Genomic DNA, 288,358 nt, shown 5'->3' with positions numbered 1-288,358 from the left:
GAGCGTCCGAGACTTGAAAGAGAGGGTGCTTCTTGCCTTCTTTCTCCGCTATCAGGCGATGGGGTCCCCACTTGTATGGTATGGAGTTGTCCCGGAGCTGCTGCGTGACTTGCTTAAAGGATCTCCGCCATGTAAGTGTGTGTCTGGAGTAATCCCTGAAGAGTGCCAGGTGAGCCCCTTCAAAGGGGATTGTTGGGGAGCCTCTAGCCGCCCCCATGATCACCCCTCGGTCAGAGTCGCTCACAAATTTAAGTAAGACATCGCTCGGGGTGTCTTTTGGTGCTTTGCTGGCTTTGGGTAGGCGAAAGCAGGAGTCAATTCCCAGCTGTTTTATTTGTTTAGGCAAGAGGAGGGTGGCTATGAGCCGTCAGCAGTAATGTGGCAGCTCAGCCTCAGTGATATTCTCGGGGATTCCTCGGATTCTCAAATTGCGTGCTTTAGACCTGTCTTCTATGTCGGCTACTTGTGCCGTTAGTAAGGTACATTGCTGCTGCAGGGAATGCAAGGCAGTATCTGCGGCCATTTGTGTTGTTCCAATGTTTTGGACATTTGTTTCTACCGCGTTTACTTTGCTTGTAAGTGTGGAGACCTCCCCTAGTACCTGCGCCATATCGGCCTGGAACATAGCTTGAATGTCCTTCATCAGGTGCTTTATGTCGGCTTTTGTGGCCGGGGCAGTGTCCCCCAGATCCATGTGTGCCGTGGGCTTCGTCTGAGCCGGAGCAGGTGAGTCGCTTATCAGGCCGTCGTCGTCCGACGAGGGAGAGGAGTAGGCCTCAGCTCGCGCCATCTTGGGGATGTCAGGCCGCATGGCCGTGCGCATGAAAGTCCCAATATCCTGGGAGCCCGGGCCGGGGTCCGCTCGAGACTTCTTAGTTTTCTTCCCCATGCTTTAAGGCTCCTGTGGAGCTGTGTAGAGTCGGACAGTGTGCCGTTTTAGTGTCCGAATTCGGTCAATTGCGGGTTAAGCAGACGGAGCTGTGGTAGTGTGCGTCTTGCTGGCTCTGGCGCTGGCTCCGCCCCCCGATGGTCCCTATTTCTAAACCGTTTCAATTACATTGTAACATATAGACCGGGGTCGAAAAATACTAAGGCTGATGCCCTATCCCGCCAATATGAACACTTATCACCCCCCGAAGATGTCTTGTCCTCCATAATCCCTACTGATCACATAGTAGCCACTGTACATGCTAAAATCTCTTCGGGATTGATGGAGGAACTTTCTAAATTCCAGGATCGGACTTCATTGACTGTTCCCCAAGGTAAATTGTACGTGCCCTTAGTCCTATCCCTTATGCATGATTCCAAATTGGCAGGGCATCCAGGAATACATAAAACTGAATCATTGCTTGAAGAACAGTTCTGGTGGCCTTCATACAAGAAGGATGTTCATGAATTCGTTCTTGCATGTAGTATCTGTTCCTCGACTAAATCTCCCAAAGGCTGACCTTTTGGTCTTCTCATGCCATTGCCTATTCCAGACACACCGTGGTCGAGTATTGCCATGGATTTTGTAGTGGACCTGCCTTGTTCCAAGAATCACAGCGTCATATTGACTATTATAGACAGATTCTCTAAAATGTCCCATCTGGTCCCCCTTATAAAATTGCCTTCTTCTTCTGAACTGGCTTCTGTGTTTATAAGGGAGGTTGTCCGTTTACATGGTATACCCCAAGATATTGTCTCCGACAGGGGTCCGCAATTTATTTCACGCTTCTGGAAAGCATTTTGTAAACAATTAGGTATCAACCTTAACCTTTCATCTTCCGACCATCCCCAATCTAATGGGGTTACAGAAAGGATGAATCAATGTCTAGAACAGTATATCTGCTGTTTTACTTCAGTTCATCACGATGATTGGGTTGAGTTGCTACCATGGGCAGAATTTGCCCACAACCATCAAGTACACGAATCTACTCAACATAGCCCCTTTTTTTGATCAATTATGGTTTTAACCCTACTACCCTTCTGAGTTATTTTTCTTCTACGGGAGTGCCAAGTGTTGACAACACTGTCCGGAATATGAAGGAGACTTGGTTAGGGGTTAAACATATTTTGATTCAAAGGACCAAGATTCAAAGAGCTAATGCTGAAAGGCATCGAAAGGCTGCCCCCACATTTATGGTCGGAGATAAAACTTATGGTCCCGTCCATGAAGTTTGCACCACGTTTTATTGGACCATTCCAGGTGGTTAAGCGCATCAACCCTGTATGTTATAGTCTGCGTTTGCCATCTACCATGAAGATACCTAATTCTTTTCATGTTTCCCTTCTCAAACCTTTAATATGTAATCGCTTTACTCAAAGACCCTCAACACCTCTTCCTGCTGTTGTTGAGGAGCGAAACGAATACGAGGTAAAGTCCATTTTGTATTCCCGTGTTTCTAGAGGGAAACTTCAATATCTCTTGGATTGGAAGGGTTACGGTCCCGAAGAACGTTCATGGGTGGACGCGTCTGATGTTCACGCCCCTCGCCTGGTTCGTTTATTTGAAAGGAGGCATTCTGCCCGCCCTAGGGGCGGTTCTAGAGGGGGGGGTACTGTCACGATGCCTTACCTTGCCTCCTCGGACCTGCACTGCAAGGCATCCTCTTCCGGTGAGCGGCACAGCCCTTCTGACGCCGGCCGCTCACACCGCTCGTTTTTTTATAATACGGCGCATGCGCGCCGTAGCCAGCAAGTAACTGCCAACATAAATCATACGCGGCCACGCCCCCGGACCTTTTGGGGGCGTAGTTTTAAAGCAATATACCCCACACTATTAAAGGGCATCCCTGACAGTTGTAAGGCGCCCTAGTGTTGTTCTTGTTGGTTCCCCTAGTGCTCTCTAGCTAAACTATTGATTCTTTCCTGGTTATTGACTTTTGGCTTTCCTTATTGACTACTCTACTCTCTGGTTCCCCGTACTTTGGCTTGGTTATCGTTTATCCGTCTTCCGTTCTCACTTGATCTCTGGCTATTCCTTTTGACAACTCTAAACGTTAGTCCGGCCATTCTAAGGTCTGGTATATGTTCTATTTAAGGTTACACTCTGTGAGAAGGGGTCACTATCGTGACAAATACAAAGCTAGAACGCACAGTCATTGTTTTAGTTTTCTTCCTGTAATTTTACTTAATAATATACTGATTATTATGAACATAACACAGAAAGTTGGAGGAGTTTTCTAAACCCCTCCAACTGGGAAACTTAAATCGATTTTCAGAGTATAAATTATAGGAATTCTGCTGATATATAAATAAACCCAACATGCAGAGTATAAATCCAGAAAAAGAATGCACGTATACCAGTCTTTAGAGTTGTCGGGCTGACAAGGACAAGGAGGTCAAAGACAACCAAGAAACAGAAATCAGACAAACAAGGCTCAAAGCCAGGTCCGGGAAGCCAGAAATCAGGGTAGTCAGGAATAGCCAAGTCAATAAACCAAATAATTAATGAATGCACTATAAACACACTATTGGAACACTTGGGAACCACAACAGGGCAGAGGAATTATACAGGGCACTCTTTGATAGGATTGGAGAATATTTGCAGTGGGCATGCCCCCAAAACCTAAGTGGTTGTGAAATAGATGCACTTCTGCGTTCATGACATCATGACGTAGGCACGCAAGCACTGGGTAATAAAAGACGGGACCAGGGGACAGCATCAGGGAGAGTGTCCGACGTTGCCCTAAATCTGACAAAACCCATTGGAGACGACCACAGAGTCTTTCTGTGGATTGGTGAAGCTTTTGAACATTTTATTCTAATGCTGAATTTGTACTAATATACATGATTTTTTTTAACTGTTTGAGTGTATTCCTGATTTTAATAAATTAATGAATATTTTTACAATATCACACAATACGCACTTCTTATTTCTGTAATCTATAAACTGCTGAGAATCTGCTGACAACTTTGGAGCACATACAAAAGTACCATCAGCACATCACTCTGTCAGGCCAATGGAAATACAGGTTATAATGTATGACACTAAATTGTGGCTGGCTGGTAGAACCAAAGGTCAGGTTTGAGGTTTGAAAAACAATGGTGTAGATAAGGCTAATTTCTTCCACTTCAAACAGCTCATATTTGCATTACAGTCACACCTTGTCTCCCATGTTAAACATGACATTAATAATGATATGATAGAATGAAGAAGCTGAACTAAAGTCAGAGGTCATCAGATACAATGCAATGAAGCAGAGTCGTGACATGTTCGTAAGATTTCGCCAAACATCTCTAACTGAGCCATTATTTGAATACTCTTCACCACAAGTGGAAGGGTCTCTCCTGAATGATGTAATCTTGTAGAAACATTGCATCGAGTGCTGAAAGGTGGTTTCACTCTTGTTTCCGCGTAACCCATTAAAATATTTAGCATTGAAAGCAGGTTGTTCTCGAAAATATCTGTAAAGGGAATTGAACGCAGGTAAGATCAATAGGAAGTGGAATTAAACAGTTTAAGTAGTAGTACCGAATGTAAGGCATTAGAAAGACAAGATAGAAACATAACTGCGTTTAGAGGACCAGAAAGCGACATAAAGCTGCAGTGAACCAGTTAACAGAGATTGACAGACATAGTAATACTAGTAGGACAAAAAACAATATAACGGAAACTGTGATCTGAAACAATGTTAAAAGTATGATTCATATATTAAAAAACTACTCATGATACTCACAATTGCAATTTTTGTGCAACTTCGATCTGAGCTGTAACGGAGCTCCAATACTCTGGCTGAGTATCTCCGCTTAATTCTACTCGTAGCTGGAAGAGGCGCTGTTTAGTGAACATAACTCTTACTCCCAGTAACTAGATAAGACACAGTTCTGGAAGTACAACAGTTTTTTATTGAAAAGGCACAGTCTTATATACCTGGTTTCCCAACATGGGGTCCTTATTCATCCCAGAGTAAGACCGTCCTGTGTCTCTGTGTCTGGAAGATAATTGAATTAGCCCTCGTTTAAACCAATTATTTCCCAAATACAGAGGATACAATACAAAATACCCCTCAAAAAACACATGAAAACAAGCAGGTACCCCAAAACATCATGCTTCTACTGATAGCTCTGATCCGAGCACCCAAGATGGCAAAATAGCGCCTGGATCCATTGTGAATAGATGAATCACCACCTGCCAGGTGGTCCTACAGACAAACAAAGGGGTCTCACCCTGGCACTCAGGGAGTGATTCTTCCTCTACGTCCATAGTACCTCCCCTCAAAATAGCACTCTCCTGGCAGGTCAGGAAGTGGGGTAAACAAGAGTATAAGTTGGCAGAGAAATGTGAGGTAATGTGGCCAAGCCAAAGTTTTTATGTGGTTACTGCTAGGTCCCGCTAGGGACCTCGCGGCTCTCTGGAACCAAATGCCCACCAGGGAGGAGGCACTCTCCTTTGTTTAGGATGGAGGGGGGGTATAGTGCCTGGCATTGTTTAACAGCTCCTTAAAAAACAGTTGAGGGGATAGTAACACACAATTTGCCACAGGAACCAATTGAATTGGTTTGATAACCCATTCATAAGCATTGTATAGTGTTATTACATGTTAAAGGAACACTATAATGACAGGAATACAAACATGTATCCCTGTCACTATAGCTGTAATATAAATATACAGCCCCTCAGCCCACCTGTTCAAATGTAAAAGGTAAGTTTACTCACCCGTATTCCAGCGCCGTGCAGGTTCACTGGCACTGGTCCCGACCCTGATTCGCCTCCTTGGTTGACATCATCAGAATCGACGATCTCAGCCAATCCAATTCTTTTCCATATGTAAGCATTGTATTGTCTGAGATCATCAATTCTGATGATCTCAGCCATGGAGGCGGGGTGGGGTGAGCCAAATGCCACCCTGGCCAATCAGCATCTCCTCATATAGATGCATTGAATCAATGCATCTCTATTGGAAGCATTCTGTGCCTCCATGCAGATTGTGGAGATGCTGAACATCAGTGCTGCACATTGTGCAGCACTGACCCAGAAAGCACCTCTAGTGGCCGTCTCAGCGACAGCCACTGAAGGTGTCCCTAGGCGTAATGTAAGCACTGCATTTTCACTGAAAAGGCAGTGTTGACATTAAAATTGTACAGGAAAATACCTGCAGGGACAAACTATACACACCAGAACTAGATTAAGTTGTAGTTCTGGTGACTATTGTTTCCCTTTTACCCCTTAAGGACACATGCCATGTGTGACATGTCCTGATTCCCTTTTATTCCAGAAGTTTGGTCCTTAAGGGGTTAAACAAAATAGATTTTTTTTCTGTCAAACTAATTATAAAAATGTAAAATCAAGTGAAAAGTTGACAAAATCTGAATATCACAAAGGTAAACAGGTGGATTTTCCACATTACGGGCTTTGTATGAATAAGAATCTAATCATATAACAAATATATTTGCATAGTGCTTAGTGGAAAGGAAGTGGCTTAGTTTTAGTTACTTAGTGGACTAAAGGAATAGAGATAAATTTTCATAGATATATATATACATTGTGTAGTAGACCAATCTTGTTATATCACTGTATTTTGTTACCATATCTATATTGCATTTGCATCAGAAAACAAATACAACAGAATATGCAGACATGTCACAAGAAGACCATTAAATGGAGCACAATAAGTAGGCAATACATCAAATAACATAACATAATACAAATTGACCAACAAGGTTATTAATCTGTTCAGCATGTCATTACATACGTTCAAGTGATGGTTGTACCTGACAATTTCATAAAGAAAGATTTTTCATGCTGTTCTGTTGTCAACTCTTCCAGTCTATCGATAGACATATCTAATACTGCATAATCAAGAACACGAAGTCCAAACAAAATAGGAATGAAAATGGGTAAGGGTTCAATTCAACAGGAATTAGGAGGTTTGGGAAGGTAATGTTACCTGCACTCTGTGTGTTTTATTGAGTTGTTAAGCTACATGTATCTTATGAATTAGTCTATGGACTGAAAAGATATGTATCTTGTTAAAGGAGAACAGTGAGTCAGACGCTGAAAAGGCCATCTGCTCTCATTCATAAATCTCCTGCAGATGGTAGACTACCTGGGAAAAAGATAGTCCGTGGGTCTACTACCACACTTATTATAAGCCAGGAATATCATGGAAATTAATTTACTTTGACGTCTTGAGAGATTGGACGGATACAACCCTAGATCAGAAACTTCTTATTATTATTTTTAGTTCGGCTGTTCTTGCACTCACTTTGCTCTGTTTTATTTTTTGCCTTGGGTTAGTTGATGGTGAAAAACTGAACCATATCCACTAAATGGTAGTTGCGTCAGCAGATGGGTGTTTTGTGCAATTATTTTGTGGATTAGACATGTGCAATTCGTTTCGGTCCGAATATTCGGACAAATTTCGGGCAATTCGGGTACTTCCGAATGTCCGAATTGCCGAAGTTCTGAATTGCCGAGGTCCCGAAGTTCCGTAATTACCGAATTTCCGAAGTGTCGAAGTGCCAAAGTTCCGAAGTGCTGAAGTGCCGAAGTTCCAAAGTTGCCGAAGTTCCGAAGTGTCAAAGTGCCGAAGTTCCGAAGTTGCCGAAGTTCCGAAGTATGGCCTAAGTACTAATATACCTACCCAGTGAAAGAAGAAGAATGTTACATTGTATACAATTTTAAATAAAAAGTATACAAACATAGCCAGGATTCACCTGTAAGCATTTGCAACACTTACAACAATCAAGTAACATACATTCATATAAAATGTAAGTTACTTAGCCAGTCAGTGTAATGACAGGAATGAATAAGTAGATAACTCCCTAATTCCCATGGTATTAGGGAGCTATCTACTAAAAGGCTGAAAGACCTAAATTGGTCTTTCAGCCAAATTTACTAATACTAAGTAAAGATTACTTAGTATTAGTAAATTATGCCCCTACTCGCTATACCGCGAATAGGGGCATGTCTATTAAACAGTGAGCAGCCTGTGGCTGCTCAATGTTAAAAAAAAAAGGTCCCCCTTCCCGAGCCCCCACCCGCGCTTCTAAATTAAAGGGGGGACCAATTGCACCCCCTGCGCTCGTACCCCTGAGCGGCGGGTGGGGGCCCTAAATTATAATAAGGGGGGGACCTAATGTCCTCCCCCCTGGCCCCCATCCCTGAGCGGTGGGTGGGGGCCCTAAATTATAATAAGGGGGGGACCTAATGTCCTCCCCCCTGGCCCCCACCCCTGAGCAGTGGATGGGGGACCTAAATACTAATAAGGGGGGGACCTAATGTCCTCCCTCCTGGCCCCCACCCCTGAGCGGTGGGTGGGGGCCCTACAGTAAAATAAGGGGGGGACCTAATGTCCTCCCAACCTGGCCCCCACCCCTGAGTGGTGGGTAGGGGCCCTAAATACTAATAAAGGGGGGGACTTAATGTCCTCCCCCCTGGCCCCCACCCCTGAGCGGCAGATGGGGGCCCTAAATACCAATAGGTCCTCCCCCCGGCCCCCACCCCTGAGCGGTGGGTGGGGGCCCTAAAAAAAATGTCCCCCTCCCCCACCCAGGTGACTAGGGGTCCCCAAAACCCTAGTCACCCCCTCCCCACCCCCCGAAAAAAAATGATCCCCCTACCTACCACCCTCACCCTAAAAACAATGAGGGGGGGACCTTTAACTAAGAACCTGTTAAAAAAAAAAATAATAAATAACTTACCATTCAATGTTTTCTTTCTTCTAAAATCTTCTTTTTTCAGCCCCAAAAAAGGCCAAATAAAAAAACATAATAACCGACGCAATAAAATTTTTTTTAAAAAAAAATCCTTCTTCACCTGTCAGAGCACTCTGATTGGATGGCTTAAACCCACCATTCAGAGTGCTCTCAGCCTAATTGCAGTGCGGGGCAAGGCTTTATAAGCCTTCCCCCGCCCTGCAGAGCTCAGTCTGCGCGGAGCCCTCCATGGGTGAAGAAGGATTATTTATTTTTTTGTGATTTAATGCAGATACTCAAAATGACAAAGGAATAACATTCTCATGATAAAAAAAATGTCCTTAAAATAGCCCCAACGTCTTCTCGCCCCATGGGTGTGTAAATCCTTCCTGGCTTTTCATTCATCTGAAAATTATACCTCTCAATTCTCAGTAAACTCTCTGGTCTCTCAAGCTGGCATTGATGCCTTCACATGCCACTTCCATTCTAACCGCTGATCATGTGTGCATTCCATACACTCCATTAAATTTTAAAGAGACAAATTATCCTTTGAAAAATAATAACAATCAACCAATCAGTAACTTATAACACTTATAAAATACTATGTATGAGTACATGAATACATCACTGTAGGACCCAAACCAGATCTGAATTTTTAATAATACATATTGTAAATGTTAACTGTGGCGGACCACCTGGCACCCCGACTGGGTACCTCCGCCAATCACGCTGCATAGTACTCATCGAGTACTATATGCACCGCACCAGACACCATAACCACTGTAGCCCTCATAGCCGCCGCAGCTTGGCTGGTGTCTCGCTGTCCCTTCCCACCCTGGACCAACACCTAGATCCAACTCCCAGTATGAAGACCTCTCCTCCAAGAGAGTATAGCAGGTATAGTAATCCAAAGAGCAGTATAGCAATTCCCCCCCACACATGAGCCAAGGCCTAATGCTGGCAAGTAATCTGTTTAATCCGGCCAAATGGCCCACTTACATACAGAATCTGAGCACAGTGACACCCCGAAACACATCCATAAACACACCCATCATGTGCCATAAAATACAGTGTCACTGTTACTCAGCATAAAATACAAATTATTGAAAATACATATTTCTCACATAGGAACCCCCACATTCTAGGCATGTGCATGGGGAAAATTTTCAGTTCAGTTCGGCATTCCGAAATTCGGGATTTTCGCAATTCGGGACTTCGGCAATTCGGCACTTCAAGACTTCGGAACTTCAGCAATTTCGGAACTTCGGCACTTCACCACTTCGAAACTTCGGCACTTGGAAACTTCGGAAATTTGGCAACTTCGGAACTTCGGCACTTCAGCACTTCGGAACTTCGGAACTTCGGCACTTCGACACTTCAGAACTTCGGCATTTCGGAATTTCGGGATATGGTCACCTCGGGACTTCTCTTGCAGCCGCTTGGTAGATAACTTCCTAATTCCCACGGTATTAGGGAGTTATCTACCAAAAGGCTGAAAGACCTAAATTGGTCTTTCAATCAAATTTACTAATACTAAGTAAAAATTACTTAGTATTAGTAAATTTTGCCCCTACTCGCTATACCGCGAGTATGGGCATGTCTAGTAAACAGTGAGCAGCCTGTGACTGCTCACTGTTTAAAAAAAAAAAAATAGTACCCGGCCCCCACCCCTGAGCGGCGGGTGGGGGCCCTAATGTAAAATGATGGGGGGGGGACCTATTGTCCTCCCCATGGCCCCCACCCCTGAGCGGCGGGTGGGGGCCCTAAATACTAATAAGGGGGGACCTAATGTCCTCCCCCTGGCCCCCACCCCTGAGCGGTGGGTGGGGGCCCTAAATACTAATAGGGGGGACCTATTGTCCTCCCCTCGGGCCCCCACTCCTGAGCGGCGGGTGAGGGCCCTTAATCAGAATAAGGGGGGACCTTATGTCCTCCCCCCTGGCCCCCACCCCTGAGCGGTGGGTGCCCTAAATTATAATAACGGGGGGACCTAATGTCCTCGCCCCTGGCCCCCACCCCTGAGCAGTGGGTGGGGGCCCTACACTAAAATAAGGGGGGACCTAATGTCCTCCCCCCTGGCCCCCACCCCTGAGCGGTGGGTGGGGGCCCTAAATACTAATAAGGGGGGGACCTAATGCCCTCCCCCGGCCCCCACCCCTGAGCGGTGGGTGGGGGCCCTACAGTAATATAAGGGGGGGACCTAAGGTCCTCCCCCCTGGCCCCCACCCCTGAGCAGCAGGTGGGGGCCCCAAATACTAATAAGGGGGGGCCTAAGGTCCTTTCCCCTGGCCCCCACCCCTGAGCGGCGGGTGGGGGCCCTAAACAAAATGTCCCCCCCCCCTCCCCCCAATAAAAATTATCCCCCTACCTACCCCCCTCACCTTAAAAACTAATGAGGGGGGGACCTTTAACTAAGTACCTGTAAAAAAAAATTACCATTCGATGTTTTCTTTCTTCTAAAATCTTATTTTTTCAGCCCCAAAAAAGGGCAAATAAAAAACCATAATAACTGACGCAATTATAAAAAAAAAAAAAAAAGCGCCAAAAAAAAATCCATCTTCACCCATGGAGGGCTCCGCGCAGACTGAGCTCTGCAGAGCGGGGGAAGGCTTATAAAGCCTTGCCCCGCCCTGCAATTAGGCTCAGAGCACTCTGATTGGTGGGTTTAAACCATCCAATCAGAGTGCTCTGACAGGTAAATGAAGAGACCTACAGGTAAGTCTCTACATTTACCTGTCACAGCACTCTGATTGGTTGGTTTGAAATCCACCAATCAGAGTGCTCTGTGTCATTTTTACACAGCGCGCCGGGAACAGAGGACCTCGGCCGGCCCCCGGACAAGGTAAGTTACGCTACAGGTGGTACACTCCTAACTGTGAAGGATGAAGTTCAGGAGATTCAAAGTTTTAAGTTTCAAAATCAGACAGGATGGTCCAGAGTAGTTAGAATAAAATATTTATCTTTATTGTGTACGATAAAACATTCAAGGGATAAAACAAAGCTATATAAAGGTAACAGTTATGTGTTTCACCACAGTATAGGGCGTTTTCAAAGTGTGTATAGTATTGGTGTTTGACCTGTACTCACTTCCTCTTATCATTACCGATACTAGAGGGGTCTGGTCGCGCTGTTAAAGAACTTCTGCGCCCGACCAGGCCACTGATCATCAATACTTATCGGGTGGCCCAAAGTGCATGGGATACTGCCTCTGCTTCATACTACCATAGTATTATTAAAATGCTATTATTCTACATTATACTAAAATACATCATTATTATTTGATAATATTTTGATTATCTGATACATTTGCTATGCTATGCAATACTCAATAATTGCTTACTAAGCACTAAATTCCTTATTTAATCTAAATTGCATACTTTTTAATAATGCTACTTTATCAAACAAAAAATAATAACTTAAACTTCTTATAATGGATGACAAAATATTAATTTGTATCCTCTAGTAGTGTAATCATACAAATCCATGTTTGAGTTTAACTCATTCAGTTCTTAAGCATTAAGCTTACGAATCCAATACCATTCTCTTTAAACTAATCTCCCCTATCTGCTATTGACCTCTAGCCAACATGCTCAATTACTAAAAACATGCTCAATTACAAAAAAAAAAAATAACAGGGTTCTTTACTAAAGTGATAATTCAAAGTGAATTCAAATAAATGTCAAATCTTATTTTAAGTAGCTGAACCAGAAGCATGGCTGACTTAGATAATGTTTCCTGTGTATCTATGTTTACGATGAATTTGAAATTGTCTTTGAATTCCCACTGTAAATATCTCCATTTAAAAATGGGATAATTATTGCAATGAACAGGAGCTGAATGTTGGTTATAGAAATGTATTATACTATTTTTGTAAGCTTCCTTGTAGTGCAGGCAGCATATTGTATGCCATAGGGATGACATAGTAGATAAATCACAAAATCCATGTGGCATGATTTTATAGATAAAAAAAACCTCTCCTGTGTACTGTAGCATAGCACTAGTCCTAGCAGGGACTTTCTCTACGCTGCATTACCCAAGAGTAAAACCAGGAACAAGAAAACAACAAGTAGATATCCCACCTCCTCCCCAGCAACTGGACGACACACAGTTCTGGGAGTACAACTGCTTTTATTTCTGCCACACATGGCTTTTATACCTTGCCTCTAGTATGGAGTTTCACAATTGCAGGGCTTTTCTTCCCAAGATCATCTGTGCCTGAGAGATAATTGCATGAGAAAAACCTTTAACTAGATTATCTCTCAGGTACAGAAAAATCTACAATATTTAAAAACATCCAAAAATTTACTTTTAATAACTTCAGAACCCCATGAAAGTCATACCACCAAATAGCTTGGACCTGAGAGCACACTTAGCGCCAAAATATCACTAAGATCCCTTTGGTGGTTCAGGAACGCCATTTGAATGAAGTTTTGACCAGTCGGCCACGAGGTGATGCCCCAAAACAGTTCTAGAGAAAACAAGAAAACGACCGGTCATCTTTCGGGGGTTCTCACATGAACACTGGTGAATCCATTCCCTTGCTGAATGCTCACCCTGTTCGGTAGTTTGTGCCTTCTCCTAACTGTTCAGAAAATTGCATGGCCAGCGGTACAAGTTTCCCGGGCATTAGCGGGGTCGCGTATCCGAAAATAGTACCACGCCGTCGACGACCATGTACCGCTGCCCTCGTTCGGTAGACAAAATGGTCACCAACTGTTTGAACATGTGCGTTCGGTTATACGAACGGCGGCCACACAGGGGAAGCACTTGAACTAATAACCAATTTGTGGTTAACAGCCAGGGGTGGTCGGTGATTATGAAGGTGCGAACAAGGGGCCACACAGTAAGGGGGTTTGGTAAACGAACGGGGGATACAGACAGCCGAACAAAAAGGAATAAAAGTATATTGGAGTTCTCCATTCTGCTACATGTACACACAACTAAATCTTGATATTAACAGGGAAGGAAACTGCAGGCTTTGCATCTAAAATCTATATCTATTTCTCTTTTGATTTTAAGTTTTTGTTCCATAGACATAAGTAGGTGCTAACTAAAAAAATATTTAAACATTTTTTGCTATCCTATAAATCATTGTGGGTTGTTTTGGTAGGACATTGCAAATCAGAACACTTAACAATAGGCGTCTGTAGAGGATTTTATATCCTCTCCCTGCTGTTTAACTACTCTTGGACGTTTTGTTTTAACTCTGTGTTCGGGAAATGTATTCGTTCTACCGAACGGAGACCACCCTGGGTAGCAATCAGAATTTGGAACATCGAGTAATCACACGAAAAACCGCAACTTAATTGAGTGCTTCTAGGTGGCTGCCATTCGGCATACGAACACGTTGCGAGAACAAAGGATGGCAGCCATCTTAAATCTCCCGAATGCGGTCAGCGGGACTTACGCGTGAATTGCCTGGAACTGTTTTCGGCATGGCAATCACATGAACGTCCGGTCATTATGGAAGTCCTGGCTGACTACTTTCTATTCAACGTATCAACCCGGCATTCGGGAGTTTTAATCTACCAAACAAGGGGAGCATTCTCATGTAACAAGCTGCAACATACCTATGGTAGTTTTCGTGTAATTATGCGCAAACAGAGACCGGCTCTTGCTGCTGATTTCATGGAACTCTAAATCAGATACCACCACATGGCGAGCCGGTCAAACTTCCACACGATGCGACACGGAAACTACCGAATGGATTTTCGTGAAATTTGGATATGTGACTCCCAGTATCCTCAGCTACCCAGGGATGTGATTGTTATATTTTTATGTTATGCAGAAAGTACTTTTCTAAAAAATTTCAAAATTTCAATATTTCTGGCCAGCAGATAATTGAGTTTAGTATGTTGCTGAAACTCAATTATCTAGCCTGGCCCAGAGGAGGAGTCTGCTATTGTATAAATTGAATGCCTGTTGCTTCCAGTAAATCAGTCTTGTTATTTGGCAATACCAGCGATATTTATTCCTGTGGATTATTGGGATTATTCTACTATTGGGAAAAAGGGAATACTGGATGGTGATACCGTTTATTACCGTCACAGCGTCAATTTAAAAACAAACAAAAAAATACACATTTTTTATTTTACAATGCTGTGTTTTATACTTTATATACTTCTGATGAAAATCTCTTTTTCTGTTCATTTTTTCTACTAGCATTAAACAGAATAGTTCTGTTAATTTTAGTTATCTCATAATCAGATAATTCTTATTGTACTTTTTTTTTTACTAACTTATTTTTAAACAATTTTTTATAAATCTTTGAGCAGTTCCTCCTCAATCTGATAATTTGGCTTTTAGAGATCCCCTTTAGCAAAGAATGATGATGGCAACTTCATCTATGTACATAGCCATTGCCATCTTTATTATTTATTTTATTTTATTTTATTATTTTTTTTGGACAGAAGAAAATAATCTAAGAAATTAATTTTCTTATTTAGAAAAATAGAGGGAAACTTGATATTATATTTGTTTACATTAATTTAACTCAAAAAAAGAGGATTTAGAAACCTTCCAAATAATAATTATATAATCATTATATATCTGCCATAAGACCAAGTTTGCCAACCAATTATGCTTGTACCAGATCTAAATATATGTCTCATGGAAATATTTGTGTAACTAGGGCAAACTTGGTTCCCATCGCATTGCCTGTAACTTGTAGAAAAAAATTTGTGGGCGGATACTAGATGGGAGGTTATTCAAGGGGTTACCAGAAACCTGAGAGCAGTTTCATGACTGGGTCGGAAGAAGCCAGGTGTCTTTAGAGGTGCCCATGTAAATCCATTTAACATGTGGCAAGGAACTCACCTCATTGTTCTGTGTGTTATGCTGATTCAATTATCCTGTGTAAGCTGCTGAATCTCCATGAATAGAGCTAAGTAGATTTCTTACCTGAATGTATTGTTTATAGCAGTGTGTGTTTTTTAAAAGTATTTGTTTTTTTGTGTGCTTGATAATTGTATTCCCAGTAAAGTTTTGTTTATACTTTCATCAAAACTTTGCCTCTTGTCTGTTCATTCAAGATATTCACTAATATTTATGTGATTGACCAGTATACCTTTTATTATTTTATTTGTGGTATTATTTCATATTTATGAAATTCAGAACTTCATAAATATAAAGAAATTACTTAATTTACCATTACAACTGGCGCTGTGAACAGGATACTGCACAATCACTAAATATAGAATATTTGAATGTGTGTATAGATTGAATAAGCCTATAGCACAGTCACGTTGCACAGTGAAAAGAGATATAGTTAACAAGCATTGTCTTTGATTGGTATATTTGCATTTTTGTGTTCCCCCTGAGAGTAAAGATGCTTACTCTGTTTAAAAAAAAGTAATAGAGCAGGAGGGAAGGAGGCGTCTAAGTATGGGACAATTCCATTGTGGGCCAGTTTAGAAAACTGGAAACCCATTGCTGAGGAGCTGATCAAGTATGCAGCTCCTGTCTATCCTGATGCTGGTACTGAACTTGGTGTTCAAGCATTACGGTTAGACCTGGGAGTATACTCCAAAAAAGTGCGGAAAGCCGCTGCCACCACAGGGTGGATAGTTGTGCAGGCCCTTAGCCGCGAGGTGCAAAGAAATAAAGCGCTCGAGAAAGAGTTGCAGGATGTAAAAGATTTATTAGTTATGACTAAAGAATGTATGCGTAGTAATGCATGCCAGGTGGCTGCCCTAGAAGAAAAGTGTACTACTTTAGTGGTAAGCAAGATTAACCGCAGGAGGTCACAGAAAGGAAAAAAGCCAGTGCCTGTAAGTAAAGTGCGAGCAATGGTTGCAAACCCCATATGGGATCCTGAAGCACCGCTACAGTCATCTGATGATGAGTATGTATCCTTTTCTGATGATGATAATGATGTGGACAGGCGACAAGCCCGTCCTATCATTACACAGCAGCGGAAAAGGAGACTACAAGATAGAGCGCATGGTTTGAGAAATGGTGTACATGAAGAGATGAATGAAGTGGTAAAAAGTTACACACAAACAGAGCTCATGGAGCTGGCAAAGGTGTATAAGCATGAAGTTGGTGAAAATGTGGGAGAATGGTTATTGCGCATGTGGGATGGAGGAGCTGACAGTGTGCAGTTGAATGCAAGGGAAGCATTATGTATGGGGCAGCTGACGCTGCATCCACAGCTCATGCAGGTATTACGGAGGGTGAGGGAGATTGGAGGTAATTTTTCATTATTTGATATGGTGCGGCATGCCATAATTGTGGCCTTCCCATCTAGCAATGACATTGAGCCCATTTTACCCTGGTCAAAACCGAGGGATGCTATTACCCGCATTAGAGTTATGGGTTGTGTGGTGGGATTAAACAAGGATAACTGGGAAGGTCCAGACATGGAGGAATTCACAGCCAGCATGCGGTCTCGGTTTTTAAAAAGTGCACCCCAGGAAATGAAGGCATCTTTATTGTCTTTGCTGGGCAGTTTGGGGAATAATGTAAAGGTACATCAGCTCACCACTTATTTAGCTGAAATTGGGGAATTAGAGTCAGAATCTAACCCTAGGAAAGGTGTTTTTGCCGCTAACAGGACAAGGGAGGAGATGGTGGAACCAATAGAGGGAAAAAATCAGGGAAAGTTTAGGAATAAAACAAGGCTGAGAGTTAATCGTTTTCAAATGTGGAATGATTTGATTGAGGCTGGTGTACCTAGAGAACAAATTAATGGAATTTCAACACCTGCCATGTTTGAAAAATGGTTAGAACTAAAAAAAGAGTCTAATAAAAAGGTACAGGTGCATTTGGCATGCAAGGATCAGGCAGACAATACCATGCCCTCTGCCCCATTTGTCCCAAAGTCTCCTCCCCCTAGTTATTTAAAAAACACTCCTCTCATGCCTACAGACACACCTCCTCTGTCCATACCTCTATTCCAACATTGTGCTCCTTATGCTGTGCCCCCACCCTCACTTCAAGCCCAAGATAACACCCCCCCACATTCATACCCACATATGTCCTCACTGTTTCCAACAGAATATCGTGCTAGGACTTACTCTCATACTACATCTAGTGAGAAACAAGCACTGCCAGAGAGTGATGGTAAAGTCAGATCCTTGTATCCTGTAAAAGATCTGATGACACATGATTTGATGGATTGGGACAGTGCTGTAGTACAATGACAGAATGGTGGGCCTCCGGCGGTACATGTTTCCCCTTTAACCGCCGGGGACCGACGCCCTTATGTACCTTTGACTGTGTGGTGGGGGACAAGACCAGGACCAACAAAGATTTTAGCTTTAGTTGACACAGGAGCAGAAGTCACAGTACTGCATGGTAATCCATCAAGGCTATCAGGACCCTGTGTGAGAATAGAAGGTTTAGGAGGTAGAATTACCAAAGCAGTACAAACTGTTGTGGCTATGTCAATTAACAAAGGACCAAGATTCAGTGCTAAAGTTTTGATTTCAGAATTGCCAGACAATATCTTGGGAATAGATGTGTTACTAGGGCAGAGTATTGAGACACAGTGGGGGGTGTTCACGTTTGGATTCCCTCATAAGCCATACTATCTCAGACCAGTAAAAGACATTGTGCGAGGGAATGCAAATTGGACACCTGTCATTGTTCCTCCTCCATGCAACCCGGTAAGACTGAAGCAATACCGTTTGCCCGGAGGATGTCAAGAAATTAGTGAGACTATCGACAAGCTTTTACAGTCAGGTGTAATTCGTCCAGCTGTCAGTCCGTTCAATGCTCCAGTATTCCCTGTAAAGAAGATGGATGGTTCATGGCGAATGACGGTGGATTACCGGGGACTCAACAAGGTAGCACCACCATTGAGTGCTGCTGTCCCTGATATTATAACCATTGTGGGAAACATTGCCAAACAGGCCGGGGAGTGGCATGCGGTAATAGATTTAGCTAATGCGTTCTTTTCAATTCCTATTGCACCTGAGTCGCAAGATCAATTTGCTTTCACTTGGGAAGGACGCCAATATACCTTCCAAGTTGTGCCCCAGGGATATATACACTCACCTACGATTTGCCATGGACTAGTTGCACGGGATTTAAGCCACCTCACTCTACATCTTCCAGTATTTCACTACATTGATGACATCATGATCTCTGGATCTAAAGAGGAAGTGAAAGAAGCATTACCTGTTCTAGTGAATTACATGACTGGACGGGGATGGGCAATAAATAAAGACAAAATTCAAGGTCCAACCCAAGAAGTTAAATTCCTAGGAATGATGTGGTCCGGGCCTGTTCGGAAGATACCTCAGCCTGTGCTGGATACTATCCAGAATTCTCCAGAACCTAAGACGCTAACAGAAGCCCAAAAGTTTTTAGGTGCAGTTGGTTACTGGAGAGCATTTATACCGCATCTAGGATTGCTGCTACGCCCCATATACAATGTTACCAGAAAGAAATCAGCATTTGTATGGGGAATTGATCAAGCTACAGCATTCCAAGCAGCAAAGGAAGCAGTATTACAGCATCAGGGCTTGGGCCCGATTCAAATTGGAGCTCCGTTCATATTGGATGTGATGGTGAACGACAACGTAGCATCATGGGGACTATGGCAACCGAGTGAAGACAAAGGCAAGCGGGCAGTACCAATTGGGTTTTGGTCCAAGCAATTGACTGGGGCTCAGCAAAGGTACACACCTTTGGAGAAGAATCTTCTGGCAGCATACCTCGCACTGCAGCATGTGGAGACAATGACTGAGAAAAGCATAGTATCAGTGAAAACAGATTTACCAATAGCAGGATGGGTACGAGATGAAGGATTATCTGCAAAGACAACAGTGGCACAAAGTCAGACATTATTAAAATGGAAGTGGTACCTACAGGAAAGAGGAGGGATCCAAGCAGGTGAAGTGAAGGAACTGACCAAACTCCTTACTGGGTTAGTGACATATGATACACTTTCACATCCCAATGTACAAGAAGTCCCAATTTTACAGCCCTCACCCATCAAGACAGCTCCTTCATTTGGAGAACTGGGTGAAGAACAAAAGAAAAACGCATGGTTCACAGATGGGTCTGCAATCATGACCCACAAAGGACGACATTGGACTGCAGTAGCTTACAACCCTCAGCAACAAATTGTGATTCAAGAGAAGGGAATAGGAGGATCTAGTCAATATGCTGAATTGACTGCCATAGTCATACTGATGGAAGAAACCACAGATCCAGAGCTCTACATCTATACAGATAGCTGGGCTGTGTACAAGGCTTGTGTTACATGGATGCCTACATGGAGAAACAACAGGTGGCAAATACATGGCAAGACAGTATGGGGAGGAGAAGATTTATGGGAAAATATATGGAAAACAGCCCAATCAAGATTAATACACCTCGGACATGTTAATGCCCATGTGAAAGACAGTACTGGAGAAGAGAACGCGAATAAGATAGCCGATGAATTGACCCGAATACGAGAAGCAAAAATAACACCAGAACCTGTTGATCCAGTATTACTTAGAATGGCAGACTGGGCCCATGAGACCGCGGGTCATAGAGGAAAAGCAGCTACGCTAGAGTGGGCGCGAGCCCGAGGACTACCAATAACTCTCCAGATGATTGTCCAAGCTCAAGAAGTATGCGAGACCTGCAACGAGGTGAAGAAATGGCCCCTCACGAAGCAAGCCCGTGGACATTTAAATAAAGGAACAATAGCAGGACAGATCTGGCAGATGGACTACATTGGTCCCATGCCTAAAGGAAGAGGGGGGCTGATGTATTGTTGTACTGCTGTAGACACCTTTTCCGGAATTCTGAAAGTATTACCCTGCAAACATGCAAACCAGGCCTCAACACTTCAGATGCTACAGACTCTTGTGATTGCTTATGGACTGCCATCTGAGATTCAGACAGACAATGGAACCCACTTCACTGGACAGCTCGTACAGCAGTGGGCAAATGACTCAGGGATTAAGTGGATCTTCCACATCCCCTATCATCCTCAAGCTTCGGGGTTGATTGAAAGGTGCAATGGGCTTTTAAAAGAACAGATTCGGAAGCTATCCCCAAGTAGGACATTGAGGGGGTGGGACCGAGTGATCACGCAGGCAGTTATGATACTAAATAGTAGACCAATAGGACAGTTTTCACCATATGAAAGATTGACTGGACAGGTAGGGACACCAACTGTGTCAGTTCGATTAAGGTTTAAGGGATCTTTCCCCCAACAGGTGGGGAAGAACAAATTTAAAGTGGTCAGCCAGAACCTAGTTGAGATTGTACAGGGTGATGAATGGATGACATACATACTTCCCATGGGTGGGATATTACCAGAAGGGACTGAAGTGACCTTCGCCCTAACAGAGGAGCTAAGAGATGATAAATGGTTGACCACAGGGATGGTAAATGTGTTATCAGATTTGTGGGAAATCCCATTGACCAGGGGGTGTCCAGGCCAGATTTTCTCACACACTGTATTAGGCGTGGTATCCATTTGGATCCCACGGAAAGTATTAGTGACATGGGAGGAAAGCAATACCTTACAGACAGGTTCCAAAGTATGGGTGCTACCACGAGCAGGTGAGCAGGTCAAACAGAAGGGAGAAATACTGTCCAATGGACCTGGTGACACTAAAGTTGTATTACTAAGTGGAGGTACTCACCCTATTTTCTTTCCTTCCAACAGATTGGTGCCTATATAGACAAGTCGGATCCCTGGTCCTCCAACTCATACCTGAATCTATTAGCAAGTTATTCGAGAGTGTCAAACAGCACGGATTGCTGGATTTGTGGGGCCATATCATTCAGCGAGGAGAGCAGTTACCCATATGTTGGTGTTCCATGGACATTGGAGGAGTTAAAACAATATAATAATACAGGATTCGGCTGGTACCGAGAAGAAGGAAAGCCACAATCATTGGACAGATTGCATATTATAAACCGCCCCCAGGAAGGTGCTATTTGTATCAGTTCACATAACAACGGAGGCAATGCCACTAAAATGGGATATTCTAACTGTACATCTGCCTGGGTAAAGGGCTATGGTAATGAACAACATTGGGCAATGACTGTCAAAGACGCCAGCCCAGTGGTGAGAGTAATAAGTATGACCTCTCATGGTGCAATAAAAAGACTGAGCTTTCCCTTTATTTCTATACTCCTGGACACTTGTTTTAGTGGGGCCCCAGATAATAGTTACAGTGTCCTTCCCAGAGGTGTGTATTTTCTGTGTGGTAATTGGGCCTATAGATGGTTACCTAGTCAATGGGAAGGAGAATGTTACATTGGATCAATCATCCCCGCCATAAGGCATAGAAATAGCTTTCCAGAAGGCATTATTAGAAATAAACGGTGGAGTTCATTTATCGGAGAACATGAAGCTAATTCTGGAATTGTATTTCCCGGCTGGGGAGTATATTGGTCATTAACTCGAATAGAAGCTTTAAAAAAGCTAGTGGATGAAGCTTTAGATGCAACCGTGGATGCTATTAACAAACTATCCCAAGAGCAGGTACAAATGAGAGCAGTGGTGTTGCAAAATAGACTGGCATTAGATTATGTCTTGGCCGCCAAAGGAGGCGTTTGTGCGTTGGTAGGGACAGAGTGCTGCTCATATATTGTCAATAACTCTGGCGCAATAACACATGATATTTCAAAGATAAATGATACCAGGAAGAAGCTCCAGAATCCACCGGATAGTGGACCTTTTGGGTGGTTGGGTAATTTAGGGTTTAAAGTAATGCAATGGGTAGTAGTGGGTGTTGTTTTATGTATAATATTGTATTTTTTTGTAAATTTGATTATATGTGTGGGAAAGCAAGCTATGAAGAAAGTAAGACCTATCCGGGAAATATGAGTTATAGTTATTACTCATGTAATGGGATCAACAGGTGGATTGTATTGGTTATGGGCAATGATAAATGTTCTATTATTGTGTTCCCATTCATGTGCAATAACGTATGATACCTATAGGGGGTGTAGTGAGCACTGTGACGTCGAGTGAATAAAGATGGCTGCCGCATAGTCAATGAGACATGTGCTTTAGGGAGGAAGTGACCTATAGGTGGCCTAGTGAGCACTGTGACGTCGAGTGAATAAAGATGGCTGCCGCATAGTCAATGAGACATGTGCTTTAGGAAGGTATTGAGAATTCTTAAGTCACTTCCTTTCACAAATGACCACATGTAGTATCCGCCTCCTAGAGATGACCATTAGGTATTGGTTATGTTACCTCTGTGGGCGGATACTAGATGGGAGGTTATTCAAGGGGTTACCAGAAACCTGAGAGCAGTTTCATGACTGGGTCGGAAGAAGCCAGGTGTCTTTAGAGGTGCCCATGTAAATCCATTTAACATGTGGCAAGGAACTCACCTCATTGTTCTGTGTGTTATGCTGATTCAATTATCCTGTGTAAGCTGCTGAATCTCCATGAATAGAGCTAAGTAGATTTCTTACCTGAATGTATTGTTTATAGCAGTGTGTGTTTTTTAAAAGTATTTGTTTTTTTGTGTGCTTGATAATTGTATTCCCAGTAAAGTTTTGTTTATACTTTCATCAAAACTTTGCCTCTTGTCTGTTCATTCAAGATATTCACTAATATTTATGTGATTGACCAGTATACCTTTTATTATTTTATTTGTGGTATTATTTCATATTTATGAAATTCAGAACTTCATAAATATAAAGAAATTACTTAATTTACCATTACATGTAATAAAATAAACTCAATGGACATCACAGTTAATTCACCCAATCCACAGAAATATTCCTATCCTCCAATTAAAATCTTTGAAAAGCCCTAATTCCTTAATGTTGGTGAATGATTGTATAAAAGTAGTTTAGGGATATCCATATTCCCTGTCAATATTTTCCAGTCCTTGTAATAAAGATGTGACATTTCCCATATAAAAATCCACAAAGGATGGGGCGGAGCTTGAACTCGGAGCTGAGCGGACGTGTGCTGTATGAGCTCCCGACCGATGGACCGGCTTTTTGGGAAAAAACCCCAGAAATCTCACAGCGAATGATGCCACACTGGGCTAAATCGACTGGGAATACAACGACAAAACGGCAGATACCTTTCCCAAAGGCCTACGGTACCGTAAACCGCGGTTGCACGTTGAGGCCTGCAGACGGCTAGGAGGGGGAAGGGCGGCCTACTTCCCTGCCGACTGGTGCGTCCAGCAGACCCACTCTGCTCCTACCCCCCCCTTGGACCGGTGGGGGTCATCCCGGTCCCCGCTAGCCGGCACCCCGGAGTCTCTCTGGAAATAGAGTCGTCGCACGCGGAGGAGCCACACCCAAGATGGCGGCCCAGCGGCAAACCACAGCAATGGACACAAGCACCAAGCCAGGCACATGGCCCCTGGAGGCTTTTGATGAGCACTGTAAGAGCTTCTGGACGATACTCTGCAACCAGGGCCTGACCCGCAGACAAGCGGTGAAAGCGGTGGCCCCCTGGATCCGCCCGGTAACCCGGCGCCGCTACTATGGGCCCCTACCTCAAATCCCCAAAACGGCCGTCCAGCAATGCAGACACCAGCGACCAACAAGGCGGGCGGGGGAGCCGCATGGCACTAGTGCCGACACTCGCTCCCACAATCACAGGAGCTGGACCGTCAGGCTAGCCCAACAAACACGTACCTCACATGACGGCAGAACCTGGGACCGGCATGGCGTACCTCCATACTCTACAGCCCCAGCGACAAACAGTGGCATAACATGGAGGTCCACCCCATGGGCTAGCGGCAGAGCTAAATCCCGACCGCGGGACACCCTTGAAGAAGCGCAACTGGAAGGCCTGCAGGGGAGCTGGGAGAAACATAGGCTCAACGAACCGGAGAGCGGAAGAAAGCCCACACGCGGAACTACCCCATAACGGGAATCGGCTGAGGGACCCACGAACTTCCAAAGTAACACTGCAGAACCAATAGCGCACAAAATCAATGTGACTTTCGTTCTGTCTCCATGGTTCCTATAATGTTATCTTATAACTCTCCTACACAATATGTTACTGTGACTATCCTGACAACCCACACTAACCTCTGCCAACACTCTTCCTACATACCCAGTGGTTATTTGTCGCAGATGACTAGAATAGTTTGCACCCTATATGTTTTGACAATACCTAGTACCGGATTAGCCTGACACACATTCTTCATCTTGTTTAGCAAACTAGGGTTCACATATACATTTCTCACTGTACTCTATGATACCAAATGTAATGTCTTAACTGTTAAAGCCCCGGGGCGGAGCCTAGCAGCCACGCTGACCGGTCGCACATCAGGTGTGCTCCGCACAAAACAGCTCCTTTTGCAAGGAAAACTAAAGAAATCATCCCTAAATATTGCCTGCCCACAAGCTACAGAGACGAGTACCTACCAAGGCGGTGACAAACGGGTCCAACGACCGAAATCGGTGGCTCTTTCCCGGGGATTGACCTGAGGCCTGCCCAGTCGGCACGAGGTAAGCGGCCGATCCCTTAGTTGACCGCAGCATACTCATCCAATGATCTTCCCCGCACATCCTCTCCCCCCCCCCCCCCCGCCGGTGAGGGTTATCCCGGCAACTACAATCTGTGAGGCAGATACAAAACACCGAAGCTGTCTCACCTGCACCACCAGACCAGCAACAAGTTCAACATGGTGGACACCACGTGCTGCTCCTCACTCAACCCTTCGCTGCCATCTTTCGCTTACAGGCTGGACCGCCTGCTCACAGACTTCTGGGCAAAGCTTTTTCACCACAGGGGCATGCATGGGGAGGATCTGCCGGCTACAGTCCCATGGGACGCCGAACAGCAGCCCGCCGCTCCAAGAAGGGGCCCTGGTGCAGCACGAGTGGCGGGAAAGAGGAGGTGGAAGTCCTGCAGAAAACCTCAGCGCCGACACGCTGGACTAGTGATGCGCCGACCTCTCACTTGGCATTTGCCCACCACTGAACCAGCCCCTCAACGCTTCTACCGCTCCCAGGAGACCACTACTCACCCCAAGCGAAGACAGAATGTCTGGGGACCCCGAGCTCTACCAGCATGCTGCCAAGGCAAAGAGGCTGCGGATGTTCAAAGGAGCGGTGAGATCTGGGAATGTCGAGATGCTGAAACCAGCGAAACAATCCATGAATATTATATCAGCAACACCTTCCACACGCAGGGTGTAGGTTGAGACATTTGTCCCCAGCATGTCTCTGTAAATATAGTCCAAATTATTGCAGTGTATGGCTCAAAACGACACACAGCCTTTAACCTTGGCCTACTACTTATGCCTTGCTTTAATGCCATGCTGCGACTACCCTTAACCCCCACACTACAGAGCATTTACTATAGCCTATTTTGTGTCAGATTCGCCACACTTGCTTTAATTATCTAATCTAATCTGCCTATATACATATCTAGATCATTAATCCTTTGCAAACCTATGTTGGAAGCCTAGCTTAGATGTGTGCTCCAAGCATGTTTATATAATCCTGATTCCAGTAATGCATTAAGTACTCTAATACAACAGTTACAGCTAATTTGTGTTACTATGCATACATATTTACTCAAGTATTACTAACCTACCTGCTTAAACAAAAAATAGTGCATGTATTCTCAACTACCCCATTGTTACATATGTCTCAACATTGCGTGAGGATTGCCGTTGGGGTACCTCACGCACGTATGTTAACTCAATATGCACTGCAAAAAAATAAAATAAATAAACGTTAAAGCCCCAGCAAGTTTTCATCACTAATGACACGTAACTACATTATTTAGATTGTTCATAGCCTAGCTCTCATACCGACCTAAATGCATCATACTCTAAAACTGTGTTTAAATCCAAATGTATAAGCCTGATCAAAACAAAAATTGTGCATGTTATTCACATGCCCCGCATGTTACTCGAGGGAACAGCCAGAGGATTGCCTTTCGGGCACCTCTCGCCAGCTTGTATTATATATCTGCACTACAAAAATAAAGAATTGAAAAAAAAAATCCACAAAGGCTGCTAGAATGGCAATTACAAAACAATTTTTGCCAATTCTAAGTCAACCAAGGGGGTGTTTTATTTTTTTGTGGATTTTGGTTAAAAATATAAAAAAATAATATTGGGTCTGGGTCTAAACAACAACATAAAATGCTCTTTTGACATGATATTCTTCTTTAAAACTAACAGTAATATTTTCTTCAGAATTTGGTTAAACTTTAAACTGAGAAAAATAAAAATAATAATCTTTGCTCATCACAACTACCCCCTTACGTTTTATCTGCCTCTTTGAAAACTGTAATTTCTCTCTCTCTTAAAGATTTAAAACAATATTTTTGTTTCATAGTAAGATTATGTTTTCATTTTTTTTATTTGCTTTAAGTCCTTGATCTCTTGACTAACTATATAAATTAAATCTCTAAATGTGCTCCTCAACATTGCACAAGGTAAAAAAAGAGGTTTAGGGTTTATATGCAGACATATTTCATTATGTCCCTGGGAATTTAATTCCATTTGCGCTATTTAAAAAAAACAAAACATATCTTTATACTGTTAATTTTCCAATGAACTTCTGCACGTCAAAATTTAACTCAAAACCATTTATCAATCAGGTTTCTTACTAATGTCTCCAACTTAGTTGTGGGTGTATCTGACATTTCCATCAAAGGGGGAAACCATATGCATTTAATAAAATCAATCAAAGTAAAAAGATAAAATGTGACCGGTTCATACAAATAGTATTAAGCTGCATTATATTACAGTATAAAACCATGTGATCATTATCTTGCATCTGCTATTCACCAGTTCCACTATATAGTAAAACCCACAGAGCTAAGTTAACATTTAGCCCTTTACTGGTCAACCAAATAGATAGCATGAAAAGCCAGTGCGCACATAATATCAACTGGCTAGGAAATTAATTGTAAATTGATCAGAAGAAAGTACATAGATACTACTACTTACCTATCACTGGTTAATACCTAGGCCCAATAGAACCAACAATACTGCTATACTACGTGGCTTAGATCAAGCCCTCACTAAATCTAGGTGGATAAACAAATAATAATTGAGTACCATAATAACAAGGAAAATACGATTTCTTTCTTTTTATGGATTAGGACACCTTTTCATAGTTTTATTTGTTTATTTTATTTTTTATTTTGCTTTTCTTCTGCCCATATGTCGCATACACATAGCTCCATGGATATATGAAGATGATGACCTCTTCTCAAAGTTGTTCCACCATCCCTATTCTCATTTTATCAACCTCAGCTGTGATGTTTGCATAACCACTATCTACGTAGTTTATTTGCCTGAATCTTAGATGCTTGAGACATTCCATATATCACACAAGTGAGTACACCCCTCACATTTGTGTAAATATTTTATTATATCATTTCATGTGACAACACTGAAGAAATGACACTCTGCTACAATGTAAAGTAGTAAGTGTACAGCCTGTATAACAGTGTAAATTTGCTGACCCCTTAAAATAACTCAACATTAATGTCTAAATCGTTGGCAGCAAAAGGGAGTACACCCCTAAGTGGACATGTCTAAATTGGGCCCAAAGAGTCAATATTTTGCGTGGCCAACATTATTTTCAAGCACTGCTTTAACCCTTATGGGCATGGAGTTCACCAGAGATTCACAGGTTGCCACTGGAGTCCTCTTCCACTCCTCCATGACGACATCACAAACTTGTGGATGTTAGAGACCTTGCGCTCCCTCACCTTCCATTTGAGGATGCCCTACAGATGCTCAAGAGGGTTTAGGTCTGGAGACATGCTTGGCCAGTCCACCACCTTTACCCTCAGCTTCTTTAGCAAGGCAGTGGTCGTCTTGGAGGTGTGCTTGGGGTTGTTATCATGTTGGAATACTGCCCTGCAGCCCAGTCTCCAAAGGGAGGGGATCATGCTCTGCTTCAGTATGTCACTGTACATGTTGGCATTCATGGTTCCCTCAATAAACTGTAGCTCCCCATTGCTGGTAGCACTCATGCAGGCCCAGACCATGACACTTCCACCACACACGCTTGACACCATCTGAATCAAATAAGTTTATGTTGGTCTCATCGAACCACAGGCCTTGGTTCCAGTAATCCATGTACTTAGTCTGCTTGTCTTCAGCAAACTGTTTGTGGGCTTTCTTGTGCATCATCTTTAGAAGAGGCTTCATTCTGGGACGACAGCTATGCAGACCAATGTGATGCAGTGTGCGGCGTGTGGTCTAAACACTGACAGGCTGACCCCCACCCCTTCAACCTCTGCAGCAATGCTGGCAGCACTCATACGTCTATTTCCCAAAGACAACCTCTGGATATGACGCTGAGCACGTACACTCAACTTCTTTGATCGACCATGGCGAGGCCTGTTCTGAGTGGAACCTGTCCTGTGAAACCGCTGTATGGTCTTGCCCACAGTGCTGCAGCTCAGTTTCAGGGTCCTGGCAATCTTCTTATAGCCTAGGCCATCTTTCTGTAGAGCAACAATTCATTTTTTTAGATCCTAGAGTTGTTTGCCATGTGGTGCCATGTTGAACTTCCAGTGACCAATATGAGAGAGTGTGAGAGCGATAAGACTAAATTTAACACACCTGCTCCCCAATCACACATGAGTCACATGACACCAGGGAGGAAAAATGGCTAATTGGGCCCAATTTGGACGTTTCCACTTAGGGGTGTACTCACTTTTGTTGCCAATGGTTTAGACATTAATGGCTGTGTGTTGAGTAATTTACACTGTTATACAGACTGCACACTTACTACTTTACATTGTAGCATTTCTTTAGTGTTGTCACATGAAAAATATAATAAAATATTTACAAAAATGTGAGGGGTGTACTCACTTTTGTGAGATACTGAATACACATATATTTTACATGTATAATAGTACTTGTCTACTTTTTATTTTTCTCTTTTCCAGAAGGAAAATGGAGGTCCTATTCAGCTGGAAACAAAAAGGTCAAATAATGGAGTGGAACAGTGTGTGCAGTGTTAGAATGTCTGGCATGCTCCTGCTTAGGTGACTCCTACACATATCCGGGTGAGTAGTACTTGGTGACAGGCTCCCTATGTGTGACTGTGAGTAGATGAAGGACTAAAGTCTCTAATATATATTTCATTGAGATAGACAAATAGAGATAGAATCTCTTCATAATATAACACTTCTACATTTGCACACAGTTTGTCTTGTTCATCCCTTTTGGATGGCAGTTGTGGCACACACACCATAAAGACTGTATCTTGTGGCTTTAGCACTGCCAAAACACAAAGCTAAGGTTAATTATATGTTTCATATGCATTCCAAGTTAATAATTTATATTGCAGTGATTGTTGTCAGTGCCCCTCATCACTGCTTTACTTTGGAAGGGATTGGGACTAAGAAACACATTTCATAATGGTATTATGGTCACTATATCACAAGAATCAACACCACAGGCTTACCCAGTTACTGCCTCCTCTGGGTCATGCTGTGTCTGACATTCTACTCTAACTCATTCAACTTGAGTTTTACAGGTTGTCCAGTGCAACCCCAGTATCTTTGCCAATTTACCAAGTAAGCACATTTTGTACCCTTGCCTTGTAATGATAAAACCTATATTTTGCACAGTTGATAGTAAGCTCTTCTATTATCATCTCCTTGCAATCAAATTCATCTTCACTCATTCTTCCCTTGAGCTATTAAGACCTCTTTACCAGTTGCTGGTTTCTCGCTTCTTGTGGGTGCTGGTTTTATTTCCCCTCCATAAATATGATGTCACCTTCTCAGATTTGCTCTTCATAACGTTAAAATTGTGATTTAAACATCACGCTCAAAAGGTGCATTTTATTGATAACAGTCAAGCTTAACATTATGAGATCAACATTGAGATGATGGTTTAGGTCCACTTGGAAGATGATAAACCTTCATGACTTCAGCTGTGTTACTGGTAGAAAAGCAGTTCATAAAATTTGGTTTGTGGTCACTATGATAATTGTTGTGTGATTCTGGTACAAAATCTGAAAATGGTATTGATTAATTACTCTGGATTATAATACACTCCTCTACTGCCACGTGGATGAAGTTTTACAGGCAATTTAGAGACGCTGCCATGTTTTTGTTTTTTGATGTTGTTGTTTTTTTTTTAACAATCTTTAATTTTATTTATCATTTATAAAGGCCAGGTGGATTGATTCAGCAGTGAACATGTAACATTGTTGAGTACATAAAAGGCATTAACCATTCAGATAATTATAACTCCAATGACTATGGGAATAGAAAGCATTGGTAAACATTTTTTCAGTAGTAGTGCTTTTATGTTTTTAGATCTGTCTCTGTTCATGGACTGGTATGTCTGTGCCCTACATGGGTGTGGACTAGGTCTGATGTTACTGAGCCTTTAACTAGTAGGGTCATGAAGTTTGTCTTGGTGAGAAAGGGTTAACAAAATCTGTCAAGTCTAGTCAGGGGTGGGTGTGTAGGGAAGAGAGAAGAAGAGAAGAGAAGACGAAAAAAGGAGGGGGTGGGAAGAACCTCCGCTAATCTGTTTAGGGCTTAATCGTTTGCACTGTCTGCTGAGACATATGTCAGCAATGGAGTTCGGGTCTTTGTATTACTTTCTGTGCACCCCTGCAGGGCTGCTGTCAGTGATTCCATCTCTCCCACATGGTAAATCTCTCCCACATGGTCAACCCATTGCTGGAAGGATGGTGCACCCGTCTGTTTCCAGAGTGTCGGGATGGGGGATTTTGCAGCCGTTAGTAAATGTTTAGTAAGGTACTTCTTGTAGGCCTTAAGGGTCATGTGTATGTGGTGCAGTAACATGGGAAGCGGCTGGAGTGGCAAGTCAGAGTCCGTGATCACCATCTCCCAGTATGGGACTATGACTGGGCAGGTCCACCATAAATGGATCATGGTGCCAACCTCCGAGCCGCATCTCCAACAGGTATCGGGGTTGTCAGTGTGTATGCAGTGTAGTGCGTGCGGGGTCCTGTACCAGTGGGAGAGTAGCTTGTAGCTCAGTTCTTGGAATTTCGAGCTTATGGAGCACTTGTGTGTAAAGATGTAGATTTTATCCCATTCTTGCTCAGTTAGCGTTTCACCTGTCTCACTCTCCCATTTCACTGTAAACCTAGGGGGGGGGTCTGTTATCGTTGTTTAGCAGCATGGCGGACAGCAGCGAGATACCTCTAGTTGTGTGCTTTCTGTTCGTGCAGAGTGCTTGAAATTGTGTGAGGTCTCTATGAAAAAGTAGTTTACCTGTGGCAGTCTTGTAGAAAGTCTTAATTTGGAAGTAGAAATATCTGTCTAATCCTGTGGAGTCAGGGAGCATCCCCGCCAGGGATTTGAGGTGGTTACCTTCACACCATTGGCCTATGTAGGACCAATCGGTCTGTTGAAATGTGCGGAGGTCTGCTGGGGTGAAGCACCCGCCAAGGTAAGGGATGTGTGTGATGGGCGTTAGGGGGCTGGGGGTTGTGGTCAGCTGCTGTTTGTATCAAACGGAGCACCAGACTTTAAGTGTGGCTCTATCAAAGGGTTACCTGTTCGTAGGGTACCGAGTGTCAGTTTGCCTTGACAGAGTAGAGAATGAATTTTGCCAGTAGCTTGTAGCTTCTCTAGGTTTACCCAAATTTTCACAGTCAGGTGGGCATGCCAATTGATTACCCAAAGAATATGGGCCACCTGGTAGTACCCAAGTATCGAGTGGAGGCCAATGCCTCCTAATGCTTTGGGTAGCTCTAGTTGTGATTTACCAATCCTAGGTGCCTTCTGGTTTCACACCATTCTTTTAATGTCCCTTGATATTGACTGAAAGAATGCCCTCGGGATCAATATTGGTATAGTTTGAAACAGGTATAGGAGGCGAGGGAGGACATTCATCTTTACGGCGTTGATGCGGCTGAACCAAGAGATGTATAGTTCTGTTCAATGGTGCATGTCTCTCTGAAGGGTATTTAGGATAGGTATAAAAATAATTTGATATAGTTGGGACAAATCTGCCATTAATCAGATAACCATGAGAAATGTAATTGTGTCGGGAGGTGCAACTCCATGTCTGGAGGTATCGTGATATTGAGAGCTTCTGATTTTTCCATATTTAATTTGAGATTAGACAGCTGACCGTATTCCCTAAAGATGCTGAGGAGGTTGGGCAGGGACATCTGTGTGTTTTCTAGAAAAAAGAGCATGTCGTCAGTCCCTGGAGTTTGGCATCAGGATGATTAGCAAAAAATCCAGAGGGGTAGCGTCTGTCCCCCAGCGTGGGGAACGCCACAGAAACCCTGCGTGACCACAGCATCCGCAGGAGTTGTTTACGCTTCTCGGGTATGTTAAGGCCCTGAAATTATTGGACCATAGCTGTAGCGGTGCGGGCTGAAAGCCTGTCGTCATAGTGGGGGGTGGTTGAATTAGTAGATCTGAAGAGAGAGAGAGAAGTTGGGCAGAGAGTAACTGGCAAAAAAAGGAAGGGAGAGGGGGGGTTACAGTCAGGGGTTCTCTACAGGGTTCTGTTTTGGCGTGAGTGAGGTGTTTAGGGAGTGGGGGAAGTCAGCGTTGGTGTCAGGCAACTATGTGTCAGTCTGTGTGTTGTTTTTTCTTTTGGTTTTCTTTCCTTATGCTCAGGGTATATTTTTGGGGTTTTACAGTATTTTAATTAAAGTCAGGCAGTGTGACATCAGAAAACCATACATAGAGTACAGTCAAAACAGAATGTATAATAGTAGGGGCATCATCAAAATTACTAAAATTTCAAATCCATTTCAGACACATTGACCAGAACATTTCCTAAAGGAGCAGAAATTGCACTCCCCGGTATACGGTCCAAATTGTGCCTCCAGATACCAAGATTTCAATTGGAAGGCTTTGTGTAAAGCTTCCCAGACATCCATATGGATATATGGGATAAGAGAGCAAAGAATTGTTTGACCTGCCTATCTCTATTGTTGGTTGACAGTCTTGACAGTGCATACATACCTTTGTTTTGTAATTTTGTGATGTATCATCAAACGTGTCTCTTTGCAAACTTTCAAAGTGTCTTTATTTTATCACAATGTCTACCATTTGGGTCTTCAGGATTTCAGTTTTACTCCACATAATCCGATATTTATACATGTGTCAATCCACATCTTGGATTAAGGATGTATGGCAAGGAGAAATAAAAAAGAGAGGATGAATTCAAAATGAAAGCCAGACATAAAAAAGAAAGGATGATCCCTTGACAATTTGTGTATGGCAGTGTTGCAATTAATTCTGCCCAACGGAGGAGTTACCTCCCATACTTTATGGTTATGTGAGATGAAATAATGCAAATATTGCTCAGGGGACCAGTTGCTTTTTCCCTTTAGATCTGTTGATTTTTCTTGTATTTAGATGATGAAAATTAGAGGGATTTTTTCCATACCCTAGCAAAAAGCTCTTGTAAATGTGTAAATTAACTGTGGACCAAATAATGACTTTTTCTAAAGACTCCGTTATGCAGTTTTAAGCATTTTATTCTTATTGTATAAACTGAGTTTTTGAAGGTTAACAATGAGAAGAAAAAAAAAATAACCTAAAAGAAAAGAGAAAGAGGAAGAAAGAGAACAAGAATAATAGTTGAGGGAACATTCAGGAACAGGAGATATAAGGAAAGAAAGGAAAAAAGGAAAATAGTATGTGCAGATATTGCAATTGTACCAATCCCTAAATAAACAGTGTTTTTCTTAAATGATTGAAACACATCGTATAAACCGAAATTCTTTATAATTTCATGAAAATGTGAATGAAGAGTTAACCTTTTCACTACCAAGCACTTTTTGTTTGAAAAATATTAGTATAACATTTACTCAAAATATAGTATGCATAGCAAATATACTGAAACAGACATTTTGTGTATAAAATACTTTTCAAATAAACTTGTTTACATTTACACAATCTCTATTTTTCATTTATTCGTTCTTTCTTTACAATTGTGGAAATTAAAGACTTTAGACAGTATGTAGTATACTTTATCTACAGTAGGTATGTGAAAACTAGATAAATAAAAAATGCTGAATGCCCTGCTTGTAGGTATTTTAAGAACATTGATGGTATTACTTGATATATACCTAATCCGCTTGTAGGTATTTGTAAGGACACCGATGGCATATCTGCATTTGAGCATAATGTCCACACACAATAAGTACAGTTGACTCATATGTTTCTAAAATAAAGTTGAAATAATTAAAAATTATTTAAATACATTTAAAAGGTGATAAGAGGAGAAGGAATAAGGGTGCGCCTAAAACAAGTGGAAAATAAAATAAAATAAAAAATGTTTAAAAAATACTAGAGAGTAATAGCAGCGGTACCTAATAGTCCGAATATAAATAGTCCAAATATGCAGGTGGTGGTCCTAGTAGTACATAAAATGGTATGTAAAGTCCCAGATGTATGTCCGCAACTTGAAAATGGATATGTGGAAAAACCAGAAGAAAACGAAAACTCCAATGGTGTAGTATGAACAATAAATAATATTGTGTAGATAATAGTAGAACTACTCACAATATTCAGAGCTTAAATCCAGCTCTGGTATGAATGGCACAAAGTGGAATAATCCCCACTCAAGGATATCTGGTGCTCCTCTTTTGTTCTTTAGTAGAATAATTTGGTGGAGTAATCCAACTCGGGATAAAAGGATAAAATATATAGTGCTCACTGTATAGTTGATAAAATGTTGAAACAAAATAAAATATACTCACGGTATATGGAGCAGACGTACTGCTCGGTGGATGGCGTATGGGTGGTATAATCCCCACCTAAGGATTCTTGGTACTTCAATATGAACAAAAAGGCAGTAGTAGTTAGGTCTGAATAAAATAAACTTTCAAATAATAAAATAACAAATAATAATATAATTCTATAGTGGAAAGAGGAATGTGGCAACCAAATGTATAATAGCCAAATATTCCTTTAATAACACTTAGATTATATAAAAAAGTTTCTATACGCGTTTCGCCACAATAGGCTTCATCGAGTAGAAACTTATAAGAAAGAAAACAGACCTAACATATAGCACTTATATAAGAAACATGAGATTACACAAATAAATTAATATTCCCGCCAAAATGACGCCACCAGCGTCATGGGAGGGAAAATAATACAATTAAAATGTAAAAAGTTATAAAAGACATAATGAAGATATATTAAGATATGATGTAAAATGAGGAACATTCTTTATAAAAAGAATTTGGAAAACGAGGCTTTGCAGTGTCATAAAATATATGAATTATAACATCACGTGACGCGGAAGTAAACGAGACTGCGTCACATGATGTTTGGTGAACCGCACGTGTCATCCCCTAATGGAACGCACATGCGGTTAGGCAGGAGCCTCTACTGGGCGCGTCATTCTGTGGGCGGAGTGTTATAGTCAGAGCCAATATTAAGAAAAATTTAAAAATAAGCTGTATGGTGTGGTCACTTAACATATTACAACAAATAAAGTCTCGGATCACGAGTTGCATGAGTTGCAAGTCACATGTTAAGAAAGAAAGTGTGAGTGGGTTTATACCGTTGTAAGGAAAGGAAAGTACTGGTTGGCATGAGTTAATTTACCTTGCAGGAAGCATTATACATTTGATTGTGCAAATAGATATCGAAAAATTAAGTATAGCGTAGAATTAACAAAACAGGACATCTTCTCTAAGCTTATTACTATTATTCTCCTAAAAATTACACTCTCTAAAGTAACATCTTTTTCTATGTAAAGTGACCAGTTTGACGATGAGGGTATCAGGTTCAATGCACTATGGGTGCTAACATAACAGAGAACAATTATATTAGGTTTAGAAGCCTTTCAAACCAGGCCACAGATACATATAGAGTGTGAGGGAAATGTAAACTAGACAATACAGTGAGCAGAAGGAGTATCTTAGAGTGAGTGTGTAAATGGGAGAATTTAATGTCAGAGAAAAGTATAATAAAAATAAACAGTGTACTGTAGGAAAAGCAGTTGTTATATATTATATATGAAAGAGACTATATTGCGTACAAAAAATATATAGTGACAAAAAGAATCTTTCAGATAGTGTAGAGGGTAATATATTCATTTATAATAGAGATGGACCAGAGTGGGGAGAAAGAGTTTCACATAAAGTAAAATAATAAAAGAACACATATTTAAGGTTTAGTGGTTAATGCATAGATGATACAGCTCAGAGAGCAAACATAGAAAGCATGCAATGCTCCCTTTTGGATAATTTGCCATTTATAAAGAACAGAATATTCTGCTGTGCTGTACAATTGTGGAAAAAGACAGTACAATATAAACAGACCAATACAAAGGGTAAAGAGGGTCCTGTCCATGAGCTGAAATTTCTAGCCACTGGGGCACTTCTATACTAAGTCAGAGGTAAGAGATATAAAAGGAGATATTCTCGCAGTTCCATATATATATATATTTTGAACAATATATGTGACAATACTAACATCCTGTTATGTTTCAATGTTGCAGGTGTTCTGAAGAGCTCTGAAATTGGGTGTCTGGTGATCTTGTCTTTGTCTATATTTTAACAACATTCTGATATAGTTTACTCTAAAAAATTGCAGAATATTATTGGCACCTTAGTTTTACAAGATTGGGAGAATCAGGTATAGTATATTCTAAAGGTGATTAGATCCTAAAACATTAAAACAGTTTGAGTGGACCTCTATCTACTTACATTTTTTAGACCTAGATAATCAACACATCTAGATTGTGATACCTCACAACTGTCTGAGAGTGTGAGTCTCTGCTTATCATTTGGAGACTAGAACATCTTCCTTATTAATTCAAACGGTACCTTTACTTCTTGAGATACCTTACACTAAATATTCAAAGATGAATACTGTATATAAAATGTAACTCAATTACAGCAGAAAAAAAGTGAAATCAAAAGTTACATGCAAATTTTTCAACATCAATGAGGCATATTTTCACTGGGTGTTTTATACAATTACAATTGAGTCAAATTTAACTTGACATTAGAATAAAAACACGAAATTATGTAAATCAGTATTCAATTAAATATTTAAAATGAAGTGAATATAATGGGCTATAGACCTTTTAGAAATCAACTACTTAATTTCTTTAGAATTTACATCATTTAATAAAGCATTGAAAATCACATAAAACGTGGCAAAAAGTAGCCAAGTTGTGAATATGGCTGAGTTTGAGATTTTTTACAGATCAGCTACTTTTGCCACAGTTTTCCATTCAGATTTGTGAAAATATTTTTTAAGTTGGTAATCTGTTAAGCGATTTCAATTAGAACTTAATGTATGTTGGATCAAAACCTTAACATAGTTCTGTAACACTAGTAATGACAAAAAAACTTTAAAAAGGGGACAAAATAGATTTAAAAAAACAGTAAGACTCTCCAGATCTCTGCTAATGTTATTAAAAAAGTTTGGACTACACGAAAATCATGATAAGTTTCTGGCCGGGACTGTTTGACCCAATTATCACTTTGTATGACTCATCAGTTGTTTTGGACGTTCTGCTTATTTTGCTTATTTTGCATGTTTTGTTTATTCTTACTCATCAATGAGTTTTTCACTAGCAATACATGAAAGACGATGCCAGTTATCCACACGCAAAACACATATGCCTATGACACCCATCAGATTAATTTTCGCTCTCCCCCCACCCCCCGTCTGCCCTATGCAGATATATGGCGACATTTACCTATTAACGATAGACAGCCGGGGTTCTCTCACACCCCGCAACCGGATACTTCTCAAGCCACACAACCACATAAACCTTAACAGTGAGAAAAGCACACTATAGCACGACACACTACCTTACCTAGCCTACCAACTCATGGAACAGCTTACTAAAAGCACAGTGAGGCTCACTTCAGGGCACACACACTAAATGCGTATACTTAACCTCACACATCAGGTACCAATCGGTTGCTTAGAAACTTATGTCATAAGAATATTTCTAGTACACATGAGACACTCTACAGCTGCTATTACCACCCAGCGTTACCATGTGTACTCATTTTCTTCTACTAATTATACGTTACTTGCTTGTTATCTATATCATATATAAAAGGTGCACCCTCTTAGCTATGCCAACGATTGTCATGGAATTGCTCGCATTCGCTGTTGTGGCACTGCAAGCGTGTTTGTAACCACATGCTCAAGAAAAATAAATAATTTATAAAAAAGTTTGGACTATTTGACATTTGGAGACTATTGCACCCACAAGATAAGGACTATATGCACTTTTTAGCCAGCCATTGCTCTTACGCTAGAATAGACATGATCATGGGTAATTTAATTTCAACACAGACTATAAATAAAGCATTAATAAATTTGATTACATGGTCAGATCATAGTGCCAATATATGGTCTCTTAAAGAAAATATAGCAAGAAAACACATGTCAGATTGGAGGATCAATGATTACATACTACGCAATGCTGATAATATAAATCAATTAAAGTATTTTACAAAACAATTTTTTACTGAAAATATAAATTCAGTAAACTCTAACTTGGTGCTATGGCCGGCTTACAAGTGTTTTATACGAGGACATATTATTAAAATAAGTGCAATTGAAAATAAAAAAAGATCAATCAATATGTCAAACTTACTGGTTTCTTTATATAATGTAGAGAATATTAATATAGAAAACCCATCAAAAGCTAAGTTTGCCAGGATTGAAGTTCTAAAAAAACAAATAAATAGCGTCAACATGGAAAAAAAATAAACAGAAATCTGGAAACTGTAAAGCAAAAATGGTACCATAAAAATAACAAAGCAGACAAAATACTGACAAATAAATTAAAGAAAGAATTTGCAAACAAGAATATATAAGATAGTTGATAATAAGAAGACCAAGCTTTCTCCAAAAGGCATTGGCAACACCTTTAACAAATATTGCCACGACCTATCTAACCTCTTGCAGGTTCATGAGCATAAGAATATTAATTTTATTAATATAACGGACCCTTTGAAACCGAGAAATTATCTTTCGCAATTGATAAATTAGACAAACAAAAAACAGATTTAGCGTAACATTCTATAGGACCCTTTAAAATTAAATCATGGAACATCTTATTTCCACATTTAACGAAGCTTATAACACTTCAAATTTTCCTAGTGAAATGCTCAAAGCAAACATAATACCAATACCCAAGCCAAACAAAGATCTAACAAAAATACTAAATTACAGGCCAATATCTTTGATAAATGTGGACTTTATACTTCACGCTACAATCATATATGAAAGAAACGGGTCGTCTCAAACATTATACACCCTGATCAAATTGGCTTCCTCCCTAATCGAACATCATATCACAACTTCAGAAGATTAGTAGTCTCCTAGATATAACTTATAAAGAACAAAGACAAATGTTGATTATTTCACTTCATGCTGAAAAAGCATTTGATCGGGTGAGTTGGGACTTCATGTTTCAGTCTTTAGAAGCAACAGGTTTAAAAAGTTTTATTTTTAACGCAAAAAAAGCCTTATATCCCAAACCATCTGCAAGAACAATCGGCCAAAACATAAAAGCAGGTTGGTTTCATATTCACAATGGAACTAGACAGCGGTGCCCCCGTCTCCATTGTTACACATCATATTAATGGAAATATTAGCAATACATATAAGATCAAATACCCTAATCAAAGGTTATCCCATTAAAACAAGAGGAGTACAAGATCAGCTCATATGCTGACGATGTACTAATAACAATTACAGATCCAATATCCTCATTACCAATTTTAATGGAGGTTATCCAAGATTATTCCTTTATCTCAAATTAAAAACTTAATATAGACAAGTCCTCGGTTAGGTCTAAAAATCTTGACTATGTTTCTTAAAATTTTCTTAAATCCCACTTTAATTTCATCTATGTGGATGAGTTTCCCTATTTAGGCTTAACAATAACAAAAAAGCTGAATAATTAATGGAAAGGAATTTCATGATTCTTTTAAAATAAACTAACCAACTATTAAATAATTGGAAACATCTAGAAATCTCTATGACAGGTAGAATTAATTAACACAATAAACTCTTACATTGTTCTTAAATAGTTATATTTATTTAATAACCTACCACTTCAAATTTCAACCCATTGGCTTCAATTAATACAAACTTATTTTTCGAAATTCCTCTGGCTGGCAAAGAGGGCCAGGTTCTCCATTTCTACTTTGTCTAAAAAAAAGACATAATGAAGGACTAGGATACCCAATCATTAAAAATGTTTATAATTCTACTATAATAAAACATATTCTTATGACTCAAATCAAAACTTCTTTTTCGCAACCTTGGTACAGGATTGAAAGTTATTGTACAAAAATATCTAATTTATCAAACATTTTTTGGATTTGTCACCCTTATGGAGAAAAGGTCAAATATAAAGGGAAAAAATTGTTCTGGACAATATTGATAAAATAGTCAAATTCAAGGAGATCGATGTGTTTCGATACAATCTGCAAGACATTAAACCCACAAATTAGCATCTCTCGGGCATTGCAAACATTGATGACCTTTTAGTTGATAATGTTATCAAACCCCTCTCACAACTGAATAAAGAATACAACTTACCTCCAAAAGAAATTTTTAGTTACATTAGAATTAAGGGTTTTCTTGATTTATACCTATATACCAGCAATTGCGATAAAATAGAAAAATGGGAGAGAATTTTCACAAAATCTTTAGGAACTGCTTTAGGCTATTTATTTCAGAAAATCAAGCAACACCAAGTTCGGTAATCATACAATGGTCTCAAGATTTAAATATCCTTATTAATTATAAGGACTGGTTGAGATCTATCAGACTAACCAATAGTCTGATACATAGTATGAATATCGTCGAAGTTCAATTCAAACTCATGCATAGGTGGTACCTAGTTACTTCAAAACTCACAGTCATGTACCCTCACTACTCTAACAGATGCTGGAGGTGTGGAACCAGAGAAGGTTCTCTTTTGCACATTTGGTTGGAGTGCGACCTAATCAAACCCTCATGGCTACTGGTCTTTGACAAGTTGAAAATATTTACTAAACTTAACTTAGAAAAAAGACCAGAGACCGCTGTGCTCCAATTAAATTGGTATAGAGTTTCCAATTTAGAAACAATGATAATTATACTTTTGTTTCAGCTGCTGTAATAGCTAGAAACTGAAGAGACCTAACCCTATTACTTGGTCACCATTAAAAAATCAAGTTCTATATCAAATCCAAATGGATGAATTAGTCCACCATCACTAAAAGTAATGAAGCTCAAAAGTGGTGGGAGTTTATTCGAAAGCAATAATATTTCTAGGTCTTTTGCCATTCTCTTTCATTTATTGAGATAGGACCTTTTTGAGGTCTGTAACTTGTCTTGTCTTGCACAGGTGCAATAATGTGTCAGACAAAAAAAATAATAATAACATATTGAGCAATGTTTGTTCATATGTATTGTTATGTTCTTGTTAAAAAAAAGAAAAAGATCTTAATAAAGATTATATTTTAAAAAAACACTAGTAATGCTTTCACTGTTTGATCAAATCAAAAACGTGCACAGCAAAAAAAAATTAAAAATAAAATTATAGCTTGGCTTAACTAAATTTTGTCCATAAAGCATTTCAGTTAGGATGAATTACGACCATGCAATTTGCATGTATTAAAAATAAAATCAAGGGATCTATTGCTGCCCTGCCACTTCACTAGCAAAATACAGGGTGCGGTATCTTGTCACTAGTTCCCATTTTGCCCCCTCCCATGGGCATTGACTGAGAGCACAAATTAAATACAAAGTACAGACAGTAACCTGCACACCCCTGCCCCCACCTATGGAGGAAGTTCTACTTAAAAATAAAAATGGGGGTGGGGGGTTAAAGTGCCCCCCAGGGCAACGGGTGAGACTAATAAAGAAATAAGATAAAATATCCCATTGTACACCACAGCTCCCCATCAGCGGCATGTGGGGTTATTAATATAGTGCCCCACCCATGGGCAGTGGGTTTTGGCTATTAAATATATTATATTAACGGGGGTCATCCCATTCTGCCCCAGCCCCAGTGGTGGGTGCTATTTAATAAGTAAAGAAAAGAGGTTGGCAGGACATGTCATTGTACATCTCTCACCCATATGCTTTGGCTATTGGTATTAATAATAATAAGAGGTGGATTTGCCATTGACAATCCCCCCCCCCCCCAAAAAAAAAACAGTTGAGCCCCCCTGACTTCCTCCTTCAAGGTGGATTGGGGTCCGGAAGCCTCTTTCCACCCCAAAAAGCCTTTTTTTTCCTAATAATAATGTGTGTTTGCTAGGGGGGATACATTTAATCCTGTAAAAAAATGTAAATCATACTTACCGTCAGAAATCTTTTTTCTTCTGCCCCCCAAAAAAGGATAAATAAAAAAACATAAACCAACAAGCACTTGTCTTAAGTACTTAGCTGTGCAACAAATACAGACAGCACTTACAAAAAGACATCCAAGAGACGTACCAGTTTCATGACATTCACATAACGTCCACTAAAATGGTAAAAATGAATATTTTACTCCCCTTCTTTACATAATTGCTCTAGAACCTTTAGCTATTAAGATTAGACAAGACCCAACCATCACCGGCATCAAAATCCAGAGTTCTGAATATCGCATGACTATGTTTGCTGATGACATCCTCTTAACCCTGAGCGACCCGGAGTCATCCCTACCTAGGCTTATGTCATTATTACACGAATTTGGACGCATCTCCTATTATAAATTGAACACTACCAAAACGCAAGCTTTACCATTACACATACCCATGTCACGCATACAAAACCTCCGTGCCACATTTCGCTTTGACTGGCGGCAGAAATATATCACATATTTGGGAGTTAAATTAGCTCTGCACGCACAGTCAATGATAGCACTAAATTATAACCCCCTCCAACACACTTGCGTTTCCAGCTTCCAGAAGTGGAGACAAGTCAAGCTATCATGGTTAGGCAGGCTACACACCACTAAAATGATATTATTACCTAAAATCCTGTACATATTCCGCATGTTGCCGCTACAAGTTCCGCCTAGTTACTTCAAATCACTACAAACTACCTTGAACAGATTTATTTGGGACGGCAAAAAACCTAGACTACCCCTCTCCTTACTCCAAACCACTCAATCGGGAGGAGGCTTAGGCCTCCCGAAGCTCAGCACGTATTATGAAGCAGCCATTCTCGAATCAGCAATACGACTACATGCGACTCCACACATGTTCCAATGGGTAGACATGGAGAGAGATCGAGTCTCCACATCTTCACTGAAAACTATTGTTACGATTGCCCCCTGTCTAGCAGGAGGGTTGATCGCTTGGATGTCCTGGTTCCCGGCTTGAAGAGTAGAATGGAGCGATACTCGGTAGAGACCTGTAAGTGTAGAATCTCCCCCTAGCTATGGTGCAGCTAGGATATTCTTTCCCCCCACAAAACGAGTCGAGGCTGCGAATTGAGGGTCAAAATGAGAACTGAGAACTGGGATGCCCAGCCTGCTTTTTATTGGCAATACATACAAAGAGGACACTCCCAAGGGGAGGCATAAAATACCCAATCATATATTGGGTTCAACCCACATGTCCCCTCCCCTCAGATAACCAAGTAACACAATTATATTACACATACTTTTGTCCACATTCTGGATGTACCCCAAAACCAGGGGGTACACCCATACACCCTGCATCGCTAGATAGATCTTGTTCTGGAGGCCAACATATCCAAAAACTGGTCGGATCGAATGAGCGGTTCGGGAGTTAGGGGCTCCTAAAGTTTAGACCGACCGCACGGACTTTTCAGCCGAAAATAGTTCCATACGTTTAGGCCTTGCGGTCGGTCTTCGTTCGGACGGTAAAAACCCCACAACCCTTTGTCTTCCGTAGTCCTTCCTGGGGTCGCTGTAATCCCCAGGTGCAGGGCAAGTGCTTTACTGAACGGTGAATAGTTCGGTATGTCCAACACTGAGTTCTGTGATCCTGGAGGTCTCAGCGGTGTTCGCCTAGGTGGGTCTCCGTTTTTGGTTCCAGATGATTCTGGGCGACCACCGCTGATTGTAGGTAAGATGGCCGCGACCACGTGCAAAAGTCCCGAAATGGCGGCCACCTCTAGGTGTACATAGCGGGTTCGGGCTGGACCATACGAGGACTGTAAATTCGTCAGAACAGTGTCCAAAGCACCAAAAGTATGGGACCGAATAAATCTTTTATAACAGGGGACAACAGTAATGTAACAGTGCTCCCTCCTTGTGGAACACTCTGGCAGACACCGTCTGACCCCTTTTCGGGGTAGACTAAGGCTGTCCAGACTTCTGGTTAGGCTGGGCTGATATCGGTTTGCCTGGACAATCCATCGGCATTGCCATTCTGTTTCCCGGGTCGATAAGTGATGGTAAAATTGAAGGGTTGTAGAGCCAAGCTCCATCGTAACAACCGGCCATTATCTCCAGAGACCCGGTTTAACCATACCAAGGGATTGTGGTCCGTTACCAGAGTGAATTCTTGCCCGTACAGATAAGGAGTCAGTTTCTTTAGTGCCCACACCAGTGCCAAGCACTCCTTTTCCACGGCGGCATAGCTAACTTCGCGTGGCAGGAGCTTACGACTGATGTAGGCAATAGGGTGTTCCCCTCCGTCTTCGCCTACTTGGCTGAGGACGGCTCCCAGCCCGAACATGGAAGCGTCTGTGTGGACGATAAAACGTTTGTTAGGGGCTGGGGCGGCCAACACGGGAGCATTCACAAGAGCAGTTTTTAAGGTTTGAAACGCTATTTCACAGTGGGGAGACCACAGGACCTGTCGAGGAAGGTTTTTCTTTGTCAAGTCTGTCAGGGGTTTGGCAATGGCACTATAGTCAGGCACAAACTTCCGATAGTATCCTGCGGTACCTAAGAAGGCTAGTACTTGTGTCTTGGTGGTGGGGGTGGGCCAATTGGCAACTGCCTCTACCTTGGCAGGTTCTGGTCGTTGTTTCCCGCATCCCACCCTATGCCCCAGATACTGCACTTCAGCCATGCCAAAATGGCACTTCTCTGGTTTCAGAGTCAAGCCGGCGGCCCGAATCTGATCTAAGACCATCCCTACATGGGTTAGGTGTTCCTCCCAGGACGCGCTATGGATCGCTATGTCGTCCAGGTAAGCACAGGCGAAACCCTGGAAGCCATCAAGGAGTCTATCCACCAAGCGCTGGAACGTGGCCGGGGCATTCTTCATCCCGAATGGCATAACCTTGAAGTGATATAGGCCAAACGGGGTGACGAATGCCGACTTGGGGATAGCCTCCCTGGCCAGGGGAATCTGCCAGTAACCTTTACACAGGTCAATGGTGGTTAGGTAGTTCCCCTGGGCTATGCGATCCAGTAACTCGTCTACCCTGGGCATGGGGTAGGCGTCTGTCACGGTTTTATCATTAAGTTTCCGATAGTCCACACAGAATCTGGTAGTACCGTCCTTTTTGGGTACGAGTACTACCGGGGATGCCCAGGGACTATCGGAGGACTCAATGACTCCTAGGTTCAGCATTTCCGTGATTTCTTGTTTCATACCCGCTCTGACCGCCTCGGGGATGCGGTAGGGGGCCTGTCTCAAGGGTTGCTGTCCAGGGGTATCTACCTGGTGGGTGGTTAGGTTGGTGAACCCTGGCTTTTGGGAGAACATTGCTTGTTTTTCTCGGAGCAATTGCTGCAATTGCTCCCTCTCTACTGGGTTAAGCCGCTCGCCTATCTGTACCTGGCCCACTATATCGGCCGGTTGGTCCTGGGTAAGTAAGTCGGGAATGGGTAAATTATCGGGGTCTTCGGCTGCGGGACTACATATGGCCAGCACATCTTCGGGGCGTTGGAGATATGCTTTCAACATGTTAATATGGAACAGTTTCTTTAAGCTTGGGTCGTGGCAGCTGGCAATCACGTACGTGGTATCTCCTTTCTTTTCTATTATTTGGTAGGGGCCTTGCCAGGCTGCCTGTAATTTGTCTGTTTTAACGGGTTTCAGAACCATTACTTTTTGCCCTATCTCAAAGCTCCTTTTCCGTGCTCCCCTATCATACCAGACCTTTTGTCGCCTTTGGGCCGCCTGGAGGTTAGCCCGGACCGACCTGGCTAGCTGCTCCATGCGGTCCCTAAGCTCTAGGACATATGGTATGATGGGGACTCCGGTGTTCTCCGTCTCCCCCTCCCAATGCTCTCGGATCAGGTCTAGGGGGCCCCGGACCTTGCGCCCATACAGCAGTTCGAACGGGGAGAATCCGGTAGTTTCCTGCGGCACCTCCCGATAAGCGAATAGGAGGTGTGGCAAGAAACGTTCCCAGTCCCTATATTCCTGGGTAAACGTCTTTAACATTTGCTTAAGGGTCCCGTTAAACCTTTCGCATAGTCCGTTGGTTTGGGGGTGATATGGGGAACTGAGTAGGGATTTTATTTTACAGACCTGCCATAGTTGTTGCGTTAGTTCCGCCGTGAACTGGGTGCCCCGGTCGGACAGGATTTCTCGGGGAAATCCTACACGAGAGAAGACTTGGACCAGCGCATTGGCTACCGTGTCTGCTTGGATATTAGATAGTGCCACCGCCTCCGGGTAGCGGGTGGCGTAATCCACAATAGTGAGGATATACCGTTTCCCGGAGGGGCTGGGAGTGGTGAGGGGTCCTATCAGGTCAATGGCCACTCTACTGAACGGTTCTTCGATGAGGGGCATGTTTATGAGGTGTACCTTGGGGTGGTCTCCTCTTTTGCCGACCCTCTGGCACACTTCGCACGTATTACAGTACGTACGCACATCGGTATGTACCCCTGGCCAAAAGAAGGTATGGGTGATACGTTTAAGGGTCCGGGTTACGGCCAAATGTCCGGCTAGGGGGATGTCGTGGCCTATCCGGAGGATATCTCGTCGATATTTGTGAGGGATTACTAACTGCCTCCTACGGTTCCCTTTCTTTTCCGTCTGTCGGTACAGTCTCCCCTGTTCCCATACAAATATCTCTTGGTCGGATCCCCCCGTCCCAGTGTCGGCCCGCTCTCTGTATTTCTGGAGAGTGGGGTCAGTTTTAGTCTCAGTCTCGAAGGCGGTAGGGGTATCCCAGGGTAATGGGTCGGGGAAGGTAGGTACAGTCGGGATCGGTCTTACCTGAGTCTCCCGCACCGGTGAAGCCTCTCGAGCCCGTCCTGCCTGGGACCGGGTGGTAACCGGATATGCCTCTGAGTTATAGGAGGGGGCAAATGCCGAAGTCATAGGGCCCAGGTCGTTGCCCAGTAAGACCTCAGCGGGTAAACTGTCCATGATCCCCACCCTCACAAGTCCTTTTCCCGCACCCCAATCAAGATGTACTTTTGCTGTGGGTAATTTGTATATGTCCCCTCCAGCCACTCGGACTGCCACCGTGTCTGTGGAGCGTTTATGTGGTGGTACGAGCTTCCCCTGGACTAGGGTGATGGTGGCCCCTGTGTCTCTCAATCCTTGTGCCGGGCGGCCTTCCAACAGTACCTCCTGTCGATGGTGCTGTCGGTTGTCGGTTGCGGCATACACAGGGTTAGCTTCATGTAATGGTCCCAGATACTCTTCCATAGTATTTGCTTGGTCTACACAAAAAGCACGGGCGGGGCGGTTGTTACCCGGGAGGTTGTTGTTTAGGGGGCAGTTGGAAATGAAGTGCCCCGGCTGCTTGCATTTGTGGCAAGTGGGGCGTGTACGCTCTTGGGGGTACTGGCTGGGTGGCCCGGCATATCGAGTAGGTCCGGCCGGCACTGGGGTACGAAACTCGGGTCGGGGGTTTGGTCTAGGGTTTTCTCGGAGTTCGGGCCGGGTGGCTATTCGAGAGTGGGAGTATTCGTGAACTTGAGCGTCCCGATGTTCGTCAGCTAGTCGGGCTGCCGCATTGAGATCGCTCGGACGCCGATCCTTTACCCACTCTCTGTCCTTTGGGGCCAACCCGTCATAAAAATGCTCTAGTAAAAACAGTTCCAACACTTCGGTTGCGGTAACGGCACGGCACCCATTCATCCAGTGGGTAGCCGCCCTCCGCATGCGGTGAGCCCATTCAGCATGGGTGTCATTTACTTTCTTACTGGTGTTGCGGAATTGTCTGCGATAAGTGTCGGGGGTTACGGCATATCTCTTAAGTAGGGTGTCTTTTACCGTCTGATATTGTTCCGCTTCCTCGGGGCTGAGAGTCCGAAAAGCTTCCATAGCTCGACCCGCCAGTTTCCCGGCTAGTATCTTGGGCCAAGCTGTTGTGGGGATTTGGTGCAGTGCACATTGCCGTTCAAAATCGGCCAAGAACTCGTCAACCCCCATTTCACTCTCCACAAACGGCTTAAATGCTGCAAAAGGAATTTTTGGGATTTCCGTTGTCTCCGGGGGGGTTCGGCCGGCGAGTTTCATTTTGTGTTCGTGGGCTCTGGCCTTTTCGACATCTGCCTCAGCCTCGGCCATCAATTGCCGTATGAGTTCCAGGGAGGGGTTTGGCCCATACAGGGGCAGCCTCTCCCGGACCAACCGGGTTTTCTCATCGGTGCAAGTGGCAGTGGCTTCGGCCATGGTAAGGCTCTGGTCCATTTCTGTTAGTTCCGCGATTAGCTCTCTCCTTGGGCGGCTGTTCGCGTGTCCCCCTCGGCTCTCCAGTAAGTCCTTTAACGTGGTGCGTTTCAATTTGTCGTAGTTCCTCTCCATCCGTTCTGTACTTCTTCTAGGAATTCCAGGATGATCCCGCCGCTGCCACCAATTGTTACGATTGCCCCCTGTCTAGCAGGAGGGTTGATCGCTTGGATGTCCTGGTTCCCGGCTTGAAGAGTAGAATGGAGCGATACTCGGTAGAGACCTGTAAGTGTAGAATCTCCCCCTAGCTATGGTGCAGCTAGGATATTCTTTCCCCCCACAAAACGAGTCGAGGCTGCGAATTGAGGGTCAAAATGAGAACTGAGAACTGGGATGCCCAGCCTGCTTTTTATTGGCAATACATACAAAGAGGACACTCCCAAGGGGAGGCATAAAATACCCAATCATATATTGGGTTCAACCCACATGTCCCCTCCCCTCAGATAACCAAGTAACACAATTATATTACACATACTTTTGTCCACATTCTGGATGTACCCCAAAACCAGGGGGTACACCCATACACCCTGCATCGCTAGATAGATCTTGTTCTGGAGGCCAACATATCCAAAAACTGGTCGGATCGAATGAGCGGTTCGGGAGTTAGGGGCTCCTAAAGTTTAGACCGACCGCACGGACTTTTCAGCCGAAAATAGTTCCATACGTTTAGGCCTTGCGGTCGGTCTTCGTTCGGACGGTAAAAACCCCACAACCCTTTGTCTTCCGTAGTCCTTCCTGGGGTCGCTGTAATCCCCAGGTGCAGGGCAAGTGCTTTACTGAACGGTGAATAGTTCGGTATGTCCAACACTGAGTTCTGTGATCCTGGAGGTCTCAGCGGTGTTCGCCTAGGTGGGTCTCCGTTTTTGGTTCCAGATGATTCTGGGCGACCACCGCTGATTGTAGGTAAGATGGCCGCGACCACGTGCAAAAGTCCCGAAATGGCGGCCACCTCTAGGTGTACATAGCGGGTTCGGGCTGGACCATACGAGGACTGTAAATTCGTCAGAACAGTGTCCAAAGCACCAAAAGTATGGGACCGAATAAATCTTTTATAACAGGGGACAACAGTAATGTAACAACTATCTTGTGGACACCGAAGATATATCGAAAGAGAGGGTCAGAGTGGTACCCTACCACCTCGTTAACAATGAAGATATGGGATAAGTTCCTAACTACCAAACCTGACAAGGGAAAATACAGTGTACATGCCCCTCTGGAAGCAATAGAGGAACTCTCACCATGGCTCTCACTAAAACCCTGGATGGCGCACGGTATCCGACGAGTTGGAGATGTGTGTTCAAGGTCAGGGATTTTAGCTTTCCCGGATCTACAAGAGAAATATAATTTGCCAAACTCCCTTATCTTCCCATACCTACAATTGAAAAGTATTGTACACGACAAGATAAATCTGCAAAAGCAGACATCCAAACCACAAGAACATATGATGACGTCCCTTATAGAGAGATGTCACTCAGCCCCTACCAAACCCAAATCACTATCCCTCTGTTATAAAACTCTCTTACACTCCCCACCCCCGAGGTCCTTTGCTTATGTGGCACAATGGGAAAGAGATGGCTTGCTTGGACTCTCAGACGAAGACTGGCTGCGGGCGCTCAACGCGCTCAAAGGCAATACGTCTTGCTTCTCCCATGTGGAAGCACATAGAAAAATGGTCTACAGATGGTACCTCACTCCCCAAAGGTTGCAACAGATATTTCCTAAAGCAGACCCCTTATGTTGGAGATGTGGAGTACACATAGGAACCATGATGCATTTGTGGTGGGATTGTAAAGAGATCAGACCTCTATGGGAACGAGTCCAAGCGATCATAAAAACCATGATACCCAAAACACAACCCCTCACCCCACGGGAAAGTCTTTTGCTACTATTTCCAGCAACATGGCATAAAGCAGCAAACACGGTGATCACAATTCTGATACTAGCAGCGAGATACCTTCTAGCCAGACATTGGAAATCTACCTATTGTCCATCACATAAGGACCTTTCTGATAAAACCTTCCAATTCTACAGATACGAACTGCTCTCCGCAGATTCACATGAGTCTGCCAAAAAAACAGAACAAATATGGTTGCCTTGGCTCACGATTCTAAACAAAACACTGCCCGATACAAAGTACGGGGATCAGCCTAGACACCCATGCACGAATGTTACAACACGAGACGTTCACACTCGAACCGGGTCGGATACACATGGGACAGCATACTAAACACTGTAGGCGAATAGCATACCTTTACCATAGAGACAAACTGGAAGATAACTCAGGTGCATTATCCAGAATACACACGAGAGTATTTCATCATTCCACTAAACTAGGACATAGGAGCCTCAACACTCCACAAATTATGTGTCCCATGACTATACTCCCTGGGCTTAGTATAGTAGTCAGGCCCCCACGGCCGAAACCTATATTGAGTGTTATACCACGACTCATGGGTATGTCTAAAGTACACACCAAACAATGTGTTAGCAAACATAGGCGACTGGGGCATAGATATCTTATCCGAGGTTACACATCAGACTCGTCTATGCCGCATGAATATTGTATGGTGAATGTGTTTAGTGAAAAGGTCATATGAATTCATGCCAATGTACTGTACCATCATGTACCGTTGTAATCTTGCCTTAATGCAATGTATGTGAATAAAGCAGAGAGTCCTAAGACTTTGTCCCCCCCCCCCCCTTCTTCCTTTCTGTATCCCCATCCCCACTACTTTCTTTGTTTCCTGAAAACAATAAAAACTCATAATTCAAAAAAAAAAAATGAATATTTTACACAGACTTGCCAATCAACATACCATGATGCACACACTTTTTAAACACACAAATATTCATGATCTCTATAATTTTACACACGTTCAAACGAAATAGTTTTTTCTATGTTTTGTTTTGATTTTGGGTTTTCTTTTGGGTTTTTTTGACACGAAAAATACTAACGTTTGCTGCACTGAATTCTGATTGCATAGAATGATAAATACAAGGATTACATTATCCTATCATTAGCTTATATTAAATGCATGGGTATATATCAATAATGCTAATGCTTACATATGTTATTCTTTCCCAAAATACCAATGTCTGACTTCTTATTTATTTTAACACATTATAAGTATATCTTAAACTGGTCACCCACACTAATTAAATGTCTGATAATGTATTAATAAAGAATTAATGCCTATTTCTATTTATTTTTACATGTGCATAAAAACATCAAATACTGTCTCTCCCTTTAAGCAGCTATAATGATTTTTTTTAATAAATATATTGGTAGATTTTTCCTTTTTTATGACTTGGCCTAGGAAAATGAATAAACAAAATTAAATATCCAGTTCAGAAAGATTTTCATGGGAAAGCGTGTTCAGTTTAATCTGTTTCCAAGGAAGATCTGATTAATTTTAAAATATTCATGCCTGTCTAAAATCTTTCTTGTTCCACAGGGCAGTTAAGCCACCCACGTTCCCTATCTGCTATTACAGCTGAACTGGATATCAGAATAGTTTCTTAATCTATATCCTTATTTTTTTCTAAGTGTAAAATAGCAGAATGCTCCAACGCTTACAGTTCCAAGAAATTGAAAGGTCCAGGTTTGCAAAATTAACAAGAAGGAACCCCATAAGGAATCAGTTATTTGGTACACTCATGCAAAATATTCTCTTTTCATGCAGAAATGGGTAAGAGCTATTGTGTGACCAGTGAGGTGAAGAGCAATATAAAACCAAAGAGTCATTTCAGTCTTGGAATTTTACTGCTATGTTTTCCACTAACCCTCTATCAATATTTATATTTTGATCTGTCTATAGCTGCCATTCACCCACTGTGTGTGTGTGTGTGTGTGTCTTTATATACACAAACAGATGATGTTATGTTACACTGTCATACAGACATTGCGAGACACACACACACACACACACACTATATATGTAAAATACACACACAGTATATTGTGTGTGGGTTGGTTTGATAATATACTTATTTTCAGTTTTCCTATGCTCAGTTCCAAATTAATAGAAAAAGGAAGTATTATATAAACTGAAACATACAACATGGGTACTCATATAACACGTAGGTGAAACAAATTTCCAAAATAAAAAATAAAGAACAGAGAATCTCATTTTGGCAGGTTTTTCTTTTTAAATTTAGGTTTCAGAATCATAAGTCTTTATTGACCTAGATAGAGAGATAGATAGATAGATAGATAGATAGATAGATAGATAGATAGATAGATAGATATATAGATAGATAGACACACAGACAGACAGACAGACAGACAGACAGACAGACAGACAGACAGACAGACAGACAGACAGACAGACAGACAGATAGATAGATAGATAGATAGATAGATAGATAGATAGATAGATAGATAGACAGACAGACAGACAGACAGACAGACAGACAGACAGACAGACAGATAGATAGACAGACAGACAGACAGATAGATAGATAGATAGATAGATAGATAGATAGATAGATAGATAGATAGATAGATTAATAGACAGACAGACAGATAGATCGATCGATGTCTCTCGCATACATACAAACCTTCAATTTACTATCACTGTTATTATGCTTAAAATGTATGCTAATACAGTAATGATTGCAGAAATTGTAAATCATAAAAAAATAAATTAAGATATAACCATGTTAAATTAGCAGTAGTCACAAGATAACCAAAACAATACTCAAGATGTTGCATACCCCAATGTCTCTCTATATATATAAATATATGGTATGCATTTAAGTTGACTTGACTTCTACTAATTTAATAAAGTTGCGCTTTTGCTAATTGTTTTCTCTGTTCACAGTTCACACAGTGTGTTTTATACTGCCTTTCTGAATCTATTATTAGAATACATTCTAAGTATAAAAACAAGGCGTGCAGTTTTGATGGTAGCATAATTATGTTGTAGGGCTTGTAGAAATTTATAGTAACACATTAATTTGAAAATGTATAAACTTGTTTTTCTTTTTTTTTTTTTTATCACATTTTACTAAATGCTGTTCTTGAGATATAATGGGGTAATATCTGTTATACTTGAAATACACAAATTTGATTATTTTTTTTCCTAATAAACATTTAATTCTTTCTTTGACTTTTCAGGTTTTTCTTAAAAAAAATGAGTCCATTAACTGTTTTTTCTAAAATCCATGACAGTTCCCTGAGGCATAAAATGCAATTATTCTAATCCTCTTTGTTCCTTTATATTATTACACTTTCCCATCCACCTGTAGCATGTTCAGATCAAATATGTGTATGTTTTTTTGAATCCCCCCTGTTGTAATGCCAAAACCTTGATGTAAACAAAACTGCTCTCTTAAACTAAATGTAAATCTGATGTGTGCACTATTGTCCTCTTGCCTCTTCAGAATTAGATATTTCAGAACACGCCTCAGTAATTCCACTTAAAGCTGAGAAATTCCCCTTCCTATAACAAATTTGTTTTTTTGTGATTTCCCTTGCATTGTGACTCAGTGTCAGTGTTAAACCATTTGTTCTCTGATCTAACTCCCTGATCTTCCACCCTAAGTCAAAGCCAGTTTGTGAATAGAATACAAAAAAAATGCTGAAAACTCAGAAAGATCAAACGACTGAAAAAAACTCTTGTTCCATAGACTGGTCGCTTGGAGGCCCATATAACTTTATCAGATGCTATTTTAGCTATAAATTATTTAAAAATTAGAAATGACGTCTAGGATAATATTTGTATATTTTTCTATGATGATTAGTATAGTGGTGATGTTCTGCTATTTAAACAAAAGCATTTTCTTGCCAGATATAGGGATCTTTTAATTTTTGGGGTGGCTCGTGTACCAAGAAGCAAATTTAAAGTCAAAATAAATGAGCTATTTTAGCTCAAAATTTTAAATTCAGATTGAATTCCCAACCATAATAAATAACACTGTGAATATTATTTCACGTCTTTTACATATGTGTGCTTATATTGATGTGTTTCTGCAGTTCAAACTCAACATGTGATTTTGGTTTCTAACGAATTGTGATTTGTCAGAATTCTGGGGGATTGGTAGATGGTCAAAATGCTGTAACTCCAAATCACCACATGACCAAATCACAAAACAAAAATTCAAATGATAGATGAATGGTTTTGTTTGATTTGTGATTTTGAATTTTGTCCTTGATGTCAAAAGAGGGGATTATTGCAGGAAATAAAGATGACTGACGGTAAAGGCACAGCCATTAAAAATTTATTTAATTCACAAATTAAAGAGCAGTAAAAAAATATCTATATTCCTTATTACATTATAAATGTATTTAATGTATAATATATAAATATAGATTCTTTTTTCACTGCTCTTCCTTTTTTCCCCCCAATATTGGGTACTTCTTCTTACTTGAACTTTCTACAATATATATATATATATATAAATACACACACACACACACACATATATATATATATATATATATATATATATATATATATATTGTGCAGTATAATAATCAGCCCATTTTCGCTTTCCTATGGTTTCACCTGGACCGAAACCCCCTTTGAATGAATTTCTGACCACACAAACTAAGTTTTGGGGTTTTTATTTTTCATACAAATCAATTCTGCCTAGCCAAATTTTATAGCTGTGTACATGTCTATTTCAAACCATGCAATTTTTTTTTTATTATTAATAAATTATATTTTGCTTTTTTTTATTTATTATTACTAATCAGTTATGGTGTACAACTGTGCCAATGTTTACAATTCCCAATTTCTGCAAAATATATTTTTATTAAAATTATGTAACATATAGTTCACAAAGTGTAGGTAAGAGAAGACATTTGCTTTTGCAAAGAACTGCAAAATGAAATCTAGATGGGGAAAATATTACAATTACCTTCCTGTCCATTCAAGCACATCATACTTCCCAAAATTAGCAGGTTAAAAGTCTAAATGGGAGGGTATTTGAATGGATGCATGCAAGTGATGCAAATTATGTCACTAGTGATGTATTCAGCTATAATTGGGGTATAACATCCTGGCATGCTTGCAACTGTACAAAGTAGAAAACTACTAAGGCTGCTTATACCCACAGTGGGCAAAGATGCTCTCTTATGGGCAGAAATGCCATTGAAGATCCTCAAGCAGCCATGGGTATGTTTAATAGAGCACATTTGTTGAGATGTATAGGGTGTTTTATCTGATGTCCCTACAAGCAGGACTCCCAAAGAAAAAATATGGGATTTATTGGACAAGAGTCCAAAATGAAAACTGTCCGTCAGATCAATTAGAAAATGTGATATCAATCTATCAAAGAGAGATTGATTAATCCATTATCACTCTATTTGCATGCTTTTGGACAGGCAAGTAGGGTAAAAAAGCCTCTTCCCTCTTGCTCCAGCGCTGTACAGGAACCATTCAGGGTCAAAAGGGAGTGGTTGCTGAATAGCAGTCAGAAAGAGGAAGACTGTAGGTCTTTGTGCACACTGTTAGAATTATGTGTAGGCTGCAGAGGCAGCATTTGCTACCATATACCCTATATAGTGCAAATGCTTGGCTCTAACAAGGCAGCTGTACTTACTGTATAGTCATCATTGTAAGATTTTTTTTTTTGTGGGGAAGTTGCATTAGCAGAAAACATCAGGAGGTCGCTTGCAAATTGAAGTAACCACCAGCAGGTTATTATATATTATTTGTATTATGTAACCCAAAATTTATTTCACACTTCTACCATAATACTTAAAATATTGTAGTATTGTAACACATCAGATTGGAAACTGATTAGTTCAATGCTAAATTGTATGCTTCCACAAGTAAATTGGGCACAAGTTAAAAATGTAAATCTGGTGAACAGTCTCAATGGGCCGGGCAGTGATGTATTTAGGTTTTATGCTACCATAGCCCCCTCTCCCCAATTAACAGAAAATTCAATATCAGACACTCTTATAAATATCTAACAGGCTTTGTTCTCTCTCACATACACTTAATGAGCCACTCACTATATACACCCATATACATACACATCTACATGAACAATTTGACACCCACTTGCTTATGCATACACATTTATTTTGGACATTTTGTTTGTAAATACCTACTCAAATAGCCAAACACATATACACGCATATAGACATGCATAAAAACTCAAAAAAGCCAAATATACACACACAAACATAAATAGATATGCATAAATATTTAAATAGCCAAACAGGCACATACAGACATACATAAATGCTCAAACAGACAAACATGCACGCATAGACATACATACACACACAAATAGTCAAACATAAGCACCCAGACATACATATAGTCTAGACTTGTGCATTGGGTTTTAAACTAATTGTGATTTGTCTAAATGTTGTTATTGTTCTGTTCATGGGGTCAAAAAATGATGACGGATGGAAAATAAAATGGTTGGTTAGGGGACATCCACTAAATGTTGATTTTATACACAGATCAAGTGACCAATAGTAGTAAATATAGTATGGTGGAGCAGTAAAAAAAACAACTATATTTCTTTATTTAATACATTTATAATACATAAATATATATTTTTCCTGCTCCTCCTCTATTAGTTAATTCTTCTCATTTGATGTGTGAACCAAATGTCTAAAAAATATGCCTGTCAATGTATTGTAAAATATAAACATGTTTATATTTAATATTTTTTTTCCAGAACACTAATAGGTGCATTCCTGCACCATTTTAATTTGTCTTAATTGTTTTTCCCAAAACAATTGAATTGACAAAATGTGTCTAAACAGAAATGCTACATGTACGAAAGCCAAATTGCCCTAAACTAATATGGTTTTTTTTTCAGATAAATTAACGTGGACCAAATTCTAATATTTGCACAAACAGCCAAACACACATACACACACATAGCGGGAAACAAACACACTCATTCTCTCTCTCTCTCTCTCTCTCTCCATCCCCAGCTTATCTGTGTCAGCAATGAGGAGGGAGCAACGATCACCATTCCTGGACTCTAGCAGGAGAATGAGGTGAACATGGACAGGTGCTGGACAGTAAAAGATAGAGGTTAGCAGTGTATAACTAAGCACCTGCTTCCTGTAATACTGTAAATGAAGAAGCACAGGCGACAGATGTTTACTGCATAGTAACCGTGCTACTGCATGTCTCTGGGGACCAGAACAGCCGTAATCTGTCACCGTCCGACTCTGTTTATATCACAAATAGGACTAGGACAATTGTGCCAGTCACCTAGAGTTTGCTCTAGGGAAAGATGTAGCTGGACAATGCACTGTGCAAAAACATAATAAAAAATGTCCTAGTTAATCTAGGCTCAAATATGTCCCTACAAAAGGGACTATTTATGCCTCTCTCCATCTATTCTTGCATGTCCTCTTGTGTGTCTCTCCATCTCTCCCACCCTTGTGTGTCTCTCTCATTTTTCTTCTCTCTTGTATTTTTCTCCAATTCCATTCCCTATTGACTCTCTCTCTATTTCCCATTCTCTCTGTATGTCTCCGTTTACTCTAGTGAGTCCCACTTTAGAAAAAGAGACATATTGAGAGAATGAGAAACAGAGAGAAAGTCAACGGGGAATGGAATTGGAGAATAATACAAGAGAGAAGAAAAACGAGAGAGACACACAAGGGTGGAAGAGATGGAGAGACACACACGAGAGGACATGCAAGAATAGATGGAGAGAGGCATACAATGATGATGGAGATAGGGATGCGGGGTCCAACTTTGCATTATGGAAATATAGTTTTGCCTCCATATAAAGTAATGGCAAGACAGCACCTTGAACAATTTGAATACTGTTTTTACAGAAGGATATTATAGAACTGTAAAAATGTAGAGGAGTGCAACAAGGCAATAGGAGCATTAGCAGTTATAAACAAAGGTTAGAAAAGTTTTGTATTCTTAATTTAGGGAAAAACATATCTCAGAGGGAGTTTGGTAACATTATACAAACATATACAATTAGAGAACAAACAGTTCTCCTGTGACCTGTTCATTAACAAAACTGTATAAATGACACAAGGTCATCCACTGAGATCCTGTCCAACAATTTATTTAAACAGAGAATCTTCTTGAAGATATGTTGGAGGCTAACATCTTCCTTCCGGCAAAACCTTCAAAGAAATGGAATATTTCCTCCAAATGTAGTTATTGAATTTACATTTAAACATCTTTGCAAACTTTTAAAGGACAGGTAAAGCTTTTGATTTAGCATTAAGTGGCACCGTCACTTACAATGTGGCATGCAGGGAAAGAGGGTAAAGGTAGAATTTCTCACCTGAGCCTCTCTCACATCAGATCTGCCATATTCTTTCTTCTCTAAAACCACCATCACTACTGTACTATTGCACAGTATGACATATAGTGCAAAATGTATATTATGTAATGGAAACAATAGTAACCCAGGAAATGTTATTGTAATGTACATCATGTCACCAGTTACTTACAGGATTGTGAGAATTGTATTTCAAATTTAAGGCCAGAGTAGCCAAACTGAAAGCATAGCTGAGAATTTCCAGTTTGGCTACTTTGACCTTAAATTTAAGAATTTGATGTTATTAATAAAGTCACGCGTATACCACCACTTTTGCGCAGCTCAAGCCGATGTAATTAGATATGGTGTTGACATAGATCTATCAATGGAATCAGCAATGCACTACTTATATTATTAAATAATATCCAAATAATGTGTATCGTACAGTCTTATGTCTTCTTTATTGAGATACCATATATATCAACCCATTAAAGTGCTAGAATGGCAATTTTTCCAGGCTCTCTCTACATTATCAAAGCAGAATGAGATAAGGCAGAATCCCGATGGTCCAACATAATATTGCATGGGATTAGACCAAATTACTACATAAAGTATTCACATAACTTTTCTGCAGCAACTCCAGAAAAGTTGGTGTGCCCCCCACACACAACACATCACAGTACCATTTATACAAGACCCTTGTGAACATGTTTGTAATGTTTGTTTAGGTCAGGGGTAGGCAACATTCAGCACTCCAGATGGTGTGGACTACATCTCCCCTGATGCTTTGCCACGATCATGGTTGTAAGAGCATTATGGGAGATGCAGTCCACAACATCTGGCGTGCAGAGCATTGCCTACCACTGGTCTTGGTTGTATGTAAGGAATATGTACATTATGTGCATCATATATATCTGTTACAATGCATGTAAATGTGTAAGATGAAATGTGTGACAATGTCTGTGAAAGGTCTTTGTATGTAAAATCATATTGCGGAGAATGAAACTCGGGTTTGAGCTGAAGAGGCTAAGAGTTCCACATTCGCACTGCATTACAGGAAGAAATGACATATATAATACAAAGAAAAAAACTAACTGTGCGGCAACTCCAAGTTATAAGGATCTTAGCGATTTGCAAAATGTGATAATCGTTTACCTAAAACTGTCCTTAAGTTAGGATCTCCAGTGCTGGTCCTATGGTCCCACAATCCCCAGATATATAAATAAAAAACATGAAAACCGCACTCAGGATAAGTCCAAGAAATGAAGAAAAAAAAATCTTCATCTTAGTATGGGTTTAATATTGCAGCGTAAACATATGCAGACCACATAAGTGTATAGATGGACCAGACACAATGTGTAAGATCAAGTCTAAACCTGTCAGAAGAAGGGTAGGAAAATTTAGGAAACTGGACGAATTTTGTGTCTAACAGAAACGTTGTCAACAACAAACATTTTGCATTGGCCACCTGATAAAACTATACTACATCCTTTCCCTCAGCAGCCATCTCTGTTTGCATTTGATCAAATTGTGTTAGCAGCACAGAGCAGGATGCTGGGAGACTGTGGCCTTCACATTCTAGGAGCCTACCTGGCATTGGCCCCAGGCTTGCCCTTTGGCCACTAGGGGACTGGATACATAACCAACAGATTTACACATTACTTTCCAGAACAGAAAACAAAGCAGAAAGTGAATCAGAACCAGATGGTATTTATTTATTTTTTTACATTTTTTTTTTTATTCTTTCAAACCTTGGGAGTGAGAAGGTTAACCTTTGCTTAAAATGATAAAGAAGATTGCTGTTAGTTTCTAATTATCAATCATTAAAACCAGAAATATAGAGAATTGTCAATGTAGACAGACAGGCTGACAGATATCATTATTCTGAGTTACTCATTTCTGCATTGTACATGTCTATTTATAGTACACAAACAGTAGCTGACTGTGTACACAATATATACTCTATTTCCCCCTCAGAATAACAGAGGGTGGAAATGGATTTGTTTTTGTAACTTCAAACGAATATAAATATATTTGTATCCGTTTGTGTTCTGCCACGGTCCTCACAGGTGTCTGCCTCCCACTGTCACTTTCATCACCACACAGGAAGGCTTAGAGATACACGTTATGAGTCTGAATTAAAATAGAACGCAGAATGACATCCAGGGCTGGGAGACAAAGGGTTAATGGGTGACAGCTGTCCACACCTGGAATACAAAAACAGCTTACCAAAGCACCCTACAGGGCTGTATGGGAGGAGGGGGCAAGCCAAACTCTGTGTGAGGGAAACAAATTATTACACTATGTGCCCCACAGACACTGTATTACACAATACACTATAACTACTTTACATTGATTATTGATATCCACAGACACTGTATTACTAATTATAACTACTTTACATTGATCATTGATATCCACAGACCCTGCATTACACTTTAACTACTTTACATTGATTATTGATATCCACAGACACTGTATTACACACTATAACTACTTTACATTGATTATTGATATCCACAGACACTGTATTACACACTATAACTACTTTACATTGATTATTGATATCCACAGACACTGTATTACACACTATAACTATTTTACATTGATTATTGATATCCACAGACCCTGCAATACAAAATACATTATAACTACTTTACATTGATTATTGATATCCACAGACACTGTATTACACACTATAAATACTTACATTGATTATTGATATCCACAGACAGTGTATTACACAATACACTATAACTGCTACACAGAGCTTACTGATACACACAGACACTGTATCACACAATACACTATAACTGCTACACAGAGCTTACTGATACCCACAGACACTGTATCACACAATACACTATAACTGCTACACAGAGCTTACTGATACCCACAGACACTGTATCACACAATACACTATAACTGCTACACAGAGCTTACTGATACCCACAGACACTGTATCACACAATACACTATAACTGCTACACAGAGCTTACTGATACCCACAGACACTGTATCACACAATACACTATAACTGCTACACAGAGCTTACTGATACCCACAGACACTGTATCACACAATACACTATAACTGCTACACAGAGCTTACTGATACCCGAAGACACTGTATCACACAATACACTATAACTGCTACACAGAGCTTACTGATACCCACAGACACTGTATCACACAATACACTATAACTGCTACACAGAGCTTACTGATACCCACAGACACTGTATCACACAATACACTATAACTGCTACACAGAGCTTACTGATACCCACAGACACTGTATCACACAATACACTATAACTGCTACACAGAGCTTACTGATACAGACACTGTATCACACAATACACTATAACTGCTACGCAGAGCTTACTGATACCCACAGACACTGTATCACACAATACACTATAACTGCTACGCAGAGCTTACTGATACCCACAGACACTGTATCACACAATACACTATAACTGCTACACAGAGCTTACTGATACAGACACTGTATCACACAATACACTATAACTGCTACACAGATCTTACTGATACCCATAGACACTGTATAACACAATACACTATAACTGCTACACAGAGCTTACTGATACCCACAGACACTGTATCACACAATACACTATAACTGCTACTCAGAGCTTACTGATACCCACAGACACTGTATCACACAATACACTATAACTGCTACACAGAGCTTACTGATACCCACAGACACTGTATCACACAATACACTATAACTGCTACACAGAGCTTACTGATACCCACAGACACTGTATCACACAATACACTATAACTGCTACACAGAGCTTACTGATACCCACAGACACTGTATCACACAATACACTATAACTGCTACGCAGAGCTTACTGATACCCACAGACACTGTATCACACAATACATTATAACTGCTACGCAGAGCTTACTGATACCCACAGACACTGTATCACACAATACACTATAACTGCTACACAGAGCTTACTGATACAGACACTGTATCACACAATACACTATAACTGCTACACAGAGCTTACTGATACCCATAGACACTGTATAACACAATACACTATAACTGCTACACAGAGCTTACTGATACCCACAGACACTGTATCACACAATACACTATAACTGCTACACAGAGCTTACTGATACCCACAGACACTGTATCACACAATACACTATAACTGCTACGCAGAGCTTACTGATACCCACAGACACTGTATCACACAATACACTATAACTGCTACACAGAGCTTACTGATACCCACAGACACTGTATCACACAATACACTATAACTGCTACACAGAGCTTACTGATACCCGCAGACACTGTATCACACAATACACTATAACTACTTTACATTGATTATTGATATCCACAGACACTGTATTACACAATACACTATAACTGCTACACAGAGCTTACTGATACCCACAGACACTGTATCACACAATACACTATAACTGCTACACAGAGCTTACTGATACCCGCAGACACTGTATCACACAATACACTATAACTACTTTACTTTGATTATTGATATCCACAGACACTGTATTACACACTATAACTACTTACATTGATTATTGATATCCACAGACACTGTATTACACACTATAACTACTTACATTGATTATTGATATCAACAGACAGTGTATTACATACTATAACTACCTACATTGATTATTGATATCCACAGACCCTGCAATACACAATGCATTGTAACTACTTTAAAGAGCTTTTAGCCTTGGATCTCTGCTAAACTGGAAGAAAAGAATGCTAGTGAAAGCTTATTATTAAGTAACATTGTGTGTGCATATTATGAATGCAGCCCAGCTGTTATCAAACTCGGACACAGCTGATTTCCACTATTACTAACAATAAGAAATGTCACTGTCACAGATGTTATATCATAAACATTCCTTTTGATGATTACCTTTTAAGTCATATCTAGGTTTTTTCTGTTTGCCTGTTGTTGTTTTTTTATATATATATTTATTAAGCTGTAGAGCTCTCTACAAATTTATTGTATTTATGGATACACATATACGCACATGCATACTATTTTTTTTTTTTAACAAAATTGTAAATGCCAAGACAGATCGACACACTTCCGACCTCCAGATAGAAAATACAATATCATATGCCACTTTTTGGTACGTTGTTGTTCTAAACTCGACAGTACAGGATGTGCACAGCTGTTTGGCATAAATAGGGTTAAAATATTATTATTATTATTATTATTATTATTTTTATTATTATTATTATTATTATTATTATTATTATTATTATTATTATTATTATTATTTTAAATAGAATCTTACTGCAATTTAAATCGGAGTTATTTTATTTGTTGTCCATAAATCGTTGTTAAATACAACATGAAATTTTAAAAATCGCTTTATTCTATACTCTTTGAAATTTTGTATCAAGTGTCTGAAACAGTTAAAACGATATAGCGCAAGATTTAACATTGCGTCTGATGCAAAAAACAAATGACGCTTGCAGCGAGAAATCTCATGTATAATAAGGACAGATCTCATCTGTATTACAGTACCTAAGCAGGTTTTATCCTATTTTCAAATGATCAGAATTGACATGTATTCGTTAACTCCAAGAAATTGCATTTAGCATTATTTTAAATCTTTCAAATTAGCCTTTAATTCTTAAGAAAATGAATTTAAAAAAAAATAAATACTATTAAATGAGATCTTTAATTATGGTAAATAAACGTGTGAAAATGCCTACACAGGGCGAACTATTTCACCATGTTTTTAACCTGACACAGTACAATGTATTTAAAAGGCATTGAATGTAGCTCTAATTGGCTAGTTTTGTTCAATAACTCGAAGTCTTGGGATTGAAACACAGCAGGACTTGTAGCTGCTTCAGGGTTCACGTGGTGTAAATCAGTAAAATGTCAACTAAATGCTGGAGAGTTCGGTTTTGTTATAGGAATGAAATGCAAAGGAAGATTAAGTCCAGTTAAAGGTGCACACTGTGGAATCAAATTATAAGATTTGTTGACCTTCTACATTTTGTCCATTCAAGTCTGCACACATTCCAAATGTCTTTCACTATAATCAGCTGTCATATCCCCAGTTTTCTTTTATAAGCCTAAGCAAAGGATTTATTCCCAGTAAGGCTTTCTGCAATTAAAATAAAATTCTTAATTTTTACACAATAAAATATCATATATTTTATCCAACATTTAAAAAAATAAAATAAAAACAACACGTTTGAATCAGTTATACTAGAATATTTTATTTTATATAATAGCATTATATGGATTATATAAATATTACACATTAATGTTTATATATACCTAAAATAAAATTCGAAATATTTCATATTCCTATTGCACTGTATTTAAACAAACATATATGTTTCCATACAATGGCAGAGTTGTTTTTTTTTTTGTTTGTTTGTTTTTTTTAATGTTTTATATGTCTGTATTATTTCCAGAAAGCTTCTAGAAACACTTTATTCTATTTATTTTTAAACAAAAAAATATATATATTATTGCTTATGGTAAGGGAAGGTATTTGTACAGATGTAACTATTTTATTTTTAATTCTCCCTTTTACATAAGGGTATTCAGTTTTCAATTCACTTATACTGAGGGTTTATTCAATAAACTAGGAAATTCAGTTTGCTAAATTTTTAGAATTTTGTGCTATTATCAGATTTGGAGAAAAAAACTCCAACAATGCTATAATAAAAGTTTGGATACTTTTTATTTTTATTTTATTTTACATTTACTAAACTTAAAACTGCACAAAATTTAAATCAAATTTGCAGAATTGTGGAACAAATGGTTGATCTGGAAATATATTTGAAACATATTTTAACTCAGCTCTAGTAACAAGTTAGCTATTTTAATCTTAATGATGCTATTTGGATTTTAATTCAGTACAAGTTTGAATTCTAGAGAATAACCTGATTGAGCATTATGTATTAAAATTGCCACATCACTTTCATGTCTGAGCATGCATAAAACTGCTACACCACTTTTATAAGTCAGTAACTATTTTGTACCTTTTCTGTAATGCATCAAAACAAAACATCCTTCAGCTGCAACTTTTTTGTTGTTGTTGTTGTTCAATTCTTTCCTGATGATTTTCCGATTAATTATATTAACAAATTAAGACAAATATTAATATTATTAGGAGAGAAAAAGATGCAGTCTCAGTTTGAATTATTTTTTTATTCCTTACACAAAAATAAAGTTCATGAAAACCGCTTACCTGTCACACAAAATTGCCACTCAAACTCAATAAAGTACTATTGAAAAAAAAAATTGCCACTCGAACTCAATAAAGTACTGTTGAAAAAAAATTGCCACTCGAACTCAATAAAGTACTGTTGAAAAAAAATTGCCACTCGAACAGTGGTGTCAAATTTTGTAGTAAAGATAAGGTGCATTCCCCCCCATTTTTTTAATACATTGGAAGTGACAATTTGTGGAAAAAAAACACAACCCCCGCCCCCCACAAATTTGAGTGGGAAAATAAAATGGCAGAAGAGAAAAATCCAGCCTAATAGGAGAATACAAAACCTATTAAACATACAATTGTATCAAAAGAAGATTATTATTCAAATAATATTGTGAAGCGCTATGGAACCTGCTTAGCGCTATATAAATGGCAATAATAATAATAATAATAATAATAATAATATCTGTGCTAATTATTCAGGGAAACAACAGAATGGTGGCGTATTGACAACCAAACTGCTTAAGGAAAAATGGCCAATTTAGAAAACTGTTAATTTCTACTGTGCTGCTTGGCCTAAATGTTAAATTTATTTATAATATATATATATATTCACTGAGCAGTAAATAAACCTAAAGTGGTTTTGTTCCAGCAGGCAGACTCTGTTATCTTTATGCTGTTTCCTCCATGTGTGATGTGACACAAGTATAAGCCAAGCCAAAGAGTAGTCCAATCCCTGGACACTTGACAAAACAGTTCATGTAAAAGTGCCTGAAAATGTAGCATTAACAGGGCCATGAAATGTTATGTTTCGCACCATCAATAGAATGACATTAAAGTAGGCGTAAAGAGGAGCATTGCATTGGTTTCCATGGTGAATGCACATTTATAGAACTTTGCCTCGGGATTCCCTTACTAGCCATATTTTACCCATCCATGTAGAACAGCACAGTTAAATGTTCTGTTCTATTTGTTTTTCTGAGAATGCAAGATTTTTAAATACGTGTCTCCATCACCATTAATAATTGGTGATGGAAACAAAAATATTATACTAAGTATTTGGTTATGGTGATTTCCAGACATTAAAAAACAAACCAAAAAAAACCTAATAGATTGTCTTTAGTTTTTTGTTTTTTCTTTTGCTCGTGTGACAGTAGTAACACAGTATTGGTGAAGTTAAAATATGCTAGGCACAGAATACAGAAGACATATATAAGAGTTACAAAATATTAAATTGAGACTGTTGCATCTTGATTTTTGCACAACTCGATAGCTAACTTATTATTATTAATAGCGTTTATACAGCGTCATCATATACTGCAGAGTTTTTCAGTTATAGCTAACTTATTATTATTATTATTAGCGTTTACATAGCACCAACATATACCGCAGCACTTTACGATATAGAATGGGTATATTGGACAACAAGTAATTGAAGCATAAAAATTAACTGATACAAGAGGAGAAGAAGGCCCTGCTAATTATGAACCATAATATATATTACAGTAGATATGCCTTACTTCATATATATTTATTAATATACATATATATATATATATATATATATATATGTGTGTGTGTGTGTGTGTGTGTGTGCGCTTAGTGCAGGCACATTCGGAAGGATTTTTTTAGCACAGTCATAGCATTGGACAATGATGTTACCTTGGACACAGAAGTGCTGCAGAGGAAAGTGTATATTGTCCTCACCTCTTCTGTACTACCTGACCCAGTAAATGCTTCAACAGGGTTTACTGAGGTGAGAAAACAAGGAATCGTCTGTCTCTTCCAGAGAAGTGAAGTTAAGCTTTAAAGATCACAGGCAGTGTTCCCTGAACCCCTACTCGCTCTGTATACAAACGTATATAGGCTCTGTCTGCAACAATACATGCAATTTGTAAAATGTTCACATAAGAGTGCTATATAGCTATATAATGTTCACATAAGAGTGCTATATAAGACCAGTTAAACAAACAAATACATTCATGCAGGTACATTGCAAATTTCATCAGGTGGAAAATCTATTCCAGCTATAAGACTTGGCCTGTGCAAAGTCACTGCCATGTTCATCCCAGAGTGCTCTAACTTATTTAAAATTGTATTCTAGAGTTTTACGAGTGACTTTGACCAAATGTCTCTAAACTATCTATAGCTAGTATATAGTATACTATATATAGCCTTACACTTGGAGACAGAAACAGTTTGACCTGGAATTATTAAAAACATAAAAATGGACAGAGATGTGAACAAAATGGTCATGTAGCAAGGAATGTTTTGCTCTTTTTCCTTTACAAAGCAATCATTGCCCAGTTGTTAACTTCTTCCCTTTAATATACAAGGTACATAAAATGATGGCATGTAAGGAGACACAACCTTATGCACCCTTATGTCTAGATTGCTGTTTTAAGGATATATGTAGAAATAACATTATGTTTTTTTTAGGGTGTGCTAACCAGGGGCCATGGGTGCGGTACACCATAGATGACTGAGGCAGAGGTGTGTATAGAGCACCACATTCTCACCAGAGAAGTCCCCTGCCCTGATCTGACAATTTGCTGCAAAGCGGGCAGCAAGACTCTGCACTGACTGTACAGCTCCCTCACGAGCTTTGTACTCATCGCCCAGCCCCCAGCATCAGTAAATAACTGCAGTCCCCACTGGACCCCAGGGACAATGATTTAAATAAAAATCAAGTGTGTGTGAATGGTTTTTGTGTATGTTTGTGTTTGTATATATGAATGTGAGTGTGTGCATTTATGAATGTGTTTGTGTGTGTGTGTGTATATATATACACACACACATACACACAAACACATGCTCACAAACACATTCATATACGTACACACTCACATTTATATACACAAGCACAACACACTCACACACAAACATTCACATAAACCATTCACACACACTTGATTTTTTTTATATATGTGTGTGAAATTTCTCTAAGAAAGAATAGTTAGGAGCACAAAAGATTCTTCAGGGTGCGGAGGTGCCAACATACTTTTTTGCCCCGGATGCCAAATAACCTTGATACACCTCAGATGTACTTTTATGTTATTTCTTCATCCTTCACAAAATATTATACTCAAAAAGAATTCTATTTACACAGCATCCCCTCTTTGTGATAAATCTGACAGATATATGGAAATCGGTGTACAACAGCCATAGAATTAAAATAAAAGTCAAAATAATTTTATGACATATTAAAGGACCAATATAGTCACCCAGACAACTTCAGTTCAGAGAAACTGCTATGTTTACATTTCAGGGTTAATCCAGCCTCTTCCTGACAGCTGCTAGAGGCTATTCTGTGACGCTCAATGCAAAAATCGCATTGAGCACGCAGAACGTCCATAGGAGAGCAATGCTTTCCTATGGGCGTTTTTAATGCGCGTGCGCTGGATAAAGGTAAGTGGCTAAATGGGTTTTAACCCCTTCAGCCCAGCGGGATGGGGGCCCTGAGGGTGGGGGAACCCTAAGAATAATATAGTGTCAAGAAAACGAGTTTGTTTTCCTGACACTATAGTGATCCTTTAATTGTGGGTATTTATATGCACAAAAAGCCATTACAAAGTTATAATTGAATATGATTACACTGGTCAAAGAACAGTAAGGCATAGAAAGCATAATCCTCAATCTATCAGTCAGACAGTCACATATAAGAGTCCCACGTTTCCTTTGTTAATTTTGTCAAATTTGTGCACATGGCATGTGTAAGATGCACACAAAACATGGACTGCGCCTCCCGCCTCTCAAGATGTATATCCACTTTCCTTTAAATTTATAATGGATATTTAGCAAATTACATCATAATCCATTTGAGACAAGTCAAAGCCACAGGAAACACTGCAATTGAAGAATAAAAAAAGAGACATAAAAATATTGTTTAATTTCTCCCCTTTTTTGTATGTTTTCTCTATGTTGACTGACAGGAGCAAAGGACAGAGCTTGTTACAGTGACTGACAAAGGGCAAAGACGAAGGCACTCAGTTGCAGGATGCAGAAATGTGGGTTTATCCATTTGATTAGATTTTTCACACCTCACAAATACATATTTGTAAACTGTAGGGATACATAAACACAATGAAATCCTGGGTATTGTCAGTTCCATTTTAAAGGTGATCGATTATAGGTTTAGTTTCTTCTGCATTATTTTCCAATACATTATATACATTATAATAATAAGAGCTTAGTGGCGAAAGTAATCTTGCAACTGGTTCTTGGAGGGGCCTGCTTTCTAGCCTCTTGCCTCAGGACTATGGCCCATGTGTTAGACTTTGGTTCCGAACTATGAAAAGGCTTTGCTCGTGCCATTTGTACCTTACAGGGAGTGGAGACAACCGGTCACTCTCCCCAGCGGTAGCCGGAGATACCGGAAGAGGAGACAGCTGCTCCCTCGTCCCAATTACAGGAGGACCTTACAGACTGGTCCTGTGAGGAAACCCAACTGGCAGGTGGAGATGGGGCCAAGTTCTCTCTACCGGCCCTACAGGGATGCTGGGCAGCCAGCCCAGATCCCCAACAACAGCCGGAGTTACCGGGAGTAGGGACAGTCGGTCCTACTCCCCAGTGGCAGTGTACCATGCAGGGAGAGGAGGCAACCGGTCTTACAGGGGATGGAGGTGATCGGTCCCTCTACCATACAGCAGAAAGCGTCCTGGGGAGTGGAGGCAACTGGTCCCTCTCCTCAACTACAGGAGGATAGCACCCCTGACCACAATGGTGCAGATGCTGGACGCTGCTCCAGATCCCCAACCAACCCCCAGGAATAACAGGAGGAGGAGGTAGGAGATCCCTCCTCTCCACAGCAGATTTCCAACCGGGAACTGGGGTTAGTGGATGGCAATACCCACTGACCCTATCCCAGCAGAAGAGCTGGCATCTGGGCAGAGAGCAGCTGGCCTCTGCCCTCCCCTTGTCCTTAGTCCAGGACCTGACGACCCTCTGATCTACCCAGCTGTAACGCTTGCTGCGGGGCCGTCATTCGTATGTGCGAACACATGGTGGCGGCCATCTTTAGTCATGAACACATACAGCTGTTTTAGGTCATTGAGTGCATGGAACTATAATTGGACACTCGACGGTGCGAACACAGCAGGGACTCCCATCTCTACATATGTTTGGCTATATTCGTATGGGAAGAGTAGCGTTCGGTGGGAGCAAGCTCCTGAACGAGGGATATAGACTGAACCTACCCACGAACCACTACGTTCGGTATTTTAACTGTATTTCGTATTCCTGAAAGAGACCGAAAGCACAGCCTGAATTCATGGAACTCTTTTGGGAAGAGCCTCGTGTGCAGTCGGTCAAAACAAGACTTCCAGGGAAATCCTGAACCCCTAAACCAATATGGGTGATATTTAGATATGTTGGTCCCCCAGATAGGGGCTATCAGGAGCTATGACTATAGTAGGGTTTCATGGGTTTTAGGGGTACTTTTGGGGTATTGCTGAAACGTGGAGATAATTGAGTTAGTACAGTCCATGACTCAATTATCTCCTAGGCATAGGGGAGGGATTGTCTCATTATGTATGGGAGTGTCTTGGATCTAAGAGTCAATGTAATCGTGTATTTGTTTCTACTGTGGTTTACTCTCAGGTACAGGGGGAGTGCCCCTTGCATGGGGACTTGCATATAAGGCCAGATGTGGCTACCAATAAACAAGTTCCTCTTCACCCTCAACATAGAACCTCGTCTCATGTGTGGAGGGGACAGCTATATTCACTCTGGGGATTGCTATGTCACTATACTCCACAGGGATTATAATCACTTGCTCTTTTAAGAGCATATTGCTAAACTCTCTTGGAGGATAGGTCTACACACTGGAAGCTGGATCCTGGTCTTGGGTCCAGGGTGGGTGGATGACAGCGAGACCCCAACCAAGGTGTAAGGCTGGAAGTGGGGACTACAGTGCTGATGGTGTCTGCTGGAGAGCTTGGAGTACTCGGTCAGCGCTAGGAGCATCGATTGGCGGCGGCACGCCGTTGGGGTGCCGGGTGGTCCGTCACAAGCTTACTTTGCTACATTGTTTCCATTTAAGGGACTAGACCTATGTCAAAAGTAAGGACAGGGGGCTGCAGAAATTCAAGTTTTATGAGAGGATATTAATGAGAGGACATTAAAGAGACTCTCCAGTGCCAGGAAAAAATATTTGTTTTCCTGGCACTGCAAGACCCTGCAGTGCCCCTCCCACCCCCCATCCCATGTTACTTACATTAATCCAGCGCCGCTGTCCCCTAGTGCTGGGCACCCTCCTCCCCCGCCGGCATGGGAGACCTAATGCGCATGCGTGCATTAGACCTTCCCATAGGAAAGCATTATTCAATGCTTTCCTATGGGGATTCTGGCAACCCTGGTGGTACTCATGCATAGCGTGAGGACGTTCAGCGTAGTTTAAAACACTTTTCGTGTTCTAAGAACAGGGAAGTCACTCTAGTGGCTGTCTGATAGATAGACAGACACTAGAGGAGGACTAAACCCTGCAAGGTAATTATTGCAGTTTATAAAAACTGCAATAATTACACTTGCAGGGTTAAAGGTGGTGGGAGTTGGCACCCAGACCACTCCAATGGGCAGAAGTGTTCTAGGTGCCTGGAGTATCCCTTTAACCCCTTAAGGACCAAACTTCTGAAATAAAAGGGAATCATGACATGTCACACATGTCATGTGTCCTTAAGGAGTTAATGTAGTCCAGACAGTGGCTGAAAATGCACAATGCAATATGTAACGAACCTCATGTGCTTTGTGAAGTACATTTGTTCACACACTCCCGAAATGCTAAGAACTTAGTGAGAGCACTTAAGAGAGAGCACTTAAGTTTGTGGTTTATTTGAAGTTAATCAGCCAGGGGGGTGGTCGGTGTTCCATCTATCGAACGCGGGGAAAGTAACTCAGTGAATAAAATACATAGTTTTTGTCACACAATATACTAATGTTCAGATGTTTCTGATCACTTTGTGACTAGTGAGATCATCTCGCTGAATCCACACAATTAATTTGAGACCATGCATGATATATATTTCATACATAATGCCCAAAACAAAATAGCATCTAAAATAACTTCCAACACCTTAAAGGGACTCTCCAGTGCCAGGAAAACATATTAGTTTTCCTGGCACTGCAGGACCCTACAGTGCCCCTCTCCCTCCCACCCCCCATCCCAAGTTGCTGAAGGGGTTAAAACCCCTTCAGTGACTTACCGTAGTCCAGCGACAATGTTCCTCTGCGCTGGGTCAGACTCCGCCTGCTCTCCTCCCCCGACAACGTCAGCCGGCAGGTGAGACCTAATGCACATGCTCAGCAATTGCCAGGCATGGGCATTAGACCGCCCCATTATTCAATGCTTTCCTATGGGGATTTGGGCGATGCTGGTGGTCCTCACATAGCGTGAGGATGTCTAGCGTCGCTTAAAACACTTTTCATGTTCTAAGAACACGGAAGTCCCTCTAGTGGCTGTCTGATTGACAGCCACTAGAGAAGGACTTAACCCTGCAAGGTAATTATTGCAGTTTATAAAAACTGCAATAATTGCACTTGCAGGGTTAAGGGTAGTGGGAGTTGGCACCCAGACCACTCCAATGGGCAGAAGTGGTCTGGGTGCCTGGAGTGTCCCTTTAAGCGAATGGTCCTGCATTGAACTTACCATATACATGCAAGTGTTTGTCAAGCCATGGATCATGAAGACAATGAACCTAAGAATCAGATACCAGTCATAAATTCCTCTACACCAACCAGATTTACTCATTCCATGCATCCACTACACACCTTACAACGACTGCCAATATTTTTACAAAAGACAATTAATCTTGCCAATAGGCATGGCAAATATGTTTAAACAATGTTCTGCGTTTCAGACACTGCCATTTCATATTTTGAAATGGATCATTTAACTCTCAGTCTGTCAGCCAGCTTTGAAAATTCTAAAATAGGTTAGACATTACAATATATAATTATAAAAAAAATAATAATTATAAATAATATTGTAACAGAACACTCTGTACCCCTGGCTGGGTACCTCCGCCAAGGACCGCTTCCTAGCTGGAACAAGGGACAAACCACAGCACTTCTAACCACAGTCGCACAGTGGCTTGACTGGGGCCCTGGAACAGCTCCTTCCTGGGGCCGAATGGGGAACTAGCTCTAGACACCCCAGGCACTGGACGACACTCAGTCCTGGTAGCTCGAGTCCTTACAAGGACTTTCCCTGTTGAAGCCCCTGCAAGCTGGAACAGCAGAGACAGGAGTAAATCTTCTTTCCCTCCAATAGCAGGATGACACACAGTTTTGGAATGTAAGCTGGAATAGCATTTTAATGGAGGCACACTGGCCTTTTATGCAACTTTCCCAACAAGGGTGACACCCAGGTGGACCTTGTTGGGGACAGGGACACAAAGTGAATAAACCAATAAAAACAGAATCATACAGTGAGACATTCCAATACACTAACAATAGAATCCCTCCTCTGTGCTTGGGAGATAATTGAATCAGGAACTGTATTATTATTATTATTATTGCAATTTATATAGCGCCAACAGATTCCGTAGCGCTTTACAATATTATGAGAGGGGATTTAACTATAAATAGGACAATTACAAATAAACTTACAGGAACAATAGGTTGAAGAGGACCCTGCTCAATCGAGCTTACATTCTATATGTACTAATCTAACCCAATTATCTCCAAGCACAGAACAACATACAATTTTATGAAAACTAAAAAAGTACCTTAAAAACACATACAACCCCACAAAGGTTACATCCCCTGATAGCCCCAATGTGGGTGAACAACATATCCAAAAATCCCCCAGATCGGTTCAGGGGTTCAGGAATTTCCTGGAAGTCATAGTTTTGACCGACCGCAAGCATGGCCCCATGCCTAAAACTTGCGGAGAATCAGGGCTTGCAGTCGGTCTAGTTCAGTAGTTTGAAAACAAACAAACTACCGAACAGAGTCAATAGTCTTACCCTGGAGCTTGCTCCCTTCATCCAGGCGAATGATCTCACCGAACAGTGCCTTTCTAAGTTGAATAGAATCGAGCGCAGGCAATGATGGAAGTCCAGCGGTGTTCGGGAGTTTCTGTATCCGATTTCAGTTCCATGAGATTCATGCCCAAACACCCCTGCCTGCGTTCATGTGAACAAGATGGCCGCAACCTCATGGTTGTCTATAGGAATTGCGGCCACCAAGACGAACAATTAGAACACTGCAGTGAGAAATGTTCCAAGTTGTTAATAGGTGTTAATAACAAGCTCCAGGGTGGTCTCTGTTTGTGTGGTTGTTCGGTAAACGAACCATATAATCCCAATTGCACAAACAGAGACTTTTACATTATTTGTTCTCAGGGTCCATAGTCTGTGGGCAGGAGGCTGGCAAGCAGGCTCCTCCAGGAGCTTGTGGCAAACCCCTGTAAAAAGGGGAGTTTCTCACAAATATCTAAAAATATTATTTATGCTTTAGAATGCCTATGTGGTTTTCAATATGTTGGGATGACAAAGAGATGTTTACGAGTCAGAATTAGTGAACACTGTAGAAACTTTAGAAATGGTTATGTCAACCACTCCATTTCATAGCATGTTTTAGAGGCTGATCCAAGGGAGCTAAATGGTAACTCTACACTTGTGAGTGTATTTCAAATTATATAATAATACACTTTGGCCATACAATATTACACTATTTGTTTTTTTGTGTGTTTTATCGGCATTTCATATACATCACGGTGTGAATTTGGAGAGAAAATTGGACTGCTGTTCAAAATGTTCTGCCATAAGCAATATGGCACTGAAGAGGTGCATAATGACGTAGGCGGGAGAACGCACACATCTGGAAGCGAGGGAGGCGGAACTCCGACAGAGGAATGACCGCAAACAAGCAGTAGACATGCTGAGACATTATATGAGACACGCTGAGACATCGTATAGATTTCGAGGAAAATACCGCCTGCAGTTAAACGCAAACAGTGGTGTGTAACCAGAATAAGTGGAGGATGGAACAGTAAGCAGATAAAAGATAAAAAAGAGAAGAACTAAAACTTCACTCTGGGTGAGACTTGCGCAAAAAGGTACTGAGACACTGGTGGTGTGAGTTAAAGGGTTACGGGAATATACACTCCCTAATTAATAAGAGAAGTGAAGGGGAGAAGGAAGGTAATAGCAAAATAAATATACACTTTACGGCAACAATAACAATAAGTGTCTGATAAACAATAAAGATAAAAGAGGAAAGAAAAAGACATAGGGGGGAATTAACTAAACAAAGAAATGAACTAAGATACAGATCTAAGATACAGATTTAGCACAAAATATAAGAGACTGAAAAGACGTGTCAAATATATGCGCATTAACAAAGGCTTGAATTTTGACCCCAAAAAAATTGCAAAAAAGCAAAAGGAATCGACAGAAAAAGTCTGATATATGTGCATAAAGTGACCGTATTGCAGCAGTGCATTGTTTTTTATTATTTTTTTGTGCTTTTTAAAAAAAAAAATTTGGAGTTTTATTTATTTCCTTTCTTCCTTGGTTCGTACTGATATTATCGCCCACCGCTCCCTCCTATACCATTTACTAAGAAAAAGGAAGGAAAGTGAAAGGTGGAGAGAAAGGAGGAAAAATGAAAGGGCAAAGAAAGGAGGGAGAAGAGAAGGGAGAAGAAGAAAAAGAGAAAGAGAAGGAAGGAAAATGGCTAAAAAAATTACAGAAAAGAATCCTACAAGAAAGGATAAGAAAAAGGATCAGAAAGCAGAAAAAGAAAAAGCAATTTTCTTCTCCCCTGTAAATAGAACCCATAAAGATAAAAAAAACAAGATAATACTTCTCTATCTTCATTGAGATTAGAAGAATCTATACAAAACTCACCTAGACAGACTGAAAACTATATAACGGCAGACTTTTTGAAGAATTGTCTAGAGGCTCAACTCGAAGCAATAACTAATCAAACAACTAAAAACACAGAAGAAATTTTAAAAAAAACTAACAGTTTTATCAGAAAGCTTACATATAAATTAAGAAAAAATTATATCTTTAGAAAATCGAGAAAGATTACTAGAAGATCAAAAACAGCTGACTAAACAATTAAGAAGTATGGAGGCTAAACTTGGAGAGTTAGAGGACTGCTCAAGAAGGAATAATCTCAGAATTCCAAATGTACCAGAGTCGGTCACTCAAGACAAAATTCCTGAATTCCTGAATAAATTATGGATAGCTTTAAAGCTAGATGTGTCAAAATACATTATTAATATGGAAAGATTTCATTGTCTTTTCAAACCAAAATAATTTCTGACATACTGCCAAGAGATATTATAATAAATCTACAATCTTTCCAGTTTATAGAAGCTATAATCCAAGCAGAAATATACACAAATAAAGATATTTCAAGATCTATCCTACTTTCCGAGGGCACAGAGGAAAAAAATATTCCTGGCTACAAGTATCTTACGAAACCTTGAAATAAAATGCTCCTGGGTCTACCCGAATATATAAGTTAAAAATAATTACAGATGGTCAAAGTGAAACATTTGAATCATTAAAGCAAGTTAATGTAACGAAAATATACCCCAACACGCAGGATTCAACTCAACAGAAGACAACACAGAGGGGAGATACGTCTACCGGACCTTAGAATGGCCGGACTCGACGTATATGAGAGGAGTACAGAGTCAGGAGCGATCCGAGGTCAAGGGCACAAAGAGACAACGTAAACTAGGACTAGCCGGGGTCTGGTACACAGTAAACAGCAAGCCGGCAAACAGAACAGATAAGGATAAAGAGATAACGTAATCAGAAACAAAGCCAAGGTCAAGTACAAAGAAACACAACTGAACACAACAAGCGCTAAAGGGAACTGTAACAGAAACCACGATAGGGCAATGAACTGAGGGAAAAAGGTGAGTATATATGCCTTAACATCTATTTTGATTGGCCCCTGTCACATCCACACCCCCAAAAGGTAAGTGTATGGGGAGTGTGGCATGACAGGGACCAATGGGAGGCCTTTGCCAATTTAGGCTATAATCCAAGAAAGTCGCTTAACGCCCATAACTGAAGAGAAATATACACAAATAAAGATATTTCCAGATCTATCCTACTTTCCGAGGGCACAGAGGAAAAAAATATTCCTGGCTACAAGTATCTTACGAAGCCTTGAAATAAAATGCTCCTGGGTCTACCCGAATAAATAAGCTAAAAATAATTACAGATGGTCAAAGTGAAACATTTGAATCATTAAAGCAAGTTAATGTAACGAAAATATACCCCAACACGCAAGATTCAACTCAACAGAAGACAACACAGAGGGGAGATACGTCTACCGGACCTTAGAATGGCCGGACTCGACGTATATGAGAGGAGTACAGAGTCAGGAGCGATCCGAGGTCAGGGGCACAAAGAGACAGCGTAAACTAGGACTAGCCGGGGTCTGGTACACAGTAAACAGCAAGCCGGCAAACAGAACAGATAAGGATAAAGAGATAACGTAGTCAGAAACAAAGTCAAGGTCAAGTACGAAGGAACACAACTGAACACAACAAGCACTAAAGGGAACTGTAACAGAAACCATGATAGGGCAAGGAACTAAGGGAAAAAGGTGAGTATATATGCCTTAACATCTATTTTGATTGGCCCCTGTCACATCCACGCCCCCAAAAGGTAAGTGTATGGGGAGTGTGGCATGACAGGGAGGCCTTTGCCAATTTAGGCATAATTTAGACATAAGAAGGAGCCGCCCTGCGATGGTTGTCAGCCTGCACCTTGTGGCGAGCAGCGGAATACACCAAAGAACGCTGAACCTGCTCCCAAGTATTACGCAAACCAGTCAAATGCTCCTCCAGAACTGGCATGCCCTGTGAGGAGAAAGCAGCCGGAAGAACAACGGGATGCTGGCCATAGACAACGTAAAAAGGGCTTTAACACTCTCAGGTTTATCAACTCTGGGGTTAATAGGTGTAATCAAACATCTATTCCTGTTTTTAGTATAGAGCCTGTCACGAATCCTATTATCTATATCAATCAGGTAGTCAATAAGGTCCTCTAATGCAATAGGAAGCTCCCTAGCTGCTACCTCATCCAATATGGTGTCAGATAAACCTTCCATGAATGCAGTAGTTAACCCATTGTTGGTCCAATCTACCTGTGAAGCAAGGGTACGAAACTGAATGGCATAGTCAGCCACAGGCCTAGAACCCTGTTTAATTCTCATTAATGCTCTGGCGGCATTTTTTGACCTTTTAGTTGTGTCAAAAGTTCTACGAAAAGCCGTAAGGAAACTATTGAAATCATGCACCATAGGTCCATTAGCCTCCCAAATAGGATTTGCCCCCTCAAGTGCTTTATCGGTAAGTTGGTGCATAAGGAACCCCACTTTAGACCTATCTGTGGGAAAGGAACGTGGATACATCTCAAAGTGGAATTCTATTTGATTAATGAAACCTCTGCATGTCTCAGAGTCCCCTCCATACCTAGGAGGAGGTGTTAAATGGGACGAAGTATTAGGCAAAGTAGATACTTCAGGAAGAAGAGGTGTAGGAGGGTTAGGTGTGGTTGCTGGAATAGTTCTAGATAAGAGCGTCTGGAGATCCTGGGCTATCTGATCCATACGGTGATCCTGCTCTACAAATCTAGGCTCATGAGAAGCCATCTGCTGAGCTAAATCTGCGGGGTCCATGGCCCTATCGTAATGTAACGAAAATATACCCCAACACGCAGGATTAAACTCAACAGAAGACAGCACAGAGGGGAGATACATCTACCGGACCTTAGAATGGCCGGACTCGACGTATATGAGAGGAGTACAGAGTCAGGAGCGATCCGAGGTCAAGGGCACAAAGAGACAGCGTAAACTAGGACTAGCCGGGGTCTGGTACACAGTAAACAGCAAGCCGGCAAACAGAACAGATAAGGATAAAGAGATAACGTAGTCAGAAACAAAGCCAAGGTCAAGTATGAAGGAACACAACTGAACACAACAAACGCTAAAGGAAACTGTAACAGAAACCACGATAGGGCAAGGAACTAAGGGAAAAACGTGAGTATATATGCCTTAACATCTATTTTGATGGGCCCTGTCACATCTACGTCCCCAAAAGGTAAGTGTATGGGGAGTGTGGCATGACAGGGACCAATGGGAGGCCTTTGCCAATTTAGGCTCCCACTGTGCCTTTAAGAGCGCGCTTGAGACCCGCGGCGCGCTCTTAGAGTCAGGCGGGACACGTGACCGCTTCTCGCGGTCACTGCCCGCCTTCCTGTTGCAGCCGTCGGATGAGCCTCGCACGGCTCGTGCAGCAGCAGGACCGCGCTCGGCTTGAACAGAGGACCCCGGCCGGCCCCTGGAAAGGGTAAGTACCGCTACAGTACCCCCCTTGAGGACACGCCCTCCGGGCGGGGAGGGCCAGGCCTGGCAGGAAAACAAGAATGGAAAGAACGCACAATGCGAGGAGTGTGAACAGCGTCAACGGAAATCCAACTGTGCTCCTCAGGCCCATAGCCCTTCCAATGTACCAGGTACTGAAGTCGACCTCTAAGGAAACGAGAGTCAAGAACGGCAGAAACTTCAAACTCCTCATGACCCTCCACAGAGACAGGAGAGGGAGGAGGAGTATGCCGGGTATAGCGGTTGCGTACGTAAGGCTTCAACAACGAAGTGTGAAAGACATTAGGAATACGCAGATTCTTAGGAAGACCCAAGGCATACGAAACAGAATTAACCTTATGCAAAATACGATAAGGACCAATAAAGCGGGGAGCCAATTTCATAGAAGGCACCCGGAGGCGAATATTTCGCGTGGAAAGCAAAACCCTGTCCCCCACAACATAAGAAGGAGCCGCCCTGCGATGCTTGTCAGCCTGCACCTTCTGGCGAGCAGCGGAATCCACCAAAGAACGCTGAACCTGCTCCCAAGTATTACGCAAACCAGCCAAATGCTCATCCAGAACTGGCATGCCCTGTGAGGAGAAAGCAGCTGGAAGAACAACGGGATGCTGGCCATAGACAACGTAAAAAGGGCTTTTGCCGGAAGAATCATGAGTAGCGTTATTCCGAGCAAACTCAGCCCAAGGAAGAAGGTCAGCCAAATTGTTCTGATGGTGGCATACGAAACAACGAAGGTACTGCTCCAGAGATTGATTGGCACGTTCAGCAGCTCCATTAGACTGGGGGTGGTAAGCGGAAGAGAATGAGAGGGTAATCCCCATTTCCGAACAAAAGGCTTTCCAGAACCTGGAAATAAATTGGCTACCCCTATCGGACACAATAGATATGGGAATGCCATGCAACCGAAACACCTCTCTAGCGAAGATAAGTGCCAGTTCCCTAGACGTGGGCAGCTTGCGAAGAGACACAAAGTCAGCCATCTTGGAAAACCGATCTACTGTCATTAGGATAACTGTGTTACCATTCGAAGGGGGTAATTCAACAATAAAATCCATGGACAGGTTAGACCAAGGTCTCTCGGGATGCAACAGCCCACAAGGAACTCTACGAGAAGATTTCATACAGGCACAAGTAGTACAAGCACCTATATAGTCGGTGACATCCTTGCGTAAGGAATCCCACCAAAAACACAGAGAAACAGCTGACACCGTTTTGGAAATACCAGGATGTCCAGCAGTGTTAGTGTCATGATACAACGACAGAATATCCCGTCTCTCGGGAACATCAACGAATAGTTTATCAGTAGGCCTCTCGCTAAGTGCCATGCTTTGTTTCGCTTGTATGGCCTGCAAAAGGGACGAGGAAATAGACAAAATAGTAGTAGCTATTATCCTGTCTGGGGGAATGACAGGAGTAACATCAATCTCCTGTTTGTCAGCAGTTTCGAACTGTCTGGACAGAGCGTCTGCTTTAGTGTTGCGATCACCTGGCCTATAGGTGATAATATAATTGAAATGAGACAAAAACAGTGACCACCTAGCCTGCCTAGAAGACAATCTTTTAGCCCCATAGGTTCTTGTGATCCGTAAATATGAGGATGGGATCCTTAGTTCCTTCTAACAAATGTCTCCATTCTTTAAGTGCTAAAATAATAGCAAGGAGTTCGCGATTACCCACATCATAATTATTTTCTGCTTTGGACATTTGTTTGGAAAAGAAGCCACAAGGATGCAATGGCTTTTCAGGCGACTCTCTTTGGGATAAGACCCGCGGCGCGCTCTTAGAGTCAGGCAGCACATGTGACCACTTCTTGCGGTCACTGCCCGCCTTCCTGTTGCAGCCGTCAGATGAGCCGCGCGCGGCTCGTGCAGAAGCAGGACCGCGCGCGGCTTCAACAGAGGACCCCGGCCGGCCCCTGGAAAGGGTAAGTACCGCTACAGTTAAAGAGTGGATGAAGAAGAGAATAATAGCTGTTGAAAACGCTGATTAAGTGAGGAGAGGAGAAGAGGAAGAAAGGTAATAGAGAAGAAGGGAAAGAAAGAAAAAAAAGAAAAAAAGAGAAAAGAAGAAGAGGAATGAAGTAGGAGGGTGGAAAGAAACTCAAGATACTGAAGAAATGTTTTATTTATTTTTTTTAGAAATACTGCAGCTTAAGAGAGATATCGTTATCTATCATATATAGGTTTACATTTTCTCTTGCGAGACTGAGAAAAATTTAAGTTTAAGAGAGACAATACTACTTATGATACATAAGACTAATATTTTTTTTGTGTGTGTGTGAGTGGGGAGATTAATGGTAAATAGCAAAGATATATTCATGTAAGTTTGAGATTAAACACTAATGAAGATAAAAATAAGATAAGATATCAATATAAAAATACATTTAAAGTAGGATTGAAACACACCAAACATTATAATTAGCTATATTATGAAGTAAAGGAAGGCACTGCAACACGAACATGGGGGATAATTTAGTAATGTGTATTAGTGTAGTAAGTAATAAGTCACTGGAAAAAAATAGAATAAAAACTACTTAAGATAGAACTTATGATACACAATACTATTAATGATTTATAACTAGTAATACTTTACGGATCAAATTAAACTGTTAACATCTTGAGTCAGCGGATAAACAATAATAAGATAAGATTTTTTTATTTTTTCCTCTTTCTGTTTTTTCCAGATTCCTCTCTTTTCTCAAATTATTCTCTCTCCTCTCTGACCCGCTATAAATATTCCCTGACCCTTTTTAAAAAAAAAAGGAGAATTAATAAAATCTTCGCGCTAAGATCTCGTGGAGTGATAGAAAGTTATAGATAGAAAGTTAAATAAGGGTTAATTAAGAAGGGTAAATATTCCACTTCGGCTCTCCTACCCTCTCCCCCCCCCCCTCCCCCCCCCCCCATGTAGAAGGTTTGTAAGTGTACAAATTAAATACACACAGTAGTTTGTAAAATTATTCTTTTTAGAGTCTTCAGTGAGATTGTAAGAATGTTGTGGATAATTTATAAGATTGTTGTAGGTGTCTTTTTATGTTTTGAATCCTGTCAGCGAGAGTCTCTACCACTCTGCCCAGTTTTATAGAGGAAGAGTAGTATTCAATAATGGTAAGATTGATCACTAGTTATATTCCAGGGTTAAACATCCCCCAAAACAGATGGGCATTCCAGGATTATTTAAAAAAATAAAATAAAATGAACAAATCCAGGTGGTTCAACCATTGCCAGGGACATGGCATAGTAAAATTTGTGCCTCTAGAAGTAATGGAAAAAAAATCTTTTTTAAAAGTCAATATTAAATATAAAGATGAAGATCCAGTAGGAAGGTTTATTATTACAGTTTGTACGATAAATTATGAAATATTTAAGTTAGTAAATATAAACTTTCTTAATAGAAATCCAATGAGTCTCCTGAGACAGAAATAGAGTTGAAAAGGTGGCGATGAGTCTTAAGATGAAAGCAGGAGATTTTAACTGTATACATAGTACTTTAGTACTTTATTAGACCGATATTCATACAATAAAATCTGTACAAATAAAGGCACCCAAAGAAATACCAAAATATTTAATAAGTTAATGAAAAAAGAAAATGTATATGATATATGGAGAGTTAATAATCCCCTATTACAAGAATACACATTTTATTCATAGCCACATGATTCATACTCTAGATTAGATTTTTTTGAGGGGAGAAGTAAATTTAGTGGAAAGAACTCATAAAATAGAAATAAAACCTATACCATTCTCAGATCAAAATTGTGTAATTCTGGAATTAAAAAAACAATAAAAATAGACGGTATAATAGAACAACATGGAGATTGGATGAGACTCTATTGCAATATAAAGAATATAAAGAACATTTACATAAATTTCTATTTCCAAGAAAACAAAAATGGACAGGTAGAAGATAACATATTATGGTGTTCTTATAAAGCAGTTATTAGAGGCCATTGCATTAAATTAAAGAAATTAAGAGATAAAAGACCGGGAGCTAGTCTAGCAGAGTTACACATATAACTGTATAATATAAATAGAGAATATTATAAATAGAGAATAATATACTTCTAGAGACAATCAGATACAAATTATGAACATTAAAAAAGAGATCCAAGATAAAACTTTTGAAAGGATAAAAAAAAACATGATAAAAACAAAAATTAAATACTATCATAAATATAAGAGGGCGGATAAGATACTAACAAACACGCTAAAGAAAAAATCCCCAAATTTTGTAGAAAAAATCATTTTAAATAATAAGACATGTTTAATACTAGAAGAAAATGGGGAGGCCTTTAACGAATACTATGCTAAATTATATAATTTACCAAACCCTCTATCAACCTTCCAAAATTATCAAGTGTACATGTAACTATATTAAATAAAGAAATATCTAAAGAAGAGATTATTAAAGCTATTGATAGTTTGGAAAATTATAAAACACCAGGACCAGACGGTTTTGGTAATAAATTCTATAAAGTGATGAAAAACGTAATTGTAGATCATCCGAAAGATTCCTTTAATAACGCGGTCTCTAAGGTAAGTTTTTTAAGGAGATGCTTAAAGCAAACATCTTACCAATACTCAAGCTGGGAAAAGATCCAAGCAATGTAAAAAATTAACGTCCAATCTCCCTTATTAATGTAGACATTAAGTTATTTTCTTCAATCAAATCACACAGATTAAAAGATGTATTGAACCTTCTGATCCATACTGATTGTGTGCCAGATAGAATGATGAATAACAATATAAAAAGACTGATTAATGTAATCGACATGTCACAACAAAAGCTAAACCCCACGTTGATCCTGTCATTAGATGCCGATAAAGGCTTTTGACAGGGTCAGCTGGGCTTTTATGAACTGTACTTTAGAGAATTTTTACAGGTTGGATTTCAACTGAAATATTAGTGTTATACTCCTCTCCAATGGCCAAAACGATTGTCCCTAATATCTGTTCAAAATGGTTTAAACCTAAAAACGGAACCAGGCAGGGATGTCCGCTTTCCCCTATTTTATACATCCTAACTATAGAAGTAATGAGTAGAAGAAGTAGACAAAGTACTAATATTAAAGGTCATTTATTATCAAGAAACAAACTTAAATTGTCACTTTACGCCGACGATATTATATTATTTTTAACTAACCCATCAATGTCCCTACCAGCAGTTATGGATGAATTAGATATTTACAGTGCAGTTTCAAATGACAAATTAAATAATTCAAAATCAGTAGCACTATATATAAATATTCCAAAAATGTTAATGGATTAATATCAGGACAAATATGGCTTTTAAACACAGAAATCCTTTGTCTATTTGGGAATTAAAATTTGTGGGAAATTAGACAGAATAATGCAGAGTAACTTTAAGGATCTTATGAGAGAAACTAATAAAAATCTGGAGAAATCTTGAAGTATCCTGGGGTGGTAGGATCAACATCCTGAGATCATATGTTCTTCCTAAGTGGATATATTTATTCAGGATGTTGCCCATAGCCATCCCTCCATCATGACTGACAATGGTCAGAACTGCTTTTACAAACTTTGTATGGAGAGGAAAAAAGGCTAGAATTAAAAACTCATTAATATCAAGGAACAGTAAAAATGGAGGATTAGGTTATCCAGACATTAATAAATATTATGAAGCTGGCATTCTAGCACGCGTAATGATATGCCAACTAATTCAAACAGAAAATGAGCCCTGGTATAGTATGGAACGAGAAGTTTGTCAAATTATTAATCCAATAGATTTAATATGGAACATGTAATAAGAAACTGTAATCTCGGGGGGCAGAGCCTGGCTGCAGACCAAGATGGATGCTCAATCGATGGACTTTGCATTCAAACTGCTAAAAGGGACATGGGAAGAAAAAATAAGAAGCAGAAGGCGGACAAGCCTAAGCCGGGAGTAAATATTGGCGATCTATTCCGCCAAGTGCAAAGCGCACATGGAGCCAAAATGGCCTCCAACCTAGGGGTGTATACAGACTCCTCGGAAGATCTAAGCCTGGATGACTACACAGGTGGTATGTTTGCCCTGCTGGCACAGCAGGCTCCTACAAAGGGGGAGTACCAACGACGCTCAAAGTTATGCTGGGAGACCTGCAAAAAATAGTCCAGGCTGATGTGGCCCAGCTACGTACAGACCTCACAGGCCTAGTTGGTCGCATTGGAAAGGTTGAGGCCTCCACATAAACCCAAACCATAGCTTGAACTGGAGGTGAAGACGCTCAAATCGCAACAAACCAAAACGGAACAGCATTTGGCGGCGCTGGAAGACCAAAGGCGCAGCAGCAACATTAAAGTTTGTTGAATTTCTGAGGACATCCCAGTGGAAGAACTCCCGCAGTTGATGCAGAGACTCATCGGAGCCCTGCTGGCACCCAGGCAAGCCAGAAATACCCACATAGAGGCAGTCTTCCGGGTCTCTAAACCCCGCAGAGCTCTGACGATGGCACCTAGGGACCTCGTGGTTAAGTTTAGTACATATGCCGATAAAGCAGCGGTGCTAGCTGCCCTCAAAGGGTCTACATTGTATCAGTTTGAAAACATGACACTGCAGTTCAGTGCTAACCTGTCTGGGGACACTTTACAATGGTGGGTGTGACGGACCGCTGGCACTCCGACCGAGTACCTCCGCCAATCGATGCTCCTAGTGCTTGCCGAGGACTCCAAGCACTCCAACCGACACCATCCGCACTGCAGACCCCACTTCCAGCGATGCAGCTGCGCCGGGTCTCACCATCTCTCACCCACCATGGACCCAAGGCCAGGATCGAGCTTCCAGTGGGTGAACCTCTCCTAAATCCAGAGAGCAGGAACCAGGAACAAGCTCTTACAGGAGCTTATACTCAGGGGAGTATTGTGATATAGCAATCCCCAAGAATGTAGTTATCCCATCCCCCAAGCATGAGCCAAGGCTTCAAGAAAGGGTCAAGTAGTTCTGTTTAATTGGCACCAAAGGGCTTTCTTTTATGGAGGTCTTACACATACAGGACCGCCCACAGGGTTTTGAAGAACAAACCAATCAATACATTACAACACAGCTAAACACACCCATTCATACCAGCAGAAATCCTCCCCTCTGTCTGTGATACAATTATCTCAACACAATAGACTAACTTAATTATCACAGGCAGAAAACATACAGTTTTACACACTATTCATAACTTAAAAGTATACATCACATTCACATAAATACATTTTCAGAATCAGCATACTCCAAACATACTCAAAAATCAGGCAATTCCTTCCATTGGTTTAAAAGATAGGTTGAAGTCCTTTGTGATCACTGCAAAACCAGTTCCACAGAGTTAGGCTGTGTGAGATAAGTGGCTTAACTGGGTGTGGTAAGCCAACTATCTCCAGGTACAGAAAATATCCCTATTCACAACAACAACAAAAATACACAAAAATACATAACTCCTATCATACTGTACAGAACCCCCACATTCAACCTATCCCCAGATAGCTTGGATCTGAGCGCTCAATATATGCGAACAGCGCTCAGATACCACAACCACAGTCAAATCGTTGTGGGGTTAAAGTTACAGCATGGGCTGATGAGAAGGGCCATAGTCATGAGGCAAGAGGCTAGCCATTAGTCCTCTCCAGGTAGAAGTGGCGAAGGGCACTTCGTCACAGCGGGTATCGCTGCAACCCTTTATGGCCCTACTCAGGAAGAGCAACATAGGGTACTGATGGCGCTCACCTGCACAACAACACGGTCCACTCCATCACAGACCTGGAGGAGGCTGCCGCACTGCTTCGGCCGCTTGGCTTGCCAGAGAACTCTCTAACCCACATCACACCTCCAGGAAACAACCTATCTGCGCACAGATGGAATCCTGCGAAGATCAAACCATTTGTGCCCCAAGGAGAGAGGCCGGAGACATATCCTGCTGCCACCACCTGAATCAGGGGACTCCTAGCCCAATTGTGTCATCTACCAGCATAAGGATACTTACCTCTAGCAGTTCAAAGTTCGACATATCTCTTTCAGGACTCCTTAGCATTACTCTTTCTATATGACACCAGGTTCCACCAGAGGGCACTCACGGCCTTTCACCATGGAACTCTTGACCTAAAGCGGTCCAGCGGTTTAGGACAACGACTTATAGCAGTTTGAAGTTTGTTTCTTTTTGTCTGCAATATTGGACTCTTTTTTGTTTTTTTCTACCCATCCCCCCCCCCCCCCACCTCCGATACCTGGACGAACTTAGACCCTCCACCTGGAACACCAAGATATTGGAGGTGTACAGCAGCTTATCACTTGGATGCTCTCTGGACTCTAGTATCCAGCCCAACTTAGGTCCTTTTCAGCCAATAAGGATAACCCCATTTCCCCCCCAACGTACCAAAGCATTAGATGCCTCCCTCCCATTCCTTTGGACCATTCGGCTCATTACCAACAAGCTAGTAGTACACTAAGTGCCTCTGCACCCCCCCCCCACCCCCATGCCTAGGGGTTACATAGTCTAGGAATGAGCATACACCACATAGATTAGAATCCACAGCACAGACCTAGCTCATTCCACAAATAGTTTCGGTCTCGAACCTGTGTTTAAACCCTTTCATGTAAATCGTGCTTTAATTGCGCAAGAACGAGCCATATATGAGCGCAGTTGTCACTTAAATATAAAATCCCACAGACTGACAAGCGCACCTGCTGTCTATGAGAAGCGAGGTATATGTCTAAATCTCTGTCTGCTTAATAATTCTTGCTATGTCCACTCCTTGTCTCTCTGTGGCAAAAATAAAGATTTTATAAAAACAAAAAACAAAACAAAAAAATGTTTTTTAATTCTTTATATGGAAACAAATATCTCATATATGGAATAAAATCAATAGGAGATTAGGACTGAAAAACAACATTTTTGATTTTCATAATGTGACGGTGCTTGAGAGGATTATGACTAATATGTCTTTAAACACATGGAAATCCAGAAATATAGCCACTATCACAGATTTAGTTCTAAATAATAAAGTAATTTAAGAGTCAAATACAAGAATTCCACCTGACAGTTGCTGGAACTTTCACATACATAAGGGTTAAACATTTTTTAGAAAGAGCAGGAGTAATTTCAGGTGGAATTATTTATAAACTGATGAAAGGATTTGTGGCAGAACCAACCACTTATTTGTATTAGAGACTGGTCTGTTCATGTCAAAGACTTAGCTGGTTTGACAATTGGGGTCCCCCCGAGCAGACTAGAGCTATATTGCTTGTATAACGACCCATCTCCCGAACAGTTGGACGACCCTGGGGAGTCGTGTGCCTCCAGTTGACCATATTCACACTTAGAAACCGCAAAGTTCTAGGCCAGCTATAGGCAACCTTCGGCACCCCAGATGTTGTGGACTACATCCCCCATAATGCTCTTACACCCATAATGCTGGAAAAGCATCATGGGAGGTACAGTCCAAAACATCTGGAGTGCCGAAGGTTGCCTATGCATGTTTTAGGCGGTCATATGACCGAACACGTGGCGGCGGCCATCTTTGTCCACAAACACAGACAGCAGTGTTTGGTCGTCGAGTACATGGAACTATAATCAGACACTTAACGACGCAAACACCGCTGAACTACCACTCCTTCGTGTGTTCGGTCCAGTTCAGCTGGAAAGAGCAGCATTCGTATGAAACAAACTACTGAAAAAGGGGCACACAATCTCCTGCTATACGAATGGTTTCATTCAGTATTTTCTATGTGTTATACTCCCGAAAGAAGACCGGTTGAAGCCTAGTAATCTCTGGAAGTGTTTTGGGGCTTCACCTCGTGGTTGACCGGTATGAACTTTCCTCGAATGGCGTTCCGAAACCACTGAATGGATCTCAGGGATATTTTGGCAAAGTGGGCGCTCAGATCCCAGCTATTCGACAAAGTAACTTTCGGGGAGTTCTGAAGTGTTAAAATTTATTTTATACCATTTATAAATATTGCATGTTTTCTGTACCTGGAAGATAATGTAATTAAAGAGTTCTTACTCAATCATCTCCCAGGTACAGAGGAGGAGCTTGGGAAATGTTTATTTGTTGCATGTCTCCATTCAGGTCCACCAGGGAAAAACCCCTGGAATGTGAATTAAGAAACCCCTTGCATGGGGAGTTGCATAAATGCCAACTGTGGCCGAATAAAAATCAGTTGACTCCCAGAACTGTGTATTTTCCGGCAGGGCTGGCCTTAGGGGTGTGCGAGCTGTGCGGCCGCACAGGGCGTCATGGAGCAGGTGGTGCCCTGTGGCTGACACAGCTCACACGGGAGCAAAAAAAAAAATCGAGGCGGCGGGGACGGGGTTAATACATACCTGAAGTCCCTGGTAACGGCTACAGTGGTGTATCCTGGGTTTGTGCTGCCCTAGGCAGGACAAAACTCAGGCGCCCACCCCCGCGCGCCACCCCCACCCAACCTTTACCCCGCCCCGCATTCTAAATACACACACACACATTCACTGACAGATACGCATACACTAGCTAACAGAAACACACACTCGCTAACAGAAACACACACACTAACAGACACACTCACACTCAGTAATAGACAAACACACTCACTAACAGACACACACTAACAGACACACACTAGCAGACACACACAGTCACTAACATACACACACTCACTAACATACACACACATACAGTCAGACACACACACACACACTGCAGGGCGGCGCTGGTGGGCGGCTGGCGAGGGAGCACTTCCCCTGAGCTGTCTGCTCAGCTCCCTCGCGCGTCGCACAGTGAGGCTGGGAGGTGGAGCCGGAATATGACGTCATATTCCGGCTCCCAGCCTCGCTCTGCGGCGCGCGAGAGAGCTGAGCAGACAGCTCAGGGGAAGTGCTCCCTCGCCAGCCACCCACCAGCCGCCCGACCGCCCAGCATGTGTGTGTGACTTCCTGTGTGTAAGTGAGACTGTCTGTCTGTGTGTGTGTGTGTGTGTGACTGTCTGACTGCCTGCTTGTGTGTGACAGCCTGCCTGTGTGTGACTGCCTGCCTGTGTGTGTGACTGCCTGCCTGTGTGTGTGTGTCTGACTGTGTGTGTGACTCTCTGACTGCCTGTGTGTGACTGTTTGCCTGTGTGTGTGTGTGTGTGTGTGTGTGACTGTCTGCCTGTGTGTGTGTGACTGTCTGTGTGTGTGTGTGTGATTGACTTTCTGTGTTACTGCCTCCCTGTGTGTGTGTGTGTGTGTGTGTGTGACTGCCTCCCTGTGTGTGTGACTGTCTGCCTTTGTGTGTGTGTGACTGTCTGCCTGACTGCCTGCCTGTGTGTGACGGCCTACCTGTCTGCCTGTGTGACTGTCTATGTGACTGCCTGCCTGTGTGTGTGATTGTCTGTCTGTCTGCCTGTGACGGTTTGCCTGTGTGTGTGTGATGGTCTGTGTGTGACTGTCTGCCTGTGTGTGACTCCAATTGTGTCTTTGTATGTATGTGTGTGTCTTTGTATGTATGTCTTGTGTGTGTATGTGTGTGTCTTTGTATGTATGTCTTGTGTGGTATGTGTGTGTCTGTATGTATGTGTGTATGTATGTGTGTCTTGTCTTTGTATGTATGTGTTGTGTGCGTATGTGTCTTTGTATGTATGTGTGTCTTATGTATGTGTCTTTGTATGTATGTGTGTCTTGTGTCTGTCTGTATGCGTGTGTGTCTTTGTATGTATGTCTTATGTGTTTTTCTGTGTGTATGTGTGCATGTCTGTGTGTGTGTGTGTCTGTATGTGTGCCTGTCTGTTTGTATGTATGTGTCTTTGTATGTGTGTATGTGTGTCTTGTGTGTGTGTCTGTATGTATGTGTGTCTGTTTGTTATAGTGGGATATAGTAAGTAATAGTAAGTGGGCTACCTAGCTCAGCCTTCTTACTGGGCATTGCTATAAGTAAGTAAAAAATAGAAATAAGGGGAAAAAAAGGTGGGGAGGGGAATTAAGGAGGGAGAGGAGGGGAGCTGACGCACAGATGAGAAATCATATTTTACGCAAACAGAGAAGTCGACTTAATATCACCGAAAGAGGAGACCTTCGTTTGATCCTTACGAAAATCGAACCAGATATCAAATATTTAGTCTGGCAGCATCAACTTCAAGGATCTCATTAATCACTAGTAAAGGTAATTTCAATTTACTTTAGTGTTTTCTCATTAAACTTTATAAAGTTAAAAACATTATAAACATGCATTAAGTAGAAATAAAAAGATAAATCTACGTACATTTATTTTTTTAAAACACCCTCCTTTCTAAAAAATATTCTGCACTTGCGCGAAAACTGGTGGGCGGTAAGAAAATGTTTCCATCAAGAAAAATGCATTAGTGGGCAGTAGGTAGAAAAAGGTTGACTACCACTGTACTACACAATGCCCTCTTTTCTTGTAGGAGTAAAAATAGCGAGCTAGCTAACACTTAGGTTCCAAGATTAGGCCCACTGAGAGTAGAAATTATGCTTTTACTACAATGGTCTCAAATGTGAGGCACGACCAATTAACAAATTAAACAAATACAAATATATGAAGAATAGTGATGTCGCGAACACTAAATTTTCGGTTCGCGAACAGCGAACGGGAACTTCCGCAAACGTTCGTGAACCGGCGAACCGGGCGAACCACCATTGACTTCAATGGGCAGGCGAATTTTAAAACCCACAGGGACTCTTTCTGGCCACAAAAGTGATGGAAAAGTTGTTTCAAGGGGACTAACACCTGGACTGTGGCATGCCGGAGGGGGATCCCTGGCAAAACTACCATGGAAAATTACACAGTTGATGCAGAGTCTGGTTTTAATCCATTAAGGGCAGAAATCACCTAACATTCCTAAATCACAATGGATATGGATTGACACCTGACATATGATATATTGACACCTTGACATATGGATTGACACCTGTCCTCAGAGCCCCTGATACACACTGACACAGAGCAGAATAGGGACTGTTCCCCCTACATAGGGTCACTTGGAAGATATGGATTGACACCTATCCTAAGGATCCCTGATACACACTGACACAGAGCAGAATAGGGACTGTTCCCCCTACATAGGGTCACTTGGAAGATATGGATTGACACCTATCCTAAGGATCCCTGATACACACTGACACAGAGCAGAATAGGGACTGTTCCCCCTACATAGGGTCACTTGGCAGATATGGATTGACACCTGTCCTCAGAGACCATGATACACACTAACACAGAGCAGAATAGGGACTGTTCCCCCTACATAGGGTCACTTGGCAGATATGGATTGACACCTATCCTAAGGATCCCTGATACACACTGACACAGAGAAGAATAGAGACTGTTCCCCCTACATAGGGTCATTTGGCAGATATGGATTGACACCTGTCCTCAGAGACCATGATACACACTGACACAGAGCAGAATAGGGACTGTTCCCCCTACATAGGGTCACTTGGCAGATATGGATTGACACCTATCCTAAGGATCCCTGATACACACTGACACAGAGCAGAATAGGGACTGTTCCCCCTACATAGGGTCAATTGGCAGATATGGATTGACACCTGTCCTCAGAGACCATGATACACACTGACACAGAGCAGAATAGAGACTGTTCCCCCTACATAGGGTCACTTGGCAGATATGGATTGACACCTATCCTAATGATCCCTGATACACACTGACACAGAGCAGAATAGGGACTGTTCCCCCTACATAGGGTCACTTGGCAGATATGGATTGACACCTATCCTAAGGATCCCTGATACACACTGACACAGAGCAGAATAGGGACTGTTCCCCCTACATAGGGTCAATTGGCAGATATGGATTGACACCTGTCCTCAGAGACCATGATACACACTGACACAGAGCAGAATAGAGACTGTTCCCCCTACATAGGGTCACTTGGCAGATATGGATTGACACCTGTCCTCAGAGACCATGATACACACTGACACAGAGCAGAATAGAGACTGTTCCCCCTACATAGGGTCACTTGGCAGATATGGATTGACACCTGTCCTCAGAGACCATGATACACACTGACACAGAGCAGAATATAGACTGTTCCCCCTACATAGGGTCACTTGGCAGATATGGATTGACACCTGTCCTCGGAGACCCTGATACACACTGACACAGAGCAGAATAGGGACTGTTCCCCCTACATAGGGACACCTGTCCTCAGAGACCTAATTGTGTAATAATGGTAATACTATTACCTATTATATAATATTGGCAGGGGCAAGGAAATTCCCTCTAAATAGATGGGTATAGGCAGAGAGTATGGAGACCGGAGTGAGAAAGTGTCAATAAGGTGATATAAAGTTAAATGTATCACAGACACACAACCACCCTTTCTCTTAGCTAGTTTCCAGAAATGCTGAATAGGTAGAAGGGCTATAAAGACCCAGAGAGGTCTAAGAAGAATCCTCTAAACTAGCCCTAATCTCCTTAAACACCTTCAAGGGTGTTCTAAGCTAAAGCTCAATCTAAACGTTTAGATGACTGCCTGATTTCCCATCACAGATGCTGGCTAGGAATAACAGTGTTCAAGACAAAGAGTGGGTCTAAGTGCCCATAGTGCAGTAAAGTGTCCCTAGTGAAGTGAAAAAGAGAATAACGAGCTGGCGCCCAAGAAAATAACGAGCTGGCGCCCTATCAGGGGACGTGTATATGGCATCGATTTTAGGAACCGGGAGATGGAAAAAGATGCTTCGTCGGTCCTCCTACTTCAAATTTGGGGCACTGCGCGTGCAATCTAATGTGCCACCAGATAGGAGTGGTGTGTTAAGTAGTACTATTCCTATCAGTTTAATCCCTGTTATGTGCCTTTTTTGGGGTTTGGTTTTTGAAGCCACAGTGCAGCTCCAGAGGGCCAAAAAATTAGGCATGTACACATGCCTGAAAAATTAGGTATTGTTGCAGCCGCTGCTATAGCAAAATTGATGTTTGTTTCCCAGGCAGAAAGTGCCCTAAAACATTGCGGCTTGAACCCTAGTTGGTGGCGGATAAGTCACGCAAGTCAACCGGCATTCAGAGCTAAAATACAGCAGCGTGTGGACCATTTTTAGCCCAAGGCAGCTCATCTCATCAGGCCTTTTTTAGTCGAATGTATCGCCCTCTGTCAGTCCCTTCGGGATCCATCCCTCATTCATCTTAATAAAGGTGAGGTAATCTAGACATTTTTGACCTAGGCGACTTCTCTTCTCAGTGACAATACCTCCTGCTGCACTGAAGGTCCTTTCTGACAGGACACTTGAAGCGGGGCAGGCCAGAAGTTCTATCACAAATTGGGATAGCTCAGGCCACAGGTCAAGCCTGCACACCCAGTAGTCAAGGGGTTCATCAGTCCTCAGAGTGTCGATATCTGCAGTTAAGGCGAGGTAGTCTGCTACCTGTCGGTCGAGTCGTTCTCTGATGGTGGATCCCGAAGGGCTGTGGCGATGCGTAGGACTTAAAAAGCTTCGCATGTCCTCCATCAACAACACGTATTTAAAGCGCCCTGTCCTTGCCGGCGTGGTCGTGGGAGGAGGAGGATGACTTTCACCTCTTCCCCTGTTAGATTCCCGTTGTGCTGTGACATCACCCTTATATGCTGTGTAAAGCATACTTTTTAAGTTATTTTGCAAATGCTGCATCCTTTCCGACTTGTTGTAATTCGGTAACATTTCTGTCACTTTCTGCTTATACGCTAGTAGCGTGGACACCCAGTACAGGTTGTTCTCCTTCAGACTTTTTATACGAGGGTCCCTCAACAGGCACGATAGCATGAAAGACCCCATTTGCACAAGGTTGAATGCCGAGCTACTCATTTCCCGTTCCTCCTCCTCAGTGATCTCAATGAAGGTATGTTCTTCCCCCCAGCCCCGTACAACACCACGGGTACCAGATAGGTGACAACGAGCACCCTGGGATGCCTGTCGTGGTTGGTCTTCCTCCTCCTCCTCAAAGCCACATTCCTCCTCTGACTCCTCTTCCTCACAATCCTCTTCCAGCGTTGCCGCAAGTCCAGCAAGCGATGCTGATAAGGCTGTTTCTGGTGGTGATGGTGACCACAACTCTTCCTCTTCCTCTTCACGCTCATCTAAGGCCTGATCCAGCACTCTTCGCAGGGCACGCTCCAGGAAGAAAACAAATGGTATGATGTCGCTGATGGTGCCTTCGGTGCGACTGACTAGGTTTGTCACCTCCTCAAAAGGACGCATGAGCCTACAGGCATTGCGCATGAGCGTCCAGTAACGTGGCCAAAAAAATTCCCAGCTCCCCAGAGGCTGTCCTAGCACCCCGGTCATACAAATATTCATTAACGGCTTTTTATTGTTGGAGCAGGCGGTCGAACATTAGGAGTGTTGAATTCCAACGTGTCGGGCTGTCGCAAATCAAGCGCCTCACTGGCATGTTGTTTCGCTGCTGGATATCTGCAAAGTGCGCCATGGCCGTGTAGGAACGCCTGAAATGGCCACTGTCAGGATCGGGACAGGGATCCAACACGCAGAGTACAAACAGTAGCCAGATACGTATACCGGACCTTAGAATGGCCGGACTAACGTAAGTAGTACAGTATAGAATGGTCAAAGACAAGCCGAGGTCGAGGGTAACAGAAGACAGGTAAGCGAGAGACAAGCCGAATCAAGGGTAACGGAGATAAGCAGAGTAAGGTAAACAAGCCGGGTCAAAACCAAAAGGGATAATAGAATACACAAGCACTGAGTGACTAGAACAAGCTAGAACCACGACAGGGCAATGAGCTAATGAAAGAAGCTCTGTTAAATACCCTGTTCAGAGCAGTAACCACGCCTCCGAGGCGTCCTGATTGGTCCTGCAGCAATTGAGTGACAGGTCGTTCCGGAGGAGTGTCCTGATGACAACTTCCTGCCTAGATGCTGTAAAAGGCAGTCACTCCCTCGCGGCCGGCCTTGCATGACCGGATAGACCGTGGGGAAGGGAGCCATCAGGCCGTCTGGATGAAGGAACAGCTAAGTCTCTACCTCTTTCGGAGGTAGAGACCACAGGTACCCTGACAGTACCCCCCCTCTCAGATACGCCCACCGGGCGGAAAACACCAGGGCGAGAAGGGAATCTAGAGTGAAACGCCCTGCGGAGACGGGGAGCATGCACCTCCTCCTGAGGTACCCAACTTCTCTCCTCAGGACCATAACCCTTCCAATCGACCAGATATTGCAGTTTCCCCCGGGAGATTCGAGAATCAACGATGGAATTGACCTCATACTCCTCCTGACCCTCCACCTGAACTGAGCGGGGAGGGGCGATCGTGGAGGAGAACCTGTTACATATTAATGGTTTTAGCAAGGAAACATGAAATGAATTAGGAATGCGTAAGGCATTAGGCAACGCTAAACGATACGCAACTGGGTTAATTTGAGACAGTACCCTGTAAGGTCCAATATATCGAGGAGCAAACTTCATAGACGGCACTTTTAACCGAATGTTTCTAGTACTTAACCATACTCTATCGCCTGGAACAAACACCGGTGCTGCCCTTCTACGTTTATCAGCGTGTCTTTTAACCAGCGTAGAATTGTGCAGAAGGATTTGTCGAGTTTGATCCCACAACTTTCTTAAATTGGCAACATGAACATCCACCGACGGTATCCCTTGAGAAGAAGACTCCGAAGGAAGGATGGAAGGATGAAAGCCATAATTCAAGAAAAAAGGGCTAGAATGTGTAGAATCACAAATGAGATTGTTATGTGCAAACTCCGCCCAAGGAATCAAACCGACCCAATCGTCCTGGTGTTCTGAAACGAAACAACGTAAATATTGTTCAACTTTTTGGTTAGTGCATTCAGCAGCTCCATTGGACTGAGGATGATAGGCAGAGGAGAAATTCAATTTGATGCCTAGTTGGGAGCAGAATGATCTCCAAAAATGGGAAACAAATTGGGAGCCTCTGTCAGAGACAATTTGGGAAGGTATCCCATGCAAACGGAAAATCTCCCTGGCGAATATCTCCGCTAATTCGGGCGAAGATGGGAGTTTAGGTAAGGGAATGAAGTGAGCCATTTTAGTAAATCTGTCTACCACAGTGAGGATGACAGTCTGCTTTTTAGAAATAGGCAAATCAACAATGAAGTCCATTGCCAGGCAGGACCAAGGCTTTTCAGGAACCTCTAAAGGGTGCAGAAATCCGCATGGAAGCGAATGGGGTAGCTTGGTCTTGGTACAAACTTCACATGCCCCGATGAATTCTTTAATATCCTTGCGTAAGTCAGGCCACCAAAAATCTTTAGAGACCAACGCATAAGTCTTGCGGATGCCAGGATGCCCAGCCACCTTGCTGTTATGGAGACAGCGTAGCACCTCCAGTTGGAGAGCGGCAGGAACGAAGTGTCGATCCCCAGGAGTCTGTTTGGGTGCCAAATGCTGAAACTTCATGATCTCAGAAAGCAATGGAGAGTGAATCCTGAGATTCGTGTTCGCGATGATATTCCCCTTAGGAACTATGGAGGACAGAAGTGGTTCAGTTATAGTGGATGGTTCATATTGACGAGACAAAGCATCGGCTTTAGAGTTCTTAGAACCAGGTCTATACGTAAGAACATAATTAAAGTGAGTGAGGAACAAAGCCCAGCGAGCCTGCCTGGCGGACAAGCGCTTAGCCTCCCCAATATAAGACAAGTTCTTATGATCCGTTAGAATAGTAACAGGGTGTAGTGTCCCTTCCAGTAAATGTCTCCACTCCTTTAAAGCCTTAATGACCGCTAACAGTTCCCTCTCCCCGATGTCATATCTGCTCTCAGGCCCAGAAATTTTTTTAGAGAAGAAACCACAAGGGTGTAACGGTTTATCCACCCCTAACCTTTGAGACAGAACAGCCCCAACTCCTGTCTCAGAAGCATCGACCTCGAGCAAGAAAGGCAGAGTCGTATCAGGATGAACTAGAATGGGAGCTGAGGCAAAAAGTTCCTTGAGAGTCTTAAAAGCAACAAGAGCTTCCTCAGACCAGAACTTAGTATCAGCCCCTTGTTTGGTCATATTGGTAATAGGCGCAATGATAGAGGAGTAACCCTTAATGAAGCGCCTATAGTAGTTGGAAAAACCAATAAACCTTTGGATAGCCTTGAGTCCTTTGGGCAAAGGCCAGTCTAAAATAGATTGGAGTTTACCAGGATCCATTTTAAAACCTTCCCCAGAAATCACGTACCCAAGAAAGTCTACCTGAGACTGATCAAAACTGCACTTCTCCAATTTGCAGTATAGACCATGTTGCAGAAGTTTGTGTAACACCTTTCTGACCTGTCTATGGTGAGTCTCAATCTCCTTAGAGTGTATTAGTATGTCGTCCAGGTAAACAATAACACAATCATGCTGAAACTCCCTAAGTACCTCATTAATCAAATCTTGAAATACTGCAGGAGCATTGCATAGTCCAAATGGCATAACAGTGTATTCGTAATGGCCATACCGGGTATTGAATGCCGTCATCCACTCGTGACCTTGCTGGATTCTCACCAAATTGTAAGCCCCTCTGAGATCTAACTTGGTGAAGATTTTGGAGCCCTTAAGACGATCAAATAACTCGGTAATCAGTGGGATAGGATAGGCATTTCTGACAGTTATTTTATTCAAGCCTCGGTAATCGATACACGGTCTTAGCGTGCCATCCTTCTTCTTAATGAAAAAGAACCCCGCCCCGGCCGGAGAAGAAGACCTCCTGATGAATCCCTTTTCTAAATTCTCCTGAATATACTCCTCTAGAACCGAGTTTTCCTGAACAGACAAAGGATATACATGGCCCCTCGGAGGCATAGTCCCGGGTAGAAGCTTAATTTTACAGTCAAATGACCTGTGTGGCAGCAAAGAATCGGCATTCTTCTTGTCAAACACTGCCCTTAAGTCTAGGTAAAGGTCTGGTATTTGTCTTTCTGTGGCCTGAGTAGGGTTCTCCTGTATGTTAATATTAGCTAATGGAGAAACCTTGCACAAACACCGATCCTGGCAGCCCTGGCCCCACGAGAGTATCTCCCCTAACTCCCAATCGATAATAGGGTTATGTTCTTTCAACCATGGGTACCCCAGAACTATGGGAACGGAAGGAGACGAAATGAGCAAAAGAGATAAATTCTCCACGTGTAGGATACCAACATTTAAATCAATGGGTATGGTCTCACGAAAGATAACAGGGTCTAATAGTGGTCTACCATCTATGGCCTCAACGGCCAAGGGTGTCTCCCTTAGCTGGGATGGGAAATTGTTTTTACTAGCAAAGGCTTGGTCGATAAAATTCTCAGCAGCACCAGAATCTATCAAAGCCATAGCCCTTACTACTTCCCTCCCGCAAGTTAAGGAAACTGGTAGCAGAAGCCTGTGATCTTTATAATTAGGAGTAGAGGACAAAATAGAAACACCCAAGGCCTGTCCTCTAGAGAGACTTAGGTGCGAGCGTTTCCCGGGCGGTTAGAACAGTTCGAGAGTAAATGACCCTTAGCTCCACAATACATACACAAACCCTCTCTTCTCCTGTACTGTTTTTCCTCCTCAGAGAGGCGGGTATACCCTATCTGCATAGGTTCAGGAAGCAAAGATACCGTGGAGTCAGGACTTGGAAAAGCGGGGGCTAACCTAAAAGAAGGTCTCCGGTTCCTCTCTCGAGTGTTCTGTCTCTCTCTTAAACGTTCATCTATACGAGAGATGAACAAAATTAAATCCTCTAAATTCTCAGGGAGTTCTCTGGTAGCAACCTCATCAAGGATTACTTCAGATAAGCCATTCAAAAATACATCCATATACGCCTGCTCATTCCACTTGACTTCTGACGCCAGAGACCTGAACTCTAGTGCATCTAGTGCAGGGGTATTACGTATCTCCTCTGGTGGGTTATTGGCACGAGATAATAGAGCCTGTAGCGCAAGCGCCATCTGATCCATTCTGTGATCCATGGCTTCTAACCTAGGATCAGGAGAAGCCAGCTGACTGTTTGTACTTGCAGGATCCATTGGCCCTGTCGTAATGTCAGGATCGGGACAGGGATCCAACACGCAGAGTACAAACAGTAGCCAGATACGTATACCGGACCTTAGAATGGCCGGACTAACGTAAGTAGTACAGTATAGAATGGTCAAAGACAAGCCGAGGTCGAGGGTAACAGAAGACAGGTAAGCGAGAGACAAGCCGAATCAAGGGTAACAGAGATAAGCAGAGTAAGGTAAACAAGCCGGGTCAAAACCAAAAGGGATAATAGAATACACAAGCACTGAGTGACTAGAACAAGCTAGAACCACGACAGGGCAATGAGCTAATGAAAGAAGCTCTGTTAAATACCCTGTTCAGAGCAGTAACCACGCCTCCGAGGCGTCCTGATTGGTCCTGCAGCAATTGAGTGACAGGTCGTTCCGGAGGAGTGTCCTGATGACAACTTCCTGCCTAGATGCTGTAAAAGGCAGTCACTCCCTCGCGGCCGGCCTTGCATGACCGGATAGACCGTGGGGAAGGGAGCCATCAGGCCGTCTGGATGAAGGAACAGCTAAGTCTCTACCTCTTTCGGAGGTAGAGACCACAGGTACCTTGACAGCCACACACCTTCCTGGCCTGCTTCAGGACGTCCTGTAAGCCTGTGTACTTATGCACAAAGCGTTGTACGATCAGATTACACACATGTGCCATGCACGGCACATGTGTCAACTTGCCCAACTTCAATGCCGCCAACAAATTTGTTCCGTTGTCACAAACCACTTTGTCGATATCCAGTTTCTACGGAGTCAGCCACTTTTCCACCTGTGCGTTCAGGGCGGACAGGAGTGCTTGTCCGGTGTGACTCTCTGCTTTCAAGCAAGTCAAACCAAGACGGCGTGACACTGCCGTATCCGGGATGTGGAATAGTACCTGGGGAGCTGGGGGGGTGCCGTTGATGTCGAGCAAGACGCAGCAGCAGAAGAGGACTCAGCCGAGGAGGTTATGGAAGAGGATGGAGTAGGAGGAGTAGAGGAGGTGGCAGCAGGCCTGCCTGCAAGTCGTGGCAGTGTCACCAACTCCTCTGCAGAGCCACGCATTCCATGCTTGGCAGCCATCAGCAGGTTTACCCAATGCGCAGTGTAGGTGATATACCTGCCCTGACCATGCTTTGCAGACCAGGTATCTGTGTGCCAGACATGCCATTACTTCCTTTTGCACAATCGAGTACAGGTTGGGGATTGCCTTTTGTGAAAAGAAATGTTGTCCGGGTACCTTCCACTGCGGTGTCCCAATAGCTAAAACATTTTTGAACGCCTCAGACTCCACCAGCTTGTATGGTAAAAGCTGGCGGGCTAGGGGGGGCGTGTCCTTACTACTGAAGCGAGAAGTCGCATGGCCGCCGAGCTCCGCACCAATACAACCCTAAACATCGATTTTCAACCCCCAACCTCCGACCAAACCTGCCCAGAGAAGACCCCAACACCTACCAGCACACCATGGGGCGGAAAACCAAAAAACTAAAACCTGAAACACAACGGTCGGGAATGCACATTGGCGAGCTATGCAAGCAGGCCACAGAAGCCTCGAATTCCAAGATGGCGTCCCTCCACGGTGGATGTTCTGATTTTTATGACGGGACGTCGGATGACGAGGAAGGGGATACCACCAGCAGCAACCACCACCGGCTCGAATGCAGCCAAAACCTGTCAGCATGGAGGCCATAAGAGAGCTGATGGCGGATCACCACAGTAAAATAGCGGCAGATGGGGCATCAATCCGAGAGACCTTGCAGGGCTTGAGCGGCCGGCTGGGAGCTGTGGAGGGAACCACAGACACCCAAAAAGGCCAAATATCAGAGCTGCAACACGAGGTCCGAGAACTTAGGAGGCAACATCAACTCAATGAGCTGAGATTTGCAACATTGGAGGATAAGCGCCGCTTAAAACACCTGAAGATCAGGGTTATAGCGGACAGTATTCCGGACGCCGAGCTACCTCACCTCACCAGGAGGCTCCTAACAGCGTTGCTCAACCCGAAACCAGGCAAAGCAGTAGCTCTTGATGGCATATTCCGCCTTCCTAAGCCCACAAAAGCCCCAAGCACGGCCACACGAGACGTCATCGCACGGTTCCAGACCCTAACAGACAAATTGGCAGTCCTGGCGGCCGTCAGGGAACACCCGACATACCTCTTCGAACAGATGAGCCTCACATTCTACTCAGACATCTCGGGGGCGACTATGACATGGAGGAGAACCCTGCAACAGTTCACCTCCCTCCTGCGCATGCAGAAAATCAAGTACCGCTGGGGCCCAGCGCATACTCTGCAGGTTACCAAGGATGACGCCAGGCATACCGTACGCAACATGCAGGAGGCAGAGGGAATCCTGGGGCAACTGGGTCTCCCCCCGGACTCGCTACTCACATCGAAGCCTCCAACAAACTCCACGCTCCCTCCATATTGGGGCAACGCCGAGGCTCCAACATTTGTCCCTAGAAACCTAGCCGGGACATCTTGAATGGAAAACGGGACTAACAGGTCAACCCTGCTTACGGAGACTCTCAGGTCATTGATCGTGTCAAGAGGAGGGGAACAACTTCAAAAATAGATTCCTGGCAAATTCAGAAAAAAAACATGCAAACATGAATCCTGAAAGTACAGAAAGACAAAACCACAAGAATAATTTTTTGAAGACGACAAATAGCTGTGTGATATAATGTAGAAACATTTATTCACCAGATAAAAAGAAAAGAACCGACTTAATACAGTTTTTTACAACTTTGCTAGTTTTGCATTGAATTTTTTAGCCAGTACTTCCTTTAGATATTGCACTGAATATAGTAAACTCTGTAGTATGTTAGTTTTAGTTGCCAGAAAAGCTAAATAATAGTTTTCACATTTGGTAGATAGCTTGTGTATGCTAATATTCATACTTGCATTTTGAATTTTAAGGCAGTATTTCTTTTTTATAAGCAGATTTTGACATTTTTGTATCTTTTTAAACATATATTTTCTCAAGCCGCTTTGATAGATTAACATTTCTTTATTTTATTAATCAACGTGCTTAATCGTATTGGTGTACTAATTTCCAGTATATCTAAAAATGTTTTACATATTTTCTGATTTTAATTGCCATGTGTACCTTTCGTATGCCCATGCAAAACGTTTTACCAGTTAGGGCCCAGAGTGGGGTCATTTAAACAGATCATACCTCGAGAGCAGAGTTTGTTTAATCCGACTCGTTAATGTTAGTTATTCACTAAGCTTAGTGAAAACATAGTTGGCTTAACCCCTTAAGGACCAAACTTCTGGAATAAAAGGGAATCATGACATGTCACACATGTCATGTGTCCTTAAGGGGTTAAAGATGTTTTCTATTCAAGTTCTTGTGCCCCACAGTTCAAATTAACTTTCAAATTACAATTCTTTACAAAACTTTTTTTCTTTTTAAAAGCACGCTATTGTCACACCTGATATGAGTGGCAAAGTGGACTGGCAGAGGTTGGCAGAGTACACGCTGAAGACCTGACACACCAGCTTGAAGGACACTGACTGCTATTAGCTTACAGTGAAAAACTATTTTTCTTTTTAAAGGAACGCTATAGTCACACCAGATATGAGTGGAAAAGTGCACTTGCAGAGGTTGACAGAGTACACGCTGAAGGCCTGACACTCGCTTGAAGGACACTGACTGCTATTAGCTTACAGTGAAAAACTTTTTTTCTTTTTAAAGGCACGCAATTGTCACACCAGATATGAGTGGCAAAGTGGACTGGCAGAGGTTGGCAGAGTACACGCTGAAGACCTGACACACCAGCTTGAAGGACACTGACTGCTATTAGCTTACAGTGAAAAACTATTTTTCTTTTTAAAGGCACGCTATAGTCACACCAGATATGAGTGGAAAAGTGCACTTGCAGAGGTTGGCAGAGTACACGCTGAAGGCCTGACACCCAGACGCTTGCAGACAACTAACTGCTATTCAATCTATTACAGTGAAAAACATTTTTTGTTTTTAAATGCAAGCTTAAGCTATTGTGACACCATATATGAGTGGTGGCACTGGGCAAGTGGGCACAGTATCCACTGTGAGCCTGACACAAAAGCTGGCAGACAACTAACTGCTATTCAATCTATTACAGTGAAAAAATTTTTTTGTTTTTAAATGTCAAGCTTAAGCTATTGTGACACCAGATATGAGTGGTGGCACTGGGCAAGTGGGCCCAGTATCCACTGTGAGCCTGACACAGAAGCTGGCAGACAACTAACTGCTATTCAATCTATTACAGTGAAAAAAAATGTTTTTAAATGTCAAGCTTAAGCTATTGTGACACCAGATATGAGTGGTGGCACTGGGCAAGTGGGCACAGTATCCACTGTGAGCCTGACACAGAAGCTGTCAGACAACTAACTGCTATTCAATCTATTACAGTGAAAAAAAAATGTTTGTTTTTAAATGTCAAGCTTAAGCTATTGTGACACCAGATATGAGTGGTGGCACTGGGCAAGTGGGCACAGTATCCACTGTGAGCCTGACACAGAAGCTGGCAGGCAGGAAACTGCAATTACATTACACACAAAAAAAAAAGCAGACTGATGTTAGCATTCCTATTTGTTTTTTGCATTTTTCCCACAAAAACAAATATGAATGCTAAGTTTGGCTAGTGTTTGTGACTAAGTGGCTACTAAAACAGACTGGACATACCCCATTTTTAATACCCTGGGTTCTCTACTTTTGCAAATGGTATGCCATCATAGGGGTAATTCTCATTTCTGGGCTACCATCCGGTTTCAAAGGCAACATTTCCAATCTCACAAATTTAAATGGGAAAAACTGAAATGCAAGCCTTATATTTGACTATCTAACTCAGTGGTAGTCAACCTTTTTCTACCTATCGCCCACTAATGCATCTTTTTGGCTGAAAAAATTTCCTTACCACCCACCAGTTTTCGCGCAAATGCAGAATATTTTTTAGAAAGGAGGGTGTTTTAAAAAAAATAAATGTACGTACATTTATCTTTTTATTTCTACTTAATGCAGGTTTATAAGGTTTTTAACTTTATAAAGTTTAATGGCAAAACAAAGTAAATTGAAATTACCTTTACTAGTGATTAATGAGATCCTTAAGGTTGATGCTGCGAGCCTAAATATTTGATATCTGGTCAATTCCCCTCCCCACCTTTTTTTCCCTTTTTTCTATTTTTTTTTTAAATACTTTATTTTTGCATCTTGACGGACAAGGTAATACGACAGTAGTAAGCTGGCTTACGCAGAAGCCACAAAATATGAACATTGTATGCACATTGTTGCCATTCCATGCGGTCATTTTGTAACAATTCCAGCCAAGTTTTAGTGTCAGTGTTGTCTCTGCCCGCCAAGACGTTTTTCTTTATGTCTTCTGTTCGTAACGTAAATGTAACCATAAAAGAATCCTAACATAACATTATGAAATATAGTGCAACCGACAGGATTATCTTGTCCCGCAATTCGTGGACTTAACCTTGTGAGTGTTACCGCGTACCTGTCAGATGACTTAGTACGAGTACAGAGTTATGTTTTGAGTAGTGTCGTGTGATTGGTCACTCGTGTTCTGTATTAGATAAGAAGGGCCCCCACGCCCCCCCATCCCTAACGCTTCGGGATGGGGGGTCATGGAGGGGTATAGAAAGAGAAGAAAAGAAAGAGAGGATATGAGAGGGGAGGGGGGGGGAGAATCACATGCGACGACCCATCACGGCTTTTTTTTTGTTTTTGTTTTTGTTTTTGTTCCCAACATTACGTTATACCTTCATCCTCAAGGGGGAGTGTAGTGGGCATAATCGTGCCATGGCTCCCATAATTTGTCAAATTTAGGTGTGGTCCCTCTCAGTCTGGCCGTTAAACTATCCATTAGGTGGACCTCCTTTATGTTACCTATCACACTCTGAGCGGTGGGTGTATCTGCCTGTAACCATGTTTGCGCCAGTGCTCTCCTAGCTGCTAGCGTTATTTTATGTAGTAATTTTTGTTCCTCTCTCGTCCAGTTATTGACGGGTCTGTTCAGGAGGTACGTCCACGGGTTTAGGTCAGGTGCCTTGTGGAAGATACCGTTTATCACTTGGTGTACCTGTGCCCAGAAGGCTTGGGCTTTGGGACATTCCCACCACATATGTAGGTATGTACCCCTGTGTCCGCAACCTCTCCAGCAGTCATCAGTGGGCGTTTGTCTCATGCGGTGTAATGTGACTGGTGTGGTGTACCATCTAAACATTGTTTTGTAGGATTGCTCCTGTAGTGTTACACATATGGATACTTTATGGTTTGCCTCCCATATGTCCCTCCATTCCTCTCCCTCCAACACTTCTCCCAGGTCTCTTTCCCATGCCTCTGTATATGTCAGTGTTCCCCACTCCTTCGTTTCCGAGCATATGTGTGTGTCCGTGTGGATTCATTTAGGCACATCCTTTCGAAAAAAGTCAGGGGCCCTATCGCCGCCTGTCTCACGTCTGACTGCTGGACATAGTCCCTTAACTGTAAGTAACGGAAGAAGTCGGTGGGGATAAGGTGCGTTCTCTGTTGGAGTTGGTCGAAGGGGACTAGTTTCTTATGTTCGTACATATGGCAGATTTTCGGGATCCCTGCGTTATCCAAATTAGTGAATTCCCTGGCTGCTAAGCCTGGTGGGAATGCCTTATTCCTCAGTATGGGGGTCAGGGGTGACAGTTTGGATGATAAGTTATACTTGTGGGCATATGTGTCCCAAATGGACAGAGAGTTCAGGATGGCTGGGCATGTCGTTCTCAAGATAGGCCTGTCTTCCCTACGTACCCATATGTGATATTGTGGGAGGTCTGTCCCTGTCATAAGTGATTCCAGATCTACCCATCTTCTCACCTCCAAAGGTGCGTGCCACATCGCGACCTGTGCCAGTTGTGCCGCTAGGTAGTATGAGTAGAGGTGTGGCAAGCCCAACCCCCCTCTTTGCTTATGTCTATACAAGATATTCCTAGAGATCCTGTGTCTGCGGTTTTGCCATATGAAATCGCCTATTGCTTTTTGAAGGTGCGCTAGGTCGGATTTGAGCAATTTGATAGGCAGCGCTTGGAAGAGAAACAGGATCCTCGGTAATACGTTCATTTTTACTGCGTGGATGCGCCCTATCCAGGATATGGGTTTGTCATGCCATTTTTCCATGTCTTGCATGAGTGTCCGGATCAGCGGGGTGTAATTCAGGAGATGTAGTTTTTTCGGGTCATCGGGTAGGCGTATCCCTAGGTATTTTAGATGGTCTCTTGCTATTGGAATGTTGTGTGTCACCTGTAGTGTTGCTATGTCCTCTGCCGTCATGCCGATCGGGAGGGCGCTTGATTTTTCTAGGTTTGCCTTATATCCGGAGAAGGATCCGAATTGTGTTAGTAGGTCTCTGAGCGCTGCCATGGATTCTGTAGGTTTTGTGAGAGTCAACAGTACGTCATCTGCGTATGCAGAGGTGAGGAACTCCTGTCCCGCCACCTTTATCCCCGTGATCTGGGAGTGTTGCCTCATGGCTTGCATCAGCGGCTCAAGAGACAGTACAAACAGGAGGGGGGAAAGGGGGCAGCCTTGTCTGGTTCCATTCTGCAGTTTAAATGGCTGAGGCACGGATCCTGCGATCTTAACTTGTGCTGACGCGTGGTCATACATGGCCTTGATTGATGTTACGTATCTTTCTGGGAAGTTCAGGTATTTCAGGAGGTTAAATAGGTATGGCCATTCGACTCTGTCGAAGGCCTTCTCCGCGTCTAGTGATACTAGTAGCGTTGGTGTGTTGGAGGTCTTTTGGCGCCAGATAAGGTCTATATTCCTCCTGGTGTTCTCAAAGAGTTGCCTATCCGGCACAAAACCCACCTGGTCCGGGTGTATCAGAGTTTTTAGCGCGGGGTTCAGGCGTTCCGTATTTTCGCCAGTATCTTAACATCGTGATTAATTAGCGATATCGGTCTATAGTTATCCGGGTGTAATGGGTCTCTGCCTGGCATCTGGAGGAGTATTATGCTAGCTAAGGACATACTGTTTTCCGTGCTACCTCCCTCCATGAGGTTGTTGAATAAACGTGCCAGACGCGGGGAAAGTTCCTCCCGAAAGGCCTTGTAATACGCTCCGTCAAAACCATCCGGTCCCGGCGCCTTGTTACCTTTCAGGCCTGCTATGGCCCTGTCTACTTCCTCGCAAGTTATCTCCTCATCCAGTAGCTGCGCTGTTGCGGTCGGGAGTTGCGGTAAGTTCAGGTCCTGTAAAAAGTTCTGCATTTGCTTCATGGCCTCGTCCTGAGATGTTTGAGTTCTCGGCGTGTGGTTATAGAGTTTCATATAATAGTCGGTGAAGACTTGCGCTACTTCCACCGGGGTGTTTTTTATTGTCCCGTCTGTGTGTTTGATCGTGGTGATCGGGGCTCGGTTTTGTCGTGGTCGTAGGGTTCTGGCTAACAGAGTGTCCATTTTGTTTGATCTTTCAAAGTATGTTCTCTTCGTCCAGTTGAGTGCTTTTATGGTGTCGTCCATCAGTAACGCGGTTAGGGCTCGTCTGATCCCTTGTACTTGCTCCAAGAGTTGAGGGGTTGGGGTGGTTTTATGTTTTTGCTCCGCTTTCCTCAGTTCTTCTAATAGTCGTGTCACCTCCTTGGTCTTGTGCGCCTTCTTCCTCGTTGCCAGTTTGATGCATGTGCCCCTAATCACTGCCTTGTGGGCCACCCAAACGGTCTTCGGGGCTACGTCATCGGTTTCATTGTCTTCGAAGTATTTCTGTAACTCTGCGCGTAGTTCTGCTTTGGAGCCCTCATAGTGTATCAAATGTGCGCTCAGCTTCCAGTTCCACGGCGCTGCCATACATAGGTGGTCCAGCGTTAGGGTGACGTCAGCATGGTCTGACCATGTGATGGACCCGATCGTCGTCTCCTTTACTTTTGCCATGCTCGTGTTATTCACTAGGAAATAATCGATCCTCGAATAGGTACCGTGTGGTGGAGAGTAGACTGTATAGTCCAGCACCCCGGGGTGTTGGGCCTGCCACACATCGACCAACCCAGTGCTCTGGACAAAGTTGTGAAGTAGCCTATCCTGTCCCCCTCTGCCCTGTGACCTCTGTGTCCCTGCCTTGGCGCTTCTGTCTACCGCTGGGCACGGTACGGCGTTGAAATCGCCACCCATGAGTATCATACTGTGGGGCAGGGCTTTGATTTTGTCCGTCATTGTCCCCCAGAATGCTGCGTCTGGTGTATTGGGGGCATATACATTGATTAAGTGCACAGGGTGAGAATATAATGTCCCTGTCAAGATAATGTACCTCCCGTCTGTGTCTAGGTCCGTGGACTGTGGTTGGAACTGGCATCTGTTGTGCACTAGGATAGCCACCCCGTTACTTTTCCGGTGTGATCTAGCTTCATAAGATGTGGAGTATGTACGGACCCTGATTTGGAATGTCGTATTTTTAGAGAGGTGCGTCTCCTGTATTAGCACTATGTCTGGGTTGAGTCGTTTAGTCTCCCTGAGCATTAAGCGTCTCTTTCTAGGGGCGTTCAAGCCCTTAGCATTTATGGAGATTAGTTTCAGGGCCATTCCCATGGTGGTGTTGGTCGCTCGTTCCCATCCATTGGCCGCCCTCTCCTACTCCCCCAGATGCCATCACGGCCTCTGAGTTCCAATTTTTTGGGGTGCTCCACCGTACCTGGGTCCGTCGCATATGATAAAGAGAGATGGGTAGGGGGTAAGACAAGGGGAGAAAAGAGAAGAAAGGATAAAAAGTAACAAATGTAATGACTGGACTTACTGATTGCCAGTCCTGTGTGGGGTGTCGTCCCTGCGCTCACGTCCCGCATTGTGCCGGGTTCCATATGGGATCCGGGTTTCTGTGCCGTGGTGGGACTGCACCGCGTTTACCACTATGTGTCAAGCTGATAAGTGTTCCTCGTGTAAGTGTGTGTGCGTCCCAGGGTGGAGTAGAGTTGTGTGCCGCTGCGGAGTTGGGGTCAGGGGGAGTGGGGGGGAGGGGAAGAACGTTTGGTGTCCAGCAGAAGGGGTTCGTCTGTGAGGGGGGGGCGGCGTGTTTAGCTACCGCCTCCGCCGTGACGCGGCTAGAGTATGGATAATTGTTTGTGGGGAGGGCAGGTGAGTGCGTGGGACATCATAGACATCACAAATACATATTCGCAAATGAGGTAAATCACACACATTACATCACATGATCCCACCCCATTTGACTAGAAGGCCGTTTTCCCTTACACCCTCAGGCTATAGACCTTTCTGAGGTTCGGTGTTACTCCGGTTTTCTCCCTGTATGGAGAATAGTTCGTGGGGAGGGCAGGTGAATGAGTGGGACGTCATAAACATCACAAATACATATTCGCAAATGAGGTAAGTCATATACACAACATCACATAATCCCGCCCCCATTTGACTAGCAGGCCGTTTCCCCTTACACCCTCAGGCTATAAACCTAGCTGATGTTCGGAGTTGCTCCGGCTTTCTCCCTGTATACCTCTGCGTCCCCCCCCGTATACGACCGTGGCCATGTGCACTTATCCCCTGCCCTCGTCCCAGCCCATCTGCCATAAGGCACCTAGGGAGATTTAGGCAGGCCAACACTGGTTCCCCTGGTCGTGTGGGTCGTTAGTTCTGGCTCGGGGCTAGATCAAGTCGAGTAGATACTTGTATTGTCGGGCGCAGGTGGGGTGTGGGTTATGTGGAGCCCGGTAGGGCAGACCCTCAGGGGGATGGGCGTAGCCGGTTGCTTTGTCACCAATTTGGGATATTGGCGGGAGGGTTCCTGGGCCTATCCGTCATGGGTGTCGCCTGTACACTATCGGCGCTACGACTCCCTTGGTGCCTCTGAGTCAAGTTGGGGTGTATTTCACTACACTGTGCCACCACGGTGGATGGGTGCTGACTACGGTCCTGCCCCTGTCCCCCTATGTTGTCAGTCGCTGACCCACCACCCCCTCTGTGGATGCACCTCACCCCGGCATCTGGGGTACGAGCATGGTGCTTAGAAAATGTACACCTATCAACCTTTTTTGTTTAATTTTTGTATTTTTTTTTTCTGGAAGGCCCTGTGGGGGGAGAAGAGGGGAAGTCCTCTGTGGGTGATCCCCTGACTCCGCACCACCCTACCCTCCAAAAGAGCTTAGTGCCCGTATGATAGCTCCCCTTTATCAGAACCTGGGAGTGTTGTCAGACTCCTCGTTTTATTATCCAGCACCGCCCCACGTACCCCGGGGTCTCAGTGTAGCTTGTAGTCCGTGTCCAGCCACCCCAGTCCCGTATGATCCCTCTTTTCGTCCCGTTCCCCTCCCCAAGGACACCATGGGGTGCGTTCAAAGCTCAGAGTCTGAGTCCCCCCTGGTTGGTAAAGCTGATCCCCCAGTCCCCCCGCTGGAGCTCTCCTCCCGTTCCCCTCCCAACGTTGGTCATCTCGGACCCCCATGTCCCCCAGTGTAGGTTGTGTGTGCGAGTCACTGTCCCTTAATAGCGGCTGTTCCCCTGTACCTTAGACTCCGACTGTCTGCCATTCTCCCGGTAGTGGCTGCAGTTCCTCTGATCTTGTCGCCGTGGCTGTAACTCCCTCAGGTGCCGGCAGCCCTAGGGCCGCAAAGAATGGGCTTGCATCTGCTCCTGGCTGAAGGACGTGGTTGCTGTGTTGAAGGCGGTAGTCGTGGCCTCCAGCCTCGTTTCAAGCCTCGTGGTGCGGTCTCCTATGGCCTGTATTTCTCCGCGGAGGAGCCTGGTGGAGCGCTCGATTTCACCTGCCAGGTATGATTTCACCTCCGCCAGGGTAGCTAAGATTTGGCTTGTGTCGGCTGTATTTTGAGATCCCGCGGTCCCAGTCTTGAGAGCGGGCCCCTCTCCTCCATCTTCCCCGCCGCCATCTTGTGTGTCCGCGGGTCCCGCACGTGGAGTCGCGAAGAACTCCGCCACGGAGGTGCCTGTGTCGTGGCCCTTTTTAGGGTTCTTCTTGGGGGGCCTCTTGTCCATCCCTGGGGGCTTTTTTGGTCGGGTTAATTTGCTGGTGTTAGCTGTTTCGCGGTGTGGTCGGAGCGGAGCTCTAAGCAAAGGCGTCCAGCTCGCTCCGTGTCCAAGCCACGCACCGCCCTTTTTTCTATTTTTTAACCTTCCTTATAGCAATGCCCAGTAGGAAGGCTGAGCTACGTAGCCCACTTACTATAGTCCACTATAACAGACTGACACACACACGACACATGACACGCACACACAAGACACGCACGCACACACACACACACAAGACACGCACACACACACAAGACACGCACACACACAAGGCACACACACACAAGGCAAACAGACAGGCACATACATACAAACATACATGCACACATACATGCATACATAGACACACACATAAGACACGCACACACACAAGGCACACACACACACACACAAGGCACACACACAAGGCACACACACACGGCACACACACACGGCACACACACACAAGGCACACACACACAAGGCACACACACACACACACAAGGCACACACACACACAAGGCACACACACACACACAAGGCACACACACACACAAGGCACACACAAGGCACACACACACACAGACACACACACAAGGCACGCACACACACAAGGCACACACACACACAAGGCACACACACACACACACACACAAGGCACACGCACACAAGGCACACACACAAAGGCACACAGACAGACACATACAGGCGCACACACACAAGACACATACATACAAACAGACAGGCACACATACATGCACACATACATACATAGACACACACACACATAAGACATACATAGACACACACAGACACACACACACACATGCAGACACACATGACATACATACAAAGACACACACACACAAGACATACACACACATTATATTTAAATCACCCTCCTGTTTCCCACCTTTAAGGTGCATGCAAGAGGGTGACTTTCCCTGGGGTCCAGTGGTGGCTCAGGTGGATGGGAGTCAGAGTTCCCACTCTGACTCCCTGGTGTTCCTCCCGCGCGGCTCTCAGTTTTAGCTGGGAGGAGTGACCGGGGAATCACTTCCTCCCAGCTCTGATGTCATCACAGGGGGCCCGGTCGCGCTGATAAAGCGCCCAGCGCTGACCGGGCCCCCTTACAATCCGCATCCATCGGGTAGCCCTGACAGCATGGGCCACCCGATGGACACTTTGGAAGGCGGCCCCGGCGGTCCCGCCGGCTCGCACCCGCCCGCACTATCAACCTGGAAATCCCTACCGCCCACCTGGAATCCTGAAACGCCCACTAGTGGGCGGTAGGGACCAGGTTGACGACCCATGACCCATGATCAACACCATAAGACGGGGCGGGGCTTAGCCACCATAGTGAACGGACGCATGACAGCTGAGCTCTCCTCATAAAGCTGAAAAATCTCCAAGGCAACATTACTAATCGGGCAAATTTCACTGTATAAACGAAAAAAATTTAATGTGTTAACTTTGACCCATTAACTTTCAAAAACACTATAAAACCTGTACATGGGGGGTACTGTTGTACTCGTGAGACATCACTGAATACAAATATGTGTATTTCATTGCAGTAAAATATAACAGTATTATGACATTCACTGTTAAAATGCTATGCAAAACTAAAAAAATTAAAACAAAATCTTAATTTCTCACACTTTTTTATAGACTTCTTTTTCTTAATAAATTGATATATATATATATATATATATATATATATATATATATATGAATAGTTGGTGTGAAATAAAAGCCCTGTTTCTCTTGAACAATATTATATACAATAAGTGTGGGTGCACTTAATATGAAAGAGATGAATTACGGTTGAACAGACATATAGCGCAAATTCCAGGCATTGTTTACGTTTTTTGATCCGAATGTGTATAACCCCTTAAGGACGAGTGACGGACCTCATCCGTCACGCGGTAAAATTAACCCCAGATCGCCGCGATCGCGGTGATCGCGGTGATCGCGGGGTTAATGGTGCTCCGGTCTGCCTCTGTATTAGAGGCAGACCGGGAGCACCGGATCGGCTGTCCCAGCACATGTGCCAGGTCTGACAGCATGTCAGAGCGGGCACATGTGCTCAGTATACTTACCTCCGCCTCCCTGCACTTCCGGGTTCACTGTAAAGTGCAGGGAGACAGATCAGTGCTGATCCTGCCCCCTGGTGTAAAAAATTAATTAAATTAAATTAAAATCCACCCCCCTTTACCCATTTGAATAAATAATTAACCCCTCCCCTGCCAATTGATCACTGACTACAGTGATCAATTGGCAGGGATTACATTTTACAATGATCTGATTTTTTTTTTTTAATTAATTTAAATATTTTAAAATTATAAATTTAGCCAGCTGGGGAGGGTGGAAGTTAGTGGGGAATTGGGGGATTTAGTGTTAGGCTAACTAGGGGTTAACGTTAAAGTTTTAAAGTAAGCTTTAAAAAGTTAAAAAATTAAGTAAAAAAAAAGTTTTAATAACGTTTAAGTAAAAAATTAAAAAAATAAACCCTTTACCCAGTCCAAATAAAAATTAACCCCTTCCCTGCCAGTCGATCACTGCCTACAGTGATCAAAATACAGATCACAGTATTATACTGTGATCTAATTTTTTTTAACCCCTGACGATTAACTTTTATTTATTTTTTAACCCTCAGGGGTTAAATGTATTTAATTAACTAATTTAAATATTGTATAATTAAATATTTTGCTAGCTGGGGTGGGTGGGAGTTATGGGAAAATTGGGAATTTACTGTTAGTGCTGCTTACTGCTAGTTAGGGGTTAACGGTAAAAAAAAAAAGATTAGAAAAATGTTAAATCTGTAAAAAAAAGTTTTACGAAAGTTTAGGAAACTTTAAAAAAATTAATAAGCAAAACAAAAGTTAAAAAATAGTTTTAAAAAGTAAAAAAAGTTTTAAAAAGTTAGAAAATACATTTAATAACGCTCATTACTACTACACCTGGTACAAGCTAGAGGAAAAATGATCCCACGCTAAGGTTCAAAATATGCCTTTTGAAATACCCTGGGATGTCTTCTTTAAGAAATGGTATGGCTTTATGGGGTATTTGGATTATATAGCCTGGTAAAATACTCTAAAATGGGACATGGGCACAGCGTAAAAATTTTAAGTTTGAAAAAAATGGAATGGCTGTGTCCCAAATGTGCCCCTCCGATGTCCACATATACCTGGCAAAGGTACATACGGGGGTATTGTTGTACTCAGCAGACATAGCTGAGCAACATATGAAGTATTATACAGTGGTAGTACACATATGGTTTGCAAAATATACTGTGCAAACTCACTTTATGTGTCAAAAAGGCAGAAAAAAACGCTTATTACCACTACACTTGGTACACGCTAGCGGAAAAATGATCCCACGCTAAGGTTCAAAATATGCCTTTTGAAATACCCTGGGGTGTCTACTTTAAGAAATGGTAGGCCTTTGTGGGGTAGTTTGAATTTAAAACCTGCGAAGATGCTTGGAAATTGCACATAGGCCCAGCGTCAAAATTCAAAGTTCGGTAAAAACTGATATGGCTTGGTCTCCTATATGGCACTGTAGCTTCACGAAAGTGTGCCAAAGACATTCATTGGGGGTGTCTTTTTACTCAGAAGACTTAGCTGAGCATAATTTGGGGGTTTTGAACTTAGTGGCACATATGAAATATACAAAATGCCCAGCAAAAATGCAATCCGCATGTAAAAAAATGCCCAAAATAATTTTTTACCACATGCTTTGGCATATATTGGTGGAAAAATGGGGGCATGCTAATGCACAATATGCACCTTATGAGATACCCTGGAGTGTCTACTTTTACAAATGGTAGGCCTTTGTGGGGTTTTTATGAACAGTCAAACTGTTATAATACCCCAAATGGAAGCATAGGCTCATTAAATCCGTCTCTCAAAACTCTACTGTGAATACTGAAAAGGGCAGGTCTCCTGTATGGCACTGTAGCTTCACGAAATAGTGCCAAAGACATACAATGGGGGTGTCCTTTTACTCAGAAGACTTAGCTGAGCATAATTTGGGGGGTTTGAACTTAGTGGCACATATGAAATATACAAAATGCCCAGCAAAAATGCAATCCGTATGTAAAACATGCACAAAATTCTTTTTTACCACATACTTTGTCATATATTGGTGAAATAATGGGGGCATGTTAAGGCACAATATGCACCTTATGAGATACCTTGGAGTGTCTACTTTTACAAATGGTAGGCCCTTGTGGGGTTTTTTTGAACAGTCAAACTACTATAATACCCCAAATGGAAGCATAGGCTCATTAAATCCGTCTCTCAAAATTCTACTGTGAATACTGAAAAGGACAGGTCTCCTGTATGGCACTGTAGCTACGTGAAGCTACAGTGCCATATAGGAGACCAAGCCATATCAGTTTTTACCGAACTTTGAATTTTGACGCTGGGCCTATGTGCAATTTCCAAGCATCTTCGCAGGTTTTAAATTCAAATTACCCCACAAAGGCCTACCATTTCTTAAAATAGACACCCCCAAGGTATTTCAAAAGGTATATTCTAAACCTTAGTGTAGTATAATTTTTTTGTTAGTTTGTACCAAGTCTCGTTGCAATTAGCATTTTTGTCTGCCTTTTTGACACACACTTGGAGATGTTACTGTATATTTTGCTATCCTTATGTGTGCTATGGCAGTATAACACCTAATATGTTGCTCAGTTATGTCATCTTAGTGCAACAATACCCACATGTGTACCTTTTTCATGGTTATGTGGATGTTGAAGGGGCACATTGGAGACCAAGTCATATGAGTTTTTACCAAACTTTGAATTTTGACGCTGGGTCTATGTGCAATTTCCAAGCATCTTAGCAGGTTTTAAATTCAAACTACCCCACAAAGGCCTACCATTTCTTAAAGTAGACACCCCGGGGTATTTCAAAAGGTATATTCTAAACCATAGTGTAGGATAATTTTTTGTTCGTTTGTACCAAGTCTCGTTGCAATTAGCATTTGTGTCTGCCTTTTTGGCACACACTTGGAGATGTTACTGTATATTTTGCTATCCTTATGTGTGCTATGGCAGTATAACACCTAATATGTTGCTCAGCTATGTCATCTTAGTGCAACGATACCCACATGTGTACTTGTTTCATGGTTATGTGGATGTTGAAGGGGCACATTGTTTTGAATATTTTTTATTGTATTCGCAATATAGATACATGTATCAAACTGATTTGGAAAATAACAAAGCTAGAGATTGCCCATGCAGGGGCTTAGGTATCGGTTTAAAACAGTGTAAACATTCGGTTGCCTGCGCAGAGGACCGGTTAACGTAACATTTTTGTATACATTCTGTTGAACATATTACATTGCAAACGTGGTGTGTGAAAGGCGGGTCAGTGCCCGCATAAAGGTCTAGTAAAATTTGCCTGAATGAATTTGCCGGTTGTGACCTGCGCAGAGGTCTTTCAAACCCATCTAATAGTGTGTTGCTTTTAACATAACGGCAAGGTCGGGTGTATACCTGCCAAGTGCTGGCGGGCTGTTAAGGAATATGCTGCTACCTTAGGGCAAATATATTATGTATCAGTACTTATAAGCAGAACTATGTATCGGTTTCAGCATCGACATTTGTTTTACGTCTTAAACGTCATGAGTGTAGTCTACGTCTCGTATCTGGTTGTGAAGGGGCACATTGGAGACCAAGTCATATGAGTTTTTACCAAACTTTGAATTTTGACGCTGGGCCTATGTACAATTTCCAAGTATCTTAGCAGGTTTCAAATTCAAACTACCCCACAAAGGCCTACCATTTCTTAAAGGTATATTCTAAACCTTAGTGTTGGATCATTTTTGTGTTAGTTTGTACCAAGTTTAGTTGCAATTAGCATTTTTTCTGCCTTTTTGACACACACTTGGAGATGTTACTGTATATTTTGCTATCCTTATGTGTGCTACGGCAGTATAACACCTAATATGTTGCTCAGCTATGTCATCTTAGTGCAATGATACCCCCATGTGTACCTTTTTTAGGGTTATGTGGATGTTGAAGGGGCACATTGGAGACACACCACTTGCATATTTTTGAAAAGTGGATACTGGGCGAAAGTCCCATTGTAGCAGCTCAGGACTGCAAATTACCTCTCAAAGGCCACATATATTTTTAAGTATAAGCAGCTCATCAATTCAAATTATGAACAAGTGCATACTTGCATATTTGCTGTGAAAAGGGGGAATAGTTGGGGTAAACTTATCCAGGGGTAGTACACAGTCATCTGCGCCCCGGGCAAAGCTGTCATGGATTCCGAAACCAAAACACAGACAGACCACAAAGAGAGAGAACACAGAGAGAGAAACTTGTAATACCAGTCCTTAGAATGGCCGGGCTATACAAGCAGAGAATTGTCAAGGTACCAGCCGAGGTCAAAGGAGTAAAGAGAAACGGAACAACGATAGGACAAGCCGAGGTCAAGGATCAGAGAAGACAGGATAAATGGTAGACAAAGCCAAGATTCGGTAACCAATCAGACAGATGACTAAAAATCACACCCCAAAACTGGTCTACTTATTCGGCCTGGGTGTGAAAACTTTAAAACAATGGCCAATACATAGGCCGGGCTGAGAGGGGCAATCAGGGCAGTAATAGCTGGTCTCAACTCTTACGCCCCTCTTGTAACACACCCTGCACCTTTTCTGGGGGTTTTGTTTTTTAGGGATTGGTGGAATCTTAAAGCAGAAGTGACCTGCCTCCATTCTTCTGCTAGGCTCCACTGATGGTCTCCTTGTGCGGCATTCTAGCAGCTTAGAAATTAGCTCAAACTGGAAAGAAAGAAAAGAGCTTTTCAGCCCAGCATTTGCCTTTTTAAAAATGACAAAGGCATTGTGGATTGCCATCTGCATCAGGTATATGTCCACTTTTTTATACCATGCCCTGGTCTTTCTCATGATCAAATACGGCTGCATCAGTTGATCGGACAGGTCAACGCCCCCCATATGCCGATTATATTGCCGTATGCAGACTGGCACCCGTTTACATTCGTCTCTGCCACGAACTGCGAACCTCCTAGTGTTTTCAGCATAAATGGTGGTTAAGATGAAAAAATCATTTTTATCCCTGTACTTGAGTGCCAGCAGTTCATTCTGGCAGAGAGCTGCTGTTTCCCCCCTTTTCATTTTTTTGTTCGCTAGAGCCTTTGGGAAACCTGTGCGACTCTTCCGAATAGTGCCACAGGCCATGGTCTCGAAGCAGTACAACATTTTTAACAGTGGGATGCTATTATAAAAGTTATCGATGTATAGATGATAACCTTTATTAAGTAGTGGCATTATTAAGTCCCAGACAATTTTCCCACTTTGTAAATCTTTCTTTTATTATGGCACATGCGTTATGGGGTACAGAATAGAAAGAGGAGGCATTGTGGGGTAACATAAGGTAATTACAACAGGAAGACACGTAGTGCGCTCCAAAGAAAGATTGCCAAATTTTCTGTTTTAAAGCGTCATATGAGTAACATAGGAATACAGGAGTGATAACAGTAGTGAGTCATGTTAATACAAGGAGGATACTGGATGGATAACAGTGCTAGTATAGTAGGCATATTTGTACAATCAGTAACCATCTGTTTGAATGCGCCCATGTTCGCAGCTTCTGGTCAGTCTTGGCTCTCAGGGTTGGACATATATAATATTATCGTGATAAAATGACAGTGCTACTAATTGTCCCACCCAAAGACTTAGCAATATGTTACTGGGCTGATTACGTTAACAATGCTAGCCCAACTACGACCTATCTAATCATGCTTGTTCGTTTAGCCTGTATGACAGGATGCGATCTGCTGCTAATATGCTCTCTGTACTGCCGCTAGGTCTGAGCTGTACATGCTTGGTAGCGGAAGGCAGGGTAAAATGAAAACGAAAACGCTGGGGTTACATTCAATTTAGAGACATGCAAATAAATGTGACCATGTTAGTCTAGCTAGCAACAGCAATACAGCAACATAGACAATAGTATACCATTCAGTAAATAGGGAGATGTAAGTGATAGCAGGCTTCTTTATATTGTCTCTTTCATTACCAATGAGGGATGGCAAATTATGTCTAACCAGTGCGTGAACTGGCAAGAGTCCTGGCAGTGAAAGAAGGTATTATATGTCCACAATCCAGTCCCCTGCGGCCCATGCCGGTTCCCGACTTGCAGGATTTCGGTGCCAGCTCGCAGGTGTGTGTGCGGTGCGTGTCCGTTGCTGGGCCTCTGTAGCTCGCCGCATTGCAGGTGATGGTGAGCGTGCCTCCCTAGGCCTAGGCTGGTATGCTGGCCTGCGGTTTCTTGCTACAGTTTCATGTGTCGCTGGAGTCTGGGATTATTGTTGTGCCCCGGTTCCTCTGGCTGTCGCTGTGGGCGGGTGTTCCAGCACCATGTTCCCAGTGGTGGCTCCTCTGCGTCCGGGGGCCGCTTATCTTCGGCCTGAGGCCTGTGTAGGCGCTCGCGCCTAATGCCATTGGGCCCATCATCAGGTCCGTGGGCCCAGGGTTCCGCTGGATCCCAAGCTTCTCCCTGGGTGTATGGCAGGCTGTGGGGGGGGGATTCCCTCCCTGTGAGCGCCCAGCTCAGAAGAAGAGTGAGCGGGTCTCTCGGCATCGGTATCCACTGGTGTGGTGCTTGGAGTGCGTCAGATGCCAGGGGTATCACCGGGTATGAGGGCCTATGCTTGGTGTTACCCTGTGTGCCGGAGTTAGTGATGTCTGCTAGTAGGCCTGTACTCAAGGTTGCATGTACTGCGCGCATGGTCCCCGCCATCTTGTGAGTGGGTCTCAGGTCGCATGTCGGCGGTTTCTTAGAGAGCTGTGAGGCCTTGCTTGACTCAGCTTGGACCGATATCACCCCCCCGGTCCGGTGGGGGGGGGTACGGGACCGGGTCCGCGGGCTTTTCATGCTTGTCGGGCTCCTTCGGGCGGGATAGCGCTGCGGCGGCCGTCCGCTGCACTCACTGCCAACATAGGTCCCGTCTGTTGCAACGGGCCCCATCCTCCGAGGGACTAAAACTTCAATAGCAAGCCTCTCCTCAGCTCAGGCAGCCCGGTTCCGTTGAGGGTCGCGGTAAGTTGCCGATGTTTCGTCCCAAAAGATTATTTTACAGGCTATTTGTGACCCAGTTTGCAGGAGCTGAGCTGTCCTGCGACCGCTCAGCTCGGCGGCCCGGCCCCGCCCCCCCACAATTTTCCCACTTGTCCCTACTATATCTGGGCTATCCCTTCCTTCGTATACACGGAAGGTGTATACGTAGCCACTGCCACTTTCACATAGTTTATAAAATTTGATCCCATATCGGGATCTTTTGGATGGGATATATTGTCTAAACCCCAGTCTTCCCTTAAACTTCATTAGGGACTCGTCAATGGAAATGTTTTTATTGGGGGTATATATAGTGGCAAATTTACTGTTAAAGTGGGCAATTAAAGAGCGTATTTTGTAAAGAAGATCATACTGCGGATCACCTTTTTGGGGGCACTTGTTATTATCACTAAAGTGCATAAATCTTAGTATGTCTTCATATCTTTCCCTTGTCATTGTCTCGGCAAAAATGGGGGTATTGCAAATAGGATGTTTAGCCCAATACATCCTAATTGTGGGCTTTTTAATTAGCCCCATTAACATGGTCAGTGCCCAGAATTGTTTCAATTCTGGCACACTGGTTGGGTTCCATCTCTCTTTCCTAGAGATAAGAGAGTCTGGATTGCATGCCAGATATTTCTCCGCATAGAGATTAGTCTGGGTGACTATCTCCCCCAAAATCTCATTCCCCAAGAACAGCTGCATAAAATCCAGCGCACTATAGGCAGACAGGTCAGCCTGTATGCCAGGATTGGCTGTAAACACTGGGATGTCTGGGGAAAAATTATTAGGGGGTACCCAGTCATCTGCGCCATGTTCAGCATTAGGGGAATCGTCGATTTCCCCTGATGGTCCTGCAGTATCTGGCACATAGTCCCTGTCCCCTGCGTCCCCTGCGTCACTCCCTGCTTCACTCTCTGAGGCAGTGTCAGTCGCCTCTGAGTTGGCCGCTAACAGGGCATAAGCCTCCTCTGCACTATAGCTAACAAAACTATAAATATATATTTTTTTTTATTCCCTAATTCCCGCTAAATTCCACCCACCAAAATAACTAAATCACAAATTAATAAAATCAAATAATAAAATTTAACCCCTTAGGGTTACAAAAAACTAAAAATTAACCCTTGAAAGTAAAAAAAAGAAATAGATCACAGTAAAGTATTTGACCTGTATATTGATCACGGCTAGCAGTGATCAAGCAGCAGGGAAAGGGTTATTTTTTTTTTTAATAAAGGGGAAAGGGATTAGGGACTTTTTTTTAAAACTTAGCTATTCTTCTGGGACACAATGTAGCACCGATCCGTCTCTCTCCACTTCACAAACCCACACGAGGTGGAGGGAGGCGGATCAGATATCCCAGCAGCATTGTGACCGCTGTGACTGGCTGTCACAGCGATCACCTGGGCTTGGATGTCGGGATTTGCTGCTGCTGGTCTGCCCCTGACTCGGAGGCACCCAGCAACAGCGTTAACCCCGCGATCGCCGGTACTGCGGCGATCGGGGGTTAATTTTAACGCGTGACGGACGAGGTCCGTCACTCGTCATTAACGCTTTCCCCTGAGTGACGGACCTCGTCCGTCACTTGTCGTTAAGGGGATAATTGACTACGTCATTAAGGGGTTAAATGTAAATACTGTCTTTTCAGGGAATGACCAGATGACCAATAGAGGTACTTCCTGTTTTAGTGCTGCACAGTGTCCATGAACAGAGAATAGAGATGCTGAAGTTCACCATAGAGATACAGTGATTTAATGCATCTCTATGAAAAGAACAGACATTTTAGGCAGAGGCATAACTAGAAACCAAGGGGCCCCGGTGCTAAAATTGCCCTTGCCCTCCTCTCCCATACTTCTTCCCCTCTCCCCCCAGCCCCTCCATGTGTAACATTCATGCATGCCAGACACAGGGTGAGTGTGGCATGGTTGGTGGAGATGAGTATGACACAATTGGAGGGGTTAATGTGATAGGGTGAAAGGGGGAGAGTGTGACAGAGTAATGGAGAATGATTGTGACAATGCTAGAAAAGGTGAATGTGATAGGGTGAACATGGCAGAGTGATTGGAAGTGAGTATGGCCTGGGTGCGTGACAGGATTGGGGGAGTTATTGTGAGTGTGTCAGGGTGAAGGAAGTGACAATGTGTGTGTAAGGGTGACAGTTATGAGACACACATGCAGATAAACAGACAAACACACATGGACACACATGCAGCTACACAGACACTTAAAGACAAACATTCAGATACAAAAAGTATAACACTCATACAGATACAAACAGTGACACACATACAGATACATATGCAAACACTGACATACAGATATGCAGAAATAGAAATGCACATATAGACACACATGCAAACAGATACACATCACAGATACTCATCACATGGAGCTCAGTTGCGCTATTAAAGTGTTGCAGCGCTGACAGGACTCCCTGGAAATTCATGCCATCGGGTGGCCCTAACATCATGGGCCACCCAATGGGGCCCTTCAATGCGGCATAGGCAGTTATCTCTACGGTGGCATTACACTTGGGTTATTATAGCAACGGTGGCATTACACTTGAGTTATTACAGCTGCACCAGTCTGTAGTAAAGATTAGCGCCATTGTGTCCTTTTTCTGTTTTTTCTATATAGTTATACCACACACGCCGGGTCCGCATTACATGGTCAGCGGGCACCATGGTCGCAGGGGTCTGCAAAGAGGCCGGGCCCCCTGGAGTGACGAGCCCCACTGCAGCTGCAACCCTTTGCGACCATAGTAGTTTCGCCACTGATCTTAGGTGAGTCCTACACTAACAATCAACCTTGCTGCTTTCAGATAAAAGGTAAAACCTCTATGATACCTAAAGGGGTATTTTTATGAGCCCCTAAAAATGAATTAACCCTTAATAGGGCACATATGGGGTGGGCAACAGGACTGCAACACAACTGTATTGTGCAAAAGCAAACACACTCTGTGAGCCCTGAGAATTCTGTCCAGCAGTATGTGGAATTTGTATGTTCCCTCACCAAAATAGCATCCACTCAATTGTAACATGAATAACATTTGTGTATGAGTAAGAAGTTCAATCAGCCAACCAATGAGTATTTTACATATGTTCAATAACGTAAAATTCTATTTTATGTTTTAGTTTCCTTTATTGATATGCTTGACTGGGTAAGTACATTTTGGTTTTTTTAAAATGATGCTTGAACACATAACATACTTTTGAAATTATGAAAAATGGTCATTGTATAAAGGAAGCAACATGGTAGCATGATAGTAGGGGTAAATAATACATTTTCCTTTTTTTGTCTGTAGGCTTTGTATACTCTTCATAGTCCTATACTGCTACAGAGACTCACTGCTATACAGTGTTTATAGACAATACGTCAACACTGAATAATACATTTTGTAGAATAATGCAGGTGAAACTCTTGGAGGATAGACCGAGTCCCAGGCTTCCCCAAACTCTGGCCCTCCAGATGTTGCTGAACTACAACGCCCATGATTCAATGAATGAAATAGGCTGAGAATCATGGGCGTTGTTGTTCAGTAACATCTGGAGGGCCGGAGTTTGGGGAAGCCTACAAGACCTTCTAAGCAGCTGTCTTCAGCGAAGTCCTATCATGTGACTGCCCCGTTAAATTTTCAATTACATTATCACGTGACAACACGTCAACCATCCAGCCTCACTTCCTCTTGCGGCCACGAGGATTCTATGTAATTCTAACAGTAGAACGTTGCGTCATCTTCCGTCGACTCAGGTACTTCCTTCGTGTGACGTACACTAGAGCGACGCTTGAAGTTCCATGCTTGAGTTTATGGTTGGGTCGAATCGAGTTTAACCATTTCCTCGCTAGAGTGTGGCTTGCAGTGAGTACTCTGGATTTGGGTTATGTGGGATTAAGAAGACCATGTGCATCATGGACGCTTTGGGTGCCTATGTGCCTAGATAAGCTCTTCTATGCAGGTGTTATCCACATGTTCCTGTTTACAGAATCGTGATTAGGGCAACCTATCACATCCACCTAAAGTCTCATTCTCATTTTATTTATTTTTATCAAGAATGTGACCATAGAGAGACTGTGTTTCACTGACCCCCAAGTATAGGCTTATCTATAGAATGCAAAGTCCACATCTGAACACTATGTAAGTTCAATAACAGCAGTGCCTTTTAACTAGCTACATCCTTAAAGACATTCAGTGTTTGTTAAAGGTCCCTCCCTTTGAAACACTTCTCTAGTTTTAAGCATGCCCACATGTTTACATTTATGTCAAAGAAAATGTAACTTGTTTGCTTTGGTATATTTTCCTGTCATAGTCATTTCAGGGCAGAGTAGTGGAATTTTGTTAGTCATCAGTAATACAAATAGTATATTAGGCTGAAATATGTACATATTAAATGACTTACCCAGTACAAACTTATCTTAAATATAAAGTTGCCCATTCTCGTTGACCCTGAGGTGGCAAGAATCCTGCAAAAGTGTGTTTTTTTATATATATATATATATATATATATATATAATTATTTTTCTGCAGTAGAATGGGTCACTGGGTTTAGACAAAGTGGCCATCAGTCTAATTTCAAACCCAAGTTTGGTAAAGGCACAATGTCTTGTATGTTTACTGCTCACTTTATTTATCAGCTACTTGGCTGTTAATTATGTGCTTATCTGTACTTCAGGTATTTCTTCACAATGTTTCATGATGAAGATGATGGTGATGAGGACAGAGCTACATATGAAGATGAGCTGTACAGAGATGAGTCTTCCAGTGAGGATAGCATTGACAGTGAAGTAGAATTCTACCTCTACAGCCAGGTGCATTATTCCCAAAATCTCACAGAGTCTAACAAGGAGGAAATCGATGCAGATCCACAACAATGTATATCAGAGAAGAAACCGCAACTAAATTCTAGTGTCATCACTGTGACAGACAATGATGAAATCTCAGATAGCTCTGGGGTCATCATCTTGTCAGACACAATGGAAGAAGATAGTGTGTACAGTCTCAAGACTAAGAGGAAAGCAAGTAAGGCTTCCTTACAGTGGAAGGGTGTATTACACAAACCAGGAAACCAATCTACTCCCAAATCCTGCAGTTCTCACAGTAAGCTTTTGAGTGGTTGTAAGACGGGCCAGTTAAATGTCAGCAGGAGTTATAAAGGTGGACTGATCCAGGAAGTCTTGGTGATTAGAGGAAGTTCTGAGGATGAAAGGATCGATGAGTATGTAGTAGACACTGGAACAGAATCAGAAAGTGATCAGAGTGATTTGGAAAACTGGATGCTACTTGGCAGAGCCAAGGAAGAGGGAGACACTAGTATCCAGCTCAATATTGAGGGATGTAGAAGTCCATCTACTGCAGGTTAGTATAGTATTATTTCTTTTTCAGCATGCAACGGCACCATTCACTGGAAATCCTATATTGGAATGGCAAGCACCAGAGACCTGACACTGAGAATTCTCTCAGGAAGTGTTATGCTAAAATTGTAATCTGCTTATTGATGTAGAAATTGCACAGTCCTATGCTATTATTTAAGAAAGTGCTTATAGTTGCTTGTATAAGTTTATAATTGTTCTCTTTGAACATTCATATTAATGGACAAATTTTGATGAACTGGCGAGGCAGGTGCAAATTTTTGGTCAAAATAACATTGGGGTATGTTTACAATTGAGCTGGTCGGTTCTCTATATATAAACTCCATCTGTGACAGGTCAGTAATTCTTATCCAGAATCATATATGATGGAAACCCTACACACATTTTAGTACTAAAATTGAAAACTTAATGTTGTACAATAAACAGGCCTGTTTCAAGTTTTTTTAATTTTTTTTGGCCTTTCTACTTTATGTTTTGAACTAGGTAATAATATAATGCGATCATGTCCTGACATAGTCCTATCTGTGGTTTATAAGATCCATATGAAGGAACAACATTTTACCAGTAGCACATTGTGCTATAAGATGGGCAGATATAAGGACAGCTTGTGTTCATTGCACAGGATGTGGTACAAGAATGTCCTTTGTCTCTGTCTTCTTGCGCATTCATTGTTCAACAATTGCTGCATTTACATACCTGTCTATTTTCTTCTAGATGTCAAAGGAGGAAACTATATTCTTCCCCAAAACAGAACACTAGAGAATGTATTTCTTCCACAATATTTACGTGGTGTGCTTATGCTATAAAGTCTAAATTTCTCTTAGAGAGACCACCATTTGACTTGGTACATGGGCAGTCCATGGCTTTGGTGAGCTCTGTGCACATCTCTATTCTGACACACTATTCTACACTGACAAAGACATACATGCACACATTGACAGACGTGTACACACACTGACATACACACATTTTCTCTCACTCTCACAAATTTACATTTTTCATTTGAATCCACCCAGCCTCCCCACCTTTTGGGAGAGCTGAGTGGACTTTAGCTGAAGCCCTGCTCATCCTGCATGCGAGGGAGCAGTCTAACTGCAACTCCTCTCTGCTCCCTCACACTCTCTGTAGTGGGGTCAGAATGACGTCATATTCCGGCTCCTGGCATCTCTGTACAGCATGAGGAAGCAGAGAGGAGCCGCAGGTAGACTGCTCCCTTGCACGCTGCCCCAGCCTGCCGCCTCGATGATCCCTGAGCCGGCCACCGCCTCGATGATCCCTGAGCCGGCCACCACCTTAATGACCCCAAATGCAGCCGGCTACAACGCTCCAGGAGCCGGCCACCTCCATGCTCTCCAGGGTGGGCTTCCGGCCGGCTGCATTGTTTGTCCAGCTGGTAAAGGGCTGACAAATCTCACATGCCAGGGCAAAACTTCTAGTCTCCATGGTGACCTGGCACGTGGGTTTTTTGTCGAGCCCTGCATTATGGTGTTAGGAATATAAACCTGTATTGCAAATGCTATAGTTTCCTAGTCCTATATTAGATTTAGAGCCCCACCAATAATTTCAGTAAAAATTAGTAACAAAAAAAACCTTGTACCTTTTTTTTTTTTCTAGGGCCAAAACAGTCTTGGTGCTGCTGCTCTACCCGCCTCCCACAAGGTAATTGTGGAGATGTTGCTTTGTGGCTTGTCATCCATTCCAATGCTCCTCATTGTGAAAATTTGGGTTGGGATGCACACTTGCGCCGAAAACGCATCCAGTCAAATGCTTTTCATAGTAAAGCATTAAATTTAATGATTTCCTATGAGCCGTATTTGATGACGTTCAAAGTCATCATGAATGTCACACATCACATGACTGAGTTTCACTTGGTTGTTAAAACTTAAAGGATCACTATAGGCACCCAGACCACTTCAGCTTAAAGGGACACTCCAGGCACCCAGACCACTTCTGCTCATTGGAGTGGTCTGGGTGCCAACTCCCACTACCCTTAACCCTGCAAGTGTAATTATTGCAGTTTTTTTTTAAACTGCAATAATTACCTTGCAGGGTTAAGTCCTCCCCTGGTGGCTGTCTATTAGACAGCCACTAGAGGGAACTTCCTGCTCTATAGCACAGGTTTTCTGTGCTAGAGCTTCGCTGGACGTCCTCACGCTGTGTGAGGACCTCCAGCGTCACTCTATTCCCCATAGGGAAGCATTGAAATTAATTTTCAATGCTTTCCTATGGGGTGCGCTAATGCGCATGAGCGGCATTGCCACGCATGCGCATTAGGTCTCGCCGGCGGCCGAGATCAGTCTCGCCCACCGGCCGACGTAAGCAGAAGGAGGAGCGGGGGAGGAGGAAGCAGCGACGTGGGACCTGTCGCTGCCTTTGGTAAGTCACTGAAGGGGGTTTCACCCCTTCAGCAACTGGGGATTGGGGGGTGGGAGGGAGAGGGACCCTCCAGTGCCAGGAAAACAGATCGTTTTCCTGGCACTGGAGTTTCCCTTTAATGAAGTGGTCTGGGTGCCAGGTCCAGCTAGGATTAACCCTTTCTTCTATAAACATAGCAGTTTCAGAGAAGCTGCTATGTTTATAATAGGGTCAATCCAGCCTCTAGTGGCTGTCTCATTGACAGCCGCTAGAGGCACTTCCGCGCTTCTCACTGTGATTTTCACAGTGAGAAGACGCCAGCGTCCATAGGAAAGCATTGACAATGCTTTCCTATGGACTGGCTGCGCGCGCGCGGCTCTTGCCGCGCATTCAGCCGATGGCAAGGAGGAGGAGAGTCCCCCGCCCGGCGCTGGAGAAAGAGGTAAATTTAACCCCTTCCACCCCTTAGAGCCTGGCGGGAGGGGGGCCCTGAGGTTGGGGGCACCCTCAGGGCACTATAGTGCCAGGAAAACGAGTATGTTTTTCTGGCACTATAGTGGTCCTTTAAGTGCATGTAGTGTCTTTCTTTCTAAAAACCACTAGTGGTGTACTAAGCACTTTATTGTAAACATTGCCATGTCTATAAAACTGCATTGTTTTTTTAAATTCAAAGGTATATACTACCCCCTGACCACTTAGTTGTGATGAAGTCGTCTGGTTGCATTGAGTGGTCCGTTTAAAGCAACAGTGTCACAGGCCTCCCAACAGTCCTGCTTATGGCAGGATTATCCTGCTTCATTTCCCTAGTGTCCTGTGGCAGCACAAGCACATCACTAGATACAGTGGGCACTAGCAGTGGCAGTGCTCTCTGCATGGTCCTAAAGGCTGCGGGCTGGCGTGCTGATGCTTCAAGAAGTAGGAAGGGCGATATAATTACTATAAAATTTCTGCTCTGCTCCACTGTCTTTCTGTATAGCTCCATCTTCAACTCTTGGCTGATGGAGCTGCCTGGAGCTTTGCCACTGTACTCTGATGTGAAATTTACATGTGTGAAATATGCCTTGAGAAATCCTCCTTAGACTTTCTTACACATGTGCAATGAGATACCCACGTTCCCATCAACTGTCAAGTGGCAGTTGCTGGTTAATGGCCATGTATAGAGGGTGTAAACTACTCAATTTCAGCAAGAATTGGTTCACACACTGGGCAATTAGTCCCTACTTTATAACTCTGTCTGCATGAGGTTTTCTGTAAAGATTATAGAAAACTGAAGTACCAGTGTCGCTTGTAGTAGTGACACTCTAATGGAATATTCATTGATTCACTATTTTATTAACCATAAATATGTATTCTAAAATATTTAACTGTGCAAGTCCGCAGTTTTATTATTTGTCTTTTTTTTTTTTTTTTTTGGATTAGTTTTGCCCTTTTTTTTTTTCCCCACTGAAGTTCTTGTCTGGAAGAGGCTCCTATCCTCCCCTGTTTACCCAGATGCCTTTTTCGGTCCTAACTGGAAACCCCGGTTACGTCTGGAAGCACTAATTCTAACCAAACCCCCTCAGACACAGACATGCACTCTGGCTCTGAAAACTACTAATGGATTTTGCACATAGTGTGTTATACCTACTCTACTCTGTATAGTTGTTGGCTTAGAGATCCATGAGAAGGTAAGATAAATTTAGCAATCATCATGGTTAGGTGTATTCTGCAACTCTGCACTTATCTAGACGTAGCATTACTTTTTTTTTGGCAAAACAAGAAGAAAAACTCCAAACTTTCCAATGATAATACTAACTTTAATTTGATGGCTAATCCAGTATACGAAAAAGCACATACCCTTTCTCCCGCTTGGGAATAGGCATGTCATCTGACCGTGTACTTCTGTGTTTGAGTATTGTTGGCAATCTCTATAATGTTTATTTTGGGCAAAATGTCTTATTCTGTAATTTTATATATTTTTTATAAACCCTGAATTTCGGTTAACAAATTATAATAATAAATAAAATAAAAAAGTAGTCAGTTTGTGACTTAATATATTGAGGAATTTGTCCAAATTAGATATCTTAATTTTGCAATTTAGTTTTCAATGCATCAGATTCTCTGCCTTAACGAATAAGCCACGGACAAGGTTAAAAAAAGAGAATTTTATTATATAGTCAATACATGTTTAAAACCGTAATAACTAGAAATATATTTTAATATGGACAAATGGGAATGGTTGAAAATGAGTGATAGGGTTAAAGTCACAAATAGCTTTGATTATCTTGTGTGTGAGGGCTACTGATGCTTTGCTTATATATGTACTCTTGTGCTGTAGAACATCATTGCAGTAACATTTTTGCTATTCTGTTCTAAGGTTGTGCTGTATAATTTATGATGAAATATCAATCGATCTGTATCTAACAAACCTGAGTACATTAGCAGTAATATTTTAAGAGGCTGAACTCTTATGCGATGGATTCAGCTACATATGTGGTTTGTGATTAAAGATTTGAAAGCTGTGGAATTCTCTAAAGTTAATCTTTGTACTATCATGTTAGATGGGAGGGGGCAGGGGTGTGAGCCATGCATTTATCTCATCTTGGGCACCTGAGGGGTTAATACATCCATGCCCTCTTTTCTTCTAATAGCTTACTTCTCCTGATGGGTTGGAGGCAGTGTTTAGACGTTAATTAAAGGCATTCCGTGTATAAATTATTTTGAGGTTTAAGGGTTAAAAAGCAATTACAGGTTAATAGAACCTCACAACAAATCATTTCTATTTGCAAAGCTCCTACTGATTTCCATAATATTCACTGCTAGTTCCATTTCTATTAATCCAGGTACAGCAATGAATAATGAATGTGTGCCTGTATTAATCATCTCGAAAATACCCTTTGAACTGCAGGAAATCACACTTTAATAAATCTCTCTGCCCGGTTTAAAAGGTTTCAAACTATTATAGCCATATATTTGTTCGTTCCATTACTTGGCTGTGGAATAGCCAGCTGGTTGCCATACTAAGAGCTGGAAGGGTTAATATCCATGTTTTAATAAGCATCACTAAAATATTTATATTTGTGCAAGCAATGCTTAGCATTGATATTCTCCATGATGTCTCTGAGAACACAAAATGTCCCTGAATCGGAGAGCTTGCACTTTACTATCAGTGCTTGTTTTATTTCTGTCTGTGAATCTTACCTTTTTTTTTTTGTATTTAGAGCTTTTGTTTCACTAATACTTCTGCGTGGATGGCTGTTTTAAAGCAACTGTTATTAAGAAATGTGTGTATGTTTGCAATCTTTATGTAAAAAAGACTAGAAGAATATTATTTTTATTTATTTTCCTAGTGAAATTATCCTTTGTTGTTCCAACTTACCGGCTTTTTTGCTTCTCGGGTGAAATACGTTTTTATAGCCCATTTGTAGTAGAAACTCTCCAAGCACCATCACCACTACAGCTTGCTGTAGTGATAATGATGCTAGGAGTGCCCTGGTGACCTCCCAGAGTAGGTAGTCAATCTGTTTACAAGCAGCTTGCAAACCTACCTGGGTTTCCCACAGATGGACTGACTTGCACTGAGCTTAAATATTGTCAAAAAGGGTCATACAGTGCTATTAGCTCGGAGCACTCAGCCAATAAGTGCAATCCTCTATCAGCTGTGCTTGGGTCAGGGGGGATGTCTGGATTCTCTTGCAGGTGCCCAGTGGACCCAGTTAGATTGTCATATCTTTCTTAAATGGTTTTACAAATTCCTGGCATCATAACCACTACAGCAGTTTGTAGTAGTAATGATGTTTGGTGTGGTCTCTTCATTTTCGAATGGTTTGAAAGAAAAATGCAATATAAATAAACAAAGATAATCCCGCTAAAGTTCCTGCATTTGCTGTAAACCTTTATATATTTTTAGCTTTAACCAAACAAGGATAATAAAGGCAGGAGTGGAGTCTTCCTTGAGCAACTTGGTAAGAGAAGAAAAAAAATAAAAAGTAAAGTAATAGCTTTGTACATACTTTTCAATAGCCAGTGGTTGAAGTAGTAATCCTACTTCAACCCAGGTTCATATTTATCAAGGTACCGGTATACTGGGACTTTGTTATCCTTGATATTTATAACCTTTACAAGTAAAAAAAAAAAAAAAACACCCACATTTGTTAAGAATATACATCTGACTTCCCTTGTGGCAGAAACTTGTATGTTAGGCCTGTCTGGTGTGGTAGACCCCAGCTTCTTTTGATGTGGTGCGGAATGCTTGTTCCTGTGCTGCTAGGATTATTACCTCAGTGATGTCTTTCAGTCCTGCATTTTCCAACCACTAGTGGGATTTTGTTATTTGAGCCACATCCACTAACAGTGGTAGACCACATTTACAGTTAGTCTTGCCATGGAACCTCCTCCTTTTCTGCATCCTCTATCTGTTGTTGTCTTAGGTGTTCCCTTAGGAGTTTATCTTTGGAAGCCATCATCGTGATGTATTGGTGGATGCTCTAGGACTGTGGCCTTGACACTCATCAGGCCACAACCTCCTTCCCATCGGCTGGTGTGCAGTCTCTGGTTGCTAGATTTCAGGTGGAATCCTCCATTCATAGTGCGTCTTGACATTGATAAAGACCTTCACAGGTCGAAACATTGCAAATAAATCTTCCTGGATACAATCACAGTGAGTGCCTGATATTTTTTCTTTTCATGTATATTTTATGTGTTTTTTTGCTGACCCATTATCAGTAGCACCCTGGATTGGTATATTGTGGCTGAGTGCGACCCTATCTTTTTTTTTTTTTTTTTTTTCTTGACATTGATAGTGACCAACTTATTCCTAAACCAGGTTATTATTCCAGTTGGCTACCTGATGACTGGCAGGGCATATGTTTGATGACTAGGAGCTTGATTTTGACATTGAGCTGACTCTTAAAGACCTTTTTCACTCTCTGGAAGTCCTTCGATGTTACTATCCTCTCTTTTGTGGTACCCTTAGGTACTTGTAGCTTTTTTTCTACATCTATTTTACATTATGGTACTTGAACTCCTTCTGTTCTGATCACCTTCCCTCTTTTTGCAATCATCCTCCCACTCTTATCTTGTCCAAACAACATTCCGATGTCCTTGCTGTATATCCTAGTTAGGTGGATCAGTGAGTCAATGTCCCGCTCACTCTTGGCATACAGCTTGATGTCGGTCATATGCAGTAGATCGTAGCTCCACTCTTGAACCTGTATCTGTATCCACTCTTTATGACGATCCGGCTAAGAGGGTTGAGCCCTAGGCTATGCAGAATAGCATTGGGGATAGCACATCATCTTTGTATAATCTAAATTGATGATCACGTGTTATTGTCCTGGAATTAGCTTCTAGAGTTGTTTTGCACTAGTCTATTAAGTTCTTGATTAAAGCTCTTAATGTTTTGCTGACCTTGTATAGGGCCAAGCATTCCAGTATCCTTGTGTAGCATTGTGTCATGGGCTTGTGTGTGTGTGTGTGTGTGTGTGCCGTGCACAGATTAGTCTGTTTTAGGCTTGACTAGTTAGGAACCTATTGTTCTTGTCTATGACAGAGGTGCTCAAAAAGTGGTTTTCTCTGTACAACTACCATGAAACTTTACCATGCTAAAGACTGGCTTAATATCATAACTGCAGAGTTGAAAGGGGAAAGGGGGGTTTTGACATGGTGCCCATACCGCTTCATTGAGATAAATTGGTCTGGGTAACTAATGTCCTTTTTTAAATCCTGTATAAATCTGTCCAACTGCCTGTTTGCATAGTGTGTGTGTGTAAAAGGAGTGGCTAGCTAGTAGGTTTCAAATCTCTCTATATGAACAGTCTTGATTGCGTTTAGAACAGGGTATATGAGGCTTGCAGTTGATTTATCAGCATCTTACTCAAAGCTTTAAGTGAAACTACAACAGTCAGAAACGCTTGTTGTGCTTACAGACTCTAGATTCTAGACACCCGCACCACTTCAGCTAATTTAAGTGGTCTGGGTGCAGTGTGGCTATTGTCTGCATCCAGTGGCTTTATCCCACACATCCACTGGAGGCGCTTCCTGCATCGAAACTGAGCTTTGTTCCGGTATCTGATGCTGGACGTCGCATGAGGACATCCAGCATCAGATTTTTTTCCCCATAGGAAAACATTGATTAATTGCCCTAAATAATTAGCTGTATTTTTTCTTCCTCAATTTTATACAGTTTTTTTTTTTTTTGCAAATCAATAGATGTTTTGTAGCGTTCTGCATCTTAAAGGAATACTATAAGTGCCAGGAATTCAAAGATGTATCCCCTGGTCTTTAGAATGCCCCGGTGCTAACTCCAAGCATAATACAGGAATGAAGACGAGTGCACTCTGGGGTCTGTAGAAAGTATAGATGCTTTTATTCAGCACAAATCATACATCGACGTTTCAGTTTCTCAAGACACATATATATCTATATATATATATATATATATATATATATTATGTACATTATGTACATACACACACACCTAACCAATTTTTTTTATATATATATATATATATATATTTTTTTTTTTAACCAACATATTCCTGTTTCTATATAATTTTTCCTTTTATCCATAATTCATTGATATTTCAGAGTTTTAGACTTCACAAAGTTGGATTCCACTGCAAAGTCTTAATTTAACATTCAGCGATGCTTTCTATATCTCTAAATTCACTTAAGCTAGCATTCATCAGCAATGCTAGGGCCGAATATACAATGAAAATACACATATTAATAAATATCATTGTTTACTGGATGCATTTTCCCAGTGTTGTTTTAACCCTTTTCCTCCATTTTTTCCCCCCTTTAAACTGTCTAGATAGCCTGGAATCAGAAATTTCATTTAAATTGTAATTCAACTTTTGCACCAGGGATAACGTTGTTAAACCTGTTCTTTCCCTTGATAACACAGACTATCAAGCTTGATGTATTCAGTATGTCAATCAGCTTTTGATACAAAGGAGGTTCTTAAAATGGCTTATGCTTGGAAGGTTTTTTCTCCTCAGTACTGAATTAAATAGCTAAAAGGCACATTTTGCTGCCATGCAAAGAAATCACATTGAACCTTAAGGCTTTATTTAGGCAAATGTGGACTTTTATTTTGACTGGCATTACGTACACTTGCTCTGCTTGTTATCTTGTGTCCACAATCAACACATGCAATATTGGGCATTTTTACTGTGGTGATGTATGAAGGCTTGTGTCTCTTTTGCATTAAATAAAGTGGGCATTTACCATACTCTTCAAAATGGAATTCCTTTAAAAATGTGTCTGGAGCAGACGAGGCACCAAAGACATTACATAATTTATTTCTGAAATGTTATATAGTCGCCATGAAATTTGGGGAACAAAAAAAAAAAAATGATCTTTATTATCCCTTTATTTTTTTTTTATTTTTTTTTTTTTAGCTTAATTGTGAGATAGATATGTGTTTAGGGTTATATTATATATGTCATGGTATAGTGTATGGGTACTAGCAGACTCCCTGTTTAACACCAGTGATCAACCACAAAGGAGGACCTAAACTATCCTATTCCCTCTTGATATAATGCTGCTCTGCTTGGAGGTGAGGAAAGGTTTGCAGGTTAAAGGGACACTATAGTCACCAGAACAACTACAGCTTAATGTAGTTGTTCTGGTGAGTATAATAATTGGCTTCAGGCATTTTCATGAAAACTGTTAACATTGCCACTAGGGACACCTCCATGTGGCCACTCCGCAGATGGCCACTGGAGGTGCTTCCTGGCTCAGTGCTGCACAGTAGGCAGCACTGCCGTTTAGCGTCTCCATGCTCTGCATGGGGATGCTGAATTTTTCTCAGAAATGCATCTCTATGAGGAGGTTCTGATTGGCCAAAACTGTGCTTGGCCCCGCCCCTTGCCGATTTTAGCAAATCCAATGCTTTCCCCATGGGAAAAATCGGCAACTCTGATGTCACAAAGGGGGCGGCGCTGGAATTAAGGTGAGTTTTAATTCCTTCTAAGAGAGCTAAGTGGGGGGCAAGCAAACTAAATGGTGGGTTTAACACTATTGGGTCAGGAACTGGTACACTGCTACTGCTCACAGGTACCCCTGACGAAACCTCAAAGAGATCCTGAGAGACATGTTTATCACATGTACTGGAGGCACACGCTTCAACCACTAAAAGCGGACTCTTGGACCCGCATATCCATGTTTATATCTACATTTTCCATGTTCATGCCTAACTCAGCCGATGGTTAATGCACATAATGTTGCACCATATAAGGCTCATTTATTCTTGATACTCATTCTGTTACCCGTGTTATTGCCTGAGAAAATTACAACAAATACAGGAATAAAGATTGCCTAAAAAAAAAACACTATAGGGTCAGGAATACATCTTTGTGTTTCTGACCCTATAGTGTTCCTTTAAGCTAGACTTTAGCTTCTGTTCTGCTGGTGGTGACGGAGATAGAAATTTTCATCTCTACCCCAAGCAGATGGGGTAATAATGGGATCATGGGATGCTATTTTTTAAAGGGACACTATAGTCACCTGAACAACATTAGCTTAATGAAGCAGTTTTGGTGTATAGAACATGCCCCTGCAGCCTCACTGCTCAATCCTCTGCCATTTAGGAGTTAAATCCCTTTGTTTATGAACCCGAGTCACACCACCCTGCATGTGACTTGCACAGCCTTCCATAAACACTTCCTGTAAAGAGAGCCCTATTTAGGCCTTCTTTATTGCAAGTTCTGTTTAATTAAGATTTTCTTATCTCCTGCTATGTTAATAGCTTGCTAGACCCCGCAAGAGCCTCCTGTATGTGATCTGTTTGAAAGTGAAACCAGTTTTTTTTTTTTTTTTCATGCAGGCTCTGTCAATCATAGCCAGGGGAGGTGTGGCTAGGGCTGCATAAACAGAAACAAAGTGATTTAACTCCTAAATGACAGTGAATTGAGCAGTGAAATTGCAGGGGAATGATCTATACACTACAACTGATTCATTTAGCTAAAGTAATTTAGGTGACTAGTGTTCCTTTAACAAATTGAAAATTAGACATCCCAGAGCATGACTAAAGTACAAATATTTCTGTATGCAATGTTTCAAGCAGAAACTATCCCCATGGCCACTAATAAAAAGCAGAAGTGGTCATGGTGGATGGAGTAATCTTTTAAGCAGGGCGGATCTCTTTGTTAAGGCTGAATTTTCATCTGCTAACCCAACATGCAGAGTAAATGGATATAATAGATTAGACAACGTTTACCGGTCCTTGGAATGGCCGGGTTATATGCTATTAGAACAGGAATAGTCAGGGACGAGCCGCGTCAGGGAAGCCAGAAATCAGGGACGCGAAAAAACCAATAGCAGAGTCAGGGAGGATAGAACGTAGAATAGTCAGGAGAAAGCCAAGATACCAGAATAGACCTAGGATATAACGCACTCTTGGGAACTGAAAACCGAAACCACAACAGGGCAATGATCCTTTCCCTGTTATACTCTGTCTTTAAATTATAACCACGCCCCCAAAACAGACGAATTCAAACGTTTTCGCGGGCTGTGACATCAGCGTCACGGGGCTATAGCTGGAGACTTGAGGGACCATGGGAAGGGTCCCTCTCCCCTTCCTGGACCACCCCAGGCTGTTTCACAGCCTGGGAAACAAAAGGTAACGTGACAACCTCTGTGCCAGCGAGCACCTCCCTGCACTGCATCAGGTGCCCAGCGGATCTTAGGTAGGTTCCTAAATGGTTTGACTTCTTATGCTGGGTGGCTACCTTGGCACTCCTGGCACCTTAAATATTGCTGTTCACTGTAGTGTTTATGGTGCTTGGAAGGTTCCTTTATCCATAGCCTCCCTAGGGTAACCCTTTTAAATGTGTTAAATGTATGTGCAAATGTTAGACTACTGAAGGCCTCTGGGCCTCATACAGAGAAGATTCTAGTGATTTCCCTAATTGCTGAGGTAGTTGGAACATTATTATCATGAACTTGAAATGTCAAAGAAATTTAGTTTTTTTGCTTCTATTGGCAACTAAATACTTGCTAAACAATCTCACTAAAGTTCGAATTCGAAAAGTATATCAATAAGTGCTAACCTAAAATAATTAGTATTATATTTCAATAATTGTAAACATTTAAAATTCAATATAAATTATTTTTAAAGTCCCTAGTTCTGTTTAAAAACATGTTTTAAATACTTGAGATGGGTGAGAGCCATGTACGCTCCCTGAACAGATGCATACATAAATTAAAATTTGTTTCAGTTCCATCTTATATATTTGAGTTCAATCCTTTTTTTATAAGGCAGTAGAAAGAGTTCTATCTTTCTACTGCCTTATAAAAGAAGTCCCTGCTTTTACATATCCGAGCAGAACAAAGAATGTGTATGTGTGTTTGAAAGTGAAATGAGGCAAATTGAACTCACCCATGTATTGTAGATGAATAATACATTGTATCATGTGCAACGTTGACAGCTGAATGACAGTTCGGTTGGGTGACAGCTACAGTGTATTCCTGACAGCTGTCTGAGCCAAAGGCTGCTCTCTGTTTGGTCATGAAGCGGCAATTCTGGTAAAACAAGATGGTTCCCCAGCAGAGCATTTTGACTCGCTCTGGCCATATTAGTACAAGACTTGTAGTATGCTTTAAATGGCAGACTCTCCAACCTAGAATATATTTAAACTTCATCAAGACTTTCAGGTTGTCTTAACTTTGAGAACGTCCATTTTGCAGGTGACCCATTTTGATTTCAAGAATAAATGTGTAAGGGGAAGTAGAATATATTTTAGAATGGTCTACAATATAGCTTTCAACATGTTAGACTGGAGGAATTTCCATACATTCCATGTTCTTGGAGAGAGGCTTATGGGCTTTGCTTCCGACGATACAAATACATTTAAAAAAAAAAAAAAAACTACATTTAGTATGGGTATGAACAATGCCTCCAGATTATTCGTGTGCATTTATTTCGGTTTCACCTTATTCTTTTTATCTTTTTCAAATATCTCTGGTTTTGGTACTTTTAAAACTTTTCAAGGTTTCTTTATAGCTGTTGGTTTTATGGTAAAGAAAATATATTGTTTTTGAAAAATGAAAGCTAAAGTGATCATTGTACACTTGATCGCTTTAACTTGTTTCACCATCAATGCGACTGCTGACCTGAAATGCGTTGGGTGAGTGAATTAGTAGAACATTATAGATTGTATAAAATTTTGGTGTGGAGAGTGTCCTTGTTAAAATGTGACTGCATGCTTCGCTTATACACTAGAGTGGTTCAGCTCAGGCAGTGCTATCGGTAGCAGAGGGGTGCAAATTTCTGAATAATGGGAGGTACTTTTCAAGTGCTGGCTGTATGCATAAGGAATTTATTACGCGTCCAGTTGAAATGACTGTAGCAGATCCAGGAAGAAACAATGCACCTACTGTGAAATTCAGAGAGAGTCTTCCAGTTAAGAGTCTATTTAATGGAACATTCCAAGCACCATAACTGTATGGCCCAGCTGTTGTCCCATGGTAAGATGTCAAACTGTTTTAGAACTATTTCACACTTGCCTAGGTCCTTCTGGGCATCCACAGCTGCATCCTCTACATCTGATCATCTCCTGCAGGAAAAGATGGCTGGCTCTGTAGAATAAACACAGCTGATGCAGGGCACTCTCAACCAATGAGATGCTGCTTTCCTCTATAGAGACATCCAAACTCCCCTGCAGGGGGATACTGAAGATGTGTGAGCCCAGTGTGACCTAGAAAAGTTGTCAGACTAATGTGGTTAGTGGTTTTCTTGTGGGACAGCGGTAGGACATTACTGGTACAATAACTGCTACAGGGGATTGTAGGGGTCATGGTACTCCAGGTTCCTTTCAAGGACCAATCCGGCACTATAATAACTCACATAGTTACATAGCTGAAAAGAGACTTGCGTCCATCAAGTTCAGCCTTGCTCACATATGTTGTTGCTGTTGATCCAAAAGAAGGCAAAACACCTAGTCTGAAGCGCTTCCAATTTTGCCACAAACTAGGAAAAAATTCCTTCTTGACCCCAAAATAGCAGTCAGATGTCTCCTTGGATCAAGCAGTTATTACCCCACTAATTAGAAATGATATCCCTGTATGTTATGTTTTTGTAAGTATTTATACAATTGCAGTTTAAACATGTGTAGTGACTCTGACAAAACCACCTCTTCAGGCAGAGAATTCCATATCCTTATTGCTCTTACTGTATAAAAACCTTTTCTTTGCCTTAGATTAAATCTCCTTTCTTCCAGCCTAAATGTGTGACCTCGTGTCCTATGTATAGCCCTGTTTATGAATAGATTTCCAGATAAAGGTTTGTACTGGCCCCGAATATATTTGTATAAAGTTATCATATCCCATCTCAGGCGCCGTTTCTCCAAACTAAACAGATTGAATTTTTTTTTAACCTTTCTTTATAACTAAAAAGCTCCATTCCTTTTATCAATTTTGTAGCTAGTCTCTGGACTTTTTCTAGTGCCATGATATCTTTCTTTAGAACAGGCGCCCAAAATTGCACAGCATATTCAAGGTCTTACCAGCGATTTATAAAGAGGCAAAATTATATTTTCATCCCGAGAATTTATGCCCCTATTTATACATGACAAAACCTTACTGGCTTTAGCAACTGCAGATTGACATTGCATATTGCTGCCTAATTTGTTGTCTATAACAATTCCCAAATCCTTCTCGTGTGTGGTTATCCCTAATTCACTACCATTTAGTGTGTAAGTTGCTTGTGCATTCTTAACCCTGAAGTGTATAACTTTGCATTTCTCTACGTTAAATTTCATGTGCCATTTTAGTGCCCAGACCCCAATCTATCCAAATCCCTCTGCAGCAAAGCAATATCCTGCTCACATTTTATTACTTTACAAAGTTTGGTCATCTGCAAACACTGATACAATGCCTTTCAATGCCTATTTCAAGATCATTTATAAATATGTTAAATAGAAGTGGTCACAAAACAGAACCCTGAAGGACACCACTTACCACTTTTGTCCAGCCGGAAAACTTGCCATTAATTACAACTCTTTGTACTCTATCCTTTAAGCCAATGTTCTACCCAATAACAAAAATATTAATCTAGACCAATTTATTTTAGTTTGAAGACTAAGCTATTGTGAGGAACCGTATCAAATGCCTTGGCAAAATCCAAGTAGATCACATCCACTGCAACACCCTGATCTATACTTCTACTTACTTCTTCGTAGAATGCAATTAGGTTAGTTTGACATGACCTATGTTTCTTAAAACCATGCTGATTATTGCTAATAATAAAGTTCTTCCCAATGAATTCCTGAATATTATCCCTTAATAGCCCTTCAAATATTTTCCCAGTTACATAAGTTAAGCTCACAGGTCTATAATTTCCAGGCATGGATTTTGAACCCTTTTTAAATATAGGAACAACATCTGCCTTCCTCCAATCCTCCGGTACAACACCTGAAACAAAAGAATCTTGAAAAATCAAATACAGAGGTTCACTTATTTCCCCACTTAGCTCCTTAAGTACTAGTGGGTGAATACCATCAGGCCCCAGAGCTTTATTTATATTAATTTTCTTTAATAGCTGTAGCACCTTGTCTCCAGTTATCCAATCACAAGTTATTTGCAAGTTTTTTGCAGCAATCATTTGCATATCTCTTGCCATAGGATCCTTATTAATATATACTGAAGAAAAAGTTATTTAAAATTTCTGCTTTTTCCTGGTCTTCATTAGCTAATTAACCCAACTCTGTTTCCAGTGTACCTACACTGTCATTTTTTGGTTTTTTTTTTTAGAATTGATGTACTTGAAAAAAATTTGGGGGTTGGTTTTGCATTCATTGGCTATCAATTACTCATTTTCTAGTTTAGCCACTTTAATTGCCTTTTTGCAAGCGTTATTGGCTTCCTTATACCTTAAATAGGATGCCTCTAATTTGTCTGCTTTAAATGCCCTTTTCTTATGTTTAATCTCTTGTTTTACTTCTCTACTAAGCCACATTGGTTTTAATTTTTCTTTTATATTTATTACCCAATGGTACATACTGAGAAATGTATCTTTCTAATATTTGTTTGAATAGTTTCCATTTATCTTCAGTGTTTTTTTTTTTTTTTTTTATATCAATGAGGTGGTTGTTATGCATGGAAGTCCTGGAAGCCCAAGTACTTAATGTTTAGAACAGAACACTGTTAACGTTTCTCCAAATGTTTATATTGCTTATCCATTGGATTGTGTGTCCTGGAATGAACCGGATTGTAGTCTTTATTTTACTAAGGGGTATTGTCACTTTTTTTTTTTTGTTATATTAACAATTATGTATTAGTGAGATGTGAGAAATAAAATGTAGATATTCACAATTCTTTATCCTGCAACTGTGAACTTCTGTCTTGGCTCTCTGTCAATCATAAGCTTGGCCGGTCTTCTTAGCAGTCAGCATAGAGAAAACATGAAAAAAATTATACATTTAAATAATGTTCCTCTTTCTCCTCTTCCTCCTTATGTGCAGTGTTTGCCCTGGTTTTGCCTGCATTAAACTGGAATGCGATGCCATATGTTAAATATTTAATACACATTTTAAAGAAAATAGAGCATCACACCGAAGAGTGGGCTGTCGAAAGTTATAGGTGATTTTCAATGTTTTGTTGATGTAATTTCCTGAAGAGTGACATTCGTAAAGGTAGCATCTCACCAAAATATTTTTTTCCCGTTACCGTAATTTTGACAGTCGCATGAAAATGTATTTCTATAAATCTTTAAAACAGTAATGCAAAAATAAATACAATACTTTCGCACTTTCCCGCCACCAATGGGACATTGGCACAGGATGCTATGCCTACTCAACTACTGCCAATATATATCTACTGTACTTATTTTTGCCATGCTCATTGGCAGCTCACACTATTACTAATTATGTGTGACCCAGGCACAATGAAGCAGCACTGTGTTTAATTATACATATAATGAAATGTACATTTTACTTAAGTTGGGATTGTTTTATTTTGCCAGCCTTCAACCTGTAGTACCCGTTTTCAGGGGGTGTGGATTATTATTTATTTTTGAATTCCTGTTCTAGTTTTGCCCAACCTGAATCAGACTGTTTTGAGAATTTTTCTTACCGCTTTCCCTAAAACGTGTGAAGAAAACGAGAGTGGCTGTGTTTGTGATACAGCTTCTAAATACAAAGTGTAAAGTGATACACTTGTGATATAGGGGAAGAGATTACTGTCATGTTAAAATGTGTATTTACTATCAGAGGGTCAAGCAGCGTGAAGAATTGATGCTTCATCTCTGGAAGACACTAACTACTGCAAAGCAGCCTGTACATTCACGTAATTAATTGCTTTTATGGAATCTTGATGATGTTGTTACCTCTGTAATGAATGTCCTACCGTGCAAAACTTATGACTGCATTTGTTCGAGCCATCACGGAAGAATCTGAAAGGCATGCATGGAATACGTGATTAATCCATACAAAAGAGGCAGCGATAGAAAATTGGTTCCCTATGTACAGGAGGAAGCAAAAGGATTAAATTGTTTTCATTGTTCTTGCTTTCTAATTGCTTAAATATAGTAGTGGTAAGCAACCATCGGCACTCCAGATGTTGTGGATTTTATCCCCCCTGATGGTTTGCCATGGGTTTTATTTGTAAAGATTTTTGTAAAATATATAACTTTCACTTTATATAGTTATGAAGAACATGAGTGGCATGGACTCCCAAGTCTTTGATTTCATTCCTAGAATTCAGTGATCATCGCTATGAATCAGTTGGTAATCCAGGCCATCGGTGTACACCTGTTCTGAGCACTGGAAAGAAACGGTTCCTATGTATGCATGTATATACATATATACACTCAAAGAAGGGCACTCACTGGTCCTCTTAATTTGCAAACTTTATTCACAAGTGTTTAGGAACTTTACAGTATCCTCAAGGTTTCAGTCCTAACCCGGACTTTCATCAGGATGAGGACTGAAATGTTGATACTGTAAAGTTACTGAAGATTGTTCACTAAAGTTTTCAAATTAAGAAGACCAGTGAGTGCCCTTCTTCGAGTGTATGTATTGTTAAGGGTTGGATGAGCACGGTGGCAAGTAAAAGAGTGAGTGCAGGACCAATCTTTTTTTAATTACAGTATTGTTTCCTCTTACCACAATAATTGGTTATATAATAATTTGAAGTGCAACTAACACAATACAAATACAACATCCATTCTGGATACATGCCTTTCCCACCATTCATGGACCTCTTATCTTTGAAAGCTTGCAAGGTGCGAAGAATGGCAACAAACTTTCTCCTTATGCATAATAAACGTAATCTATGTTTTTGATAAAAGGTATTATTTACTTTAAACTCCAAATTTACATAATTTGGGGAATTAATCGATCTATCTCAGTCGTGTTAGAATTTGACGCAATATTGTGAACATTGCTTTGGCTGCTGTAGCAATATGCACCTACATGATGCCCTATTCATCTTCAGTAGCATCATAGTGAACAAGATGTTTCTTGAAAGAAGTCTGTTCTGCATTATAATACAGGGACACTCCAGACACAAACACTATCTTTATATATTTTATCACACCTCCCGGCATGGGAATCGGGAAGAATTGATTTGTGAGCCAACAATAACGGAGATGAAGTTGTGCATGCCCAAAAAGTTCGCATATCACCAAGTTGATTGGCAGGCAGTCCGGCCAGACCACTTAGGACAGCCAATGCTCACTGTACTGCTGACACTTTGAGCACTGGCTTAAGCTCCTGAGTTTATCATTATTATTATTATTATTGTTGTTGATTATTAACTGTATATGAATTGAAGGGGGAAAAAACTTGTTCTGGTCTTAATTTCCACTTACAAGTGAATTAGGCACTCATCTGAAGTACCTGTACAGGGGTGTGAATTATAAGCCAATAATAGGTCAGATTATCATCCCAGCATGGCTAGCACTATTTGCTGTTGCAAGGGAGCTTCTTGTCTTTACTCCTAGCATGCACAGGTCTTGTTCAGTGCTCTCTAGAGACCTGATACTTAGAGCGTCATACTCCATCCACCTGAGCATCAAGGATCATACTCCCCTCCCTGGCACTGTACACTTGTCAATATTGAACAGCAATTCTATGATACTCTGGTATTTTAGGATGTTTGGTGAGCATTGCAAAATGTATTTCATCATAGCTAGAGGGCTCCCGATTGATTTCCCTAGATTGTATGTTAGATTAATAAAATATATCTGCTGGAAATAGATATGTACTGCTGCATGAGTTGCCTCAGTCATAAGAGTATCATGTAAAGCACTATACATGTATGTTCTTTGCGGGCATGGGCTGCATATTCATATACTAGATTGCAATTATTATACTGTTTTATTTCTATCTATTAACCGTCACATGTATGCTATGTGGAACATTTATGAGATGACGAGGAGTACAAATAATATTAATAAATTAGCACCTATCATAGAGTATTGGAATTTTCTTTTAAAAGGAGAGTATCACATTTGGTCTAACTAATTATTTAGATCTTCTATTTTTTATATATATATATATATATATATATATATATATATATATATATATATAATTTCAATTTGAAAGACACATGCTTAAATCCGCTGCAATCTTTGCTATTCATTTACGAATACATGTTGCTCAACACGCTATAGGTTTTTGACCTACTTAGTTGGCCTTGAAAAACATGGCCATATTTTAGCATAACTCGATACTGTTTGCCTGTCTGTCGTAGTGTAACCATTTATATCACCTTAACACAAGAAACTAGCACCGTTTTCAATGCACATCATGATTCATGCTGGGAAGCCTCGGAGCAAGAACTGATGTGTCCATCAAGGGTTTTCGTTTGAGCTCCTGCCTGCCTGAGGAGTATATATTGTGTACTATATTACTCCATTGTTTAAATTGACACAGTCACCACATTGGTATTAATTTGTAAGGACACCATTATTTTTCTGTGACTGTATCAGGCAGACATTGACTGTATTGTTGAAATAAAAAATAGCCCAGATTAACCCCTTAAGGACAGACGACGGATATATTCCGTCATGATTCCCTTTTATTCCAGAAGTTGTGTCATTAAGGGGTTAAAAAAGATATATTGGTCGCAAGCTTACCCTCAAAGTGGAGCATTTAGTTGCAGGTCAGAGCTCAGATCCAGAAATACGATAAATGGAAAAGGTTTGGCAGACTGGTCCCCATTTCACAGCAGCTGAAATACAACTTACGTTTATATCCATTTTAACAACATTGGTGATGTGACAGCACTTAAGAAAAAGACTGAAACTTATATATTACTGTAAAATAATTAGAAACTACTTGCAAAATATCTATTGCACACATAAACAAACCCCTCCCCCCCCCCCCTTTTTTTTTTTTTACTTTTCTCTTCAATTAGTAGTAAAACTTTTTAATAACTAGATTTATTTTTCTATAGCGTTGCTTTGGTTGTTCATAATGTTGTTGCTCACAGAATTGCTGTTTGGGAAAGAATGTTCTCTTTAAGGTTAGAAAATGTAAAAATAAAAGTATTCATGGCTTTTTGTTTATTATGATAATTAAAGGGACACTCCAGGCAGCCAGACCACTTCAGCCCATTGAAGTGGTATGGGAGCCAACTCCCATCACCAGTTTTTATAAACTGCAAATAATTACCTTGCATGGTTAAGTCCTCCTCTAGTGGCTGTCTATCAGACAGCCACTAGAGGAACTTCCGGGTTCTTAAAAGACGAAACGCGCTATGCATGAGGACCTCCAGTGTCGACGGAATCCCCATAGGAAAGCATTAAATAATACTTTCCTATGGGGAGGTCTAATATGGCCGCACGGCCATTTCCACGCATGCACATTAGGTCTCCCCCGCCGGCTGCAACATGGGATGGGCGGTGGGAGGGGGCACTGCAAGATCCTGCAGTGCCATGAAAATGGGTTTATTAAATGGGTTTACTAGATTTATTTTTCTATAGCGTTGCTTTGGTTGTTCATAATGTTGTTGCTCACAGAATTGCTGTTTGGGAAAGAATGTTCTCTTTAAGGTTAGAAAATGTAAAAATAAAAGTATTCATGGCTTTTTGTTTATTATGATAATTAAAGGGACACTCCAGGCAGCCAGACCACTTCAGCCCATTGAAGTGGTATGGGAGCCAACTCCCATCACCAGTTTTTATAAACTGCAAATAATTACCTTGCATGGTTAAGTCCTCCTCTAGTGGCTGTCTATCAGACAGCCACTAGAGGAACTTCCGGGTTCTTAAAAGACGAAACGCGCTATGCATGAGGACCTCCAGTGTCGACGGAATCCCCATAGGAAAGCATTAAATAATACTTTCCTATGGGGAGGTCTAATATGGCCGCACGGCCATTTCCACGCATGCACATTAGGTCTCCCCCGCCGGCTGCAACATCGGATGGGCGGTGGGAGGGGGCACTGCAAGATCCTGCAGTGCCATGAAAATGGGTTTGTTTTCCTGACACTGGAGAGTCCCTTTAACTGCAAAAAGTATAACGTTGGATCAAACTGTTACAATTTCCAGGATGGTTTGATTTGTGTGTTTATGTCTGTTTGTCAAAGCAATTCCCACCCTGAATACTCCATTGTACAGCAAGTATTATTGCTTGTAACTTCATGCAGTTTAAAATATTTATTTTTATGAGAAAACAGGGGGCTGGCTGCACTAACCTGAATATGTCTAAATTGGTTGCTGCAGGGAGCCAATTTATACAATAAAAAAAGGAAATCCAGCACACTCCATTATCCCCTAAACAGCAACTTCAGTGCTGACAGATTAAGTTATTTTATTTTTTATTTATTTTTTTAAACACCTAATCCAGGCAAAAAATAGTGGGGGTTTAGTTAATTATATGATCATACATTGCATAAGCCTGCCACAACGTCAATGTGCCCCATCCTTGGGCGGTCCTACACTACCAGCCTAGTGTCTGCTTCATGAACTACTTACTTGGGGAAAAAAATTCCATCTGCAGTACAAGGCTAAATAGGGCCCTAGGATGAGGCACATGTGACAGGGAGGGGTGCAAAGCCAAGATGTATATATGAAAACAGGGGGCTGGCTGCACTCGCCTAAATATGCATAAATACGGTGCTGCTGGGAGCCAATTTATACAATAAAAAAGACAATCCAGCGCACTCCATTATCCATAAAATATTTATTTTGTCAGAGATGAGAGGGATGTTATTTCTTTTAAAATTGAATTGTTCTACTTTTTAAATATGTTGGTGGGATGGATACAATCTCAATCTTGCCCTCTGGTGCAGCTTTTGTGATTTACCCTTTGTCTGAAGGTGTGTGTGTGTGTGTGTGTGTGTGTGTGTGTGTGTGTGTGTGTGTGTATGTGTATATATATATATATGTGTATATATAAGAGAATGTATATATTCTTTCATTTCTTTTTACTAGGTAAGAATTTAAAATAAAATCCCACACATTGTATGTAGAGAAATACATCAGCCAAGGTAAATGAAGGAGCAGTAGCATCACTCTGTGTGCCGAGATATCACATGTGGAACATTTGTTCTTGTGACGGTTTTTCCATTTATTACAAAGGGGCGAAGAGATTACCAATGACAAATGTACATTAGGCAGCCTTTGGAGTAGTATTAAGCTAGCTTCTCATTTTGTTAGTAGTGTAGGATCCATTTGAATACAATTCCGTAATTCCTGGAGCAGCCGGCCAACTAAAAGAATTAGTCTGCTTTGCCTTCTGATATAATAACCACCTAGGGTATTAAAATTGGGTGGCTACAGCTGTGTCTGTTATAGTGAAACAACGTCTGGAAATAGAACTGATTTGCATGCCAGAGAAATGTTTCTTTTGTCACTTGCTGGTTTTTCGTTCTGTCTTACATGTAAAAGACCTCTTTGCACAATAGCCGTTTAAAAGAAAAAAAAAAAACCAACCATCATTCTTCTCTCACAGTTTAACATGCTATGTGAGCTGAAGACCGTTTTTCTCTGTATCTGTTTTTGGTTTGTGGACGCACCTAGTGAAGTGTAGAATTAAAGCTTGCAGCTTTTCATAGGTCAGCAGACCACTTTTAACATCCGAGATAAAAGCCATTCTTGTTCACAAAAGGTTTTATTTTTATTTTATAGACCTATTTTAATTTATCTCATCTGAAGTTCTTCCCTTAACAATGATATGCTATGTTCTCTCTTTACATTTACTCCTTGCACGCACGATTTAAGCCAAAATGTTTGAAAATAAAGAAAAGCACGAAATAAGACAAAACAAACTCCATAATGAACTTGATGCACACACAGAATGTACAATAACCATTAATGTTTTGGATCCAACCAATAATCATCACGGATGGGTTATTGTGAAGAGTTTTGATCATCTGCGTTAGGGATCGACTGATTATCGGTTTTACCGATTATTATCGGCCGATATTCTGTATTTTCGGCAATATCGGTGTCGGCAAACAGAGATACCGATATTACTGATAATATAGACCAGGACCGCCGGGCCCATTAAAAAGCTCAGCGGTGCTGGGTGGCCCGCAACAAGCTCTTACTTGCCTTCCCTTCAGCTCCCTTGTCTAAATCTCGCGAGTCCCGCGGCCGTCAGAGCGTTGCCACGGGTTACCATGGCAATCCTCTGCACGACTCGCAGGCTGCGAGATTTACACACGGGGAGGTGAAGGGAGCTGCTGGGAAGGTAAGTAACAGCTTGCTGCGGGCCCCCAATGCACAGTCCATGCCACCGGACCACCAAGGAATGCTATGTCCCCCCTCCAGGGATGGGGGACTAAATGGGGGACTAAAAAATAAATAATAATTAAATATTTAAAAATAAAATTAAATAAAAAATGCCGGGCCTTCCTGGCAGCGTAACCACTACAGCATGTTATGGTTACAGTGCTTTGGTTATGGTGCTTGGAGTGCTCCCTTATATGTAGCCTCACAATTGTGTAGGTCTCTGTGGAAGTATTGTTTATCCATTGGATGTTTGTATGTTAGACCTTTTGGATGGCTAAGAACTAAGGGAGTTGCAGTTCAGCCAAAGTTTCTGGGTAAATGTTATTCAACTTTTCCAGCGAACTTACGTTAAGGCATCCTTACTGCAGTAAATGTCTTGTTATAGAGTAAAGCTTGACAAATCCATGTCGCCATGGAGACACAAAAATGAGACTTTGCCTAAAATATGCTTCCATGTCTGTCAGGAGGGATCAGAAGATCTCCCTTGACACTTGCACACAACATAATAATGCCCTCCCAAGTAATTCCTGTTGGCAGTGTGTGTGTTAGAATGTGACTAATTGTGTGTGTTGCTAATTTTGCCCAGCTCCTAACTATTGTCTCTAGAAGCTCCATGAACATTTGTTGACCTCTTTTATAGCGCACTTTACCATCATAGAGTACCAATCATAGAGGTGTTTATACAGCACTAGTAACTCTTGTTGGCACCAGTAACTTTCTATTTTCCACAATACTGCACTACCACAAATGGAAAACAGATGGTAAATGATTGTAGATTTCTTTGTAATAATTCACCTCCTCTATAATGGAATGTTTCTCATTCTATGCAGTTCTAAAAGTGAACCTCTTATGGAAATATTCAACTTGTTTTAAATTGCCCCCCATTACACGGAATACATCACATGTCCTGGTTTCTCAGCCTGTGGTATGCGGAGGGAACCCACATCAAAATCGGGGTGTACACAAAGAGATGGCCGATTGGCCACCTTTAGGGCCCCACAAGAGGCAGCTGGTTACCCGCAATACCTAAATACCCAAATACAGTGTCCAGGGGAGACTGTAGTGATGGACCTGTATTTACTGTGCTTTTCAGACACTGCTCCCTCAGGGAGCAGAGCTAGAACTTCAATGAAGATGACCGCAGCCACACCAGACCCCAGGGAAAGGATCCACTCCTGGTCTCCCAAAGATAGGGAGGCTGGGTGCACTTAAATAAAAGTAATAATGCGAGAGAGCATCCTCTTTGTGTGTGTGTGTGTGTGTGTGTGTGTGTGTGTCAGTGATCTGTTTGTAACTATGTATTATATTTTTATTTTGTGACTTTTTTAAACTTCAGATTAATAGTTCATACACTTATCTTTAAACACACAATATTCAAATTGTTATATATTTTAAAAATATTCTTTACAACCTGTAATCAGACTTGTTCTCCAATATGGCATTAACTGAATCAATGCATCTCTATGAGGAAAATCCAGCGTCTCCATGCAGAGCGTGGAGGCGCTGAACGGCAGGGCTGCTTACTGTGCAGTCATGAGCCAGGAAGCCCCTCCATTGACCATCTAAGGAGTGGCCACTTGGAGGTGTCCCTAGGGGCAATGTAAACACTGCCTTTTCTCTGAAAAGACAGTATTGACCTGAAAATGCCTGAAGGGAGCTATTGTACTCACCAGAACAACTACATTAAGCAGTAGTTGTTCTGGTGACTTTAGTGTTCCTTTAAATATCAGTGTCTAAAAGTTTAATTTGGAATTTTAAATTATAAGAAATTACTTTATCAAAGCCGTGTTTTTTTTTTTTTTTTTTTTAAGACCTGCACTGTCTTATATCACATACACATGACTTATTCAATATAAAATATTGAGATATGCTCACCTCACCACAGTTCCTTTGCCGCCATCTTCTGAGCTTCTTTCTTATAACCCGTTCTTCTGGCTGCGTTTTTTAAATTTATTTATTTATTTATTGGTTGGCAAACATACTTTGTGACGCCAACATGCTGGCTATGATGCTGGCTTCTGAACGGAGTGATGTCAGTCACATCATTCCTGAAGCTTCCTAGCTAGCACTAGCAGTGTTGGTAAATGTTGTTACCATAGCAACCGAAGCACAATGGCCTTTCGCAAAAGCAAGGTCAGATTAATAATGCCAAATATATTCTAACTGCAATAAACAAGTTATCAAATATGCTATTACTGTTATAAATTAAATTAAATCTTAATTTTGCCCAACAATTTAGGAAGTTATTTACTCTGATTCTATACTCTTGATTAATGTTAACAATAAATTAAAAACAATCTGCTTTAGCTGTTTTATGATTGAATAGGTGCTTGTGTGATTTGAAATGGTGTAAAAAAAAATTGCAATAATGAACGTTGGATATCTTCTGATCCATGATTTTTGCATTTGTTGTTTGTCCTTATCTACATTGCTCCTTACTGTTACCTTTCTTTGATTTAATGCTGTACATTTTTGTCCCCAGGGAAAAAAATAGTACACATTAGTCCATAATATAAGTCAGTAGCCTGGTACAAATCTGTCTCTTTAATTTATAAAGACTGATGGTTTAACCAATAAAAACAAATTAATGAATGTATCCAAAATTTACTTTTCCCCCATTTCTTACTAGATTTATACACCCACATTTCATTTATTGAGGTGGTCCAACATTAGTTATATACAACACAGAAGAAAATCAAACACATAGCTATATATTATTTGCAATATCTTTGAAAACCTCTACTTCAGATGTAATTCTTGCATTTAGGTCACTTATTTGAGGCCTCATCAAACATTCTGTCTCTGTGTCAAAATGCACCAGTTGAGTTCTAGCTCAACTTAATTGAGATTAAATGGCCTGAGTGTTGTATTTTTAGCCATTCAATCTACTAGATGTGTAACTTTGCCATAGTAGATATGGCATTGTTTTAATTGAAGGATTAAACACATCTCTAGAGGTGCTTTCACACACAAAACAGAGTTTGCCTCTGGTATGCATGCTTTGACATCCTCTTTCATTGCATGAGAACGTAAAATCTCATTAAATGCTGCTCATTGGAAATTCTTAGATTCTGGTTTTTCCGATGAGAAGCATTTGATTTCATGCACATGCGTCCAAAATGCTTCTCTATAAAAGCATTTCATAGGAGGAGAAGGCAGGAAACGACGCCTCCTGCGTGACATCAAAGGAGGAAGAGCAAGCAGGAGCAGGTAGTAAGTTTTTTTTTTTTTTTTTTATGTATTTTTATTGCCCTGAATCCAACTACTGAGAAGAACAATTACCGGTTTTCTTTCCTAACGCCATAGTGTTCCTTTAATGCAGGGCTTGACAAATCTGCTTGAAATTTAGGAGCCAGCTAAACAAGTTGGAGACAGATTTTTTTAACGTCAAAAATAAAATTCTTAAAGGGACACTATAGTCACCAGAACCACTACAGCTTAATGTCGTTTTTTGGAAGTCTATATATTGTCCCTGCATGCTTTTCAATGTAAACACTAACTTTTCAGACTAAAGGCATGGTTGACATTGCTGTCTGGTAACACCTCTAGTGACAGTCACTCAGACAGCCTCTAGAAGTGCTTTCCTGGGCAGTTTGCAGCACCTGCATTAATGCTCTCCATAGAGGCATTGATTCAATGCATCTCTATGAGGAGAAGTTGATTGCGCAGCATGGCGTTTTGCCATGCATGCGCAGTGTTCTCCCAATGTTTTTCTATGGGGAAGCATTGGATTGCCTGAGATCATCAAGATTGATAATCTCAGCCATGGAGGTGGATGCAGCCGCAGCTTCACCCCACGGCGTGGGAAAAAGGGTAAAAACCCTTTCCCATGTAATTGGAAGGGGCAGGTAACCTAAATATACACACTTACTGACAGACACACACTCACTCACAGACCCACATGCACACACACACACACAACACTCCTTTGGGAAAGCTGGAGTAGATTAGCTTTCCCTGGGATATAGTGAGGCTGCTGTATTCTCTCTCTGCTCGGCTCCCTAAAGCGCGGTTTAGTGATGCGGGGCCGGAATGATGTCATTTTCATGTCAGCCCTACGTGAGCTGACTGCCCACACAAATCCCAGGCGTCAGGACAAATATCCTGGTCGCCATGGCGACCTGGCGCCATTGTTAAGCCCTGCTTTAATGTCATTAGGGTAGGCTCACAATTATATCCATAATATAAGTGTGTTAAAATTAATAAAGATCTCATAGAATCTACCTGCTCATTCCATAATTTCAATAGAAATTCCTTTCTGTTTAGAAGGTTGGCCCTGTTTTCGTTCTTATAGTTCTAAGGCCCACACTTGTTGAGTCACTATTCCGTTATCACTTCTTTTTACTGAAGTAGTTTATAGACAAAAGCGTTTTTCTTTGAGTTGGGCTGTCTCCTTGGCCTGTCAGTCATCCAACTGAAATACCCTTTACCTTCCTGGCAATATCAGTTTTGTGCAACTTTTGCATCTGTTGTTCTAGATGTGCCATTAATTCCATTATCTGCATATTTTTTATCAGTTTCATTTGATAGCTCTGTTATGTGGTTCGCGATATAGCATATGGAAATTGATTCTCCCTTTATAGACAGCTGAGTATTATAATTTTAAATTCATTTATAAGGACAATGTAGAGTTTAATAGTTATAACAATGACATTATTTTTTTTTGGTTTGTTTTTATGAACAAAACCTATATACCGGTAATAATTTTTTATAAATAAATTAATAAGGAATAATCAAACACCGTCTTCTGCTTATATCATGCTTGGGGTCTCTTTTTTTGCTTTTCTTCCTGACTTTGGTGTAGAAGTGGACACAAATAGAACAATATCTAAGTGTTTCCCAATTCTCATACAGCATCCCAGAGGTAATGTGATAATATTCGGCTTCTTGCAAAAGAGATCTTGAAGCCAGTTTTGTTTACAAGTACTGGACTCTTATACAACCTAGCAGATAGCCTAGGATGGAGTGCAGTATTGTTCTTACTGGGTTCTGAGGATTAGGGAGACTAAATTGGCACCCCAAAGAATACTATAGATTGCCTCTCTGAGACTTCTGGTCAAGCATTCCTAAGGCTCCATGGTTTGATATGTATCTGAAACTCACCTTCACACTCCTGTTTCACAGCTATACAGAGACCATATTTTCGAGATGCAATTGGATCGAATATGTCAAAGTGCAGTTTCAGGGATAGACTTGACAGATTTCTCTAGCTGTGCTTCCAGCTAATGTTCTTTTATGTCTTCAGAGGCAATGAGCAAGAATAGACAATGGAACTACTTTCAATGTGTCTACAAGAACACTTCATGAAGAAAGGCCAAAATAAGTGTTTTTACACTTTACAGAATGCTGATTGGAAACCAGAAGGAACATTCAAGAGCTTTTAAACATTGAAGAAAATGTATGGACTTTGTACTACCAAGTGAAAACACACCCTCATGTTATGGCTATATCCATTTGTAATATACTGTTCTGTCCCCCATAGCAACGTCATTGAGGTAGTGTTCCTTTAATTATACCTTGCTAAAAAAAGTAGGTGGCAAACCGAACGGCTTTTTATCCTGTGTTTGGCACACTTTTTTTTTCCTTTTGTATGAGATTACCATTATTTTTTTTTAATGTGTGTTTTATGGGCTATTGCACTTTATAAGGTACTGCTTAGTACAATAAGCTATTTATATTTTGTAATCTAATTCTAGAGTCTTTTGTCACTTGTTGTTGTGGTATTTTATTCATAATTTGTGTTTACCATGTTAGTTTGCATGTCATTTGGCATGTATTGCCCATATGTATAGGATGCTTCAGAAGCCTTCCCCTTGTGGCTGCTTTACTTTGGCTGAAAAGAATGGAATTCATTTGAAATGCAATTTCCAGGTGACTAATCTAATTACTATAATGTTGTATATTTAACACCCAAAATTTACTGATAGTCCTTTGACATTTGGCATAGGTTAGTATGATTTTTATGTCTTCCTCTTCTTTTGACAAGAGGATTATAGCTAAGATATTGATATTTGTAAACATCCTCAGTTAAGAGAGGATAAATTAGTCATTTATTACATGTGAGTTTACAGAGGAAGAGGTTCTATTTCAACTGTCAAAAGTAAAGACAAATAAGTCAATGGGACCTGATGGAATACACCCAAAGCTATTAAAAGAGCTTAGTGGTGTACTAGCAAAACCATTAACAGATTTATTTAACCAATCATTGATAACAGGAGTAGTCCCAGAAGATTGGAAGTTGGTGAATGTTGTGCCCATTCACAAGAAAGGTAATAGGGAGGAGTCGGGCAACTATAGGCCAGTAAGCCTTACTTCAGTAGTGGGGAAAGTGATGGAAACCATGTTAAAGGATAGGATTGTTGAACATCTAAAAACACATGGATTTCAAGATCAGAGACAACATGGGTTTACTTCAGGGAGATCATGCCAAACTAATCTTATTGATTTTTTTGATTGGGTAACTAAAATTATAGATCAGGGTGGTGCAGTAGACATTGCTTACCTAGATTTCAGTAAGGCTTTTGACACTGTTGCACATAGAAGGCTTATCAATAAACTTCAATCTTTAAGTTTGGATTCCAATATTGTTGAATGGGTGAGGCAGTGGCTGAGTGACAGGCAACAGAGGGTTGTAGTCAATGGAGTATATTCGAAGCTTGGGCTTGTCACCAGTGGGGTACCTCAGGGATCTGTACTTGGACCCATTCTCTTTAATATTTTTATTAGTGATATTGCAGAAGGTCTTGATGGTAAGGTATGTCTTTTTGCTGATGATACGAAGATATGTAACAGGGTTGATGTTCCAGGAGGGATAAGCCGAATGGCAAATGATTTAGGTAAACTAGAAAAATGGTCAGAGTTGTGGCAACTGACATTTAATGTGGATAAGTGCAAGATAATGCACCTTGGGCGTAAAAACCCAAGGGCAGAGTACAGAATATTTGATAGAGTCCTAACCTCAACATCCATGTAAAGGGATTTAGGGGTGATTATTTCTGGTGACTTAAAGGTAGGCAGACAATGTAATAGAGCAGCAGGAAATGCTAGCAGAATGCTTGGTTGTATAGGGAGAGGTATTAGCAGTAGAAAGAGGGAAGTGCTCATGCCACTGTACAGAACACTGGTGAGACCTCACTTGGAGTATTGTACGCAGTACTGGAGAGCGTATCTTCAGAAGGATATTGATACCTTAGAGAGAGTTCAGAGAAGGGCTAATAAACTGGTTCATGGATTGCAGGATAAAACTTACCAGGAAAGGTTAAAGGATCTTAACATGTATAGCTTGGAGGAAAGACGAGACAGGGGGGATATGATAGAAACATTTAAATACATAAAGGGAATCAACACAGTAAAGGAGGAGACTATATTTAAAAGAAAAACTACCACAACAAGAGGACATAAGTCTTAAATTAGAGGGACAAAGGTTTAAAAATATCAGGAAGTATTCATTTACTGAGAGGGTAGTGGATGCATGGAATAGCCTTCCAGCTGAAGTGGTAGAGGTTAACACAGTAAAGGAGTTTAAGCATGCTTGGGATAGGCATAAGGATATCCTAGCTATAAGATAAGGCCAGGGACTAATGAAAGTATTTAGAAAATTGGGCAGACTAGATGGGCCGAATGGTTCTTATCTGCCGTCACATTCTATGTTTCTAGATGATGTAACCGGTCTTAGATGCGGTGTGCTGAGTATTATGAAAATGTTAAGTTCATTACAGCAATGTTTCCATTATTCTGCCGAATAAAATTTGGAGAATATATATATATATATATATCAGGATTTATGGATTTACAGTGTAATCTCTAAGATCTTAACATTTTCTGAGCAGCTGGAAATGAGAGCCCTTATACCTTCCTTTCAAAACTGTAATAGAATTAGTGCGAGGGGAGAAAAAAAAAATCAATGTTCCCATTAAAGATAAACAGGAAAATGTGTAATCTAGTCTATTTGAACAGTTAAATGTATGAATCCGATGTGTTGATGCATAATCTCTCTCCATTCTGCTACTGGCTCTGCCTGTATCGTTTTGGAACTCCCAAAGCAGATTTATACATTTTATTAGCTAAAGGAGGATGTTCTCTTGTAAAACTCTTGTTTATCCTTTTATTGCAAATTTTCTTGTTTTTCTGTTTTTAGTGCTGCAGAAACCTTTCTATAAAATCTACTGTGAACTTTGCTTTTTCATTCGGCTAAATCAATGGAATCTGTGCTTTGAAGCAAACAAGGAACCAATACATTTCTCTGAATATTTAAAACCGGGTTTCCCAATTCATTTTTCCCGAGGAACCATTTGACATGATTTAACAACACTGTGGAACCCTCCTCCCACCCCCCCAAAAAGAAATTGTGCCGTATAGTAGTGCAGTGCAAACCTTTCAATAAACAGTGTGTTATTTTTGCTGGCACATACTTTTTATATCTGGTTTAATTGTTGACAATTGTATTCACCTGTCTGCAGTTGCATCAAGTCGATTTCGACTTGTTGTAGAGTAAGGCGAGATTCCAGTTTCACATAAGTATGTTCTGGCGAATGGCAAAAGAACTTTGATTGCCCGCTTGGACAATTCTGGGTATTGTTCACGTAAATCACCCCAAAAAGCGAAGAGAAACTTCTTGGGTTAGCTGACTGTCAGAAGTTATATCGATCAGATTCTCAAAATCTACATCAGAAAAATTGCCTGGCTTGTCTTTTATGACTGGATTTTGAACCCAGTCATTATTGTTTTCATTCAAGAATGGAAAATACTGATTAATAGATGGGATTAAATGGCAAAGACGATCTACAATTTAATTGCGAATTTCATATTCAAGTTCAATTTCTTATTCTTCAAGAAAATCCTTAAGTGTTGGCAAAGTGTTCCAATTATTTTGCTCAACAGATGAGGTCCAAAACTGCAGCTTACGAGACGGTGAAAATATTTTATCTCTTGAATTAACATAGACATAGATTATATAATAATTAAAAATATTAGTGTTTTTTTTTTTTTTCTTGGAGTGATAAACATACATCATTTAATTTTGTGAATGTCTGAAAGATTTGCTACTTTGGATAACCACATAGTGTTTGTTAATCGCTCAGATAATCCAAATTTATGATCCTGGAATTATGCAAACAACTCTTGACGCAATTCAAACATTCTAACAAGGACTATACCTCATTATAGCCAACAGACTTCTAAATGCAAAAGCAGAGCAGTGTGATGACAACCCATATCTTCACATATAATTTTCAAAAGTCCTGTAATGGTTGACTTTTTATAAAAATTAATAATCTGGACCGATTCGTCTAGCACCGTTTTAAGTGAGATTTAAATATTTTTAGCTACCAGTGCATGTCTGTGAAGAACACTGTGAGAACTGGTGCTGTTTTTTGCTACATTACTTATTCGTGTCACAGCGCCTGCCACTTTCCCAACCATTGCTTTGGCACCATCACTGCACACATCTACACATTTGTCCCAATTTATACTGTGTGTGTGTTCATGAACTTCTGGATACTGTTAAAGGTGTTCTCACCAGTGGTATGAGTTTTCAAAGTTTCACACAGAAGCAAGTCTTCTTCAGTCTGTTTGTCAAAATTATATCTAACAAAAAACAACAAAACTGAAAGTCCTGCAACATCTGTGGACTTGTGTATGCAGTGTGTGTGTGTAGTGGATGCAGTGTGTGTTTGCGTAGTGTGTGGATGCAGTGTGTGTGTAAAATGGGGGGGGCATGCTTCTTACCTGGCATGGGAAGGGGGAGATGATATTCCCTGGTGGTCCGGTGACATGGACTGTGCAGAGGGGGCCCAGCAACACCTGGTAACCCATGGAAACGCTCCGACGACGGCGGGACTTGCGAGAGTTAGACAGGGGAGCTGCTTGGAAGGTAAGTAAAAGTGTGCTGGGCCCCCCAGGACCGCTGCGGGGCCCCCAGGACCTTGATGTCGGCTCTGGTCTGCAATATCTTTCTTGACAGAGACCGATATTGCTGAAAAAATACAGAATATCGGCCGATAATATCGTCCAGACCGACAATTGGTCAATAACTACTTTGAAACAGATCTCAGTAACTTACTGCATAGCATGCTGTGTTTTACAAAGTTAGAGTAAACTTAACTTAAGCAGGATTTTTGAGTCAAACTTGGAGCAAAAATATTTTAACACTTTGAAACAGATCTCACTACCTTACTGAAAAGGATGCAGATTTTTACAAAGCTCTTAGAATTCAATGTAAATGCCTCAGTCTTGGAGTAAAACGAACACTTTAATACAGATCTCACTACCTGGCTGCACTGTTTTGCGGACAGCTCAGATTTTTGTAGCAAAAGCAAGGTTTGTGTGTGTGTGTGTGTGTGTGTGTGTGTATGTGTGTATATAGAACTGATTCAATAAAGATGGTAAGCAGAAAAAAAAAAATATATATATATATATGTTTATAATAATGTCTAAATAAGTTTTACAAAAAGGATAAGAAGCCCAACCCAAGTAACTTTTTTCAGTTAAGTTTTTTTCTGCCACTAACAGTGTCTTTCCTACATAACAGAGCTTTCTATGTCCCAAACAAACAATTTCAATGCCCATAAAATAGCTTGCACTTTCAGTTCCACTCTCTATCAAAAGTGATAGGAGATGGCTGACGGCATGGTGGGCTTAAGATCACGCCCGCGCGATCTCTGCTGTTTCCGACCTTCCGGGAACAGCAGGTACCGGCGGCCATCTTGGTTGTGCCAAATTTCCGCAGAACCCCATTTTTGTTCTTGCGGATCACCAATTGGGAAACGCTGATTTAAAGGAACACTCTGACCCATATAACAACTTAAGTTCAATAAAATAATAAGGGCAGGATTGTTTCTGGAGTGCTCTATCTCCTCTGTTTGTTTCTTTGGCACCCCTCACTTCTGCCTTCTGGCGTCCGTGCAACTTGTCATCCATTGCAGCACAGAGAGGCATAAAAGCCGTCAGGGAAGTAGTGGCTGCCAGTGTCTCAACTTTAGGGTTAAACCTTTGTCAAACTGTTTACCTTCTGAATTTAAGACCGCACACGGCCATGTACAATAACTGCTTTAGTTGTTATGGTTAAAAGAACACTCGAATGCCCATATGTCATTGTCTATTGCCTAATGAGTCATTTATTTTTATTTTCAAAATAAAAAGGCTGTTTTCAGTTACATGTGAACAGAATAAAGTATGATTTTTGTCCTAAGCTTCAATGGCAGTTCAGACGTACTCTTCCAGTGGTCCTCTCCTGAGGTCTGACTGTCACATCAGTGGGGGTTGGGCGTTGTTATAAAACAGGATTAAGAGGATTCTTCTCCCAGGTGTCGTATAGTAAGTAGAACTGTGCTTTTCAGTAGTACATGTGGGTTGCTGCAGCTCTTTGGGTTAATTGGTTTTGAATAAATGCCTATGTTGCTTAAAGATTGTACCAAGTGTGTTCTGAAATATGTATGTAAACAGACTTTCTTTAAAGCCCACAAACTACCCATGTAAAATCTTCCTATGTGGTTAGTATCAATAGGTATAGCAACATTGACAGTGGTAAAAGAGGTACTGTCACTCTTGTGTTGGTGGTAATTCTGTATTCATTTAAGCTAGCAAAAGCTATTGATGCATTAGGCATGTGCAGAGGGTAAGTACAGAATGCAATTCCTTGTACTTACTATAACATCTCTTAATATGAATTGTGTACCTTTTCCTAGGCATCCTTCCTATCATGTCATGAGGTAAAGGTGCCATGTAGTGAGCCTCAGGGAATTCTATGATTTACATCACATGCCAGACTGTGCCTTGACACAGGGTACAATCTAAATAATAGTAGTAATTATTAATGGAACAATATTTTGGATCGAATAGCACACTAGTTGTTGAAGAGGTGGCAGATTCCATTTTAAATTGTCACTTGAAACATAACGATTTAACATTTTATGATGCGATGAGACCTCATGTCACAGGGTCACTAAGCCTGGCTATTGGTCCAGGGACCTTTACTTCATCCTATGCCTTTTGGTATTTTCCGCTACCTGTGCAGTTCCACTCTCCTTTGAGATGAGTGGATTTCCTGTTTGGGATTTAATTTACTATCCCATAAACACCTGTTGGACCTCTGTCCCTGTAATACTTCAAATCTTTAAAAATGGACAGTGGCATGCCAAAAAAAGATTTGCACTAAAAACAGAATTAAAAAAAATATTATTTTTTTTGTTAAAACATAAATACATGATATTTGGATTATTTTGAGGTGTTTTGGGTGGTTGATGATTGATGTTACTTTGTAAATTAGAAAAATAAGAAATATGCGTGTGGTTTGAAAAGCACAGCATATTACAATGTTGATTTTAAGGAAAATAGTTTAAAAATAAATAAATACATTCTATATTTTCCTACCTTACATGGCAAGTTGGCTAATGGGACACTACATTTTTATTAGGGTGTTTGAGTTCTTCTTTATTATCCATCTGTATTACTGATATGAATATATCTTGGTATGTATCAACCTTTTCAGGAATTAAATTAGTTTTTCTATCAGTTCCACAATTTGTTCTTTGAGATTTTGTTTGAGGAATGAACCATATGCACACAGCACCCTAAAAAAAAAAAAAAAAAAGTTTTTTTTTTTTTTTTTTTTTTACCTATTCATTTTGAGATTTGTTTGTTCCATGTACCTCCAGCACTACCTGATTAAGATAAACAATATGATTTGAAGATCCATATTTTATCATGACCTGAGATCCTGCAGATCAGCTCCCCACCCCCTGCCAGCAGCAGCTTCCCATGCAGTAACCCAGTCTAAACGAATGTTCTCGCTGTGTGCAGCAAGTTAGCCTCATGCAGAGAGAGACATCTACATATAAAACTGGCATGCGGGCTGCCCCTCTACAACAATACGTGTCACCTTGCAAACCGTTCATTTTTAAGACATAATTTCCCTTTTGCAGTAAATCTTAAGTTGAAGATTATGCCAGAAAGTAAATGTCTGTGCTGAGGATTATTACTCGATTAGGTAGCCCATTTGCCCAAAATGAGATTTGGATGCTTATTTAACCTTACAATGTAAGCAGAGAGACGGGTGTAATTGTGCCTGTCTGAAAGCTAAATCCATTTAGTCATGGGGAGCCCTATTTAACTTTCCCTATTCTCAGCTGAGCTGCTATGTAACTTGTGGACAGCAGACAATGTGGCAACGAGTCTTCAAATACTCCGTATCCTAGCACATTGGGCCAGGCACCCAGTGTAATTCATTTAACAGATCATGTTCAATGTTCATTTAGTTTTTTACCTCTTTAACAGCGAATATTATAACTTTGGCTTTAAAGTACATGCGATCTACCAAAATTCCACAGCTGCCAAATTTGTTTTCAAACAAATTTGGCGATGATTATTTTATGTCTGTGCTACTGAAAAGCTTCTGAGGTATTAATGTGTGCATTGCAGAACGCCAATAGGATCCAAACCTATACAATGTTTCATTTTTATATTTCTTTGTGTTTATACATAGCATGTGTAATTTTCTGACTCCGAGCACGGTTGACTACTTCCTGGGTAGTTTGTGTTCTTTTTCTATGCCTATATACTGTGTGTTTGTAATATAGATGACCCCTTACTTTGCTCTTGTTCTTCTATTAAAAATCTGTAGAATCATACATTAACAGTCTTACATATTGGGTTTTTTTTTAGAGAGAGATACAGATATTTAGGAGAACATTTTTTTCATTTTTTTTTTCTTCTTCAATGTTTGCATGTGTTTAGTATATCCAGACATTACACTTTTATTTTTGTTTATTATTAGTTTGTTTATTAGTTATGTGGTCGCTAAAACAACTTTTAATGTCCTTGCTAATACTCTGTAAACTCTATGGAATATAAACTATTTACTCACTAAATAATTGTAGCAAGTTGTGAAAAACTTACAACTGAGCTCAAATTATGTTTAAATGCAAAATATATTTCTTTAATACATTATATAAATTTATATAAAAATATATTTTTTTTCCATATTTTTTTTTTATATTAAGAGATCTTAATATTCGGAGATATCCAGTTTATTTATTTTGTCTAGAAATTGAAACCTGTGAAATAATTTTTCCAGTTTTCAATCACGTGTTTTTATTAATCAGCAGGACGAGTGAACTGAGATGGTTATCATACAAGGCCTGCATTTCATATATTGCTTTTTATCGTTCATCATTATTGCCACAATTGTACTACTTTAGTGACTATTTCTCCCAAGCCCTCAACATATGAATGTTAGTGTAATAATGCTTTTATCCCTGGACAAGGTAATGATAGGCATCCAACTACACTAATGCATTATCTGGTATTCTAGAACTGTGAATGGGTAAAAGAAACATACATAATGCATTTTGTCCACATCCAAAATGTTTGGTAATATCCGTATATATTTTTTATACATATTGCATAGCTTGAAAGGCTGAAGAGCAGAACAGGATTTCATGTTCAACTTTTAATAATGAAAATGTAAATATCGTATAGGATTTTTTCCCTTTAATATATTGGATACATAATGAATTTGATCTTATTTGAAACCACATTAACTGTAATTTATTAAGAGCCACAACGTATTTAAACAATATAATTTAGGTATATTTATTATTGTTAAGCAAATGATAAAATGTATACATGAACCTAATTTGCAATATTTTTCTTGTTTGTTCTTTGTAAGATCCTTTAAAAGATTAATTTATATATAGAATAAATAACTATACAGGATAGATATTTGATTTGCCTGATACCAGATTGTCCTTGGTCCAGTATGCTTAAATATTGCATATGTTACTTTTTAACCTTGCGGTAGTGGTAATGTTTTTAGACGATCTTCCCTATGATTGCCATTTCCTGAATATTTAGTTACAGGATTCTTATGCACTTTTTTGTAAGCACTGGGGTGCCTGCAATTTCATTGAACGTGATTTTTCACTTTTGTGTAACACTAGATTGTATATTCAGGATCTTATGTGATTATTACTGCAAGTATTGCCGTTTGGTTTTGATGAGTGGGAGGATTTTGCTCACATCATTGAATCTGTAACACACCTTGTTTTGTATCACAATCACTCTTCACTTATGTTTTTCACCTATTTAAACTCTGTTTTTGGCATTGAAACTTGTCTTGAGAAAAGTGCCATAGAGGACTGAAACGTCGACACATTTTTGGGTGTATAATTCTACTTAAACTAAGTTTGTCATGATAGGCTTTCTACTGGTAACCACTTCTGAAGCAACGGATCATTTATTAAAACATATGAATTACATAGTTTAATTATTTTAGCAGATGTTCTTATATTACCTCATTAACATCCCTGTAATGCCTACCTACCAACCCTCCCACCCTATGTGTCCAACTTAAGTACACCTCCTGAGAAAGTGTTCAATACCGACTTTCAGAATTCATTACCAGAGCATCCCTAGCAAAACACTAGATGTACTTAGCTGAGAAATGATCACAGCAACTACATTGTAGTTGCACGACAGAGCAAGATAATTGAAGATGGTTCTCCTGCTTTACTGACTGAGGGGAGAGACAATATAGTTTTTTTTTTTTTTAAAGTGTATACATGCAGTAAAAACAGATATACTATAAAAGGCAAGATCATACAATTCCATCCATAAACTTTGCTAGCCAATTTACTGCAATTTAACGTTAGTTATTTATAATTGTTATTTTGATCTTCTTGGACTTTACCAGAATATTGTGAACAATGAGCAGCTGTGCATGGAGCAGCCTCGACTTTCAGTGATACAACAGCATTATACAACTCCTATTGTGCTGGTGGAGAAGTTTCCTTTAAAGGACCACTCTAGGCACCCAGACCACTTCAGCTTAATGAAGTGGTCTGGGTGCCAGGTCCCTCTAGGATTAACCCTTTTTTTTAATAAACATAGCAGTTTCAGAGAAACTGCTATGTTGATAATAGGGTTAATCCAGCCTCCAAATCCTCTAGTGGCTGTCTCACTGACAGCCGCTAGAGGCGCTTGCGTGATTCTCACTGTGAAAATCACAGTGAGAGCACGCATGCGTCCATAGGAAAGCATTGCAAATGCTTTCTTATGCGACCGGCTGAATGCGCGCGCAGCTATTGCCGCGCATGCGCATTCAGCCGAAAGGGAGGATTGGAGGCGGAGAGGAGGAGGAGAGCTCCCCGCCCGGCGCTGGAATAAAGGTAAGTTTTAACCCTTTCCTCTCCCCAGAGCCGGGCGGGAGGGGGTCCCTGAGGGTGGGGGCACCCTCAGGGCACTATAGTGCCAGGAAAACGAGTATGTTTTCCTGGCACTAGAGTGGTCCTTTAAAACTCTAAATGAGATTTTCAGAATTCTGTCTTGATCGGTTACCTAGTCCGTTATTGTTACAGTATGTATTTCAATAAAAAATATTTTCTAACTGCACTTACTGCTGGACTGTTCTGTAATAAGCTAAAGATCAATACTCCTAGGAGATTATCAGCTCTGAAATAACTTTTTAGTAAATCTTCCCTTCTGCTTACTGTCATGAGTTCAATTCTTGCCTTCGTTTCCATTACTGTAAATAATCCCTTCCTCTATTGAAGCATGATTCTATTTTTCTTTCTAATCTTCTATGATGGCTTGCTGTTTGCACAGTCCATTGGATGAATGCTTCCCCTGAGAGGTCCTTATATTGACCTTTAATATACCTGCACATAGTGTGAATAAACCCCTAGTTCGGCTATTCATCCTCATATAGAATTCTACTGTTAACATGTTTTGTTGCATTTTCTTAATTATCATTATTAGGGATTTTTTAATAAACTTTTATCACAGAGTATGCATATGTATATCTCTTTACATACTTATGTCGGCCAATAACTGGTAAAAGAAAATACAATAATAACTAGTTTCCTGTCATCAACAGTTCCCAAATATAAGTAGAAGATAGGAGTAGAATATTTCAGCTTTTTCTCAACTTTTTGATGTTAACCAGGAACACTTGTGCCTTCAGTTGTTTAATTCTTTTGAACATTTTATTTTTTTTTCGAGCCATGGATACACTTTAGAGAAGGGAAAAAGATTTCATTTGGAGAAAAGCCTAAATCTGGAACATTATATTAAAACGTATTGCTATCATCGACCGTGTTTTTTGTTAATTTTGAAATGAAAAATTTGCCTTCTAGGCACATGAAAGTTAATATATGAAAATTACATTACCACTATAAAAGGCGTGTTAGCCTTTAAAATAAATTGAAGTACAATCTTTTTGCAATAAAGGAAAAACCAAAAGTTAAATAGCCTGAGAACCCCATTTCCCCGTTTTCTCATTGATAAGTGAATGCAATTATGGTAGTCCTGGACATCCAGCGTTTCTTTGAGAAATTGTGATTGGTACTCACTGCAGATGTTTATTCAGTTAATGAATACAGGAAACAAGTCCATGTGCACCCAATGCTTTTCCCTAATAGGTGGTATACAGTAAGTAGATTGTCCATGTATCTATATTATTGGTGTTGGTGCACAGTTAGGGAAATGGGGGGGGGGGGAGGGGGAGAGAGAAAGAAATTGACACAATGCACCCCATGCACACATATCAGGACATCCCCTACACTCTCCACCCCCTGTGAACAAACTCATTGGTGGAACATAGGACCCAGACCTTGAGCTTTGTAAAGGGCCCCCCAAAAATGGAGCTGCTTCCCGTTCTCCCAGAACATTGATTTTTGTGACTACAGTTACAAACAGCCTCCAGAGAGCCTGTTCTACACCAGACCAGTGGAGCCAGACTGCAGCTAGAGCCCATCATCATCATCATCTGGTTGTAAGTAGGCAATCTAGTATATTATTCATGGCACTAATCTCTAATTTACCTCACATTAACGAAACACTTTAGACCCCAGAACCACTGCAGCTTAATGTAGTGTTTCTGGTGTCTATAGCCTGTCCCTGCAGGCCTTTTAATGTAAACATGGCAGCACTGGCGTTAGTTAACATGGCATGTCACATGGGGGGGGGAGGGGCGGCAAACTTTATTTTTGCCTAGGGCGGCAAAAATCCTTGCACAGGCCCTGGGAGTAACAAATAGTAATTGTAACTCCAGACAGTCAATGCAAGGATTTGGTAAATACTACCGGTACTTTGTCAACAATTAAAGTCATCTTGGGCCCTCAGACAAAATAAAGTTGTTTAAGCCATGAGTTGCTTTTTGCAGAGCGCAAGGAAAACACCCATTCTAATTATTGGAAAACACCAATTCTAATTATCCAAGTGTGCTAGGTAGTTTTTAATCCCATTTTTTTTAATTTATTTTTTTTATATTCCTTACTCCTGCCTTCTCTCGACTAATCACACCTGTTATTACAAAATATTCTTAATTTTAGAATTGCTTAATTGCAGTCTCTTGTATTGAAAATGTGTGTATATTCAGGGTATATACATTCCAGAAGCTGGCACTGTTGTTTCTCTGTATAACAGAACAATTTCCCTGTTATTTGACCTTTTCCCTGTGTAATTATTGCCCTTTACTTTCTTCTAGGCCATTTCCTGCTTTCAGTCAATTAATTTGGAAAAACAAAAATTGGAAATGAATACTGTTTGCTTCCATATGTTACATGTACAAAAGCATTTCTAAATGCTAGCTTGACTGGAAGGGTTTTATTAACTGAACAGCAAATTGAGATCTGAAAAAAATTGCAAAGTTTAAGTCACAACAGCCAACCTGGAAAAATAACAATTTAAAAACATGTCTATTTTTCCTAGAATTTGCCATTTGGTTTCCGACTCACTGTCGTTTACTGTTTAGTAAGTACAGCCCATCTATTACTGTATTTGTATCCAGGTTTGTTCACATGCGTTACAAATTCTACTGCTGTGCTTCTTTGTTTTAGTCTCATCGCCTAAATCCTTCCATGTCCTCCCATTTGCTTCAGTGTCTCAGCTGAGCCCCAATTAGAAGGTTATGGTTCACCCAATTAACAGAGTATTGAACTCATGATTGGGAACCACCAGAATGGGATTTGAGTTCTCCGTCCATGTTCCGTGTGCTCAGCCAGTCTTAAATGATGTTGTGCTTGCTAGTGATGTACAATATCCTGCTAATTAGATGCATAGTGCCCTTTTAATTCGTTATCAGCTGAGACCGGATTAAATCGAAAAATGATGTGCAAGAAGAACACAAGTAACGCGTTGGAGTTTGCAAAGTATTTGCATCTCATGAATATGGCCACCTGTTCCTCTGTATTTAGTTATAAGAACAACTATGTAGGGGAACGTAAAATCCATTTATTTGCTTTTAAACTCCCTCTGTTCGTTTCTATTTCAGCGTGTTAACAAAGCTCACACACAGCTTTTGTATTATGCCTTTACATGCTAAAGGGATGGTTTGTGAGGCTGCTGCTGCTCTTATTTTTCTAAATTATGTTCAAGGTTTTTCACCAAACTGGGACCAGTAAAGCATCAAGTAGGGCATTTCAAATTGTAGGCTAAAGTAGTCACGCTGGGAAATTAGATTAGAGTTTTACAATTCAGCAAATGAAATGGATGTAAGTATGAATCTAATAATACCAAAAATGAATTTAGGAAAAAAGAGACTTTTTTTTTTTACATTTTATTACTATAGTATTAATACCCTACAGTAAATAATTGTTTTATCCAGTGGTGTGTGTAACCTAGTTTGAGTAGGACACGAACACCCTCTGTTCCTGTGCTTCCAACTCATCTGGTTACAAATATATGTCTGTCAGTCCACTCATTGTACTGTGCCAACCGCAACTTACCCGTGGCCCAGGGGTGTTTTGCAAACTAGATAGCTGAATCTAGCCCTAACCAAAAAAAAAAGTGGTTTGGGCTTAAAACACAGGAAAGGGAAAAGAGAATGAAATCACCAGAACTGATAATCAAACTTGACAGCAAGTAGTTTAAAGGGACACTGTAGGTACCCAGACAACTTCAGCTAATTAAAGTGGTCTGATTGCACCCTGCAATTTAATTATTGCAGTTATTAAGAAACTGTCTACAGACAGCCACTAGAGGCACTTCCGGGTGGTTAGGCAACTTTTGGTGGAAGCAGCGAGCGAGGGGGTTACTATAGACTAGGAATAAAATGCTGTATTCCTAACCTATAGTTTCCCTTTAAATGCTAATTTTCTTGTTATATTTGGGTTATTTAAATCTATTCCCTGTCTTTATCTTCTAATTTCTTGGCATATCCATGAAGATTTGTGCAATATTGGTTTATTCTGTTTATCTAACAATTAAAAAGGAAGACTTAACAAAAATGTGAAATATTTATATATTTTTTGCGTTTTTTTGATAATTGCCTGCAGTTGTTCTAAATTTAGTAAAAGCTGTTTACACGTTACACAATTTGCATTCACTTTATAAAAAGACTGGATAAACAGAGCATTTTGCTGTGGTGTGGCTTATAACGGAATTAAACAGAAACAACCTGTTAGACAAGGTATGTTGTGCACTTGTTCTGAGGTTTCCAGTGCAGCTGCAAAGTCCAAAGCTGTAAGACCCCAGATGGTGGGTTTGAGCCTCTTGAGATTTCATTACCTGCAAGAGTCCCTGACTGCTCTAGTCCTGGCATAATCAGCAAGCCCGGTGCTTGAGAGGAGAATTAGTTTCACTTCCTTGAATGTCATCAACACACGGGAACTTGCAGTGTTATCTGATACATAGCTGGTTTATGCAGAGAATTATTATAAACTTTCAGGGTTGTTCATTAAAGTGTGAATTGAAAGTGCATTTTTTATCTCAAGGTAAAAATAGCCAAATTTTAAAAGTTAGCTATGCTTCCAATTTGGCTGTTTTAATATTACATTTGAAATTCATTTTTAATTCTGTTATTACCATATATTACCTATAAATGGCATTGGTCATCAATATATATAGCCGCTGCATTGAGTGTATGTGCATACCTAAAATCAAACTGACACAGGTCGCAGTTCATGAAGTTTAATAGAGAAACAATACAATATAGAATTGCAGCAACTGAATTAGAAGTACTCCGTTGGAAACGAAGGTTGTCGTTGTCATAAACACGCAGAACCAAATGCCCATAGCACACTGTTAGGCGGAGGTTTTAGTGCTATGCAAAGAGCCTCCTAAAAAATGGTTTGACCAAGATTGGCCGGGAAAATGTAGCCAATTCCTTGTTACTGCTAGAGCTGCAGATTGTAGAGGAACACAAAGGTGGAAATATGCTTTTATCCCTTTACATTTTATTTAATTATCTTATTGCGTTTTAGACGGTTGACTCTAGCTCTGAGTGCCCCTTTAAATCTGGCAGCAGTTTCTTTTCTGGGCAACACCTAAAACTTGCAGGGTTAGTCCCTAAAGTGAGAATCCAGGGCGAATTTTTAAAGTGAATTTCAATTTCAATTTTTTTTTTCTTCTTTTTAATTATTTTCTCATTTCTTATTAAACAAAAATATAACAGAAGAATCTGCCATGGCAAAAACATTCGATGATATAGGTACAATGATTGCAGTTGACATCACATGAGTAAGATACAGCTTAATGACCTCTTGTAATATATGTTTCAACATTAATAACAGAACAACAATAAAATAACGATGAAAATAGTGTTGGTATTGATCTAGCTTTAGGACTGTAATGGTCGTTTATCGGTACATAGCGTTGGGGTTCTACGGGCAGCCAGGAGTACGGTTTCCTAAACTCCTCCTGGATGGGGTGGTTCATGGATTTCAAATTTCAGTTCAAATAGTTGAAATGCTTATGTTTGTAAATAACCCTGTTTTTAATTCTTTCATTTTAATGCCAAGCTTAAAAGGGGGTTTGGAACGGCTTAATTTATGTTGGAAATAATAGAATTAGTTAAATGTATTTTTAAAAAAAAAAAAAAAAAGAGGGGGGGAGGGAGAACCTCTTTGGGTTTGTGAACTGAAAAGGAGTAATGTGTTGCTGGAAGAAAATATCTGCTGAAGATTTATTTATTTTGTCAATTCTATTTTATGGAGGTTATTTTTCAAGTTACAAAACTGTGACATTCTACACATCATGAGGGGACAGAAGAATATGCAGTGCAATATATTGTGGGTACAGGAAAAAAAAGAAATGGGGAGGGGGAGAATATGTTTGTAGATATTTGGAAATATTTCATATACAAATGCAGCTGTATACTGATTCATTACAAAATTGAGAAAAGGTGGTGGGCTGTGTATTCCATTTCAGCAAAATGGGTGCAGTTGTCCATGTTTAGGAAGGGCAAGTCACTATTTTGGACTCCAATCCCTCTTTTCTGTCCTAATGGCCCACTTGCCTAGGAGCTCCATATTCTTGGTGCGTCTGAGTGTGTATAACAGAGCTCCACAGCAATAATACTCACACTATGTCTCTTTAAACTATAATAACTGTGTTTCAAAGAAGAGCAATGTACCACATTTACACAGACTCATTTCTAAAGTACATTATGTGTCTGGATCTACAGACAAGAGTAATGGCTACCTCACGCTAGATAAAAGGTGAGTAAAAATGCCTTTTGTATTTTTAATGTTACTGTTCCTTCAATGTGCTAGAATGGTCTGTTGAAGAAACAGACCAAGCACCATAACAAGTACATACCACGATGTCAAAAATTCTTTTAAAATTCTACTTGTCAATGGGACTAAAATGGAAACCCAATCTACTTGTCCTGATGCACAAACTAATTTCAACCAAAACCATGTTTAAATGGTCTTTATTAATAGCAACTTCTGCTTTTTGAAGTGGTGATGGTGGTAGCAGTATGTATGTGCACTACACATCCAGAAATATGTTTATTGTATCCAGGGGCTAGTTGCACCCTCCTCCTAATTTCCATACCCCCGACTTCCCTCCCCATCGCTGGAATAGAGCGCCTGCTTGTGCCCTGAGACAGTTAAATCCTCCAATCAAAGACTTCTGTAGGAGATGCCTTTGATTGGACCTTGTTGCGGCTCCTGTGACATGAGATGGGGCACGCCGAGCAGCGACCGGAACTTTGCCTGCTGCTGAATTAATGGCACACCATGGTTAAACCTTTTATTTTTCTGCCACTATCGGACTAGTAGATTTCCTTTTAGTTTAAGGAATAACATAATCCTTAAAATTGTGAATGTGTTTATTTTTTATCCCATGCTAATACTCATTTGTCTTTTTTTTTTTTTTTTTTGTGAATGTCACAATGGTAACATAATAAGGAAAAAGAAGCAAAAAATCCCAAACCGGAATAAAAAGTGACACTTTCCATCTTTTCGGTCATTCAGTAAAATAATGCGTCTTTCTAAACTAATGATTTTAGATCTTAAGAAAATGGTGCATCCTCGCATAACCGGTGCAAACATGGAACTAAAAGCAACAATTTTTATATATAGTCACATTTCTTTCTATTTCTCCAATTCTCGCTATGCTGACTGACAGGTGTAATGGACAGAGCTTATAAAAATGCTAGGGATCCAAGATGAAATCGCCCAGTTCTTGGGTGGCGGTAAATCTAGCAATATGGATTTATACATTTTATTTTTATTTTCAGAACTCGCAAACATATACCGTATTTTTCGCTCCATAAGACGCACTTTATTCCCCTCAAAAGTGAGGGGAAATGTCTGTGCGTCTTATGGAGCGAATATGAAGCTTTACTTACCTGTCTTGTAGCGTTGGCCGGCAGCACAGGGCGCCCCGCGGTACTGGAACTTCAATTTCAGGTTCCGGTTTCCGGTGGGACTGAAAGGAAGTGCGCACTCAGCTCAGTGTGCACACTTCCTTTCAGTCCCGCCGGAAACCGGAACCTGAAATTGAAGTTCCAGCACCGCGGTGCGCCCTGTGCTGCCGGCCAACGCTACAAGACAGGTAAGTAATTATGGGACAAGGGGAGGGGGACAGTATGGGAGAGAAGAGAAGACTATGGGGAGGGGGAGGGGATGAAGACTATATGGGGAGGGGGAGGGGATGAAGTCTATGGGGAGGGGGGGAATGAAGTCTATGGGGAGGGGGGGAATGAAGTCTATGGGGAGGGGGGGAATGAAGTCTATGGGGAGGGGGGGAATGAAGACTATGGGGAGCGGGGGGGAATGAAGACTATGGGGAGCGGGGGGGATGAAGACTATGGGGAGCGGGGGGGATGAAGACTATGGGGAGCGGGGGGGATGAAGACTATGGGGAGCGGGGGGGATGAAGACTATGGGGAGCGGGGGGGATGAAGACTATGGGGAGCGGGGGGGATGAAGACTATGGGGAGGGGGGGGATGAAGACTATGGGGAGGGGGGGGATGAAGACTATGGGGAGGGGGGGGATGAAGACTGTGGGAGGGGGGGGATGAAGACTGTGGGGAGGGGGGGATGAAGACTGTGGGGAGGGGGGGGTGAAGACTGTGGGGAGGGGGGGATGAAGACTGTGGGGAGGGGGGGATGAAGACTGTGGGGAGGGGGGGATGAAGACTGTGGGGAGGGGGGATGAAGACTGTGGGGAGGGGGGGATGAAGACTATGGGGGAGGGGGGGGTGAAGACGGGGAGGAGGGATGAAGACTATGGGGATGGGGAGGGATGAAGACTATGGGGATGGGGAGGGATGAAGACTATGGGGATGGGGAGGGATGAAGACTATGGGGATGGGGAGGGATGAAGACTATGGGGATGGGGAGGGATGACGACTATGGGGATGGGGAGGGATGACGACTATGGGGATGGGGAGGGATGACGACTATGGGGATGGGGAGGGATGACGACTATGGGGATGGGGAGGGATGACGACTATGGGGATGGGGAGGGATGACGACTATGGGGATGGGGAGGGATGACGACTATGGGGATGGGGAGGGATGACGACTATGGGGATGGGGAGGGATGACGACTATGGGGATGGGGAGGGATGACGACTATGGGGATGGGGAGGGATGACGACTATGGGGATGGGGAGGGATGACGACTATGGGGATGGGGAGGGATGACGACTATGGGGATGGGGAGGGATGACGACTATGGGGATGGGGAGGGATGACGACTATGGGGATGGGGAGGGATGACGACTATGGGGATGGGGAGGGATGACGACTATGGGGATGGGGAGGGATGACGACTATGGGGATGGGGAGGGATGACGACTATGGGGATGGGGAGGGATGACGACTATGGGGATGGGGAGGGATGACGACTATGGGGATGGGGAGGGATGACGACTATGGGGATGGGGAGGGATGACGACTATGGGGATGGGGAGGGATGACGACTATGGGGATGGGGAGGGATGACGACTATGGGGATGGGGAGGGATGACGACTATGGGGATGGGGAGGGATGACGACTATGGGGATGGGGAGGGATGACGACTATGGGGATGGGGAGGGATGACGACTATGGGGATGGGGAGGGATGACGACTATGGGGATGGGGAGGGATGACGACTATGGGGATGGGGAGGGATGACGACTATGGGGATGGGGAGGGATGACGACTATGGGGATGGGGAGGGATGACGACTATGGGGATGGGGAGGGATGACGACTATGGGGATGGGGAGGGATGACGACTATGGGGATGGGGAGGGATGACGACTATGGGGATGGGGAGGGATGACGACTATGGGGATGGGGAGGGATGACGACTATGGGGATGGGGAGGGATGACGACTATGGGGATGGGGAGGGATGACGACTATGGGGATGGGGAGGGATGACGACTATGGGGATGGGGAGGGATGACGACTATGGGGATGGGGAGGGATGACGACTATGGGGATGGGGAGGGATGACGACTATGGGGATGGGGAGGGATGACGACTATGGGGATGGGGAGGGATGACGACTATGGGGATGGGGAGGGATGACGACTATGGGGATGGGGAGGGATGACGACTATGGGGATGGGGAGGGATGACGACTATGGGGATGGGGAGGGATGACGACTATGGGGATGGGGAGGGATGACGACTATGGGGATGGGGAGGGATGACGACTATGGGGATGGGGAGGGATGACGACTATGGGGATGGGGAGGGATGACGACTATGGGGATGGGGAGGGATGACGACTATGGGGATGGGGAGGGATGACGACTATGGGGATGGGGAGGGATGACGACTATGGGGATGGGGAGGGATGACGACTATGGGGATGGGGAGGGATGACGACTATGGGGATGGGGAGGGATGACGACTATGGGGATGGGGAGGGATGACGACTATGAGGGGGAGGGGGGGTGAAGACGGGGAGGGGGGATGAAGATTATGGGGATGGGGAGGGATGAAGACTATGGGGATGTGGAGGGATGAAGACTATGGGGATGGGGAGGGATGACGACTATGGGGATGGGGAGGGATGACGACTATGGGGATGGGGAGGGATGACGACTATGGGGAGGGAGGGGGGGATGAAGACTATGGGGAGGGAGGGGGGGATGAAGACTATGGGGAGGGAGGGGGGGATGAAGACTATGGGGAGGGAGGGGGGATGAAGACTATGGGGAGGGAGGGGGGGATGAAGATTATGGGGAGGGGGGGATGAAGATTATGGGGAGGGGGGGATGAAGATTATGGGGAGGGGGGGATGAAGATTATAGGGAGGGGGGGATGAAGACTATGGGAGGGGGGACACTATGGGACAGGGGAGAAAAAATATTCTGAACAAACTGTCTCATAGTAAGAAACACTATGGTACAGTTTGTTCAGAATATTTTTTTTCTGGGTTTCTTTCTCTAAAAACTAGGTGCGTCTTATGGAGCGAAAAATACGGTTTACTTAATTGTATTAAAAATCATGGGAGGTGATTGTTCACCATTTATTCAGTGCCCCCTCCTCCCCCACTAATACCGCAATATAAAAGAATCTGTTATCATTTTCAGACAGTTAAAGGTATTGAAAGCTTTTGTGATCAGTTTGTTGTACAATATATATAGCCTATATTATATACTGATAGAAGTATATTTGACACTGAGTATTTTCATAGAATCCTATGTATGAGGCCTTCCCTTTAAGAGAAATTCGTGTTTTTAAATCTGCAATATTTAAACGTAATTTTGATCCCAAATTGTCAATTACAGAGGTTATATTTGGCTTGACATACGCAAAAAATATTCTATGTAAATTGCTATAATTTTGAATTTTATCAAAACAGCTCAGCAATGCTGTTTTTGTTGGTTTCTATATGCATGTACTTCCTCACGGGGAAAGAAAACTTTATCACACATTTATATGTATCTGTTTTTGATGATAACTAAATGTACTGATAGGCTGAAATTTGACATGCTTGATTTGGCAGATTACGGTTTCCCCTTTGAGAAATGGCATTAGATGTAGATGCACAACTTTCATTTGTATATTCTAGCCAATTGCTTATTTCTTTATGAGCAAATGGTCGTCAGAATTCTAAAGATTTTTCTGTACATCACAATCCCTCACCTCATTTCCCAGTCATATGTTCCTTAGAGAAGTGGTGCTCAATCCAGTAATCAAGAACCACCACACATTTAGGATTTCGGTATTATTCAAATCTGCTTGGTTAGGAAAATTGATGGTGGCCTTCTGTGGACAAACTTGACAACCAATGCTTTAGTTCACAAAAAGTGGCAAACAATACAGTGGAACCTGTTAGTCCATTGTTGCCGAAGTGACGGTCCTGCGAGTCCTATACTTGCTCTTTTTTTATCTTGGAAAAAATAGACAAAAACACCTTTTAATAAAAAAAAAAAATGGGGGAAAAAAAAGTGGCAAACAAGCTGGGTTTTTACCAATTATGTTGTTTAAATATGCCCTTTCACAATAAATCCAGAGTTTTGAACCCCTGAAATGTGCCAGAGTAGAGAAACTCTAGGACAGAATATCATGTTATTATTCAATAAGACAGTGTAGCATTTAATGTCTGGAAGACCCTTGGTGCAATCCTTCCATTCGGCATTAAATAATTGTTAATGTATTAATGCTAAATGAGTTTCAATCACCTCTACCATTCAGACTGATTCCTCATTAGCCCATGTACCTCAAAGGGTGAATGTAATTGGCTGTGGGTCTGACCTCATTCAGCCTATCACAGTGCTCATTGCAGGTATGAATCAAGCAGTGTAACCAATTCAGTGAGATTAAATAGTGCCTAGAGCCAGCATCGGCAACCTTCGACACTCCCATGATGCTTTGCCAGCATTATGTGTGTAAGAACATTATGGGGGATGTAGTCCACAACATCTGGAGTGCCTATCTCTGGCCTAGAATGTACCTTTAACCCCTTAAGGACCAAACTTCTGGAATAAAAGGGAATCATGACATGTCACACATGGCATGTGTCCTTAAGGGGTTAAGCAAGAAACTTTTTGTTTTTTTCTTTGTTCAAATGATTCCATGTAGCTTCAGTGAAGTATAGATTTCTGCTCTAACTATATCAAAAATTGTCTTGCTTAAGTTCTCTCCCCCCACCCTTTCCACCATGCTTTAAGCATCCATGTAAAGAAATAACTTGCATTCTTCAATGCTGCGAACTTCTGAAACTCATCTGCTACTCGACATTCAAAAAGCATTTTGGAAAATAAACATATTTTCGATTGTTTTTATTGTAGTAATATATTTAATTAAAAAAAATTATAATAATTCCGACTGGGTGGCACACACAGAGTACCTTGCAAGATATGCAACTGAACACAAACATTGTTACATTAACTATCTTTCTGGACCTCATTGGCATATTGATACTCTAATTGGAAAAAACAGGGGGCCTCAATCTAAACTTTAATAGTAGTGTTAAGTGAGAAATTCCAACTGTCAAATAATTCCCTCCAGGTCTTTTGCATATTTAAAGAGACTACAAATGTGTTTTAGAACTCTTTATTTTCCTTAGTATTATACCAAAAAAATAAAGCCCCTTAAAAGGTATGTGAAGTGTATTGTCCAGGAAAAAAAAAAAAAGCTCTGAAGTTTGCACATTTTTGGAGATCTCAATAATTCAAATGAAGATCCGTCATCCCCGCTCACAGTCTTCTAAATAAAATTTTTATCCTTATGCTGAACATTACAGTAATGAATTATGTGATTAGGTAATAAGAAACATGCAATTTCCAGAATTAAAAAAAGAAGCAATTAGTTGTCCAAATGGATCTTTAAAATCTATATTGCAGTATTCATTTTGTCTGGTTTCCTTGCTAATCCAATCCACAGAATTCTCTTTTGAGAAACATATTATTTCTTCAATCAATTACAGCTAAATACATTTTTAAGTGCTCTCAGCAAATGGTCTTTATTTCATTTTTAACATAACTTCAAGCAAAAAATATTTTCGCTTGCAAATTATTTGTAATGTTACATTTTGAATATTTGGGTTTATCGTGTCCCATGCAAACTACATAGTCACTTTTTATGGTGTTTTTTTTTTTTTCTTTCTTTCTTTTTTTTTTTTTTTTAAGATAAATGTGTTTTCTTTGTGAAACAAGTTCACCTTATGTTTTCTTACAGTCCTCAGTTACATTTTAAATTGTTACATACAAAAATATTTTATTGCATTTAGGATTACTAAAAAGCAATATCCTGTATTCAATATATATTATTAAACACTTATAATCTGTGACGTACCTTCTTAAAAGGTAGCATTTCCAAATTTATACATTGTTGAACTTTTTTTTTATATTGTGCCAAGTAAGGATTTTTACATACTGTTCTTGGTTTTAATATACTATGCAGCGGTTGTGTTCGATATCAAGACAAATGAAATGTAGAATCCTTGAAGCAGTGAAAAGAGAGCAAAAATATAATTCATAGATTAAAAAAAAAATCCATAAAATGCTAAGCAGGGGTTTGAACATCTCATTCTACATACACAATACACCCAAGTCAAATAATGATAACTATTAAACATTTATTTTGAAGATAATTCACAAAAGCAAAAAAAATAACTACTCTAGCAACCTAATGCCTGCTCTTTAAAAAATTAAATAAATAAACAAAAAAGCTTTGACTTGCTGTTTAGTGGATGAGTGAGTGCGCTGGATTTTTGTGTGTGTTACATATATATATATAATTTTAATTTTTTTTTTTTTTAATTGTATTACACATGTGCACATAGATAAATTAAATGGCAAGAAAACTAATTTTCTAAACATAATGAATCTTTCTCTATAAAAATAATTTGCGCAAACAATTATGAATATGTGCACCTCATTTGCCTGCTGATGAACTGAGAGGAAAATCTAAATTAAAACTTTAAATACTGCTATTTAATTACCCAAATGGCACTGCCTATGCTGAAGTGTGCCTGGGATTATTCTGTTTTTTTTTTTTTTTTTTTTCAATTTGTTTAAATGCTTCCTTAGCAGAAGCTGATGTGTTCCCAGGCCTATTGCAGCCGCTGATGAACTATATAAAGATAAATGACATTATAGTAAATTCCACTTAATGACACACGTTTAATTTTTAGAACACAGACATTTTCTGACAAGCAAACGAAGGCTAATTACCTCAAGATCAAAATAAAGTAACTCCTCATTTTCTTAGATAATAGAAAAGAAATGTTGTCGATTAATGATGCTATTTATCTCTTTAAAAACTAAAAAAAATTCTGTCTATCTCAATAGCGTGGTTCCCCAAGGAAACTGCTTATAGAATAAATCAGAAATCACAATTTAATAGGTTATTCAAATTGTTTGAGTACAGGCTTCTGTGGTTTATCTTCACATAAATTTAAATTAAAGATTGTTCTGTAATGTGTTTTATTATTTAGAAAATGGCAGGCTGGTATAGACTATTAAAGGGAATTAGTTCCTTATTTGCAAATTTAATATGTGTATATATATATATGTATGTGTATAATACATACACATATTTTGATTATTAAACATTTCCTTTTCCTAATTATTTTTGTCATCACAATTGTCAGTTCATATGATGCTGTTGTAAGCAGCTATGTGTGCAGTAGTTTTCAAAGTTTGGGGGGGAATGACGAGAAATATAGAAAATGCACAACGTTAATGCAGATGCAATTTCAGGAAACTAAAAAATAATTAGTGTGTGTTTGTATGTGTATGTGTATGTGTATGTGTGTGTGTGTGTGTATATATATATGTGTGTGTGTGTGTGTGTGTGTGTGTGTGTGTCTGAAACATGGGGGATGGTTGGATCTTGTGTATTGTGTGTGTGTGTGTGTGTGTGTGTGTGTGTGTATATATATATATATATATATATAGTGAGACAATGCTTATGAGTACTAATAGGATTTCTAGGAATGCAAATATTTAGCATTCTTCTGAAAATTTCACTCCTAGTTTTTTTTACTATAGAAACAATAACTGGTTTGCATAATATGCTCTTAGAACTTGAACAGCGAAAAGAGCCTGGTCTGTATAGATCTATGTTTAAAACTGATAGAATTGTTTTGGTACATTTTAACTTTGCCTACCTGTGTTTATCCTTATAACTGTTACAGCTGGACAGATTGTATTTGCTGATGTATATGTACAAGAATGTTTGATAATTTACTGTATTCTTTTGTAAGCCTACATCAATAACTGTAGACCTATAGATGGTCGTTTGTCACAATACATAAAGAGTGCAGTGAATATATAACGTTTTGTTAATACTGTGCTAGAAGCAATGTTTTTTTTATTTATTTTTTTGTCCTGCGTAACATTAATTACATTTGTAATATTTAAAGACCGTTCACAATTATTTATATAACAAATATTTAGTTTACACCTCTTTAAAGTCAGTCATAAAATGGTAAAAGTGCACACAGTTTTGGCCCCCCCACTTCAAAATGTGGTGTACTGACCCAGCACCTAATGCCTACAGAGGCAAGCGGCACAAATTTAGTATTTGGTATTATTCTGGTAACCTGGTTCCATCAGCACATATATTGTTTTGGTCCTTTGCAAGAAGCACAATCCCATTTTCTGTATTTCTATTTTAAGGGAAAATAGAACGAAGGATTTAATGAAAGTTTTTTTTTTTTTTTTTGTGTTTTTTGTTTTTTTCTGTTGTCTAAGGGATAGTAAATGTAGAAAACTTATAGGTTTAAAAATAGACTTTGCCCATCACATGCACTCCTAATAATTTATATTTAAAAGTGTGTGTGTGTGTGTGTGTATATGTATATATATATATATATATATATATATATATATGTGTATATATATTTCATATTTTTTTTTTAGCCAAAGTTTCTGAAATCTGCCACACATACACTTTGTTTATTTTATTGATATCCCATAGAGCAGGTGCAAAATAGAAATGATTGCCCCATCTTCATTCTGTTTGCTAAATTTTCTTGTTACAAGCACGTACGTGGTGTTTGCTCTTTTGTTAAAGTCGAACTTGTCTTGTAACTCTTGCTTTTCGCACGTCAATGTTCCTTTGCTAGTTTGTTCATATACCTTGTCGACCCTTGTTGACCCTTGTTCTCCCCTCTTAGCTTTTTAGTAGAATGAACACATTGAAAGCTGTTTTGGCAACAAGAAATGTCTACTGAGCGTAGGGAAAGGGAGGGCAGATAAAGGGGAAAAAAATAATTAGTATTCTAAGAAAAAGCCAGCACCTTCAAAGAAACAAATAAGCATGCCAGGTTTCAGCAGTTCTTGTAAAACAGAAACCATTCATTTAGAACTAAACAACACAAATGGGTCTGTATTATATGGGTTTGTTTTCTATTGACCTGATTAAATGGGCATTCTTTTAACGCTGCTCAGGAAGGGCACTTACTTTTATGGAAGACTGCCTCTCTTAATGATTTGTAATACTACTCTTGGTAAACTCCTGATATTTAAAGGATGCTTTGTGGTTTACCCACAATAAAGCACAAGATATTTGTTACCGCATTTATTATTGGAATTAAAGAACACAGAGCCTACACATTCAGAAGTGGTGTACAGTAGCCTAATGGAGGATACAAAGTTGTAGGTGATAGCCATTGTCCCAAGACCGTATTACGTGTTACATCCCCACATATGCCATTGTCCCTATTATCTGGGAACTTGTGGTGTACATGTGTAAATTGGAGCGCTGCAGGAATAATATTTGAAGAGCTTTGATTTTTAAATGTAGCACAAACAATGTTTATTTTCTTATTTTATTTTTTTTCCATTGAGTATCTACATGGACATGCATTTTGGCACTGTATAGTTTTAATATAGCACTGTCACTATTTAAAGTATCTGTCACCTCTAACATTACCTTCTCCTATTGTTTCATTTTCTCTTCCAGAATCCGTTTTTTCTAGTTTTTTTCTTTCTTCATTTCTGATGCATTTTTCTTTAAAACATAAGGCAAAGTAGATGACTACTTTGACAAGCATAGATACAATGCGTAAGACAATCATAAAGGAAAAACTGTAGTCACCAAAACCACTAAAGCTTAATGTAATTGTTCTGGTGTCTATAGCTTGGATTTTTAATGTAAACACTGCCTTTTCAGGGAAAAGGCAGTGTTTACATTGCTGGATAGTTACGCCTCTAGTGGCAGTCACTCAGATGGTAGCTTGAGGTGCTTCTTGAAGAGATGCCACTTGGTACAGTGTGTCCTTTTCCCGCACAGTAGCCTCCCAATACTTTTCTCCAAAGTTTGATGATCTCTGCCATGGAGGCAAAGCCAGGCATGACCAGCTACGGCAAGACTGGCTCAGCGTGAGAGATAAGGGGAGTTAAATCACCTTTTCCATGTGATCAAAGGGGGACTGGGGATGGGGACCTAAATAGCTTATCACTATGGCGTCAGGAATACTTGTTTGTGTTCCTGACACTGTAGTGTTCCTTTAACAAAAGGTGAGCTTAAGGCAAACTCCACTTCCTTTGTCAAGATAACCTATTGTTGTCGTGCGAGACCATATAGTACTGATTCCAGGAATTACTAACCATGCACAGGAATTAGATCCCGTTGGGTACTATGGGCAGTAGAAGGCAGTGATGTTATATCACTGCTCGGAATTAAAGGACAAATATTTTTTCACAGCGCCGCAAAGATTGCAGAGTTGGTAAAGGGATGGGGTGAATTGAGAGTCCATTCATAATGATCGGGACAGGGGAAAAATAATTGTGGGACATGAAAAAATTAAAAGATAAAGCATGACAGAGTAGCTTTAATTGGACTATTGGTTATGTGACAGGTGTAAATCTGGAGATCAGAGATTCTTAACACCTGGGTACACACAACATTGAATCCATTTTGTATTTTAGGTTCACCCCTGCTTTGTAGGGTCGCATCCTATTTATTACACGGGTATAGACTAACAATAATATTGTTACTTTATGATGTTGGTTTCCGAAGTGCCATAGTAATCTCTTAGGCACTGGGAATAAATGTATTTCACATAGTTAGTTGTGATATATATTCCATAACAGTTGAAGGCCATTAAAAAAGTTTGTATTTTTTATTACAAACATTTTTTTTTAATAACTCCTCAAGCTGAATCATGTATGTAATCTGGTCTTCTGTCAAAAAAAGGTTAAGAGAGTCCTTTATGTTTCTTGTTCACTTACATGTTTGGCTTCCAGTATGTGATAATTTTTCCTACATTGTTCTACTGTTGCCATACTTTCTAATCATATAATCCGCCACATTCTCATCCTTCTCAAAAAAAAAAATTGTGGCAAACTGAAAATCCAAATGGAATTGATTAGGGTAAAATTGCTGATTTAGAGAATGTTTTCTGCTAATATTTAATAGGACTGGGTGCTATGTCCCTGTCGTTTTAACCCTGCAACTGAAAACCTTATCATTTTGCAGGGTTAACTTGCTTCTAGAAGCTGTGACACAGACAGCCACTAGAGGTGCTTCCTCCCCAATAGCTGGGTAGATCATTTACTTTTTGCCGCATAGGGTTTTGCCACGCATTCACACTAGCCTCGCAATGTTTCCCTGTGGGGAAACCTTGGATTGGCTGAGATAATCTACACTGATAACCTCAGCCAAATAGGTGGAGCAGGAGGACTGACAATGCCGCAGCGAGGGATGAATGGTACGACGACACTTCAGTGGTAGCATGTAGCAAGTGGTGACAATGCTTGTACTCCTAATGCTAGAACGTTCCTTTAATCACAGCTTGGTTATTTTAGCCGTAAAAGCTTACTCCAACCACCATGATCACGTTTGCTTTTTGAAGTGGTCATAGTTATAATTGTCAGGAAGTGCAGTGTTTTTGCCAAAAACTTTGCACATCCAGAGATATTTTTAAATGTGTGCTGGTGGCAAGTTGTACCCCCAGCACATGACATATGACTTAAGCAGCCCAATGTACATTTTTTACCTAAAAAAACATGTCAGTGTGCACTGCACGCTACCGACAGATGTAACAGCTTCTCCTTTGCAGGCAGAACCTGCAAGGGAGGTGCTCTTGGCTCCTGTCTCTCCCACCTACTCTGAGTGAAGCCCTCCCTCCATCCAATCCCCTCCGTTATTTATTTATTTCCCCCCCCTCCCTTGTGCTACCCACTCCGGCAGCTAAAGGGTTACAAAAACCCTTTAGTTACCTGATTCCAACTCTGATGTTCCTCTGCTTTTGGTCAGCACTCCGCCTCCTCTGACATCATCTGACTGGAGGACCTAATGCACGAGTGCTGTGAATGCATTAAACCCTCCCCATTTAAAACCCTATGGGGTTTTCACTGACACTGGATGTCCTCATACAGAGCGAGAAGACACCAGTGTCCTTTAAGGGACTCGGAGTCTGTTAGAATCCCGGAAGCGCCTCTAGTGGCTGTCTGACAGCCACTAGAGGCAATCTTTGCCATGCAAGGTAATTATTGCAGTTTCTAAAAAACTGCAATGATTTATACTGCAAGATTAAGTGGGGCAGGCAGGGACACTGAACCCAGAGCACTTCAATGAGATGAAGTGGGCTGGGTGCCTCTAGTGTCCCTTTAACCCCTTAAGGACCAAACTATGGGAATAAAAGGGAATCATGACATGTCACTCATGTCATGTGTCCTTAAGGTGTTAAGCTAGTAAACACAAGGGAAGAAATACTTGGGTTAGCTTTGAGAGCTGAAATACAACTCTGAAAAGGAATTGGTAAAAACCTGTATTAACATTTTAACTAGGGAATGTGCTTCATCTATAAATTTGGCAGTGGGATTGAAGACGCTGTCCTTCAAATGTTCTCTCTTCAAACAAAAATACCACTACCATACTGAGCTCTGCTGATAGTGCTAACAAAGCAGTTATTGTCAGAGAAAGAATTGAGAATGATGTCTCCTCTGATATTTAAGCTAAAACATTTTAACAGTGAATAAGAGTTATGTAAATTCCATTTTTGCCATTCCGAGCAGAGCACCATTGTCTGCTGAGTCAGGCATTAAAACTGACATTGGAGCACTTCATCTCATCCATAGCAATGACACATCTCTCCCCTATTTATAGCTGAACTACATCATAGATTTTATGCAATATAAACTCACAATGTTTTCCCAAAAGAAAAACATGTTCCTAAAATTTTACTACCCCTGTATTAATGCTCTGTTATCCAGCTGGTTAGAAGTAGTGTGCGTTAAAGTACACATGGAAGTCCAAGTTATATCCTGTATTATAGTAGTATGCTCTAGCCCAGGCTTCCCCAAACTCCAGCCCTCCATAAGCTGCTGAACTACAACTCCCATAATTCTCAGCCTATTTATTTCATTCATAGAATCATGGGAGTTGTAGTTCAGCAACATCTGGAGGGCCGGAGATTGGGGAATCCTGCTCTAGCCAGATGAAGGCAAGTATTGGGGGCATACCCTTGCTGCCTGGCGGTTGCCTTCTCCAGTAAATGTATTCTGAAGTGACCAGCACCTTCGCATACCTCCCAAGCCGCCTTTTTTAAAATTTATTATAGCTGTATTGTAAGCAAACTGCTCCAGATATGGTTTATAAGTAAGCTAGCAGACATGGTCATATAATAATATAGGTAAAGAATTATGTATCATTTTGAATTTGAGAAAGAGAGAGATATTTTATTAACAATATATGTGTATGCGTGTGTGTGTGTGTGTGTGTGTGTGTGTGTGTGTGTGTGTGTGTGTGTGTATAAATTTCCAAGGGAGGTAAGAATTAATACAATTTTTTTTTTTATTTTAATTGCATTATATAAAGAAATAATAACAAATCTAGAGTGTAGAACCTCAGTGCTCTTGTAAACTTCTGTGAAAGTGCTGAGCGTATCCCAAAAACCCTGCGCAGCAGTACTATCCGTAGCATGGGCTTCTGATAGTACAGTTTGTCTACTGTAGAAAGTTAAGTGCTAAACTAAAACGCTCAGAATCCTTTTCTGTGCATCATTGACAATGGGGCAAGAATGGAAAGGTTGATGGGAGGGAGTAGTAAAGACCATATCTGAAGCTGGAGTACAAATGTAACACTCATGGTAAAGGTGCCTGTGCATACTAAAATGTTCATCTGTGCATATTGTAACTTTTCAGTCAATACTGTAGCTTGTGATCGGTTTACCTAAATTTGTAATCTAACATAGCATACATTAAAAGTGCTGTATTTGCTTAATTTTGTATGTTTGTTTAGGGGCATTACTGGTCCTACGAACAACAAGCAAATTTGTGAGACTAGCAGGGTTTCATAACTTAGTTTATTAATTGTTAGTATGACCAAAATTAGCGGTTATGTATTTTTTTTTTTTATTATTTTTTTTTTCTGAAGCTCATTGCTGTAGAGACTTTTGCAGTTTAGTGCACGCCACACAGTTTTATTTTAAATCAGCTTATTAACACTATTATTATTTTATTATTTATATAGCGCTGTACAATGGGTTATTCCATATCCCGTGAAATTAGTATTAATAGTTTTCAAGGCAATACCTTTTTTTTTTCTCCAATGTATTGTTGTTATGGCATGCTCCCATGTGTTTGTAGAGCCTGTTCTCTCTCTTTTTTGCTGGGCTGATTCATTCTGTGTATTTCCAAGACTATCTGTAAACAATTACTTGCACTTTCGATTTGTTTTTCAGCTTTGCCAAAACAGTGTGTGGCAATGTGCTTAAATGCCACGGGCTTGTGGCTGGTAATAAAAGGTGTCTTCTTTAACTTGTTTATTTCCTGTTTAATCAAGTTTCTTGTATAGCTATTTAATGAGTTGTATATCCATCAAATTAGTCAAAGGTCTGCCTTAAACAATTTCTCACTCTCTTTCCCACCTCCTCCAAACTTGCTTTTGTTATGTATTGCCTTGCTAATCCTTGTGTTGAGCAGTATCAGACATCACCTTTCTTGGGGGCAGATAGTCCACTCTTCCGCTTTCTTTGTCCTCTTTTTTCCCTTAATAGGAGAAGTCAACAGGGAGGACAAAAAGAGACTGAAAGTTGTATTTAATCGGGGTCAGAGGGGTGGTGTTCAGACTGACGGGCCCACAGGCAGACTGGTCTTTTATGCTCGCCGACACAGATGGCCCAGTTGCATTCATCTCAGGGAAGAGAATGCGACCTAGTCAAAACCATTGTAGACCAGCATCGTTACACTTGAGAAGGGTTGCCAAGGGCAACAGACAAGTATCACTAGAACCGTGTGATCAGCAGACTGCGCCATTGAAAGCATTGAGTTAAAGCATGGTTCCCCTGGCATGTTGATGCTCATGTGGGTTGCATTAACTTCCTTTTATTAGACATAATTTGTTTCCGGGATTCTTTTGCCTTCTCTGAGGCTTTTTGTGACTGCACACAAGGAAACTGTTTTGCTTTAGTTGGTCAATACCAATGGCCCTTACTTAGCATACAAGAAAACAGTTTTGCTTTGGTTGGTCCATGCCAATGGCCTTACTAAGACTAATCTATGGCTTGGTCATGACCATACATTGGATTCATTTTCTGCACCCTCAAGCCATGAATATTGATAGCTGTTCTGTTTCTTCTGGCTCAAATAGTTTGTACCTTAAATGTAGCACAGCGGAAAGGTGTAACCTTTTTTTTATAGCCAATTTCCTTACGATTAAATACTGCTGCTGTAGTACTGCATGATGAATACATGTTAAGTTTGCCACTTGATTTGTTTAATAATAGTGTTACCATGTACATATAGGTTACTTTGAATGCCAAGACTTTGTCTGGAATAAATCGGTACTGTCCACGTTTGGATGACTTACATTTTCTTTAGGGTCTGATCAATTGTGGATCATATTTATTTCATTACATCAAAGAATATTTTTAAATAAATCTTTTGTTGTAATTGCAGGAATTGCTTCTTAAATGTTTGTGTATTTTTGAACTAGCCTGAAATGAATACAGTTACAGATATACATACTTGTCTAATTTGAACGGTTACTCCAACTCTTTTTATCATAAGTATATTTTAATTTCATATACCCTATTGGGCTTCAAGAGTGTCTATTCTACTTTTTTTTTTTATCATAAAACCATGAAAAATAAAGCTAAAACTATAAAACTTTCAATCCAGCACCAGCAAGGTTCTTCCATGCACTGTCCTTCAACTTACCATGTCACTCCTGATCTCTCTGTGGTCCAGTCAAGTGCTTCTCATATAGAAGCATTTGATTGAACTAATGTCCAGGCTCAGAGCACATGCGCATGCTCTGTCCCTGTCATGGACTCCGACATCTCTGCCAGCGTGGCTGCACTCAAACATAGCAGCCACACGGTCAGAGATGTTTTCAATTTACCTGGGACTCTCCAGACAGCTACCCAGTCTCCCTCAGTTCCGGTTCCCAGCGGGTGCGATGTTCTTAGGAACGCCAGCCGCTGCGAACCGGACTTTTATAATGAACTTGCCTTTGCCCATATCAAAGATGGCGCTGACGTGCATGTGGCATCATGTCATGGACGCGCACAAACATTTTGGGGTCAGAGGGCAGAGACAGCCAATTACAGACTAAGGAGGGTTACTTAAATTCAAATTACCTTTTGTTCAGTACCCTGTCATGGTTTCCCTTAGTTTGTGATCCGAGAGTTTGTTCCTGAGCGTTTATTTCTGGTTATTGATTTTGGCTTTGTTTTGACTTCCCTGATTTCTGGTATCTTTGACTTCTGGATTTCCCTCATCGTTGTGTCTCCTTCTGTATCCCTGACCTCGGCAAGTATTCTAAATATTCTCTGGTACGTTAAGTCCGGCCATTCTAACGCCTGGTAAGACGTGTGATATAATTCTGCGTGCTGGATCAGCTAGTATCCTGACAGTCCCAGAGAGAGACGTGAGACAACAATGAGCTACAGATAAAGCAAACCAAAAACAAAACCGCCAATTTTGGTCCTACTAACGATTAAGAAGTTAATTCATGAAACCCTGCTAGTTGTGAAGGGGTGATTAGAGGGAGATAATTAAAAAAAAAATTGCTTAAAATGCGGGGAGGTAAGGAGTAAGGGAAGGAGGGTGCAGCACTGGCTGCAGGGGTAGAAGCTCACTATAACTCATGTGTGTGTGCTGACCGAATTGACATTAGGTGCAGCGTTATAGGGGTCCTATAAGGAGATGTTCAGGTGCTCTTTTTATATAGCTTAGATTTTGAACTTCAGTATTTCCTTTTTGTAGTATTTGACTCTGAAGTCGAACCATGGAATTCTACTCATTGTTTATTTGAAGAAAGTATTTTATGTAACTATCCGTATGGTTTAAAACCAGCATTTTAATGTGTTTAGCAAAGTGCATACTGTAACAAACTTTTTTTTTCCTTTTTCTTATAATTATGCCCGAGGGTGAAACAAAGGTTAACTGAAACTTCTGTTCTCTACCTGAACAAATCAGCAGTTTGTGGAGGAAATCCCATTGATGGCTAAAAAGAGTGACAGACTCTATTTAAAGAAATCCAGCAACTGTGTGGCAGGCGAAGCATGCCATGAATTTAACTCTTCCTGTGGTCCAACATTGTTGTAACCCACAAAAAGAACAGAGGATAAGCATAATACTTTGTACAGCAAAGATTAGACTAAGCGTTTTTGGGGAATTTTTAACCTTTTAAAGCAGCTTTTAAAATTCAATGCGTGGAAGATATGAAAATAAAATGCACCCAACTGAACATTTATTTAGGACTTGTACGCAAGCCTCCTTTTCTAATGATACCTCCTCCCCTCGTGCTGTCTCAGTTGGAGTCCCCCAAGGCTCTGTCCTTGGTCCCCTTCTATTTTCTCTTTATACTGCCTCTCTTGGATTCCACTACCACCTGTACGCTGATGATACCTAGCTATATCTCTCCTCCCCGGACCTCTCTCCTGTCGTCCTGCAACGTATCACTGCTTGCCTTTCTTCCATCTCTGACTGGATGTCCTCCCGCTTTTTGAAACTCAATCTCTCTAAAACTGAGCTCCTTGTCTTTCCTCCTCCTAATACTGATCCTCCTCTTTCGCTCTCCCTTCAAGTTAGTGGTACCCACATAAGTCCATCCTTGCAAGCGCGCTGTACTGGTGTCATACTTGATTCTGGCCTCACCTTTGAACCTCACATCCAGTATGTTGCCAAATCCTGTAGATTCCAACTTAGAAACATAGCCCGCATCCGCCCCTTCCTAACAAAGGATGCTACCAAGGAGCTTGTCCATGCTCTAGTAATTTTCCGCATGGATTATTGTAACCCTATCCTGATTGGTCTTCCCAAAAACCATATTGTACCGCTACCGTCTGTAATGAATGCTGCCGCCAGACTGATTTTCCTTTTTAGTTGGTGCTCTCACACCTCACCCCTCTGTCAGTCCTTACATTGGCTTCCAGTATGCTATAGGAGTCAATTCAAGATACTAATTCACACCTATAAAACACTGAACATTTCTAGCCCCTCTTACATCTTCTCACAGATCCATAGGTATGTCCCTTCTCGGTCTCTCCGCTCTGCCCGTGACCTTCTCCTGTTCATTGTTTGCACCTTGCAGGACTTCTCGTGGGTAGCTCCCTTCTTATGGAATAGCCTGCCTACCGCCATCAGACTTTCCCCTAGTCTTCAATCATTTGATTGGTGTCATGGTGGTAGGAGTCTGTATGTGCAGCATTTACTTTTTGTGCTGGGGGCTAGTTGCACCTTCGCACATGTGACTAAAGCTGCCTGTCCGTTCTCTGCAAAAAATACATCTGGCGTGCGCTTATTCCTTGAAGACAGCACGTCTGCAAGGAGATGCTTGATTTCCCCTCCCTCTCTCCATGCAGTCCCTCTTCACTCCCCCTGCCTCCCTTCGCTTTATAAACTTGAATTTTTTCAAAATTTTTTTTTTTTTTAAAAGCAACTAAAGCCTTCCCTTCCCCCTCTACTAGCCATCTATCCCTCACTGTCTCAGAGCCGGTGAGAAAGGTCCAACTAAATACTTCTGTCACAAGCATTTGATTGGACCATGCATTGGAGGCTGTGACGTCAGACAAGGCAGGGAGAGGAGTGCCAGGAGCTTTGCACCGTCTCTGAATTCAAGGTAAGTTTACAACTTAATTTGCTGCTTTATAATGAGGGGGCCTAATTAGAAATGCCTTATAGGGCATTCTATATTTAAAGAGCAGAAATATGAAAAAGGGTTTAACTACCTCCTTAATGCTGAAAACACACGACACACCCCTTAAGGTATGTACCCAGCATCCGTCTAGGAAGGAAAACCGTTGAGCTGTAAGGAAGAGTTGTGTTTATGAAGATCTACGCATAATTCAACAGAAAAGTTGCCTCTGCATTAATGAGGACAGGTGGGAAAAAAGTTATAAGTGAAAGCGCTACGGAATCTGTTGGCGCTATATAAATGGCAATAATAATAATAAGTAGAAGGATGTTGTTAAAATAGGAAAGTGGTTTCAAATAAGCACATGATGATGTAAACATCAGGCAAGTTCCATACTAGAGAAACAGAACTGTGTTAATGAGATTGTTTGGAAATTGCTTATCAGCCACAACTCGAAGGGAGGCTATAAGTGCTAGGAATACAAAGATGGCAATCCACTGGGACTAAACATTTGGGAGGAATTATAGCTGCTGACATTTTTACAGATCTCTCCAGCGATAGCGTATTATTTACAGATTGGAGCTCTGTGCACTATACCCTAGCAATTGACTATAGCTTTTTTTTTTAGTGGTTGGAGTCTCGCTTAATACATTAAATACATTACCAACACTTTTTTAAAGTGACACTATCACTTGGGTGGTGATCTGTCAACTGCATGGCAGCACCAGGATGGAGACTGTCATAAGAATCTATTGCACATACTACTAGAAGATGTTGTTTTCCATCAATTGCCACGTGTCCTGATGTATGACGACTTATCATTTGTAGCCTAACTCGCAAAGTGTTCGTAATTTCCTATTTTGTTATTTTTGTTTTTAGTCCTAACACAACACTTATGAACACATATTTCATATTTAGCTTACAATAAATATTCCAGATTCCTGTTTGTTTTCAAATATTTAGAATGTTTCATTTATTTCAGTTATTAGTACAAAACGAGTGTCCGTTTTTTCACATTCCTAAAACATTGACATTTTTTACAATTCTTATTTTGACTAAAGTGCATGAAACTGGGCATAACGGCTCACACTATCCCAAGTATCCCATTTTAAGTGATGCCGCGAACTCCATTGCCAGCAGTGAAAGGTGTACTTGACACATTTCTCTACCCTGCCAAACTCACTACTGACATAGGCACATAATGCTGGATCAGAGAGATTACAGATTTTTGAAGCTTTAGCAGCAGGACAATGGCACAGTTTGTCTAACACGAGTAGCATGTCTCACCGTGCACAATTAGCATGGGGGCCCGGCACCTTTTGTTTTCTGTAATTCCAACTGCTTCAATGGGGATCTTCCAATTTCTTGATGTTGCCTTTTGTAAAGACACTAAAGAACGTAGCAGCTAGAATCTCATGCTCCAACCATTTTGATTTCAAAACAAATGTTGTTTAATTGAATGGAGCAGTGTAACAACGTAGCACACCATTGTTTTAGTCTTTAATTTTCCTCTGTGATTACAAGAGGTCAGTGCCCCCTATTTAAACAGTTATGTGCTACTCGCTGTATTGCATAATAATTCATGTGAGCACGGCAATGTGGTGTATTTGTTTTGTTTTTGGCAAGCTCGTGTCATTTGGGAGAGCATTAAAGCTATACCATATGCACATACTTGCCAGGCATTTTTCCCTTGGCTTTCTTTGTTGTTGAAGTGTTTCAACACATCAGTGTATTTTATTATTTTCCCCGTTTTTCACCTGTCAACAAAATAAAAAATAGAGATTCTAATTTTTTATGGAATGGAAAGCACAAAGTATTTTGTGTAATACAATGACTGTAACAGTTAAATTACACTATGCTGAGCGATACAGGTTTGTTACCAGCAGTGAGGACTTTTAAATTGTGCCCCAATATTGGCTTTATTAATCCAAATAATTTCCAGAATTGCTATTGGGAGAAAAATTCTGCTGGCCAGTTGTCAAATGTCTCCACATCTTGATGAATATAAGCTTTTAGTGTTGGGTATCTACCAATATTTTTAAGGGTCATCCCCTGACTGTCTGTCTGACTGCTTTGCGGTATTCTGCGTTTTGCTTGTGTAAATTTATATTTGAAATGATTTTCTCTCTGCTTAAAGTGAACATGTAAAAAATGACACGGTATCACTTTCCACATAGCACGCGTGTGAGTATATATTTTTGGAACTTATTTTATTTTCTCTGGTCAGCATAAAGGTTTTAAAACACATTTATGCACACAGCCTTTTTAGAGGCTATACAGAACGTATTCATTTTGCATCTTTATGCTGCAATTATTTAAATTAGTTTTCCTTTAATATATATATAGAACCGAAAAAACAGAAATATTATGTTGACATATCTTAACCCTTAACTCAGTACTTTGTTGAAGCACCTTTGGCAGCGATTACAGCCTCAAAAGGATACTGTAGGCATCATAATAACTTTTTAGCTTAATAAAGCAGAGTGGCTGTATAAATCATGCCCCTGCGGTCTCACTGCCAGATTTATCACTTTTATTTCTATCCATACAGCCCTAGCCACACCTCCCCTGGCTGTGACTCACACAGCCTGCATGAAAAAAATGGATCATATACTTGCTTTAGAAGTTTTTCTTTCCTGCTTTGTAAATTGAACTTTAATCACACACAGGAAGCTCTTGCAAAGTCTAGCAGGCTTTTAATAAAGCAGGCGATATGAAATTCGAAAATCGGTGGACAGCCATTATCAGGTCTCAAATTTTTATTTTTATTTTTTTTAAACTTAAGTCTGGGCTCTGGCTGGGTAACTCAGTGACATTCACAAAGTTGTCCCTAAGTCAGTCTTGCATTGTCTTTGGCTATGTGTTTAGGCTCATTGTCCTGTTGAATGGTGAACCTTCAGCCTAGTCTAAGAACCTGAGCATTCTAGACAATGTTTTCATTAAAGGACCACTACAGGCACCCAGACCACTTCAGCTCAATGATGTGGTCTGGGTGCCAGGTCAATCTAGGATTAACCCTGTCTGCTGTAAACATAGCAGTTTCAGAGAAACTGCAATGTGTACAAATGGGTTAATCCAGCCTCTAGTGGCTGTCTCATTGACAGCCGCTAGAGGCGCTTCCGCGCTTCTCACTGTGATTTTCACAGTGAGAAGACGCCAGCCTCCATAGGAAAGCATTGAGAAAGTTTTCTTATGGACTGGCTGAATGCGCGTGCGGCTCTTGCCGCGCATGTGCATTCAGCCCATGACATCGGAAGGAGGAGGAGAGTCCCCAGTGCCGAGGGATCCCGGCGCTGGAGAAAGGTGAGTGTTAACCCCCTTCCTCCAACTTCTGCCAGGCGGGAGGGGCACCCTGAGGGTGGGGGCACCCTCAGGGCACTATAGTGCAAGGAAAGAGTTTTTTTTTTTTTCCTGGCACTATAGTGGTTCTTTAAGGATCTCTCTGTAGTTTGCTGTGTGTATAGCTTTTCCTCATTGCTGACCAATCTGCTAGTTCCTACCTTTTAATAAAAAAGAAAACAAAAACACCAACGCATGATCCTGTCACCACCATTCTTAACTGTTGGGATGGTATTGCACATATGACGAGTGGTGCCTGTTTCTTTTCTTTTCTAGACATGATACTTTGATTTGAGACTAGACAGTTCAATTTTATTTCCTAGAATCTTGTTTTTCGCAGTCTTTCATGTGTCTGCAGTGAGGAGAGGTTTCCACCTGGCCAGTCTGCTATAAAGGCCAGATCAGTGGAGTGTGGCACCAATGGTTGTCTTTTTGCAAATTTCTCCCATCGCCACACAGAGTGAGTTCTTTGGAGCCTCTCTTACCAAGGCCTTTCTCCCCACATTGCTCAGTTTGGCCAGCTGTAGAAAGAACAGTGGTTGTTCCAAACTTCCTCCACTTGTGAATTATTGAACCCACAGTGCTCTTTAATGTAGCTGAAATTTATTGTACCCTTTCCCAGATACGTGCCACCACACAGCATTGTCTCTGAGCTCCGAGGGTAGCTGGTTTTGTTTTTGTTCTCATGTGTATTTACAGCCATGAGACTTTGTATAAAAAGTTGTGTGCTTTTCCAAATAATGTCTAAGCAAATAAATTTGTCACTGGTGGACTCCAGTTACAGGGTAGAGAAATTGGAAATCTGAGCAAAATTTCATGTGTCAGTCAAAGAGTCTGAAAACTTACATAAATATGATATATCTTTTTATTTTAAAAAAAAAATTATATTAATTTAAACAGGTTTAAAAATTATTTTTTTCTTTGTCATTATAGGGTGAGTGTAGATTTATATGGAAATTATTTTAAACAATTGTAGTACAAGGTTGCAACATGTAAAATGAAGGATTCTAAGTACAAGTATAGACCGCATCATTCTATAATGTTTAAAGAGGACATCTTATGCCTAATTAAATAGCTACATTATTTATTACTTGCACTGTTGTTTTTTTTTTTTAACCATTTTTTTTTCTTGTTTTTGTTTGCATCAAATTCATATTCTGGCATTCAATACAAAGTATATAAGTTATTTAAGTTATTTTAATACAGAACATATGTAGTTTCTTAATTATCACATCCTACCTTGAAAGTAGGTTATATTTAAAGAATTACCAAAAGGGGACGTAAAGCGAGAATTCAACGGTGTGTTTCGAATTGAAGGTTAAAATAGCAGAGCTGGAAAAATTCTCTAAGTCAGCTATGTTTCCAGTTTGGCTACTTTGAATGTAAAATTTAAATTCACTTTGAATTCTCACTGTAGTGAATCGGTGCCAAGTTATTGAATATACTGTGAGAAATTGTAACATCTTTGACAAACCGGATAATATCAAAGATCTGCGCAGGACGTTATCTTGTCTAGGGAAGCAGAAATATACTTTTCTGGAAAAATTAAACCGTCTATTAGATATGTTTAAATACAAAATCAGGCAGTGAGATTAAACTTGTATGATTGGATGTATTACTTTTCAATTATGTTGTAATTTTACACTGGTTTGGTAAGTTTTATGTTGAATGTTACAAATCTGTATAGTGATTTATTTGTTAATATTAGGAGATATAAATGATATATTCTTAATGTATACCTTGTTTTCAGTGTTTGTGGCATTTCCTCTTTGATAAGTGCTGTGATTAAGTGCTGCTTACAGTGAGTTTGAGAATTAGATCAATACTGTCAATCAAACCAAATATATTATCTATGAAATATTTTACCCGGAAAGATATATTGAGATTTCTCTAGTTTTCAAGTATGTCCTGGGTCCACAAAACATTGCATTGATGCATTATGGTACAATAAAATACAAAAACAATATTAATACACAATATATACCAAATTTAACATAGAACAGGTAGGAAATATATAATCAACCATGATACGTGCATTCTTTTTTGAGGTATGTAGAGAGGGATCTCTTAAAGCACTTTAGGCTTGGGGAAGATTTTAAAGTGTGTGGATAGTTAATTATACTCTAATGAAACCTTGAAGTATTTTCTGATAACTTACGTTTGTGACCCATAGCATTAGATTGCTTTTTCAAAAGGATTTCCCCATATTCTTTCCAAATTTAGAAACCCCTGTGGAGGAGAATATGGGACCATTGTGTGTAGTCTTTATGTCTTTGGAGACGAGTCCCATTATTCTAATTTGGCTTCAGTCCAGAAACAAAAAAAAAATCATTAATAGATCATACATGTATGTAGCTGGTTCACTGCATGTGTGCAGAAGATTACACTCCTAAAAGGACACCAGTGTCCTGATAAATGTCATTTCTAGAAATATTTTGGACATTGTTTTTGTTTTATGTCTTGGTGTGTCCTTTTAACATCTGCCATTTCCAAAAATCTTCCACTGCTTCATGTAGTTAAAATAGTTATCATAATACTAATAATAAATATATATTGTATAATCATATTTGTATCAAAAAATGAAATCTCACAATTTTTCTTTCTTTTTTTTTTTTTTTATAGGTGAAGGAGGAATTGACTGGTCAATTGGTGAAAGAGATACAGAGGTACAAACCTTTTTTTCCAGCATATTTTTCAGTAATTTTTTTCTGCAGTTTAATATATATTTCTTGTGGCAATTAACTTAAAGCCAATGAACATTATATATAACATAGGAAAGATTAATATATATATATATGTTAAAATATTCCTATAAAACGCTACTCCCCCTTCTTACCTTCACCGTGGCGTTCCTTTCACTCGTTTCTCGGCAACCTATACTTCCGGTTCCGGGCCCCGTTCGAAATTCCCGCCAGTCAACCACCTTTCGCCAAAACGAAACAAACAAATCCTCAGGTATTTGGCGAGGATAGCTATTCCCGCTGTTCGGGCATATCTCTCCCTACTTATGTTCGAACAAAACAGACGAACGATTGCGGTTCATTACACCTGCTGTATCAGGTCCATTAGTTTAGCCACCTTAAACATGGCTAATTCGTGCATATTCTGTTACATTATTTTCTTTCAGTTTGAATAGAAAGGATCACTGCCAATTAAATATTTTGTATTCATATTACAATGCAGCTGGCTAGCTGTTCATGGGGGGATTTTCCCCTAAATATTCCAAGTTAAGGCTGGATTAATTAATTATAAACTGCGAGTTACTAATTATAGTGGTTCATGCAAGTACCATTATACCTGTTACATTATTCTTAGTAATTAGGTATTCTACTACTGTCATGGTTAATTAGGCATGTAGAAGGGGTTACTATCTTGATTTATGTATGGCATTTTTGACAAATAATTATGGGATATCCTTTCCATTTGATGACCTTAATTTCAGATATCCTGAAGGTCATTCTACCCTACAGGCCGGACTATCTGTTCGTTATTTTCTCCTGCATTCCTGTCTGGTATAAAAAAAAAAAAAAAAAATTAACATTTCTCTCTCTACTAATTGCCTCAACATGGCCACGCTTCATCCATAAGACTGAGTACCAGGGAACGGGGGCTTGATTCCCGCTTTGCCTTCGATAGGCCACAGCTTTACTCGACCAGGTCCATCATACGATCTTATCTGAAACTCGCACTACCTGTCAATATGCAATTTGATTCTTTGTTCACTGCTGCTGGTATCAGGCATAGTCATAGACACCTTTTGTTCATACCTCCTCCTCTTTCTCTCGGATACTACCACTCCTAAATATCATAGCATCACCATGGGAATTCCTTTCGGGAATGTAGTAACAATCTCTAGACTTTCTAGCATGTTCGGTTCCTAGGTCACAAGTACTGTCAGCACTAATCTGCAGGGAACTCCCACAATACAATACTTAGGTGTTTTATTTACTTTGTTGTAGGTCTCATAGGGAATCTTTGGTCACGAGAAATCACAATTTGTGGTTGGCTAGGCACGTTTCATAGTTTACTCATATCACCCCTTCATCAAGCCCCCGTCCAGGGTTAGAGAACTGGCTGTTCAGGGTTAGGTGCTGGTCCTATTATAGTTGGTCCTGCGAGGCCAACTCCCCAATCTAAACACAGAGATTTTCGCCCCTCGCCCCAAATCATAGTTAGAGCCTCGCATTCACCCACCTATCAGGTTTATAGTTAGGCCCTCCCCTGTCACGGCCACACGTTTTTGAATCTTTACTTTCACCGAGAGGCCAACACCCTGCCACCACGCTAGTGGCTCGAGCCCCATGGCCCAAATCATAGTCTCTCACCTGCCGCTTGGCAACAGGTGCTATTCGAAAAATTAGAATATCGTGCAAAAGTTAATTTATTTCAGTAATGCAACATAAAAGTGGAAACTAATATGAGATAGACGCATTACATGCAAAGCAAGATGGTTCAAGCCGTGATTTGTCATAAGTGCGATGATTATGGCTTACAGCAGTAATCATCCCTCGCTAGCACACCCGCTAGGCCTAGTACCCCTGTTAGGCATTGTACCCCCTATGAATTTCAAGAACCCTCCACGCCAGGGTCATTAAGGTCCTGGGCTATCCCCAGGATCTCGGCTGAACTGTGTCGGAGGAGCATCCCCTTCCCAGCCACAGCAAGGAAAGCGGAACTCTTCAAGCTGCTCATAGCTCATCCTGAGGATTCTGGGTTTGGTATAAGCTCACAGGGGCACAACTCAAATAAACAAGGAACTCTAGACACCATTTTGGCATCTCTGCAGTCCATAAATGATAGACTGACAAAATTGGAAAATGCCAGCCTTGCTCTGATAGATCCACTTCCCGTAGGATCTGCACAAGCACTTGCACCTTCCAACACGCAGGGTAGGACTCCTGCCTCACTTTTCACCCCTCCACCCACGTAATTACCCCAGCACATATGTACCCCACAGCTCTCCGCCAGGGCATTCTCGATGGGAAAGACTTAAATCTAGTGCTAATAGCCTCCCAGGACGTTGTGGAAAACAGACTGTACAATTACGGGGACTTAGCGGTTGTAATGAAGGCTAGAGACCCACAACTGAACAAAAAATTCACCATCCCCGAGTTTGTCCTAGCCTTTGGTATTTATAGGGACGTAATATGCTCTGTTTACCCACAGCGCTGGGAAGAACTCGACTTATACATGCACAAATTGGTGGACTTGGGCCACAAGTACGGGGGGGTTTATGTTTTATGATTACCAAAAGTCTGTTTTAGCAAAAGCAGCAGCAACCCTGGCCCAGGTTAACATCTGTACCGACTGGAGCCTGTTGGACACAGAACTCTCTTGCAGACATTTCGCAGGCTTGGTGCCCCCGTCTTGTGCGGTCTGCTCATCCACTTTTCATACCACCAATTTGTGCCCCTCAGCCTGACCAGCACAGCTTGAAAGATAAGTTCGGATTACCCATTGTTTACCTGGGCAAGGCGAAAGTCTGCAATCATTTTAATGCAGGAGTGTGCAGTTTCAGTGCCTGCAGAATACTGCACGTGTGTTCCATATGCTTTAGGGCTCATACTAAGTCCATGTTCCCATCTAAATTGAACCCTGACTAACTGAGGGGAATATAGGGAATTTGGCATTCTACTTGAAAACTCACCCGTCCTCTCACTTGGTGGAATACTTAATTCACGGGTTTTCACAAGGTTTCCACACTGGGCCAGTGTCTCTCCCCATAAGTACTTTAGAATGTCCCAACCTCCTATCCGCTGTACATGAACCACAAACAGTTGATGATCTCATTGGGAAAGAAAAAGGGCCCCTTTTCCTCCCCTCCCATTACTTCCTGGCGCACAAATCCGATTGAGATCACCACTAGCAAATACTCAAATAAAAAACGTCTAATCATTGACCTGTCGGCTCCTCATTCATCTACAAACCCAAGCCTAAACTCCCTCATACCTTCAACTGAATTCTATCTACACTACACCACTTTGGATAAGGCTACATAGGCAATCTTGAAGGCTGGTAATGCTGCATGGCTTGGCCATTTTACTTCGCTACCAGGCTCCCTTTCGGTGCAAAAAGTAGCCCGAAAATCTTTAACACTTTTGCCGAGACTCTTTGCTGGCTTCTCCTTAACATCAATAGGTGCCCCATGGTGACACACTATCTAGACAACTTTCAAAACCACTGAACCCACCACCAGACTTAAATTTTTTAGGTATCACGCTGGACTCCAATTCCATGCAGTCAAGTCTCCCCGAGGATAAACTCCTACGCATTCGCAAAGACGTGGACATGTTCCTGGAACTAAGAACTTGCACACGGAAGGATCTACAATCTTTGTTAGGATTAAACTTCGCCATCCCGCAGGGGAGATCATTTATATCTAGACTGCTACGCTTATTACCAGGTCTGCCTGATGGCAATACTTGTCGTTTAGACCCTCCGGCTAGGGCAGATCTGGTCATGTGGCAAGAGTTCCTCGAGCACTGTAATGGGGTTTCGATGTTCATTCCCCCAGTATATGACCAATCCCCAGTCTTTTGGACAGGTGCAGCCACTAACATTTAGTTCACAACAATCTACAAAAATCACTAGTTTAGAGATTGCAAGAGACTCCCGGACTGCCTTCCTTTGCGAGAAGTCTGCTTCATTCGAAATATACCAGATAGTAGCAGCTGCATTCACATGGGGCAAATCCTGGTCCGGTATGGCAGTTAAATGTTATACTGACAACATGGCAGCCTGTGATATAATTAATAAGGGTCGGTCATCGTCATTGACCGTCATGAGGTTGGTTCGCAGGCTGACCTGGTTGGCTGCCATATACCAGTTCTTGCTCTTCTGCGAACATATACCAGGCTACTCCAACTCTGCCGCTGACGCCCTATCCCGTTGTAAATTTCAGGAATTCTTCGCTCTTCACCCCTCAGCCAACAAGTACCTGACCCAAACCCCAGAGTTCAACAACTTAATCCTGGACTAACCCGGCTATTGGCGCATGGCAGGGCAGCTTTGTCCATAAACACTAAGAAAACCTACAATAGCGCTATGGTCATATTTCAGAGGTTCACTGTAGAATTCAACATTCAAGATCAATCGATCCAAACCATGGTAGCATTTGCCGCATTTTGCCACCTTCATCTCAAACTTTCATCTAAAACAATCAAACTCTATCAATCAGGTGTACAACACCACATTATGACCGCCATGCCAAATCACGCTCCTTTTCTTTCTGCTTACCCTATTAAGAACATACTGAAAGGCATAAACAAATTAGATCATCACACTACACAGAAATGTCTGCATATAGATGGAGAGAAATTCTGGGCTTTATCAGACATACTGGACACACAACCATTTGACCCCCCCATACAAACTTGGTCTTAAAAAACACAATGTACGTAGCATTCTATGGATTGCGGAGACCTAGAGAGTTCACGATAACAACACAGTCAGACAGACATTTGTGTCTCATTATGAAAGACTTAAGGTGAACGATTACTATCTTTTGTCACTTAGGTATTCCAAAATCAAACAATTGGGCCATCTGCTAGAAGTTCCCTTCTACCCTACCGAGAATCAGTGGTGCCCTGTCAAAGTTTTAGACACTTATTTAAACCAGGTTAGGGACAATTCCAGCCACTCTCCGCTTTTCACACTGCTAGGCAGCCCCCTCACTACGTCTAAGTTCATGTTCTACATTAGAACTCTTTGCATTAGATTAGGTTGGGACCCTACCTCTTATTCTGGGCATTCATTCAGAATAGGGGCCGCATACCCAAATGTTGAAACCGATATAGAAGGATTCTAAATTACAACCACTAGTAGTAATAGCCCTCTTCAGGTGAATGGTTAACTGGCATGTTTCTTGAACCTTGAGATCCTTTCTGCCATGAAAAAGAGTTGTATTAGGGAAACACTTAACTTGTGTTGGCAGCAGAACAGGTTTGAATTTTTTTTTAAGTGAGTTGAGGCTGCACTTATCCATGTTCATCTGGCTTCTTAATTATATCAGGTTAAATGTTTGTAGAATGCAATGTATTTACTGCTATAGAAGAATGTTTTTTTTGTTTTTGTTTTGTTTTTTAATGCCACAAGTTCACATAATTTGTGATGTAGATCTGGGGCAGATCCTACAGGAAGTAACAGTGTGGTGCAAAGCTTTAATTTTTAAAGGGTTGCTCAAATTTAGTCAAGGGTTGTTACATTTTAGCTCTAAAAACACACTCATGTTGATTGTGGCTTTGTAAGGGCAAGGAAATAATCTTTTTCCAATGATACTATTAAAATCTAAGCAAACTGTTGGAAAAAATAGATCTGTTTACTACAGCAAAAATTGATGTTATTGTAGTGCATATTGATCAATATTTACCAAGAGAGTGTACTCCATTCTAAACGGTCCTTTTATTTGAAAATTTAAATACTGGTTTATTTAATAATCAATTATAGAGAGCTAGATTTAAAAAAAAAAAAAAGTTTTTCTTATGGAAAATGTGGGGTTGCACTGTGTGCCAATGTACCCAGTATAACTATTTGTATCAATGATATGATGATTGAGATATATACACACACGTCATGTTCTGTCGCAGAATTGTTATTTAGTTATCTTGACCAATATTTCAAATGTTCCTTTATGTTAATCGGCACCAAGTGCAGAAAGAAATAGCAAGGAGAAAAATCGTAAAGAGGGGGGGGGGGGATGCAATAGTGGTGCAATAGGGGAGAGGAGGGGAGAGGGGAGAGGGGAGAGGAGTGCTGCAGGTAGCAAATGTTTTTTTGTTTTTAATCCTGACCTATACATAAAATCTTTGTCTTTCCTCCCCCCCACGCCTTTTTTTTTATTACCTTTGGTGAAGGAGAGGGGGGCATAACCAGCCCTGGTGGTGGTAAGTATGTGTCTGGAAAGCAGCTCTCTTGTCTTCCCGCAAAATGCAGTGTGGAGTGTTGCCATGGTAACGCACGGCAACGCTCCACACAGCCTGCTCGCGGGAAGACAGATCCCTCCTCCTGCATCCATGTCCTCCCGATACGAAAGCAGAGTAGGCGCCTGCTGTTTTGGGCAGGCAGGTGCCTACTCTGCATTGATTCCACTGGTGCCCCCCCTCCCCCCCACATGTGCCATAGGTTCGCCATCACTGCTCCAGGACATACTTGGAAACTAGAGTAATCTGAATGTACCTTTCCTGGTTAAATACTATGTTGTTATTATTATTATGCCCCACCATATACGGCTTTGGCTGCTGCTCTATTACTAAATGTAAAATATTATTCTCGCAGGGCAGTGATTATTTGAATGCGTTGTAGCCCTGCAGCATTTATAGAGGAACTTTCACATAATGCACTAACTATGTATTAAAGCAGTGATTACATTGGAAAATGAGGTCATAACAAAAATAGTGGAGCATATCTTGATATCATCTTTCACTGCATCTCTGCTTCAATTAACTGAAGGGGATAAGGAGGATGTTGATGGTCTTTTCAATTACTTTATATAGTGCTGCGCTCCATGGAAGGTCCACTTAAGGCAGATCTGTTACCAAAGCCTATCTACACTTTGTTTTATTTATTCTTACAGCTCAGCACATTTTATTGAGAAACTCTGCCTGACAATCTCTGGTTTAATGCAATATTTGCTCAAATCCAGCAGGAGTTATTTATTTTTATATTTTGAGTGTATTTATTTTTGTTCTCTGATGTTGATCATAGATTACATTATGTGTTGTACATGCTATTTACAGATTGTACATTCTATTTGCTTTAATATTTCAGGCACAGATTGGGAACTACGCTCCAACCAGACGGTCGTCCAACCGGTACTATACAGATAAGGATGTTGTCTGCAGAAATTGTAATAAGCGGGGCCATCTCTCCAAGAATTGCCCTAGTCCAAGGGTAATTATCAGTTTAAAGCTGATCATGTTTGTCATACTGATGAAATAAATATATACATAGAGGCCCACTGCTAATACTGTCTTGAAATTCCACTGCAAGAATCTGTTAGTGAGTCGTTTGGTGGTCATTGAACTAAAAAAGACAAAGGGCATGGTGTTTATAAAAAATAAATAAAAAAAAAAGTTAAAATACAGTTAAAAGGTATCAAAGAACATTGAGAGAGACCTTTTTGTTTTAGGATAGACATTGTTTCAGTTTGTTTACATGTACTATTGCATTGTTAATGCATATTTTCAGTGCATTTCCTGGCTAATTATTGCTCTTAGAAGGTCAGCCATATTTAAATCCTTTTTTTGTTGGTAAATAATGGAGGTAGTCAAGAGGTCGTATGACTAGTGGCAAGTAGAAATTTAGATTGATCTAGATTTGTCTATGTGATTTATTAATTACCTGCATCCTTGGGTGATAACCATTAAATTTAAGGTTTCCCTTTGATGTTTGTGTAATCCAGGAATGTAGTCTCACCAGTCTTGACCATAGCTGGTGAACAGTAAGTAGCACATGTCCTCTTACTTATAACTTCATAAGGGGAATAAGAAATTATGCATATTTTTAACTTTACAAACTTTACAAACAAATTTGTTCATGTGTTAGTAGCTGAAAAGTTGACAAAAATATATCTAGAATTTATTTGCAAATCTATTTCTAGTTACAAATGTAAAGTGGTACAATGTACAGTATTAACCGCAGTATTACAAGTATACAATTATAGGCTCTCCGAAGAGCCTTAGCCACCATGCAAGTAGAGTTTACTGCAACAAGTTGATTAAAATAACACTACAAACACCACCACCACTACAACTCTAGTGTTAATGGTGCAAAGAGTGCCCCAGCACTCCTCCTCACCCAGATAAGGTAAGTAATCAGACCACTTCAGAATGGTTTGACTTCTTACCTGTGGTTCAAAAGGCACAGCTCCCTGCCTCCATTATAGCTTTAGGAGAGCCAGAAGCTGCCCCATTCTGCCTTGGCACCTTTCCAGACGTGTGTCCAAGAGCACAATCCTTAGAACATAAAGGAATGCTTACATCATCTACCCCTGGAACTGCCATGGGAATTGGTGTGTTTTACCAAAGCTGCACTCCTCACACCAGTAAGCTCTTTTACTGAGACAAAGGAATGAGGAACTGTCAACATTCCAACCTGGTCACATTGACAAAGCACCTCCACCTCATAGTCTGTCCTCTCCCCGTGTCCCTATAATGTTAAGCCTAAGTGGAACCTGAATCCTATTGCAAATCTGCGGGACACCAGGGTACTGAAGCAGAACAGGGCCCCAAAATACACATTCACTGTGTTATGTTGTAATGTACCTGCTAAAATTATTGATGTGTGGTGTAAAATATTTATTTATTTTCAGAAAATGCCAGCTTGCTGCTTGTGCGGTGAAAGAGGCCATTTACAGAATACTTGTCTTGCACGGTACTGTTCAAACTGTTTTCTGCCTGGGCATTTATATCGAGACTGCATTGAACGTGCTTACTGGAAGAAGGACTGCCATCGCTGTTCGATGACTGGTCACTATGCTGATGTGAGTATGATCATGATGGTTTAACCCACTTAAAGACCGTGGACGTACTAGGTATGTCCGACAAAAACGGTCCTTAAGGATCGCGGACATACCTAGTACCTCCGCGGCAAATAGATCACATTCCTGATCGCCGACATTCCCCCGCTGTCGGCGATCGGTGTTCCTCTTGGTCTGGGGGGACTGTCTGACAGCCCAGACAGTCCCCCCTCAGCAAATTAGGCCCCCGTGGGCCATGTGATCGCTCTGAAAGAGTGGTCACAGGCTGCAATAGGTGTCCATAGTGCTGCCTGCAGGGGGACTGCCTGAACGGACAGGCAGTCTCCATGCATCTGTAAAGTAAAAAAAAAAAAAAAACTTTCGTAAATTAAAACTATATATATATATATATATATATATATATATATATATATATATATATATATATATATATATATATTCTGTCATTACTATACATATATTAATATAAAAATACACTTTTATAATTAAATTACACGTGTGTGTGTGTGTGTATATATATATTTATTTATTAAAGAAAAGAAAAAATATATATATCGAGCCTTTAGAGGAGGTAAGGTAGCATGAGAAAATGGGGGATAACCCTTAACAGTGAATTTCAAGTAGACAAAAAAGAAAACACCAACAAATTCCTACCTATTAAGTATGTCTTCTCTTGTGAGAGGGAAATAAAATATAACTTTTATTAGATCGTTAAAAATATAGAAGGGATAAATAAATAAATACAATTAAAATCAATTCAAGAGAACACTCCTAGCTTTTGGTAACCACAATAATCGCAGTGTAGAAATGCTGTAATAGTATCAGTATGCTGTATTTGGCAGGAATATTAATACTCTATATATCAATGTAGAGATGCTGTGCTAGTAACAGTTTAATACTTTGTATCACAGTGTTCTTAGTGAAACAGATACAAAATAAAGAGAACAAAGAGGCAGAGAGTACAAAACTGACATCCATGTTTAGAGTGAAGAGTGTATTAAAATGCTGTCAAGGAAGTAAAACTGAATCCTAAGAGATAAATGCTCCTAAATCTAAAGTTTGGATCGCTAGTGCCTTCAAGGGCACCTCTTAACAAAAACCTGCTCTGTGGCTAAACCCCCCCCCCCTGTTATTGCTGCTAATAATGAAAATAATTAATAGTTACTGCAACTGAATAATTGAAAGAGAGAGAAGTTGAATTATGGAGGACTGTATGGTCAGTGACATGCGGATGCCATTTGATTATGGTGTGCGAAGGGCAAGAGCCTACAGAAAACTAACACTCAGGCCATGAAGAGATGTAAAATAATAAATATAAAATAGCTTGTAACTACACAAGTAGTACAGTTGCACACTGCTCAATGTATGTACACGTTCTTTTTCTCCAGGTTTTGTAATACTTCCACAATGGTTAAGCCTAAAGGTTGTAGTTCTATAAAATCTAGCTTTTGACTTCTGGATTTTATAGTTCTTCTTTCAGAGTAAATGTACTTATTTGCCTGTGCAGAGTGTGCTAATATTTTATTTTTGTTTGATGGGTTCCTTGAAAATACTATTTGATCTCACATAATGGTCCAGTATGAAGGGAATACCTATTGTGTGTCTCCTCAGCTAACGTAAACCACATTCAGTGATCCCTCTTTGCCCGTGCGTAGCTTATGGTCACCCTCTAAGCACCATATCTCCAAGATCCAGTTACACTTCGGCATATAAATGTAATGTTGGCCGACTTACTTAGCCAGTGAATTCCATCAAAATATGGATGGGCTTCATCTTACTGATGCATAAGTGTAACTTCTGCAGAAGAAATATACCAAGCGAGGGGCTAGGCCATGGCTGATGGGAGACCTTTATTTTGTGCCAAACCTCTCAAATGACATTGAACAGAGGGATAATGCTGACAACATAACCAGTATATTGTGCTGTAGTGGCTATGGTGGTTAGTGCAATGTAATGAGGCTGAACACCACCCAGGGTAGAAATAACCATATACAGGTATTGGTTGTTCAGTAAATACAGTGCCATGTGAGGAAGCAGCAAGCATGTTTAGTGATGCCAGCAGAATCTCAGGCCTGGCTCTACATTGCATCGCACCATGCTTTGCCATTTACTGGAAATCTTCAGTGTCCTCACAGAACTACGGTCTCCCTTTTAACAATGTGATTGGCCAGTCAGATCACAAATGGTTTCTGGTTGTCGACCACAAAATCCACATAGAGTCAACACTTATAGAAATATGTTCCTCTTTTACAAAGTTCCCCATACATCCAGGAACAAGTGATCTATAAAGAAATCAATTTTTCCTGCCAGCTGACTAAATATTATGGTTTTGTTTCTTGTGAAACTAGTGGTTGGTGAGAATAATTAATTCTGGGATCAAATACTTTAAGAAGAGCCATAAAAATGGAAACAACCATAATTTGTGTGCTGGTTGATCCAGGCGTTCCATTTATATCAGCAGTTCTAAAAGTGGATAATATTCTAAAATAGAGAGCAGTCACCATGGAAATGTTCTTTTTACATAGTCGGTTTTACATATTTATCTGCAGGCTTCTGGGATGCAAACCCTATAGGCACAGACGGACATATTCTAAGGTGAACACACACCCAGCTTGTGTTTAATTGAAGGCCGGAGTGATTTGGCATATGTGGTGCCTTGAATCTCTAGTAAAACATGCTTATAGAACCTGTAGAGGAAGGACTTGAATTTAATTTGTGGCGTCTAGTATCTGATCTTGTCCGTTGTTGCCCATGGGATTGTGCACAAAGCTTTTTATGTTTATAAATCAAGGCCCCATGCAGCCTCAAAGTAGCAGCTGTCATGCGCAGGGCAACCATGAGAAAGCAAATAATGGCCAATTTGTAATTAGAGCAGGAACTGTACGAGGGATGCTTCTACATGTCAGGAGTGTGGGGGTAGGGAGAAACAATAATTCATAAAATCTTGCAGTTGAAGCCATAATAAAGACAACAAAACAAGCATTGATTGAAAGGTCCTGCATTGTTGCTCTTCTTAGTAAAGGAAGATGTATCGGTTTAAAGGTTCAGAAATAAAATCAATCCATGTAATTAACGTTGACCTGTTTGTCAATTATTAACGTACCTTTCAGCTCTTACATTGAAAAAGGCATGATCCGGGAATGTCAGACTAGATATCTATAAATAATCATACATGCTTAGTGAATTTGATTGCTACTTTGTCATGTTTGTTCAATGGGCACATAATCTGTAGACTCATTACACTACCTTTTCTGAGATTTTAGCATTACCAAATAGCCAAGTAAAAGTTAGATAGTAGTTGTGGATTCCTTTATTTACCATATGAACCGGAATACGTTTTTTATTTATTTATCTATTTACATCCCATGCCTGGAACAGATCCAGACATGTACAATACTTTAACCCCTAATGCATGCGCATGTACAACACTGCAGGAGGAGACGTGTTATGATAATGAAAACATGAATGTAAAACTGAGTAACACAACAAATTATAGCCATAAAATTCATAACCTCATTTAACGAACATACTTTGATTCAACATTGCAATAAGATTTTCTGTCTGTCTCCCTGTCTACGTCTATCAGTCTCTAATAAATAAATCTGGAGTCATTTATAAGTGTAGACACATACTTGTTGTCCAATCTCAACCTTTAACCCCTTAAGGACACATGACATGTCATGATTCCCTTTTATTCCAGAAGTTTGGTCCTTAAGGGGTTAACAATGGCTCAGCACTTATTGGTACGCCGCCCAAACCTGAATCTGCTCGCTTAAAACGTGCGCTTGCCCCTTCCAGCTGTGGAAAAGTGTTTGGACTGCTATTAAAGCCTTTGTTTTACAGCAGAGGCTGGTAATGGGCATTCTGTAACAGCAAGCGGCTTTGACAAAGCACCAGAGGATTGTGTTAAAAAGTTGTGTTTAGTAATTGTAGGCGTCGTGTCAGAGCATAACTGACTGGGAGCTGAAGGATTTTCTCTGCAAGATGAGTTGCCGTGCCAGCAGGGACCCAAGTCTCCTGGGCCAGCCGCGCTCTCATTAAGATTTGCCGCCAGCAGTGGCGGTGTTTTGCCAAGTATGTGACGTCCTGTTATTGTATGCTTGGCTTGTCAGCCCATAGCTTCCTGACACTCACTTATGTCACCCTTTTTATTCAGAAAAGGAAGGAGCTTTTGATAATTTGACAAGACAAGCTCTTAAACGATCTAGGTCATGGCCTTTCCTGTCTGTGATTGTGAACATATTTCCTGAAAGCCCTGTCACTCATCACAGCAACATTTTCTCCCAGGGTGCACGCATGCTCGTCCTAAGTCTCTTGTCAGCTCATACATTTTGGTTATTCATATATCAAATACTGTAGTTGTCGCGTTTTTGTTTTTGTTTTTTTTCTTCTTACATTTTTCCACCCTCCATTTTTTTTTTCTTCTTCTTCAAACACTAGCATGTTAGTGCGACTAATCCTTTCTCCAGTGCTGTGTTCCCAGAAGAGTTGTGTACAAGGACTCTCTCTCCTACAAGGCAGACAACTGGCCAAGAGGAGCTGAAAAGGAGGGAAGCCCGCTTAGTGGTGTTTTTGTGTTTGCTCACTGTTGTGGAAATACGAGAACTGGTGGCAAGGGCCCTGCCTATTGAGCACTCAAGCCTCGGTCTGCTGTCAGGGACTGTTTAAGATTGAGTGTTTTATTTTCTTTGATGTTCACATTTGAGAATGGGGAAGTGGGAATTAAACAGATGCACTAAGCCATTTTTGTTTTTACGCGTTTAAAAAAAACAAAAAAAAAACAGTTTTTAACAATAGTTGGCAGTAGCACCTGATATATAGTTCATCATGGCTGTAAAAACAAAACAAAAAGCATCTGAAACCCCACAGTTCTTGTGGTATGTCATTTTTATATTATGAAAATAAGTAGCCAAGATTATTATTTTTTTTTTCTTTTTTTTTTTCTTTTTTTTTTATTGGGTGGTGAAATAGTTAAAATAGATATCTGTAGCGATTTCACTTTTTTTTTTTTTTTCTCCTCAAACTGCAAACCTCTAGCTCATTGTGTAACTTTTGTGTTGGTTATGCAAACAATGATGAGGTCACGTCACGGGGGAGAAGGGAGTTAGCTTCAGTGTACCATTAATACCATAGTGGAGCAAAATGAAGAGTGTGTAGTGCAATCTTTTCATGTCAACCTGTCCATCTTTCTAAAAACCCACACACAAAAACATATACACTTAGCGGAAACTTGGCCAATAACCCCTGATGTATCATAATATAGTGTGTGCGCATGTATGGCTTTTTTAAATATATATGCTATACATGCGAACACTATATTATATATATATATATATATATATATATATATATATGTGTATATATATATATATGTATGTATATCTGTGTGTGTGTGTGTGTGTGTGTGTGTGTATGTAGATAGATAATTTAAGGAGATGTATCTCAAAACATTTGCTTTCCAATTTTTTAAAAAGATTATTGCAAATCCTGATGTTTTACTGTCTAGAATTGTTGTATAAGATATAAATCTTTGGCGTTGGCCTTATTAAATAATTGTAGCTCTATTTGGAGTTTTATTATGGCTTCCATTAGGACTCCTTATAGAATGTGTTTATAAATTCACTGTGTCACAGAGTCCTAGCTCTCAAAATTAATGACACATGGCAGCATTGCTAACTCAGTCAGTTCAGTGGTTTCCCATAGGAAAGTATAGTGAGACTAGTGCACATGCGCAAGGTTTAAATGCCTCTAGTGACTGTCACACAGACAGCCACTAGAGGCGCTTCCTCCGAATAGCAGAGTTGGCTAGATGGGTGGGTATGGGGGAGGTTAAAGTGGGCACAACATCTTCAAGCTAGCCAAAATGTTCCAAGCCTGTTTAGTCAAATCATCACTCAATAAAGCTCAGTGTTCATTTTATATCCTCGTTTTCTTTTTTTCTTTTTCTATAAAATAATTTAAAAAAATTATAGATGTGACACTTGCTTAGGAAGAGCTTCGGTATTCGCTATGTTTCTCTATGCTCAATGTAGGAAATGTTGGCATCACAGCAATGAAACCGTTACAAATGCAATGTTTAGAAGATTAATGTATCAGGCCAAATGTTTCCCTCCCCCTACAATTCATTGCTTCACATATAGAAAGCAGGCAACTGGATGGCATATTGCCAGCATACAACAAGTCCATAATTGTGATTTTTCAACCATGTTATTCTGTAACGTTTTAGGTAATCGTAGCCTAACCAGAACTAAAGAAGAAATAACATTATTCCCCTTAGCTATACCACTGAGAGTGATGAAAATAAGCAACTTATACGGGTTTCGTTTGGGGCTTTTAACCATTTAATTCCCCAACGATACCATGTAATCAAGTAACTGCTCCCTACTAAAGCTACATAGATTGCAAAGTGCTTCAAGGAATGTATTCTCTTAGGACTGTTATGGTTACGTTTATGGTTAAAAGAGCAATAGGCATTGCTGGTGACATGAGGTGTATTTGTAGTAATAACGTGATCAGGTTATTTAGCATTTTAATAGCTAGCGAATATGTTCTGGGATTTACATGTTGCTTTTTATTGACATAAGAAGGGTAAAAGGCCCGTCAGGATGCCAACGGATGCTATGTTTTAACAGGTATTATTGATGCTGTACACTAACCAGTGACTTATTCCACAGACCTTACTTTGTAATTTGTGTTCATTCCATCTTTGTAATTAAATATAATTCTACCCAATGTTTGTCACTGACTTACAGCAGCATTGTAATAGCAATTTTTTTTGTATGTTTGAACATTCTTCTTTCTAAGCATACATTTCCATAAAAATTTTTATGCAAGAGGTAAACAATCGGCATTCTATTAAGAATATAGTGGCAGAGCTGCATTAATTTGTGGAGAGAGATAGGTTACGCTTACGTTGTACATCATTTGCGCTTAATATGATGTACAAATAACACATTGATCTATTTATGGTCTAATCAAATTTCCTCCCGGATTGAAGAATTTGTCAAACCCTTAACCTGATCTGTTCCTAAATACAGTGTACCTTGGTGAACACCTGTATTAGGTCCTGGGGAAATGCTTTGCAGATTTTACTACAAATTGGGAAGTTCTCTAGCGCTGCATCCTATTCCAGATGTTTATGGGCATACTCAAGACATGCTATATGTTTGTTTTGGGGTGTGTTTTTTTTTGGGGGGGGGGGGGAGGGGTTGTTTTCTTTAGTAGATCTATACATGTATTTTTTTACTGTTCATTTTGTATTGGATATATCTTTTTTTTTTTTTTTTTTTTTTATTGAGTATAGCATTTTTTCAAATTAGTACTAGCCAAGATGCGCATGTTGTTTGTATTTTCAAATGTCGTCGTTTTTTCATCGTCCCCCCTAAAGTATGTACCAAATAATTACATTTTCTGTTACTTGTAGCAGATGGCAGCACTATGCTTCAGTGAATACATAAATGCTTCTGTATGTCTGTCTCCCTGTTGTTTTACTTTAATATGAATTAATAGCTGTAAATAAAACATAAAGCAAGTACCGTAGATTCAATTTCTTTTCCCCCGTTTTTCTTTCTTTCTGATTCTCTATAATCCATTTAATTTTATAAGGAAGTGAAACATTTAGTAGTCCAGCCAATTAAACTTTTTTGCTCATAACTCGCAAGTGAAGACGTGGAAATTTATGTATGGTCTGTATGGTTTTTGTCTATTTATTTTAAACGCTATTTTGGTTCAATTGCAATATTTTGCCTTGACATATTAACAGGGCCGCTCCAAGCATTATAAAAATTTATGATTTTACAATAGTGTGACTCGAAGTCTGAGGCCCCCAGGTGCCGGTGTTCCATTCCCTCATTAGAGTTAACACTAAAACGAAAGTTTCCCTTTTATATTAGTAATTTAATTCCAGGCAAACATGAACAGAGTTGACATTGCTAAGATCATCCGCTGATCTTCAATTGTGTGCTTGTTAAACAGGAACCTTGTCACCTCTTGTCTCTGTCATCAGTACTTTGTCAATACTAGTTGACTTATATCCAAAATATAGAATTGTAAAGCGCTGCTGTATATGTTGGTGCTATATAAATGCTAATATTAATAAGTACGGTCAGCCAATGAATTCCACCCAAACATGGACTGACTGGATATTGCTAATGCGGAACGTGAACCTCCTCTTTAGCGAAAAAACTTTCACAATAGGCCGGACAGCTGACTCCCCTGGGGTCAACATGGTGTTATATATTACTCTTTTAGTTTCCATGAATACCGCCCTTATTCAGTTTGAGTTAAGTTGTGGTGTGTGGTTTTAGATGTATTTTTAGCCTGAAAATAACATGCACAGTAGCAAAGAAATTAAATCATACGTTTTTATTTCTGCATCTAAAACCAGTTTTCACAGCATTTCGTGTGGCTGATATGACGTTGTTTTTGACGTTGACGTAGAAAATGTATATATAATATTAGTGACTCTTAAAAGTATTGCATCTCTAGATAGTATTAACCAAATGACCAGTATGTGTACATTGCAGTTATAACCATAATAAATTACAAAATCCTACTTTTATCCTTTTCCAGGCAATCCACAAAGAGGATATGGATGTTCCTCTGTCTTGCCCAGCATGCTTTACGAACTGTCCAACAATGCTTTGCTTTCAGGACAGACCAAAGAGGATGCTGGATGAGGCAGTGGTACACACCGACCTTCCTTGCATTAACCTGAAACCGGGAGAAATCTCAATATATCTTTCCTGGTGAAATATATTTATAAATAAATACATAATTAATCCGTTCCATCAATGTTGAAACTAGATTCCGGGTAAAATCATTTTCACTGCATATCTGTGAGTTTGACTGCAACAATGTGTAGATTAAATTACGTGCATAATAATAAAAAAAAAAAAAAGATTAAATCATGCTATGCACAATAGTCCATTTAAAGTGCAGAGCATATATAATATCTATGTGTATGTGTGTTCTTATGTGCATGTCCTTTTCATTTGATATTAATGTACATGAATATTAAATGAGCGTGCTCTCTAGAGTAAATGTTGAACCCAGAGTGCTGTAGCAGGGAAGCAAAGAGTTCCAAAGTTGTAATACTTTTAAAGGGGAGTGGAGGTGGAGGCTTTTCTGGATTACTGACAATGGCAGGGTGTGTGTTAAAGCAGTGTAAAATTCAATTAAACGGTGCAGCCAGGTTTTTTGAAGCTGAAATCCAGACCCTTTCAGTTAAGCTTCTCTTTTCCTGGTGACCGACACCAGAGGATGCTATGTTATGCCAAAACCAACAGGCTGTAAAGCGTCTTACTTCATACTCCCAACTGATCAATATATTCTTTCTTTATATTCCAGGCTTGCCCAGAAATCTGGAGACAGTACCACCTAACTGTAAGTAGATACACCATTTTTTTTTCCTTTTTTTTTTTTTTCTCTTAACTCCCAGACTATTTACTCTTCCATGAAGTTGCAACCAGGAAAAAATGTAGTCAAGTGCCCTGAGCGGAAAGATAATCAAAAGCTCAACAGTTTCGTTCTAGGCTAAAGGATACGGGAGAAATCTCATCCCACCATTTATGTGCATCACTCGAAGTTTAAAAAAAACAAGAGTTACCTGTTGACAGAGAAACTATGAAAGTCAATACTGACTAATATGAATCCATTTAGAGGTGCTCTCCATTCTCCCTGTCTCCTTTTCTTTTTGATTTCTTGTGTTTCAGACGTTCTGGACTGCTTGCCACACCACTGCAAATTCAATTTGAGAACCCTGTCTATTAATAAAGTAATACATTAAAATAAAAAAATGGGTAAAAAGTGCATTAACTTCTCTGTGGTCTATTGGTGTATTCCAGTGGAACTTCCAGAGGTTAACACATAGTAGCCTGACATACAGTCTTATAAATGTGTGCCTTTTGCACATTTATTGGCATACTCTCCCCTGATATTTTTTTCTTTTGTTGTTATAACATTGTTGTCAGAGAAATATAAAGCTAAACTTTGATCACGAGTTCACCCATATCTTGTGTTGGAATATAAAACCGTTTATAACCGGTATTCTCTTCCAAAATTTGCAGCCAGACCACAAACCCCATATTTCCTGTGGACTAAAACAAGCCCTAATTACTTTAAAATGATTACTGTCACTATAATATAATTTAAAGTTAAATTGATTTGGTATTTTTAATTTTGGTAACACTTTAGTATTTTATATATTGGATTAAAAATATTTGTAATTCAGTTTTTCATTACAGTGTCACTGTAAAAGATTGCCCGCCCCAGTGTATTGTATTTCTTGATTCAGAAGTTAATCTTACAGCTAGCTCATGCCAGATTGTTAATTTTTCCAGATATTTTAATAACTAGTTGTTATTGAACTGTAATGTTACATAATTGAGAGTGTCCACTAAATTGGTAAGAGTGTCTTCACATATCACTTCTCAAAATTCTTTCAAATCTTTTCATTTCTCTTGAAAACTTGCAGCCTTGTCACTTATCACGTTGTCAAATTAATGGATGCTCTTTTGATGCTGTGCCTTTTAAACAACATTACTAAGAGAAAGAGTGACATCTACTGGATTGTGGAGGCATTGCCATTCGCAGCCTGACATGCAATCGATTTGATTATCCAGTGACCCATACCTAGGAATAATTTTGATTAAAAGTGGAGTATTAGCCACCGTCTTTATAAAGCTGCCATAATGAAGAGACTTAGCTGACAAGTATTGATTCGCATTGCATCTGATATAGTTGACTGGCTTTAATAAGATGGTAATCAATGAAATATCATCACCTAGATTTGTTTGTTAGCTGGGTACTTGTATTTGCAGTGGTTCAACAGTACACAGGATGGTGAACTCCGTAATTGTGTGCTGAAAATTCACGTTTTTCTCTTTGTTCACTTTTTAGTGTGTGTTCCCTTGTTTAAATTTAATCAGTGACCTCCCCCAATAAATTGCTTTGACAAAGCATTTACTTAGCACTGTACGTATACATGCTAGTGCGTGTTTATATATATTTTTGGGAATATATATATATATATATATATATATATATATATTTACATATCTCACACAAAAGAATGTATGCATTCAGTGCTAACTAAATGCTTTGTCAAAGCAAATATATATCTATATATAAATGTGTTTGTGTGTGTATATGTATATATATAATTATGTAAACTTTGTAGAGTGTTAAATTGTTTCTTTATTTTCTGCCTTCACCATTTACAAATATAAAAAAATGAACATGTTAACAGCTTATACAATGAGTTAGGTTTACATTTTTTAAACTCTCCATTTTTAAATTTTTTTTTTAATGTAAAGTAAATTACATTATTACTGCATTAAATTTGTTGAAATCTGTTGAACGCAATTGCATTCTTATAGCACTATTGTGATTAAAAATGGCGTACAGTAATCATTTATCTTCCTAAAATGTAAGCATTTCTTTCCCATATAGTTATACCCGTTTTCTATTCAATGTAGCTCTCCCTAGATCATTTGTAGAAACCCTTGTTCTGTTGTGCAATACTATGGAAATATATAAACATATATTCAAAAATGAATCACTCCATGCATGAAATCATAAAATATTTAGTGCTAGATATGTAAAAAAATAATTTAAATAATCATTTTATAATCGATGTATGGTTGTTGAAGATAAATGTATTTTAAATATATATATATCTGACCAACAAATATTAACCATAATCCCGAAAGGCAATACAGCTCCAATTTATAAAGGGATTGTTTATTTAACTCTTAGAGTATATTATTAACACTTTGCTATACAGAGATGGACTTTAGAAAGCAATTGGCTGCCATTTTTTTTTTTTAAAACCGATATCAAACTATTTTTATTTTTTTAAACCGATATCAAACCATTTTTTTTTTTTAAACCGATATCAAACCATTTTTTTTTTACATATTTTTTTTAATTCTTTATTTTTGTTGTGTGTAAGCTTATAACAATCGCTCGAGAGGTACCCCAAAGGCAATCCTCCAGCGCATTAAAACAGTCAAACATAGAGGTACATAATAAAACAAGCACATTTTTAAAGTTATAAACAATCTGGAATTACGTTGCTTAGGTATTGTTAGGATATGACAGAGCTTTGACAGAGCTTTGTTAGAAGGTTGACCGTCAGATTTACCAACTTGTTAATGTTTGTACATGCTTAGACAAACCATTTTTATTCCTTATGCATATCAAAAACAATATATATGTCATTGTGCTAAAATACACTTACAATGTTGTATTTTCAGGAAGTACCGTGGTAGCCATGTCTTGACATGGTTCAAAGACCATTGTTCTGAATAACCCTTTTTAGGATTAATAGTATGTCATTGATTGTATAGAGATTTACTCACATTGCGTTTTGAAGACACTATCAAAATCTTCCCGTAGCCACTCATTCATAAGTATTGCAATTAATATTGCTTCTGGACACCATAGCAATAGCAATTATTGTGTATCTTTTTTTTTATTTTTTTACATGAATTTTTAACCGTTTTTATGCCAACATGTTTAACAAATTTACACTATTCTGAATTTCAGTACAGTATGTATGGAGAGAGATATAAATACGTGTATGTATAAATAGATAGATAACTTTATATAATCGCAAAGAGATATGTGTGTGTGTGGTGTATGTGTGTATATATTGAGAGAGATGTATATAATTTTGTAAATATTTGTAGAATTAATTATTAAAGCATTACTAAATGATTGTTAAAATACGCTGCATTAAATGGCTAGCAAACCTATTTGTATCGTGGAGATCTACAAGTTTTACAGGGCTGATTCAATAAATGTAGCCGTTTTATAATTGCTTGCTGATAGAGGCCTTGTTTTGGGAGAGGACATTTTCTGTGTTAAATAATGCTCAGAATGGGAAGTGTTTCTATCCTCAACTAGAATGCATTCCGCTGTAAATATTTATTAAGATCCAAAATGTTAACAAGAGTTTAAAAAAAAAAAATTGGTTGTCCACCTACTGCCTCCACATTTTATTTTCCCAATCGCTCACTTTCTGCTGCATGTTGAACATTGAAACCCCCTTTGTTTCTTTTATATATATATATATATATATATATATATATATATATATATAAATATATAAATAAATGTTTGCATTGGGACATATACTTTGTGGGCTTTTTACTCAAACAGGGTTGCAACACTTACTAGATCACATGTAATTAAATGTGACTGGTGTGGCAGCACTTTTGCTTTAAACATTTCTATTGGACATTTGTCATTTGGATTTTGCTTTGAGTAAGTGATATATTTTTTTTTTTTTTTGTATCCTCATTGTTTCCATTTTGATGCCTGCCTTGGCACTTTATCTCCGGCAGGGAGCATACTGCTGCTTGGCATCCCCCCCCCCCCCCAACAAAAAACGGATTATGAAGCTGGAGATGCCTGTACTGCAAGGCACTACATTGCAAATCACTCATTATATTTGCACTGGCATTGGGGTGATGGCCATTTCAGTCGAGTTGTGAAAGCATCTTGTTAAAAAATAAGCTAACGTACTTATGCTGTAATCTTTCTCTTCCACACCAAAGTTTGCAAATACTTTTCACATTACATTTTTTTTTCTTCTTCCCACACCCCTTCCCCCCTTCTCTTCTCCCCCTCTCTACTCCCCACGATCTCCTCCCCCAAAAAACAAGTTCATAGTGCCAGTTGCAAAATTGATCAAAGTAATTAAAACATTACATAATTATATTAGTAGCAAATGATATTGAAATAAAAGCACAACTTTGTCAGTGATATATTAGTGATAAATTATCTGTGATGCCTATCTCTCATAGCATTCCACAACATTGCGCGTCTTTAAAAAAAAAAAAAAAAAATCTATCCGGACATTGCGCGTCTTTCCAAAATGCCAAAATGCCACCCTTCAAATTTACAAGGTTTCACCAATGTCGTTCTTTCAAGACGCGCCTCTTACTTTTTATTCTAACAATAAATAACAAGGTGGTTCAATAGTATCCTTGGGGTCACATGCACATGCCCTGGATTGCTTATGAAATTTTTGACCCTACTTTATTTATATAGGCTTCAGTTTGTTTGTTTTTTTAAGTTCTTTTAGCTGCTATATTATTGAAAAGGGTCTCCTGTATGGAATAGTTTTCTCCCCACTCTCCTAAATAAATCTGTTATTTTTCCGTAGAATATTGGTGCACATGCAATGAAGCAGTAACACATTTCCCCGTGTCTGGAAACAATCCACCAATTTTCTAGTGTGGCTAGTTTTAAAATAATAACGTTCAGGTGGAGTTTCTAGACAAATGGCAGACTCTGTGAATATGAGGCAGTCAGGAATGGTTTGCCAATACTGAAACGTCTTGAATGGGCATGTTGGACTAGAATACATTTGATCATCCGCTGTATGGTTATTTGACCTGTAGCACATTTCTAAAATCATTTTTAAAAACAGACCATTTAGTTTCCCCAGCTCAAATATATATTGCTGCATTCTACACCCTGTGAATACCATGTAAGTACGTAAGTATTTGTACATATGTTGTATTAGTGGACAGGAGGGTGTCGGCTTTTATGTTTAATAGCCATATTTATGGCCTGGACCGATCACAACAAAATGCCAATACTAGCCAATATGCCACATTTAACATGCTTCTAGATGGATTATTGACACACGTATAAATACAAAACAGGTTTATCTATATACAGTTTGTGTGATTATCATATGTATAACGTATAAAATGTGGCATGGAGAGTTTTAGATTTTGTTGCTAGTCACATTTTCTTTAGATTTTATTGACCAGGCATTGAAATTGAGAGCTTCCTCAGTAATTTCATTAGTATTGGTAATTATATAGCGCCAACCTTTTCTGCAGCACTTTACAATTTTATAAAAGGGGGAAGTTTAATAATAGATGAGACAATTACAAAATGTTACAGGAACAATAGGTTGATAAGGAACCTGCTCAAACATAGCTTGTGTACACTTTTCTTTGTCATCAATTAGCAGTTCTTTGGGAAACTAAAACCTGGTTGGAAGAGGCTACCATTTTTCAAAGAAAGCTGCTAAACACGTTACATTAATGTAAAGTTCCAAAAATCTGAATATACGCAGAAGAATAAAAATCATTGGAGGGCTGCTTTTCAATGGATGCAATCTACAGTGGCTGGAAGAGACAGGATTATCTATGTTGCAGCATGTACATAAACATTGTACTATACGGATCTTTTTAACATGTAATCACATTGCTTTCATCCTTACAGTCTGCCTTTAGTAGACATATTGCTCTTAATATGGAGTGAACCCCGTCACAAAATATTTAAATATGTTAATACAGTTCAGTTCTGTGTTTATTACTTTTCTGACGCTAGTTATTAAAATAATATACTTTACGTTAAACCTAGCGAGATAGATAGATAGATAGATATATATATATATATATATATATATATATATATGCACTAGCAGATCTAGAGGTGTGATGGTAACACTATGTGTAATGGGGGATAATAATATAATCAAATGTTAAGCACTAAATATAATAATTTTCTCCCCCAAAAAAAGAAAAAGAAAAAAAACACTATAAATTGTTTAATGTTTTTAATCACGGCTTGAGTTATGCTAGTGTTGATCATAAACATTGTAACAAAATACTATTGAAACAATAGACATCAGGGCAAATGTATAAATGTATAGTAGAGTTGAGCACAGAAATATTTTTTGTGGTTGCTCGGTCACTTGTGCTTAAAATTGACTTTTTTTTTTTATTTCCTAAAATTTGTACATTCATAATTAGTTTGTCTAAAATATAGTTAAAAAGATAAATGTATGAGCGTATTTTAGGCAACTATTAATCTTTATGTAAATTAAGGAAATTTGTTTGTAAAACAGGATTAATGAAAATTGTAATAAAAATTAAAGTAATAAAATATATACATTTTGCATTAACTTGACAGTGGATAGTCTGATAAAACAATGTCAAATAGCGCTGCATGATTGGTCTGATTGTGGCTGCATGATTGGTCAGAAAACGCTCACAAGGCATAGTCGCTGCACTGACCTTGACTGCAGTGTATCACGCTTGCTATTAACGAATAAAGCAAATTCGTTCAGTGATCCATTTATTCCGTTGTTCGTAAACATGGCGGTTCTGTATATATTTTAGCGTGAAATTTCCTTTCATTTTGCCGTTCATCCAAAAACAAATGCACATATCTAATGTGCGGTGGATTTCCTTAATTTTCCTTTTTTTTTTTGCCAGCTTCTCAGAATCTTTGGTTATTTTTGTTTTCTATTTTCTTTCCCAACGTACTTCTCTAGCCAGTGCATTTTTGGATTTATATATTTTTTTTTTTTTACTACAGTACGGCAACAACAATAGATATTCAGCTTCTTTACTGAATCTTACCATAGTTATAGCCAATTAAATCTGCATGTTTTTCTTCAATAATAATATTAATAATAATAAACTATCCATGTTTATTTAAAAAAATAAAGGTTTTATATTTTTTACTAAATAAATGTGGATCATACTACTATTTTGTCGGGTCCCCCCCCCCGCATTGTCCACCGTTTTTGTTAGGCATTAAACAGCCTACACTAGCCGATTTGAGCATTGTAAATAGTTTGTGCTCTTTTTGTAAGGCTTGTCCACTGGATGCATTATAAGGTTTTTTTGTTTTCCTTTTTAGTATTTTATATATGCACTACTACCATGAACATCAAGCAATCAAATGTGAGTGCATTGCTATAGACTTTCATTACCAGTTACATATTGAATGTACTTCACCACAGTGTTCTGTTATGCTCCTTTTGTTTCATTTTATGCTAGAAGTTATCCCATTATACTATTGAGAACACCAAACAACATCATATTCCATAGTAGGGATTGTACCGCTCCATTCCATCATCATATTTGAGCTGTGAGAAGCTCTACTAATGTGAATACATTTTACTTACTGATCATTTCCTGTTCATTGGACAAACTTCACCATCACATATTGTTGAGTTTTGTTTTGTTTTATATTTATTTATTTATACCAAAGCTAAGCATTAGTCCACGTGGCGGCTGCAGAGCAGCGCCAGCCGCTCCCCATTCCCTCCTACTCGCAGTGCCAGAGGAGTGTCTGGCCTGCTTGAGCAGAGCTGGAACTGGACAGCTCATCTTAAGGTAGGAGAAGAGGGGCTTGGGGAACCTTCCTGTGTAATGTGTTAATTGGGAGAGGTGGGCAATGTATTCAATTAGAGTAAATGGGGTGGGGGCGGCAGTGTTTTAGTTTGAGTTTGCATGCAGGGGCTGAACGCTCGCCATGGAAATGCTGATTGGCTGCGCAGCACAGCATTTTCCCACACATGCACAATAGCCCCTCAATGCTTTATTTGGGAAAAGCATTGGATTGGCTGAGATCATCAAGTTTGATGATCTCAGCCAAAGTGCAGAACACCCTCATAGGATATCAAGATAACGTAATTTGTTTTTTACAACTGTGCAACAGCAAACATTCACCACTTCAGTCCCATTACCAAACTTTTCTTAATATGTCAAGGTAGTTGGACTGAAACCTTGGTTATATGCAAATGCACATCTCCTTAACCCCTTAAGGACTGAGCCAAATGTACTCATTGTGATCAAAAGAAAATATAAACAAAACCTGAAATTTCCGCTATGTATCTGTTCAGGCATAATTCGCCTCTTTCATATTATGTGCACCCACACTTATTATATATCATTTTATTCAGGGGAAACAGGGTTTCATTTAACATCAAATATTTAGGTATGAAACATAATTTAACATGAATAAAATATAAAAAAAATGGGAGAAAATAAGAATTAAATTTTTTTTTAGTTCTATTTGACATTTTAACTGTGAATGTCAATACTGTTTACTTTTACGTCAATAAAATGCACATATTTGTATTCAGCGATGTCTTGTGTGTAAAACGGTACCCCCTATGTACAGGTTTTATGGTGTTTTGGGAAGTTACAGGGTCAAATATAGCAGGTTACATTTTTCAATTTTTTTCACATTGAAATTCGCCAGATTGGTTACGTTGCCTTTGAGACCGTGAAAACACTGAAACGCAAGCCTTATATTTGACTCTGTAACTTTTGAAAACACCATAAAAACTGTACATGAGGGGTACTGTTCTACTCGGGAGACTTCGCTGAACACAAATATTAGTGTTTCAAAACAGTAAAACGTATCACAACAATTATATCATCCGTGTAAGTGCCAAAATGCAAAAAATGTCACTTTCACTGACGATATCATCATTTTAATACATTTTACTGTTTGGAAACAGTACTAATATTTGTGTTCAGCGAAGTCTTCCGAGTAAAACAGTACCCCCCTTGTACAGGTTTTATGGTGTCTTGGAAAGTTACAGGGTTAAATATAGTGCTAGCAAATTAAATTCCCTGGACTTTTGGCCTGGGTTGTCAGGCAGGTCCTGCAAATTGTAATTAATAAAATGACTTAATTATGTAGAATTATTACATAAATATATGTAGAATTATTATATATATATATATATATATATATATATATACACATATATGTATGTATATATTTTTTTTAAAATGTTATTTATATGTATGTGTGTGTGTGTGTGTATATATATATATATATATATATATAATGATATACTTATGCATATAGATATATATATTTGCATGTATTTTGATATCTATATATATTTTAAAATACAGTTAGAAGGAATTTAGACACACACGTGTTTTATTTATTTATTTATTTTTTAATGTATTTACATATTATAAATATATATAAAGATAATATATATTTAATCAATATCATTCTCCGTGTATTTTGATATTTATATATGTATAATATTAAAATACACTTAATGTATGTGTGTGTGTGTGTGTGTGTGTGTGTGTATATAATTAAAATAAAATATATTCTTAGATCATATATATATATATTTAACTGTAACTTTAACTTTTATTTTACTATTTACAGGCAGCAGGGTGAGTACCTGTCATTACAGGCACTCCCCTTGCTGGCATTGCTATGGATGGCTATGCCACCTATGTGATCATGAGGTCCTCACAAGGAGGGGGGCGGAAAGGAAGGAGGGGGACTCCCTGGATTGCCAGGTGAGTCCCCACACCGTGATTGCCGGCGTGGGATCGCTGGGTACGTACATAGGAAAGCTTGGGCGTTCTATGCCGCCCGTCGGCATTTAGAGCCGGGTCGCCAAGGACTGCATAGAACGCCCGCCGTCCTTAAGAGGTTAAAATAAATCTGCTCTTTTGTTTACTTTGAAGCCGTGCGAGTGTGAGGACATACAGTGTCAGTTAGGCAACTTTTTTTAATACTGTAATTTTCTAAATAAACCTGTGTTTCTATAAAAACTGAAGTTTTAGTTTTTCTGCGGCCCACATAAACTTACATTTGTTTATTTGTGTTGGCCTTTAAAGCGGCACTGTCATGCCGAACTTACCTCTCCTCAGTCTCTTCCTCTTCTCCCCCTCTCTCAGGATCTGTTCTTCTTTTCTTCCTGTCTTCTTTAGTTTTCTTTAAAATCATAAGACAAAGTAGGGACTCTTTGTCTTATGGAGGATTTCTCCGCTTGACCAGCTCAGACCAGCGGAGGAGCAAAGTGTGCTTTATTTCCGCTGGTCAGAGCAATTTTCCCATGATCCCTAGCTTTCCTCCCTGTTCCCACAATGCTTCCTGTCAGTATTGCCGAACGTCCTGTCACTTAGACAGAACGCCGCCAAAACTGCCGAATTGCATCCTAACAGAATGAGCACTGTTTCTCCATTGGTGTTAGGATGCAATTCGGTACTTTGATCGTATCGGAATTTCATTCTAATGAATGAAACTCCGATCCTATTCATTGCCGCGGCTGCATCCACGGTATCAGGGAGCTATCTACTAAAAGACCTAAATTGGTCTTTCAGACAACTTTACTAATACTAAGTAAAGATTACTTGGTATTAGTAAATAATATGCCCCTACTCGCTATACCGCGAGTAGGGGCATGTCTAGTAAGCAGTGAGCAGCCTGTGGCTGCTAACTGTAACCCCCCCCCTTATTGTTTTATCAGGGCCCCCACCCACTGCTCGGGGGGGGGAGAACAGTGGGGGGGTGGGAGGACAGCGGGGGGGTGTTTATTAGGTTTTTTTTACAGCGGTATAGCGAGTAGGGGCATTGGGGAGATTTTAATCTCCCTTGTGCTATTATGGGGGTCATATTGACCCCCATAGAGTGAGGGGGGCCCTGGGGGGCTTATGAAGTGGCGGGGAGCTCTGCTCCCTGCCGCTTCTATAGTTACATATTACAAGGAGGGAGCTGCACGCCGGTAGCTCCCTCCTTGTAATAAACTGAACGAACAAACGAACAATGATACACAGTGTTAGTTTGTTCATCTGATTTTTTTCTATTCATTCATTCGTCTGTCTGATGAATGAATGAATAGATGAAATTCCCGTTCGCATGTCCAGGTGTTTCACTGGGCATGTGCGGGAATCTCACAGTCTGTGTAGTGTGGGCAGATGACATGTCCCACAGGGACATCACCTACCCACACAAAGATGGCGGCACCCTGAATAAAGATCGGGGCAGAAGATAAAGAATAAAAAAATAGGTAATGTGGGGGGCTTACGGGCATTTGGGTGTGACTAGGGGGTCGATTGGATGTAGTGGAGGGGGGGGTTAAAAAAAAAAACGGGATTCGGCATGACAGTGCCGCTTTAAGTTTGAAATGCATGATTGATACGCATACTATTTTTACTACTTCAGCAGTAAATCAGAAACAAAAAAGACCAAATCTGGGCTACTGAAAAGGAAGACTAATTCCCAAAATAATGGAGGCTGAGATTTTGTATTATGAAATGCAGATATGATCATGTCTGCAAGCTTTTTTAATTTAATTTAATTTTTAACACATTTGTAATGGAAAAAGTTTGCAATACTTTAGAGGAGTGGGTCTACTGCTGAAAAAGGAATTAATATTGTCTGACATTAAACTAGCGTTTTCATTTTTAAGGGTTTATTTATTATTCATAAAACCTCATATAAGTTTTATTGCCAGTGAGAAGACCATCATATCTTCCTCCACTGCATAAACTGGGTGTATTCTGCCCGCTAAAACTCTGAACTTTGATAATGTTGGTATTTTACTCTGTAAATCCAATGCCTGCTCTCAAATCTGCAGTTACATTGGCTCTCAGGTCCAGGACACTCCTGCATAAAATAATATAGTCCTTCCCCTGTGCCTGGGAGATAATTGAGTCAAGCATTATACTAAACTCCATTATCTCCAAACCTCCAAAAACACACATTTCCACAAAACACAGAAAGTACCCCCAACCCCATGGAAACCCCCGCAAAAGTCCTATACGAAAATCACCCAGATCAGTTTGAGAGTTCCATAAAAGTCTTAACTTGCGGCCTTCTTTTAAGTTAATGAGCAAGGGGGTGGGCAGTGTTCAGTAGTTTTATCTACTGAACGAAGGAAAAAGCAAAATTACTGCATACAAGTAGTAGTAGTAGTAGTAGTTTCTGCACACTGTTGTACCGTTCATCCAGTCTAGGCTGATGTTTGGGTAGCTCAGAGCTTTAATCACTGCTTCACTTGGGATTTGGGAGAACTAGAGCTGTTGTACTCAGTCAGAGTATAGGGGATCCGTTACAACCTCGTCTTAGGGACCACTCATATTGTATTGGGTTAATAAGGAAAGCAAATGTTTGCCAGAAAAGGATGTTATTTCTTGGTAGTAATGTTGAGAAGGTGTAAAGAAGGCTTTGCTAATACACTGTAGTCAACATTTCCACTTCTTAGTCATCTGAAATTGTCCAGCTGTGTGTGTTGGGAAAGCTGTGAATCAGGTGACTGCCAATCAGAATATATAAAACATGCAGACATGTACAGCAAGCATGTCAAACTCAAAGGCTAGCACGGGCCCCCTCTGTGCTAAATCCCAGCATCCCCTCTATATTACATCCCAGCCCCCCCCCCCCCCTCTAGTAAACCCTAGCCCTTGTTTAAAAAAAAAACAAAACACATTATTAGCCAACAAGCAGACTCCACTTACATTGCCGCTGCCAGTATGCGACTCCAGAGTCCAGCCTCTGGTATACCCCCAATGGCGCTGTCTGCATCCTGTGCCAAACGGATCCTCCTGCTACTCCTTGAAAACCTGTGAAGGTGGAGCACGTTAACGTCACGTCAGAATGTGGCATTGCGTACCCCGCCAGGTTCTCCACTATCCAGCTGCGGCCATCGCAACACTGACAGACACAAACACACTGACACAGTGGCAGACACACTCAGTGACAGACACACACTCACATACACTGACAGTCTTACACACACACACTCACACACTTCAACATTCTTGCACACACTCACATCATTGTATTCATTGCTCCCTACCTTTGGGAGCTGGTGTGGGACCTCTCCCTGATCTTCTCTTGGGAGCTCAGTCTTCTTGCTTCTCACCGCTCCCGCGCGTGCAGTCTCAAGTGATGCTGGGTGTCGTAATATGACGTCATATTCCGGCGCCCGGCTTCACTTGAGACTGCGCGAGGGAGCAAGAACGCTGGGCTCCCTCGCTGCCACCAGAGACCTCTCCCTTGGCCGGGTAAATGAGCAGAGTAGGCACCTGCAATGTGGGGAGAGCAGGTGCCTGCTCTGCTTTAGTTAGCATGTAAAGCGCAAATTTGACATGCTTGATGTACAGGGATCTGAGCAACTTTCATGTCTTGATGTCTATCACTCCATATGGCGGCCATATTAATGTTGAGAGTTATTATTAGCCATTATATAGCACCTACTTTCTATAGTAATTGTAAAGTGGGGCCTGCTCAAGCAAGCTTACAATCAGAGGATTTGAGTTAGGTGGATGTATATCATACAGTGTCTTGCCCAGGGACACTTACTGGCAATGTGTTCTGACTGGGATGTGATAACCACTGCTCTTACCAGCTATGTCATAACATATAGAAGCTGCCTTTAAATCTGATTATCTGTATTGTTATATATTGTAATTGTTAAATCACATTATCATGGATAATATAGTGAGTTTGTTGTACCCACACCTTAGGGACATCTCCCATGCCCATAGAATTCACTTTGGAATTTATTTCGGTTATCACGGCAAGTTTACTACATCCCATTGAGAATATAGTTTAGGTGATCTTTCACTTCCCCTACTTTTTATTTTTTTTATTTTTTTTTTATTTTGTGGGAGGACATTAGGGGTTTCTCCTGCCGTATCATTCTGGCATTCCAATGTGCAAGTTGCAATCATGCAAAGGTGTGGTCTCTTATGAATTTAAGAAGCCTCATTCTGGATATACATTTTCCGGGATTGTCTTTGTAAGCCCATGTTAAGAGAGCACCAGGGAAGGTGCGAAACGCATCCAATGCTTTCAACTCTTTTTCAGCGTAGTCTTCTGGTTGATCTCTCCCCTGTCTGGCAATTGTAGGTAGTACGGCAAATTGATATTTTCCTGAACATTTTTTTTTCTCTCTCTTGCTGGAAAATTTGTGTCATCTCAGTGTACTACATTGTTTTGGTGTGATATACCTGTACTACCTTTAGCATCTAGGATGGCTGCAGTGACAGCATGATACCATGACCTTTTGATATTCATGCTTTTTGTTTTTGTTTTTATCAATAAACGTGCACTCTTTTCATATACATAATTATTCTGTGGATTATGTGGGATTGTCTATGTGTGCGGACCTACATGCATCTATTGTGACACATTATCTATTTTGTATACCTATGCTGAAGATGCCTGAGGACATTGGCATCAATTAACCTTGTGCATGGAATCTCTTGTTCTAAGTCATGATGTGGTTTGGTCTGCATCCCTGAGGAGTGTCTTGAGCCAATTGTTGAAATCATGCTGCAAAGAGCTTACATTGTTCTGAAGGAAATGAGGGTCTTACCAACTTTCAAGGACTCGCAAAAGGCAAAACAAAGCTGTGTTTTTACCTTCTTTACAAAACATGCACATTCTGGAGTGGATTGTGTTTTGATGTTTACATTAGTAAGACTACAGCAAAAGTTATATCTGCAGATAAAAACAAACAAACAAATGCTCTACAAGTGCACCAAATTCAACTAAAATGTAAAGAAGAGGAAAATGTAAAATTTGGTTCCCTGCCTTGTTTCTTTATAGATCATCAAACACAGAACTCAAAATAATATGGTAAAAATATTGTATATATATATATTGCACACAGGGTACCTAATTTGATCATAAAATAAGCACGTGACAATTTATTTTTCTGTGTGCTGTGGCAAGCGGTTTATTTTCTGTTAGCTGCTCAAATTCAAAATAAGCTTGTCTGCACATCCTGGAGACTGATATTAGCAGTGATAGCTTGATAGCAAACACTGACCCCTCTGTTAACCTTGCATTTTGTATACTGCAATCAACTTGCTAAAATGACAACCGTTACAGTAACTGGTCAAACAAGATACAGATTTAAAAAAAAGTCTAAATGTACTCTGCATAATAGTGAGTTGGATTGCTGCACAGGATATGATACTTTGGGGCTCTACAAAGCCCTGCAAATACTACACTGACTACTTTGATTTCATTATTGAGATGCAGACCTATAGACAGTACGCACAGTACTTGGTGTAGACAAGAACCTCCTGATATGTCGGAATACAATAGGTGGGAAAAAAAGAGCATTATCCTTTAATATTTCAGTCAGGATCATAATTCTGCGTCTATGAAATAGATTTTTTTTTTTTTTTTTAAAAGATGTCACCCCCTAGTTTTGCTAAACGCTTTCTATTACCCTGTGGCAACAACAATCTTTACCGAGTTCCATTTGGAAATCCGCATTCAAAGCTCAAAATAGCCATTGTGATTATTTTGTCATGCCTTCAAACCATGTAATCCTTCAGCTATATTCAAAGCTTCGTCAGTGACATTTCCCCAATCTACTATATCAAATCTTGTTTTTCTAGACAATGTTTCAATGCCTTGTTTTTTCAGCGCTACCCAACTTTTTCACGGGCATTAGACATATGTCAGTCAGAATCTAAGGGGTATCATTTCATTTGGCATTTTTAGATGAATATTTTGTATATTTGACACTGGAATTAAAGTGAAGTTTGAGGACAATCAAAAAAAAAAAATGTTTCCTTATGCAATGAAAATATGTTTGATCCTAAATTTAAATGATATATACTTCTTTGTGTCACTTACCACTCTTCAATGATTTCACAATTACCATCTTTGTTTTTGTGAATCTTACACTAGTTAGAACATCCACTTCCATCCCTACTTCTCACCTAACTTCTATCTAATTAGCTCCACTTAGCAAGCATTGAAATACTTCCCAAAGCATGGAGCTCTTTCCCTATAATCCCTGCACATCAGTTTCATTGCCGTATGGTGGTCCATGAACAGAGTGTCAATGTCCTAAGTTTAAAGGTCTTAATTGTGAACTTGCTTAGAATTCAGCTGTGCCTGAAACATTGCAAAGGCATATGTGAAATTATATAAAAACATGCTGAATGTGTACAAAATGAAACACAGTTCATGAACATAACTTCCCTTTTAATGAAACTTTAGTGTCAGCATTTTTTTTCTCTTTGCTTTACCATAGAACGGTAAGCTACAGTCTACAGCCATGTGCTCATGACATCAGTGAAACATACATAAACAGATGTCTCGGCACATACAGGTCAATTCCAAACAGCAGACTTTAATTGGAGCAGTGGCAGCGTTTCAACATCCTGGCTATGTTTTTCAGATGAAAGTAGGCAGATTTTATTACACAGGAAATCGTCCGTTTTAATGATAGTCCACAGTCAATCAGCACTCCAAGGTTTCGTACCTCTGATGAATTGGGTTCAGAGCCTCCAAGCTCCAGGCCAGTTGGGTGATAATGGGCCAGTTGGTTACTCACCAAGAGTAACTGTTTTGTCCAGGTTCGCTTTTAGCCAACTAGCATTCATCCATTCTATGAGGTCTGCTAAGCAACTGTTGATGCGGCATGTTGGGTCTGTAGTATCCCGAGCAAAGGAGAAGTAGAGATGTATGTCATCAGCATTGCAGTGATATCTTCCTTATAGGCCATGTCGTCTGTTGATGTCTCCTAGTGCTAGCAAGTAATTTGCTAATAGCATGGGAGACAAGATGGTTCCTTGTGGAACTCCGCAGGCCAATTCTGTTTGTGCCGATGAGCTTGATCCTGATGTTACTCTCTGTGATCTACCAGTGAGGAAAGAATAACATGGGTACTTTAAACACTATGACGTTGGGAATACAAATCTTTGTACCTGCTAACTACTGTTAAGAACCCTCTTTCACTTACCTTGTTTCCAACTCTGAGACTCCCTAGGCGCTGCTCACCTTTCCTCCCCAGGCGCCGTCACAGAGGAGGCAGGATCTCCTCCAGTGAGATCCAATCCAACACTCATAAAGGAGCATCAGAGGATTAATACACTCAAAATTATCCACAGGAATGCATTGAGTAAGTTCTTTCATGTGAGACTAATGTGTCACATGACAGTTTTATTCGGTCTGTGCATCGGAAGCACAATCAAAAAAAATAAAATACAAACGCAAGGCCTGGTTGAATCATTTAATACATTTGTGTAAATACAGAAAATATAACAAGCTGTAATGTAATTGAACACGAAATGGTATGTACACATATGTCTATATTATCTGCTGAATTACGACTCTGCAAAGTAGCATCAGGAAGGAGCTGTCCACAACCATAAGTACTGACATGCTTTTATTGACACAGGATAAGATGCATCTTTGTGAACGGTGAATCATTCTACATTTGGGCTGCCTGGTCAGTGGCATGCATTTATCATAATTTGCAATGTTGTTATCAATTGTAGACCTCCATTTCTCAGTCATCAATGTCCTGTTCATTCCCCACTTTCTCCCAGATATATTTACCTTTTGCTAAAAAAAAATAATTTGTAATTCCCTTCCCAATATTTTTCTGAGTTGAAAAGACCAGTTGAATCACTTTTGGCTTTAGTTCAAGGAATGACCAGGTGCACCAAGTAGGAGATGGCAGAAAGGCTGACACAGACAGCATGTTAACAGTGACTGCAGGGGGCAGATTAAATGGAGAGAGAAAAAATATTCTCTATAATGCTGTCATATCTGTAAATAAGTGGGTTTATACTAAAATTCAGGGGTGCTTGATGGCTTCTATAGACTCCTGCACACCTGTGTTGATTATATTATCCACAGATCTAATTTAGTTATGATAGTTATCTGTATTATTTCATATTTGTTGGTAAGGACATGATGGGGGATAAGATGATTATTATACCACTATTCATAAAATTATTGGTTTGTGAGGAAAATTATTTCCTTTTTTTTTTGTCATTTTAAATATGAACATACTACTATGTTTAATAGATGGGTTTCAGTTCCTACAAGGATGGCTTGCCTTACACTTGTGATGGGGATTTTTACATCTTGTCTCTGAGAGGAAGGAGGTCAATTAGATATGTACCCGTTAAGCTTCCGTTATAACGACTAAAATTACTTTTTTTTTTTTTTAGATTAATGGGATAAGAATAGGAGCACACCTGAGTGACCTCAATGTTTTATTCTCCCATGCCAGGCGTAGTTATCCTTTCGGCACTCCAGATGTTATGGATTGCAACAACTCGGCTCAAATAGCTTGAAGGCTTTTAAACAGAGTCATAACCTTTTTATATCTTGTGAGCTTTTATCATCTACTGTGTGGTAAAATCCTGTACCATAAGGGCATATTAAGTTATTAGCATGCTTAACAACTTCTAGCTTGTGGCATTACTACTTTTCGCAGCTCCCTGTCATGGCTTCGCCTGCTGTGTCTTATCGATCCTCCAGAGAGCACTCCCTCACAGATGCAGAGAATGCAGACAGGCAGATGGTGAAAGGGCATAATCCCCCACCTCTCACGAATGCTGGGCACAATCCAGTGGCACAAATAGAAGGTAGAAGGCAGACACCACTACTTCAGCTCCTCTCTAAAAGTCTTGCGCACCTGGTTTTGCCACACGGAGCGTTGCCTCAGTAACTGGCGGAAATGCTTAGATGGCCAGGGCCTCGCGAATCGCGAGACTTTGAGAGAGGACAAATTGGCTGCGTGCTAGACCACGTCATATCGGTGTTATCGGTAAGATTTTGGCCAATACCGATTTTTTTTTTTTTTTTTTTTTTTTTTTTTTTTTTTTTATATATATTTTTTTTAATTTTATTTATTTATTTATTTATTTTTTTAAACCGGGAATATTGGCCGATAATATCAGCAAAACCGATAATTGATCGATCGGTCGATCCCTAGTTACTGCTGCACACTGTGCAACACTGACATTCAGTGTCTCCACCCTCTGCATTGAGACACTAAACTTTCTTTGTAGAGATGCATTAATCCAATGCATCTCTATGAGGAGATGTTGAATGGCCAGGGCAGCGTTTGGGAAAGCACTGTGATTGGCTGAGATCATACATTTTGATTATTTCATCCAAGGAGTCAGATCCAGCAGACTGGAATAATGGGAAGATTTTACTATATTAAGGAGGGCTAGATATTTTTTTTTTTTTTTTTTTTTAAACACTGTAGGGTCAGAAATATATGTTTGTGTTCCTGACCTTAGTGTTCCTTTAATACAGTGTATTCAATATTTTATTTCTGAGGGTTATACCACTCCACGCTGTCTATTAGGAGATGTCAGAAGGTTTAAAAAAAATGGGAGTATACACGTATATAAATACTCACCCCATTTAGCACATGAAATATACTACACTATATTGGTGTTATTTTCTGTTTCTTTTATATAGCCTTTGGACCACCCCTCATTGGACCATGAAACAAACTGTATACCCACAGGTGGGGATAAGAACATCCAGGTGCTTAAAATTGATGCGAACTGTCCACTCCATACACTACAAGTGCATTTTCTTTTATTTACTCCAATCTGTAGATACTACACTATATTCCAGTTTATGTCCTCCTTTTTTCTTTTTCTCTTTCTCGTTGCATATTAGCCTATATCTGAGGATTTTCCAAGGCACTTCTTCCCTTTTTCTTGTATGTATGTATCTGTATATGTATTTATATAAGTGTGTGTGTATAATTTTTCACCACTTGTGTTATACAAGCATATATATTTTTGTCTCGTATTTTAGTTGTTTTGGTTTTTACTGCAATCCTATTTGGTGTTTCCCAAATACATATAACCTCCATGTATTCAATATATATGGTTTGTATGTGTGTGTGTGTTTTTTTTTTTTTTCTTCAAAAATCTACAATTGTTTGGGGTCAAAATGGTGGTAAAATAGCAAGTTAGTGATTCCATGATGAATGGCAGCCCCTCTCTGGACAATCGGCGGCGCTTCCCAGAAATATTCCTATGGGGATTACTTAACCTTTCAATTTGGAGGGCACAAAGCCAAGCTGGTTAATGAACTTTCTGATGGCTGCTGATAAGCAGCTCTGTCTTTTTATTCCTTCGGAAAAGTGATTCCCTTTTGCCATCCCATACGGCTTTAATCTATATCATAAAATGTGGCAAATAGATTAAATAAAAGCACACTGTACTAAAGAGTCTATCTGGATGGCGAGCCAAGTAGGTAAATTTGCAACCAGAATCCTTATATGTTAGAATATATATATAGTATATTATTTCCTATATTATACATGTACATACATCCACGCACTCAAACTGTGTACATTGAAGAATCCTATTCTGCAGTTTGCTTTGTAATGAATGCTTCTGGTCCACAAGCCTGCGTTGCCTCCTGTTATCCAAAGGAAAAAAAATGAGTTATGTTATCTGGATGACTGCAGACACATATGCATCCCCCTTTTTCACTGCATGGGCAGACAAGGTCGATAGCATTACAAGGTATTTGTGGCAGTGCTTGTTTCAGTTTCCAGAGCTGCCAGTTTTCAGCCGGATTTGAATTACAAAAGAAGAAGCTGGCATGAAAATTGAAAGGGGTTTATCGGCTAGTCTGAAGCCTCATAGCACATTGCTTATTTATGCAGTCCATCTGCAACGAGGAGTGTAGAAAAGCAATACATTTAAGAGAGAGAGAGAGAGAGACAGCGAGAGAGCAAAAGCAAGACGGGGGAAGAAATATATGTATATAAGACTGCAAAGAGCTAGACATGTTTAAGATGGCAAATAAAATATAGATACCTGCAGGGGTATATCTTCTTGTGAAGTGATTTCACTTAGAGTTGCACATTACGGCAAAAAAAGCATTTGTGTTACTGTCACAAGCGTATAAGTTTCGGTTCCTCTGTAGGTATCTCCCCGGGGATTAAAAGGAAGCTTGTTGCTAACTCACTTTAAAATTAAAATAGAGGTAAGATAGCTTGTGCTGAGAGCGGTACATGAAAAAACTGCTGGAGTTTAATGCTCAGTTCCATTTGAATAATGTTTTTGCATTCCATATAAAATTAGCCATGGACCAGTGGATAAAAGTCACCACCTTTTGGAGAAAATTGGGATTCATTTTAAGCCATGAAGATTTTGGAGTTCCTAATTTACATTTATTCATTGAGTGAATTGCTGCTATCCAGCTATCTTGAATATATTATTTATTGTTCCGGGCTTGCGGAGGTGGTATTTTTTTTCTTTTTTTGTTCTTTCAAATGGAAGTCTTGGTTTATTTTTTGATTTTTTTTTTTTTTGTATTTCTTTCCTTGGAATCTGCAGCTTTGTTTCTGGTTATGAAAGACCAGGATTTTTTTTCTCATTATGCCGCCTTCTTCTTTTTAACCTTAAGCACACAGTGTTTGAACTTCAATTTCCATTGTGAAAAATGAATAAGTGGCTTATATATCATAACACGGAAATGTAGGGTGTAATGCCTCATGTTTTCCAAAGTACACACTCAATACTTTAACTGAAGGAGATGATTGGAGCTAAAAAGCACCTTTAAAAAATAAAAATAAGTATATAGCAGAATGAGAGTCTGTGTTTTATTGTTAAATAAAAATAAATAAATAGGGGGGCGGAGCCAAGCCACGAAGCGGAGAAGCTGCATGCAGCTAAAGCTCCCGTGAAAACAGCGAATATTTGGCTATCACAGCCCTTCATATCACCCCCCAAAATACCAAAAGATACAGGAAAAGAAGGCGAAACCGGTATGGGGCGCAAAACAAAGAAAGCGAAGCCTGACCAGCCAAGACAAGGCCAAGACATTGGGGCCCTGTGGAGACAAGCTCGGGAGGCGGCAAGGCCCAAAATGGCCGACCACGCGGACACATACTCCGACTATTCGGACGACTTCTACCACGAAGAAGACATGCCGACTACTGCACACTTACCTAATCCGGTGACCAAGCCTCTGGACCCGGACAACGCTCCGGTGACCACCTCCGTGCTTAAAACACTGCTTGCAGGCCTCCAGACCACCCTACAGGCGGATATGGCCGCCCTACGCACCGAGCTACAGGGCATCACTGGAAGGCTGGGAACCCTGGAGGACGCCTCTGCGGCACGAGACGCACACATCACTGCAATGCAGGCAGAGATCACCGCCTTACAGCGCAAAACCGAAGACTATGACCGGCGGTTCACCGCTGCCGAAGAAGAGCGCAGAGCCACAAATATAAAGGTACGGGGGCTACCGGAAGATATACCAGCGGAGGAGCTGCCGCATTATGTCCGCAGACTCCTGACAGAGATACGCCAAAACAATCCAAGGCTATTCCCATCGAGTCTGTGTTCAGGGTCCCGAAACCGGCTAAAGCCCCGGCCACCGCCACTCGTGACCTTATAGTCCGCTTCATCCACCGTAAAGATAAGGCAGCACTCCAAGCAGCGCTTAAAAACAGACCCCAGGTCAATTTCGAAGGCCACTCTTTAACCTTCTTTGCTGACCTGACAGGCGGCACTCTAGCATGGCGGGGATCGTTGAAACCCTTCACTGCCCTCCTCAGGCAAAAGGACATTAAATATAGATGGCGCCTTGATAGATCGCTCATAGTCCTGAAGGGCGAAGACAAATTTGTGGTCCACTCACTTCAAAACGCAAGAGACTTGCAGCACACCCTGGGAATACCCCGAGAGGCCACACCTGGACCGACACCCCGGGAGAACCCGACCCAGCCACTCAGATGGGACCCAGAGCGCACCAAGACATTTGTGCCACGAAGATCTAGACAGGCTCCCTCTGAGGAAACCGGAGCTTGAGAGGGCTCAGGAGACTCTTCCCACGCAACCCACATTAACCGGGACTGAATGCCACTCAGCTACGGCAACGTGGCAATGTGCTTAGCTGAGAGTCGCCCCTGCCTCCCAGTTGAACTTATTCATGACTTTTTTCCTTTCTTTTGTTTTGATTGCTTTCTAGATGACTCTCTTATTGTTTTTAATGTTAAATTCATTGCGGTTATACCTGCTACTCTTCAATTGTTAGTACATTACAGCTTAAGTAAGTGAGAGTACATATAGGCACCCCCCTGACCTTAAGACACGCTCATATATGCGTTAAAACCTAAGGGGCTCCTTCCCCCCCTCCCCTCCCCGGCCTTGGGTAGCCGCAGGGGAGTGAGCGAAGATGCAGCGATTGGTACATCCTACCCCACTACTGCAGTCAGAGACGCATCCAAACATACCAAGATCACTCTGCTAAATAAAAGCTCGAGAAATAGCCCGACCTACCGTATAGTAACACCTAGTGTCTTCTGCTGCACCCGCCAGCCATCACACAAAATATCTTGCCACTCGCATTCACCACATAGGCATAAGTAAGTGACACACACGCTACAGTTACAGACTGAGGCTACACTGCAGCAAAGACTAGCATACAACATAGGATGTTCCCACTTTTCAACTACGCTACTGCCTTACTATCGCTTATGACCGCTTAATTAAAAAAAAAAAATGTGCTCATGTTCTTACCTTGCCCCATTGAAATGATTGTATTGTATACTAATATAGCGAATGGGATGCCTTTGGGGCACCACTCGCATACTTGTTCAGCATAAAAGCACGAAAAATAAAGAATTAAAAAAAATAAATAAATAAATAAATAAATAAAAGATTATGTTAACCGTAATCTATATTGGCCCTTTTTTACGGTCTGCACCTCTTATCAATGTGTGTGTTGAAGATCCTATTCCAAAATTATTTTTATTTATTAAATATTTTACCAGGAAAGATACATTGAGATTTCTCTCATTTTGAAGCATTGATGCTTCTTTTTTTTATTTTTTTTTTTAACATTGTATTGGAGATGTTACTCCAGGTATGCATTTTTAAATTTGTTGTTGAGTGCTCCGGAATACATGACTGCAGTACGAATAATATATAAGTTAAGTAGTATGGTGTTGAGAATATATGACTCAACATTTCCATACTCCACTAGTTGTTGTAGAGTGAAGATTCTGGTTGGGTTGGGATTGAGTAGAAATTCACTGGGGTGTGCAAGTATGTTTAGGCCTGTCTTTAAATGTAGATCTTGAATTTTATATAATATAAAGGACTTCAAATTTAAATTCCTATGCTGCTCACCAGGACTTCAGTTACTCACCACTGCAAGTCATATACACACCAAAGGCAAGTTTCTAAAAGCTAGAGACCGTATCTTCGGAAGGATATTGATACTCTAGAAAGAGTTCAGAGAAGGGCTACTAAGCTGGTGCATGGATTGCAGGATAAAACTTACCAGGAAAGGTTAAAGGATCTTAACATGTATAGCTTGGAGGAAAGACGAGACAGGGGGGATATGATAGAAACATTTAAATACATAAAGGGAATCAACACAGTCAAGGAGGAGACTATATTTAAAAGAAGAAAAACTACCACAAAAGAGGACATAGTCTTAAATTAGAGGGGCAAAGGTTTAAAAATATCAGGAAGTATTACTTTACTGAGAGGGTAGTGGATGCATGGATGGCCATCCAGCTGAAGTGGTAGAGGTTAACACAGTGAGGGAGTTTTTAAGCATGCATGGGATAGGCATAAGGCTATCCTAGACTTAAGATAAGGCCATGGACTAATTAAAAGTATTTCGAAATATTGGGCAGACTAGATGGGCCGAATGGTTCTCATCTGCTGTCACATTCTATGTTTCTATGAGCTAAATTTTCACTCACCAATCGCTAGCGAGTGGACATTTTGAGCCATGTAAAAAAATTTTTTTTGTGTGTGTGTGTGTGTGTGTGTGTGTGTGTGTGTGTGTGTGTGTGTGTGTGTGTGTGTGTGTGTGTGTGTGTGTGTGTGTGTGTGTGTGTGTGTGTGTGTGTGTGTGTGTGTGTGTGTGTGTGTGTTCGATCCAAATGCTTTGCTCTGCCTTCTCCTGATCAAATAGTTCTTTGTAATTGCAATGCTCCCCTGTCGACTGGGATTGGTGCTGGTCTTTGCCAGCTGCCTAGTGCCTATCACTGTATTATTGTCCAGGACTGCATGCTGAAGCTGCAGCATGGAAGGAGATCCCCGCCCCTCAAGCTGGAGTCACACATTAGAATATGCTCTATACTATTTGAGTTGGGATATCCCTCTGCTGTCAGCAGCCTAGTTTAGCGGTAGGGAAGGGCTGCTGTTTAAGAGTTAAATATAGTGTAGGGTTTCAGATAGAGTAGGTACATGGTTAGATTTTGTGTAAGCATAGAATTAGGTATAGGGTTAATCTAGGACAGGCATAGGCGTCAACCTTTGGCATTCCAGATGTTTTAGACTACACCTCCCATGATGCTTTGCCAGCATTACTGGTGTAAGAGCATTATGGGGGATGTAGTCCACAACATCTAGAGTGCCGAAGGTTGACTACCCCTGGTCTAAGACAAGGATAGGCAGTCTGCAGCACTACAGTGGACTACATGTTCCATGATGCTTTGCCATCTGGAGTGCCTGTTAACAAACAAAAATTTAGGTTGTAGACTTATTATTTATTATTTATATAGCGCCATCAGACTCCATAGCGCTGTACAATGGGGAGTTTCTCTGTGATAAATATTTTACGTATTATGGTGCAAGTCATTGCAAAAGTTGCTGCAGACATCAGTAACTAATGTGAATAGAATATGCAATGTTTTACACTGCTGTTAGCTGAAACATTTCTTATAACCTATTGCCATATGAGGCATTTAACAATCCGGACGGATACAGGAATCTTTTTTTTTTTTTTTTTTTCTTTTTCTTTAGTTGCCCTTTATGTGTAACAATTGTTATAAACAAAATTATTTTTTTCCATTTTCTGCCCATTTCTAACATTTTACCTTTTTACTCCACTATAACTATTGGTTTGTGCTCTACAAAGTAATGTTAAGTGTCAGTAGCAAGCCAGTCTCCAACCTCATGCTGATGATGCAACGCAGCAGCTGTCCATGAGTGGTTATCTGGCTTTGCACCTCTTCCTGGATTGTGTGAAGTAGAGAGAAACTCCAAGGAATCCATCTATAAAGTGAAATTTGAGGCAAAAAGGTGATTCTTTTTTTAACTCGTTTGCATATGCCACCCATAATCCCTTGCAGTAGTAACAGCACGTCAAATGTGAAATTTCTGTGGGAAAATAAAGTCTTAGGTTTGACTGGTGTGTCCAGATCTGTGTTTAACAATGTATATACATACATACACACACATACACTTAAAGAGAAACCCTCAACTCCCGGTGGAACACATTTACTTTGACTCAGATGGTGGACTATTGAACCAATTGTACTATTAAACAATCTACTAACAGCTGGCACTTCACCCTACCATAAGCTTCTATTTAATGCACGTGTCCGAAAATGTTTTCTTGCTGCAAAAAGTGAACTCAGAGGCTAAAAACAAATTCTGTTTTGACTCAGAAGTTGGACAATTGATCCTGTCCTTAAAAGAACACCGTAGCATTAGGAATACAAGACTATATTGCTATAGTTTCCCTGTGCACTAAGGTTATTGTCTGCCCCATTTAAGACTTACTCGTTCAAGTGCCGAGGTCCCTTGGTGCTGACTCTGCCTCCTCCATTGTCGGCAATTGGGGGGAAACTGCATGTGCGTCAAGTGCATCAGGCCTTCCACATAGGAAAGCATTGATGCATTGAATGATCTTCTTATGTGGGTTTTGAAGACAAACTCTGTGCCACGGCGGTTGTTGAAATTCGTTGGCTGACCACTTACAGTGACTGACATCCTGGGCAACAAAGTTGTATAGAATTGACATAAGCCAGCCTGGTTGGCTGATGTCACCCCTGTGACAGTGCCATGTGTTTGGAGTAACCCTTTAATAACTCCACATGTATCAATGAATATATCCTTTATCTCTGATAAATTATATGTTCATTGGCTATGGGAGGAATTTCTATTAATGCTACTTTGTCAGGTTTAAACTTAGCAACTTGCTGCAGTCCCTATTTTTCCTCAAATTCCTCTTTCCCTTTTCTATTCTAGTGTCAGTCTTGTCCAAGCTCCCCATGTTGTTGGTGTATCTGAGTGTATAACAAGAGATACTCAATAATACAGCAATAATACAGTGATAAGTCTTTAAACTACAATAAATGTGTTTAGGAATTAGACTGTACATTGTTCTTGTTCTAAATTACATTTTAGTTGTATAATGTATGTTACTAGTAAGTCACCTAAAATGTCTTGGAACAGCCTGTCCCTGGCCACACCCCTAAATGTTAAGTGTTTGTCCCTTTTAACCCCTTAAAGGCACACTAAAGTCACCAAAAACAACTTTGTTAATTTAGCATTTTTAGTTTACAGATTATGCACCTGCAATCTCATTGCTCAATTCTCTGCCATTTAGGAGCTAAATTACTTTGTTTATACAACCCTAGTCACACCTCCCTGCATGTAACTTGCAAAGTATTCCTAAGCACTTCCTGTAAAGAGAAGCCATGCTGTTCATCTGGGGCCACTGTGGCTCCAACTGATAGAGGGGACCCCAAAGTATCAAAATGCAGGGCTGAGGGCTATATGCCATCACTAGGCATTAGAGCCTGCATCGCATAAGGTCATAGACCTAAGAGATATTCCAAACAAGATCTATGCTACACAGTAAAAATTACCCAAAGGTGTGATGCAACCTCTACCTCGCACAGCTTAATGCCTGCTGCAGCTAGGTGTAAAGGGAAATGAACAAGTTAACAACTGCAAACTGCCAATCCATTTATTCATCATACAGGTACGTTAAGAGTTACTCCAAGTACCACGACAATTCAACTGATTTGAAGTAGTCATGGTGCCTGGAGTCTGTATGGGGTCTGCTTCCGGAGGTGTAAGTTCACCACCAGCCACATCATTAGACAGCCTGGAACGAGTTGTGAGTGGCCAATGTGAATCCTGTGCAAATATGACGTCTGATGCCAGCAAACACAGCATGCTGGTGCCAGAGAGCCAATGGTGGCATGCCACTCCCGTGCTCCCCATGACCTCCCCTTCCTGTGAGGAGTGATGTTACCTGTGGAGGATCAAAGTGCGTTTTATTTATTTATTGGAGGGAGGGGGCAGCAAAGGTTTCTCTTACCAAAACTAGTGTTTTGTTGGTGGTAGTTTTCAGTAAATATGTGTAAATGGTAAGTAGCGGGTCACCCACTGTATCGCCTGCTGACTGATAAAGACTTGCGTTTGACATTCCTGCACCTGCTCTTACTCACAGGTTTTGCTGTTGCTGCAGTAAGCTCTCCCAAGACACGAACATTATCAAATCTCAATGCTCCTTTAAAATTCATTGGCAGTGCAGAGAATATCCCATCAATACCTGTTATCAGTTTTCTAGTTTACATCTCGAACATCTGAACTACAACTCACAGAAACCTTTGCTGTGACTGATAACAATACTGCATGTTAGGAGAAATAAGCAGAAAGAGTAGTGGTCCTATTACTTTAAAAGAAATGTGTTAGTTTTTTTTCGATTGTTTTACCCAGTGATGCATCACCATGGTGTTCATTGCATGCAACAGCACATGCACACTTTATCACAGAAGTGCACACTTCTATTTTGACATCTTCTCTAGGACAGCAAGATTGCAGGAAGTAGACGTTGATAGATATTTTGATTTGCAAATTTTTATTTTTATTTTTTTGGGGCTATTTATCTCCTAGATTTAACAAAAGATTTTTAAAAACCTTATTTTATCTTCTCATGGGGCTTAAAAACCACAGTTCAGTTCACTTCATATCCTTTTCCCTCAAGGAAATTATGTTACAAAGACTACTGTAACTTAGACAACATTTATGGTACTAAAAGCAAAACAGACTTTAGTAAATGATTTATTTATTTTATTTGTGAAATCAAAACTCTATAGAGACACCTAATGCACTGGGCATTGAATTTTTTTTCTGGATACCATATTAATGAATATTACTTACGTAGATATCATCGGAAATCATGTACTGCTTTTAATATTAACCACTGTAAGTTTCGATCTTAAATTCATGCATTTAAAAAAAAAAAAAAAAAAATTGAGTAATATAGCCGACTGGCTTGACGGCACTCTCTGCAGACTGCAGTCAGTTCAGATAAGGGCCAATTCAAGGTCATCGGAGTAGCTGTCCACCGCATCCATTTGCATGTGATATTAGCAGGAGGCAAACCTCACTGAGACAGTCTGCTGGTCTGATCTCTCCTGGTCTTTGTCATGCTGATTCCTAGTAGTGAAGACCAGTTTCCCAGATAATGATTAAGTGTTTTAATGGCATTCATTCGTTCCTTACTAACTACTCAAGCAGAAAAAAGGGTTATGTAAAATGACATTTAAGAAAAAATGATTTGTAATCTTTGCATCAGCAGCACTTTGAGGAGACATTAGGACTTAAATCCTTGGCGTGGTAGGCTTTATCTTGTGATATTTACCGAGTTTACTGGAGCATGAAAGGCTTTCAGTGAGAAAAGCAGCTGGGATAGCCTTCTTATAGGTAATGCTGTCTACTAGGTTATTACCTCCTATATTATGATAGTGAAGTAATCTTCAAGATATCACCCAACAAAATATACATTATTTAAATGTATCAAACAAAAGAGAGATCTGAAGAGCTCTATGCATTATTTTTGATGTATTGGCTGAGCAGCGTTTTATATTTATTTATTTTAAAAGGCACGGCATGCACAATGAAGCTTTACATGGTCGCTTCAATATGATATGGAGGTCCACCGATTTTTGTCATGAGAGTAGTATATAAAAATGAAAATCAGACAACTACTTAAAGCATGTATAATCTACTGCAGATAGCGTGTTTAAAACATAACATTTAAAAATGTGCCGATATTCTTATGCCACAAATGTACAACTACTGTGTCTATATCTTTTGAATATGCTGTTGTGGCATTGACAAATGTTTTGTTACTCCCTGCACAAAGAAAAATAAAGAATAAAATGAAAATCAGACAATGTATACTCATGTATACTTCTCTATATCCTAAAGTAGCTTGATGTTTCAGAGCACACGTCTCTAATACGTGACTGAGAAGGAACTACTTCACATGGCTGTGTCTCATTTAGAAATACATATTCGGGGGGGGGGGTGACCTTATTTGTGCATGTAATAACATGCAAATTGTCTGGTTTTTTTTTCCTCTCACTGTGGGACATCAGCCCTGAATCAAATACAGCCCACTGGGTTGAGGATTTAGAAACTTAACCTTTCTTATGTTGCTCATTTGTAGGATTTAAAGCCAAAATACAGATCAATATCAGCGTGCAACAGAAGCAGTCTTGTGCAAGAGTACAAGAATTAATCTAGGGCAGGAGATCCCTTGCAGAACTATAACTCCCATGATGCTTTGCATGCCTTTAGAATGGCAAGGCATCATGGTATCTGTAGTTTTAAAACCTCTGGGGATCTACCTTTTTGGGCAACCCTGATCTAGGGTATGTTCTTGAAATCTAGACATCCAAAAAGTGTCAGGGTGCACTGCATTGGTTTCTACTTTTCTCCGTCTGGCACTGAATAGTACAATATTCTAGGTTGGTGTTTGGTTAGGGCAGTAGTTTTTCATTGAGTCTCGTTTTGGTTGGAACAGGAACTTCACATTTTGCCAGACTCACTGTAAATGTTTTATTGTTGTTGTGCTGCCATCCCCAAACAGTGGAAAGATCTTTGACTAGAATAATCCTGTTTATATTTGTATTGTGGTAGATTAGGTCACAAGGCTACTTTTTTAGTTAAAGAATGAGTTATCAAGCTAATGACAAGTACACAATGGTTGGTTGAAAAGAATATTAAGAACCACTGACCCGTGGGTTTGAGAGATGGATATAGGCTAGATACTCGGTTTGGGTTAGGATTCTTAGATCAATGCGCTTGAAGCAGTTTAAGGTTAGGGAGGGGTACACCATGGTAGTGCTAAAACCAGACCCGAAGACCCAAACCTACACTTTAATACACGTATTAACTAGGAGAAGAGGTTTTTGGTTGTAGTGTTTTTTTTTGTTTTTTTTTAAATTAAAAAAATTCTGAAATTCTTTTCTTTGTCAGTTAATCGTTTAAACTATTTTCACATCAACTACACTCAATAACACGTAATAACACAGTCAAAACCAGATTTTGATACTATTGCAGATATATTAAACAGAAAAACTGAATGACCAGCTTGACATTCAAAGTATTCATGCCCTTAACCTTTTTGAGTATGATACCAAAAGACCTGTGCGTTGGGTTTGAGTCGTTTCTGCAATTCATCTCTGCAGATCCCCTCAAACTCTGTTAGGTTAGATGGGGACTGTCAGGGACAGTCATCTTTATATCTCCACAGAGATGATCAATTGAGTATTGTTAATGCCTGCCATCTCTTTTTTGTAAAATAATTTTTGCCTCCAGAGTTCATGTGAAGTAACTTCATGATCTCCTTGAAAGAACAACATGTGTATTTATTCTTATGACTCTTTTTAAGATGTGCCAAATAGGAGTATATGTTGTTTGGTCTGAATATCAATATTTTCCATACTAATCCTCCATTGCGTGTTTTTATTTCAGGTTAAACCAGGACCCATCAGGAAGTCGAAATCTGGGCAAGCCAAAAAAAATGTGTACTGTAGCAACTGTGCAAGGAAAGGCCATTGTATTTATGTGAGTTCTAGTAAAATAAATGTTTTTATAGAACTAATCAACTGTGCGCTTCATTGTGAAATATTGCAAATGGTTCTTGTACTTTTAATAATTTTTCTCCGGCATGCAATGCAAAAGTCTCTTCCTTTGTACAGCATATTTCCAGTACAAGAAAATTTGTGTTTTGCAAGTTTGTGTAATTGTTTAATTGCACCTTGAGATAGAATGATAATCCACATTGCTCTGCAACACTGTTATCTGTATTATTGTACTATGTAACTCCCTATAAGCCCCAACATTCAGGGTGTTATTGGAGACAATGGGGGGCACATTAGCCTGATAAGGTATAACCGCTATTTGCTGTCAAACTGACATAATGCTCTACTCCTGAATGGAATAGCTCACTAAATAAACAGCATCTTTGTATAGGACTGATAGTGCCTACTGTAAAGCGTGATGCCAATGTGTGGACCAAATGGGACAGGCCAGTGACGCAAACACTGACAGAGACAGGCCCATACAAAGAATAGGCAAGCCAGCCAGGCGAGAACGTACTGCCAGGCGTGCAGGCTGGTCCCATTAAAGGCAGACAGTGCAGAGAGCACTGTTGCAGCTGTCTATGCATGGCTTAGTGTGTCGCAAGTGTCTGTAATGATGCACTCATTAAGCGTTATAAGAATTGCTGCAAGCCAGGCTATATTAAAGCAATCAAAACAATGAAACAAAAATTATGGCTGTAGCTCACAAAAGAAGGGTGTAATAAAATAGGACGATAGTGCATTTCACAGAGTGTAATCAATCACAGTTTATCCGTGATAGAGAATCCAACATTAAAAAAAAACAAAGAAATTAAATTGTATTCATTAGATGGCAGTAGTAAACTTCAGTATTTTTTTGTAATAAATCTAAAATAAATAAAATACAGCAAAAGTGAAACAAAGCATTTTGTAAAAATATTTTTTTACTGTCATCTACTTTTTTATTTAATGTTAAACAGGTACTCTAAGCACCAAAACCAGTAGAGCGTAACAGTGTTAACTCAAGACAGCCACTAGAGGGGCTTCCTGGTGTGGGGTCCTGCAATCTTTGCAGTACCATCTGTTTTCGTCTTCACACTCTACACGAAGACACTGACTTCTCCCCATTGAGATGCATTGAGTCAATGCATCTCTATGAGGAGTTGCTGATGAGAGCAGTTGATTGTTGCACATGCATATTAGGCCCCCAATGATATATATATGGAAATAGCAGTGAGAGTTACTAAAGGTAAATAAATCTGCTTATTTTTCTATTACTCTAAGTAGTAATACAGACATATAAATGCCTTTGTAACGAATATTTGTTTTTCTTTAAGTCGGCAATGTACTAGTATGTCCATGTGGTGCTGTATAATGTTTGTAAGCAACCGCTGACCTGAAGCCCTAGTTCTACATTAAAAATCCCTATGCAGTAAATCTTGCAAACAGAAATCAGCAGTTCTTTTTATTTACTTATGGAAATGTTAAACTAAACTTGAAATGATTGTTTCCTATTTGAGTGCTAAAATATATATTTATTCCCTAGGAGTGCACAGAAAAGCTTATGTATAACGGAAGCTTTCCGTCATGTCAGCTTGTATTCACCTATGATGGGGATCGGGATATCTGGAAAAGAAACGAGAGGGCAAAACTCAAGATTAAAGGTACTATAAATATTTTTGTTGCTTCTGTGCAGACAAGGTGTTTTTTTGCAAAAGTATACAAGTTCCCATTTCTAATAGTGACACAAGCATACACCCTGTCAGCCACAGATGTAATGGTTATATCACCTGGGGTTCCTTCGTGCCCTCCCACAATAAGCAGCCAAAGGCGGCTTGAGAACTTACCTGAGTCTTGCTAGGTGCTTGTTGCTTTCTCTGGTCATGTTAAGTTCACAATGCTATGCTGGCTCATTGTCTGAGAGCACCAGCTGATCGTCCTATTAGTGGCAGAGCTCTTGAGCAAATAAGGCAGTGATTGGCACCAAGCTGGACCCAGAAAAGTTTTCTAACTATTACTAATTGTTTTGACCACTGTGGGAGGCCACCAGGGCATGTCTGTCACCGTTACATGTATCAAACTAGCGCCATTGTCAAACGTAAATAACTGGCCACTCACATAAACACACAGACATATATAAGTTGCCAGTCACTCAGATATATGTCAGGTGCCGATCCAGAGCTCAATCTCTTTAGGGATATATTCAGATGAGATTATGGTTAACAGTAGTAAAATGCGCAGTTTTGCGTACTGTAGTAACTTCCTACACTCTGAATCTTAAGTGCCAAAATAATGTGGAAACAGGCAGACTTTTATTGTGGAGCTCTATAACACACTCCTATGCATTGCACATTAGTGTGGAGCTCTGATAAACCTTTATATATATTTTACATTCCTGTTGAGTTCTTTAAAACGCTTATAAAAATCAGCAAAACTAGAGACGCTTAAGAAGGTAGTGGAGGACTGTGCTCTTGTCTAATCTTCTCTTCCTACTTCTCTGGAATTACTAGGGGCCAACATGAGGCAGTTTGAGTGATAGAGGAGGTTCAAATAAGGGGGATTGACCTGACTGACACTGTCTAGGACTTAGGCACTTTTCATACAACACCCATGAAGGTGTTGAGGGAGATGGCAAGTATAGTTGTCTGTAGAGGACAGAAACCAAGTCCACGAGTCTGCTGAACAAGTATGGAGTGTTAACTTGATCTCCAATAGCGGCCCTGCGTCTACCCTCCTCCACTATAGTGCGGTATGTTGGTATCCTATCTCAAAAGGCACTGTACGTTAGTAGCACTTTGGAGTAATACCACAGTCCTCCACTATCCTCTTAAGCCTCTCTAGTTTTGCTGATTGATGGTCTCAGAGAATTTCCCCCACTCCTTACAAATATCTACAGTACAGACTATATACTACCATTAAGTTGATTTTATTTTCCTCTTTTTCGTGAGATCAAGAAGTCTGTACTTTAGTTTAAGATATAAAAAAGGAATACTGAGATATTTATCCCAGCAATAGATACCCCTATCTCTGCTAGTAGGCAGAAATATTACTCTATTTTAGTTATTTTCATTGTTGGCATGATATAAATAAAGCTTTGTAATTTTAGAACAAATAACCAAGTATATCTGCTTTGATACTAGATTGTATCCAATTTTACTACATTTGACTGTAGTTAAGTCTAGCTCAATGCTGCAACATTGTTTCTCCATATACCAACTTGGAGAGGTCTATTCAATGTCTCCAAGGTTCCTTTTTGCATATTACACCAATTTACTAACATACCCAAGCTTATTAACTATTTTGCATCTCCTTTGTCAACCCTTCTTCATCTACACCACATGTCAAGTATCCCATTTTTTCGTCTCGTGCTAAGTATCCCCTTCTCACAACACATCACATCCCAACACTAACTTATTAACCCTCCCTTTACCAATTGTATCCCTATTGTATTTCCTTACCAACTGATGAGTTCCCTCTGCTGCCAATTAACCCCATTCCTTCCCCAAACTAGATCCTCATATTGAGCTGCAATTAACCCTTTGCTGTAAACCATGAACCACTAATTTCTGTGCAATTAACACCTTCCTTTCCCAAGCTCCACACATTCCTCCAGTTAACCCCTTACTCCTAATCCCTGCCCTGCAATTAACCCTTCATTGCAAAACTAGAACTATTCGGTTTCCTGTAATTTCTCCAAATCAAACTGCACGTTCAACTGGCAATAAGCCACATAATAGCTCACAAGTGACATACCTGTAAATGTTCTCTCCATTCCATTTGCCACAGACCCACTCCCACAGAGCACATTTACAGATTGACATACTCATGCAAACGCTACACTCAGAGACAAACATTTACAAATTTATTCTCTCATACAGACAAACATATTGTAATGTATGTAGTAGAATCGCTGTGGCTTGTCTAGTCTGTCTAACTGGTAGCTTGGAGAAGACTCATTTCCTGGTTTGCCCTGAGAGAGAGAGAGAGAGAGAGAGAGAGAGAGAGATATATATATATATATATATATATATATATGTGTGTGTATGTATATGTATGTATGTTCATGCAAGATGTGTACAAGTGAGTACATAGATATACAGACATTCATACATACACATACTTATCAATGTAATTATTTTCTATCTCTGTGCCCCTGTAGCTTGCAAGACAGTCTGTTATATAAGTGTGGGATTGGGCTAGGTAGCTAAGACATGATTTCCACTATTTGCACTCCTGAGCACTTTATTCAGTCACTGAACCAGAAAAATGTGACATCATCTCTTCCTCAAACAAGTTATTTGAGAACAGATAAATATTTTTCTCTTCTGATCTGCACCATTGGCATATGCAGACCCACAGTAATTACTCCCTCGCAGTCCAACAGTCACTAATCAGTCAGAGCTCAGCATCCAGGATTGCCAGCATGCACCCTGACTAGCTGAGAGTTGGTACTGCAATGGAGCATTTACTGTGATCTGCACCCAAACGCTTCCCTACTAGACCACTAGATATTTTAACCCCCTCTCTGCATAAAGCTATGCAACCTGACTCTCACAAACACATTACACATGCTTTTCACGCAGCCAGCAAACCTCACTTACACACACATTACACACAGCCAGAAAAAAACTCATACACACATTATTTACCTGTAAAGTAGATTGGACTATCGCTTTAGTTCCGTGGTCGAATATATTTTTTTTTTTGTTCGCTATGACTATATTAGATATTTTGGTATGTTTCTTTTTTTAGATAGATAAATACGAAATTAGGAAATACCCTCCTAGTTTAAAAGGGGCAACTGCACATTGAAATCTATAACCTTGTAGAGGAGATATGGAAAATATGGTGTCAATGTGTTTTATTTACACCCAACGTCCAAAAGTGATTTTTACTTGCTTCTTAGTGTTGCCTCCTAATATTCCTTTGTTCATCAGGTTTAAGAGTGATCAAGGACATTTATTTCATAATAATTTGTATTATTGTATGTCTGCTTGTTAGAGCAATGGTAAAATTACACTGCCTTAGAACTTGTAATACAGGGAAACCAGGTTCAAATCCAGTCAGACTAAGTTACCAGTAAGTGTCTTTGGCAAGATCTATACACCCACCTCAAATCCTCATATATTGTAAGCAGCCTGCACCCTCAAATATCCATTTTCTATCGGAAAATGCTGCAGAATATATTGCTGCTCTATAATTGCTAATAATTATCATTTTGAATGACAATATATATATATATATTATATTCACTTTTAATTCACTTTATTTAATTTTTTTTTTTTTTTTTATATTTACGCTTATGTAGACCTTCAAGATGCTGACCTCTTGCCGTATGAGGTATCAGTACCTGACAAAGATCTGGATATGTCACCATCTAAAAAAAAAAAAAAACACCTGAAAGAATTCAAACACCTGCATGGAAAAGAGAAGCCACATACTTCAAAGAAAAATGCGTATTTAGAGAAAATCACAGAGAAAAAGCTTAAGAAAAGGTGCAGCTTCTTAAAAAGTCAGGCTTTAGGTGAGGACTTTCCCAGAGGAGGTTCAGCAAAGTCATCAAAGCAAAAAAAACACAAAGTATCGAAACATTCTGACAACAATTTGTTCGGAAAATCTGCTGGTGAGCGGTTTAAAAAACAAAAAAGGAACAGGCGCAAACATAAGGGAGAAAAATATACTGCTGTGGATGAGAGTTTACTTATAATTAAACAGAGGAAAAAGAAGTCTAAAAAGAACAATAACTAGGAACAACACAGCAACAATACATACATCCAAACCAAGTTTATTATATTTGGTATGCTTTTTTTTGTTTTTGTTTTTTTGGAGGGAGTGGGGGTGTGTGCCAACAACCACTTAGAAAATAATTATTCTGAAACACAGGTGAAGTTCAGGAATAATATGAAAGTGATCAACACAGTTTGGTTCATATGATCCTCCTTTTAATTTATCTTTATGGGAGCCTCAAAATAAATGAAGATACGTTCAGGGGTTTTGTTATCACGTGGTCTTATTTTATGCATATTTAGTTCCAAAGAGTGAATGCATTTTTTCTAGTAATTCTAGTTTACCTAGTTCCTGAAATATTTTATTTGTTTTATGCTTTTATTTTTTTTTTTTTTATATATAATTATTTCACTGTTTAACACATTGCTAGAGGAATTCCTGCCGAAGTATAAACCCGTTCTTTATCAATTTCTTTGTAGGACTGGTGAGTACCTTAATTACCATTATTCAGGGTCCTAGCATAACTACTAATATGTTCTTCCCGATTGTAAGGGAGCAAAAACTTGCATAGCATACTGGGCCAAAGAACATGACATTTGATGAAACGACGTACATTTGATTTTGGAAAAGTTGAAGATGGCCTTCTGAACTGAAGAGTCAAGTGTTTACATATTTTTTTCCAACTGCTCAGTATTTAGACGGAGAAAGAATGAGAGGTTCCTGTTTTCTTTCAGTATTGTCAAGCTTTGAGAAGGCACTGATCGAGGGAGGCTTTGCTGGTGATAAGCATGCTGATAAAGATCTCCTTCAATTCTCTATAGCTCAATGGCTCTATAGTGTTTCATCCAAAAATGACACTCCAATACAGTTTTATGGTCCTGGGCCTATCCCCTACATTTCTGCACAAAAGGGTCCATGGAGGTTGTAGTTTACTTATCAGCTTTAATTGTAAAAACATAACAGAGGAAGTACAACTTCCAAAAAATCCTCCTGTGCGGCCTCCGACACTTGTTGTTAGTGTGTGCAGAAATTATACCCACATTTTTTAATTTTTATTAACCCCTTAAGGACGGCGGGCGTGCTATGCTGTCTTTGGGGACCCGGCTCTTAACGCCAGGGGGCGGCATAATACGCCCCCGCCGTCCTTTCTACTTACCTGGTCGCCGGCGATCGCGATGTGGGGAATCACCTGGCAGCCCAGGGAGTCCCCCTCCTTCCTTTCCGGCCGTCCTGGGCCATGTGATCGGGAGGACCGTCCATGTCAGTGCCAGCAGGGGGAGTGTATTTTAAAATTAATATATATATATATATATATATATATAGATAGATAGATAGATATATAGATATATATAGATATATATAGATATAGATATAGATATATATAGATATATATAGATATAGATATATATATATATAGATATATATATATAGATAGATAGAGATATATATCGATATCAAATATATATTTGATATATATAGATATCAAAATACACGTAGAACAATATATATATATATATATATATATCTTTATACATAAGTATATATGTATATATCATTATATATATATATATATATATATATATATATATATATATATATATATATGCATAAATAGAAATAAGTTGTAAAAAATGTTATATATAATAATTCTACGTATATATTTATGTAATAATTTTACATAATAACGTCATTTTATTAATTACAATTTGCGGGACCTGCCTCACAACATTTCATTTTCTAGCACTATATTGAACCCTGTAACTTTCCAAGACACCATAAAACCTGTACATGGGGTGTACTGTTTTACTCGGAAGACTGTGCTGAACACAAATATTAGTGTTTCAAAACAGTAAAATGTATTAAAACGATGATATAGTCAGTGAAAGTGAGATCTTTAGCCTTTTTCACACACAAATGGCACTTACACGGACGATATAATTGTTGTGATACATTATATTTGTCTTCAGCGAAGTCTCCCGAGTATATCAGTACCCCTAATGTACAGGTTTAATGGTGTTTTCAAAAGTTACAGAGTCAAATATAAGGCTTGCGTTTCATTTTTTTCACATTGAAATTCGCCAGGTTGGTTATGTTGCCTTTGAGACCCTATGGTAGCCCAAGAATGAAAATTACCCCTATGATGGCATACCATTTGCAATAGTAGACAACCCAAGGTATTGCAAACGGGGTATGTCCAGTCTTTTTTAGTAGCCACTTAGTCACAAACACTGGCCAAAATTGGCATTTTTTGCATTTTTCACACACAAACAAATACTAACGCTAACTTTGGCCAGTGTTTGTGACCAAATGGCTACTAGAAAAGACTGGACATACCCCATTTGCAAACCTTGGGTTCTCTACTATTGCAAATGGTATGCCATTATGGGTGTAAATTTTATTCCTGGGCTACTATACAGTCTCCAAGGCAACGTAACCAATCTGGCGAAATTAAACTTCAAATGTAACGTGCTGTATTTGACCCTGTAACTTCCCAAAACACCATAAAACCTGTACATAGGGGGTACTGTTTTACACGTGAGACTTTGCTGAATACAAATATGTGTATTGTATTGCAGTAAAAGCAAACAGTATTATGACATTGACAGTTAAAATGTCACGTAGAACTAAAAAAATAAAATCTTATATTCTCCCATTTTTTTCGTATTAAATTATGTTTCAGAGCTAAATATTTGATGTTAAACGAAACCCTGTTTCCCCTGAATAAAATGATATATAATAAGAGGGGGGGTGCATTTAATATGAAAGAGGGAAATTACGGTTGGACAGACATATAGCGCAAATGCCAGGTTTTGTTTACATTTTGTTTTGTTCACAACATGTACATTTGGCTCAGTCCTTAAGGGGTTAAATATTAGATAAATATAAACAAAGAGGCATATGTTATACTATTATGTTATTGTTATTACAACAACAAAAATCAAACATTGCTACTGTAGAGAGCAACTGGAATCCTTGGAAATTTTAAGATAAGATGAAAAGGAGAAGATGGGAGAAATTAAAGATATAGAATAAAGGTAGTGAAATCCTAATGCAAATGACATCATTTGAAGGAACATATAGCATGAAGCCCCCAGATCCAGGTTTACCTAGAGTCATGCAGTCCAGATCTTATAGAAATGAGTTTGCGACTGTACAGCTGTTGGTATCATCAGCATTACTGAGTGACAAGCCACAGCCACCAGATACCTTTTGCCGTAGTGCAGTATTCGTGTCATGCAAGACTCCAATATATCATAATGTACAAAGTTATTGCTGGACACGTCTCTGTAAATGTAATGCTTTGAAGGTTAAATTGATCGGTACGGGATGCTATTTTGTCCCAAAAGTGACCCCAGTGAATGGACCCAGTAAATAATTAAGTGAAATTTGTTAGTCAAAGTTCTAAAGTTAGCAGTTATCTAATGTAACAAGCTTCCCCTAATTCTACGAATGGGATGTTGCTGTATTCAAGATGTGTAGCTGTATTTACACTTGTACTTGGCTGCTCTTTTTTCTGCACTATCCTGCATCAGCAATGCGAATAATTTATTGCAATAATAATTACAATAAAAATGCAATGTTGTACTTTTATGTAAAAAAAACACAAACCTAACCAGATTTTATTGATTTTTTTTTCTTATGATTTACATATGGTGATTCATGCACAGTTGTAGCTGACTGAAATGTTATTGGCCGAAAGTAAATATTATTGGATACATTTTTAGAATTATTTAATATTTTTGGGTAAACATAAATGTAATATATATATATATACTGTGTGTGTGTGTGTGTGTATATATATATATATATTTATATATTTATATATATATATATATATATATATATATATATATATATATATATACATACACAGTGAGATATATAAAAGTGTATCCAAAAAAATATAAATGTGACCTTAAGTAGTACAATATATTAATGGATCTTATGCATTGAAATAAATACATTTTAAAAAAATTTACAAATAATCACCTAATTCTAGAAACTGGTTTTGTAAGAAAAAAAGGGAATAATACATTATAAATTATGGGTGAGGGGTTTGGAATGAAGATTATAGCTGTAAAACTCTCAGGGCTTTCAGAAGAACTAGAGGCGTACAGTGTATATGCGTATAATAAAACCACCTGGACCCGATTTCATTAAAGTGACCAACTGCTGAGGTAATTCTGAGACATTTCTTCAAATGACATTGGGTTGGCAAGTATCTTTCCAGAGACCAGCTAGACTAGTTTTGACTGCAGTTAGGATATGTTGTGTAAAATAATTTCCATTTTTGCACCCCACGGAATAATAACTAGTAGAAAACATTCTAGACAGGTGGAGTTTTGATTCTGGTGTATTGCACAATAAGGCTTTGCACGTTTGACATTGAATTTACTAAATCTATTTAGTAGAGATCCTAGAAGCCTTATACATCTCCAATACTTAGAGGAAACCCCACTAAAATATGTTCTATGTGAGTCCAAATAGTTGGGGGAATTTTTTTTTTTAAATTTATATAAAACTGTCATTTTATGTTTTAGTATGAATATCTTGATTCATTAGAATACTATATAAATAACAGATTGCATGGTAGTATTTGTATTGCTGCCTTTATTAAAGAGAGTGGCGTGTGATTGGTTCCCTACTTGTGGGGCATCACAGTAGTTGTTTTGTTGTTGTTGTTTTTTTCCTTTTAATAATTTTTTTTTATTTGCTATACTTGTTATGGTTTATAGTGTAGAAGTGACGTGATCATATTTTTAATAATGTTTAAAATAAATGTTATATTTATATTTTATTCTACTTTGGGACAGCATCATAATTTCCTGTTTGTTTCAACTGAGAACTCTTTCGATTTGTAGGTGCAACAGAATGATATGCAGTTGGGGTATGTGTTAGATTTACATAATAGTTGGGTTTGCAAAAATGTTTTTACTATAAGATCATTGGGCAGGGGGGGTTGTTATATGTATTGAAGGAAACCAAAGCTTTTGAGGAGAGGTACGGTAGGTACGTAGACATTTAGTACCACCACACATGATGCAACTATCCAAGGTATATATTTGATTCTGGTATGCACTATATAACAGCTGACATGTGGATCAGGTTGTTATCAGATGATAAACAGAAAGTAGCCCTGAGAATCCTTATGGGGAAATATCTTCCAGCATGAAGATGTTAAAAAAATAAAAATTGAAGATAAAATATAAAAAGAAAGCAAAATATTAAAGGAACACTATAGTCGCCTAAATTACTTTAGCTAAATAAAGCAGTTTTAGTATATAGATAATTCCCCTGCATTTTCACTGCTCAATTCACTGTCATTAAGGAGTTAAATCACTTTGTTTCTGTTTATGCAGCCCTAGCCACACCTCCCCTGGCTATGATTGACAGAGCCTGCATGAAAAAAAAAACTGGTTTCACTTTCAAACAGATGTAATTTACCTTAAATAATTGTATCTCAATCTCTAAATTGAACTTTAATCACATACAGGAGGCTGTTGCAGGATCTAGCAAGATATTAGCATAGGAGGGGGTAAGAAAATCCTAATTAAACAGAACTTGCAATAAAGAGAGCCTAAATAGGGCTCTCTTTACAGGAAGTGTTTATGGAAGGCTGTGCAAGTCACATGCAGGGAGGTGTGACTAGGGTTCATAAGCAAAAGGGATTTAACTCCTAAATGGCAGAGGATTGAGCAGTGAGGCTGCATGGGGCATGTTCTATACACCAAAACTGCTTCATTAAGCTAACGTTGTTCAGGTGACTATAGTGTCCCTTTAAATATGTAGATTTGGAAAATTGTCTTTGTAGAGGTGCTAATAGAACACTACATAACATGTATAACACTCTTAAGTAAGCACTCTAGTTACAGAATGTATTTGTGTAAATGTATGTCATGAACAAAGAATGGACTATCTGAGCACAAATGATCTCAGACCTTACAGTTAAAACTGGAAACATATAACAATAGCATCTTGAATAAAAGTTTTAGAAAATTGTATAACACATAAATGTTTTTTTAAAAAAGCAGCTTTCCTCCAAGGGTGGGGAGACTCCTGAGTGTGCCATCGTTCAAGCTCAAGGCTTCATTGATTGTTAACAGGCAATGTTATGGTTCTTCAACATCTTAACTTAGACTAGTTTACAGCATCTCATACTGGCTGTCACCAATAAATTGGCATAGATGGGCATATCTGAATATGGTTCTCAGAATTTTTTTAAGTATCCATGCTGTTTTGACATGCAGTTGTAGGCCTCACGGCTTTGGCAGCCTATAAGTTTTATGGAGCAACCATCATTTTCGCCAACAGTTGGTAATAAAGTTCTGAAAAGGTCCAAAGTGCATCTGTTGTGACTGTTACTGTTATACACTGGATAGTCACATAGTATTGTTACCAACAGTCCTCCATATCTACTACCTTTAGAAGATGCTTGGACTGATCCTTTTTGAGCACCCCAAACTTGTCTACAAATTCAATATCAGCAAGGCTTTCATTTCTCTGTGAATGTTTGTGGTGGTTGAACAGCAATCTGCTTGAAGTGTGGCTCTAACATCTCGAACTTCAACAGGAGTTTTCTTTCAGATCCAGGTAGTTTGTCCCATTACCTAGATGACTACGCTTGTGTCAAGGGTGACATTTCTGCATAGCTTGGACTGTTCATTTAAAAATAGTACCCTTGCACAGATTGGATGAGCAGACCAAAGCATGTATTTGAGGATCTCGACCAACAACATTTTGGATTTGTAGAATTTGTTAATTATGGAAGTTCAAGTAGGAGGAAGTTACAGTAAGCCTGATAAAGATGATGGACTGAATAAAGATGATTACAGTGCATAAAATGATGAACAGGCAGATTTATTTGAATGTAGAAGAGAATAAAACAATGGTAACTGTGCATATGCCTGAGTTATTACAGAAGCCTAGACCTTGAATCTGGCTAATCAGACAGAAGTGGCAGAAATAGGAGCTTAACTTTTTCTTTCCTTAGATAATTTCATAACTAAACTATAAATATTGCACATTAAATATATAAAATATGCAAATTTCTCTCTGGTATGCATAGACTGAGAACTGCTTGTTCATGGTAGGATGTTTCTTATTTGCAAGACCATCACCAGACTGATACTAATAAGAGATTAAAGAATGAGAAGACAACTTCTAAAAGAAAAAAAATTCTGCTTTATTTTTATAAATGTACTCTTTAGGATTTAACCAGAGTCTGTGTCAAAATAATCAGTGTCATGTTTGGCACATTTTAAGATTTTTGGGGACATGCATTTCTCATTTCTTATTTGTATCAACTCAAAGATCCCAATCTTTATTCAGACCTCCCAAAACCTTAGTAATCTAAAGAAAGAAAAGGTGACTGAAGAAAAAGATCTCTGTAATCTCCTTAGTACATTCTTTCTGCGTTTATATTGTATCATACTTTGCCTTCTTTATAGCAAATGTCCAAATGTATAATTTCCAATAGCGTTTTGAAACTAAACCTGTTATATTTTTACACCCCATTGATTTATTTTTTTTGTATTTGTGCTCATCTGTTTATTTATTGCAAATTAACCCCTTCAGGACCGGCCTGTTTTTGCGATGTTTGTACGTTAAGGACCAGAGCAGTTTTAACACTTTTGTGGTGTTTGTGTTTAGCTGTAATTTTCCGCTCTCTCATTTACGGTTCCCATACAAGTTATATATTGTTTTTTTCAGGACAAAAGGGGCTTTCTTTACATACCATTATTTGTATTATGTCCAATATTGTATTTAAAAAAAATAATAAAATATGGTGAAAAATTAAAAAAAAAAACATGTTTTTGGACTTTTACTTGAAAAATCTTTTACTTATCTACAAAAGCTAATGAAAAAAACTGCTAAATAGATTCAAAATTTTGTCCCGAGTTTAAAAACACCCAGTGTTTACATGCTTTATTGCTTTTTTTTGCAAGTTATAGGCCTATAAATACAAGTAGGAAATTGCTGTTTCAATATATATATATTTTAAATGTATCAATAGTGACCTTGTAACACCGTTATCTGTCATAAATCCCTGAAACACACCTAACATGTACATATTTTTTTAAAGTAGACAACCCAGGGTATTCAAAATTGGGTATGTCCAGTTTTTTTTAGTAGCCACTTAGTCACAAACACTGGCCAAAGTTAGCATTTATATTTGTTTGTGTGTTAAAAATGCAAAAAACGCTAACTTTGGCCGGTGTTTGTGACTAAGTGGCTACTAAAAAAGGCTGAACATACCCCATTTGCAATACCTTGGGTTGTCTTCTTTTGCAAATGGTATGCCATCATGGGGCTAATTCTCATTCCTTGGCTACCATACGCTCTCAAAGGCAACCTAACCAATCCGACAAATTTCAATTAAAAAAAAAGTAAAATCAAGCCTTATATTTGACCCTGTAACTTTCACAAACACTATAAAACCTCTACATGTGGGGTACTGTTATACTCAGGAGACTTCGCTGAACACAAATATTAGTGTATCAGAACAGTAAAATGTATCACAGCAATAATATCCTCAGTGAAAGTGCTGTTTGTGTGTGAAAAATGCAAAAAACTTCACTTTCACTGACAATATCATCGCTGTGATATGTTTTACTGTTTTGAAACACTAATATTTGTGTTCAGCGAAGTCTCCCGAGTAAAACAGTACCCCCATGTACAGGTTTTAGGGTGTCATAGAAAGTTACAGGGTTAAACACAGTGCTAGCAAATTAAATTATCTGGACTTTCGGCCTGGGTTGGCAGGCAGGTCCCTCAAATTGCAATCATTAAAATTACTTAATTAGGTAAAAATATTACATAAATACACATGTAGAATTTTAATATATATACATATTTATATATTTGACGTCTACGTGTATATTTATGAAATTATTTATGTAATTATGTATATGGACATATGTATATTTCGTATTGTTTTTATTTATTTATTTATACATATATATATATATCATTACATTCTAAGTATATTTTGATATAAATATATATATATATATATATCAAAATACTGTTAGAATAAAATTGCATATATAAATATTTTTTTATAATTATTAAAAATTATTTTTATTTTTTGTTATTTATTTTTATTAACATATTATTTGTATTTTATAATAATATATATATACCATATATATAGCAATTATATATATTGTATATATTCGTGTGTAATTTAAATATAAGTGTATTTTTATATTAATATACGTATATATAAATATAAAAATACACTTAATATGACATTATATATATGATACATATACATATATTATATATAGATATAATACATGTATATATATCATATATATATATACACATATTATTATTATTTTTTTTACACTGATTTTACACTTTTTTTTTTTAACTTTATTTTTTGGATTTTTCACTTGCAGGGAGACTGCCTGTCAGCACAGACAGTCCCCCTGCAGGCAGATACACAGACACCTATTGCGGTCATGTGATCGAGTGATCACATGGCCGCAGGGTCCTGATCTGCCGAGGGGGGACTGCCCGGGCAGACAGGCAACCCCCCTGGACCGGGTGGAGCACTGATCGCCGCCGTGGGACCGACGGCGATCAGGTAAGTAGCCCCAGACCGTTATGACGGTTCAGGACCGTCAGCGGTCCAAACGCATGTTTTACCGCTGACGGTCCTGAACCGTCAGCGGTCCTGAAAGGGTTAAATATCACCATTTTTCCTGCCTCTCTAACACAATACATGGTTGACAAAGCAACCAGTAATTTTCTGATAATGAACTATTAACTTTTGTGTTAGCTCGAATGAATTGCAAACATCGCAAAAGATAAAACAGAGCATGTTTGGGTATGACAGGAATTAATTTACATATTTTTATAAAGTCTTTTCCAGTTTTTTTTTTGTAAATCTGTTTTTGAGTAGTTTTCATTGAATACAGCAATAGAAAAGAGTTCAGGTTGAGACTCGCAGGTCTCTGGTGCAGTGTCCGCACAACAACAAACACTGCATTGCGTGCGTTATCGTATATGCAGAGGAAAACAGGAGAGTTGACAAACGGAATCACAATCAATCACTGTGCTTGCTATAACTTCCCACTATTCTGTGGGAAGCAGCTCTAGGTGCAATTATCAGTACTTGCATTACATGAAATATCATCCAATGCTATAGCCTCAGGAAGTGTGTCACGCGGAAACCCCTTGTTACAGCCCCATGTATTTTTGAACCGGGATATTGTCCTTGGCCGCATTTAGTAACTGTCGCAAGATCAATTTCTTATAGAGAGAGATCGGTTGTGGAGAGATATGCAGTAGGGCAAGGTCGGATGACCATTTAGGTATGTCCCCTAGAATCTGTCACGTTCACTTTTACCATCTCCCAGTATGGAACTATGTCACGACATTCCCACCAAATGTGTAGCATTGTTCCCCTCTCCTTTTGGCATCTCCAGCATGTCGGGGGGGAATGATGGGAAGATTTGAAGTAGTAGGGTCGGCGTTTTATACCAGAGAGTTTATAATTCATCTCCTGGTAGTAAGAGCTCATGGAGCTCTTATGTTGCCACAGCAGTGCCTTATCACATTGTAATGATGGGAAGGTCTTACCCATCAGGTCTTCCCATTACCTTGGGAAGGTGTTGTTTGGAAACGAATAGGTATTGGTAGAGTGTGGAGATTGTGTTGTCAAGCGTGGAACATTGGTCGCATTGACCCTCAAGCCAGATGAGTTCCCTGTGCAAGTGTTCTTTGTGTAAGAGCGAGTTATAGTAGTGTTTCAGTTGCATGTATCGGAGAGAATTCAAGGAGGTCCGTGGTCTGCCCTCCAGGAACGAGTCTAGGTCCCGCAGTGCCCCGTCCCATAAGGCTCTACTTATAGGAATGTACTTCCCGCTCCCTAGGCCCTCAGGGGCAGTCCCCCTCCTATTTTGCTGTTGAGTGTTACTGGGAGTAGAAGGCTAGGTGTAGGTGAAATATGTGGCTGTTCCCGTAGTGGTTTCCAACTGTGTAGTGCCTGCGAGACCAGTCCTTCTCCGTCCCCATGGTCCACCACCCCACGGTCCCCCCCACACCATAGACTCCAGTGCAGTTCCAATGCCTCCTCTGTCCAAGGTGACCCACTGTTTTTGCGGGGAACCAGAGTGCCATTCAAGAATGTACTGCAGGAATGTGACCTGGTGATATCTCTTAAAATCTGACCCCCGTTGTGCCTGGGAAGGCACAATATGTTGTGTTGTATTCTAGATCTTTCTTCTCGCCACACAAATCTAATGAGAAGAGAAGAAAGCAGCCAGTGGGGTAAGGGAGATGTTCGTTTTGAGAACTTATGCACCCATGCCATGTCATGTGGGGAAACGCCCATCTGTCTAGGTCCGCCTGCAGCGTCTTCAGTAGGGGTATGAAATGATGTCGGTAAATGCCTCTTGGGTCCTTGGCCACCCATATTCCAAGATACTTCATTTTGCCAAAGCACCAGTGGAACGCGAATTGTGAGTCTAAGGCAATGTGTTCCTCGGGGGGGAGCGTGACATTCAATACTTCGCACTTCGACAGGTTTAAACTTAAAGCCTGAAAACCCTCCAAACCTTTCAAACTCCAAGAGGAGACAGGGTTCGAGGGTTACATACAAAGAAGAGAAGATCAGGCGACTTTGTGGTCCACTCCTTACCATGCGTAGCCCTGGATATCGCGGTTCTGGCGAATTGCCTGGAGCAACGGTTCCATAGACATAGGGCGCAACAGCAGGGAAAGTGGGCATCAATGTCTTGTTGCGTTGCTGATCTCGAAATCGACTGTACGAGCCCCATTAATCCTCACAGATGCCCGTGGTTTGCCATGGTTAACCAAAGCACTCAACGCCGTGGCCCCATTAATCCTCACAGATGCCCGTGGTTTGCTGTATAAAGCAGTGATCCAGGTGAGAAGTCTCAGTCCCATCTTCCCCAACGTGGCTGTCATATATGACCAGTTGACACGGCCAAACGCTTTCTCAGCATCAGTTGATAATAGTAGGAGGCATTTCCTTGTCTTCCTCGCGTGATGTTGGATGGAGAAGAGCCGTAACAGGCTGTCCCCTGCCTCTTGTCCAGGGATAAAGCCCGTCTGATCTGCATGAATCAAGGCCGGAAGGACGACTGAAGTCTGGATGCCAGGACCTTCGTGAACAGTTTAGCATCTACATGCAGCAGAGAGATCGAGTGGTAGCTGTCACAATTCGTTGGATCTTTTCCTGGTTTGAGAAGGACCATTATGGTCGCAGCCAAGGATTCCACCTTGAAGTTCCCCCTCGGCGTTGAGTGCTTTGGTTAACCATGGCAAGACCACCCCAGAAAAGTTCTTATAATATCCAGTTGAGAATCCGTCTGGGCCTAGTGCTCTGCCAGTTTTAGCGCCTTTCAAACTGCGGCTGGTTCTTCTATGCTTATCAGGGAATCCAGCGCCGCCTATTTAGTGCACATTGGTTCTAATTTGAAATTATTTTCTTCAGCTTTTTATATTGCCTGCTAGAGGCTGCAGTAGTGCCCTGTAAGATAAGAACGTCTAAACACATTGTGCTGTAAAAATGAAATTAAAATTCCACGGAGGCTGTGAGTCACGACATTCCCACCAAATGCGTAGCATTGTTCCCCTCTCTGTTTGGCATCTCCAGCATGTCAGGGGGACCGATGGGAAGATTCGAAGTAGTAGGGTCGGCGTTTTATACCAGAGAGTTTATAATTCATCTCCTGGCAGAGAAATTGAGCTGTGGGACTGCAGGTGTATGGTCTATACAACAAAATTGCTTCATTAAATGAAAGTTGTTTTAGAGGTACGCAGTTAATGTCCATTTTGTATAAATCAAGGACACTCCTATTAAAAAATTTAAGGAATGCTCACAGCAGAGACAAGGTTTTTATTATTATTGCCGTTTATATAGCGCCAACAGATTCTGTAGCGCTTTACAATATTATAAGAGGGGGGATTTAACTATAAATAGGACAATTACAAGAAAACTTACAGGAACAATAGGTTGAAGAGGACCCTGCTCAAACGAAGTTACAGTCTATAGCAGGGTTTCTCAATTATTTTTTCTCTTGGAACCCTTTGACATGGTATAGCAAAACTTTGGAACCCCAACAAAAAAATGTGTGCCGTAGAGTAGCGCAGCGCAAACCTTTTAAGGAGCAGAGTGTAATGTTCTCTTTTGCTGGCAAATTATTTTTATATCTGGTTTAATTGTTGACAATTGTATTCGCATGTCTGCAGTTGCGTCAAGTCGATTTCGATACTTTGTTTTTGTTGCAGAGTAGAGCGAGAATCCAGTTTCACATAAGTATGTGCTGGTGAATGGCAACAGAACTTTGATTGCCCGCTTGGACAATTCTGGGTATTCTTCACGTAAATGCCCACAACACTCCCCACTCTGGACTGAGGTGGCTAACCTCGCATGCAGAATCCTACACGAAGACGTACCCAAAGACCCATGGATCTGGCTACTGTCTAAACCCTATTCGCCCTAACACGAGCACAAAACAAACTGGTGGCTAAACAAGCCCTAGCCACGAGACGCACAATTGCGGAATAATGGGGAAACCCCACCACCCCATCCCTGACCACGATGCGCCAGAAAACAAAAGAAGCCATGGAAATGGATAAGCTTTCAGCCCTTTTATATGACACAACCAAACGCTTCTATAAAATTTGGGACTCCTGGATCATCGGTGGCATTCTGGGGATGTAGGGCGGGACAGGAGGCGACGACCACCCCTACTCTACACAACCACAACCTCATATCCTCATGTCGATCCACAACCTCATAAGCCCAATTAACCAACGCTACCAAAACCCCACATACAATACCTCCTCACCCACCCACATACCCCCCAAAACCAGACATACCTACCCCACGTAGAAGACCTAAACCATCTAGGACACACCTAAACATTACAAATACAACAACGACATAGAGGAACACCACCTCAAACACCGACACTTAAACCCACAGAGACAAAACACCTTCATAAGGAATCAAGTCATTACCCAAAAGGGAGATACACACACCGACCACATTCAAGTCTAGACAAATCACAAATGGAGACAGGAGACACCACCCACCATACCCACATACAGTAATAAATCGTACCATAACCATACTGAACTACCTAAAGAAACTCCACAGTAACACCAACGAACTGGCATCCCAACCGGGCACTAGCCTCAAACCTAACAATCAAGAACCATATGAAAAACTACAAGTGCACATAGAGGACATCGAACTCCATTCACGATTACTTAATGACAAAAGACACAAATCCAACAACCCCATACTCACCACAGACACGAAAACAAACCTATGCAACAAAACAGTTTACGCCCCCTTCTTCACTCTACACCCCCCATCCTTACGAAACAAGACCACACCACAAAGACCTAGAAAAGGTAACACTCTGACAGACAACAAGCGAACACACCAATACACTTGGCTTCCATGCAAGCCCACCTCCCACTTATACTATATGAATAAACAAGTGACCCACATAGGAGCCACACATAGAAATGCAAAAGAATAATACACACCTAACAAAAGCAAACAACGAATTACAACAAATGTCAAGGATAACAGAAATGTACTGTAAATCTAAATGCATAAACACAGTTTTACTATCTATTACCCTCCCCTTTTTACATTCTTTACCCCATAAAAACCTGAAAATCTACTGAAAATAAAGAATTTATAAAAAAAAAAAAAAAAACGCAATGTCTTTATCTTTGTACTCTGCGTGGTTTTGCTCAAAATGACGATGTAATTTAGCAGGTGCTAATGCTTGGCAATATTTTATTGCAAAGTACACATTGTGCTTCAGGACAATCTTAATTTCTGGCATTTGTGAATCCAAATGACAAGTAGCTATCAACATATTTTATTTTCTTTGTTTGAGAAGAAGATTGGCTAGCATTGTGTATTTTTTTTTTTTTTTACTTGTCACTTTTCTCTGCTATTTGAGAAACTGTAGATACAACTATTTCGGGCATGTTTTCTGTATTTTTAGTTGTATCTTCTTTCTCAGTTTTTATAAGTGCCGAACAGGTAGAAGAAGTAGTACTTTTTTCTCTGAAGGGTCCCCTACTTTAACCAGCTTTCCAAATTCATGGTTGTTTATTGGTTAAAAAAAAAAAAAAGGTTTGAACACTTTTAAAAAATACAGATCTCACAACCTGACTGAAAAGGATGCTGATTTTGAGAACGCTCTTGGAAAGAACTGAACTTATGTAGAATTTTTGAGTTCGATGTGGAGCAAAAAGACTTGAACACTTTGAAAAATATAGTTAGCAGTTTTTTGCACCTGAGTCTTTCAGTGCCCCTGGCAGAGCCTTTAAATGTCCCTTACAGAGCCTTTTAATGTCCCTGACAGAGAATTGCAATGCCCCTGACAGCCTTTTGATGTCCCTAGCAGAGAATTTCAATGCCCCTGACAGTCTTTTGATGTCCCTAGCAGAGAATTTCAATGCCCCTGACAGTCTTGCAGTGCCCCTGACAGAGCCTTTCAATGTCCCTACCTAACAGAGCTTACTATGTCCCTACCTAACAGATATTTCTATCTAACAATAACAGAGAGAGGAACTGATAGTTAAAGCTCTATCACTCCTCTACCACAAGTGAAAGAAAATGGCTGACAGCAGGGCTGACTGCTGGGCGGGTGGGCTGACTGACGGCTGTGCGGGGTCTATCACGGACGAGCGAAGTCTAAGTGGCTGGCTGATGGCAGGCCGGGCTTAAGATCGCGCTCCCGCGATCTCTGCTGTTTCCGACTGTGGCAAACCTAGCCACTTCTGGACACTCAGGGTGAATATTTTGTTAACTGTTGCTATGCTCGTTTTATATGCAGTGTGTAGCAGTCGTCTGAATATTATATCAGTTATGTATTTTTATGTAAAACTGTATATTTTGCTGTACAGAGAGATAATGTGATTAACAGTACATTCTTGCACAATTATCTCTCCTGTACAGCAAGGCATGCTGGGAAACAGCCTTGCAGGCTAAGTTCCCCACACGTCCTCTGTAGTAAAACCCCTGCAATGTCATTCAGGAAACCCCTTGCATGGGGTCTTGCATAAATACTGTGACCGTGGAATAAAATTACAGTTGGCTCCCAGACTATGTGTCGTTTAGTCCTTGGGGAAGAGTGATTATTATTACGCTGCCTGTGTTTTTCCTGCTTTATCCTGACTACCAGCAGGGATTCCGTGGATTATACTGCTACTCCGCTACAATTGGTGGCAAGCGGCGGGATTGAAACCGCACAGCAAAGCAGCGTTCAGCAGTAACCATACGAAAGGAGAAGAAAAGCAGCAGTTCAACGAAACAACCATTCGGATTAAACCAGAGTTCGGTAATATGTCAAACTATACAAACGGATGGTGAATGGAGACGAACTATGCAGCATTAAAACTGGCTACGCTAAAGGAATTTTTGGAGGCAAGGGGAAGAATAGCCAGCAATAAAACGAAAGCTACCCTTATTGCCAAACTCATGGAGGGGGACAGAGCAACCACTGCAGCAGTTCCACAGGAGACAGAGCAAACTGAATTTGCAAAGGAGCCCAGGAGCAGGTTAGCATTTTACCCAAACACGCCCTCCGAAGAGACATTGAACAGACTGATGGCAGATGTACAGGAGTACCTTGTGGTTAAGCAACAAGCCATTCAGCGAGCCGGGGAAGGAGCCTCAGCTCCCGCCAGCATTACCCAGGGAAAAGCCAAGATTCCCTACCAAGCATTTAAAAGCTACACAGAAGCAGAAAGCGATATTGATGAATACTTACAGGATTTCGAAAGGCTGTGCCAGCTACATGATATCAGCCCAGCAGATTGGGTACCCCTGCTTGCCGGTAGACTATCCGGCCAAGCAGCAGAGGCGTACCGGGTTGTTCCAGACGAGGACAGCAGGGATTATTCAAAGGTTAAGCAGGCCATCTTAGCTCGGTATGCCATCACCTCAGAGGCATACCGGCTCAAATTCCGGCACATTAAGAAACAAGCGAAAGACACACACAGAATGGGCCCACCGACTGCAGCGAGCCGCCAAGGGATCGATGGAAGCGACAAAGGTCACCACTCTGGAGGATCTGTTCCAGTTAATCGTACTGGAGCAGTTCTTCAACGGACTGACTGCAGAACTACAAAATTTGGGTATGAGACTGCAAACCCCGTACCGTACCAGAGGCAGCCAAGTTGGCTGACGAATTCCAGGACACTAGGTGAGACCAACGTACTCAACACCGGTCCGCTTATGGATCTACCGCCTCTCTTCCAGCAGTGACCACTTCGGTCCATCCACGACCAGGGGTAAGCAACAACTCGCACCCTCCCAGGTACAATACACGACCGCCAATCCGCTGCTATACCTGCAACCAGCAAGGACATATTCAAAAAGTTTGCCGACGGAACAGGAACCGACCAACCTGGCATAACCAGGGGCCACCACCCCATAACCGAGCTGCGGTACACTGTTACCAAAAAGAACCCTTTGTCCCACACACGACAGCCATATCCGTAGAACCCCTGGGAACCCTGCACGAAGTGAACCCCATACAAGCCACCTCTGACAACCGACAGGGGCACCGCCAGGTGGTACACATGGAGGGAAAGAGTATACAAGGATTACGTGACTCTGGTTCCACCTTGACTCTGGTCCGGAATCATCTGGTTCCAAAGAACAATCTCACTGGGCACTGTGTGGCGGTACAAGTGGCAGGGGGAGCAATTTACAAAGTCCCCACTGCCAAGGTACATTTGGATTGGGGAACGGGGCATGGGAATGTGGAGGTGGGGATTATGCAGGATTTGCCAGCTGATGTGATCTTGGGCAACGACTTGGGGGAGCTCACATCTGCCTTTGTTCCCCAACCCACCGTCCAAGAAGCATACCCTGTTGTTACTCGACAGCAAGCCCACACCACGGCTCCATCCGATCACTCTGAGGCTCAGGAAGGCAATCTGCCCCACACCCCTCCTGTTCTCCCCTGGGATGCCCCCTTAGAATTTGGCAGCGAGGTAGCCCTAGATCCTTCCCTGCAGGTATATAAAGATCATGTAGACAAGAATCAGGCAGTGCCGAACCATGGGGCAGCGAACATCGTAACCTTGTCTGACTGGGAGGAAGAGTGTGAGCCTTGGGTACCACCTCCCATTAGCAGGCAATGGAAGAGGTTGGGGCGGAGGCCAGGGCCGAGGTGGCCGAGGCTGCTGGGCAGAGGAAGGATCCAGGAGAAATGGCGATCAGCCCAGGAACAGAGAGTCCTGGAAGCAGGGGTGCAGCACGCCGCTGTTTCCGCCTGGACAGCTCACTGGTCGGCATGGTCATAGGACGTGGAGGAGCTAAAATAAAGAAACTCGAAGAGTTATCTGGCGCAAGGATAAAAATTGTAAATGATAACTATGACTCTGAGGTCAAATTATTTGGCACAAGGGATCAGCAAGATAAAGCAAAGGAACTGATAAATGATCTTGTCAAAAGTTCAAGAAAGGAAGCAGTTTATGAGTACAGCGAAATCCCTGATTCCCCAGAGAGCACCACTCCTCCACGTGTGACAGAGAAGCAGTTTGTTCAAATTGACTGGGCTTCTGATAATAAACAAGTGGCGATATATGAAGCCACAAAGTGGGCAAATGCTCCGCAAATTGAAAAAAAAAAATTCTATGTGGAATCCAAGAAAATTTCAGCTATGTCTAAAGATGAAGTCCTAAAGTGGAGAAAAGAAAATAATAACATATTGTGCAATGATTTAAAAGAAAGTGGACAGCGATCCATTCCCAATCCCGTTTTGAACTTTGAAGAGTCATTCAGTCCATTTCCTGAAGTAATGAGTGCGTTAAAAGTTGCCGGGTTTAAAAAACCTACCCCGATTCAGTCACAGCCTTGGCCAGTTATACTGCAGGGAACAGACCTTATTGGTATCGCCCAGACGGGCACAGGGAAAACATTAGCATACCTACTTCCAGGTTTTGTTCACCTGGACCTTCAGCCGTGTACTAGAGATCAGCGTGGTGTGGGCCATTAAAAAGCCGCAACCCTATTTGTATGGGTAGTACTCCGGACATCCACAAGCCGATCCGTTAGGATCAGACTGTGTATGCCGGCTTGGTTCTGGGGGAGCATTGTGGCAAACCTAGCCACTTCTGGACACTTAGGGTGAATATTTTGTTAACTGTTGCTATGCTCGTTTTATATGCAGTGTGTAGCAGTCGTCTGAATATTATATCAGTTATGTATTTTTATGTAAAACTGTATATTTTGCTGTACAGAGAGATAATGTGATTAACAGTACATTCTTGCACAATTATCTCTCCTGTACAGCAAAGCATGCTGGGAAACAGCCTTGCAGGCTAAGTTCCCCAAGCAGTCCTCTGTAGTAAAACCCCTGCAATGTCATTCAGGAAACCCCTTGCATGGGGTCTTGCATAAATACTGTGACCGTGGAATAAAATGACAGTTGATAGTTTCAGTTGGCTCCCAGACTATGTGTTGTCTAGTCCTTGGGGAAGAGGGATTATTATTACGCTGCCTGTGTTTTACCTGCTTTATCCTGACTACCAGCGGAGATACCGTGGATTATACTGCTACTCCGCTACACTGACCTTCCGGGAACAGCAGGTAGCGGCGGCCATGTTGGATGTGGCAAAATGCAGCAGAACCCCAATTTTGTTCTCGCGGAACACCAATTGGGAAACGCTGGTCTATAGGAGGTGGGTTATAAAACACATTCGGACAGGAAATAGCAATCAAATAAGGTTGGGGTGAAGCAGAGCTGGAGGAGAGAATGGAGTGCTGCCCTTTAGGAGAGAGCAAGCAACAGGTATGTGAGGTAGAGGTTACTCTGGGAGGCCATATGCTTTCTTAAAGAGATCGGTTTTAAGGCACTTCTTAAAGATTGAAGACTAGGGGAGAGTCTGATGGCGGTAAGCAGGCTATTCCATAGGAAAGGAGCCACCCGCGAGAAGTCCTGCAAGCGTGAGTTGGCTGTACTGGTGCGAGCAGCGGACAGTAGAAGGTCACGGGCAGAGCGGAGAGACAGAGAAGGGGCATGCCTATGGATCTGTGAAGAGATATGAGGGGCTAGAATTATTCAGTGCTTTACGGTATGGGTTAGCACATTGAATAAACTCCTATAGGATACAGGAAGCCAATGTAAGGACTGACAGAGGGGTGAAGTGTGAGAGGACCGACGAGAGAGGAAAATTAGTCTGGAGGCAGCATTCATTACAGACTGTAGCGAGGCAATACAAAACATATATTAGAGCTAAGCACATCTAATGTATGTTATTTTTTTTTTCAAAGCTTTGATATGTCCTTACTCTACTCTCCTTCCTTTCCTTTATTTCTTTGATATTCCCCTACCCCTGTTACCAGCCACCCCACATGTACTCCTCTTACTCCTTGCCTGTAATGCAAGTTATAAATTCCCCTGCAGCCCCTGTCAGCCCACTATCCAATGTTAACTCATTCCCCTCATTTATCCTAACCAATAGTGCTGACTCTTTCTAATGTTTTAGTTTTTTATTTAAAAATAAAGGAAAAACACTTTTGAATTAAAATATCTTTCATTGGAATGGCAAAATAGAAATAAGAGTGAAATATAGAAATATATCTATCTTTTATGCTTAAGATTCACATTATTAATTACGATACTGCGCTAAATTGTTGTAGATTAGTAGCTACTAATATATCATTTGCTGACACTCTCAGACAATGACTGAATCCCCATTCATAAAACTGTCTTGAAAAGGGTATGTCTATTTTCAATACAGTTTTCTCAATGGGAATTTACGGATTGGCTGAGAGCGGTCAGTGTCACTGCTGTCCAATTCTGCAAGAGACTATCGGTTTAGAGATTTGGAGAAAACGGAATGGCAGAGTGGGAGGGAGATTTGGCACTGGAACACAGACTTGAGCAGATTAATCCCTTTAGGTGAGCCAGTGCCAGGATGTCACTTAATTTTTCTTGCATTTTTATGGTCCCTAAGCTGTTCCTTTAATTTTCCATACAGTTAGGTTCAAGATTTGCACTCCATGACTGAATGAGGTACATTGCCCTCAACTGTGTCCTGCTTTCATTGAACTCCATAAGAAGTACAGAAGCCAGTAGGTAGGGTAGAGGCATGGCTGAGGAGGCAAGTTGTACATGTAAGTGAATTCATCTCCTAACACAGCAACAGTGAGTACATCCTTTAGCATTGTCACAGACTCACAGAGTATACTGTGTAATAAAATCCACTTCTGTTCCTTCTAGGGTAGGTGTTTTATACCACTTTTTGAGTTCCATAGATTTAATTTGAAGAGGACAGAAAATGAGCTTGTGTTTAGGAGACCAACCATGCAGTGAATAGCCACATTTTTAGATAGAGTTTACTTCATATGTATTAACTGTGTGAGTTTATTAGTGTTTGTTTTACTGGAAGGGGTTTGGCTAGTGTCAACAAAGTACCAGGGCTGCAGCCCAAATATAATTTGGTGACCCCTTTCTAAAGTCCCACTCCATAACATGTCTCTTGACACGCTCACAGTTACTTAAAGGCAGGGCAAACCCAAAACGTGCTGCCTGGATCCAAGGATGAAATGCTGTCTCCCCAGCAAAACACTCACTATTCCATTAAGTTATATAATGATAATTAAAACTAAAATTAAACTTATCAGGATCATGATTAGATCAATACATCCCAGTGACATATTTAGACTACAAATTCCACTGAACAAAATTATAAACGCAACCCTTTTTTTTTTTGTCTCCATTTTTCATTAGCTGAACTCAGGTCTATTTCTCTAAATATTGTTCACAAATCTGTCTAAATCTGTGTTAGTGAGTGTAGCGGAACGCAGTAAGCCTGTCCTGCAAAATGCCTGTGTGACTATATTCGTTATAATTTTGCCTGTGTTGAATTGCTATTCGTCTATTTAAAGTGTGAATTGTATGTTATTCGGTAGTTTCCATCCGTACTATATGCTCATGGAAACTACCGAATGGAGGGACCACCCCGGAGAGAAGTGTGCCAGCAATTAAGGTTCACATTCTTTCCAAACCGCAAGTTAACCGGCTCATTAACATTGTATCTGGGTGGCCGCCATTCGGCATGCGTACACGTGGCGGCGGCCATCTTAAGCATGAAAATCTCAGCGGTGTTTGGTCGTCGAGTGTCTGGAACTCAAATCGGACACTCAAACAACCAAACACCGCTGAGACCTCCAGAGCTCCGTAACTGCCGAACGGAGAGACCTAACGAATCCCCATTCGGTAGTAACAAAGTACCGAATGAGGGAATCACTATCTAGGTGAATTAAAGTATGGATGGCAATTATAAATGTCTGTTTTAACTGCCGAACGGAGACCGACCGCAGGGCCCATTCTCATGGAACCCTTTTCGGATACCAACTCGTGTGCGGTCGGTCAAACTTCACCTTCCTGTAACTACCGAACCACTGGTCCGATCTGGGTGAATTTTGGATATTATATTCACCCAGATCAGGGCTACCTAGCGGTACCCTAATATTAAGGATATGTGATGGTTTAGGGGTACATCCAAGTTTGGGGTAAAGTACTGTACAAGTTAAGGGGATTATGACTCACTCTGAGGGGAGGAGATGTGTGGGAGGTAACAAGCACTGTATTGGTTACTGTCATAATTACTGTAGTTCCCTCCCTTGCATGGGAGCAGGCTTTATAAGAAACCTTGGAATAAACGATTGTCAGTTCTACTCCTGAAACTGTGTGTCGTCCAGTTATTGGGAGTGCTGTGGGGATATTGCTGTACCTCTTTACCTGCTGGAAACTCTGCTGTGGATTTACTAATGACTTGTTCCTGAGCCTTCCTTGGATCTAAAGTGGAGAATAGCTGTGAGAAATCAGCTCTCCGCTACAGTGAGCATTTCTCCTTTGCCGAGATAATCCATCCACCTCACAGGTGTGACATATCAAGATGCTGATTAGACAGCATGATCATTGCAAAGGTGTACCTTAGGCTGGCCACAATAAAAGGCCACTCTAAAATGTGCCATTTTATCACACAGCACAATGCCACAGATGTCACACGTTTTGAGGGAGCGTGCAATTGGCATGCTGACTGCAGGAATGTCCACCAGAGCTGTTGCCCGTGACTTGAATGTTCATTTCTCTACCATAAGCAGTCTCCAAAGGCGTTTCAGAGAATTTGGCAGCACATCTAACCAGCCTCACAACCGCGGCCCCTGAGTAACCACACCAGCCCAGGACCTCCACATCCAGCATCTTCACCTCCAAGATTGTCTGAGACCAGCCACCCAGACAACTGCTGCAACAATCTGTTTGCATATCCAAAGAATTTTTGCACAAACTGTCAAAAACCATCTCAGTGAAGCTCATCTGCATGCGTCCGCATCGAGGTCTCGACCTGACTGCAGTTCGTCGTCGTAACCGACTTGAGTGGGCAAATGCTCACATTCGATGGCGTCTGGCTCTTTGGTGAGGTGTTCTCTTCACAGATGTACAGGGCTGATGGCAGACAGCGTGTATGGCGTGTGGGTGAGCGGTTTGCTGAGGTCAACATTGTGGATCGAGTGGCCCGTGGTGGTATGGTATGGGAAGGCGTATCTTATGGACAACGAACACAGGTGCATTTTATTGATGGCATTTTGAATGCACAGATATACTGTGATGAGATCTTGAGGCCTATTGTGCCATTCATCAACTACCATCACCTCATGTTGCAGCATGATGATGCACATCCCCGTGTTGCACGGATCACACAATTCCTGGAAGCTGAAAACATTTCAGTTCTTGCATGGCTAGCATACGCACCGGATAAGTCAGCCATTAAGCATGTTTGGGATGCTCTGGATCGGCGTATTGAAAAACATGTTCCAGGTCCTGCCAATATTCAGCAACTTCGCACAGCCATTGAAGAGGAGTGGACCAACATTCCACAGGCCACAATTAACAACCTGATCAACTCTATGTGAAGGAGATGTGTTGCAGTGAGTGAGGCAAATGGTGGCCACACCAGATATGGACTGGTATTCCCCATACAGTAAAACTGCACATTTATGATTGGCCTTTTATTGTGGCCAGTCTAAGGCACACCTGTGCAATAATCATGCTGTCTAATCAGCATCTTGATATGCCACAACTGTGAGGTGGATGGATTATCTCGGGAAAGTGCTCACTAACACAGATTTAGACAGATTTGTGAATAATATTTGAGAAAAAATAGGAAAAATGGGAGCAAAAACAAGCGTTTATAATTTTGTTCCATGCAAATTAGACCTCACAATATATATGCTTCTACAATGGTATTAAAATATTAGCCAAGTATAATATATGTCAATTAGTGATGTCGCAAACATAAAATTTTCGGTTCGCGAACGGCGAACGCTAACTTCCGCAAATGTTCGCGAACGGGCGAACCGCCATAGACTTCAATGGGCAGGCAAATTTTAAAACCCACAGGGACTCTTTCTGGCCACAATAGTGATGGCAAAGTTGTTTCAAGGGGACTAACACCTGGACTGTGGCATGCCGGAGGGGGATCCATGGCAAAACTCCCATGGAAAATTACATAGTTGATGCAGAGTCTGGTTTTAATCCATAAAGGGCATAAATCACCTAACATTCCTAAATTGTTTGGAATAACCTGCTTTAAAACATCAGGTATGATGTTGTATCGATCAGGTAGTGTAAGGGTTACGCCCGCTTCACAGTGACAGACCAAACTCCCCGTTTAACGCACCGCAAACAACCGCAAACAGTCCATTTGCACAACCGCAAACTCCCCATTTGCACAAGGTTGGATACCAAGATAGCCATGTCCCGTTCCTTGTCCTCACTGATGTAATGGAAGGTCTCTTCCTCTACCCAGCCACGTACAACACCAAGGGTCCCCGAAAGGTGACAACAAGCCCCCTGGGACGCCTGCTGTTTGGTCTTCCACCTCCTCAAAGCCACCTTCCTCCTCTGACTCCTCTTCTTCAGACTCCTCTCTCTGCGTTATTATAAGGTGTGTTAAGTAGTACTATCAGTTTAATCCCTGTTACGTCCCCTATCAGGGGACGTGTATATAAGGCATCGATTTTAGGAAGTGGGAGATGGAAAAAGATGCTTGGTCGGTCCTCCTACTTCAAATTTGGTGCACTGCACGTGCAATCTAATGTGCCACCAGATAGGAGTGGTATGTTAAGTAGTCCCCCTCATCAGGCCTTTTTTAGTCGAATGTATCGCCCACTGTCAGTCCCTTCGGGATCCATCCCTCATTCATCTTAATAAAGGTGAGGTAATCTAGACTTTTTTGACCTAGGCGACTTCTCTTCTCAGTGACAATACCTCCTGCTGCACTGAAGGTCCTTTCTGACAGGACACTTGAAGCGGGGCAGGCCAGAAGTTCTATCGCAAATTGGGATAGCTCAGGCCACAGGTCAAGCCTGCACACCCAGTAGTCAAGGGGTTCCTCGCTCCTCAGAGTGTTGATACCTGCAGTTAGGGCGAGGTAGTCTGCTACCTGTCGGTCGAGTCGTTCTCTGAGGGTGGACCCCAAAGGGCTGTGGCGATGCGTAGGACTTAAAAAGCTCCGCATGTCCTCCATCAACAACACGTCTGTAAAGCGTCCTGTCCTTGCCGGCGTGGTCGTGGGAGGAGGAGGATTACTTTCACCTCTTCCCCTATTAGACTCCCGTTATGCTGTGACATCACCCTTATATGCTGTGTAAAGCATACTTTTTAATTGATTTTGGAACTGCAGCATCCTTTCCGACTTGCCGTTATTCGGTAACATTTCAGGCACTTTCTGCTTATACCGGGGGTCTAGTAGCGTGGACATCCAGTACAGGTCGTTCTCCTTCAGCCTTTTTTATACGAGGGTTCCTCAACAGGCACGACAGCATGAAAGACCCCATTTGCACAAGGTTGGATGCCGAGCTACTCATGTCCTGTTCCTCGTCCTCAGTGATCTCTCTGAAGATATGTTCTTCCCCCCCAGCCACGTACAACACCACGGGTACCAGATAGGTGACAACGAGCACCCTGGGATGCCTGTTGTGGTTGGTCTTCCTCCTCCTCCTCCTCAAAACCACATTCCTCCTCTGACTCCTCTTCCTCACAATCCTCTTGCAGCGTTGCCGCAGGTCCATCAAGCGATGCTGATAAGGCTGTTTCTGGTGGTGATGGTGACCACAACTCTTCCTCTTCACGCTCATCTACGGCCTGATCCAGCACTCTTCGCAGGGCACGCTCCAGGAAGAAAACAAATGGTATGATGTCGCTGATGGTGCCTTCGGTGCGACTGACTAGGTTTGTCACCTCCTCAAAAGGACGCATGAGCCAACAGGCATTGCGCATGAGCGTCCAGTAACGTGGCAAAAAAATTCCCAGCTCCGCAGTGGCTGTCCTAGCACCCCGGTCATACAAATACTAGTTAATGGCTTTTTCTTGTTGGAGCAGGCGGTCGAACATTAGGAGTGTTGAATTCCAACGTGTCGGGCTGTCGCAAATCAAGCGCCTCACTGGCATGTTGTTTCGCCGCTGGATATCGGAAAAGTGCGCCATGGCAGTGTAGGAACGCCTGAAATGTCCACACACCTTCCTGGTCTGCTTAAGGACGTCCTGTAAGCCTGGGTACTTATGCATAAAGCATTGTACGATCAGATTACACACATGTGCCATGCACGGCACGTGTCAACTTGCCCAAATGCAATGCCGCCAACAAATTTCTTCCGTTGTCACAAACCACTTTGCCGATCTCCAGTTGGTGCGGAGTCAGCCACTGATCCACCTGTGCGTTCAGGGCGGACAGGAGTGCTGGTCCGGTGTGACTCTCTGCTTTCAGGCAAGTCAATCCCAAGACGGCATGACACTGCCGTATCCGGGATGTGGAACAGTACCTGGGGAGCTGGGGGGGTGCCGTTGATGTGGAGCAAGACGCAGCAGCAGAAGAGGACTCAGACGAGGAGGTTATGGAAGAGGATGGAGTAGGAGGAGTAGAGGAGGTGGCAGCAGGCCTGCCTGCAAGTCGTGGCGGTGTCACCAACTCCTCTGCAGAGCCACGCATTCCATGCTTGGCAGCAGTCAGCAGGTTTACCCAATGCGCAGTGTAGGTTATATACCTGCCCTGACCATGCTTTGCAGACCAGGTATCAGTGGTCAGATGGACCCTTGCCCCAACACTGTGTGCCAGACATGCCATTACTTCCTTTTGCACAATCGAGTACAGGTTGGGGATTGCCTTTTGCGCAAAGAAATTTCGGGCGGGTACCTTCCACTGTGGTGTCCCAATAGCTACAAATTTTTTGAACGCCTCAGACTCCACCAGCTTGTATGGTAAAATCTGGCGGGCTAAGAGTTCAGTCAAGCCAGCTGTCAGACGCTGGGCAAGGGGGTGACTTTGTGACATTGGCTTCTTACGCTCAAACATGTCCTTGACAGACACCTGACTGGGCAGATGAGCAGGATCTGCTTAAGGCGAGAGACGGAGGGGCGGATGGTTGAGAGGGGGCAAGGAGGACAGCAGTGGTTAACGTGGCTCAAGATGCTGGACCAGGAGGAGGATGGCGGCTTTGGGTTTGTGTGCTGCTTGTACTCATGTGTTGATCCCATAGGCGTTTGTGATGTGCGATCATGTGCCTTCGCATAGCAGTTGTACCTAGGCGGGTGTTGGACTTTCCACGACTCAGTTTCTTTTGGCACAGGTTGCAAATGGCATCACTGTTGTCAGAGGCAGACACACACAAAAAATGCCACACTGCTGAGCTCTGGTGGTGGGAACAGCATGCGTTGATTGGCGTGCTGTCTGGCTGACCCCGGGTGCCGATGCATGCTGTCTGACTGTGCTACTAGCTCCTTGCGACGACCTCCCCCTTCTTCCAACTAGTCTCCTCCTCCTCCTCACTGTCTCCCAATCTGAACTTTCCCCCTGTTCTTCTTCTCTTCTAGCGGGCACCCACGTGACATCCACGGACGCATCGTCATCATCAACTGCTTCACTTATATCTGACAACTCAGCAAAGGAAGCAGCAGTGGGTACAACATCATCATCATCACACCGTACGTGTGTAATGCTGCCTGACTGAGACATATCCCTGTTATCTACATCCTCTGGCAATAATGGTTGCGCATCACTCATTTCTTCCAACTGATGTGTAAATAACTCCTCTGACATACCAAGTGAAGCGGCTGTGGTGCTAGTGTTGGTGGTGGCGGCAGGCGGGCAAGTGGTAACTTGAGAGGTGCCCGAAGCTAAGCTGGAGGAGGATGGTGCGTCGAGGTTCCGAGCGGAAGCTGTACAAGATTGGGTGTCCTGTGTTAGCCAGTCAACTAAGTCCTCAGAACTTTTCGAGTTCAGGGTGCGTGGCCTCTGAACACTGGGCATTATTCTAGGGCCAAAGGGAATCACACGACCACGACGGCCCCTGCGGGGTGGCCTGCCTCTGCCTGTCATTTTTTTTCGATTAGTGGTACTATGCGTGCAAGCTACTGTGACAACGTCATGTGGCATGTATGCCGTTAGATAAGGGTGTTTTTTGTACCAGGTCCATCTATATTATTATATAGGGGTTGGTTTGATTGTTTTATAGGGAAGTTTATGGACATTGTATAATACAGGGCTGTATGGAATTTGATGCTTCCCTGCATAAGGCTTATGGCTGTGTGATCCCAGGCCCGGACTGGCCATCGGGCACACCGGGCAAATGCCCGTTGGGCCACGGTGGCCATGGGCCGTGGCCGGCAGGGGTGGTTCCAGGATCTCCTCTGCCGGTCTATGCAGGGCCGGCACTATCCGAGCGCCGGCCCCGCTGTTTTCCATGGCATGCCGGTGAGGAGATCAAAGATCTCCCTCACCGTCCCATTTAAATAGACCTGCGGCTGGGGAGGGAGAGGACCGGCGGATCTCTATCTTGCAGCTCCGCCGGGTTCCTCTCGCGAGATCTGGAGAGTTGCCATGGCTCAGCCACTCAGCCACTGGACCACCAGGGATGATGTCACCGTGCCGGTCCCCTCCCCTCCCCCCCAGGTTAAAGGTAAGAAGGGATGGTGGGGATATAATGCATGCTTATTAGATTTTTTTTTTTTACCCCCCCAACACACAATCCCTTTCAATCCCTTTTAACATTCACTCTCAGCACCCTCCCTAACATCACACTCCGCACCCTCCCAACTCTGGATCATATACACACACTAGATTCCCTATATACACTTTGATTCCATTATATACACACACTCACTAGATCTCCTACACATTCTGGGTCCTTCAAACACACACTGCACCACCTACACACACATTGCATTCCTAACATACACACTCACTAGATTCCTTGTAAACAAACACATGCTACACCCCCTAAACACACATTCACTACAACCACTACATCACCTATACATCACCTATACACACACACACACACACTATAGCCTGTAAGCATACACTTACTACATCCCCTAGCCACATATGCATTACATTACACCACAAACACAACACGACTAAAACAGAGCTTATTACACAATACCACACCACAATCAGATCACTCTACACACACGCAATCCCACAAGCAGGCTCCAAACACATGCACAATACTCTTCCCTCGCATTTTTGTCTCCTGGTATCCATTTATAGAAACACCAGAGACAAGTTGCAAGGAAACACAGTGCAATCATGTTATTAAATTAGTTTGCACTGTGCAGAACAAATACAGGGTTTTTTTTTCTCATGCTAGAGCTCTTTAGCAGAGCTCTGCCCTGGAAGAGGATTGACCCAATGCTCACTTTGAGAGGGTGGGCTGCTGTGCTAAAAAAAAAATGCCTGGGCCGAATTTTTCTCCCAGTCCGGCCATTGTGATCACCATACTCAAAGGCTGCATACAGAACAGTTGTCACAGTGGCTCTGAATCACGGATTGCAAACGAGCAGCTATCTTTGATAGCCTTTTATGTATTCCCTGAAGCGTCTTTTTTTTTTCTTTAGGATGTCTTCCATGGCTACATTCAGGGCTGCCATCAGAAATGTTGGGGTTCCTAACATACCTCAAGTACTGGGCCCCCGTGCATGCACATGGATCCACCCCCTCCCCCCTGTGGCCAGGGAGAGGGAACATTTTATTCTCTGTTGGTGCAGTGGCTTTGTCCTGACTGAAAGGTTTGTATATTGAAAGGGGGCCCAGCGTAAATCTTCCATTTCCAGCAGCTCCTCCATCTAACTCTTGGAAAGAGGAGCTGCTGGAATCTGAAGATAGCATTGGCCTACTCTTCAATATCCATGATTAAGCCAGCGACCTGGGTGCCTACGTTCCATAGGGACAAAATTACTCTTCTTGGGCTGACAGGTGAGGGGGTGGAGTAGGGGAGGACTGATAACTTGTGGTCTGTGGGACAAAAACAATCTAGTGGTCAAAAGTACAATTTTACTAACCTTCAGTGATAGACAAAATACACAAGACAAATAGATTTGTTGATAGACATACAAGAAAATGTAATAGAAAGATTTAAAGTGCTATGCACTTGGGCATTTAGATTTGAAAAGTGGAAGAGAGCAGCCCAGGGAGAAATTGCTCTACCCAGTTGACACTTGGACATCACTAATCAATAAGGGAGATGTCCCCAACCAGGTAAGCATTTAGTAAATGGAGTTCTGAAGAAGTTTCTAGCAAGGGAATGCTATTAATCCATTAAATGCATTAAACTTTTGTGATGGGGATGTAATTTGTGTGTTTGTGAAAGAGATGCAGTGTGTAACAGACCATTTCACTCAGAAGGGGATAAAAACCATTTAGACGATAATCCCCTTCCCAGATAGACAAGCGGCTACTGCAAGCACCAATCTCCCGAACTGCAAACTACACAAATCCTCGAACTCCCGAACAAGAGGCACATGAACACTGGAAGCAGTCGAACAGGAAAAAGCATACAATCCGCTTACACTCTTGGCAATCGGCATACAATCAAATTCCCCCCCAAGCATGAGACGAGACTTCAGCTTGAGGGTTAAAACAAGAACTCACGTTTATTAACACAACTGGCTTATAAAGGATTCTCCCATGCAAGGGAGGGATTTACAGTACACCAATCACACATGCGTTACCTCCCACACATCTCCTCCCCTCAGCATGACACATAATCCCCTTAGCCATGTCCATTACTTCCCTTCTTTCTGGATGTACCCCAAATACCTGGGGTACACTCCTAAATAGGGGATCCCCTGCTAGCCCTTATCTGAGTGAGTAACATACTCAAAGATCACCCAGATCGGACCAGGGGTTCGGGAGTTATGGAGGTTGCAAGATATGACCGACCGCACAGGCAACGGTAGCCGCAAATAGTTCCATAAGGTTTGGCCCTGCGGTCGGTCTCTGTTCCTGGGTATAAATGGCTGAAAGTACCGAATGAAATGGTTCTTGCCTGCCTTTATTGGAGTCCCCTTGTCCGTACGAGTCTCTTTACCGAACGGTGGCCCATTCGGTAGTTTCCGCACCAATCCATGGAAGTCTGGAGGTCTCAGCGGTGTTTGCCTAGTCGAGTGTCCAATTTTAGTTCCAGACAGGCAAAACACCGCTGTTCGGGAGTTTAAGATGGCCGCCGCCACGTGTTCGTTTGACGAACAAAGGCCACCCAGCGATCGTCAATTAAGCTGTAAGTAAAGTGAGCACTGAAGTTCCAGCATGCACAACAAGTAATTTCAGAGTGCTGGAACTTCAGTGTCCATAACCCTAAGAATTTTGAGTGGCCTCCCCGCCTTCCCCGGGGGAGGAGCTGATCAGGGAAGACTAAGCCTTTCCTCCAGGGGCGGCACTGCCATCCTTGTCAAAGTATCTTATGAGTTGGCTAACTGCTTACAGGCACACACACTGACAAGCATAAACATGCACAGACAGGAACACACTCTGGGAGAAGGCAATGTGTTGGGTTCGTGTGTGTGTGCATAGGAAATGTGAATTTTCCATCAGTCTTCCTCTCTGAATTCGACACTTTTTGCTTCTATCCCCCATATCTTTTGCCCATATCCAGCTATGTCCCCTTCCTGTACTGCAAATATTATATTAAACTTTTCAAGGAAATTCTTTGAACTCCTCAACTGGACTACAAATACCACAGTCGAGCCCTTGAGAGGGCCCACTCTCCGTGACCAAGGGCCTGAGTGGTCAGTCCCACCAACATGGTGCAAGGCTCCTCTGGTGAGTACAGTTAGCATAGACCTCAGCAAAACAAAAAGATTCAGCGATGTAGACTGTAACTGGATCCCCACCAGCGATATCCCTTCCTACTCGCATATATATAATTGAATATCTTTAACATACTGCATACAAGACAAAGATTTACTCCTTGACATTTAGTTATAGATTGTATCCTCCCATAAATATAAGTTGTTTTTTTCTTCCACCATTGTATTGCTTTTCATATTTCCTTCTTGCTTTTACAATTATTCGATAACAACTGTACCATCTGAGCATGTGGAGCTCTGTTGTAATTTACAAAACCGGATT

The 288,358-nt window shown here is 40.8% G+C and overlaps 1 protein-coding gene across 1 annotated transcript; it reads left to right on the top strand.

Annotated features, from left to right (window-relative positions):
• The first annotated feature begins 126,574 nt into the window (after positions 1–126,574).
• ZCCHC7 (zinc finger CCHC-type containing 7) lies at positions 126,575–256,184 on the top strand. The gene is made up of 9 exons (XM_063457269.1): positions 126,575–126,660; positions 127,472–128,154; positions 200,370–200,413; positions 207,513–207,635; positions 209,056–209,226; positions 218,572–218,607; positions 250,098–250,190; positions 251,733–251,850; positions 255,495–256,184. Exons 2-9 carry the CDS (start codon positions 127,485–127,487, stop codon positions 255,932–255,934), a joined length of 1,695 nt encoding a protein of 564 aa, XP_063313339.1. The 5' UTR covers positions 126,575–126,660; positions 127,472–127,484; the 3' UTR covers positions 255,935–256,184.
• The last annotated feature ends 32,174 nt before the right edge of the window (positions 256,185–288,358 follow it).

This window comes from Pelobates fuscus, chromosome 5 (genome assembly GCF_036172605.1).
Source record: "Pelobates fuscus isolate aPelFus1 chromosome 5, aPelFus1.pri, whole genome shotgun sequence".
NCBI classification, from domain to species: domain Eukaryota; kingdom Metazoa; phylum Chordata; class Amphibia; order Anura; family Pelobatidae; genus Pelobates; species Pelobates fuscus.
Note: the sequence above shows the minus strand (reverse complement) of the source record. Positions and strands in the feature narration are given on the sequence as shown.

What these genes read in the sequence shown, in the direction of transcription:
- ZCCHC7 (XM_063457269.1), top strand. Translation starts at nt 127,485, where the DNA reads ATGTTTCATGATGAAGATGATGGTGATGAGGACAGAGCTACATATGAA. An exon ending in AGAATTGCCCTAGTCCAAGG is followed by an intron (nt 207,636 to 209,055) that starts GTAATTATCAGT and finishes ATTTATTTTCAG; the next exon opens with AAAATGCCAGCTTGCTGCTT. An exon ending in GGAAAGGCCATTGTATTTAT is followed by an intron (nt 250,191 to 251,732) that starts GTGAGTTCTAGT and finishes TTTATTCCCTAG; the next exon opens with GAGTGCACAGAAAAGCTTAT.